At 40.9% G+C, this 288,358-nt stretch overlaps 2 protein-coding genes across 2 annotated transcripts; both read left to right on the top strand.

Annotated features, from left to right (window-relative positions):
• Window positions 1-81,627: 81,627 nt before the first annotated feature.
• On the top strand, window positions 81,628-200,414 carry Itprid1 (ITPR interacting domain containing 1). The gene is made up of 14 exons (XM_036180376.1): window positions 81,628-81,865; window positions 96,528-96,711; window positions 98,267-98,315; window positions 98,675-98,718; window positions 110,814-110,865; window positions 113,099-113,185; window positions 115,065-115,267; window positions 123,108-123,682; window positions 127,392-127,449; window positions 182,620-182,702; window positions 183,435-184,607; window positions 192,653-192,780; window positions 193,941-194,052; window positions 196,343-200,414. Exons 2-14 carry the CDS (start codon window positions 96,549-96,551, stop codon window positions 196,625-196,627), a joined length of 3,012 nt encoding a protein of 1,003 aa, XP_036036269.1. The 5' UTR covers window positions 81,628-81,865; window positions 96,528-96,548; the 3' UTR covers window positions 196,628-200,414.
• A 35,950-nt stretch (window positions 200,415-236,364) lies between these two features.
• Window positions 236,365-247,870, top strand: Ppp1r17 (protein phosphatase 1 regulatory subunit 17). Its single transcript, XM_036182243.1, has 4 exons — window positions 236,365-236,510; window positions 240,053-240,205; window positions 241,352-241,504; window positions 246,678-247,870. The coding sequence occupies exons 1-4, from the start codon at window positions 236,417-236,419 to the stop codon at window positions 246,755-246,757; spliced, it is 480 nt and encodes a 159-aa protein (XP_036038136.1). The 5' UTR covers window positions 236,365-236,416; the 3' UTR covers window positions 246,758-247,870.
• The last annotated feature ends 40,488 nt before the right edge of the window (window positions 247,871-288,358 follow it).

Here is a 288,358-nt window from a genome sequence, read left to right on the forward strand (position 1 = left end):
TAAAAGCACTGCTGCTAACATGGCCATCCCAAGCTGGCATCTGAATTTGACAGTGCTGCACATGGTGCTGGCTTTAGAGGCATGAAGAATGCAAGAATGTGGGGGTCAGAAGTTCTTCCTGTATGATTTCAGAGAGCTGCTGAGGCCAGGAAACATGTGGCAAGGGAGTTCATGCATGAAGACCGTAAGAGAGCAGGAGATCCTGAGTGGTCTTTATATGAAGCTATGGAAGTGAAGTTGGGGTTTCAATGTAGATTCCAAGATATTGAAGATGCCAGAGGAATAAGCCATCTGTTAAAAGCTTCATACTTGGGGTATAGAACCAGCCCAAAAGAGAGATGTATGTTGTAGGTTGTAAAGCTCGAGTAACAGAGTCATCTAAACTGTTTGATATCAGACATGGAGCTACAAGGTGTGGTGTTTGCTCTGCTGGCTTCCATCTTGCTTTTGTTCAGTATTTCCTTGCTATGCCCTCATTTCTTCCTTTTGGAGTGGTAATGTTTATTCTATACCCTTATTTGTTAGAAGTATGATTTGTTTTTTGGTTATACAGGGGATTACAGCTAAGCAATTATTTTCAATCTCAAAAGAGATTTTGGACTTTTGAACAGAGTTGAGACTTTGAAGATCTAATGGGTCTTTTGATGCTGGACTAAATGCATTTTGATTTATGATATATATGATCATGAGCTTATATATGTCAGGGAGTTGGATGTGGTGGTCTGAATGAGAAGTGTCCTCCCATAACAGGTTCAAGTATTTTAAAACTTGGTTCTCAGTTGGTCCTGATGTTTGGGGAGGTTTAGGTGATATAATTTTTCTGGGTAAGTACTTTATTGGGGTCAAGTTTTAAGATTATGTATCTTTGTCCTACTTCCAATTTTCTCTCTATTTTGAGTTTGGGAATAAAAGTATGTGATCTCACATATTCCTACTCCAACCACAATGCCTATGTACTGTCAATCATCATTGCTATAATGACTCTTATCCCTCTGGCACTGTAAGCCCAAATAAGCCCCTCCTTCTATAAGTCACCTTGGCCATGATATTTTTATCACAGCAATAGATAATCAATTAATACAGTTGTGATTCAAGGAGAGATGGCTACATTTGCAGCTGGCAGCAGAACTTGGCAATGTCATCTGTTTGAAATTGGTTTTGAAGGCATAAAAAGTAAAATTCTAAGGGAGTCACAGAAAGCAGAAGCCGACATTACTTGTCATGGTTTGAGACATTGCAAACATGCCTGCATAGGCTGTTTCAAGAACTGTCAAAGATGAAGCCCAAGCTATCTTGGAGACCCAAAGATATTAGAAGCCAAACCATAGGATATCTGCCAAGGAGGTATATTCCATATTGTTCAGCACCTCAATATTCTTTTGTTAATCTTGTTATTTTGGGGAGACATAGTACTGTTTCCTCTCTTTATAGTTTTTCTTTTCATTTACCCAAAAGTAGAATTGCAAAATGGATACAAGATAGAAGGCAGAAGTTGGTTAAAAGTATATGTAGTACTTTGGAATCTATAGATAAATGAAATTATCTTATAGATGGCCATAAACCCAAAGCAGCACACAGTCTTTGCTGTTAACATCTGTACAGCTAGAATGTGTGGATCAGAAGCTCAGTTCCAGAAACATAAATGGAAAACCGACTCATGAAGGAAATGTGAGCAAAGTCTATTAATGTACTGTCCCAAACCATGGTGATGAGGACACACCAGGAGACACTGGGATACCTAGGGTTAAGGACAATGCAATTCTTGCTCTGGGAGAGTGTGTGACAGATTTAAAATAGCTTCAAGTTCTTGCTATTCTATATGAGGATTGGTCCAATTTCTCTCCTCTTGTATCTGGTTTGCCATGGGGAATGAAGCAGAGCTAATGTTCTGGGGCTTCTGTCAAGGGGTTTGAAACACTGGGATGCTCTAAGTCTGAATATCCTAAGATCACTATGTAGGGGAGGCCATCTGATAAGAGGTCCCATGGAAACTGGCCTCCCAAATCTATGTGTAACTATGTGGATTGTTATCTTTTTTTCAGTACAATATTCTCACCTTGCTTTCTCTGCATCTGGCTGGTGACTCCTAACTCTCCTCTTCCTCTTCCCAGCATTCTTAGTTTGGTCACACTGCCTATACTTCCTGCCTGGCTACTGGTCAATCAGTGTTTTCTTAAACTAATTCAAGTGAAAAACTTTTCCAGTATACATGAGAATTACTCCACAGCATTTCCCCCTTTTTGTCTAATTAAAAAGGAAGGTTTTAGCTTTAACAGAGTAACATTATGTACAACAAAAGTAGTTATTAATTAAGAATTACAGTAACACTAGCTAATCCACTTGCATTTGGCAAAATTAGAGAAAAACACTTAATTATCAATCTTATTTTGGTAGGTCTAAAGATTTATATTTAATTTATTTTCTGTTATGACTAAGGAAAACTATAATTATAACTATTGAGTCTTCAACTCCATCAAAGACCCTAGAAAGATATAATATCTGAGTAAACAGAGAGTGCATTGCAAGCAACTTCCAAAACTCTAGAAATGACAGAGACATATGGCTGCCTGGACAGTCACCCAAAGTTCTTCTGTAATGTTGGGGCATCCATATTCAATCTATAGGCCTAGAGTATCTGCCAGACATTTTAGTGAAGCAGGGAATTTGAAGGGCTATACCTCCTGTATTGGCAAAGTTTGTCTGTTGCTTTCCTCTGTGACCTGCAGAGTGTCTGGCAGTTTCTTCTATGAAGCAGGAACCTGAAGGACTATCCTGCCTTGTTTAGGCAAAGTTTAACAGCCATTTTCCTATGGGTCCTGCATGTCCAGTTTATACAGCATATTGTCAAGCAGTTCAGGCAAGAGAAGTTTTTTGCCCAGATGGCTAGCCTTGACACATTGAAAGCAAACTCCATAAAGAATTTCTTCGATGCCCATTATCCTCTTTGAAGTAATTGGCACTGCCAGGAGTAGACATGTGTCACTTCAAGAAAGTCTAAGTTCTTAAAACATTTTAAATGCCATATTCTGTAGGTCTTTGAGTTATTTAAAAATTGCCTATCTATCTGAAATATGTCTCTATATCCAGAAAATTTAACATGACTATAAGTTTTGCTATTATAGATGAGAAACTACTAATCTGTTTCTCAATTATATGTTATACTTTTAAATGAGTTTCATAAACATAATATCTTAAATAAGAGTAGAAATATACATACAGTATAAAAATTAAATTTGTATAAACAAACCAAAGTCCATACCAATGTAAAATATGTAAGATTAATAGCTACTTTTTTGGATTAGATTCAATAATCTACCCTTTTATCCTCTTATTTCTATACCCCCTTTTCTTTTTACCATGAGATGAATCTAATCTCCTTTGTTCAGCTTTTACCATGAGATCCCTGAATCTAATCTCCTTTGTTCAGCTTTTTTTCTGAGTATTACCAATAACAATTTGTAACCAATCCCCTAAACAATGACAAATATCTGTAATTCATTTTTGGGAATGTGAACATATTTCTCTAGACTACTTCCTGTTGATTGAGGACACTGGTAATATTTGTGGGACTCTGAGAAAATTCAGGATTATGGTCCAGTCCTTACTGGAGAATTCTGTGAAGCTAGATCATCTCAGCCAACAGCCTTGAAGCTATTCTGGATACAGAACTCAGAGGAAACTGCAACAGAGGTGCTCTGAAACATTGGATCATCTGGGACTTCCATATTTATTTGTGTTTGGTCTCCCATGCTCTGAAAATACATAAACTTTTAAAGGTAACATACATATCTGTATTAATATAAATGTAAACTCTGTATTGTACGTAAACCAGCCAAAGATATTTTTTGTTTTAGGTTTGAGCAGGTAAAATATTTGTTACATGTCTTGTAGTTACTTTAGGTTAATTTTTCCATGACTATAGTTAGGATTTCAGGGGGTCTTCCTTGGTCAAACCTGATTTTCCTTAACTCAGAATAAATCCATAGCTTCTCATTTTCTGTGTAAACAAAAACATAATTACAAACAAAAAATTAAATTCTGGAGTTAAGATATTTTTAAAACATATAGGTTGGTTTAATATAGCAGATTCCCAAATCCAAGGTCTCTTAGTAGTTTTTATTTGTTCATTAACAGTCAAAAATATAAAGACAACACATTAAAATATAGAATCCAGGCTCTCTGTGTGTTTCCCATCCTTATGTGGCTATTTTTTATTACTCTATTCCTTTTTAAAGGAATTTATCATTATTTGATCTACCCTTTTTCTTCCCTCTTTCAAGCCTATGCATGTTTTTTAAACACATTGTAACCCAGTCAGAGGCCTTTTTGTCTTAATCTAGCTCTACTGTGTATCACTGACTCTTTTTCTCTGTATAAGCAAAACACAAAATCTGCTGCATAGCATGTTGGCTCTGCTCATATTGGCAGCTCAAACATGCTGGTAGCTCAAGCATGCAGGCAAAAGATGGGGGATTTCTCTTTGTACCATGGCCTGTATGAGAGACATGAACTCTGAAGATCCTCTTGGATTGTTTTTGTGTGTCTAGAACCCCTTGCCCTTTTTTTAAAGTTTTCTCAAGCTTTATGTGGATGTATATGCCCCATGTACCATATGTACCATATGTAAATGGAGGCTTTTCTCTGTACTGTTTCATCCTGCAACCATTTCCAAATAATCATGCAGAGGCTTATATTAATTATAAATGCTTGGCCAATGGCTCAGGCTTATTACTATATAACCCATATTTCTTATCTGTGCTTTGCCATGTAGTTCATAGCTTGTTACCTCATTTTCTACATGTCTTGCTTTCTTGGAGGCTGGCTGGTATCTACCCTGACTCCTCCCTTCTTCATCCCTGTCCTTAGTTTGATTGTGTTGCCTAAACTTATCTTACCTCGTCATTGACCAAAACTGCTTTATTTACAACCAATGAGAACAACACACATTCACAGCATACAGAAGGACATCTCACAGCAAACTAATACTCAGAGAACTTATTGTCCATGAATGGAGTAACCTTTTAAGTAAAGTGTCATACTTTTAAGTAAAGTGTCATACTCCAGAATATGTGTGTTCAAAAATGACCATGAGGCAGGACAGGAAAAAAATCAAGGGACACTGGAAAGGAAAGGAGTCTATCTTAATTATGGTTTCTATTGCTGTAAAAACACTCCATGACCATGGCAACATATATATAAAATTTCTTTATTGATTCTTTGGGAATTTCACATTATATACCCTAATTCCACTCACCTCTCAGTCCCCCCATATCCTCCTCTCATTCCTGCAGTACCCCCAAAAGAAAATCAAAAAAATCAAAACAAAACAAAGCAAGCAAATAAAAACAAGAGCAAAACAAAACACGCCCCCCCCCCAAAAAAAACCTTTGCTTTTCCCTCTTTCCTGCCTCTCCAACACCTCTTTTTTCATCCTGGTGGCATTGGAAGCAGAGTTTCACATAATACACCCTTTCATCCAGTCAGCTTTACTAGCAAATGTTCATTTCATAGAATTACTGGTCTGGTTCAAGGCCTCTGATTTCCGGCACACCATCATCACTGGATATTCACCGAAACTCCTCTGAGATATCCAGCGGCCACCCTAAGTCATAGACATCCTGTGGGTATCTTTCCACAGAACCAGTCCCTTCATAAGCTCCAGCAGGTCCTAGAAGGGGCAAATGTTAGGGTGGGCCAACCCAAGGCCTGGCTGTGGGCCTGGCTGGCAGCTGAGCTGGTCAGTGTGGGCCACTGGGGTTGCCCTGAGGGGGCAGAGCTGGCTCCCCTATGCCCATGCCATTGGGGTCAGTTCTTTATTACCCATGGTGATGGATGGGACTATCTCTCAGGAGTACAGGGGCCCTCTCTCTCAGTGAGGGTCAGGGCCAGTTCTCTTGCTGCAATGTACAGAGAGGCAGCGCCAGCAAAGTGTGGGCCTGGTTCAGACAGCAAAGTGTGTGCCTGGTTCAGCATGTCCCTCTGATTTCATCAAACATGGTTCCTTTGGCCCTCTCAGGTGACACAGGCCATGGGACATCAACACAGATTCCAGCTGCAGCTGGACCATAGACTCAGAAACGACCTTTGGCAGCAACTTGGGCCCAGATGACACCGTGGTCTAGGGTAGCAGCACAGGCTAACTGGATTGGTATGGCTCAGATTGCAGCATGGACCCCAGACTCCAATAAGGTCATAAGTTGCAGCTCAGACCCTGGCCTCCACATGGACCCTAGAGGCAACATGGACCATGGACTTTAAAACAGACACCGGCTGTGGTTGGACCACAGACCCAAACATGGTCCTCAGCAGCAGCTCAGGTCTGGACGTCACCATAGCCCCAGGTAGTAGTAGTGAAGGCCACCCAGATCAACATGGCCCCAGCTGCAGCATGGCCCTCAGACACCAACAGGGCCCCAGGTGGCAGACCAGACTCTAGGAATCAGCATGGCCCCTGATGGCAACAAGAGCCAAGACATTAACACAGACCCTGGCTTCAGTAGGCCAACAGACCCAGACATGGCCCCCAGCTGCAGCCCTGGCTCAGACATTGCCATGGCACTGGGTAGTATGTGTCACTTAGATCTGTTATAACACAGCAATTGTTATAAAGGAAAACACTTAACTGGGGCTGGCTTACAGTTTCAAAGGGTTAGTTCATTATCTTCTTGGTGATGTGCAGGAAGACATAGCTAGAAAGGGTTCTGAGAGTTCTACATCTTGACCTGCAGGCAGAAGAAGCAACTGTGTCCCACACTGAGTGTAGCTTGAGCATATGAGACCTCAAAGGTCACCTCTAAAATGATACACTTCCTCCAAAAAGGCCACACCTATTCCAACAAGGCCACACCTCTTAATAGTTCCACTTCCTATGGGCCAAGCCTTCAAACACTACAGAGGTCATTCCTATTCAAACTACCACAGAATCCATGACCCTAGGAGTTTGGAGTCTATTCAACCTTCTCACAGTTGAATGTAAATGATTTCAATATAACTAGTAGACTTCACCATGACATTTCAAATAAGATTGTTAAAATAGAATTAATGATGCTTATGGCCCAAACTTTTGGTTTTAATTTTACTCTTTTCTTACCTATAAACCTGCATTTTTCTGAGACTATCACAAGAAAGATCATAAACCTTGTTACAGTGCTAAAATATGTCTTGCTACCTACTACAGTAAAGATTCATTTGACCCTTATAAACTGTTCCTATCTTATCAAACTTCAGTCCCATTCAAAACATCTTGAGGACTACTCTAATGACATCTATTTCAGAAAAAGAGAGAGAGTGGAGAGGAAACACACACACACACACACACACACACACACACACACACACACACGTTTAGTTAAGATACTTAAGCTAGACTAGTGAGAAGGCTGTCCGCAAACCTAATTATATACTATGCCTGTCCTAAACATATTGTCCTCTCTACAAATGACTATTGTTTAATTTAAATCTAGTTTTTGCTAAACTCAAATATGTTTCACACTGTCCTCCTAATATTCTCTTCTATGGAAAGTCCAGAATACTGCCTCACCTGAGAGGTCTCTGAGGAAATGCCTCTCTGTCTTCTGGCTGCTGTTACAGAGGGCAGTGTGGAGCTGCATTTCCTGGTTAAGCTGACAGCCCTACAGGCTGTCCAGTGGCTGAAGAACCTTATCCTGCCCTCCCACAGTCTGGATGACCTAATAGTAGGTGCTCGGTAGATACTGATTGTTTGAATGACCAGTTCCTAAAATGTCCTGGTACATAGTACCTTCCTTTCTTCATACTGTGTTGTTGGAGGGAATATCATGGATAAAATAACATGCAAAGTTGATCTGTTGTCTCTCAAAGAGAACATTTGCTCCGAACTTCACCTCAGGAACCCAGGGGTTGTCTTAAAAATACCAAAGGGAGAGGTAAATTAGTGTGTTAGGTATATTCCCTGGAGTTTTATTCCCTCTAAATTCCTTTTGGCCACTGTATGGATATATAAAATCACCTTAAATCCATACATTCTTTTAAATAGAAGATAAATGACTTTTAGACTTGGAAAATCTCCCCCAGAAATACTGTGAAATGGTTGGTGGAACATAGCCCCTATTTTTCATTCTGTCAGTCTGACACACTGTGTCAGGTTCTATGAAGTCTGTTGCTGAAGAGCCCCCAGGCTCATATGACTAGATCATTTAAATGCTCACATGATAAGCTCCATTATGGCACTATACCCAAGGCTCATTGGAGCAAGTGGAAGGAGGCTCAATATCTCCATAGGAAGACATATCCAAGAATAGACACTAAAGCATTGACTTTAACAGCAAAAATTCTAAGAAGGATCCAATGATCAAGAGTAACAAAGACAAACCATGATTTAATCATATAATATCTTTGAGTGAATTTTCAAGGATGTAATAAAAATACAGTTACCAGATGATACTATTTTTACAAAGTTTAAGTAATACAAAATAAAACCATTTCATATGTGAACAATAGAAACCAGATTCAAAAGCCTGGCGATAGGAAGATGAGGGATAAGATCAAAGATGACTATCTGAGCAGTTCATCTGTACGACATGTCTTATTTCTTTTAAAAACTATTATGATGCCATTAAGGTAAAGCTATTTAACAATAACTGAAACTAAGGTTTTGGATCACTATTTTTCTGTATGTTTGAAATACCTTAGAAGTGGGAAAAAGTGACTTGGGTTTTACTTAAACATCTTATAATTTTTCAGGAAAGAGGTATGCCCACTGCTAATTTCCATATAGAAGCTTGTAGATGACTAGAACAGAGAGTTCCCCAAATCAACTTCAAAATCCAGACATTTATTATAAAATCAAACAAAGGACATTTACTAAAACCAAAGAACAGAAACCAAAGTGGAGCCAGGAACCCTGGGGACTGGAAGGTGACAGGGAGAGCACGTTCCCGTTCCTAGATGTTCAAGGTTGGTCTTGCTGTCTCTCTCTCTCTTTCCCTCTCTGACTTCTCTGGGCAGCTGCTTTATTCCCTGCTCTTGATACTGCCTCAGCCTTAGCTGTAGGATGTCATCAGTAGGACTTAACATGATACTACCCCTCTGAGTGGCAGCTTCCTTTGTGATTTCATTCATATTTAAAAAGAGACTACAATCTTTCTTACGTAAGTAAAAGTGAATGGTTCCAGGACTCCCCTGCCCCATCACTAGAATCCAAATACTGAGGTAGTGTTTGCATATAATCTCTATATCCTCTATATGATTTAAATCATCTCTAGTTTACTTATAATATTTTATACACTACAAACTGTATAAGCAATTGCTAAACCATGTTGGTTATGGAATAACCAATAACAAGGCAAAACACTTGTATATAATTCAGTACAAACAAAATATTTTCTAAATAGTTTCAATCTGAAACTAATCCAGATATATGAAATGCATAGGCATGGAGAACCTACTGTATTTAATTGATACATAGCATTATTATAAAACAGTCATGCCAACCTGACATATGAGCCACTTCCTTTGTCCAATCTTTTGTTCAACTGTGCGGGCTTTCTCAATACAAACATAAATCCAGGGCTGTTTCTCTGAGCAGGGTTCCAGGGGAGACCACTTTTTACCACCACTACCTCTATCAACATGTTTAACACTGATTCAGTGCTCGATATAATCTCAAAGATTACACCAAGCATTTTGCATTCAACAACCCATTAGCTTCATACTTCAAAAGCACCCTCTTTTGCAGATGATGAAAATGAATGTGCAGAAGCTAAATGACTTATCCAAGGCTCATTGTAAATGCCAAGACTCACAAGCAATCAGCGTATGGCCAGTAAGTCTATGGACAAGTTCTGTGTTCCCGGTGGGCAGGGGCAGGCTGCCTCCGAGGTCAATCACAGACAAGCATAGTGCAGAGGAGAGAAGAAGAGTCCTTTAAGTAGGACACCTGTTCAATAGCTTAAACAGAGACTTGGAAATTCAAGGGTGCTGTGATTTTGCCATCCTTAACTCACTGCCTCTAGGATTGCTTCAAGCACCTGGGCTTCCAGCTGTAGCTGTGGGGGAAAAAATGATGCAGGACAAGTGGAATTGTCTTGCAGTCTATGATCCTGAATTATGCAGTCACTTCATTCTTTCATCATTGGCTAAGAGGAAAGAAGTTTTCAGTGGGATGGTCAAATAGCCAGGAAAATCTTTGTGATTGCCAAAAGGGTGAACAGACACTGGGGCTTGTTGTACACAGTCGACTCCTTAGGAAACTCATAGTTCAGAATTCCAAGGGCCTTCCTGATAATAATACCCCATTCTGTGATTGTGTGTGTGTGTGTGTGTGTGTGTGTGTGTGTGTGTGTGTGTGTGTAGTGTATGAATGTAGTGTGTATGTGTGTATAGTGTGTGTGAACTGTGTTGGGGTGTGTGTGTGTGTGTGTGTGTGTGTGTGTGTGTGTGTGTGTAGTGTATGAATGTAGTGTGTATGTGTGTATAGTGTGTGTGAACTGTGTTGGGGTGTGTGTGTGTGTGTGTGTGTGTGTGTGTATGTTTCAGGGCCCTTGTACAGATTTTCCCCAAACATAGCAAGGGCCAGCATTCCCCAGGACTGTATCCTGGCCCAGGACCCCATGCCTTTGAAGTGGCTTTTTTTTCCCTCTCCAAATTTAAGCCCACTTGCCTGTAAGAATGAGCTCTGAGCAAGTTAAATAGTAGTGTCCCCCTCCCTCCTTCTCCCCATTTCTCCTGCCTTCCCCCCCCCCCCTCCTCCCCTGTTCCCCCTCTCCTCTCTTTCTCCGTGTTCTGCAGACACTCTACCCCAAGGCCAGTGCACTTGGGCAAGTACTCTATCCCTGACTACACCCCCAGCCTTGCACTGTGTTTCTTTTCTTTATTTTTCTTTTCCCTTCTCTTCTTTTTCTTTTTTAAGTGTATTTTACCTTTAACTTTGAACTAGGCAATATCTAAAGAAACAAAACTATAAGTAATTAAAATGACTACAATATATTATATTTGAGACATAGCTTATCTACATAGCCAAAAAAAGTGGAAAAAAACCTTAAAGATTAATAATAAGAGGAAACAATTTCTAAAGAAATAAAGTAGGCAAAGAGCTGATTTCTACCAGTGTGCAGAGAGTTTTTATTGCTCCACATGTCTAATGCGTTGGGAGGGTAAGTTTCTACTTGCTGGTCCTGGAGCAAAGATACCCTCCCTGAGAGGAACCTGCCTGACTCCATTTTGAAGACAGGAGCCATTATACTGTATTGTTAAAAATGTTTCCATTGGCTTAAGAGTTGAGCTGCTCTCTGTATTCTGGAACCTGACCTTCCCCAACCCATGAGTATTTTGTGAATACCCTTACCCTCTCTGACCCTCCCATACACATGGTGACCACGTGATTTTCTTTATATATAGTTTGTATTTCCTTATTACCCCATTGTCTCTCTTCTGGAAAACTACTCATGTTTTCGCTTCTTAAATAAGGCCTAAAAAAATGGATTTTGGGCTGCTCTCTTGAACCCTACTTAGAAGGCTGTCTCTGGCTAGTTCTTGAGTTCACCCCAATAAAAAAAAATCAAACTTGCTTCAAATTTGGCTCAAATCATGGTAGTGGTCTTATTCCCATCGTTTGGGATTCCATGAGGCAAGGATACCCTCCATCAGCTCACTGGGTTAAGAGGCAATATGCTGTGCCCTTCCTGGAACCAGCTCCGGCAGCTCCAGGATCTTCAGCAGCTTTTCTGATCTCACTCTCTCAGTCCAGGGGTATGGGAAGGCAGATTTAAGGTACTCAACATACACACATTATGGCTTCTTTCCCTCTGTCTAATCTGTTAAACTTGCTGTCATGATTCATCTTCTGTAATTAGCTTCTCTAAGGATAAAATCTTTTCAATGGAATGCTTCCCAGAATTTATCAATTAAAAATACCTTCCCATTTTTTTTTCTTTAAATACCAGTGCCTATGCAGAGAAAGAGGAAGAAGAAGAAGAAAATCCAAGCACGATAAAAGGATACAGGCTTCCGACTGCCTTTCTGTGTCTCCACTCCTTTTTGTAGAGTACCTCTGCTTAGCAGTTTCTTGTAAAGACTTTCTAGAGAACAAAGACTCTCTTGTTGGGGGTTGGACATACCACCAGCATTTGCATGTTTTAGCTATGCCATCAAGGATGGGGGAGGGTGTGCCCACAGGGACCCATCTGCCTTGGAGTGGGACAAAGGTGCTCTTTGCTTCCACACCCTGCTTCCTTCTCCTCTCTCCCTTATCTTTCAGTGATCCCTGAATTCCTTCCTCAATAGAAAGGCCTAAGGTGCACAGCCTTTGACAAGTGTCCTGCCCTGCCCTGCCCTGCCCTGCCCTGCCCTGCCTGCTGCTCTGATATTCCAGGAGGAACCCAGCTCTGGCTTTGTCCCAGAGTTTTGTGCATCTCAGTGAATGTTTGGCATTTTCCCAGGGGTAGCAATTGTTGAGATGCTTGCCTCCTGCTGTCCTTGCTCCCTGACAACACAAGTCTGCATTATCAGCCTCTGTGAGCGCTTATCACATAGTAGGGTACAGTAAATAGAATAAAAATCAAGGCACCAACAAGGGCTTCCCAAATGGCAACTGCAATCTCACTGAGCTGTGACTGAATGAGGGAGGTCACCCTGGCTGGGACCTTCTCAAGAAGCACCGACTTTCCTACTGTGGCTCTCCAAAGGGGCCTGCTTATCAGAGGCCTAGTGTGTGGTCTGTAATCATAGGCACTGAAATACTGGGACATGGTATTTTAATGATGCCTTAGGTAGGAGGCAGTGCTGTCACATGTAAAGGGGTGGGGAAAAAGGGTTCTTCCTTTCCCAGTTTTGAAAGTTATACGATATTTTGGAGAAAGATGCAAATATCAAGTTCCCTCTCAGACAGACACAGGCAGAGACACATACGCACTGGGAGACGCTGGGCCTTTGCTAAATATAACCCTTTGTAGCGACAGTGTCTCGGTAATTTTCAAGTGAGGAGATAAGGAGAGGAGCCAAGTCTCTCGTAATGAATGCAAGCCTATAGCTTTTAAACAGGGCTAACATATGGGCCACTGATGTGAATGTGAATGCAAATTAGATAGTTCTGATTGCTTGAAATAAAGTCAGCAGAATCAGCCTCACACAGCAAATGGTGAGGCTTTAACTACATCGGTGCCAGGCTGGAGACAAGAGCTCTCAACACATACTCGGAATAGAAAGAGCTTCAGGCTTGCATTTTGGATGGAGGCCTTTCTACACAGGGCATACTCTTCTCATTATTGTCAATATGGTTCTTTCTTTTCTTTTTTTTTCTTTTTTTTTTTTTTTTGAATCTTCATTTGTATTGCTCAGAAATAGATTAAAGAGCTGCTTTGACCTCTGACCTTTCTGATTGGCAGTAGCTTGTGGACAGTCTTGGTGTGTTCAGGAGTCTCTAAGATGTCATTTTTATCATATCTGCTTTATGTTCTGGTAACATCTCACATTCACTATGGCAGGCCCTTTCCTATGTTCAGGCAGGGATGGGGAGGAAGAAGGAGGCCAGAACTGGTACGTTGTTCAAGGACATCACTAATACATCAAACCAAAGCAAAAATCTCAGGAAAGTGTCACATGATGCTATGAAAGAGGCAGTCCTTGAAGACCATGGGAACTCATAGGAACTTACAGGTGGGGCTTCACTTTTCCTCTCTCTCTCTCTCTCTCTCTCTCTCTCTCTCTCTCTCTCTCTCTCTGTCTGTGTGTGTGTGTGTGTGTGTGTGTGTGTGTGTGTGTATGTGTGCATGTGCTTGCGGTCCATGGAAAGCTTCACAGAGGAACAGCCCCTGAGCTAAGAACAGGCAAGAGAAGCAAGCAGCGGAGGGTCAGGATCGATCCTGTCTCAGGCTCAGCTGGTAAAGCACAGACAAAGGGCAATGAGAAGTGTTTCTTTCTGTTGGACTGGGGGAGTGGGCAGGTAAGCTGCAATCTGAGGCAGCCCTGATGGCTGCACAGCCAGACTGGACCCTGATATGGCTCCCAATAGTTCTTAGCCACAGAAACAAAGCCAACAAGAAACCTTTCACAAGAGGCCTTTGCTCCCACTTGAGTGGCCAACACAACATGTTCTGCCCAAGCTCAGGCAGGAGAAACACATGGGCTACAGATGATCCCATGGCCCCTGTACCCTGGTGTTTATTCCCAGACCTGAAATATGCCTCTACAGTTCCTCACATGTAGGGAATTCATTGTCAAAGCAGCCCAAACCTGACACTTTCCAGTAAATGCAAGGTCCTGCCTGGCCCTCCTCTATCCTCTAGCAGTGTTCTTCAGTCTAAGTTTCTGTGTGGGCCAGAGTAAGGCTCTCAATAAGGGCATGGGAGTTCCTTCAGCAGACATCTGATGATGTCTGGAGACAATTTTGATTGTCACATTCAGTGAGATAAGAGGTGCTTCTGACATCTAGTGTGCCAAGGTCAAGGACACAGTTAGTGTCTCTAATGAGATGAATAGCCAATCAAAAATGTCAATAGTAGCAAGGCTGAGACACTTAAAAGACACTTTGCAACCCCAAAAAGCTATAAAGAGATGGGAAACACTGCCTATTGCTGGGGTGGGGGGACAAGTCATATGACACCTCAACTTGGCTTATGTTCCCCTTCACCTGTCCTTGAGGCCATGGCCTCACCGAGCAGAGCAAGAAGATGGCAGTAAAACAAGACACAGTTTGTGCACAAAAGAGAGATGCAGGTGTGCTCTGGCACGAGGAAATCAATTGAGCATCAGTGAGAAGTCTGTTTCCCTTCTTCTGCCTCCTTGCCGTTGTCACCTTTGTCCTAGGGACCATGAGACAGACGACAGCCCATCCAACTCCAAGAGCCTTTCATCCATGTTTGCTCAATGCTTTTTGAGGCTTGGAGTGGACCTGTATCAGATGTTGGCAACATTGGGGAGTTTACAGTTTATCAGAGCCCAGAGGTCAATCATAAGTTTCCAGTTTCAAGTTTTAATTAGTGGAGGCTTTTAGCTTAGTTCATTAGTAGATACGGTATGCATCAAAGGATAATATGCTCCAAACAATGTACTGCCAGCAATACTGATCCCACCATCCCTGTCCATGTGTAGCCTCTAATGCTGATGAGAATCACAGGAGGGAGGAAGAGCAGCACCTAGCCTTTACCCCCCCCCCCCCCGCCCTCTTCACAGGCATGTCTTGTGCTGTGCCTCACTTCCCTTGCCTCAGCTAAACCCATCCTCCTGAGTTCAGTAGAAACGTCCCTTACACCCCTATTTGTCCTTGCTGCCCCAGAACATGACTATAGTCTCTAAAAGAGAACATCAGCCTCCCAACCATGGCTAAGAGATGGGATAAAGGAAATCAGCGGATAATAGCTAGCTCCAGGCTGCCTACCTCTTTCTGCCTGACCCATTCAAACTGGCTTGCAGGTGCTCTGTGGTTAGGACAGGGTCTGCTCCAGCTCCCAAAACAACTGTGCTCTGGACTGCCTGTGTTCCCTGCTGTGGGAAGTTACCCAGCAAGACTTCAGCTGCATAGCTGCTCAAGGTTGCTGGCAAGCTGTTCTCAACCCCTAAACAAATTGTTATTCTTACTACTACCAGATCCTGCTTATTGAACGCAGGACATAGCTCACCAGATCCACAGCTGCATTTTTATTCAAGGGTACTCAGAATTTATTTCAATCAGGTATAGTAAGGTGCCCAGACTCAAGTGACTGTTGTGAAATTAAGACATTTATACTCACAGTTCCCCACAAGGGAGGTGTGAACTAGATATCTGTGGATGATGTTTTGGGGATGTACACAGAAGGCTTCTCCTAATGCTGGTTAGACCTGCACAGTGTGGGGGACTGGGCTGCCCACAGTCTATCTGCTGGTCTGTAGAAGTTTTCCAGATGTTCTACCACCTGGGACACCATCCACTTAGAGGATAGGCCAGGAAGGAGATATCTTATCTTGACATGGGTATTGTATCTGAGCTGTGAAGATGTCTTGGGGCAGGATGACATGCGCAGGGAGGGCTGGGAGAGAAAAGAGATTTTGCTCCTGAGACCTGATCTGGTTTCACTGATGGGAGATGGGGGAAACTTCAGAATCTATAGCTAAGGACCTCATGGCCCACTGAGACAACATGTGTCTTCCAAAGGATGTCTTGTTCAAGACAATAAATAAAGTACACCCAATTAGGGCCAGACAATGTATTCCCAAAGACACCCCATCAAGGATGCCCATGATAGTAATTAGGCTGGGCTTACTTAGTGCTGAAATTCTGTATAGCCTTATATTTCTAAAGCGCCTACCTCCTAGACCTGGGTGATGCCCCTCATCAATCTCCAACTTTGTTTACTGAGAAAAATTCTTTAACTCTATACCTTTGTTATAAATTACAATTGGGACAATGTTAGAAGTAGGGTATGATTTCTGAGAATCAGAAACAATGCAGCGTAAGAGCTACTAACATTCTATTGTTAAGAAAGCTACTCACTGCTTTTCCTTAGAGCAGTCTGTGACTGTTCTGTAAGGTGTGACTTACTCTCCCAGACCCCCATTCTTTCTGTTTTCAACAAACCCACTTTTTCTTCAGGTTTGACTGGCTCTGAAATCCATTTCTTTCTCAAAATCCAGGAACCCTGGTTTTGCCCAGCTGAAAATCTCTGGACAGAACTCCATGGGCAATTGTTGGTGTAGTTTTGGAAGTGTAGCCACATTGCCAGAAACTGTCTATGGCCAAGAACAAAGCTATGCCCCCTTCTTCTGGAACCCCCCATGTTTCTAAATTCCTGTCCAGCTTCCTACTCCAGTGGCCAAAGAAAAACCAGGCAGCTATGGAGGAGTAAAGCAAGACCAGATCTTAAGGCCAAGACAGGAGCAGGATGATGATGTTCTGAAGATGGTTTCCAGGTCTGCCTCATCTCAGCAAGTCCAGGAAAAAACAAAGTGGTCTTATCGTGTTCACAATTAGTACTGCTCTTAAGATCAGCACTGTTAGTGTATTGTGATTGATTTTCCATACTAAGCCCTTCTTGTTTAGAGCCAGTTATTATTAACATGGTTGAGTCTGAGAGAAACTGTTACTCTTTTCCCATTGATCAGTGTCCTGATGCCCTGTTCTGTCATGTGGTTTAGTCATGTGACATCACTTATCTTTCTTTCTCTCTTTCTTTCTCTCTTTCTCTCTCTCTCTCTCTCTCTCTCTCTCTCTCTCTCTCTCTCTCTCTCTTTATTTATTTATTTATTTATTTATTTATTTATTTTCCTTGCTGTGTCCCATATTTGCAGGCAAGCTGAAGCATCATCAGTCGGGAATGACCACTGGTGGGCTTTCTTTCAAGACCTCTGTTGAAGCTCATTTCATTCTGCTCCTGTGTTAGAGGACTGGAGGGCCACTTGTCCCCAATTGTCTTTCTGTATCTGTTGTTGCATCTTTGTCTTTTTCTTGTGGGCACAGGATCCTTTGTCAGATGGCAATGTCTTTCTGTTTGGGATATGAATTAGGGAATGGTCACCATCGTTTTGCCTCATGGAGCCTGCAGGTAACAAGCCCTTGGAAGTGGTGACACTGGATGGTTATTGGAGTAATGATATCACTTTTGTTTGTTCTTGACTTTTAGTTTAGGATTTGGTGCTGGGCTGATTTTTGAAATAGTGAAAAATGTCCTTAGGATATCACAGACACATAAGAAGGTGCCTAAGCTGAAGCTACCCTAGGAGACACTTGGTGTACCAGAGACAGGTGGTCTATTAGAGCACTGAGCAAGGATGGAGAAGGCTGTGTTTATAATCCAGATGTTTCTACTTACTGGCTGCCTGATTTTAAACTCCCTTTTCCTTTCATTCATACCAACATGAATGCTGAATGTTCAAGTGAGGTTATTCATATAAAAATGTTTGAAATTTACATACCATGCTCCTTATACAGTCTGTTATATAGTTATCTAAAACCAAGGCAACAGATGCGAAGTTCTGAACTTGCTTTCTTGGCTTCTTAAGGTCATATAGAAAATTGGAGATTATATTTAATTCTTTTATATGGGCAGATGAAGTGGAAAAAAAGCTCTTGTGGTAAGGGCAGGACCCTCTCAGGACAGGTGAAAACTGATGAAAAATGATAAAGGGAAGCAGATGGCAATGGGCTGTGGTATGCATACAACTTTTCCTTATGATTCAGATGTGGCTGACTTGCATCCAAAATCTAGGACCAAACGTTTAAGTATATAACAGCAACAGCAAAAAGGCATTTGTAAAGTATATTAAGATAACTTCAGGTTAATTTTTGACTAGTTTTGGAACAGTCACAGAGCTCTCTAAGACCCATTGCTACAGAAGCCAACTCAGAAACCAACAGGTCAGTAGTATGAAAAGGAGATTGTGGCACACTTTATAGACTGACTTTCCACCTATAAAAACAAACCAACAACTACAACAAAACTTCTGAATAACAGAGAGGTAAACTGGCTCAATCATTTTATGATCTATATGAAAAACGTGATTTTCAGGGTGGAGATTGAAATCTCCAAGGTCGCATTCTAACTCCGAACTGTGCAATCTGGTAGAGAAACATGGTCGATGCTCACCATGGCGGCTATTGTGACCTGGGAATGTGATGAGAGAAACTGGAAAATGAATCTTAAACTGTATTTTATCTAAGCTAATTCAAATTTAAAAATGGATATTTGATTCATTTGCTGGAAAATCATGAGTGCATTTAGTGCAGTTTGGATGTGTTAACCCACTTTTTAAGCTGTAAATCTAAATACAGATCAATTATTTCTGAGGAAAATTTAGCATCTGAATTTAGGTTGTTGTAAGGATAAGATGAAGTCAGATTTCTAGAACTTGGCAAGAATTTTAATGTGAGTATATCAACAATAATTTTATATCGATCACTTGGTAAAATAATATTTTGGATGCATCAAGCTAAAGAACACCTATTAAGTTTAATTCACCCATTTCTTTGTTCTGTGTTCTAATGTGACTACTGAAAATTTCATAAGTGTCTCAAACTATAATCTCTTGGACAGCATTAATCCAGAGAGTAAACCAACGAGGTTGCAAACATAGTTTTTTTGTTTTGTTTTGTTTTTTGTTTTTTACTTTTGGTGTCTTGATTTTTAACTGCATTGCTTATTTAGAATGGTGTTCATGCTTTGCCATTATCTCAGGAGAAACTTACATAAGGGCATTCATCACAAAGAGGATCACTAAGGAACAAGAGCAAAGGAGCATGGCCTGATAGGCTTAGGCCCTTCCTTGGCTGTCTTGCTCTTTCTCCTGGGCCCATCCACAAGTTAGATCTCAGTCGTGCTCTTAGTGTGCCCTACTCACTGTGGCTCTTCATTTTATTCTCTGTATTGTTGTTTACCAACTCGCCACTCTCCTCTTCCACTCAAGTGTGGTCATGACTTTTGCTTTGGCCAATGAGATCTGGACAATAGTGATGTCTACCTCTCACGAGTGGAGGCCATAGAGTTGTGTGGGCTGTGACTAACTTTCTTTGTTTCTGCCAAGAGCCCAGATTATCCAGTTATTCCAGGTGAAGCAGTTACATCAGTCTGGGATCTTGGGTGATGATGACGAAGGCATACTGGAAGCCCACGGGAATGAGAACTGCCCTCTGAGTGGCAGCCCCTGAGCTGTAGGGGTCACAGCCTAAATCTCAGTGTTCATGAACTTTGGAGGTGTCAGGAAGTAGAAAGAAGAAATCATGCATGTCAGGTTATTCCTATTTTTCTTTTCATAAAAACTTTTGATAACTTCAAACAAACAAGCAATCCATCTAAGTGGTTTCTACAAGGCCCAGAGTAAAGACTTTTCAGTAGAAAAGAGTCTTCTTCTAGGTGACCATTGTTGGGTCAATAAAGAGACTGCTTCTGTTTGCCTTGTGTGCCTAGAGTTGAGGGGAGAGAGACGCGGCCTAGTTCTCTTGATTATGGCGATTGTAGATGGCCCTGCTTCATGCTCTTCCACAAGTTGTATTGGACCCAGATATAGCAAAAGATGTGTTTACACATCACTTGTATTTGATTATTGTTCCTAAAAGTCTGTTGGCAGGGGCTGGAGAGACCTCCCAGTGAATAAGAACACTTGATAACCTTGCAAGAGGATCAGATTCCCAGAACCGATGGTGACAGCTAACAACTGTCTGCAACTCCAGTTACAGAGGGTCTGATGCCCTCTTCTGGCCTCTTTGGATATTGTACACATGTATCACACAGACATATATGCAGGAAAAACTACCCATACATATAAAATAGAAATATATAAATCTTAAAAAAAAATACCCTCCCCATTGGTATTATAGTGTACAAACTACTTTGTGTTTTGCTGAAATCATTCTCAATGATAATTTGGTCATCCTAAAATTAAAAGAAACCTACATTGGGCTGGAGAAATGGCTCAGCAGTTAAGAGCACTGACTGCTCTGCCAGAGGACTCGGGCTCAATTCCTAACACCCACACGGCAGCTAACAACTGTCTCTAACCCCAAGATCCGACACCATCACACAGACACACATGCAGGTAAAATACCAATGCAAATTAAATAAAAGTAAATAAGTTATTTTTTAAAAAAGAAACCTACATCACTCTTCCTTTAGTTGTACAAAGTTATCCCATCTGTATAATCTAAAATTTATTTAGTAAATCTTCTTGTGTGATGCTTTTAGACCTTTATTATAAAAATATTACACCAAACACATTTCCGTCTCCCCTAACCCTACACTGTGATGCTTGGGTGTTTATGCATTTATGTTAATGTGCCTATGTGAGAAATTAAAGGAAGGCAGTTCAATTAAAAATACCTTTAAATATTTTAATAAATACTGTATCTCAAAAGGCAAATGAAAGTGTCAACTTCTGTCTGTCTTAGGGGTTATAATTTCGATTTTAGATTTTGCTACTCTGGCTGATGAACAGTGGTATCCCAGTTGATATAATTTATTTAGTATCATAAACACATTTCTGTGATCAGAAATCAGAGAGCACAAGAGTGACATGACAGTTTTCTCCTTGGGGACTTTAGCTAAAAGTTTGGAGCCCCAATTCTCTGGAGAATAATTTCAGACTCCTAAAATACATATTTATTCTTGACTTCTTTCTGTATGTCCAACACTTAATTTGGGTACAAGTATCTGGGAGCCATTCTTTCAGTGATTGTTGAATGAATACAAACTGGTACAAGGGTGTAAGAAAAACCCGAGTAACATATATGATAGTTTCAAAAGAATTGGAAACACCATGCTTTAGTCTAAAGAATCAAAAGATAACTTGTCAAAGTCCCAGGTTACATCTGCTTAATGAGCAGTAGAGTGCAATAGCAGTGAACTCCATCTTTGGAAGGGTCAGAAGCTTAGTTTAGTGCTTGGTTATGGCTATTTAAAAATTCTTAGTAATTTTCTTACCAAGCTGTATCTTCATTTTGCACTGGACCCTGTGAATTATTTAGCTCATGTGGGTAGAGATGATGAGGGACAAGCTAACACTTCAGCACTAAGGGAGAATGAGTGGATTTTGGAGGGAGAAATCTGGACTCCTCAGCAGGGCAGGGGAGGGGAGGGAGGCAAGAAGGCATCTTATTTTGTGGCTCTGAGGCAGGAAGGGGAAATCCTTAGGTAGGCCTTACCTGTAGTGGTCTGGGTCAGGTGTGGAGGAGAGACCACATTGCAAGCTCCTATGGTGCAGTGAGTCCTCTAGCTCCCCTATATTAATTTCATTTATCGGGGGTCGGGAGATATTATATTACTACAAAGTGAGAAAACAGAGCCTTCAAAACTATCTGGTTTCAGTCTCAGATCAGAGGTGGATGAGAGATAGAAAAAACTGCAAACCCCAAATTATTCTTTAACGTGTCTGGGCCTATTACTCCCCCTTTAGCCCTTCCTTCTTTCCTTCCTTCCTTCCTTCCTTCCTTCCTTCCTTCCTTCCTTCCTTCCTTCCTTCCTTTCTCCCTCTCTCTCTCCCCCTTCTTTCCTTCCTCCTTCCCTCCTTCACTCACTCACTCACTCACTCACTCACTCACTCACTCACTCACTCATCCCCTCTCTCTTTCTTACTTTTTTCTGTTTTATTTTTAAATTTTGTTCGAGATAGAGTTTCATACTGTAGCAAAGCTGGCCTGGAACGTACTGTGAAACACGATCTGGCCTTGAACTTGTGGTGATCCTCCTGCTTCATCTTCCTGAGTGCTGTGCTTACAGAAGTGAGCCACCACACTGCCCATACCTCATTTTTATGCTCCATTAAAAATGCTTCTTATTGTGCAGTTATATTATTCCCTATCTCCATATCTCTGAGTGCACTCCATAGTTACTCTCTACAGTTTGAGCAGTTGTGATTCTCTGTATGAACCACTGTCTACCTTACAGAGAAGGCAGTTTGAGTGCGTGCTAATTTAGCAAACAACAGTAGGAGTTGTCTCCTAGAGCCTATGGACTCCCCAGCCATGGGTTCTTAACTAAATTTACAGAATGAGACAAGAATTATCTCCAGTGGAGAAAGCCTCAAATCTGATAGTGACTGGTTACCCCCACAATAGTCATCCCAGTATTGCACTGGTGGGCATATCTTGCTAGGCATGACTATTATGGGGGTAACCAATAATTCTTCCTCTCAGTAGTTTGCACCTTCAGGCACTATGAAAGCTAGTCAACAGGGGGGAAACTTATACTCAGATTCAACTTGATATCTCTATGTCCTTCAAACAAAGTGTGTGGTGTCTTCAACAGTAGGGTCTTACAGTCCCATTTGGATGGGTAACCAGGAGCATTGACAACAGCTTGTTCTGTTTTAGGTGCCTCTGGGGGTCTCTCTAACAAATGTCTCATAAAGAAGTATGCCTCACCAGCTACTTTTGTTTATTTTGTTTTATTATCTTTGGCTTCTGAGGGGGTTATTATTCAAAGGACCAGTGAAAGTGCTTTTAATAAGAGAGTTATAGAATCAGATTACATGATAATGGCTGAATCTACTCCATGGGTTAAGAACTCTCTGCAGTTAAATCTTCAGTTGACCTAACTGTAATCATTGTATTTCTACTGATATTACTCACCACATATGTGCTACTATAATCGACTAGTTACCTGACTGAAATCCAAAGTTCAAAGTCTCTTCTGAGATTCATATAAGCTCTTAACTATAGTCCCCTATAAAATCAAATTTAAAAAAGAGATGACATACTTCCGACATATAATGGGAGAAGATATACATTACCATTCCAAAATGTAGGCAAAGAAGCATAGTGAGGAAATATTGGACCAAAGGTAGACCAAAAACCAGCTGGGCAAGCTCCAAACTCTCCTTCTCCATGTCTGATGTCAAGGCATTCTTCAGATCTCCAACTCTTTTCAGCTTTGTTGACTGCAGCACACTTTCTCATGGGCTGGTTCTACTCCCTGTTAGCAGCTTTCCTCAGCAGGTAGCCTATGGCTCTGGCATCTCCAAAATCTTTGAGTGTGGTGATATTTTATTTGTGCTGAAATGTGGTGATATTCTATTTGTGCGTTAATTGCCTGGAGATCAGGGGAAAGAACCACCAGCCATTTTAAATAAACAAAGAAGTCAGGCATCCACGCCCTCAATCCCTTAGCAGGCAGGATCTCTGAGTGTGCACAGCACTAGGGAACAGAGCCAAGCATGGTGACACATACTTTTAATCTCAATACCAACCATAGAGACTTGGAGGTCTGTACAGACAGACAGTGACAGAGCTGTTTAGGAAGAGGAAGTGAGATAGCTGGGCTAAGAGTCAATGGGAGGACAGAAAAGCAAGGCATATAAGCCTGAGTAGTCAGGAAGTCCCTCTTCTTGGATGCTGTGGAGTTGGTGAGGTGAGGCAAGCTGGTGGCTTTCCATATTTCCCTGATATCTCTAAGGCTTTAACCCAAATTTCTGCCTCCATGTTTTAATTCATCTACATTGGAGTCTCGAAAGCAATCCAGGCTTCTCCTTCATAGCTTCACACAATGTCCTCCCTAGGCCTCCATTCAGGGATATCTCGACATATGCCTGGCTTCCTTAGTTATGCAGGAATATTCCATACCCCCTTTTCTTTTGTCCTTAAATCCAGAACCATGTGGCTGAAGCTGCCAAGTTCTGGTGCTTGCTGGGGCTGGAACATGGTTGGCCCCCTTGTTCAATTACATCATCTCCAGTTTTTTTCTTTTCAATCACAGTCTAAGCTTGGCTGCCTGAAACTGGGTCTATAGACTAGACTGGATTTGAACTCAGAGATCTTTCAATTAGATATTCATCAGCTTTCTGTTTTCCATGGTTACCTTCAATGCTTCAGCTTGGCTCTTCTATATCTTGCTCTGTACACCAGGCTAGTCTCAGATTTAGAGATCCACCAGCTTTTGCTTCTGGAGTGCCAGGGTTAAAGGTGTGCACCACCACACCCAACTCTAAGCTTTTCTTTAATTCCTTTTCCCAAATTGGAAACTTAGCTAGATGGGATCTTACCCTGAGGTCACAACTCCCTTTGTTCCATTTCTTAATCTGTTTATCTCTTTGATAATAGGAGTTAGTTCTATTCAACTTCCTGGTGTGCCTTTTCTCCTCAAATTGTACATTTTTTTAAATTTTTACTTTCTTAGCTTGCTCTTTTTTTGTTATAAATCTTTACTAGAGTTAACATTAATAACCACACAACAGAGTCTATGTTTTCAGATTTCCTCTGCCAATGGAATTAATCCAAAACTCTTTACTTCAGCTTCAGGCAGAGTTTTCAGACAAGTACAAAAAGCAACCATGTTCTTCACCAAAATATCACAAGAACAATCTCTAAGCAACACAATAAAATTCTCCTCCTCTGAAACTTCTTGGTTCAGATCCCAACAGTTCATATCACCTTCAGTACTATTGTCTTCCATGCTCCTATTAGTATGGCCCATTAAGCTTCACTTAAAGCATTCAACTGCTTTTCTAATCCACAGTCCCAAGGTCCATATTCAGAGCATGTAGGAAAGACTGGTGGCTTCTCTGCTTCTTTGACCTTTGAAGCTTTTACCCTAATATCTGACTCCTGAATTTTTATTGATAAAGAATAATTAGAGTAACACCACATATGGCACCCAACATGGGGAAAGAATTTCCACATAAAACCCGAGAAAGCTTAAAAAAGGATTCTAGACACACAAGAATGGAGTCAAGCATGGCTTCTTGGCAACTGCCTATTCTCAGTAGGATGTGTTTGCAAGCAGCAAGCAGAGCATGGCTCCTTTAACCGGTGGCTTCCTGATTCAGTGCTAGTGGCAAAAATGGGTGCAGCTCTTTTAAGAAGTCCTGTTAACAGACACTTAAGTGGGGTTCATGATCATGGACTCCCAAACTCTCCAGAGCTCCTGCCTGTACCTCCACCATGAAGCTAAGCTCTCACATACAAAGGAGCAGGGTGGATCCAGCTGCCAAAGCTGCCATTTTGGTCCTAGCCATGTTGCTTAGCAGTTTAAAGGCTCATGAGGTCATAAAAAGATAGAGATATGCAGTAAAAACAGATCCAGAGTGAAATAGGCCTCTAAATTGGTTACAGTGTGTTTAAAAATGTATAAAGGCTTGGGAGAGAAAAGGGGAATAGATAGTCATAAAAAAGAAAAATATAGTTTTCAAATAATAAAATGAAGTTCTTAAAAGGGGGTAAAGTAGTATTTTAAAAAGCCAAGTAAAGATGGGAAATACACAGAGAGTCTGGATACTGTATGTTATTGTGTGGATTTTGAATTTTTTGACTGCTGACAAAGGAGCAATAGATGCTAAGACACGTTGGATAATGAAAACTGCTAGATTCAGCCAACCTATATATTTAAAAAAATCTTGACTTCAAAACTTAAGTCAAAATGTGTATTACATTAGGGGAGAGTTTTTGCTTTTATTTCCACAGGAAATGAAAGGCTGTAGATTCATTCAAAGTTAAAGATGATCAGGTTTGATTGAGGAATACACCGTGAAATCCTGGCTACAAAAATAAAGAAATAAACCTAAAAGAACTACAAGACATGTAAGGTATATTTTACCTGCTCAAACACATAAAACCAAAAAAATAATTTTTGACTGACTTGGATGCAATCACAGTCTATACGTGTATTAACACACACACACACACACACACACACACACACACACACACATATATATATATATATATATATATATTACCTTTAAAAGTTCATGTACTTTCAGAGCAAGGAGATCAGATATCAATGTATATAGATGTCCCATGTGATCCAACATCTCAAAATGCTACTGTTATAGTTTTTTCAAAATTCTACATCCAGAATAGCTTTTAAGCTCTTGACTGAGATGATCCAGCCTCACAGAATAGTACAGCCAAGACTTAACCATTATCCTGATTTTCTCAAAGTTCCTCCCCAAAGATTACCAGTGTCCCTAATTAGCAGGAAGTAGTCGAGAAAACTATGCTCACATTCCCCAAAAGTAGGTTATAGATATTTATTATCATTTTAGGAGGTTGGTTACAAATTGTTATTGGTAATGGCCAGGAAAGAAAACTGACCAAAGGAGATTAGATTCAGGGATTTTGTTCTAAAAAGAAAAGATGGAGGGGTATAGAAATGATAGAATAAAAAAGTAGACTATTAAATCTACTTTAATCCCAAAAACAGCTATTATCTTAAGTAGTTTATATTGGCATGGATTTTGGCATATTGATATAAATTTAAAGTTAATTTTGTTATACTGTATGCATATTTCTATACTTGTTTAAGGTATTGTGTTTATGCAGCTCATTTAAAAATGTAATGTATAGTTAAGAAATACAGATTAATAGTTATCTATAATAGTCAAACTTAAACTCATGCTAGGTATGTTTTCAAGGTCATAACCAGATATATTTAAATAGATATATGGTCTTCAAACACTTCAAAGACCTACAGAATATGGCATTTATTATATTTAATAACCTAAAGTTTTTCATAACAATGAGACATGTCTGCTCCTGGAAGCACCAATCTACTTCTAAGAAGATGATGGGCATTGAAGAAACTCCGTATGGAATTTACTTACTTTGTGGCAAAAGTTAGCCACTGGGCAAGAAAGTGTCCTTCCCTGGACTGCTGACAGTATGCTGTCCACTGGACAAGCAGGACACAGAAGAAAGTGACTGCTGAAGTTTGCCAAGACAAGACAGGACAATCCTTCAAAAATCACAATTCACAGAAAAGTCTGTCAGATATTTTAGACCTGAAGGCCAAAGAAGGATGCGCCAACATTACAGAGGAACCTTGAGTGACTGTTCAGGCATCCAGCTATTTCTGTCATTTCCTAGTTTTGAAAATTGTTTACCCTGCACTTCCAGTTTACTCAGGTAATATTATATCCTTCTCAAGTCTCTTATGGCATTCAAGACTAAATAGTTATAGTCTTCCTTGTTACAAGACTCAGAAAAGAAACTCACAAAAAAATATATAAAAAGATAGTTTTGGTTTGGTAATATGTGTTAGGATAGAAAGTGAATTTGGTACAACCCTTTGAACTCACTAACATAGGATAGATAAAGGAGTATTTTCTCTGAATTTGCCAAATGTAAATAGACTGGACATTTTAAATGTAGTTCTTACCTATATATTTGCATATAGTTATTGTATGTATTGTATATGGTATTACTATATTAGTTAAAATCTTCCTTTCTTCTTTTTCTTTCTTTCTTTCTTTTTTTTTTTAGACCAATAGGGGGAAATGCGTGATATTTTGATCGTGTTCTGACAAATAAAACTTATTTGGAGTCAGAGAGAGTTAGTCACTAGCCAACCACAGAGGTTTTGGAAGACTGAGGACAGATAGGACAGGAGGCAGGGTGGAGAGGGATCTGGCTCTCTATTTGGAAGAAGGAACAGAGCAGGTAGGAATGACTGGTGACTTCTCTGCTTCTTTTATCTTTCAGGCTCTTACCCCAATATCTGAAACCTGAATTTTTATTGGTAAAGAATAATTAGAATAACACTACACAAATTCCTTCAAACAAAAACATGGTCTGGCTTATCACACTAAAACCCAGTCCTGTTACCAACTTTTATCTTAGTCAGGGCTTACATTGCTGTGAAGAGACACCATGACCATAGCAATTCTTATAAAGGAAAACATGAATTGGTTGACTTATGTTCAGAGGTTTAGTTCATTATCATCATAACCAGATATGGCAGCATACAGGCAGACATGGTGCTGGAGAAGGAGCTGAGAATTCTACAACTTAATATGGAGTTAACAGGAAGTGAACTGTCTCACTGGGTGTAGCTTGAGCAAAGGAGACTTCCAAATCCACCCCCACAGTGACATACTTCCTCCAACAAGGCCACTCCCTATGAGCTTATGAGGGCAATTACATTCAAACTACCACATCTAGCTTGGTTATAAAATAGTACAATTTAATATGCCAAAAAATATCATACAGGAAATCAGAGTGACAATAAGACATGTTTAAAAAAGCTCAAAGAACATCAGTTCTATTAACAGTAAACCAAAGTTATAGTTTTGACTATGCAATGCCCTGTATTGGTTCTGTGTTGAATGTGTGGTTCCCAGCTAGTGGTACTATGAAACTTCAGTGGGTAAGGCCCTAGGTGAAATAGTTCACTGGGCCTATGAGGGCTGTCTTGTCCCTGGCTCTTCCTTACTCCCGGCTCCCACTTTGCCCCATTCTGCTTCTTAGCCACATATTGCTCTTTTACACACTGTTCAAATATTGGTGTATTTCCTTCCATTCCTTTTGTCCTGACCGTGGGCCAGGCAGGACTGGAGAAAACTCCAACTACAAATGGTGCCCAAAGGGTTGGCAAGAGTTTCCACCTAAAATCTTAGACAAAAGATTCTAAAATGGAGTTAAAAATGGCTTCCTAGTTGTCTCTCTCAAGTTAGTGGCAGCCTGCAGGTTTGAGCTACTCTATGGTGAGTTCATGGCATGTGTGTGGGCTTGACCTACACTATGTTACACAGAGGTGTCTCCAAGTCACATTATGCTTCTTCTGTGTAGTGGATTTAGCCTTTGCTAGTAAAAAAAAAAAAAAAAGAATGTTTCTGGGCTACACGCTGCTTTGATAGAACTGCTTCTGATAGTTGATGGTGCACATGGCTCCAGACCCAGAACTGTACCACCACTATGTTGGGAAGCTGACAGGGGGGTGGAGACATCAGTCTTAGAATGCTGCAGTTTAAAGCAATAGGTTCACAATAAGACAGATTTGGTTGGAATAGTTTACAATGTGTGCAAAAATGTATGCAGGCTTGAAAGGGAGAAAAAATACATACAGTTACATGCAGTAATATAAAGAAATAGATAGTTTTAAAGAATAAAGTCTTTAAAGAGACAGTAAAATTAATATAAAAAATAAGCCACATAAAGATGGATATCACACAGAGAATCTGGATTATGTTGTTTTTTATGTTCTTAACTGCAGAAAGACATTTGATTGTAAAAGCTGTTGAGTTAAGCCTATATATATATATATATATATATATATATATATATATTTAAAGATTTACTTATTTATTATGTATACAGAAGAGGGCACCAGATCTCATTACAGATGGCTGTGAGCCACCACGTGGTTTCTGGGAATTGAACTCAGGACCTCTGGAAGAGCAGTCAGTTCTCTTAACCTCTGAGCCATCTCTCTAGCCCACCAATATGTATATTTTAAAGGTAATTGACTTCAAAATTTGGATGTAAGGATATGTTGCTTTGGAAAGGAGGTTCTGCTTTTGTTTCCACAGAAAGCAAGAGGCTATGGATTTGTTCCAAATTAAGATACATCAGGTATCACCAGCCAAGACCCCCTGAAAGGTCTCTGATGACACCATGGCCCAGATGAGCTAACATCCAGAATGGTTTCAAGGCAACTGGCTCAGAGGTTTACCCTCATGGATTACTCCATAATCCTAAAAATTTTCTTTATGTCCCTATAAGATACAGCACACCACTCCAGCAGGAAGTAGTAAGAGAAGCTACACCCAAATTCCCAAATATACCAAGCTGGCATTGGAGATGGAATTGGCTCACTCCTTCTCTAAACCCAGGTATATTACTAAAAGAAAAGGTAAAGAGATTCTTGTGTCCCATATCAGAAGAGCCCTCTTGTGTGGGACAGAGAAAAACCAGTATTTTTATTTAAACAGGTTTATTTTAAATGTGATCTCTTTCTAAAGAAGAAAAGGGGATATGATATAGATATATAGGATATAGATATGATAGGATAAAAGGGTAGATTATTGAACCTACTTTTAAAGAGCAACAACTTGTTTAAAAATGTTTTGCATTGCTATGGAGTTTAGTCTATTGATATAAATTTAAAGTTAATTTTGTTATACTATATGTATATTTCTACTCTTGTTTGAGGTATTATGTTTATGTAACTCATTTAGATTGTAATGGATAATTAAGAAATACAGATTAATAATTAGTCTTCTATGATCATCAAACTTGTAGCCATGTTAGTTAAGTTTTCTAGGTATACATAGATATATTTCAGATAGACAGGTAATCTTCAAACACTTCAGAAACCTACAGAATATGGCATTTAAAATGTTTTAAAAATTTAGAATTTCTGGACAGTGAGACATGTCTGCTCCTGGCAGCACTGATTTACTTCCAAGAGGAGGATGGGCATTGAAGACACTCTATATGGAGTTTATCTTCTTCTTAGCAAAAATAGCCATTTGGGCAAGAAACTGTTCTTACCTGGACTGCTTGATCGACTGGACATGCAAGACCCATAGGAAGGTGACCACTGAACTTTGCTTGGCAAAATGGTCCTTCAGGTTCCTGCTTCACAGAGGAAACTGCCAGACATTCTACAGGACACAGAGAGAGATGACTGAGAGACTCTAGCCCTGTGGGCTGAAGACAGGTGCCCCAACTTTACAAAGGAATTTTGGATAACTGTCCAGGATGCCAGCTATCTCTAACTACTCTCACGAGACTCTTGAAAGTTGCCTGAGTCCTTCACTTGTTTCTCAGGTAATATTATATCCTTCTGAGGTCTTTGATGTAGTTAAAGACTAGACAGTTACAATTTCCTCGGTTATGATAAAAGATAAGTTAGATATGAAACCTTAGACTCACAAATATAGGATAGATAGGATATCTTCTTTAATTTTGACAAATACAAATAGACTAGATATTATAAATAGACTAGATATTATAATGTAATTCTTGCTTGATAATTGTTTTGTAATTTTAAAACCTGTAATTTTACTATGTTAAAGTTAAAACCTTCCTTTTTTAAAAAAAGAAAAGGGGAAGTGCTGTGGGATGTTCTGTATGTTAAATGTGTTGCTCTGATTGGTTAATAAATAAAACACTGATTGGCCAGTAGCCAGGCAGGAAGTACAGATGCGACAAGGAGAAAGGAGAATTCTGGGAAGTAGAAGACTCAGGCAGAGAGACCTGCCAGCTGCTGCCATGAAAAGCGAGATGTAAGGTACCAGTAAGACACAAGCCACATGGCAACTTACAGACTAATAGATATGGGTTAATTTAAGATATAAGAACTAGATAACAAGAAGCCTGCCATGGCCATACAGTTTGAAAGCAGTGTAAGTCTGTGTGTGTTTACTCAGTTGGGTCAAAGTAGCTGCGGGACTGGAGAGTGAGAGAGATTTGTCCTGACTGTGGGCCAGGCAGGACTGGAGAAAACTTCAGCTACAGCCTTTTTCTGTTATGTATAAATATTTGTTCAGAATTGAAATTATACCACATATATAATTTTTCATTGTGTATTGTTTTCCTCCACATTACAGTGGCAAGATTCTATGAAAACAGTTTAGGGGATAGTTTTAATCAGTTTTTTAAATTGTGAAAACAATATCTTCATATGGAAGACATGTCAGGGATACACCAAGGCCTGCCTCTCTGTCCCCACACAGCCCTGTTTCATTCTGTTTAGCACATTTTATTAAAATATCTGCCAGGCCAGACAGCAGCTCTTGCTGTGAGAGTAAACCTTTAATTTTTAGGACCCTTTTCTTGCAGCATGCTGACTATACAGAAATTGGATTCCCTCCTGGGCCAGGAACTTACTTGCCTAACTCTGAAACAATGTTGCTTCTGCCTAGCGTCCCAGGTGCCAGAGCCCATTTCTGCCACTTGGTCTTTTTTGAACCCTGGAGAACTTATCCTCTTGGAGGTTCTGCCTGTTTGGGCAGTCTGTTTTTTTCTTGGATCTCAGGGCAGAGACTCCATGAAGTTTTGTGGAGATTCTGTGTCTTTCAAGCATAGTGCTTATATAAGCTGATACAAATAAACTCAAAGCAAAAAGCTCCCTGGACAGCTCAAGCTTCTGGCACCTGCCCTTGTTTTTGAACTAGTGGGCCCTGCCTCTGACTTCATGCCCAGGCAACTTTTCTGGCTCACTTGGCTTCTTGTGTCTGGCTGGGTCAGTCTTATGGCTTTCTAGTCTTATCTGGTGTCTTCTATTACCCCTCTCTGACCACATTGCTTTACAGAAGTTCATCTTTGGCCAGAGTCAGCCTCTGTTCCTCTTTCTGTTGTTGGAATGGAGCAGATTCTAGTACTTTCATACCGGCATTACTGAGAACCTCACACATTACACTGAGAAAAGCAGAGTCCCACCTTCTCCCTCTGCCCAGACCTCAGGAATTGAAAATGGTGGGGAAAGGATCTTCATCATCATTGTCCAAAACAGAAATGGTTGTATTTATAGCAGCCACTGCCTTGAGGCTACCACGACCCTCTCATAACTCCTATGGAAACAATTCCTAGATAAAGTCAGTGCATTTCCAATCTTTTAATCCCACAAGGCCGAGGCAGAAGAAGCAAGCAGACCTGCAGGCTGCCCTGTTGAATAAGGCAGAGATGAGGCCCTTCTGGGAAGGTTTTCTATAGCTATGATTCTCCACTTTCCATGGGGGACAGGATTGGTAAGTTGTTCCAGTATAGAATTGTGCCCCAGTAATGGTGGGGAGGGGATTCTCAGATGACTTCACAGGGTTCCTTCAGCAAGACCCCTGTGGTCTCTCCTATGCCCTAGTGGTGTGAATGTAGTGGGAAAACTCCATGGAAAGCCATAAGAACAAAGCCTTGAGTGCTTTGTATGACTCTTTCCCCACTTCTAGGAATATGTATTATAAGAGGTATAATTATAGGAAGCACTCACTGGATGAGTGTTCAGAGAGTAACTGGGTAACTGTAAGAGAGCTTCTGGAAGAACTGACCATAAAAGCAAAAGACACTTGAAGAGGGAGGAAGAGAGAGGGGCAGAGGAGAATGGCAGGAGAGAATTTTTAATGTCTCACAATATGGAATTGGTTAAATAAACCATGGTCCATCTGTAAATGAAATACTATAATACTATGCAACTTTAAAAAATGATTTTAATGTGGTTCCTACCCTGGAAAATGTTCTTGTTATATTGTTAAGGTAGAAAAAGCAGGTTACCAAACAGTATCCATTTAAGGAAACACAGTAAATGTTAACAGTGGTTAGTCGTGGGTGGTGTGATTTCAGTTGACTTTTAAAAATTATTTTTGTTTATATGCTTTTTTTGAAATCATCCACAAAAACATGCGCTACTTCTGTAGTTACAAACGACAGTCTGAAAACTAATAATGCAGTCGCCGAACACCCAGCCATTCTGACACTGTTTTGTGTGAGGTGCAAAAGCACCACGGAGGCCCTGTGTCCTGCCTTTGAAACATTTTGTTCCCAAGTTAGAGTGAGCAGAGACTTCGACTGAGACCTTGTACTCGCCAGACATTGCCTCATATAAATCCCTGGTGTTGGCAACCCTGGCGTTCAGCCGAATCCCCACCTGGGGCCACTGTGAGAAATGAGGTTATAAGAGCTTGGTGGTCGTGGGGGAGGGACGCCTTCTGTTGAGCTGACGCATCTACACAGCGCCACCCAGAGGACAATTGAGGAACTCAATTTTTTACTCTTCGGTCCTGCCAGAGACTTGTTTCTGATAGCACGAAGTGTACACAGTTGTCTATTAATCCTAATGTCCGGGTCACCATGTACTTTGACCAAGTCAAGCCCTGTGGAGATCATCTGGGAGCCTATTAAGGTGTGGTTTGGGGTGCTGCTTCCTAGTGGGACTCTGAGGGAAGTGTCTGTGGGCTATTTTAATAAGCTGATCACAGACTCCTTAGAAGTTGTCAGGCAGCCAGGGCACCCACACACACACCCTCTCATGTCTCTGTCAGTACCCCCACTGCTGGACTCATTTTTCCCCTTCTCTCTGGAGTAGGCAGTAGGGTAGGTGGGAATTTAGACAAGCTGCTTCCCACCAACCATTTGAGTCCCGTTCTTCATTCAGTCTCGCTTTGAGACACCCCTGGCAAATGATGCCGCCATAGGCGCGCCTCCCCGGGAGTTCTTTTCTAGAGGGGACGTGGGCAAGTGAACACAAAGTGATCATACAGTGGGAGAAACCACCATGTGGTTTTATCCCAGACCAGGAGAGCCCCAAGTACTGAGAAGCAACAGGGAAGTCCCCAAGTCCAGGGAACCAACTTCAGGGAAAAGACATGCTGCAGAGCCTGTGGGAGAGGAAAAGGGGCCCATTTCACAGCTAGGAATACAGAGGAATGGAAACCAATCATTTGCTCGTGGTAACAGAGAGAATTAGAGCAGAGCTAAACCTTTTCATCAGTAGATCATTGGCAATGGTCCTGCTGCCCAGCTGGGTGGTTCTGGTTAGCTCTGTAGCCACAGAGAAAAGATATCTACCCACTTTGCTGTTGGGGAGCCTCTGAGGATCAGACGGGATGTACAAGTGTGTACACATGTCCCCCTGAAAGTGCAAGGGGCATATGTAGCCCTCTAGTGCTTGCAGAGTTTACAGAAGGTAAATGCCCAGCCCTCCATAGGAAGCGGAGAGAAGCCAGGAAGGGAGTGAGTGCAGGGAGCTGAACTCAGGAAAGATTTCCATCATTACTGAGAAAGGGGAAGGCAAGAGCAGAACAGCCGAGTGAGGGGGCTGTGCAGTGTCTCTGTCGCTGCCAGGAGGGCGTCCAAAGTGATGGCAGCTGACGTGAGAGCTGTATTTTCGGAGCTTTCACCCACTTGCCCATTTGTCACTTGGAGACGCTAACAAAGGCCCACAGAGGGGATCTGCTTTCTTCATACTGAGCCTCTCTACCGAGGCATGAAAAAAAAAAAAAAAGCCAGACATGTGGGGAAAAAACAAAACAAAACAACAACAACACAAGGCTGTCTGTATGATGGTCAGTGCACATTAATGGACTCACTCAATGCCACTTATAGAGGATTCCAGTACGTTCTCATTTTCCTCTTGGCATAGAGCTTACTCTGCAGATCTCCATTATCTGGGACAGCAGCAACCATCAGGATCTGACCTGTGTGGCCTCTACTGTCAGGGACTTGTTCTGTTCAAGTAATGATGATAAACTCCCTCAACAAGTTCCAGAGACTGTGGATAATGGACCCAGTGGCCCCTCCTTAGATGACGGTGAACCGAAACAGCACTTTCAGTGGCTCCTTTACAAGAAACAAGGGATGTCATAGTATGACTGATGAAGATAATTTGGAAAAAATGACCAAAGGTCACAATGTTATTATCTGGCAATGTCAGCTTCAATGTCCATCTTAAAGCTATGTAAACAGTATGTAGATCCAGACTTGGAAGGTTTTCTCAATATCTTGTCCCATTCAAAGCTTCCCACAGACAGAGCCTTAATCGACAGGTTCTTCTGGTATCATACGAACCTGGAAGACACCCTAGAGAGGCAGCCTGGCAGATGAAGGTGAACCTCTGCACTGGGGTTTATATCTGGAGTTTGGATTTTCAGGCTCTGAGCTTTAAGTTTCTCATCTGCAAGGTGTGGTTATAAACCTATGCCACCCAACTTACTCTAGAAATTAACTAGGTATGTTATTGGAATTGCAAAGCAGAGCATCAGGTAGACAGTAGTTGCTCAATGTTTTCCTCTACTTTTCCTTCTAAGTAAACAACCCTAAGCCACTCTCCAGGAAAATGGCAGAGGCAGGTGTTCCTGTGGCCAGTCCAGGAATCCCCCATAGGTTTCTCTCTACCCAGTCTGCGTCTTCTCAAGACATGATAGAAAGAGCTTCCCATCCCCAGATGGAGGTCTGGTGACTCACCTTTCATCACAAACATTCCTGCAGAATTAATTTGAGGCATCGCTGAGGTGAGGTGGTGGTGGATGTGAGTGATTTTTTTTTATGGTGTTACAATAATTTATCATCTCCTCTCCAGCAGCTCTACCCTGGCTGGCAGCTCTAAAAACCCCACAGTCGACAAGAGAGCAGTGAACAGAAATATTTTCAAGAGCAGATGGGACATACCTTCAAAACGCAGGACTGTCCCACTGAAACTGGGACATCTGGCAACCCTAAAAAAGCCCAAACTAGATGAAATAAAAATTATGAGATGGAGGAACAGAAAAATATGTCTTTGCATTGATTAGCAGGGAAAGTAATTAATCTCCTTCAACTCCCTTCTCAGTCCTACAGTGTAAAACAAGGAGAACTTGCAATCTTACTGGGTTCCCCTGTGACGATTCTTACGTGATAACTTCAAAGTAGTGTGAGTTTTGAAATTTCATAGTAATGCCTTCTAGTCCTGTTGCTGGTCCTCTCCAGGGAGCAGTGAAATTCACCCCTCAACTTCCACAGCATGAGGCTTTTCTTATTAGCCTGGGCAACAGTGACAGAGAGGGGATTCAGGTAGCTAAATTGAGCCAAATTTTACAGTTTTATTAGAACACTGGAAAGAGAAATCTTCCTTGTTTTGTTAGATGGGTTTTATTCCAGATTTCTCCCTCTTTCTGTCCCTCGCTTCTGTCCTCTGCTAGGGATTGAACCAGGGGTCCTTGCAAGCCATGTGGCAGGGCTGAGAACAATGCCAAGGTATGAGCTTGTTTTGCTAAAACTCCAAGAAAGACTTCCTTCAGAAACAGAATCCTGCTCTGTCACTCTTCAGCCATGACTGACTGCCTAGTTCTTCCTGAATGTGTGACATCTTGCCAGAGTTATCCATCCACACTGTCTACAACAGCCTCTCCAGGTGGTGAGCATACCACCCAATGCTTGTTCTTCTCCTGTTATATCACACACAGCTCTTGAGCTTTTGGCTTCAGCCATTTTTTTTTCTTTACTCCAGCCTCCCATGTCTTCACCACCACTTCCCAGGTACCGAGTGTGCACAGTGTCCCCGTGTAAAGTGGTAAAGCTCTTCAATGGGGAAGAGCAAAGGTTCTGGTCTGGAGTTTGAGATTCAGTCTTGTCACATGCTAGCTCTGTGCTATGTGCTCATTTGGCGATATATGCTCAGCTTCTCCATAGAGGAAGAAGGGAAGTCATTATTTCACATGACCCCTCTGAAAATTATTTGAAAAAAAAAAACACAGGTCAGCAAATTGCTACTAATATCATAGTGAGCACCACGATAGGAAACAATATTACTATTGTTATTTTTATTAGTATTATTGCTGTGAACCAAATTCCAGGCCCTAGACATAGAGATCTTAATTTAATAGGAAATAGGCAGCAATGGAGATAAATATGGATTTGCTTTCAGAACCAGACTTGTCTAGCAATGAGAGTTGGGTGAGCACTTCCCTGGGGGCAAGTGAACTTAGAAGAGGACAGTGCATCAGGCTGACCAGGGGTTACATTTCAGGAAGAACTTGGAGGCTTAGCAAGTTGTTAGGAGATTGGAAAGGACATTAGGGATCAAATATAGGTCCTTTCCAGGGATAGGCATGGGAGAGAGAGAGAGAGAGAGAGAGAGAGAGAGAGAGAGAGAGAGAGAGAGAGAGAGAGAGGTTGCTGTTTGGAAACTTAGCCCCTTTCTTGCAGACTTAAGTGTATACACACTACAAAAAGATTGTGGTGGAGTGTGGTTGGAAGCATGGTGAGGGGGTCATGGGTTCTGTTATTGGTCCACTGGCTGTTCATTTGGTCCAGTTTTTAACCTTGAATCCTGCTGATTGTGCTCACCATGACCCTTGAGCACCCTTGCTATCTGATCAAAATTCTCATCCATCACTTTTAGTAGCTTACTTCCCTGGCCTGTTGTCCACAACTATGCCATCAAGTATGTTTAGCCAGAGCCCCCCTTTTCCCCTGATGTTTCTAATTAGGATTTTTCCATCCACCGAGCCCTACTTAGTTCCTTGACTGTCTTTCTCCATTGTCCTAGTTGCATTCAGACAACCAGCTTCTTTTCTACTCCACGGCAGCTGATTCCTACATATCATGTAATGCTCCGCCCTGAAAGACAGCTTTCATAATGACCTTAGCATGTGCATACAATCATCTTCTCTTTAATGTCAGTCAGCAAATTGTGAATGTGAGCTGGAAGAGCTAGGGCGGAATCTCAGGCAGAGGGGGCACAGAGAGGGAGCTATGGGGCCAGAACTGTGAGACTCAAGACTTGGCAGGGCTTAGTGACAGATTGGTCTAAGGAAGAACGGGTGAGGAAAAGATTGGGAGTGATTGATTCTTGATTTTTTAGCCTGTGCAGCCAGACAGATGGTGGTTATATAAATGAAGTTTGAAAATGGAGAGAAGGGGAATTTTCTGGGTCCCTGGAATACATGTGGAAGTACCTGAGAAATGGCTGAGAAGAATGTGTGGGTGCAGTGCTCAGTGGAAAAGACCCAGGCTGGGCCTAAAAGGTGGGGGACTCATCATCCTCTGTAGATAGATAACAGTAGAAGTGATAGCAGTTGAGAGCACCAGGCAGAGAGACCAGAGTTAAAAATGTGAAAAGTATGAATAATCAGATCTATATAGCCCTCTCTCCTGAGGACGATGTAAACTTCTCACAGGCCAGAGTTGTAGCTTCCATGTTTCATTCTCTGTACTGAGTAGGCTCATCATCCTGGCTCAAAGAATCTGTAACTGTGCTGCCCAAGGGATATAGCTCAGTGATAGAGCACTTGTCTAGCATGTACAAAGCCCTAGGTTTGGTCCCAAGTACTGCCAGATAAATAAGTAAATAAATAAAATGGTTCTTAAAAGAAAGTGATCCAGAACTCTTCCTAGGACCCTAACCAAGTCAATCTTGTTACAACATTGTAAATGAACAGACCTTTGGCTTGGGGGTCCCAAGGCATTCCTGACAAGATTCCAGCCCTTTGGCACTGGTATATACAGGGACAGGATTCTTGCTTTTGTGTCCAGCATATTATGGACAGAAATGAAAGACATCTGTCACCTGCAGGGGTTCAAGCTTCGACAATTAGGACAAATTTGGGAGAATGAGATGACATAGTATATTATATTTAATTGCTTATTACTCTTCCTGGCCACCACGAGGTTTACTTTATGAGAAGAGTGTCTTTGCATTTTATACACAAGGCATGGAGACATAGGTCCCAAGCACTGTGAGATTACCTATAAACTGAAACACACTGGGGATGGAGGGCAGAATTACCAAACAGAAGTTTGGCTACACATCCGTAGCCACCAAAAACTCAGTGTCCTATAGATAAGCAAGCCTAGCTTGAGTTTACCAGAAAATGGGCTCTGGAGGAGAGAGAGCATCCAAGACTACTGTAGTCTGCATGTTTGTGAGGAACAACTGTGTAAAATAGAAAACTCTTAGGAAAGGTGAAGAAGCATCTAGAGACCTGTGACCACTTGATTTGGTCTCACCCCAAGATTTCACTTTCCCTGATGAACTACCAGAAGGGAAGGAGGTGACTTCCTTGGCCATGCTAGCCTGTCTCTCCCTACTTGGGCATCTCTAATATCTATAGTTATGCTCAGAGCACAGCCAGGGGTGGAAAGTGCTTGTTGATTAAATATTTCCTCTAAGGGTTTGGGCATAGTCTCTGGCATACAGCGGGGTGGGATCTGATGCTCAACTCTCCTTCTGCCTGCCAGCAAGACACATCCTAGTTAGGGACTAGGTTCTAAATGTGTACTTCTTTTCTCTTCTCCACTTGTACACTCTAAAGGGGCCTCCTTCTCACTGAGGATCTTGAGAGTCCTTACTTCCTGTGTCTTTTCCACTTCTAACCACATCTCTGCCTTGTGTTCCACCGTTCAGCACTCTGCATTATGCTTGGCAATAGTATTTTACAATGATTGATTTTGACACAGCAACTGCCACTCTCTTTCAGCTAAGAAATGCTCAAAGATCTAGGGATGTTAGGTCAAAGCGGGCCCCAGATTTGGTGGTTCTTCAGCTGTGTCCCATGGAAGGTCTTTCAGCCAGTCCTCAGGAGAGGATAATGACATGCACACCACACTGTCATTCCAGGAAAGCTACACCCACAAGTTGTCTAAGGTGGGGGCTGGGAATCTGTGATAACAGTGGTCCTGATCAAGAGAGCTGGCTTTAACTCTGCCGCCGAACACATCGTGTGATGTGGGTAAATTAAACTTCTGTAGCTCTCTTAGCCTTAGGTTTGCTTCCGCAAACAGAGAATAACTGGGATGATAATCTCTTGCATATTCTCTTTTAAAGGCTTATTGAAGGAATCAAATACATAATACTGATGAAAAGCTTAGAGAAAGGCACAGTTTTCTGTAATACGAGGGTTCTTTCTTTTTTGCTACAAAAGTGATCAATAATAAAGTGAGTGTTACAAAGGTGCCTGAGGATGGAATAATAATACTCATCCTCTATTCATCTAGACTCTAAGTTAATATTTTCTAAGAGAGATCGGTGTATTTAAACTGTGCTTCATAAACTTTTAATCAGACACGCCAAATGTCGTATGGTCCACTTTGGCAGGAGTAACTCAGTGTCTCTGTCATTACTTCTATAAACAACACACTGAGGGCTTCAATCACCACCAAGGAGAGAAAGGAGATTTGCCAAGGATCCTTTGGTCCATGAGTCTCACCAATTGACAGTTATCTGAGTGAGGAAAAGGACGAGGCACTTGGATCCGAGACATCTGAACTGACTCCTGCCAAGTGGCAGGAACAATTTTAGTGCTGCTGGGAACCCGACTGCTGTTGCCGCCTACTCTGCCTTCTTCCTTCCTCCTGTCCTTGGGCTCACAGATGCTGCATGCCTTCTGCTCTCTCCTTTACCAGCTTCTTGCATTTCCATGTTTCCTTGCACCCGTTTTCCTCACTGCAGATTCTCATTACTGAGATTTCCTCTGTCTCCCTCCACCCCATGCATGGGCATAGACTGGCTTCCCAGTGGGTGGTATTCTCCTCTCACCCCAGAGAATGTGTCCAGACAAGGTTTGGCTGCAGCAAGGATAGCACATCCTCTTGATGAATCACGTCCAGTGTGCTAGCATCTTGGCTTAGCTTTCCCTGCTTTGCCTGGATCATGCCTCCTGCCTCAGTTGTTGTTCTGCCTGGTCCAGTGTACCCCCTACACAACAGTGCTCAGAGTGAACTTTCTAAAAATTAAACTTGACATTATCACTTCCAGAATTTTTTAATAATTTCAGACAGAATCTAGAATCTCAGATCTGTTTTCAAGGTTGCATGTCATTTGGCTTCTTAATGTTTCAAACTGATTCATCATCAGGGACACTTTGATATTCTGTTTAGTGAGTGAATGAGGAATCAATGAGTAAACAAAGAGTTGATGTTCACAGGATGCAATGTGCTGCAGTAGAAACTAGGTGGGTTTGGGCTTAGGGCTCTGTTGTGGCTTTAGCTATATATTCATTGAGTTTGAGAGATTCACCTTTCAGTCTCCTTTTTCCTATATGTAAGAGTAAATCTTACATCCAGTCCTAAGACTGCATCTTGGGATTCTTAAGTAAACAATTTATTGTGGACACAAAAGTTAAGGGGACACACACACACACACACACACACACACACTCCCTTACGAATCAAGAAAATAGTAACTTAAAACTCATGATGAACAAACTTCAAAATTTTAAAGAAAGACACTACATGCCCCATTCTTACCTACTCCCTGCTCTGGTTTTCCTCCCTCTCATCTCCTTTTTCATATAACATATAACAACTCTACTCCTGATTATATGTTTTACTATTATATGTTACTCAAGTTTTGTTGAGCAATCAATCATAAATAATTTAATGAAAATATTCCCTCATCACAGATTGCCTAAGAAACACTGCTCTCAAGTTCAAGGCAGCCCCAGAGTTCTGTGGTTTTCTAGGATTGATTCACTTTTTCCTGAATTGCTATGTACTGTGGAAGATATGGGTTAGACAATATTGATACCAAGCCTGGGGCCATTGTAGTCTATGAACACAGTGCCCCCTGGTGTTGAGATTGCAGAAGCCCTGTGTGAGTCCTTTAACAGGCGCTATTGAATCTCCTTTGAAAAGCACTCCCTACCCTTTTAGGGTTTTTGTCTTTTCTTTATGTTCCTCGCTAGCTGTTGCATTCACATGGACAATGTATCCTTCTGTGTAGTTATTCTTTCCCTGAATACTGACTGAGTCTCTGCTGTGAGCAGGACACATTCAGACATTAGAATACTGATGGATGAGTCTGACACGGTTACCTGAGATCAGAAAGATCAGAATCAACCATAAAGAAAGAAGACACGAATCATGAATCAGCAAGGCAGTACAGAAACTAAAGTACTTTGATTAGGACTCGGAGAACGAGGCTTGCAAACACAGAGTGCTCAGAGAAGACCCTCTAAGGACAGAGCCCCGAAGAATGCCAAAGTATTGGCCATGCAGATAGCAAGAGAGAAATTATTGGTAGGCAGAATGAATGGTGGGCGTTAAAGCCTGAAGCAGGGAGACAGCCTGCTATGCTCCAGGACCTGATAGGAGATTGGTATCCTAGATGTGGGAGCACCTACAATGCAGAGCTGGGGTGGTAGTTTGCCGCACTACACAGCATAGAAAGGCCACTTGTGCCCAACTTTAAGTGCAGTGAGAAGTCTTTTTCCAGCTTGAAGACACACAGCCTGTCTTTGACTGGTGTACCCTTTGAGACACTGTTGTGAGCACACACACACCAGCTCTCCCAATGAGACATGCTTTCAGCTGCACCAGGCCTGAGGTCATCAGTGCTTCGAGTCTCCTCTGTTGTCCTTTCCCACAGATTCTCCTCACCTTGGTTCTTGTTTTAGTATGCCCTAAACTCTTGTCCCCAGGGAATCCAGGCTGGGCAGTCATCATATTCAGATAAAGTCATCTGTCAAGGAGAAATTTGGACCCCAGGCTGAACTTGTTAGATTATATCCATGAAGGATATTCTAACTGGATTCAGTAGGAAAGGTTATGTTCCCTTCGTGACTGGACTACTGTTTAACTGCCCCTGGCCATAGAAAATGGGTGCTCTCAGAGGAAAGGAGTAGAGAAGTCAGGTGGATGAGGGGTGGCGGCAGGCTTTGGGCCACAGGCCCTGTCCATTCCAGTCTGTTCACTCTCTCTCGTTCCATGTCTTGACCCAGAGCATTCTAATAAATCCTGTTCACTTCTTGTTTTGGATGAACTTGAGCTCTATCTTTGAAACTTGTAATTAAATACACACTACAAATGCAGCTTTCCAGGCTCCTCAGACTCCAGGGCTGTCCTGGGGTAATTCCCCCAGTACCCTACCCAAGACTCTTTTCTAGTTTGCTTCTATTTGCTATGATAAAGCACTGGCCAAAATCAGCTTCAGGGAGGAGACACTTTTGTTTGGGGTTTACAGGTTACACAGTTCATCATTAAGGGAAGTCAAGGCAGGAACTGAAGCAGAGACCGTGGAGGAATGGAGGAGCATTGCCAACTGGTTTGCTTCCTGGCTCACGCTGAACTGCCTCTCTCAGCAAAGAACAGGTCTACTTGCCTAGGAATAGCACTGCCTGTGGTGGGCTAGATCTTCCTCTATCGATCGCCAATCAAGAATATGCCCATAAGCATGCCAACAGGTCAGTCTGATGGAGGGAGGAGTTCTTCAATTAAGCCAAGCTGACAACCGAGATTCACGGCACACAGTCCTTCCGGAAACCTTGTATCAAGTACGGGGAGGGAAATCCCACTTTTCCTAAGCAGATCTACTGGAAGTTGCCTATAGCCAGGCAACTGAAACTGAGTAACCTCTTACTTTTTTGAGCAGTGGCAGAACTGAAAGGTCATAGGTCAGATTCCACGATGACCCCTCAGAAAGGACCCGTTACACGAGCCTGTAACTATTCCCCATTACACCTTAGGGTGTGTGCTTATGCTTATGGGGGCAATTACCAGTTGCTGCTTTTAAGATGATCCACATTTTATGCACGAGAGGTCTTTCCCTGGGCTCTGGTCAGTTTGGAGTTCTTTAAGACCATCTGGAGCATGATTTCCTTTCTTCTTACAATTTCTCTGTGCTATTTTTCTTTAAGCTCAACGGTAGCAGAGGAGGGAGAAAAGTCCCTAGAAACCAAGCCAAAACTCGGTGTGAATCCTCACAGCAGCTTCCAAAATGCCAAATGGGAGAGAAAGAAATGGAAACATTGACTTTTTCCAGAGTCGTGTAACAATTCATCTTTTAGCAGATTTCCATGTGGTCTGATGCGCCGGAGCTCTCGGAGGCAGCCTAGCCAGCAGGAGCAGTTTGTCTCACTGGCTGCCTGCTATCTTGTTCCCATCTATCCATCCATTTCCCTCACTCTGAGTCTGGTGACCTTTAGGATTTGCTGTAAAATCCAGATGTTCAATCTGGCTTGTAACCCCCTGAGGACTGGCTATTGGAGCGTCACAGAGGTGCACGCAGATATTTTAAACTGAAAATGATTAGTTAATGAGGAGGTGGCCTGTGGGAGCATCAAGAGGAATGATCTACTGCTGGGTATTGAATTGTCCTGTGGTTCACTCCACTTCTAGGAATATGTTCTCTTGTTAGCCCTCCACCCACTCAAAATATACTGCTCATGAGAGCAGTTTTGTAAGTACCAGGGTATCCTCCAGCCTGAGAAAACCATTTATAGAAACACCTTAACTTCAAATTACAGTTAGTGTATACTGGCTCTCCAGATGTCAAAACCTCTGCAGTGTTTACCAAGTGACACACCCCTTATAAATACATCGTTTCTCCATTTCCTGTAAAATGGGACCAAACCAATTGTGGTTGTCACTGGTAACTTCAGCACTGTGGAAGTTAAGTCAGAAGGATTGCTACATATACAAGCCTAGCCCAAATTATATAGCGATTTCCAGGCCAGTCCGAGCTACAAAATGAAGCCCCAAGTAAAGAGATCAAAGCAGGAATGCATTATGATAGCATATACATATTAAGAAAACATGTTTTTGAGCAAAGTTCAGACAAACACACATGCTCTGAAACAAATGTGAGATTTAGTCCCCATTCTCCATCGTAAGATTTGACAATTGGCCTGCCCTCATTTGATCTTGAAAGGCATTTCTGTACTTCTGAGCATTTGCACATCTCCATGGTTGAGCTGAAGGTTCTAATTAGAGAGCCAAGGCTGATAGACTGTGTGAGCTCCTATTCGAGGTGGTCAGCTAGTTCCTGACCAATGTCCTTTGATTCTCCTTACCACCTGCCTACTGGATGTCCATGGGGAGGAAGCCTAGAGCAGGATCCAGAAACCTAGGTTTACTGTGGGCTCCAGTATCATCTACTTAGCTCACTTCTTGGCAAGTCTTTTTACTTCTCAGCCTCAGGTTCCTTGCTTAAGTGAGAATTATATCTGCCCAAACTCTGTCCTCACAAGGTTTCAATGAGATCATACATGCAAAAATGCTTCCATTCTTAGAAAACAATCTCATAAAGGATAATTAACATTCTCTTAATCTTGCCCACAAAATTATAATCTTCTCTTTGCCTGGAACACCTTATTCTTGCCTACCAGGAGGGTATATGTCAAGGTTCTAATTTTAAAAAAGGAAGGAAAGAAAGAAAAACATCATAGAATCTAATGAATGGGGGTGGGGGCAGATGTGTGGGTGAGATTAGAGAACATACAAGAAAGTCGCAAGACCTAGAGAATTGGAATAGCCAGAAGCTATTGCTACCTCCATGCCACAGGCCTCTGGAGCAAGGGCTGGGGCAGCTCTGTTCTGGAAGAGCTGGGGTTATAGAAGGCCACCCTATCCCCACTCCAGGGGAGCTTCCATCATAATATGACTGAACATAATGGGTTCTCCTCTTCCCGTGAGTGCAAATCTAGTAAGGATGACAAAGGGGAAAAAAGAATGGAAACATTTCTTACATTCAGGAGCTAGTCCTAGAATGACTCTAAAAGTTGGGCTGCATGGGGATTTGGGCAAGCCTACAGATGCTCATAGAGAAAAACACTTTGGGGTAGGCACATCCCTGAGCATGCTCAGTTTAAGGACATAGTTCAAAAAGAATAGGTGACAGACATATATTTTATTGGTATGCTCAGTATGGGATCAAAGCACATGCTCTAAGGGTTAAAAATAAAAAACTGGAAAACTTCTGAGCATATTCATTGTTCCCTCCCCATCCAAAAGGAAGACCTTAGCTAAAACAACAGCAAAGGACACTTTTGGGTTTTTGGTGTTTTTGAGACAGGGTTTCTCTGTGTGGTTTTGGTGCTTGTCCTGGATTTTGCTCTGTAGACCAGGCTGGCCTCAAATTCACAGGGATCCACTTGGCTCTGCCTCCCATATGCTGGGATTAAAGGCATGCACCACCACCGCTTGGCCGTAAAGGACACTTTTAAGGTGATGTATCAGAGGAGGTATTCTCCTCAGGGTCTTGCTTTGCTTAGCTGTTAGCAGTAGAGGGCCATTGTCTGTGCAAAGTCTCAGGTCACACGTAGGGAAAGAAGAGAGGTCAGCTTGTCCCTGCCAAAATCATTGACTCAGCTGGTGGAGTCCTATCAGGGTCCAGCTGGGAATTGGGTCTTGACATTCTTTGTAGAGACAGAGGAGAGCATGGGTGGAGAGCATGGGTGGACACAGATGAGGAGACAAGTCTACCTGGCTGGTTCCATCATGATATGTCACTCGTGTTCTTGGATGGCTCTTCTGGCTACCCAATTAACAAACTAATCCTTTGTAGGTTTTAACTCAATCATCTTGTGTTTTCTTCCTAAATTTGATTGTCATTTGAAATATATTATGGCTATGTATTCCAGCAATCCTCCTGCTTCAGCTTCCCATTACAAGTGTGTACCACTTTGCCCAGCCAAAATCATCTTACCATAAGGGTTTACTTATTTGTTTCCCCTACTAGAAGGCATGTCATATGAGGTCAGACACCTCACTTGCCACTTCTTCAGTCTATAGCCTGAAACATAAAAAAACGTTTGTTAAATGTTTGCTGAACATCAGATGATGAGAGAGTAATTGAATAAGAAATAACAAGACCAAGCATGTCATTCAGTGAATATTTGGGCTGTAACTATTTGGCAGGAAAAGCTTTCACTCCTGACCAGTGGCTAAATCACCAGTCACATTTTCCATTTTCAAGAACTCTGACAAGCCCACTCCTGCTGTGTCCGCAAGATTCTGAGTCACCCTCACAAATGGCATCTCCTCAAGGATCATTTCCATATTGTTCTTTATGCTCTGCAGCTGGATCTCCTAACACACACACACACACACACACACACACACACACACACACACACACGAGAAAAAGAACCAAGGCCACTGCTTTCTGTTTGCATTTGGAAGTGGGGACTCCTTTATATATTTACAGGTGTGTGTGTGTGTGTATGTGTGTGTGTGTGTGTGTGTGTGTGTGTGTACACATACATGCATGCAAGTGTCAATGTAGACCAGAAGAGGGCATCTTAGAACTGGATTTTCAAGTAGTTGTAAGCTGCCTGCCAGTGGGTGCTTGGAACAGAACTCTAGACCTCTGCAAGAGCAGCAAATGCTCTTTACCACTGAGCCATCTCTCTAGCCCTCCTACCACATCTAACATTCCTCCTCCTATTGACAAAAGGAGAACTCTTATTGTTGCATGTAAGTTACTGCTAGAGTCATGGCACAGACAACAATACTGGTTTCTCCTGAATGCAGAATGCTGTTTGTGTTGAACGTACCTACACACTGCTCTGTGCTGACATGTTCCACGAGAGCAGTTTCATTTTCTAGTGTCTTATATAAGGAAACTGAGGCCAGTGAGATTAGCTGGGTGCCTGGGATGCAAAACCAAGCTTAGTCTCAAAGCCAGTTCCCCAAGATCTGTCTCCTGTGTCAATGTCGCTGAAATGAGTGTGAAACATTTAGACAAGACTCTCTGATGAGGAATATCTGCAATTGTGGGCCTGGAGAGTCTTGCCTGACAATTGGCATTGACTCCATAGCATCTGTTGGTAGATCTGCTTGTCAAGTCCCCAAAACTTGGATTTTAGACTTCAGTTTAAAGCTTAACCCTGAAAGGCACTCACTTTTAAATTATAGACAAGTCATTTCTCTCTAGACATCATTTTCTCTCCCCTAAAATGGGATTAACACACATCTTCCAGAGTCACTCTTTGAGTTAAATGCCACCGTGCCTATCAATATTTGCTACTTACTAGGTACTCAATAAATGTTAGTTCTCCCCATTTACCACTTACATACATTAATTTAGCCAGACATTTTCTATCCCCTTTACAAAAATGCACAGAATACGACTCTAAAACAAGTAGGGTGTTTGGTTAACTTCCTAAGCATGAGCTCACTGCCTGGATCTCAGGCAGCTATGGAAGGGAGCTGGCACTACTGTGTTCACCCTGTGCTATCCTTCGTACCAACCTTGAGGTGTCCATCATTCCTAGAGCCTTTCACAAATGTTACCGAGGCTTTGAAGGAGAAAGAATGGTATCTGCAGGTAACAGTACAAGAGATTCCAATTTCAACTTTAACTTATTGGAAGAATTAAGGATGAAGCTCTCCTAGCCTTTCACTGAGTATGAAGTGTTCTGTGGCACACTTTCCACAGATCTCCATACTTCAGCTTCAGTGCAGCCCTGTGAAGGACAACTGAGTTCACCTCTCAAGGAGGAGAGCTAACTTGTCACAATGACAGAAAGAGCAAAGCTAGACAGACTATGAGCCCTCAAGTTTGACTCGAGAAAGGGAAACTGCCAAATCCCCCTCAGTCTGACTCAGCCAACCCAAGTAGCTCCCTCCACCATTAACGAAATGTGAAAAGCAAGAGAGACAGCCAGGAGCCCTGATTTAGTAAGTTCTTGACCTTGGAAAGGGCTGAGCCTGCCTATAGAGAAAAAGGTTGGAAATGAAACATCCACATTTGTCCCAGGTGTTCAGCAAGCCTATCCATTTCTCTTGTAATTTTCAGTTCTCTCTCTCTAAGGTGGGAAAGGAGAACCTGTGACTTGTTTCGATGGGTGTGGGGCCATGTGGTCGGGCAAAAAACAAAGGAAGGAGGGCTTTCCTTTTGCTTTCCTTACCCTCTACAGTAACAGCTCCCTAGCCCCCATGGGAAGAAGGACTCACCGCTGATGTGAGCATAAACAGCCCGGCTGCATCCTGTAGCTAACGGGAAGTCCTTGCTACTCAGGAGAGCAAGTGGACTCTGCAGTTAATCAAGCAGCTGGGTGGACAGTGCAGTTAATCAAATCAGATATTGTGGCATCAGCTCTATTTGAAACAAAAGAAGGGCAGAGGTCTCTAGTGAGACTATACCAACAGAATGGTAGGTAAATCGTTCCAGCAATGAGTTGTTATTTAGAAAAGAAGGATGGGGAAGATACTGGGTTTGATTTTAATCCAGATCACAGCTATTTGGGATTTACTTAGAAGTTACTATTGTGAGGCAAAAATGGCAATGTTAGAGAATTGGACTCACTACCACCATCAGAAACTCCCCCAGCCGGAATCTGCTGTTATGTCTATCATGCAGTATGGATTCAATCATTGATGATGAATACTGATATTCACAGGATTTCAATATTATCACATTAAACTTCCCAGTGAGAGTAATAGTTCAGCAAACACTTTCCTGGTTGCTGAGTATATAATAATATGCACAACCACATTTTGAAAATGAGATGTTTCCAATGCCCAGGAAATTGTTTCAGATAATGTCATCATTCACCCTCCATAAGTGAGTGTAACATTGTTACTGCGCTTTCCAGAAAAGAAAGACCTCTGTGTTTCTGGAAGGTTGCATGAACTGTCACTGTCACGTAGCCATTTTCAGTGGACCTGTAGTATTTCTGAATCCTTGTACAGATAAAGATAGGACAGGGAGGTTTCACTGAAAGCAACGTTTTCTGTATTCTCTGTGTATTCCGAAATGTCACTAGGTTTGTAGGGAAGTAGAAATGATATTATCTCTATGGCCAACACCCCACAGCGAAAGACATATGAGCAGCAGAAAAGCAGAGTAGACTTACTTAACGGAGGTTTCATGATACACAAGAGCCTTCAGAAACGAAAACCCAGACACTGAGAAAAAGATTTCTATGCTGTCTGGTGAAAGAAGCGGATAGCTCTGAAGAACTGTGAGACCTATGACCTAATCTTGTGTTGTACGTGTAATGACAGTGACAAATAGAACTTTGAAAGGCTCCTTTGTTCAGATTCATCCCTGAACCTCTGTGTAACATTCTCCCCCAATGGCTATGGGCAGAATGCCTGTCATGTAAGGACATCCAGAGGATAGAGATCAAGAGTGGCCCACTAAGGGCTTGTGTCTCGCTTTGGGAAGAGGCACTATGGTTTCTGTGACTCTTGGAGGAGAGCTGAGGGGAGGAGGGAAAGGAAACCATCCCAGAGGATGTTCTTCCAGAGTCTGTCAGCTCCATGTACTCAGCACATCAAATACCATGCTTCAGGATACAGTATCAGAGACAAGACATACCGGAATTCTTTCCCAGGAGTTTTGTGAAGGAAATCTTAGATTACAAGTGCTGACCCGGCATGATCTTTGGAGGTCATTTGACTCAAGACCTCAAGAGTTAAATGATGGGCCTCAGATCCCCATTTAGGATGGTCATTAGTATTTATTTCTGGGATGGAGGACATTGTAAGATACAAACCCTTTAATACAAAAGTCCAGAACAATGAGCATGACAGAGATTTGGTTAGCCTATCCTCAACTGGTAATTCCCAGCACTGGCATCCTAGCTGGTCCCCTAACGTTGGTCCTTGAGAACAGTAACTTTCAGCAAGCATTCTCCTTGGTGCCTTGTTGACTTGTATTGTTAATATGAGAAGCTGGCTCTCCAATGACACAAACTATGGTAACTGTTCCCTAGACTACCTGTTTTTGTTTTTGTTTTTATTTTTATTTTTATTTTTATTTTTACCAGTATCCTCAATGCTTAACACAAATACTCTGCAAATGAAGTGTTCAGCCATCCTGACAACCTCGCAGAAATATGGGGGAGTGTGGAAGATTTTTTTCAAGTACTAGCCATTTGTGGAAAATCTTTGCATTAGATAGGGCCAACCAAGCTTGTTATCATATATAAAAATATTTGTCCAGAAATGAGATTCAGCTTAAAAGTTGGACCCATAGAAATAGAGAGCAAAATTAGGTCATTGGGCAAGGGCGAGGGTGGGGGAGATAAAGAGATTTCATGGGCCCTGGGATACAATTGGATAGAAGGAATAACTTCTAATATTCTATGTCACGGGAAGATAACCAAAATTAACAACAATCAACAGAATATTTCAATGTAGCTAGTAGAAAGATGTTTGAATGTTCTCAACACAAAGAAATGGCAAGCAGTTGAAGATAGAGCTGCCTATTATCACAGTAGAATCATCACACACTTTATACATATGTTGAATGTCATACTGTACTCCATAAGCACAATTACCAAGTCAATTAAAAATAAAAACATATCTGAAAAACATAACGAAGCTTCAGGAGAAAGAAGGAAGACATTCTGCTAGATACTTGAGTAGAGTTTTTCTCACTCATTCCTCACAACATAACAAAGCACACATTACTATTGATAAGCCCATAGAAAATGAATGTAAGGCTAGGCATAGTTTAATCCTGGTGGCACACATTATTGCTCTGCTCTATTCACAGTAGCTAGGAATAGAAACAACTTAAATATCCATCAAATGATGAATGGGTCATGAAAATGTGGTCCACATACACAATGGAATACTATTTAACTGTAAAGAAATGTAAAACCATGAAATTTTAGGTAAATGGATGGAACTAGAAAGTATACTGAATGAAGTACCCCAGACCCAGAAACACAGATGCTGTATGTTCTGTCCTGTCTATGGATACTGGCTTGGAATCCTTAGATGTGAGCATACAACCTAGAGTGACTGCAGAAGCCAGGAAAGTTAACAGGGACCATGGCAAGGGGTGGGGATATTGGAGCAATAGAGAGGAAGAAAACAGGACATGTTTGCTGTGGAGGGGAAAATGGGAAAAATGGGCAAGGAAGACTTACTTGGGGGAGTGGGGAGGAAGGGTAACACAGAGAAAGAAGGAAGGGCTAGGGATAAATCACGATAGGATGCTTGAAAAAGCTGTAGGTTATTATATATGTTAAAAATACATTATACCTGTTGAGGTTTTGGCACTTGGGATGACAATGATCACCCCAAATCATGGACTAGCAAAAACCCTAGTGTCTGACATTGGAAACTTTCTTTCAAGTTATTGGTCAGGGGAGTTCAACAGACTACCCATACAATATAGGTTGTTACTTTTGCCCTTGGTACCTCCCAGAAAAAGAAAGTAAGACCCTATTACTGAAGATGCCACTCACTCTGACTCAGGACTTGAAGGAATCAATCTGGGTTTGAACTAGAACTCTCCTCCCTGAGGATTAGCTCTCATAATACAAGACAGTGCTATGTAAGCTACCAAGGGAGCAAAGCAATTAGTAGTCCTCTCCAGATAGGATGCCTGTGAGCCATTACAACGTCTTGATTGGCAAGATATCTATAGAGGTTCAATAGCTGCACTTATATCCTTGGAGTAACCAACAGCCACTTAATTGGACATAAAACCTGCTCAATAGGAGGGAATTCAGGCCTGGCACTGTTAATTTGGCCAACTACTCATGGCTAGTGAGGCCATGGGCCCTAGAGCAAAACCTGTTACTGCCTGTTTCCTAAATCAGCGTTATCTCTAACTGCTTTCTAAGGACCTATTCTCATACCCACAGATGAGGGTAGTTCCCACCTCTCATCCTAAAAGTTCTTTTTCCAGCAGACAGAGACCATTACAGATGCCATAACTGGTCATAAGTCAGAGGTCAACTGGCCATGGGATGCCCACTCCCCACTAGTCCGTTTACAACACAACTCCTACACTTGAGGCTCAGGGAGCACTGTGGAAGAAGGATGAAAAGACCGAAAGAGCCAGAGAAGCAGGACATCTGCTGCAAGACAGTCTCTTTTTTTAGCATAAATAAATAAGAGCACACGGTGTGTGTGTGTGGTGGGGGTGGGGGGGCAGTGGGGGGGGGGGGGGGTAAGCATTTTCCAGAAAGCATAGAAAGTGTAAAAGAAGAGAAAAGCAAGGACATTAAATGTAATAAAACTAAAGACAAATTGCACAGCACTTGTTAATACTTTTTGCTTCTCTGTGAAGCCTTGGGGAAAATGGAAAAGAGACTAAAATCAAAACTCTTAGGAAATAATACACTCAGTATATTCCATGCAAACTTGAAGAAAGTATTGGGATTAAAACAAGTCTGATAAAGATAAAAATCACTTATGCACCAAAAAAGGAAAACAGGTTTTCTACAAAGAAACAAACATCAATTTAGCTCAGTTTCACCTTTATTACCCTAAATGCCAGCAGACAAAAAAAAAAAATTTAGTGTTCTTCCTCTCTCAATGAAGTTTCAGAGCTGAGTGTTCTAAGTGCAGTTAATTGTAAGAAAGCTATAGATATATATTTTCTGATAAACAGAAGATAGCATACAACCATAAAATATGTACCATTCCTGATAATATCACTTGAATGTTCATTCCATTTGACAAAGAAGAAACAAAGCCAGATCAAGAAGGAACAGACTGTGATATTAGAAGAGTTGTTTGCCCCCTTCAACAATTATTTGAACTCATGTAAGTGCACACACACACACACACACACACACACACACACACACCACACACACTTGTTTCATGTTCATTTGTTATATAGGAACTGGAGGCTTAAACCAAAATGGTAATTTCTTATTTTGCCACAAATGTAACTTCCTATTTTGCCACAGTTATAATTGTGATTATTATGGTATTGTAAAGAATACACGCTTGGTCTTATCCTCCATTCCCTGAGAGAGCTTCTAAAGTCCTCGGAGTTTTCAAGGACTACATGTATTAGGATACTCTGCTGCTCCTAATAAACCCCTTCCAGCCACACCTGAGTTTCTGCTGATGTGGTCACTTGGGAGAACATGGCTGTCTGGCTCTTTATAGGAACCAGCTTCATGATAGGTGGGCCAATGCTTGCATCAATCTGTTCCTGCTCAGCTCTGCAGAGAGGAGCAGGCTGGGATTGAGTCAATCACCAGTGGTCATTGCTCTAGTCTCTCATGCAAATGTAACAAGGTCTCCACACGTTCCTAGATGACAGGGTTCAGAGAGTTTCTGGATGGGTGAGGAGGTGTTGGTGGTGAGGAAGTAGAGAAGCCCTGTTTCCCCCGACACAACTTGTGCTAGGCCTGTCCTCCATGTGTCAACTCCTTACTCTGATCCTCTGTAATGAAGCACATGGATCATGTACACTCATCCCTGAGCTCTGAGCTCTGAGAGCAACTCTCAAGCCTGAGGAAGGTTCAGGGGACCATTCAGGTTATAACCTGTAGGCCAGCAGTTCAGGAAGCGTGTTTTCAAATGCACTGCAGCCTTAATCTCAGAAGCAGCTGGGGGCTGAAGAGAATTTCACATTGGCAATTTAAAGGGAGGTCATCTGTGAAATTTAAGGCTAGACTTTTTTTTTAATGTCTTTTGTCACTGAGTGGTGCCTCACCCTTCAGATCTAATGACTTTTGTCAACATGGTAGAACGCTTTGTAAGCCTGAGAGAAACATGACTCCAGACATTCAGAATGTTTCCTGTAGAGAGTTGAGTGAACCGGAAACACTGTAGCTACATTTGCACTCACTCACTTGCCAGTTGTCCCATACACACCCCATTCTACCCAACAGACACACAAAACTCTATGGATGTGTCCCATGTGGGCACTAGGTCGCCACAGCCCTCTTGCTTGGACTCTGGGTAGCAAAGTCATATCAGTTACTGATTAGTCTTTGTTTAAGTTGAAAAACCAGTATCTTGACTATTGTAGAGAGTCTCTAGAAGCTCTGGCATTGGCTTCTGGCTCATACCCAGGTCCTGCATGGCAGAATTGCCTGTGTTATGGGCCAAAGGCCTGAATGGCATCTCTTTTGCTATGTTCAAGTCTAGAAGTAGGATGGCTTTGACCTGATAGCGATTTGCTAACATGCCTAACTCTAACAGGTATTATTTTTCTCTGGATTTTTCATTGAAAAGATCTGGTCATTTTGGTTTGGTTTGCAGGGAGTGAGAGGAATGAAAGCTTTGGGTGTGGTGTGGATCTGTGTGGGGTAGCATATGTAGAGCTAGTACAACGACACCATAGAAATCTGTTGGTTTTGAAACCAGAGGGACTTGAATTCGCTTCCTGGCTTCCCATGTAGCACTTGCATGACCTTAGACAAGAGTGTTACAAAAGCTGGGAGAATTAATGTGTTTGTGGCTCTCATTGTGGAAAAGGTTTGAGGAGTGAAGTAGGGGCCAACTATGTTTTAGAGAACAGAGAATCAAAAAGCCTTTGTTCTGTCAAAAGTGCATGTGTTACTTTCCACTGTACTTATACATGGCAAGCAGGGTTGATAGACATTAAGATGGAGAAAGAAATTCTATAGTGTCTCAATATCTTTTGTGCTGTGGGATGGTCTGTATGTCAGATGTGTTGCTCTGATTGGTTAAAATAAAATGCTGATTGGCCAGTAGCCAGGCAGGAAGGATAGGGTAGGCGGGACAAGGAGGAGGAGAATGGTGGGAAGTGGAAGACTAGGTGGGAGAGACCTGCCAGCCGCTGCCATGACAAGTGAGATGTAAGGTACTGGTAAGCCACAAGCCACGTGGCAACTTATAGACTAACAGAAATGGGTTAATTTAAGATATAAGAACTAGATACCAAGAAGCCTACCACAGCCATACAGTTTGTAAGCAATATAAGTTTCTGTGTGTTTACTTGGTTGGGTCTGAGTGTCTATGGGCCTGGGGGGTGAGAGAGATTTGTCCTGACTGTGGGCCAGGCAGGAAAACTCTAGCTACACTTTTGTAGGGAAAGGAAATGTTTACTCTCGCTTCTCTCTTTCAACAGCTTCAGGAGGGTATTTTCAGAGTGTTCTGTGAGTCTCAATCTGTACATAGAGTTTATGCGACACCACTAACCTGCTGCAAAGGTGGAGGGTTCATCCAGTTTTGTGGGAATGAAGAAAAGAAGCTGGAAAGGACTGTCATCATAGGGCAGCTCTATCCACATTTTCCCAGTGAAATCCTGTAATGACAAAAGACCTGGGTGTAGCATGAATCTTAAAGGGTCTTATTAAATAAAAACAAACCTGGGAGCCAGATATTGGGGTGAACACTGAAAAATCAGACAAACAGAACAAGCCACAGCCAACCTCACCTTGCCAGTTCCTCAGCTGATCTTATTTCCTCAGACTGGAAGCCTCTGTGTCCTCATCCAAATGGATCTCAGCTGAACTTCTGCTAAAAGCCTAAAAGCTTAACAAGACTGTAGTTCCTGGTCCTCACACCTTATATACCTTTCTGCCTCCTGCCATCACTTCCTGGATTTAAGGCATGTGTCACCATGCCTGGCTGTTTCCAGTGTGGCTTTGAACTCACAGAGATCTAGATGGATCTCTACCTCTGGAATGCTAGGATTAAAGGTGTGTGAGCCACCATTTTCTGGCCTCTATGTCTACCTAGTGGCTGTTCTGTTCTCTGAACCCAGATAAGTTTATTAGGATGCACAATATATTGGGGAACACAATATCATCATACCTGGGTAGAAGTTCTATTAAATTTTGCCAATGTGTGTAGCTTGGTCTGTTTGTGGGGGGCCTTTAGCAGTGGGACCAGGATCTGTCCCTGGCTCATGAGCTGGCTTTTTGGAACCTGTTCCCTATGGTGGGATGCCTCGCTCAGCCTTGATGCAGGAGGGAGGAGCTTGGTCCTGCCTCAACTTGATATGCCATCCTTGGTTGACTCCCACAGGAGGCCTTAAACTTTCTGAAGAGTGGATGGAGAGGTGGGGGTAGGAAAGAGGTGGGAGGAGGGAACAGGAGGAGAGGAGCGAGGGTAAACTGTTGTTGGCATGTAAAATAAATTAAAAAATTTAATAATAAAAAATTTGGCCAATGTTCTGGTGTACTTTGTTGTCATTCTCAAGGGGAAACAGTGTGTTATCGCACAATCAAGCTGGTCTCTACCTGCCTGTAATGGACATTACAGCCAAACTCTGCCTTTGCCTTTTTTCACTAAAATGCTTGGCCAGTGGCCTAAGCTACTTGGCTACTTGGCTGTGTCAGAAGGAAATTAGATTATAACTGAGGTGATTAACCCAATTCTACCTTCAGTAAGCAGAACTGCCTTTGCTGGGGTTTGGGCCACAATGGGTAGAAGTTGTAATGGCTACAGCATCTTCTTAAGCCCTGAAGAAGAAATTAGCAAATGAGCTTGGGTCTACTGATTAGATATTATTAGTAACTGAAAAACAAAATGCCAGGTCCAATCATGTAGCATGGCCACAATTAGGATTAAAAGATTTCCTGAGACGCCTTGGGCTATTCCACACCGTACTCTCCTTTCCAGAGGAAAATCTGTCTAACACAGATGCTCAGGTATCCATCTCATACATTCATCCTGAGTCACAACAAAGTGAGCAGCTACTCAGATTTGCATGTTAAACCACTCCATGAGGCAGCATGGCATTGTTATCCCAACTGGCTGAGAAGGAAACTGAGACTGAAAACATTAGTCGGCCAATTCCATCCACACAGCTACTACATGGCTGCCCAGTCCTTAAATCCATAGAGTAAACAAAAAGCAAGTTTTCTGGTGGTCCACTAGCTGCCAACTCCTGGCTTCCAGCTCAGGGCTCTCACTCCCAGACCACAGAGTGCTAACTGGACTGCAACATCAGTGTCACCTTGAGTGGCCATTGCCCCCTAACTCCATGAGACTGACAAGCATGGCCATCACTTCTGTCCACAAAATTATTCAAGAGCTGTTGGAAAACTTACAGAACATTAAAAAAAAATCTTTTTTTTTTTTTTCTGAGCCTTTGCAATCACCCTCTCTGTCCCAGGTGATTAAGAAATCTCTAAATCAGGGCATACTAAAACACTACTTTGTGTCATCTCTGGAGCAAAAGTCCACATGGAATACATTCCGTGATTCTTCACTCAGCATGGAGACACCAGTGTGAAAGAGACTTAATTTGTGTCAAGTGTGAACTGTGTTAGAAAACTAAAGGTTATCAAGGAATGTTAATGACGTCTAATTACTTTTGACATATTAGTCTCCAAGTGATTTTATGTAGTAATCAATTTTTATTTCATGTTATCCTTTTATTTTTTCCTTTGTTGAGATAGGATCTCACTATATAGCTAGCCCATAGTGACCTGGAACTCACTATGTAGCCTAGGTGGACTTACACTCATAGTGACCTTACCTCAGTCTCCCAAGTGCTGGGGTTACAAGTGTGAACTAACCTGATTTATAGTTATATTTAACCCTCATAAAAACAATATACAAGAAAGAAAACTTATATGGCCTTTGGGTCTTGCTATAGTTGTAATCTTAAATGTCCTCCAAAGGCCAGTGCATTGGCAGCTTAGGCCTCAGGGAGTTGTTACTAGGGGATAGTGAAATCTTAGATGTATGACCAGGGAGTGATCCCTCAAGTCACTTGGGTCATGCCCTTACAGGAAAACTGTGGAACCATAATCTTTCCTTCCTCATTCAGTTCTGTGCCATGAGGTGGCCAGTTCTGTTCTTCCACATGTTTTCCTCCATTAACACATGGCACCCACCTTGATATACCCAATCATGGACTGGAGCCCTGAAAGCTATTAGTTAAACAGTGATTGAAATCTGACTAACATGTCCTCTTTTCCAGGATCCCATCCTAGAAATACTCTTGATTATGGAGAATGCCAGACAGACCCACTCAACTTGTATAAAACACACAAAGCTCCTGGACAATCAAACAACCACAAGCAGAAATGAGGATCTTGGTAGGGAAGGGGATTTGCATGGACATCTTTGTTCCCTATATTCCTCTGGGAAGAGTATCATTTACCCTCTTCCCTCTGAAAGTTAAGATTAGCAGCGTAAGATATTTACCAGAGGAACTATTAACTGTACTAGGGAACATTATGACATGGAGAAAATGAGGATATATGCTGCAATTATTGATGAGAAAAACTGAAAAATTAAATATTAATTATTCAAAATTAATTTATGTTAAACACAACATTAATTAAAAGCCAATATGAGTTTGTATATTTTAGCAAAACCATCCTAACCATCAAACCCACTAACATTCAAGGCAAATGTAATGGTTTGAATGAGATTATTTCCCCACAGATTCTGGTATCTGAACAATTAGTCCCCGGTTGGTGATGCTATTTGTGTAGGGTTAGAAGGTGTGGTCTTGCTGGAGGAAATACGTTGCTAGGGCTGGACTTGGAGGTCTCAAAGCCTTACATCTTCCCCAGTTCACCCCCTCTCTGATTCCTGCTTGCACTTCAAGATGTGAGTTCTTTGCTGTTTCTCCTGCCATCCTGCTCTCTGCTGCCATGATTCCGTGACATGATGGACCTTTCTGCACCTAGAATTCAAGTAGACCTTCCTTCCGCAAGTTTCTGTCCTCATGGTGTTTTACCACAGCATCAATCAATCAATCAATCAATCAATCAATCAATAAATAACAGCAAATTTGAGAACAAGGGAAAGGGCTTACCCTTTTTATTTATTTATTTATTCATATATGTATTTATTTATTTTCTTTTTTCTTTATATTTTTTATTAAGAAAATTTCTTTATTCATTTTACTCACTGACAAAGATCCCCCTCTTCCCTCCTTCTGCCCCCTAGCCTCCCTCTCCCAACCCACTCCCCACTCCCACCCACAATAAGGCAAAGCTTCCCATGGGGAGGCACATCCAGTAGAGGCAAGTCCAAGCCCTCCTGCGCGCCCCCCCCCCCCGCTTTAAGTCTGCATGAGGTGTCCCAGCATAAGTAGTTGGCTCCACAAAACCCTTTCCTGCACCAGAGATGGATTCTGATCCTTCCGCCAGGGGCCTCCCAAGCAGATCAATCTCCAAAACTGTCTCACCATGCAGAGGACCTAGTTCAGTCCCATGTAGGCTCCATAGCCATTGATCCAACTTTCATGAATTCCCTCTAGTTTGGTTTGGTAATCCTTGCATGTTTCCCCATTATGATCCTGATGCACTTGTTCATAGAATCCCTCTTCTCTTTCTTTGACTGGACTCCTGGAGCTCTGTCTGGTGATTGGCTGTGGATCTCTGCATCTGCTTCCATCAGTCGTTGGAGAAAAACTCTGTGATGACAGTTAGGGTATTCACTGGTCTGATCTCTGGGGTAAGCCAGTTCAGTTCAGGCACCCTCATAAATGGATACTAGATATAAATCAAAGGGTAATCAGGCAACAACCCACAATTCAGAGAAGCTAACTAACAGGGAAGACCCAAAGAAGGACATATGGACTGCCCTGGGAAGGGGAAATAGATGAGATCTCCATGAGTAAATTGGGGATAAGGGGTGGGCAATGGAGGGTAGGGGACAGGGGATGAGAACATAAGAGAATGGGATGGTTGAGCTGGAACAGGGAGGGAGTGGGAGAGCAATGAAAGAGACACCATGATAGAGAGAGACACCATGGGGATAGAGAGAAACCCAGTGCTAGGGAAGTTGCCAGGAATCCCCAAGGATGACCCCAGCCTGGACTACTAGAAATAGTGGAAAGGTTTACCTTTTTAAAAATGTTTACCTTCAGACTTCAGTAATTTAAAATAGTAAGGTGGTGGTTCAGACTAGGGAGCAAACACCCTTAACAGCAGAAATGGTCTGGGATTATAGAGAAATGAAATAATTCGCAGAAATAAAGGAAATAAATGTAGTGCTATTGCATTTGGTGGATTGTATTCAGAAAACTGGCTTTTAGTATACATAAAAGGTAAGTGTGGGTCTGGATTTTATGCCATATATAAGAGTAACCCCAGAGGTGTGTAAGAACTAGTTATAAAGATATATATATGAAGACATGAGGTAGAATATAAACTTTCTAAAACTCATCGTGGTGAGTTTTTTTTTTATATATATAAAAAAACCCAAAGCACAAGCCATATAGTAAAAACTGATTTTGACAAAAATCAAAATTAAAGACCTCTGTTCAGTAAAGGTTTCTATAGAATATAGTAGCATGTGGGTGGCAGATTAGGACATACTTGCACCTGCAAAAACCAACAAAAGATTAATTTAGAAAATACAAAGGACTCTTAGGAATCAGCCAGAAACACAGACAAATGGTTGAAGTCACTGCATCTGCGCTCTAGTCCACTACCAGAGAGAAACTGAATCAAACTATGGCAGTTGGCCTGTTAGCAATGGTGTGACTTCCAGTCTTTGAGACTTGCTGAGACCTCCAAATACAGAGTCTCTTTGAATTAAAAAAAAAAAAAAAGGTTCCAGGGTGCTATACACATTCCTAACACCACAGATCCCTGATCACAAGCACAACTTTGCACAAAGCAAAGTATTCTCATCAGTTCTTGACTCTGGCTTATAGTTGACTATAATTCTGAAATCTAGCTGTAGGTGGATTTCTTAGGCACTCTTACAACAGTTCACAAGAATTAGTTGAGAAAATAGTGCTCCTAATGACATTGTGAGTGAATGTGTAGCATTGGAGCCCTGAGAAATCTCCTTCTATTTTGTAAAGAACAAACACAGTCATTCATATGAATGGTCTGGTCTTTAAATAATGTGTAGGAACCATACAGGCAAAGACGTCAGGCAAAGTTCACCTCCCAAAGAGGAATCAGGATCCTCCTGGATGTGATGTGTGGGAGAAATAGCCCTTTAGGGTACTTGAAAAAGGCATGTCACATGTCAGGTCACTATTAGACATAGGAATGGATTGGCAAGATAGGATCCCAAAAAGCAAGAGGACTAGCAAAGGAGCAGGTACAGCTGAGAAATGTTCAGTCTTGAATAGGCAGTGTAAGTACATATGGATAGAAAAAAAAAAAAAAACATCTGAGAGGACTTAGGAGGAAGAGGTGAGAGGACTTGGTTATGATGAGGATGAAGAAGGCATAAACTAAGGATAATGCAACATTTGGGGTTGGATTTCAGACAATGATCACATTATTGAGAGCTGACATACAAGGGGGCATTTCCTGCAGTTTATAATTATGTTTGTAAATAAAGAAAAGTCATTGGCTTTTATCTTCAGAATCTTTAATTTTTGCCAATAAGAAAATCACAGAAGCAAGTATTTACTATTGATTAGTGTGTTGTTTCCAGTGCATCTTGATCCTGTAAACTTTGCTAGGAGCAGCGAGAGAATGAAGAAAAAACAGAAATACAGCACACACGCAGTAAAGACCACTCACCTACAGACAGCTCCTACCAAGACTAGCTAACTCCTCCTCCTCCTGTACCATATGTAACAAATTCAATGAGTTTCCAGGTTGTTGTGGTAGTTTTTACCACTCCTTCAGAGTCATGTAGGTGAGTGGTCTCAGTCTGTAAATATCTGGGAGGAGGAAGCTGCAGTTGCTATTCTTCTACACACCGGTCAGTTATTCACTCATGCTTGTATGCTCTGTCAATATACACAGTAGGACTATAGGAAGGCTTTCAGCCTCACCCCAGAGGGAAGGCTTTGCCAAATTCCCATGGGTTTGAGACATTGATCATGCCATCGCCATGCCCATGTCAAACAATACACATTCAATTGGGGCTTCACCTACTACTAAAACATTCACTCAAGGCTTCTTCCACTTCCTATAGATGTGGTAAATGATATTATGGAATATATGAAGGGCACAATAATGATGTGAGGTAGGGGACATTAGCACAGCCTTGAGAGGGACATGGAGTAGAAGCTAAAATGTTAAACTCTATACACAACTACATGGGTTTGAATCTGGTTCTTACTATGAGTGCTGATCTTCCTTCATCATGGGCTTTCGTCTTTGTCTATAAAACCAGATCATCTTTGCAATATGATTGGTATGTTCTTTAAATCAGAATTCAGTGCAAGATGTAAAATAGGTGAGCAAAGAATCAAAGGGAGATCTTTTGGAAACCCAGCTCTGTAAGTGTTGAGACCTTGGTGATCCTGTGAGCATATCAACAGGCTGTGAAACCTTTAAGAATGGAGTTTAGCAGAAGGTCTTTAGGTCATGGGGAAAATTGCCTTTGGGAGAGATTAAGGTAGCTCCTCTGAGGCCTTTGAGTTGGTTCTCAACAAAAGGTTGTCACGAAACAAGAAACCCAGTCATTTTATATATTCCTTGGCTTCCTATCTGGAATTGCCTCTCCCATGATCCTGACCTTTGATTCCATACAAACAAGCCTTGGCTTCCTATCTGGAATTGCCTCTCCCATGCTCCTGACCTTTGATCCCATACAACACAAGGTGATCTAGCCAGGAGAGACCCCATTAGACACCACACCTTACAGCAGCAGAAAACTTTTGAATACATGGGCTAATCTGGAACCTGTCAAAAGGGGGGGAGAGTTGGGGGGAGGAGAATGAACGAGTACATGCAACTTCATGAGGCCCAACAGAACAGATGATCTGGGGAAATTGGATTATTGTAGGATCTCTGGAAGGTTCAGTGTGTACATTTGGTGTCAGAGACAGTTGGGGCTGGACATGGAGCCCCGTGAAGCCTTGGCTTTATTAGACAAACTCTGATAGTTTTTGTGGCCCTCCACTCCATTGCCAACCACTCCCCTCTCTAGGCTTCCGTCCCTTGTTCGTTTGTCTTGAATGGTTATTCACCAATTGACACGGTCGGTTAAGATTTTGTCCTAAACAATGCTGCCCACACCAGTTATGATTCCTAAGACAAAAAACCAAAATTTCCTTGTTAGAACACGCTCTGGTTCCCACAGCATCATATTTCACCTTGACCACCAAGAAGGACCTCACATTGCTTGGGACTCAACTTGACCCTTAGATGTGACAACCTGCATTGAGTTATTACATAAACCCTTGGTTTTCTCTTGGTAACTACTCAGATTTTTATGGTCTCTGTTTCGTCTATGTTGTATCTGAGGAGGTTCTTCCAGACTCCTGTGCCCCTTGATCTTGAGTAATCATATGTTCAACAAGAAATAGCTGGGAACAGTTAGAGTCTAACTGCACTTTTATAGGTATGAAATATAATGATTACTTATGTATCTTGCTCATGCTCTTTGGACTAATTGACTCTAAACCTATATTACCAAGCAGCTCCACCTCTGTGGCAGGTAGCTGGGAAGCTCAGATAATGAGCATATCATTTACTTCATCATCCATAATCTGAAGTCTTTTTTTCTTTTGAGACAAGGTCTCACTATATATACTTGGCTAAACTGTAGTTCACTCTGTAAATCATACTGGCCTTGAACTTACACAGATCTGCCTCGTTTGCCTCCTAAAATCATACATTACTCTCCAGCAGAAATCTCTAATCACTATAGGAACTATTCAAAAAGGAATATTGCCAGGCAAACTGAGGACAGATAGACCATCTGAAAGTGAGCTGGAACTTTAGGTCATCAGCAGAAAAGAAAAGTGAGTCTGAACTGAGAAGGGTGACAGGAACTACAGAAATGAGGTTTTCTTCCCAGAGCAAGAAAGGTCGTGGTCAAGGTCGAGGCAAACAAGCTAATTTAAAGATCATGACCTCATCACTGGCAAAGCTAAGGAAACAGACACAGAGAGTTTGCACAGGGGCTACCCCAAAGCTTAGAAAACTGACCACAGGCAACCCTTGTGAGGAATTACTCTGGGAGTCTGTAACCTTGTCAGAAGGACATCCAGGCTAGGAGACAGAAGGAGAAGCTGTAATTGTCCCCATGTGGCTTTTGGCAAAGCATACTGCCTTTTTGAGTCTTAGGTTCTCACATGTTGAACACAGGTGAGGAAAGAAAACAAAGCAGTTTTCCTGCCTTAGGTACCCAAGAAAGACCTTAGAAACAAAACAAACCACAGGGGAAAGTGCTGCTTGAGGCTGCAAAGCCAACCCAAAGGGCACACATTACTGTGTGGCACAGGGGAAGAGATGTCAACAGAAGCAAGCACTTGATTTTCAAGCATTTGCTCATCTGTGGGAACAGGGAAATATCAAGGGCAGAGGTCTGACCTAGGGATAAAATTACCAATTCAATCCACCTTCCTTTCAGGGTTCTTATGACAATTAACTTGCCAAGTTTCAACCACAAGACCATATGTTTGCTAGGTCACGTGGAGGAATGGGGTTTATTCTGATATTTGTTTGTAGATTCGAGCAGTGCGGCAGTTATCACACTGGACAAATCCAATCTGTCAGGAGGCTTCCCTGCACATGAACGTGTGAAAGCATTCTAAATGCATGTGAATTAAGAAAAAGGTTTATTTGTTGTATTTTGTGTGTATGAGTGTTTTGCCTACATGTAGTGTATTAAGTGCTGCATGGGTGCCTAGTTCCCATGAAGCTGGAGGAGGGTGCTAGATGCCCTGGACCTGAAGTTATAGACTAGATGATGATGTGCTGTCATGTGGGTGCTGGGAATTGGCCCTACTCCTCTGGAAGTGTGGTGAGTGCTCTTGACCACTGAGTCATATCTCCAGCCCTCCCTGGGAAGTTCTCAGTAGGAGAACCCTAAGTTCGAGACCTCCCCAGCAGACTTGGTAAACACCTTAACCCTTCACAGGATGGTGTTCCTCCTGATGACAGGCCCAGCAACTGGAAAGTCTTGAAGATCCTTCTGAACTAGCAAAAGAATACTCACATATGCTAAGGATGGTTTTGGTATGTAATGGACATTAATATTCTAATTATTTTGGCAGTTGCTAATTGGTGATGTCATCCCAACTAGATTATTTTTGATCAACAAAACCACTCTGAGCACAAAGAATAAGCAAAACAAACTATTCTCTTAGAAGCTTTTCTCTCATAACTACATGAGCATTACTAAGTTTAGACACTAATGGGGCTAGAGACACCGCTCAGTGGTTAAGAGAGCCTGCTACCCTTCCCATGACCCAAGTTCAGTTCTGAGCACCGGCATTGGCAGGTTCACAATTACCTGTAACTCCAATTCCAGAAGATTCATCACTCTCTTCTAGTCTCCATGGGTACCTGCACACAATAGCATATGAATACACAGACACATAGTCACACATAGTAATAAAAGAATAATCTAAAGTAAGATGTAGAGCCATTATTCTACCCAAATTCCTAAGTAGGATTTTTGAGTTATAAGTCAACCCTGTGGACAACATTCCCTGCTTCTCTGGCCTCTGCTCCCCATTTTACTTTTGTAGAGTTTGTTTTCAACACAAAGACTCCTTGGCATTTTCCCCAAAGGCACCATCCTATTCTGGTATCTAAGATGGTGCTCTCTGCCTTCAGTATTCTCCAAGCAGTCCAAGAAAAGTTTAACTCTCCCAATCCCATTCATCAGGAAAGCACTAATACTTTGAGACTCATAGAGGTCATTATCCTCAAGAAAGCCCCAACCCACCCCTGTTCGATAAGTTCATCCTCTCTGGATCTGGGCCTCAACATTTCTGAGTGAACTCTCACAGCTAATCTGCATTTCTGGTGCCCCAATCTGCAGGCTCCTTGGGGGAGAAGAGTGACTTGTTTATCTTCATATTCACTTTCCTAACCTTGGGTCCAGCATGAAGTAGAGCTCAGGGCATCTTCAGGGCACATAGATGCCAAGAGCCTCCTTCAGTTCGATTCACTTCTGAGGTGAATGTGCTGTCCAGATCCCCTCTTATGAGTGTCCCTGTTGGCTCAGGTAAACAAGATTTTCCTTAGAACAAATGGGCGTGGAATATGAAAATATCATGCAGGATTAGTCAAATGCTGTACTGCTTCCTCCAGGCACTTCCCCGACTGTGACTTTCAGACAGTTTTGGAGTAGAGCTTGTGGCAGGTGGATGGGGCTGGGGAGGTAACAGGGTGAGCAGCTGGGGGGCTGGTAAACAACTTTTGGGGGACTTGTGAGCAGCTGTGGAAGGGACCCTGGTGAGCAGTGGCTTTGGAGAAACATTGCTTGTCCCCAGAACTCTACTCCAGCTGGGAAGGTAAGACTGTTTGCCAACTTTGTATGTGAGCCAAAGTCCCCGGCAGGTTCTTGTGGCTACCTGAGTTCTCCTGTTACCCTCCACCTATTGTGGTAACTCTTGGGGACTGTAACCTGAATAACAGGCTCACATGGAATGCAGGTGAAATTGACCAAACTGGGGTTGCTAGAAACAAGCAGGGCATCGATGTTGTGGGTGCTGAAGGTGTTGAAGACTTCACTGGGAGAAACGATAATTAGAGTTATAAGAACTAAGAATTCACAGGTGAATGGAGGGAGTGTCAGAGGAGCAAAAGACACACACATACACACACACACTCCACATGAGAAAAAACTCAATTTCTAGGTTCCAACTGGTGATGTTTGTGTGTGAGCATGTCATTCTAGAACAATTTTTAGAATGATATTTTAATGCATCTTTAACAGATATGGACTGCTAATTAATGAAACACCTGTTATACATTAATGAAGTTGAATGTTCCAACCAAACAGTAGAACAAGTGTGTGTGTGTGTGTGTGTGTGTGTGTGTGTGTGTGTGTGTGTGTGTCTCCATTACAGAGGAATAGTCAAGAATGTGGAGTGAGGAATTTAGAGACAAGTTTTTCTTTTATTTTGTTTTCATAGAGAACCGTTGTAGGGATACCTTTTATTCCTTTTTATTGCTTCTCAACAATGAAAAAAATCATAATGTTATAAATGCAGTGAAGGAAACTCTGCTTTCTCTAGCATCAGTAAAAATAAGAGGTGATGCAGTGGACTACTACATGGCTACTAAAATTGAGCATGTGTGTGCTTGAACATATAGGATGTGGTGAAAAGAAGTCACTCAAAGGACAGTGTTAGATGGCAGCTTTTGAGACACTTTGTATGGATGAGGGTGTTTGGCCATCTGATCACCAGAGCAGGTCAGTTCAGGCTTTCTCTTGACCATTGCCAGTAGTCTATTGTGGAGGTATCTTTGTGGATTTCTGGGGACCTCTCTAGCACTTTGTTTCTTCCTATTCCCATGTGGTCTTCATTTATCATGGTCTGTCATTCCTTGTTCTCCCTCTCTGTTCTTGATCCAGCTGGGATCTCCTGCTCGCCTAGGCTCTCTTTCCCTCGAAACTTGCCCTTCATTACCCCCACTCACATCCAGGGTGTTCATGTAGATCTCATACATTTCTCTGTCATTGGGTGATCCCTGTGTCTTTCTTAGGGTCCTGTTTTCTAAGTAGCCTCCCTGGAGTTGTGAGAAGCAGTCTAGTCATCTTTGTTTTACATATAGTATCCTCTGATGAGTGAGTACATCCCATGTTGTCTTTCTGAGTCTGGGTTACCTCACTCAGGATGATCTTTTCTAGATCCATCCATTTGCCTACAAACCTCATGATGTCATTGTTTTTCTCTGCTGAGTAGTACTCCATTGTGTATATGTACCATATTTTCTTTATCCATTCTTCAGTTGAAGGGCATCTAGGTTGTTTCCAGGTTCTGGCTATTACAAACAAAGCTGATACGAACATAGCTGAGCAAATGCCCTTGTGGTATGATTGAGTATACCTTGGGTATATGCCCAAGAGTGCTATAGCTGGGTCTTGGGGGAGATGGATTCCCAATTTTCTAAGGAAGTGCCATATTGATTTCCAAAGTGGCTATACAAGCTTGCATTCCTACCAGCAGTGTAGGAGAGTTCCCCTTTAACTTTACCTACACTCTGCTCTTTTACAAGCTCAACATGAGCCAGCCTGATTTACTTCTTACATAAGGAACAATATGAAGAGGGAGCTTACAAGACAAAAGGACAAGGAACTAGAGAACAGACACCAAGTACCATCCAGAGCGAAGGGAAGGTGTGAATTGACCCATTTCGTGGTATGAGTGGATGAAATCATTGTGCTAACTGAGATGCTATGCATTTCAAATAACTCTCAACAGACGTTTGCTGCTAGATTCATAATGAAACATTGATTTGCAATTAAACATTACATTACAAATTAAAGTGTACTGTTAAAGGGAGGGAGGAGCGTACAGTGAGGAACAGTAGGCAACACACAGCAACCTGGACATTTTCCAGAGAATTGGGGACACAGAACTGGGTAGGATGTAAGGGCTGAGAGCTTAAAAGTAACACCTTTCTTCTAAACCGCACATTCATCTGTCATTAATTTTCAAATTTAGAATGCAAAAATGATGGGTCTCCTTGATTGCTGCATAGATACTGTTGAACTTTGCACATTTCATGTCTCAATTACCCCCTATCCTTTTTTACCCCTCCAATAATCAACTTCTTCCACACCACATATTCCCCTTTCTAATTTCACGTCATGTGTTATTTATATAAGCACATATATGCATATATTAAAATATAAAGCTTGCATAAAGAGACAATGTGATATTTTTCTTTACTCTCACCTTTACCCTATGTTGTTCCCCCTTCCCTCTCCTTTTAGATTACTTCTTTTTTCTTTCATATTCTCTTTTCTACTTTCTACACACACACACACACACACACACACACACACACACACACACACACACAGAGAGAATTAGTCTATCTGAGTTTGACTTATTTTGCTTCACACAACAATATCTAATTCTGTCCATTTTCCTGCAAATAGTAGAATTCCATTCCTCCTTATGGCTGAATAAAAAGCTCTTGTGTATATGTGCCACATGTCCCTTCTCCACTGATGTGTTAGGCATTGGTTTGGTACCATAGCTTGGTGGTTATGAATACTATTATAATAAACGTGGGTGGATGAGCAGGTATCTCTGTGGTATGCTGACTTATAATCCTTCAGCTATACACCCTCAGATGGTATAGCTCTGTCTTGTGGCCTTTCTATTCTCAGCTTTCCAGAGCATCCACACTCATCACCGTGGTGGTTTTAATAGTTCATATTCCTACCAGCATTGTGTACAGCTCCCTTTTCCTATATTTTCCCCAGCACTTGCTATCTTCTTCATGACACCCACTCTAACTGGGGTGATATAGTTTCAATGATACTTTAATTTGCATCTCCCTGGTGGTTAAGTATGTCAAACATTCTCATGTATTTATTGGCCAAGTGTATATACTTGTGTGTGAGTGTGTGTATATATGGTGAACATTTGCATTCATCTGCATATGCAGGTGTGAGTGTCTACATGGGTTTGCACATGTGTGGAGGGCCAAAGGTTGACAGAGTATGGCCTCTTAAGTTGCTATCAACCTTATTTTTAAGACAAAGTTTCTTACTAAACCTTTGGCTTGCCAATTGGCCAGATTGGCTGGCCAGTGGGTTTCAAGGACCCTCTCACCCTTGTCTCTCTGACCATGCTGGAATTTCAGATATTCACTTCCCAGCCTAGCTTTTATGAAGGTACTGAGGTTCAAAACTCAAATTCTCATGCTTGTGTGGTATTTCACTAACTCTGACCCATCTCAGCACCTATATTTCTTCTTTTAAGAAATAATTCATTTGCTCATTTATTAATTGGATGACTTGTAGTAAGATTTTTTCCATGTTTAATTTTTTAACCCTTTATACTCTAGGTGTTAATTTAGTATCCAATGTAGAGTTGACAAAGATTCCCCAATTCAGTAGGCTGTCTTTCCACTCTGCCACTAGTTTCATTTGCTGTGCAGAAGTATTGTCATGGCATGCAATAGTGCTATCAACTCTTGCTGTTATTTCCTGAGCTGTTAGAGAACTTTCCAGAAAGTCCTTGCCTATGTCAGTACTTTGAAGCATTTCTATTATGGTTTTTTTTTCTACTACAAGTTTAAAAGTTTCAGGTCTTACATTAAGGTCTTTGATTTATTGGAGTTGAGTTTTGTACAGAATATTAGAGAACTGGTTTCATTTGTTCACCTTAGTTTTCCCAGCAGCATTTATTGAAGAGGTTGTCTTTTTTCCATTGTGTGCATTTGGCCTATTTGTCAAGAGACAGAAGGCTGATCTCAAACTGTACTACAGAGCCACAGTAGCACATGGCTACAAAAACATGCTCCAAGATAAATATATGCAGCCACAGCCTCCTATCTTTTGGCAAATGGACCAAAAACATACATCTTTTCCTGACTCTAGGACATATTTTGTTATGAATGTTTTAAAAATGTTTCTATGCCTTTAGAACTCGATTCTCCTTCTTCCATGCCTATGATCCATGGGCTTAGTCTTCTCAGAGTGTTATGTCTATGTTGGAATCCACACTGTCATCTTATTATTTTATCTCTGCCCTCGGTTGGTTTTGTTCCTCTACCTTGTCTTCAAGCATAGTTGTTCTTCTCCCTCCTTGGTCTAGTCCCTTGTAAGGGTCTTTCCACAGAGCTTTTTATTGAACTTGTAGTTTCCATGTATAGTATTTCAGGTTCTTTTTCAGTATTCATATCTCTTTTTTGAATTCATCTTACATATCTTACATAGTCTTCCTTATTTCATTCAGTTGCTTGGGTTCACAGTAATGAGCTTAATTTTTTTCTTTGCTTTCTTTGAACATACTTAAAATCATTCTTTGAGTTCTCTGAGTGTCTTGGTTACTGTTTTATTCCTGGGAAGAGACACCATGACCAGGGCAATTTACAAAAGGAAGCATTTAGTTGGGAGCTTGTTTACAGCTTCAGAGAGTTAATGCATGATCATCATGGCAGAAAGCATGGTAGCAGGGAGGCAGGCATGGGGCTAGACCAGTAGCTAAAAGCTTACATCCTAATCCACAGACAGCAGGAAGAGAGAGAACAGGATTGGGCCTAGTGTAAGCTTTTGAAAGCTAAAAGCCAACCACCAGTGACACACCTCCTCTACAAAAGCCACACCTACTCCAACAGGGCCATACCTCTTAATTACTCCTAAATGGTCCATGAAATAGGCAACAAACATTCAAATATATGAGTCTTTGAGGGCCATTGTCATTTAAAACACCACACTGAGATTTTACCCAATTTATAGTCACCAGATGCCAGAACTGGAAGATTAGGAGTTCTTGGAGGAGTTAAAGTTGCCTTGGACTTTTATGTTTCTTCTGTTACTGCATCGAAGTTAATGCCTCTGGTGTTATCCTCTTTCTTAGTTTATTTTATATTACAAATATTCTTTTAGTTAAAATATTTTTAGTGTTCATATGGGCCTTGAATGTAGCAGAGCCAAGTGTGTTGTTCAGAAAATAGTTCCACAGTCCAGAAGCTCAGATGAATGATATAAATGTTGATCAAAAGAGACTTATCTGCATCTATTGAGATGATATGGAGATTTCTGTTGTGGAGTATATTTATAAAATAAATTGTATTTATTTATTTATATATGTTGACCATCCTTGAATCTTTGAAATGAAACCAAATTGATTATGGTTTATAATCTCCATAATGTGTTTTTAAATTCTATTTGCAAATATTTTTGAGAATTTACATCTGCATTCATCAGTGAAGTTGGTTTATACTGTGACTATCATATTTTGATGTTCATAATATTTCCATCCATTTTAATGATCATAATATTCCATCACCTGAACATCCTATTGGAGGAATTTAGGTACTATTTTGAGAGAGAGAGAGAGAGAGAGAGAGAGAGAGAGAGAGAGAGAGAGAATGATTCTGGGAAGTATGAAATTTAAAATATTTTCAGAGAAAAAATTGCTCTAGTACATAATATATGGACACTCCTTTGGAAAAGCTATCCAAAGTATACTCAATAAGTATGCTCTTTCTCATTTTCTTATTTATTTTTCTAAGTCTATGAAATTCAGTTGTGACTATAACACATCTCAGATGGTTCAGACCTCATGTAGGGATCTCAGAGGTGGTGAGGTATCTTATACAGGGAACAGAAAGTTGTAGCTGTGTCCGAGATGGTATGCCTCAAAAAAGAAGCAGCTTTCTTTAAGGGGCACAGGTAGTAGAAGATGGGGCCAAGATTTGAATCTTAAGTCTGTCTCATTGAAGTTTATGCAGTTGAGGGAAATAACTGAGAGCTTCATGTTCTCAGGTACCCATGATTAGAGCCTTGAATGTCTGTTTATACATGTAGGTAACAAAATTGTGACTTGTTGAAGTTACCTAACTCAGAGGTAACTGTGAAACCAGTAGTGCTGCTGTGACTAAGCACCATGATCAAAAGTAGCTGGAAAGGAAAGGGTTTCTTTTGTTTACACTTGCATATCACAGGTCACCATCAAAGGAAGTCAGAACAGGAACCTGGAGGCAGGAGTCAATGCAGAGGTCATGGAGGAGTGTTGCTTACTGGCTTGCTCTTTGTGGCTTGCTCAACCTACTTTCTTACAGAACCCAGGACCACCAGCCTAGGAGTGGTATCACCCACAGTGAGCTGGGCCATTTCTCGACAATCCCTAGTTAAGAAAATGCCCTATCAGTTTTTGTACAGCCCAATCTTATATAGGCATTTTCTTAAGTGTGTGTGTGTGTGTGTGTGTGTGTGTGTGTGTGTGTGTGTGTGTGAATGTAGAAGCTGAAAGGCCAGCAATAGCTGTCCTCATGCTGTGGAAGGAGATAACCCAGTAGCTTCTCAGTTTATGAAGCAGGATGTCTCAGCAATGACAATCCAGTACTGAAAGGCAAGAACATCCAGAGTAGAAGGCTGAAGAAGTTGGCATCTAATGCAGGCAGAGGAACAAAGGCAGATAGGTATAGGTTTGTTCCTTTCTCAGACCTTTCCATATCTGGGTTGGTAAATGGAAGGTGACACCAACTTTGAGAACAGATATTTCCCTTTCCTTTCCTTTCTAGAAATGTGCCCACAGACATATCCAAAGTTGTATATCCTAAGTGATTTCTAAATCTCATCAAGTTGGCAATGAAGACTAACATCATAGCCTGAGAAAAATTTCAAGATGCTATTATTCTTCAGGTTTTGGTTGTGGGCAGCTTCTCAACACTGGAAAAGAAAAGGGAATGCATTTTTCTCCAGGTTCTAACAAAGAAATTAACCTGCCTTAGTCAGTAATCTGTGATTACTGAATCTGTGAAGAGACACCCTGACCAGAACAATTCTTGTAAAGGGAAACATTTAACTGGGGACTTGCTTAAAATTTCAGAGGTTTAGTCCATGATCATCATGGATAGAAACATGGCAGCACACAGGCAGATGCTGAAGTAGTAGATGAGAGCTACTTCTGGAGAGACAGAGTAGAGAAATTAGATAGATAGATAGATAGACAGACAGAGACTCTAGGCTTGGCGTGAGCTTTTGAAACTTCAAAGCCACCCCCCCACACCCTATCCTAGAGTGATACATTTCTTCCAATGAGGACCCACCTCTTAATCCTTCTAATTCTATTCAAGGGTTCCACTCCCTAATGTCTAAACATTCAGACATATGAGCCGATTGGGACCATTCTTCTTCAAATTACCACAAAGTCATTCTGAGGCCTTGATTTAGCTCATTATACTAATTTGTTCTGATTTCTGTAACTATGAAATAATTTCATGTTTTCTTAAGCAATTAAACTTGTCTCAATTTCTTATCTCAGCAACAGTAAGTGAATACAACTGAAAGAGACTTGTAGGTGAGCTTGAGGTTGCAAACGGGTGGAATGGCTGAAGCAAGTTGATGAGTGAGAGATAGAAGAATAGGGTCATTATATGGGGTTTGAGATGCATGAATCAAAATTTGGGCTCTCCTGCTATTCCTCCTTAATTTTAGCATCCACAGACACAGTAAGATGCTGTAGTTAAAGATAGTCAGTAATTTGCACACTACCCTGGACACTTTCTGCACAGTGTAGAGAATGCCATAACAGTTACACCAGGATAAAGGGCATAGTTAGCCTTGAATTTAATCTGTTTGAGCTGTTCTTGTTTGTTTAAGCCTTTGTAAGCCAGCAAGGACAGATTTAACTGCACATAATCAATTATTTAAAACTATGGAAAAGGCTTTCTGAACCTATTCCCACAGAGCACACATTTCCTGAATCAGAATTTTCCATCACCATCCAGGAGATGTGAAAGAAGTTGGACAAGGCACAAGATCTCCCAGAGGTTCCCATTTGTGAAACTTTGCCCATTTCATCAACACAAGCAGAGAATCTTGAATCTTAGCTCCAGAAAGAACACAAGAGATGCCAGTTCAGATTTCTCATTTTGTCAATAACTCACACAATGAGTGAAGCAGCTTCTGATGAGAAATGACAGGAGGCCATGGGTTGTCCTTGGAATATGTATCCTGTGGGCAAGCTTCTGGTGCATCTTCTTAATTTGATGATTGATGTAGGAAGGCTAAGCTCACTCTTGGTGGTACCACCCTTGGACTGGTGGTAGCCCTGGGTGTCATCAAAAAGCCGACAAAGTAGGCCATGGGAACAAACCAGTAAGCAGCATTCATTCATGGTCTCTGCTTCAGTTCCTGCCTCCAGGCTCCTGCCTTGAATTCCTGCCCTGACTCCCTTTGATGATGATAATGTGGAAGTTTAACCAATAAATCCTTTCCTCCCCAAATTGATTTTGGTAATAGTGTTTTATCACAGCAATAAAAACCCTTACTAAAACCACTTTTGCCAGGAAATTGTGTAGTAGAAAAACAAGAAGTTTGGAGCTGAAAAACATTTGTGTTTAAATCCTGCCACCTACATGGTATAGGGAACTACTTTTAATTTAAATATGTAATTTACTTATCTATGGAAAGTCTTAGAGAGTTAGGGGTAAATGAAGTTTAAAGTAGAATGTTGTCTCTAAAGCACTCAGCACAGCACCTTGCACTCTCTCGATGCTCATGTTTAGTTCTTCCCCCTTTGCCTTTCACACTTTGTTACTTGAGGCTTCAGAGGAAGCACACTGGTTCCAGTAATTAGGAGAAATTCTGACATATTGACTCCTGCTCACAGAATTGTAATACATAGGTTTGGCCAGGAAGTTGATGCCTGGGAAAGACCACAAGGCTTTGATTCTGCCATTTCAGATTAATCTAATTGATTCTTTTGACGTACTGGCAAAAGAGAGATGTCACATAAAGAAATGTCTAGCTGACTCCCTAAAAAAACTGGCTACTAAAGTAAGGGTGCCCAAAGCGGTTAAATGGTGGTCCATAAGGAACCTTCAGTGCTTTGAGGCAGATTCACATTTAGGGTTAATCTGGAAAATCTACTTGCAAGCTATTCTTCATTAGGATCTAAGAAATCTTATTTGTTTACTTAAGTGTTTATGATTTATTTTTCAATAACATTCTAGTTTTGTTGTTGCTCTGATAAAGACCATGGCCAAGGCAACTTGGGGAAAAAGGGATTAATTTCATTGTACAAAGCCAGGTCACAATCCATTCCTGAAGGAAGTCAGGGCAAGAACTCAGTGTCTGGGACTGAAGTAGAGGCCTTCCTTGCAGGAATGTGGCTTACTAGTTTGCTTCCTCTAGCTTGCTTGATTTGCCTTGCTTTAGAGACTTATTTAGTTTTATTTTATGTGTATGATGTTTTGCTTGCATGTATGTAAATTTACCACATGCATTCTTGGTGCCTGTGGGGGTCAGAAAAAGGTCCTGGATCCACTGTAACTGGAGTTACAGACAGATGTAAGCTGTCATGTGGATGCTGGTAACTAGTCCTGGGTCCTCTACAAGAGCAGCATGTTCTCTTAACCACTGAATCATCTCTCTATCTAATCAGCTTGTGTGTGTACACAAATATATATCCCAATCCTACCACCTAGGGGTGGTGCCGAACCCAGTAAGATTATACCTTCTAGATCAATTAGTAGTCAAGAAAATACCCCCATAGATATCCCCATATGCAAATCTGATGGAGGCAATTCCTTAATTAAAGTTTCTTCTTCCGAGGTGTATCAAGTTGACAATCAAGGTTAGCTATCATAGGCAGGATATGTATCTTAGGCTAACCTCAAATTTGAGATTCTTCTGCCTCAGCCTCCCAAAAGCTGGGATGATAACATACCATGTCTTGTTTGGCCTACTAATTATGTGGGGTTTGTTGGCCTAGGTATTAGTTGTAAGGCTGTTGGTTCTTCTGGAACAGCAGAGGAGCCCTTTGGATCAATGATACATCCTCTGTAGACTGCTGGCAATGGTCAAGAGAAAGCCTGATCTGACCTCGTCTGGTGATCAGATGGCCAAACACCCTAACGGTCATGCTGGAACTCTCATCCAATAACTGATGGAAGTGGATGCAGAGACCCTCAGTCAGGCCCCAGGTGGAGCTCCAGGAGTCCCATTGTCGAGAAAGAGGAGGGACTGTAAGAGTATGAATTGTTGAGGCCAAGATTAGAGAGGCACAGGGACAAATAGCCAAATGAATGGAAGCACATGAATTATGAACCAAAGGCTGTGGAGCCTCCAGCTGGATAAGTGAGACAATTGAATAGCTTGAACTGTTGGGGAGGCATCCAGGCTGTGGGACTGGGACCTGTCCTTAGTGCATGAGCTGGCTGTTTGGAACCTTGGATCAAAATGCCAAAGAACCACAGAATTAGTCATGCTGAATATACTCTAGCTCAGGGAATTCATGGAAGAGTAAGACAAAAGGAAGTACAGGAAGTACACCAGTACAGGAAGTACGCCAGTGCAGGAAGTAAGTACGCCAGTATGGAAGCACCTATTCAATGACCCTGACACTGCTGCATAAGACAAAGTGTTAGAAGCTGTATATACTCGTTCTGTCCATGTGATATGTCCCTGGACTTTTGGTAGTGGGCTTTTCAATCAGACAGAAGGGTTTGATAGTAAAGAGGGCAGAATAAGTACCCACTTCCTACAGAACTGTGTGAAGTCAATCTAATCCCATCTATCATACTTTTATTGAGCAACTGTTTCCTATGAGCCAAGTAAATGAGCATATTGTCCAGGTGCCTGAAGCGTTCTAGAAAACATTCCCAGAAACACTCATTTACACTCAGAGATATTTTATGCTTTATTTACAGTGACAAATAATACCTGAACATGAACATACTTTAAGTTGTGGCTAGTGTTTCCATTCCAGGATTGAAGGTTGGAATGTTGTTTGTTTTGTTCTTTGACTATAAGGCAAAATTTAACAAATCCATTGTTAAAAAGCAATTTCAATTTTCTTACTGCCTTTCATCTGTTTTGCTGAGTGTTTAATTGAAGTCACAAGATTGTACATTTTTCCCTTTGGCGATCAATATAGCAAGGTAGAAAGGAAATAATTTTTGTTGCTAGTTATAATGTAGCCTATAACTTTTCTATATGTCTTGAAAAACTTTCTTTGAAAACATTTTATACCTATCTCCTGTTAGCTTCTTTTATATACTATTATAACTATTTGATTATGACATTATCTCCATTCTTCAAGAAGAGCCTTAATGCAGGAAGTATCTATTATTTTTCATACCCATAGCTCCTTTTAGGGTGCTAGCCCAAAGATGCTACTTGATAAACCATATAGAGATGAAATAAAAGTGAATAATATCCAGGTTTAGATTTAAAAGCCAGATTCCTCAACAAGCTCTATGACTATGCATCCATATTCATTGCATAATTACTATTGCCATCATCATCATATGTCTAACACTACATAAAATGATTGTATCAAGCTTAGAAGCAATTCTTCATGTATGATTGCTTTGATCCTTAAAATAATTTCATGTTGGGAACATCAATAAAAGCATATCTGCTCAGTAGTGAGTTTGCAGCTCACCCTATGACCTGCTTAAACTCTCGCAGCTAGACAGAGCCTGAACTGGAGCTAAACTCTGTGGCTCTAAGTCCTGAGATGTCTGTGTCCTGTTTTGTCCTGACTGCCACTCCAGGGCTGGCTCATGCCTTGTCTTCAGTGCTGCTCAACCCAGAGTGTTTGATGTCCAGTGCAGAAGGTCTACCTGGAACATTCTGCCACGCATAGCCTCTGTCCTCTAGACACTGATAATATCATTCTTCCAATTGTGACAATCAAAATGCTCTCCAGCCACTGGCAAAGGTCCTCTTGGGGGGAAACCAGTTCCAATTGAGGCTCAATGGTATAACAGCAGGCACAAGATAGTAAGTGCTCTGGCATGGTCAAATGAAGGATGAAGAAGTCACTCCCCTCTTCTGCCGGAGGCAGCATTTGATTTACTATAAAACAATTGAATTGACTATAAAGCTTATTGTGATGAGAATAAATACAAAATATTTACTGAGCAGGCGTGAAGTGTCAAATCACAATCTAAGGAGAACAATATGCAGCATTGTTAAACGTCTTCCTAAAACGAAACATCATCTTCAAGTCCATCTACTGAAACACAGAGCTATTTGGGACCAGTCAGTCTCATGATGGGCACTTAGCAGCTAGATTTACCATATTATCTTCTAAAGATTAGTTAGAAAGAAATTGCCTTCCTTTTATTTTTACAGCTTGCTAACCAATAAATCAGTTCCAATCATTGTTTAATTGTATTGTCCACGGAGACTGTGTTTTCAAGTAAGTTTCTGGCTCACTGGGACTGTTAAAAACATTTCAAGTTTTCATCTATTTGCATGAAAAAGGAGGGAAGAAACACATTCCTCTAACCCTCTTGATTTATGTAAAACTCCAGGACCTACCTAGACATCATTCCTCTTTCAATTTTTTGGAAAATGGAAATATCCACATACTTATTGAGCAATAGATTTTCCTGCATTACAGCTATTGTCACACTCCAGTATTTGAATTCTGACTATGCATTTGGGAGTTCAATAGACTGTGCTTATGTGGTTAGTTTTTATCAACATGACACAAAATAGAGTCCTTAGGAAGACAGAACCTCAGTTGAGGGATTGCCTCCATCAGATTGGCCTGTGGGAATATCAAAGGGGGCTTTTTCTTGATTAATTATTGATGTGGAAGTGCCCCATTGTGGGCAGTGCCAACCCATGGCAGGTAGGTCCTGGGTGCTACAAGAAAACAATGTGAGCAAACCAAGGGGAAAGAGCCAGTAGGCAGCATTCCTCCATGGTTTCTGCTTCAGTTCCTGCCTCCAGGTTCTTGTCTTGAGTTCCTGTCTGATGTCCCTCAATGATGGACTATGGTACAGAAGTGTAAGCCAATAAACTCTTTCTTCCTAAGCTACTTTTGTTCAGTGTTTATCATATCAACAGAAAGCAAACTAGAACAGATTTGGATCAGGTATGCTTGGCTGCAACTCACAGAGTGACTGGCGATAAACTGTTTAACCTGTGGGACCCTCAGTTGCTTCATCTATAAAATTAGACAATAATAACTTTCACCAATCAAATAAGATAATGACATAAGCTTCCACGTGGGTCTTGGCAACACGTGATCAGTAAATTGCAGTAGTAACTGTCGTCTTCTTGCTGTATTTTCCATTGAAATGGGAACAGTAGTTATTCTGAAGCTCTTTTGATCTCACTCTGTGAAGAAGAAAAAGAATCCCTCATCACTTTAATTTGTCTTTGTAAAGAATTTCATCTGATGAAGGGGATAGGGAAGTGAATTTTTCTCCCAGCCCAGGATCTGTCTTGAGCACTAACCACTGCTCAGCCCACATTACTATCCCAATGACCTCAGCAGAAGGGTTTTCCCAGGTGGCAGTGGGACCAGTAGCACAGCTCACCAGCTTAATCATGATATTATGTAACTGTGTCCTGTGAGGCAAGGGTGTGGACATAAAAGAACAATGTCACGACACAGGTAAGAACCCTTCCAGGAGAAGAAACACACACCTAGAAACAAGGGTTTTGAAATGTCATGGGGCTAGCTAGAGTAGATTTACAGCCCTGGCCAATTCATGTTGTTAATCCCACTCCAGGCTACAAAGAATTAGGACTTTCTGTGCACAGTATGGTTTGGGGACTACGGAACCAAAATTCTCAGTGTGTGGCATTACTGCCAGGCTTGCTGTTTCCCACCTTTCCCTGGGCTCCTAGGAACTAGAGGGCATCTGATTTTAGACCTTACCCCTTCCTGCCACATCCTGTCTGAGTCCTGTTCCTTTTCAGGACCAACATTAGAAAATGGAATTCCCAGGCTGCTTCATGCAGACTTCCAATTGGGTAGTGTCCTCACACTCTAAGCAACTGTATTACTATTTTGGATTTATTCTTTATCTCTTCCTTTAGACAGTTAATGCCTCGACTTCCTTAAGTGCATTGCACACACGCACACACACACACACACACACACACACACACACACACACACACACAGCGCTCTGGACAGTTGGAGCCCGGGGATGGCCTCTTAGTTTGATCACTCTTCCAGAACTGGAGCAGTGTGGGTGTTTATACTTGATTCCGTTGGAACTTTCCAATGGATGTTTCTGTGTATTGAATCTCTCAGACCTGAATACCAAGTCCCACTGTCCTTGTTTCCAGTGATGGTTTGCAATGCAAATCACTGGATTGGTAACAGGCAGTACCATAACCATGGTAACCAAATGAAGACAAGTTGCTTGCCTTCCTCAGGAAAGTGCTGTACAGCACTGCATTCAGACCAGGTGTCAAAGGGCATTGAAGGAACAGGCAGTTTCATAGAAATAAAAAGACAACAGAGCTATTGTATCATTTCCCACACTCTTCCTCACAGCCCAGGATTTGTGACTAATAACTCCAGTCATTTGTATTTTCTGCTATTTTTTTTTCTTGTAGAGAAGAAGGGAGAGGGGATGAATCATAGTGGGTTTTCATCTTGGACTTGACGATGACTTTTGGCAAGCAGATCATTCTGGGCTTTCATAATGATCAGCTTTTAAATAGGAGCAGATAGAAACCTGGGTCACTTGGTCACCAGGATTTTTCCATCTTCATGATGGTGAAGACAGGAAACAGAAAGTAGCAAGACTTCCCCATTCTCAGAGCAACTACAGCAAGCTGCAGGACCGCTTCTCTGCTGAGCCTCCTTTATCTGCTGCAGTAAGTCTATTAATCTATGTTATCTCAGCCCGTGCGGAGATGGAGCTCTTCTCTCATTTCCTCTCTGCTGGAATGAGAGGGAAGCTGGAGCTTGTTCTGAGATTCCTTACCTGCAGCTGTGGGACAGGGTAGCTCCCAAGAAGAAAGCCATTAGCAGTAGGTAATGTGGTCCAATTGTCATGGATCCAGGCCTGCATGCCTGGGTGGCCACTACTAACATGGAAAGGTCTAATGCTCTAGGCTCAAACTCATCAGGTTGTATTAGGGACTCAATACTGTTTCCAGCAATATGTTCAGGAGTGATGCAGAATGATGCTGTGTTCCTTTGGTAGCTCTTCTTTGCTTATTGGGGTCTTTGTGTCTTTTTTCCACTGGTTATTTTCTCCTGGAGTGCTCTGCTCCCTGCACTCATCTCCTGGCTGCCCAGTGTGGCTAGTCTCCCTTTAGAACAATCTTTTCTAGGACTTTAAAGAGCCCAAGGGAGTAGGGCACAGATATGTTTTGCTTATCAAAAAAAAAAACAAAAACAAAAACAAAAAAAACCAAAAAACAAAACTAGGAAATACTGCCCAAAAAAGAAATACTGCCCAAAAAAGAAATACTGCCCATATCAGAAAAAGGTTTGAGCACATTGGGAATTCTCCTGAGTTTACCAGTCAGTAGGTTGTCTCGGGTGTATTGTGAAAGTAACTCAAACAAGTTGATAGATATTTAGAAAGAATAAAATAATTCACATAAAATTAGCATCTAGTTTGCCAATACAGAATACTTCCTATATGTTTCCCATAGATATCCCAACACTTCTGGGACTTGATCATGGGAGACATTCAGAAAGTAGGTCTGGAGGTTACAGGAAGTTCACCCAACTGTTGAAACTGGAAAGAGGGAGAAAGAAAGCCAGGGATAATGAAAAAATGGAGAAATGGAAAGGGGAGAGAGGGAGGGAGGTGAGAGAAAAAGGGAAGGAGGGGAAGAGAAAAGGGGAGGGAGAAATGGGGAAAGAGAGAGGGAGAGGGAAGGAGGGAGGGAGGAGGTGGAGAGAGAGAGAGAGAGAGAGAGAGAGAGAGAGAGAGAGAGAGAGAGAGAGACTGTGGACTAGGCTTTGTGGGTATTATCCATTAGGCTTCCCTGTGGAAGTTAGGAATTGGCTTCTTTAAGGAAAACATAAATAAAAAGGGGAACGTCAGTATAGTTCTTAGAATTATTGTAGTCTCTGATAATCTTCCCATTTGCTCTGCCTGTGAGGCGTTGTACTGTTTGCCTCCTCTCCTTAGGATTTGCTGTTACTTCTGGTTTCAGCTACACTGGCTTTAGATGGTTGGGGAAGAGGGTGTGAACCCTCCTTCAGCCAAGCTTGGACTTGAGATGTTTATGTAGCCTGTTATGTTTTCATCTCCAGTCTGGAACATCCTTTATTCATTAGCAGAGATATTTTTCCTGCCTCTTTGTCTGGGTATGGGTGGCGTCTGCCTCTTACTCAACATGTGCCTTGAAAAGTTTGGGACATTTCTCTTATTTGTCCTGCTCCATCAATAGTCTTCCAACAGATTCTGCATGTCTGAGCACAGAGAGACCGCATGACTCTCCTAGCTTTCCGCAGCTGTAGCCTCTGTCTTAGTCAGCCTTACCAAGGCTATGATAAAACACCATGGCCACAGCAACTTCCCGAGGAAAAGGTTTATCTGGCTTACACTTCCACATCACACTGTTCATCCCTGAAGAAAGCCAGGACAGGAACTCAAAAAGGACAGGAACCTGGAGAGAGGAGCTGTTGCAGAAGCCATGTAGGAGAACTGCTTACTGGCTTGCTCTTTATGACTTCAGCCTGCTTTCTTCTAGAACCAAGGACCACCCATCCAGGGGCGGTCCCCTCCCAAAATGGACTGTACCCTCCCATATCAATCACTAAATTAAGAAAATGTCCTACAGGCTCGTCTACAGCCCAACGTTTTGGAGGCATTTTCTTAATTGAGGTTTTCTCCTCTCAGATGACTTTAGCATGTGTCAAGGTAACATAAAACTATCCAACACAGCTTCCTACTTAGGGCAATGTGGGGAGTCTTTCCTTGGGGATTTTATTTATAGTGGATACTGCAGCAGATCCAAACTTCTGGGGTGCTGGGAGACCTGCTCTTTGAACTTGTGTAGAAAACACCTACAAAACAGAAACAGTGGCAGCCCCTGGTCTTTGTGTCCATACCTGCCTCGCTGGCCTCTGCTCTGGTTGGTTATCTTTGTGTTTTATGCATCTTCTTTGCTGTTGCCTTTCTTGTCACACACAGAGTCCTGCTCTTCACAAACATTTATATTTTGATATAACCATCTTTTTTCTCTAAATGGTTTTTCATTTTTATCTTGATCAAGCAAGGCTTTTCTACTCTAAGTTATAGAAATACTTGCCAGTGTTTCTCATAGTTTTGTTCATCTGTCTGTCTGTTGCCTCTTACCTGTAATTTATTTTGGCCAACTGTATGGAGTAGGAATTTAAATAATTATTTTCTCACAAATGAATATCTTCTTGTTCCAAGATAATATGCTAAATAGTTTATTTTAAACATTAACCTGACACTTCTTCATAATTTTAGATTAATTCTGGACTGGCACATGATAGCTTACTGGTAACATGCCATGGGGGAGGTATTAATGTTCATTCTCTTGATAGGGAATGCTACTCTGGGAGAAGGGAAGTAAAGGGCTGGCTTGACTGGCTGGCTTTCTTGACCATTAACTCAAAATCACAGCTGCCTCTCCCTTCCCTTTTCCATATCCTTCCAGAAACTGCTGAGATTGCCTTCATCTCTACCCTGTTGGGATTAGACTTCTTTTTCTCAAACTCAAGTAAAATTGTCCTTGAGTCCATTTTAACTTTTACTTTTTACGTGTGTATGTGTATGTATATGAAGTTTTTAGTATGATTTGCAGTCCTAATTTCTACTTTAATCACCTCTTCTGTTTTGTTTTATGTTTTCAGAAGTTATATACTAGGTGCAAATGTCTATAATTTATCTCTCTGTAATATGAATACAGTCACATGTTACACAATGACATGTTGGCCTAATGGAGAGAATGTATGCCAGTGACCCATAAAACAACACACTGATGTCATGGCTGTCATAGTTTGCATGTGTATGTTCTATGCTGTTCATATCTAGGCAAAAGCCACCTATTGAAGCTTTCTAAGATGCTCTCTGTTGCTAGGCAACACATAATTATATCTTACAAGGTGAGATGCTTATCTATCAAGTTAATACCTTTTACCTGGAGTAATTTTGTTTTAAATTAATATTGATACAGCTGTATTTTCAAAGTATTTCTCCGAGGGTATATCTTTCTTCATGTTAGCATGCCTTTCGTTCTTTTTTCATAAATCTTTCTCCTCTAAGTACCACCAGCTGTACTTTAAGAACATTGCATCAGAGTTTGTCTACCATTTCCTATGTAAATATAACACATTTGTAGTGTTTTCACAGATATATAAGGCCTACATGACCCCAGTTTGCATTTTCTGTCTCTTTAACTGCCCTTTCTGACTCCGCTGTACATTGATTGTTGTTGTTGTTTGGTTTTTCAAGACAGGGTTTCTCTGTGTATCTTTGCACCTTTCCTGGATCTCACTCTGTAGACCAGGCTGGCCTCGAACTCACAAAGATCCACCTACATCTGCCTCCTGAGTGCTGGGATTAAAGGCATGTGCCACCACCACCTACCTGGCTGATTGTTGTTTTTAACTGTTGACATTTCATCATTTTAGTTTTTATCTTCAAGTGACTGAAATAAGCAAATATAATCTTCATTTTTCCAATAGTTAGCCTTAAATTTTTCAAACTTTCATTTTATTTATTCTTTATGTCTTTCACATCGTGTCTCCACATCATTTCTCCCAATCTCACCCATCTTCCCCCCCCCAAATGAAACAAAATAAAATTTAAGAGAAGAAGATGGGAGGGAGGTGGGGGGTGAATGGGGAGACAAAAGGGCGAATCTTTCATGGAAGTTGCTGTGTAATACAGTGAGTCACACAGTAAACCCCTTTATGATACATTTATACACGCAGGCATTCATCCCAAAGAATCATTTGTCTGGTTCTAGGCCACTGGTCTTTGCTGCACCATCAACACTGGGCTCTTACTCAGACTCTTCACGAACATCTCATTGCAGCTCTGTCTCATGGAGATCCTGAAGCCGTGGGTCCATAGGACCAACCTCCACACCCACCCCTGTGTTCCAGGAGATCACAGATGGGGTGGATGGTGAGGTGGCCAACACATAACTCTAGTTCTGGGCCTGGGTAGTGGCAGGGCTGGTTAGCCCACCAGCTCTTCAGTGTCTTCACCACCAGGGTGAACTCTCCAACATTGCCCTGGCTAGTTCACCCTTTGCACTGATGAGCAAGGGGAGGGGCCCTTTCTCCGGGTTTCATATCCTCAAATTAGGTTCAGATCTGCCCTCTGGAGTGCTGCAGCTGATGAGGGGCAGGAACAGTTCTCCTGCTCTTATGACCTCAGAGCCAGCTCTCCCACCTGCCTCAGGTGTTGATGGGCAAGGGGTGGGGCATCTTCTGCCCATACCGCCATGTGGCAGTTGAGGGGTGGCTTAGGTTTCCCACACTGTGTTCTCAGGGTTGGATCACCTGTGCCCTTGTCAACAGGTTCAGCTCCACTGTGTTGCCCAGATGAGGTGCAGGGCCTGCTTTCCCTAGTACAGGGAAAGCACCTGGTACAGGGGTCAGCTCCTTTGCCAGCTGGAGGCTATAGGGGCAAGAGGGGAAGACATCTTCCTCTTGTCCCCACCAACACATTGCAGATGAGGGAGGCGGTGCAAGCAATGCCCTTCTCACACCCTCAGGGCTGGTTCACCCACACCCCCGTCTACAGGATCAGCTCTATTGTGCTGCCCATGCAAGGTAGAGGGCCTGTTCTCCTGAGTGCTGCAGCTGGTGAGGGGTCGGGTCAGGTCCCCCAACTGCTGCTGTTGTCAAGCAGCGAGGGGAGAACATCTTTCCCTTGCCCACACTACCACATGGCAGAGGAGAGGGGCACGACCTGCTCTCCCATTCTCCCACTGTTAGAGTCAGCTCTATTATGCTATCCAGGTGAGGTGTAGGGCCCTCTCTCCTGAGTGCTTCAGCTGGAGAGGGGCAGGGCCAACTCTGTAAGGCTCTATCCTCTCTGCCTTCATCTGGGTCATGGACCAAGTCATGGCTCTTGGCAGCAGCCCAGAGCCAGATACTTGCCCTGGGTAGCAGTAGGACATCTGCATCAGCCCCTCACTGCTGTCATCTCTTCAAATCTGCCTCTCTCTCATACACATGACTCTTATTCTAGACAAAACCTTGTCTAACAGCTGTATCTTCTGTGCATATCACATAGGCCCAAAAAGTGTCAGTACTCCTTGGCTTCTCTTTCCAAGGGGCCTACAAACCCTTAGTTAGTTTCCTATCTATAACAATTTCTGTTGCTTTGCCATTCATAGTCAACAACAGTAAGGGAAAGCTGCTTTGAATTTCCTGTTAGAGATTAATGATTAAAACATGGGTCATTGGGAATATTGGGAATGAGCACATGGGTTATTGGGTGTTAGAAGCTTCTAATGGCCACTTATGAAAATACTGGGCAATGCAAAAGGATGTCAGTTAGGAGAACAGGTTTAACTAGAACTTACTGTGATAGCCCCCTTTCCTTTGCTTTTAATGAGTTTCTCTATAGCTGAGCTGGTAAAACAATCATAAATCAGGGTAAGAAGCAAGCCTACACTTAAGATTGCTCCTATAAAATGAGAGATGGGGACTTTGAGGTCATAATTTAAAAGTTGGAAAGCACCTTAAGGTTATTCAAATTTCCTGTCTTCCTGCAGGCATCTCCTCAACAACATACCAACAACCTATTTTTGCATGTGGGCATTTTCTCTAGGGCACGCTTTGATGTCTGAATATAATAATTAAAGGAAAACATGGCGATGCCTTTACAGTCTCCTACAATCATTTACCAGGAGAAAGATCTCCTCCCATCTCTTGGTTCCTTGAGATTCAGTGGTTATGGTCAAGATGAAAAAGGAAAGATGTTGGTAGATTGATTGCAGAGGAATGAGGAATACCTCTTCAAGTGATACAGGTAGAAAAGAGATGTAGACACAAGTCACTGCTTAGTTCCTAATCTTTTCTAATTACCAGCCATTTCTTTAGGGTTTTGTTGTTGGTTTTTGTTGTTGTTGTTTTTGTTGGTTTTTCTATCTGTCCCTTATCATTTGTGTTATCATAATCATCAACTATGGGATTGAAATATGATACAATTCCCCTTGATACTGTATGTAGATTCTTTTATTGTACATATAATATGTAATATACATACTTTGTTTTTAAAAGCAGATTTAGCTACACAACTAAGTATAGAAGAAGATAGAATTCACATACATCCTATCCCTCTATTTATAGCTTTCCTCATCATCAACATCCCACAAAAGGACACCCTATTGTGGCAATTAAGAAACCACATTTAGAAGCTGGGTGGTGGTGGCACACACCTGTAATCCCAGCACTCGGGAGACAGAGGCAGGTGGATCTCTGTGAGTTCGTGGTCAGCCTGGTCTACAAAGTGAGTTCCAGCACAGCCTCCAAAGCATTAGAAAATCCTCTGCGCTTTCCTTATTCAATTTTCCTCTGCCCTAACCCTTAATGATTATTGCTATTTTTCTGAATTCATAGTTTTATTCCTTCTAGAAAGCCATACATTTAGTTTCAGGAAGTATGTGGCTTTGCAGACTGTTTTTTGTTTAACCATATGCATTTATGGCTATTTGATATCTTTTCATGGCTTGGTAGTTTGTATCTATTACTGGGATGAACCATAGCCTATTTCTCAATTCACCTCTAATTAATATTACAACAACATAGGTTGTATAATATGAATTTAAGATGTGTAGAGCAAAGATGTGTTGTACCCCTTTATGCTGCATTTGTTTAACTCTGTGAAGCTTTGTTACTTTGTCTGTCTAAAAACACCTGATTGGTCTAATAAAGAGCTGAATGGCCAATAGCAAGGCAGGAGAAGGGGATAGGAGGGGCTGGCATGCAGAGAGAATAAATAGGAGAAATTTGGGAAGAAAGAAGAATCGAGGAGCAAAAGGAGGAGATGAGGACATCAGGGGCCAGCCACCCAGCTACACAGCCAGACAAAAGAGCCAAAAAAGTTAAAAACAAAACAACACAAAAACCTACAACCTCTCGAGGGAAGAACATCCTGTTTTTTCCCCCACGTTTTGTCAGTTATGAATAAAGGTAACCATAAACACCCATGTGAAAGTTTTTATATGGGTGTAAGCTTCCGATTCTACTTGGTAAACAAAAGGAGTGTGATTGCTGGGTCATATGTAAGAAATTGCCAAACTGTCTTCCAAAGTGGTTACAGTAGTTCTTACTTCTGTCTGCAGTGAATGAGTATTTAGGATACTCTACATCCATGTCCATACAAGGTCAAATGAGTGTTCAGAAGTGTTGGGTCACTCTAATAGGTATGTGTGTGTGTGTGTGTGTGTGTGTATTTCCTTGACAATATTCTGAAGAGGTATCACTTAAGGTCCTTTAGTCACTTTTTTAGTCTACTCATTTAGTTATAAGGGTTCAACCAGTGTTGCCCATTGATGATAGTCTTTTATCAGATAATGCCTTTTTCATGTATTTTCTCCTGGTCTGTCTTGTTTTCTTTCTCTTAACAATCTTAACAATGTCTTTTACACAGAAAAAATATATAATTTCAACAATACCTAGCTTATAATATCTTTCTCTCCTAAACTGTGCTGTTAGTGTCATTTAGACATTTTTTTTTCATTTTAATATTTTATTGCAGTATAATGGCCAATGTGTACCAAGTTGTGCCCTGCTTCTGTTATCAACCATCACCCCAATAACAATGGGCATTTCTGTCTTCCCGGTCTCTGAGAGAACTTGGTGACCCAATGACTCCCATTCCCCTCTCTTAGCAACCACTGACCTGATGTCTCTCAGCATACATTAAGTTAACGATTGTTAGAACCTTTGCTTTTATGATTCTTCCGTGCTGTAAATTTATATAGACATTTTTTATATTATTTTTTATTTTGAATGTGACATTTAGGCTTATGATTCATGTTGACTTCATTTTTCTCTGCATGGTGAAATCTGTGTTCAGATTCATTATTTTGCATGCAGGCTCTTATTATTCTAGTGTTCTAGCGCTCCTTCTTCCTTTAAGATCAGTAGTAACTGCTTCTGAACTCTGTTTTGTCCTGATCACCCATTTTACTTCTAATACAGCATTGGAAAAAAAATGTTGGAAGAGGCATATTTGCCTTGTTTCTGATCTTAGTGAGGCAGTTAGAAATTTCTCACCAAGTATGATGCTACTTGCATGCCTTTTGCAGAGATTATATGTTAGTTTGGAAATTCCTAGTTGACCACCATATTTTAAAAACAACAGGAAAGATAACATGGGAGGGGGGAGAGTGTGATAGAGGCAAACAGAAGGGTCATTTAAGCATAATAATCACCAAATAAGATGGCATCTGATTTAACACTAATCACAAAGCCACCATTTGTTGGTTGTTTTTACTCTTTGCTCTTTGTGGGGACCTGCTACCCAGCTCCCAAATATATCACACACAAGGTTTATTCTTTCTTATAAATGCTGGGCCTTAGTTTAACCATCTACCTTTTTGCTTCTGGGCTTTTATCTTTCTCTATTTCTGTATACCTTCCTTTACTTCTTACTCCATGACTTGCCGTGTAGCTGGGTGGCTGGCCCCTGGAGTCCTCCTCTTCCCCTTTACTTGCTCCTTCTCCTTCTTGCTGCTCTTTTTTATTCTTTCAGCCCATCAGCCCCACCTATCTCTTCTCTTGCCTTGCTATTGGCCCTTCAGATCTTTATTAGACCAATCAGGTATTTTAACAGGCAAAATAACACAGTTTCACAGAATTAAACAAATGCAACATAAAAGAATGAAGCACATATTTGCATCACTAGACAAATGTTCTACAGCATAAACAAATGTAACACATCTTAAAATAATATTCTACAACAAGCCACTTTTTAACAGTCTATGTATTCTATTGTTGATAAATATTTTAATACCTGTTTCTGGAAAGTTTTTCTATTTGTCTCTCAATCTTTAAGGGCCAGAATCAAAATGTCTCCTTTCTAAGAATCCTAATGTATCCCCAAATGAAAGGATTCTTCTCATAGCATTTGAAGAATGGTTTTGTGCTTCTGTTAGGATGCACATCCTCCTACATCTCTGTAGTTAATTGGTATAATTTCTCACAATCAACTCTAAGCTTCTTAAATTTTTTCTTGTACACAGTAGATACTCAAATAATTGAATTAAATTAGTAGATGTCATTATTGAATTCATTTACTTATAATGGCTTACTTTTACAATGTACTTTGTGAATAACTTCTGATATGTGATACAGTGTCTGACACAACAGACATTATCAAGATGAATAAGTCACAATTTCCACTTACTAAGAACACAGAATCCAAGGTCAGATGCAATCACTGTTTCGTTCATTAAGCAGCCATCACTAATCATCGACAATCACTTGTATCCTGGACTAAGTACCATTGATCCAGAAGGAACTTCATGGGTTTTGCCCTTAGTTAATTCATTTGTGTGCTGGGAGAGGCATTCATGAGGTGAACTATTCCACTTGAGGATGGTGAGTGCTGGCTGTAATAGGGGTTTGTACAAGTTGTTGTGAGACACTGGATGAGAGAAGCACTCAAAAACAAGTTCTATTTTAGTACAATGAGACAGTGTCCAGAGAAAATAAGGGCACTGCTTGTAGCATGAGAGGAGAACACATTGATGAACCTTAGTTCTCCTCTTTGAGAGTCTGATACACTTGAAGAGACCTAGATTGCAGAGATGGAGGAATAGGAGATGAGCTAAGTGAGCATCACGGATGTTCCCTCATCTTTTCTTTCCTCCTTGGTAGAAGAAGGCAAAGCCAATGTGGAGAAGACAACAGAGCAACCAAGATAAAAGTATAGGCAGCCACTGGGGAAGAAAAAAAAGCTTGAAAGTTGGGAAGTGACTAAAACAGTGCTGCATTGAGGAGTCAGTGGGTCTGATGTCATCAGTCTTGAAGCTGTGCAGGTCTCCAGGAAGCAGTGTGTGTGGTCTTTCAACTAATAATCTTGTGCTTATTTTCACCATGAAAAGATGCTAACTCCAAGTTCAGGGAATCTGACATTAGGTTCCGGCTGGGGCACAAATGCCTTGTCTTTAAATCCAGCTTGCTCCTAAATGGCAAGAGTAAGCAACCTTCACATATTTCATGGTGGGAGGAAGCCACCCACAGAATAAGTCATCACAGACTGCCTGTTCCTCTTAGCAGAGTGTTGATGGAACACACTCTTCCCCAGGATCTGCCTCTACTTTCCTGAATCATTTGGAACTCTTTACCAGTGTTTGTGGGACTTAGAGACTTGGATAAGAAGTGAGAGCAGAAGGGGATTCCTGGCTTAACTTTGTTGCTTGAGATTTTGAATCTTCCAAACTTACGAGTACTAGGAACAATGGCTTATTCTTCCTGTTCATGTAATTTTGTTGAATATAATTTTAAAATATTTTCAGTGTGAGCACCATTAGCCACATATTAAATAGTCTGTGTGGAAAATGGAAATAGAATAATGAAGTTACAGAATTATCTCATTTCATTCAATTCCTTCCTATTATGTGAAAAGAAGTTACATTCCAAGAAACTTGAAACTACATGTCTAGTGTCATACAGCCAAGTGACAGCTATTTGTTGATTAATTAAACTGGAAACTACATCCTTTTCATTTCCCTGGTGATGGATTAAAATATTTCATTTGCTTATTAGCTGTTGAGAGGTTAATAGGAAAAGTGAAAAGAAACTATTCAGATAGTTTTAGACTATATTTTAGATAGTCCTTACTATGATAGGAATATTGTTTATATGTGCCTACATGTATATATAATCACATTATTTTTTCTAAGTCATATCTATTGTGCATTACTGGTTAGCAATTTTCCTAGTCAGAGGGTTCTAAACTATATAGGACAGAAAGAAGCTGGATATAAGCAAGCACTGTCTACACATTTGTTTCTCCCTGATCTTGACAATGGATCAAGTTTTTACATCAACTGCCCCTCAGTGATGCTCTAGATCCTAGAATAGGATGAAATAAAGCCCTTTCTTCCCTGAAGGTGCATTTTTTGTCAGGATATATTATCACAGCAATGGAAATTGGCTTAGTTAGGGGTTCTATTGCTGTGATAAAATAATATAACCAAAAGCAGCTTGGGGAGGTAAGGGTTTATTTCTCATCTACCTCCATGTCATAGTTCATCATAATAGGAAATCAGAGCAAAAACTCAAACAGAGCAGGAACTTGGAGGAAGAGCTCATGCAGAGGCTATGGAGGGGTGCTGCTTACAGGCTTGCTCCTCATAGCTTGCTCAGCCTGCTTTCTTATAGAACCCAGGACCACTAACCCAGGGATCGAATCAATCCTTAATTTAAAAAAAAATGTCCCATAGGCTTTTCCTTAGGCCAGTTTGCTGAGGACATTTTCTCAGCTGAGGTTTCCACTTTGCAAATGACTCCAGCTTGTGTCAAGTGGACAGAAAATCAGCCAATCCAGAACACCAAAACCAGAACAACTGGTGATTTGTTTCCTTCACTCGGTAGTCGTGGCAGGATAGTGATGAGAAAATGACAAAAAGAGAAGGAAGAACTGGCAAATATGTGGGCATTTTGAATAGATTTCCTATTAATCTTCCCTATGAAGTAGTTATTTTACAACTATTCCAGATGTGAAGGAATGTGGTCTAAGAAAAGTTTGAGAATTCCTTCAACTTTCAGAAGGCAAAGAAACTGAGGTGAAAGTCAGGGCTCTGTGAGCTGTCAGATATGCTGTTTGAAACACATAAGAATCAAGAATGGATTGGGTGAGATGGGTGGCTCAGCCTGTCAAGGCAGCTTGCTACCAGGCCTGATGGCCTGAGTTGAGTCCTCAGAACTCAGATGGTGGAAGGAGAGAGCAGAGCTCTGAACTCCCTATCTTTTCCATGGCTTTCACAGGTGCACACACACATACATACACACACACACACACACACACACACACACACACACACACAAAATAAATAAATAAATAAACAAACAGACAAACAAACAAATAAATAAATAAATGCAAAAGAAAAATTAAAACAAACAAAACATGTAACAACAATGCTGCCCAAACTAACTGGAGTTCCCTTTCCCAAGACCCTTTGCCCTGGCCCATGTGTTACTCTGGAGACGGTTGTATAACACAGCCCTCTTGGCAAAGCCTGTGATGATTGTCACTGCAAGAGAGCTTCATGTTTCCTAACATTGCTATAGGCTGATGTGAAAGGGAACAGTTGGGTTGATGTTGCTCAAATAAATAAAGAAATAAATAAAAAACTCAAATAGAATCTCTGTGGAACCAATTGTTTGCTCCTTTTGATGGTTTTCAACATTCTGAGAATTTGGTAACATTTTGGTACATTTGTGTTTTCTTTTTTCAACATACTAGGTTTTTATTTGTACAAAGTAAAGATCTGGCACATAAAGTTTCACACCTTTAAAATTTTAAACATGATGTAAACAGCCATCCACATTAGTGGGTCTCTTTATACACACAGGGATCAATGCCATGGCCATTAAAGTAGAAGGATGTGGGGAGAGAAACCACTGGATGTTTCAGGTTCTGGGAACAACAAAATAAGGCTTGGGCTTCCTCCTAGGGTGAAGTGAAACTGGCCAGCACTGGGTTTCAAATGTTCCTGGAAACAGAGGGGTTTCTACAGGAGGCAGCAGGGCTCATGAAACACATCTTTCACGAATGAATAAAATAAAAAATAAATCATGAATAATAAATAAATAATAAAGATGTCTCAGGGTATCCTTGAGCACAAGCTTGGAATTTTACTTCTTGTGAAATTTTGCAATTTCAAAGCTGATGCCCTGATCCTCCCTCACACCCACTGAATGCAACACGCTGCCAAAGACAACTTTTTCCTTAAATTTTCAAGAGTCAAAACCTGTGTGAAATCAAATGACTATGCTTTCAATGCTGACTATAGGGGCTATTTTCTCTAGTGTTCTCTATACCAGACAGCACATGCTGCATGAAGTTTGAAATATAGTCCGATCTGTATTACTTGTGCCTTGCATTATTGTCATTTCTTTGTAATTTGCTACACGGGATATCCTGAAGTTAACATTCCTGAATAAAATGTCCACCTTTGAGTCCCTATTTTTAATTATTTGAAATTTCTTGCTCCTTAGATTAAGAATGTAAAATTAATAGTTATCATAACCATCAGTCATTTTTACAGTAAATTTACAACTGTACTAGTACATGTACTTTACCTTATGGCACAATTTAAATATATAAAGCATGTCAGGGCAATGTTACTGACAATTGCATCTGGAGTGCTTGCCTGAACTTAAAAGAGAATAATCAGATATTTGCAGTGAGTCTGAATGTTTGCCTTTGTCAGACACCCATTGCAAATGGCAGTTTATGTGCCGTGTTATTAGTGATCAGGCACTGATAACCAGGGTGCTAGGAACACTGCTGAAGCCTGGCTCTTCAGCCATTTCGTGAATTTAAAGATTTATCTGTTGTTGGTTGTTTTTGCTTTTTACTCGTTTGCTCTCTGGTCTTCGGTCTTTGGTGGGGCCCACCACCCAGTTCCCAATTAAATCACACATGCATGGAAGCTTATTCTTAGCTATAAATGCCAGGCCTTAGCTTGGCTTGTTTCTCGGCAGCTTTTCTTAACTTTAAATTATCCCATCTACCTTTTGCCTCTAGGCTTTTTCCTTTTCTTACTTCTGTATATCTTACTTTCACCCTTACTCTGTGGTTGGCTGGGTAGCTGTGTGGCTAGTCCCTAGCATCCTCCTCTCCTTGTTCTCTTGCTCTTCCTTCTTTTCCTCCCAGATTTCTCTTTCTATTTATTCTTTCTCCTGCCAGCCCCATGTGTCCTTTGACATGTCTTGCTATTGGCTATTCACATCTGTATTAGACCATCAGGTGTTTTAGACAGGCAAAGTAACACAGATTCACCGAATTAAACAAATGAAATATAAAAGAATGCAACACATCTTTGCATCATTAGACAAATGTTTCACAGCATGAACAAATGTAACACATCTTAAGATAATATTCTACAACACTGATTTAATGCTAATTGAAACATATGTTATAACAATAATTTAGGTTAAAAGGGTGGGTTTGAACCTGAACTTTGTAAAATAAATAAATAAAAGCTTTTACATTTTGTAACACCTATTATGTGCTAAAAGCTCAAAGACTAGCATGACATAAAAGTAAGTTTGTTGTCAAAGTTCAATTTCTCTGTTCTCTGCTCATATCTCAGAACACAACATTGAATCCATCAATGTGAATGTGGCCTTGTGATTAGCAATGCCAAGTTAATTCCTGGTCAGACTTCCCATAGCGAGAAAACTCTTCTGCCAAAATCAGCAGGAACTCTGCTTCAGTAGGTGAGCCTGTCTCAGTGAGAAGGTGACTTTAGATGGTTCCATTGCTTCTAGAACCTTCCTTCTGGCTGAGCCAAACCTCATTGTTGCTGATTTGTGATTTGTCTGTCTGTGTGGTTTCAGTCAGGTTTCAGAATCACCCTCATGATGATGGAGAAATTACAAGGATCCGACACCCCTGTAGCAGTCCTAGAAAAGAGCAAGAGAGAGATCCTAAGGCATACCAAGAGGGCATGGACACCTCTGGATGTCCAGCTGCTTCCTGGCTCTGAGGAAGAAAGTGCAACGGTCTCTATGCACATGCAAGGTAAGAGGGGCCTCCTAGACATCTAGAAAATGTCCTGTCATGGGTGGTGAGAGATGTGAGGCCTTTGGTTGGGGGCAAGTGACTTCTAAGGATTTGAACTTGGCCTTAAAGAAACAAGTGTTCCTGACATGATGCCAAGCAGTTGTGAAATGGACATATCTGACCCCCACCATGGACCTCAGCACAAATAGACCAACTAAGGGATAAACACTGCTTCCTTTCCACTCCAACACCCTCATGCTAAATCCCAAGATTCTGAAGAAGCATTCGGGCTGGAACCATAAAGCTTCTCTCTCCCCTCCCCCACTCCTCTTCCTCTTCCCCCTCCTCATACCCTTGGTGCTCCCCCTCCTGATCCTCCCCCAATGATGCTCCCCGCTCCTAGTCTTTCTCCCTCTCCCCTCCTCCTTCTCCTTGTGCATATGTGTGTGAGAGAGACAGAGAAATAAAGAGGTAGTCTCTCAGTGGACCTGGAGCAATTCAGCTAGACTGGCTGCTAATGAGCTCAAGGGATCTTGGTTCTACTAGTGCAGCCATGCCCTGGTCTTTTGTGGGTGCTGGAGATCCAAATGCAGTTCCTTATGTTTGCTCAACAAGCACTTGCCCTGCAACCTAGCTCCCCAGTTCTCAATGAACCTTGTTTCAGAACACCATTTTATTGAATGTTTTTTTGGCTTGAATGAGGCACTGATGATCATTTTAATAACATACAGAGTAAAAAATAATAAAACATTCCCATTCTATCCACCCATGGCATCACACATTAATACTACCCATAATCTCACAGGCTTATGGGCTGTTTTGGTTCACCTGATAACTTATGTGAGGATTATTCAAATATTTGAAAGTCAGACTGAGCCCAGGGTATGAGGTGGTAGCCAATAGGAACTGGAGCAAATGTCTATCAGGAGCTGCTCCCTTGTCTCTTTCCTTTTTCATTGCCTATTTTTTGAGCCAGTGCTAAAGATCCACCTTAAAAGGCTGGTGCCTTTTTAACATGAGTTGCCTTTGGAAATCCTGGGACTCTGCTGCAATTTGTCCCTGGAATGAATGCAAATCTGGTTTCTAACCTGGCAGAGAACTGCTTGCAAATAAACATTGCTGGCTAGCTGCCTTAGGTAAATGTTGGGATTTAATAAGTAGAAGTTCCATGGTGATTTAGAACCAACAAGAGAGAAACAAAAGTCTCATACGTATTTCTTTCCATTGTATTCACACTAGGTAATTTTACAGTCGTTCTAACATCTCTCACCCTTCCTTGATTTATTTTGCTAGTCCTTAACATTTTGTTCCTTTCTTCTTAAGTTATAGTCTTTTGGCAAGTTTACATCCATTCTTGTTGGCAAGTTTGCATCCATTCTTGGACAAGGCTGATTATGGAAACCAGGAGGTTGTGCCTCTAGGGGGAAAATGAATATGCTTACATGAACATGTGACTAACTATGTAGGAAACAGAGCTGCTGAATGTGGCTGATGATAGAGTAGGTCATTGTAGCTGATTGTGCTTTGACTAACAGATCTGTTTTTTGGGGTTTTTTTTTTTTTCCCTTTATAGAAAATTCCAAACAAGAATGTATCCAGCAGTGGCTGGACTCTGGATTCTTGTAAGTGGTGCTTTATTTTATTTTAGCATGTGTGTACACCTTATACATTTCTCTTGCAAAGCTCCATGAAAATAATGTGGGTTAACCCTCCCTGGGATGGGCTCCCAGCTATGGGAGAGGTATGGATTTTCCTATTAACTGGGTACTTAAATGATTACTATGTTACTTCAAAAGCTATATGTCAATTTAAAAGTGCAAAAATAGATGAATCCTATTTGGAGACACCTGTGCAATCACTTTTAAAAGTACTCTCAATGAAATCTAAGTCTGATTTTCTGTTCAGTTTAATTACAAAAGCAACTCGGTACTAATGTATTTACAAGCATTTGGGGCTCATAATGCTTCTGCTTCTTTTGTAGTGTCTCTGTAAATGAAAATTTTCAGCAAGCCATCAACCATTCTGGTAAGTCAAAAAAAAACCAGAGCAACTGCGCTATGTAGAGCTGAGTAAATGTATGTTAATAGATCTTCCTCAAGGGAGACATAGAAGGACCTTTCAGAAGTAAGTTGATCTTCTCATTTGATTTTGTAAGACTAGGACTCAGAAAGTGTGGCCACGCCCCCAGCAGCAGGTAATGGGCTGAAACCAGGGTCCTTGCTACCATCAAACACTCAGACTGTAGCAGGAAACTCTCGGAGTCTATGCAGACATTTACAAGGGTGTCCTTATGAAAACAAAATAGCTTAATTATTCACAATATACCATAGTTTTATTTCTAAACCTATTTTTTCTCTGGTATTTTGGTATCAAAATTCAATTTCTATCTCTTCTCTAATGATATATTTATCCTAGAGCTGAACAAATGACTAAATCCTAAAGCAAACAGCACAAATATTTCTGAGATGGGAAATGTCTCATACTGTCTTCCTAGGATTTGACAATAACATTATTAAAATAATGAGAACAGGTCTCACAGATTCCATCTTCATTAAATGAAAACACTTGATTTCATTGGGATCTAAGATTCCTCCATTATAAAATGTGCTTATTTTATAAATACCTATCAGATAGATCAGAATGAAATCTTGTGACTTAAAATGAAAATCAGCATTCACTCAAAGCCTTGATCGTAGGTGTTAAAATAAATAACATATTAGAATTGAGCAGATGCCTAAAGAATGTGTTCAAATATGACATAAACTAGGAATATAATGATTAGAGGGAAGTTTGTTAGTCTTACAGTAATTCACCTTGCTGCCCTTAATTATTTCACATCTTCCACTGCCATCATCAAGTAAGATTGACTACTACCTGCCAAGCAATTTAAATTGGGACATTTTACTTTGAAAGTTTAAACTGAAACTATATTTGAAATTTCCTCCTTCACTGGTTGCTTTATAGTTTATATTTACTTATATTTATCTTTATTTACATTTCCATTTATTTTTTATTCTTTCACAGTGTCATCATGTACATAATGAATTTAGTTATCACCTCCTATTATCCCCAATCTCTTCTCCTGTCATATCCTTCTTTCCCAGAAAGTTCCCTCCTATTTTCATGGTATGTGTGTGTTCTACTGCATTTGATTAGGGTTGCTCACATGAGCATGGGTGAAAAGTTGTTTACTGGGTCACATCCAACCAATCAGTGGCTACATGACTGAAGAAAGTGATGTCCTTCCCTAAGAACCATTAAGTGTTAATGGTGCCTCAGGGACAGTTAGACCTCATAAGCCCTTTCCTCTTCCATGATAAAATATTGACAGGCCCACTCTTGTGTGGGTCTCTAGACCTGAAGTGGCTTCACTGAACACAAGGCCATATCATACTAAGAGAAGTCTTTTTACAACATACCTCGCCATACTCTGCCCCTTCCATCCTGTTCATCCTTCTTCCTAGATAGACCTTCAGCCCCAGAGAGAACATTGTGGATGACCCACTTTGGGCTAAGCACTCCACTGTCCTTAACTCTCCACACTGACTAGTTACAAGTTTCTGCATTTACTGCTGTAGGCTGTAACGAGACACTTCTCTGATGATGGATAAGGAAAACACTAATCTATGGATAGAAACATGGGAGCTTAGAAGGCAGTTTGATCACATTTCATCTAAAATGCTTTATTTTTAACATAAAGCTTCTATGATGTCAAAATTTCTGAACATTTGTTTCCAATAAATTGAATATGACAACCTCTCTGTTCATACTAATTCAGATTCAAGGAAGAGACAAAAACATAGATACATTTCTCAGCATAGACCTGTCTTTGACTCTTGTTCATGTCAAGTGGAGAGGCCTTTGGTTACACTGTATTAAAAACTTCACTTCCTGGAAAATACAGCTCCTGGTCTGGCCTGATCAGAGTCAAGCTGGTGAACTCCAAAGGCACAGGCAGGAGGGAAGTGGAGTCTCTGTGTGGTTCTGAGATCAGAGGGGCACAGCTTCTATCTGGCTGCTCCTTCATCTTCAGCAAGGCTTTTAACAACAGAAGAGCTTCTATAAGCAAACTGAGTTTTTGCTTTCCAAGGCCTTTCTCACTGATCACATTGTGAACTGATTCACCCATGTGGGAACAGAACTGGTCTCATTCTTGTGCTACAGGTGAAGAGTCTCAGTGTCAAATGCCATGAGTTTTGGTCACAGAAGGTTAGTTAGATGCAGGCATGAAGATGGACTTGTAGCCTCCCATGAGTCTGTATGTGCATAAAGATGCACAGAGCTTAGGGAAGTCCAGAGCCACACTGGGAAGTGTGGGGGAAGAAAAATAGATTTCAGTGAAGGAAGAAAGGCAATTGCTGCTAAGAAATGATGAGGTTAAAACTCAGAAAGCCCTGACAGGATATAAGGTGATGTCACATTATCTTCCTCCTTCCCACAGAGACAGTGGCTTGACACAGAAAGTTCTCCCTCTAACTAGAATGGGTATGCTCCCTTGTCCCTCTTTCCATATTAATTTTAATAATTTCAGAAGGCTGGGCAGCTGCCCTTCCCACTATGTCCCAACCTCACCGTCTGCCCTGTCTGCTAACAAATGTCACGGCATTGTAGCTGAGAACCCTGTGGCCTCCTTTAAGTCTCCCCAGAGTGCTGTCTACTAACTAGCAGGTGGTGACTTATAAGCAAGACTTGGGCAGCATTCACTTTCTTTCTCTATTCCCTTTCTAAAATTCCCCCACTGCTGAGTCCAGACAACCTCTCCTTATTGGTTTCTAACTGCACAGCAGTTGACTATGTAGGCTTGGTGAGTACCACAGATCTACCTACCCCATAACCAGACACTCCGAGCCTCTTTGAGGACACAGTGCCAAGGACCACGTCCGTAAGAGGATCCTTCTAGATGATGACTCACTCTTCATCTCACATGACATACTGAAACTGTAGACAGTGTCCGTTTGTGGCAAATTCATTGCCACCACCTGAGGACAGACTGAATGTCACTACCACCTGACTGTGAAAGTATGTAGTTATTACAGTGTAAAGATGAGACAGTCAGGATTAACCAAGGCTTCCACACGTAAAGTAACACAATTGACACAGTTGACACATCCACCCATCATTGTGAGTGAAAAGGCTACAGCCATTTCCCATGTCAGAAAAGCAGTTTCTGGAACAGATATAGTGGCAGTTCCTACTTGGTGGGACAGTTAATTCATTCATCACCTTCAGTATTCTGATTTTTCTGCTTTTCTAGTACTAGAAACTGAATACAAGATCTTATGGGTGCTAAACAAGCAGCATAAAAACTAGGTTCTATGCTAGACCATGTTCTTTTTTTTAAAATGTCTTTAACTTTATTTTATGTTTATTGGTATGAAGGTGTCAGATCCTCTGGAATTGGAGTTAGAGACAGTTGTAAGCTGCGTTGTGGGTGCTGGGAATTGAACCTGGGTTCTCTGGAAGAGCAGCCAGTGCTCTTAACTGGTGAGCCATCTCTCCAGATCCTAGACCAAGTTCTTTTAAGACATTGACTTGTTGCATAGCTCAAGCTGGCCTTGAATTTTATTCTTCTCCCTCCAGAACTCTAGGATTTCAGGCATGTGCCAATCTTTAGACAGGTCCCCAGAGGAGTAAATGTGTTTATTTCCTGAAGGGATATGCTAAATCGTAAGAATTTAGAAAACCAATTACAAGCTTAATGCTCTATATCACAAGAAAGGATCAGAGTAAACCCAGCTGAAGCCCATTAAGGGAAAGTATGTAGAGTGAAGATTGTTGGTCCCTGCTTCTTAAACAGTGGCTGTGTCTCCACATGGGGTCACAGAGGTGTGGTAGTCACCAAAAATCTTATAATAGTAAAAGGTTTCTGAATATATAATGAGAAAGATACCCCACAGCAAAAACTTAATTCCAGCTGCATAGTGGTGGTGCACGCCTTTAATCCCAGCACTCAGGAGGCAGAGCCAGTCAGATCTCTATCAGTTTGAGGCCAACCTGGGCTACAGCATGAGATACAGGAAAGGCGCAAAGCTACACAGAGAAACCTGTCTTGAAAAACAAAAAACAAAACAAAAAACAAAAACAAACAAAAAACAAAAACAACAACTTAATTCCAAATCAAGTATGTAATGGAAACCAAAATGTTGTGGCAGCTCACAACCAAATTCATGTCACATGTCTTCACCTTGGTTCTCACCACGCATCAAGCTCAAGATGCAAATGGCAATGAATGTTTCATAGACCACCCTGGAATGCTGTGGGACCACCATGTGTCATGAAGTACAGTGAAAACTGTAGATAGAAAGCTTTCTGCCTTTATAGGAGCATAACAATTTAATTATGGGATGTAAAACTTTCGACATTTCCCTACAATCATTCCTCTGTGTGTAAGTATCAGATAGTTTATCTTTGGATATGTTTTGTTAGAACATTTGATCTTAAATACTGATGTTTGACTTGCTGCGTTGAGTTTTATTTAAAAAAAAATCATTCAATGATTGTGGGATTTAAAATAGGACAGAATTTCCCACAATATCTGAATGGCTATAAACATGCTTCTGCCATTTTGTACTATGTATTTATGCAACAAATGTTCTCATCACAGCTAATTTAATGATATTAAATCAGAATATCATTTAGCTCCCCAAAACACTGAATGCTCTATAATTCCAGTCTGTAGCAAATATTTCAGAAAAAGTTTAGTTCTATACATGATATTAATAGAACACATCAATTTCATTAGTGTGAAAATTTTATTTTATTTTAAAAATGATAAAATTATATTAGGTATAGGAAAGAATTATTTTAAAATAAACTTTTTTTTTTTTTGGTTTTTCAAGACAGGGTTTCTCTGTGTAGTTTTGGTACCTGTCCCGGATCTGACTCTTTAGACCAGACTGGCCTCGAACTCACAGGGATCTGCCAGCTCTTCCTCCTGAGGTACTGAGATTAAAGGCATGTGCCACCACCACCCGGCTTAAAATAAATTTCTTTATAACTTATTATGGATAAATATTTGGTTGTGTACTTATTTTATATACCCAGGTGTCTTAATCATTGTTCTATTACTATGAGAGATACCATGACCAAGGCAACTCTTATAAAAGAGAGAGTTTAATTGGAGGCTTGCATAGAGTTTCAGAGATTAATCCATTATCATCATGGTGGCAAACATGGTGGCAACCAGGCAAGCATCATGCTGGAGAAGTAGCTGAGAGTTCTAAGTACTGATTAGCAGGCAGAGAGAGAGAGAAAGACTGGGCTTGGCATGGGCTTTTGAAACCTCAAAACCCATCCCCAGTGACACACTTCCTCAAACAAAGCCAGGACTCTTTATCCTTCTAATCCTTTTGAATAGTGCCACTTCCTGGTGACTAAGCATTCAGATATATTACCCTATGTGGGGGATTCTTTCTTATTCAAACCACCACACCAGGCAAGAGAGGTTTGAGTGGAAGCTAAAAACACCCTGCTCTGGGGAGGCACAGACATGAGGCAACTCTTACTCTCAAGACGCCTGCTCTTTCTCCATCATGGCAATTTGAACATAATCTAGACTAGCCTCACAATGAGACCCTGTAGTCATAGCTCCCCCTGCTTCTTAATCTTTCCTTATCTAGTGTCTCCTAGGTTGAAGTCTTGTTCAGATGGCCTCTTGCAATTCTCTGGGGCCTTCCAAGCCTCGTATTCTTTGAGAAGCTTCTCCTGGATTCTTCATGGAGATGCACTTTGTCTTGTGAACAACAGTTAGACCCATCCTAGATCCCACCCACACAGCCCTTGGCTTATCCTAGCTCAGATTATTAGAGACCTGATCCTCCTCCTTGACAAAATAGAAATCCTAACCAGGATATGAATCATCTTTAAACCCAGTGGTCCCAAAACTAATCAAAAAAGGATCTGAATAAAACAAAAATATGATGTTAACAGGTTAGAAGTCTTTCTCAGAAGATTAGACCTAGTCAATGGAAAATCAAGAAAATAATGAAGCAACCAAGAACACTGAATGTGGTAGAAGTAACAAGAGTTTGAACAAAGATAAAGGAATGAAAGAAAACTGAATGTGTGCAGGAAAGCAATCAGTCTGAAGAAGTGGTTTGTGCAGTGAAAGAGACAGTTATTTTTGTTTTAAATAAAATATATTCAGATGATAAATTTCTGAAATTCCAAAAAGGAGGAATCACATACACTCTCAAGATGATGATGGCAGAGGAGCATCTTTTAAGGCCTGGTTTCAAATGTGTGGGTAATTGTAACTGAGGTCTGGGATCAGTAAGATTCTGATGTCATGTTTTTGCTTAAAAGAGAGTCATGAACAATTTTTGATGAGTATCTCTATTGGCGTGGTTTATGACCTTACTATAAGGAGGAAACAGACATGAAGTTCTGACGCTCTCTTGGCTGTGGGAGAGGCTGTCACACCTGGAGCTTAAGACAGCAAGGCTCTGCACCAGTGTCAACTCTGGAACAAGGAAGAAGAGCATGCCCCTCAGAAAATAAGCAGGACATAGGGTGAGGGAGAGAGAAAATGGTTCCAGTTAGCTTTACGATTTTTAATGTGATTATCAGACAATATATAAGAGTCTCTTTGGGGTAATAATATAGATCAATAATTTGCCAAACCAGACAAACATACTGTGGATTACCTCTACAAAGTGTTCTGGTCAGGCAGGAGTTAAATTTGCAGAAAGCTGCAGAATGCTATTATTTTAGAGAACTGCAAAAACTGTAATTTGATTAGTCTATTGGACGATATTCCAAAGAACCAAATGTCTTCTATGAATCAGTCAGAAATGCTTAGGAAAACCAAAATAAAAAATGTGTTCTAAGCCAACAAAGGTGCTAATTAGTGCCTTCTGCATATCTGACTGCATCTTCTCTAGTAATCCATTGTGCAGGGTTAAGTGCGGTATCTGCTGCTTCAGATGGCACAAGTCCACCTAACAGTAGGGAGGGTGGCTGGAGATTATATCTAGAAGGAAGCAGAATGGGAATTTTAACCACGGAAGGGAATGAAAGCCACAGAGCAGGGACTTCTGTTCTCGTTTTAATTCTCCCCCAAAGCACTCCTTAGGGAACTTGTTGGTAGCAGGAATTTGCTGACCTTTGTTTCACCTTCTCCAAATGCTTTCAGCCAGTATTAAGAAATCTTAGAAGGGATCCTGGAAGGGGGAAATGTTTCTCTGACATCAATACCGAAAACAAGATGGAGTGTGGAACTGAAGGTGCCCTGCCAGCAGGGCGCTGCACTGCTTCGGAGATGGAAGTGTGTCCATGAGTTCTGCCTTCTGCACACACCACCTTAAGCCTGATGTCTACAGAAGTTTCAGGACATCTGGTGTAATAGGGGAAGCTTTTCACTCCTGCTATGATGTTCCCTGTTCTTCAGATTCTTGCTCTGATCAGAGGTAGCAAATGTTCGAAGGAGCTGGGCAGATAATCACTAATGAAGCAGGCAGCACAGAGACCAGAAAACTGGAATGTAGGCTGCCTTCAACAGATTGCTACCCGAAGACACCTGGGCCTGTTCTGCTCTCCCTTCCAAGTTTTAAGGAAAGTCTTGGAGTTCCAATCCCTGTGAGTCCTGGCACACTATGGGCCACTAGCTTGCACCTCTTCTTCAGGTTCGTTTTGGAAACAGGCCAGAGAATCCTAGACCTTGACAAATCCAACTTTGGCCTCCAGGAAGCTTACCTTATAAGTCAAAAAAAATGGGGGTGGGATGGGGTCATATTTTCATACTGCAATCGGTAAGACTCTCCACAAGTGTGTCCACCTGCTGCAGGACCAGCTGCTGCTTCTGTGGATTCAAGATATCAATACACAGAAACACCATGAAATCAGGACTTGGTCTCCCAGGGCTGAGGGAGATGGGGACTATAGAACAGAAATCAACCAGGATTTTCTTTAAAAGTCTTACCAGGTTCCTTGGGCTGGGTCTTCCTCAGACTCTCAGCTTGGCAGGAGAAAGTGCTGCATATCTGAATGCACTGGCTGAGCTAGATTTTTGTGTCATTTCCAGAACTGTCCAGGAAAGTATCAGGAGTCTAGAAAAGCCCTCAGTAGCTGTATGTGTGTATCCATGATCATGAGATTGAGGAGACAGGGCAGCCATCTCCTAACTGGTGCTGATGCTAAGCTTCCAAGGATGTGGCTGGTGATGGTGCTAGGCCTCAGAGGAGATGTCTGAATGATGAAAGACAAGGAAGCTCTTTGCCTGGTTGGTGCTGATGGTGTTAAGGTTTCCATGTGTGTCAGGAGACCACACAATCCCCCACCGTGAGCAAGCCTGGCCCACATCACATTCCATAGAACATATGCTACCTTTAGCAACTTCTTTTTCCCTTGGATGCTGCCCTTTGTTTCCTGGCAACCAGCTTGCTCCTAACTACAGTATCAGGCAGAGGGATGTGTTCTCTGGAGTGTGGCTACAATGTGGTCACTGAAATTTCATGAAGAAGTCTAGGGCAAGAGGAGCCAGTGTCCAGTGACCAGAATTTTCTGGGTGATTGGATTTTTTGAAGAGCTATGTTCTTTTTTTTTTTTTTTTTAATGTAGCAAGGCTGAGTTAATTCTTCTCATCAATATCAGAAAATGGACCATTTCCTCTCTGACAGTTTGAGCAATTCACTGTGGCCACAGTGCCAGATCCCTGCACAGACATACACATTCATTCACATTTTCTAGGAAACCCACAATAGAGAACTGGAAAAGGCTGATGCAACAAAGGATCAGACACAGGACAAAGCATGAAATGCCCCAGAACCACAGAGCTCTTGCATGGGGAGAGCTGCACAGAAGGAATCCAGAATTCCCCTGAGGAGCTAGCCCAGGTATGCACAGGCATTCAGTCAGTGGAATACAAAGTAAAAAATGGAGGCCATACTGACAGGAAGAGGAAAGAAAACCATAGGGGAAGTTTGCCTAAAATGTTAAATGGAATTTATTTTATCTTCCATTTGGTAACCTGTTAACTTAATTCATCATGACATCAAGTCTTCAAGTAATTGCTGAGAATGAGAATTTGTACTGTACTTGTTTCATGATGTGATTAATAAGGTGGTAAATCAGCTTTCTTCTATGTGACAACTTCATTTGATTGTTATTTTGTGATCTTGAGATGCTCTAAGACCGAGCTGTGTTCAGTGAGCAAGTGTGCTGCTATGGATTAATAATGCCTCTCCAGGTGAGGGGCCAGTATTGTGTACAAACTCCGGCTCATTGAGGTGTCTCTTGGCACAAAACAAAAACAGCTAAATGCAAGGTCACATCCTTAGAATACTCTGTAAAGCAATGGTAAATTTTCGTCATTATTGATTTCCTAAGATTAGATACATTCCCCCAGATTAGTTTCCTTAAAAAGTTTACTCATTAACTTTATAAAAAATGTCCTTCACCTCATGAGAAAATCTGCCAGATGAAGATTTTAAAAACTCTGTCTAGGCTCAGTGAAAAGCTTCTGTGATTGATTAGTGATGACTGACTTGGGAATAGGGTTGAGAGAATGTACAGGGCCTATATCTAGCATTCAGTTGTGTCATATCCATTTAATAGATTGAAGTTTCTCATTTTACCTTACACTGATGAGGGTCCCACTTGCTTTGCTGTACAGTCTATGTATTTTTAGTCTCACCAGCTCTTTATAGGCTTAGTCTGGCTCCACTCCACAGTGACTGCTTACCTTGGTGGTCATCCCATGATATTGGCATCTCCAAAACTGCTAAGGTCTCTTGTGGCAACTGGGCTGCACTTTTGCCAACAGCTCCTCATAGGCTCTTTTTATGGTGCCAAGCCTCAACTTCTCTTCATAACCCCGTCCACCCTGGGCCTTCAACTGCCATTGAGGCTGTACCTTCATCAGTGGCCTCTCATGGCCTCTTACAGTGCCAAGCCTCAGTTGCTCTCCATGACCCTTTCATGCCTTCAAAACCAGTACCACCTGGGAGACCAATCCCATCTGCCAACACAAGGTACAACCTTGGCTGCCTCTAGAACACAGTTTCTATGTGTTCTCAGGAAATAACTTCTCAGAAGATTTCACCTCAGCGATGCTGGTCTCTTCTTAATCACCACTAATTTCTTAGCTCCAGCTAACCAGTATCAATTATCCCAATAACACAAAGGTTTTACTTCAGTGGTGCTGGTCTCTTGTTAATGACGACTGACTCTTCAGCCCTAGCTGACCAGAACAACAGAATCTTAATTCAAAATAGCAAATGGTCCAGATAAATTCTTCAAATTTCCCCCTGAAATTTCTCAAGCTAGGCCTCCATCCTCTGCACTGCTCTCAATATTCTTAACTTCTAAGCTCTCACAGATCATCCCATTGAGCTCTCCACACTCAGTGGTGTTTCTAGTCCAAAGTTTTGTGCTATTGATGGTGATCTTTGCCTTTTCAGTTTCATGAGATTCCGTTTATTGATGGTTGATCTTAGAGTCTGTGCTATCTGTGTTCTGTTCAGGAAGCTGTCTTCTGTGCCGATGTGTTCTAGGCTATTCCCCACTTTTTCTTCTATAAGACTCAGTGTATCTTGGTTTTATGCCAAGGTCTTTGATCTGCTTGGACTTGAGTTTTATGCAGGGTGATAGATATGGATCTCTATTTGCAATCTTCTACATGCTGACATCCAGTTATGCCAGGACCTTTTGTTGAAGCATATGAGTATTCCTATCTCCAGTCCCTGAACTTGAAATCTACAGTCAAGTTCCTAGAATCCTTGGCATCATTCAGTGACTCACTATCTAGACAGCAACCCTGGCTCCAAACTAAAGCCCTTTATAATGCCCAGCATTTTCCCCTGTGTTTCCCTCAGTTAGGTTTTCTCATTCAAACCTTGCCCTAGTTTTCTTTCTTGTGGAGGAAAGCTTTATTTTCTCCCAGTACAGGTGGCAACACTGAAGTTTATGCATGTCACTTGGTGTAACGGGACAGCCAGGAGTGACAAGTCTGGTGGACATTCTGATAAAGTTGCCCATGATCTGAATATTTCCTTTTGTAGATGTGGTTGGCATGTTGTGACACAGTCTGAATATTGCAGTGGCCTCTAAGTGTCCCCTATAATGTCCAATAGTTATTTTGCCCCCCAGCATCATCCTCCTAGCATCTAACGAGCAACTGGATCCTCAGCACCATCTTTATCATGCACAATGTTTTGCTCAAAACAATGGATTTTCATATCCTGATGCATAAATGTAAATTATGCTTTTTGGCTTTCAAAGGCACCATGGGACATTCTGTTGGCAGTGTGGTGTTTGGAAAAGAAAGGAAACAACAACAGCAGCAAACCAAAATAAGCTGTGGCATTTTACTGGCCATGAGAAGTTTATATAACTGTGTTGCCTCTTTTCTTTTTCCCTGGAGTGTGAAATAACAAGCCCCATTTCAAGGACTTACTGTGGGAACACAGAAGACTGCACAGGGGCTGGAGGGGTGACTTGCAGTGAAGGACACTTGCTGCATTTTTTGCAGATGATCCGGGTTCAGATCCCATCACCCACATGGCTTAAAACCATCCATAACTCTAGTTCCAGGACGTCCGATACTCTCTTCTGGACTCCTCAAATGCATTGCACATATCTATATTCAGGCAAACATGTACATAGAATAAAACAAATAAATCTAACAAGATTAATAAAATAAATTGTATAAATGGCAGGTTGAGCATGGCTAGTGCAAAATAAACACTGTTATTGTTGTAATCAATAATAAAGGTATGAATAAATTTCTTAAATTTGCTACACTTGACTGAGCACCCCTAGATGCTAATGATCCTGTGAAAATAGCCCCAGAATGATGCTTCACATATGCTGCAGATGCCAGTTCGATTATCTCTAACAATGATTCCCCATTATCCAGCACATTCTAACCACACTTCAAAATCCAAATGTCGTCTTTTCCATGGAAACTTTGCTAAGATTCCTGTTTGCTGCTGACCCTCTCCCCCCTCCCCCTACCACACTGAGTATGCATTTGGTGCACTGTATCTTGTTCATTGCAGAGACAGTGCCAGTTAACACTGGTGGATGTAGGAAGCCCTTCCCACAAAGGCTCACCTGGAGGTGAGAAATCTTCTTCAGATATGTATGACAATCATGTTTACCCCTCTTCTTTGTGATTGCAGCTTCTTTGCATGAACAAGGAATGGTTCAAATGACTGTGAAAGACTACATGAGGTAGGTAGCAGTCAGTCATTTCACTCTGAAATTTTACATCTACATCATTAAATGGAGTAGAAACAATGATAATAATTTTTTCTTATTAATTCTATAGTTCTTGGGATCTCCTGAAATGCCACTCTTTTAGCTACTCTGATTGGAGCATTTTCAATAGTCTTTGCAGATTTCAAGATGCCTTAAATATCATAAGGGAGTGAGAGGATTGCAACAGCAAATGCTGGCCTGCTATGAAACTTAATTATCATATTTGCCTAAATGCATTCTACTGCAAAGTGTTGATTGACAGAAGGTGCACTCATGCTTTTGTCTGGCTGATGATGTTACACAGCATACTGTCTACTGACTGTCTAGATGTTGGTGGGAAGATGTGTTTCTAATGGAGGAGAGAGTAGACTGCAGAGGGTGCTCCCCTGCACAGCTGCATGACACTGAGTATAAAAGCCTATCTCAGACACACTGAACTGAAACCATAGGTGGGGTTCAGAACTGTGCTTTGCAAACCCTTCCGACGATTCTAAGGCACAGTCTAGTTTTAAAAATGCTGGGACTGACTGAACTCTTTGAAGCAAGGAATGCTTCCTGTTTTGGGGGTCATTCTTTTAGTTTCAGAACTATTCCAGAAAACTAAATATTCAGTGCTGATGTGCACACACTCACAGTTCTTCTTCCTTTAGGTGATCGGTTGCTTTGCTATAATGCAGTTGCATATTTATAAAGCACCAAGAAAATCTCCCAGGGAGCTCAAAGAGGAGCTTAAGAGGTGGATTCAGGGACAAGCTCATGCTCACATGGCTAGATCAAAACACATGTTTATGGGTTCTTCTGGATCTAAGGCCGGTTCTAGGATGCTCAACTGAACCTTGCAAAACCTATGGAGCCCTCAAAATCAGAAGAAAACTGAAATTCAAAGACAGAAGAAGGGCTGACATGTGGCAGTTTGTTTCTCTGATGCTGTGAAAAAACACTGACCAAAAGCAACTTGAAGGATGCAAGGCTTTATCTGGCTTCCAGGTTACAGTCCTTCACTGAGGGAAGCTAGGGCAGGAACTCAAGGAAGGAACCTGGAGGCAGGGACTGAAGCAGAGACCACAGAGAAATGTGGCATGCTCAACTACCTTTCTTATACAGCCCAGGCCTACCTCCCTATGGATGGGTCCATCCACAGTAGATGGAAATCTAGAAAATGCCCTATAGATATTCCCCACAGGCCAATCTGATGAAGGCAATTCCCTAATTAAGGTTCCTTTTCACAAGTGTCTCTAGTCTGTGTGGTAAGTTGAAAACAAACAAACAAACAAAAAAAACAAGAACAAGTGAAAAAAACTAATCAGTACACAAGACAATAAATAAAAAGATATATTTTTCCCTTTCCTCAAGCTCTATGGTCATTCAAAACTAGAATTCTTATTATTCAGGAACATGTTCTTTCTCATCTTTAATGAAAAGAAACAATTAAACAGAGAGGCAGAGTCCAGATGTTCTTACTCAGTATGGACAGGACTAAAACAAATTTAGTAACTCAAGTTTAGTAACCTGGTCTCTTTGGGAACATTGACATCTGCAGAGTGTTGTTTGATAAAATTTAATTGTATGCCAACTGTTTAATATGATCCATGACATACCTGAGCTACATAAAACAGAATCGTATCATAATACAGTTCAATTTTCTTTGGAAGTGCTTTAAAATGTTTTACAATACAGGAGTACCAGATATGGTGATTCTCGTTATTTTGGGTAGTAAGGGACTTCATTACTATTGCATATGGTTGGCCACAGGACCTCTGGGGACACAGGATAGAGACTGTTAGCCATGAAGTATGAAATTCTTCTTCATTGTGAGAAATTACGTGGAGTACCTCCAGAGGTTGTTTGCTACATGTCTTTCATCACATAATATTAACTTCTTCCCTCAAGTTGGAGCCTAGTGAATTTTGTTTCCCGAAAGGTCCCCCAATGACTTGCCATCTGTCAAGAGTGAGACATTCTGTCACCTTTATAATAAGCACTTGCGGGCACCTAACACTTATATTCTCACACCTTCTATAACGATGCTCAGAAAGGAGGAGCATCACTCCACTGCATACATCGCCTCCTTCCAAGGCATGGCCACCATTGACTTATTAGAAACAAGAGGAGACATTCATGCTTGCACTGGAAGGGAAATCATCTCAAGGACCTCCTGGGAGAATCTGAATTAATGTGACTCACCTTTGATACCCTTGCATTCTAGATCTCTGCATCAGTTCTCAGAGACTCCTACCCTATCCAGAGGGACTAGTTTCAACTCATGCTATTCCACCACAGGGGTGCCGCAAAGGTATGTGACTTCCTGGCATTTTCATCCAGGTAAATGATTCTGCTCAACAATTGGCCTCAGGAAATTATAAATCTGTACTTGAGAGATACTAGTTGAATTAATGGATGAGAGGGTGAACCAAGAATTTCCAAACCTGATTTTCAAGACCATATTAAAGAGGCAGTGAAATTGGAAAGGAGGTTAAGTATGTATCACTAGGAAATAACCAATAAATGATTGATTAGATTGTACACTTGCTGGAATTTCATTCATTGACAAAACAAGGAAGATGTATACAGACTACAGCTCCACCTGTTAGAACTATCGCTGGGTAACATTCTAAAACCACATGGTGCAAGAAGGCATAGAGACACGTTGTTATTGACAGGTCAAGCAGATAAAATTTACAAAGTGTGTATACACCCAGGGAGAAAAGGATCAGGAGGAAACTTACAGACTTAGTGGAAAGTGGGAAAACTAAGAACAAAGATTTATACAATATTTTATTTTATAAAAGGTGAGTTCATTTTGTTTATTTATTGTACCATTAAATGTGTTACAAGTTAATGATATTTTCATAATGATTCAATGTTTAATGACAAGTCAATTAATAATCATATTGGTGGCCGTGACGCTGTACCATTTGGAAGTCAGTCTTTGTTAATTTTGTGTTATAGGTACCTACCCTCAGAACTTATAACACCACAGGGTTCAATAAAGATTATTAAAAATGGACTGAATAAAAATTTATACAGTGGGAACAATAGATAATTAAATTTTTGTGTGGAATTTAGGATTCTCTCCAAACTAATTTCTCATTTGAACCTTCTTTACATCAATTTGTCCATGACATACATCAACTGATGTCACTGCAGCTTTCCAGATCATTCTAATGGTTAAGGTTTCCCAGGCAAGCTATTTAGACCACTCAATGAAAGTTCCTAACCTGCTTTTTCTTCCCTGATTGGGTCAGAAGGCAAATCAACAAATCTGCAAGTGACATCAGAAATTGGGAACATGATGATGGTGATATCAGGAAAGAGGGTTTGTCCATGAGACTAATGAGACTGAGGCTCTGGAGAGAAAGTTAGCTAAAGTGTCTCACATAAGCTCATGAAAGTAGCATTGAAAGGAAAGCAAACAGAAACCTTAATGAAGAGGCCAGAAAACCTGCTGAAACCTTATGAGAAATTTTAGTTCCCACAGAGTCCACAACATTGGAAAGTTCAAACACCAGAATATTTTGAGTGAGTATAAAACTCCTAGGTAACTGATTCTTAATTTCTGTGCCAACATAGACTAGAACATTTGACAAAGTGGTTTCTTGTTTCTCAGCCAAGAAAAGACAAAATGCAAACAAACAAACAATAAACATTAGAACATATTCTAATCCTACCCAGGGACTTGAAAGCATTATTTGGAAACATTGATCCTATAGTGTGCATTGAGTGATATCTTTGACAGATTTGTGTAGCTAAGGACACCCAGACCGATGCTTTAAAAAATGTTCTTCTATGAGTTTCCATTCCCAGTTTTTTGTTGTTTTCTGTTTCCTCTTTTGTCATCAGTTATTATTTGGAGGTGATTGTCAGGGCACTGTCAATGACTTGCACTCCCCAGTCTTCCTGCCCCGTCCATTTTAACACTTGCCCAGTAGGAAAGAAAAGCCAGATGGATACGCTCATGGTTTTGTTTGTAAAGCACAGGCAAGTGTCCCTGGGTGGGGTGACCGACTATCTTTTAAGTGGGCTATGTGAGTTCTAGCAAACTTACCATCTGTTTGTCTGTTCAAGATCCCCTTCCAGTCAAATTGTGGAAGACTGGGTGAGTAGAGAAAAATGGCTTATGGTTAAATGGGCTGCTATAGATAAAGATATTCTTTTTTTTTTTTTTATCTCAGCATTCCTGAATGGCTAGAATTTTGGGAAAAAGACCCAGTGGAGATTCTCTTGGATCTAGGCTTTGGTGCTGATGAGCCAGATATCTGCACACAAATCCCAGCCAGATTCCTTGGTTGCAGCTCAGCAGCGAGAGGAATCAACATCCGTGTTTTTCTTAAAGCACAGAAGCAGAGGATGGACTTGGAGAACCCTGACTTGTATGGTAAGTAGGAGCTGATGGCACTGCATCCCAGTACTTGGCACTGAGTACTGGGGCTCAGAGCCACAGCATTTAACAGGGTAGACTACTCATTTTGTGCGATACCATTCAAAACCCCAAGTGACTTAAAACAGAAAAGATTGACCTCTTGATCTCTCTTTATGTCTGCCATGGTTTGGTATGTATATTTAGAAGGAAGACTGATTTGCTCCAGTACCACTGAAGGATTTGCCCTGCCCCTACGACAGTCTGGAGCATCACTAGTTGTAATGATAGGGAAAAGATAGGAATGGGAAAGTATACTCAGCACAGGTCTACTCAGATGTCATTGGCCAAAAGAAGTCACAAACTCAGTGGAATGTTCAAGCCTGTGTAAGCCCAAAGGTGAAACACTCTTACCGGTACTCCAACATCTACTCCAGCCACACACCAGGAGACAGACCAGCCTGTTCATCATGAAGCCTTAAGTGAAACCTTCTCCTCCACTAGAGGCTGCTTAGACTACTACTGTCTCTGCCTTGAGATGCAGGTATCTGCTACTCACCTGTCATATCTGTCCCAAGTGTGGATTAACTACACTTAGTCCTTACAGACAGTGTGTAATTGCTGCATTTCTCCAGCACATGGTCAGTGGAATAACTTTCTCTAAGGTATCTCAGCAGATCCTCTTGGAGAACCTGCACATGCACAAATAAGTTAGCAGAAAGAAACCTTGTAGCTAAACAGATTATTTACCACGGGATTGACCGAGGCTTCCTAGGGGGAAGGTAGATAACATGTTCAAACTCATTTAAATCCGGAACTCCTCTTGGTTCAGCAAGGGGCAATTCCGTGGAACACATAACAAGAGTTTGAGAAAATATAGATGGGAAAGATAGCAAAGTTCTGATTCTGAAATAAGTTCTTTTAAATTCACTCAACATTACGTCAATGAAGAGGAACTATTTTCTCAAATAATTATCTGAGAAAGAGACTTCTCTTGGATTTCTCAGTTTAGTTTTTATTCATCCTCCTTCTCCTCTTTCTCCTCCTCCTTCTCTCTTTTCTTTCTTCTAATTCTTCATCTTCCTCATCCTCTCCTCTCTCTCTCTCTCTCTCTCTCTCTCTCTCTCTCTCTCTCTCTCTCTCTCTCTCTCTCTCTCTCTCTCTCTCATGGTTCTCAAAATCCCAGCAGTGAGTTTGTTAAGAGTATGTAATCCTGAAGGTGTTTTGATATATTCTTTTTACTACTAGAAAGAGTTACTATGGTTTCCCCTCCTTCCAGAAATGGAAGTTCTTTGATCAATCTTCAATTTCTAGAAACTAAAAATCCAGACTTAGTGGTATTTACATAGTGTTTCAGCTAATCTATATGAAAAGCATTTCACAAATGAAATTGAAACATTGTTTTTAGAGAAACCAAGGGTGGGCCTTTGGTCCTGAAGTGGGTGCCTTGTTTTTACTTCTTTGGCATAACACAAGTACACTTTTACTTCAATAAAGCTAAGGAAGTCAAATATAAAGTAAGCAAGAGCTAAGTTAGTTGGCTACTGAAGATAGAATTGAAAAGAATGTCTCATTCAAAGTTACTGCAGAAGGTTCAAACCCAGGATAAGAATCAGTTATTGAACCTGCCCCCAGGCCGATACAAAACATTCATACATGCTCTGGACAATTGTTCTCTGACTTGACAGAACTGATTAAATTGGTAGGTTTTGTCTTAGTCTAAGAACAAAAACTTGCTATGAGATGGATAGAAAGCAATTGTAAAAGCAATTATGTCCCCAGACTCATCAGAGATGATAGTTCATGCAAGCTTAAGACTGGGGAAGAATATAATCAGAACTATCTGGAAACATCCAAAATCCAAGAATTCCTTTAAAGGTCTTGAAAGTATTTCACTGCCCTCTGTGAAAAATCTACCTAGTCTTTTTAAGCAGTCTGATGATTAGCTGATAGTTTCTCCTTTCAGATTAAACAAACAAACAAAAACCAGGTGAGCACAGAATATGCCCAGGAAACGCTCAAGAGGTTGCTCTGGGGGTCAGACAATAAACAGAGGAGAGCATCTGCAATGGTTTATCATCATTGTCAACATGCCTTTATTATTAAAGCATATCTCTAGTATGCTGTGGAAGAATTCACAGAGAGGATTAATTAAGGGAGAAAGGGATGCTAGGAACTTGGGCAGTCCTGTTCCATAGGCAGGAGTCTAGCATGGAATAAAGGGGAGAAAGAGAAATGCCAGCAGGCCAGACAGCCTTGTCCTATGCACCAAGCCAAGCTGCTCTGCTCTACCATGCCCACCTGGCTATTGTCAGACGAAACCGTGACCAGATGCCCTTAAGTCTTCCCTCTGAGGTATTTGGTAGCAGCTTTAAAAGGTGAACAAATGATGCAGAAATGTGCTAGTAGAAAAGTGGGATCTTTGGAATGACTTTGACAATATTGCTCAGAAGGCTTTTTTGGAAGTGGTTTGTGGGCTGGAGAAGTCCCAGAATAATGCTATAAACAGCATTAAGTGGGGAGTGTAGAGGAAGCTCAGAAGACCCCAGTGCTGACAGAAGGCAAATAGTGAAGGTGGAGCTTGTAAGGACCAAAAGGTATTCCCCTCTGAGAACTAGGAACAGACTGGAGGCCAGTCCTGTGATATTCTAGAAGAACTTCTACATACTTTGTTCCAGGAGATTTTAAGAGAGACTGAATTTAACAATGATGGACTGATTAGTATGACAGGAAATTTCAAAGCAGACTAGTGTGCTGCTATAGTATGGTTATTGGTATTTGCTTCTAGCAAAATGCATAACAAAAACTGAGCAAAATGTTAATGGGAAACATTTGAAAGGCGAATTTGCCCAGAAAACCATGGGAAGGCAGAGTGGAGATCATGACTGCGAGACAACTAAGGCTATTAGAAGTAACTAAGTACTTTGCATCAAAATAATAGAAAGTACATATTAAAGGCACCTTAAAAATTGGGCCACAGATGAGGAGCTGCTCAGTGGTAAAGCACTTGCTAAGTAAGTGTGTTGACTGGAGGTTGGAACCCCGCCCCCCCAAATCAAATCCATGGAAAAAATCTGGGTGAGAGCTCAGTTTAGTAGTTAGAGTGTTTGCCATGTAAATGTCAAGTAAGCATGACAAAAATGTCTGTAATTCCAGCTTTAGAAAGAAGAAATGGGATACATTGGCGAAAGCTGAGTAGCTAAACAAGCCAAAACAGTGAGTTCCAGGTTCAGTAAAAGACCTTATATCAATGTATTAGATGGATTACATCAACAACTGGCTACCACATACACATAAACTCATTTGCGTGTGCAACTGCATACACATACGCACCCACGCACATGAGAACATGCATATAAAGGAGCATATACCGTATGCATACACATGCAAAAGATATAAATGAATTTGTTGAGACCTTATTAATCAGAGGCTCAGTAGAAATGTTTGCATTAATTTTAAATACCAGAAGAAGAGTTTGGGGCTACCGTGCTCACACAAAGTTACTTAAGCAAGTCATCTGGGCACTCATAGGTTGCTTTAGTCATAGCCCAAGTGCATCTTGCTAGTGCTTGAGATAGTAGTAAACATTGTCTTTATCAATGTGATGCTGTTTTTTTTTGTTTGTTTGTTTGTTTTGCTTTGTTTTGTTTTTTGTTTTGAGACAGGGCTTCACTATAGAGCTCTGGCTCACTATGTAGATCAAGCTGACATCAGATGCACAAAGATCTGTCTACCTCTGCCTCATAAGTGCTGTAACTGAAGGTGTGCACTACCACACCCAGCTCATGATGCTGGTTTATAAGCATGTAGTATGTAAAAAGCAAATAATTATGATGCTTTCATCCATATTTCAAAGCAAAGCGTGAGATGTCAGGAAATTTGTCCTCCTGAGAGGACAATGTATGATGTAGCTATGAGGGGGAAGCCAAAGATGCAGAAGAGAACCCCGGCAGTTAGAGATCCCAGCAATATGGAACATCTGCCATGAAAAGCCACAGCCAATGAGCAGACAAAGACCAAGAGAGGAGTCACATAGGCTGGGAATAACAAGACCAAACCAGTCAGGCTTTGCCAGCTCAATTGGAGTTCACAGAATGCCAATCTGTACCCTGGATGGTGGATGTGGAACCACAGGATTGAATGTTTGTCTTGTTGGGTTTCAGACTTGTTTTGATCCCATACCTTTCTTGTGTGATTCCATCTTTCCATTTAGAAGAGGGAATGTTTATTTCAGTCCATCATGTTTCAGAAGTATATAACCTACTTTTGATTTTACATAGTCTCACTCTTCAGAGGAGACTTTGAACTTGTGCTTTTGAGCTGTCTGCACGGTGAAGAGTATAGAAACTCTAGGAGATGGAGTTTGTAACTTTGTAACTTTGATTGTTAACTTGACTATATTGAGAAACAAGAATTCAGTAGAGCACACTTCTGGGTATGTCTGTGTGCTTCCAGAGAGGATTAACTATGGAAGTGGTAGGGAGACTATGCTGAATGTGAGTAGCACCATCCCACAGTCTTGGTGCTTAAATAGAATACAGAGAGCAAAATAACTTCCAGATATTTATGTTTATACTCATAGATGAATATTATTCTCAGACTTATGTAGAGAACCTTGCTTTCCAGAGAATGGTGGTGGATACAGAAAGACTGACTCTTGGCTGCACAAGGTGCTGAGAACAGGTGCTCAGCCATCAATAAAACACTGATAACATTCTCTCTATAGCTCATGGAACATTACCCAAGAGAGTATGGAAATATTGTAAGAGTGGAAAAAAATGAGTGAGGGCCTGCAAAATGCCATCTTTTGAGCAATGTAGTGTCACTGTAACCTTGAACTTACAACTGCTAAAGATGCCTGCCCTAGCTGGGTTTGGGTAAGAATGGACCCATCAACACTCAGGTATGCATGGAAGAGAGACTCAAAGGACCTCACCCTTCACTACTAACTATTTGCTACTGATGGATTCAGAAAGAGAGGAAGTAATTACCTTCACTTGTGTATACACTGGTGACTCCTCCAGGCTCCATTCCAACACTCACATAGATAGCCCTGGTTAATCTAAACAAACCAAGAGTCATGAATCTGGGAAAAGGACTGGTGGAGATGGGTCAAGGAATAGCTGATAGGAACAAGAAAAACATAAAAGAGGGGAAGGGGGAGTAACCAGAATATAGGGGGAGAAAGTAACCAGAATACATTAAATATATGTATGGACTAGTGAAAAAGCTAAATAAAAATAATATGGAAAAAAGAAATCCCACTGACTCATGTACACATATTCTCTCCCTCCCTTTATTGGCTATGATGAGGTAGGCTGTCATCTTCTGCCACACCTTCCTCACAAGGATCGACTGAATCTTCCTCTGAAAACAGGAATAAAAATTAATCACCTCTCATCTCCATCTCTCAAATTTTCCTCTCAAGTATTTGGACATAATAGTTAGAAAATATGACTAAGAGAGCGTCTTCGCCCAGCTATGTTGGCTTTTTACCATTGTTGAGTCATATAATCTTTAAGTTATCATCAGGGTTTTGATAAAGCTGTACTACAAAATAAAATTCTTTGCTTTCCCATCATCATGGCTTTATTATATCAATATACCAAAATAAAAAATAATCCAGTATGTTTTACAAACTGACATCATATGCCTAAATTGTCTCTTACTTCCTGATGTCCTTCTCCAATGCTTATTAAGCCAGTACTTTCATATATTGCTGGATTATTAAAGTATTGTAGCCATATTATGAAGAAAGACTAACAAATTGAGAATATGCTTAAGTCTGAAAGTAAATGGGAGTCCTCGTTAATTACTGTTTGTTTCTTGAAAGATTGAAAACAATATAGTTCTTTTAGATAATTTTTTAAATTTTTAAACATAATTCTTTATTGATTCTTTGGAAATTTCACACCATGTACCCCACTCCTGCTCACCCCCACTCCCTCCATATTCACCCCTCACCCCTGAAGTATGCTTTCCCCCAAATTAATTCAAAACAAACATACAAACAAAACCACCTCATTTCTCCATTTTTCCAACACTTCTTTATTCATCCTAGTGGAACTGGGAGCTGCTGGTGTGTCACTCAGTATACCCCTTTTGTCCAGTCAGCCCCACTCACAAGATATTCATTGCAATGAGTCATTGGTCTGGTTCAAGGCTTCTGGTTTCTGGTACACCATCATCACTGGGCCCCCATCAAAATCCTCTTGGATATACTGTTGTTGCCATGAGTCATGGAGATCCTTAGGATATTGTTCAGCAGGACCAGTACTTTTGAGCACTCCAGCAGGTCATAGATGAGGTAGCTGTTAGGGTGGGCAAACCCAAGGCCCAGGATATGGGTCTGGACCTCTGGGACGCCCCCTCAGGTGAGGGATAGAGCCAGCTCTCCCAGGCCCATGCCATCAGGGCTAGCTCTCCAACATCTGGGGTGGGGCCATCTCTCCAGAGTGCTCTCACATGGGGGTTGGGGCAGCACCAACTCTCCTGCTGCAATGCTCAGCAAAGGGCAGAGCCAGATACCCCAGGCCAGTAAGGGACAAGGATGTCTTAGTACACAGCCTCAGGTTTCAACACCCATGGTTCCTGTGACTCCCTATGGCAAAGCAAGCCATGAACATCAGCCCAGACCCTGGCTGCTGTTGGGCAATGGACCCAGACATGGCTGATGGCCTCATCCCCATGTGGCTATGCAGGCCACTAGGATTGACATGGCCCCCATGGCAGCAAGGCCCTCAGACACCAACATGGTTACAGGTGGCAGCCCAGACCCCTGGCATTGGCATTGCCCTTGATAGTATCAGGAGCCATGAACATCAACACAGACCTATATTGCCTATTTACATATCTGCTTTGATGTATAGCACAGCTCTCTCTCTCCCCACCTGTGTGTGTGTGTGTGTATCCATGATTATAAAAGTTAAGAAAATAAAAACATGAATACTTACTATGTTTGGCACAGAGCTAAGCACTGCATGTGTATTAACTCATGAGCAGTGGTGCTAAACTTGCAGCAATGGATGTTTTCAGAACCAGGCCTCCTGATTCCATATGCTATCCCATATGTGAGTGATGGAGATGACGGACATGATGACAAGACAGCTAGTACATGAAGCAGTGGGAAGCATACATGGGCAGCTTCATGTTGAAAACCTGGGTTACTGCTTTAGGAAGTGTTTTATCTTTTGCAGTAGTACAGATGGACGTTGGGACTTTGTCTACTGGGAAAGCGCTCTACCACTTAGCCACAAACTCAGCCCTTGAGCTTATCTTTTGACACTTAGTTTTCTACACATAAACATATAGAGTTTATCTCTAGGTTTTTTAAATGAATTAGCATATGATAACTATATGTGAACCCATAAAGTTATGTGCACCCAACTAAATTTAAAAGATAACAGCTTTCCTTGTGGTACAGTGAGTTCTTATTTGGTAGAGGTTTCATCTTCAGAGAGTGTGGCATTGCTGGGAAAAATTTGAGTTTTAACAGCTTGAAGTCTTTGTTTTCTCAGATAATCACATTATCCATTCTTTAAGTGCATTTTCTTTCCTTCATTTTAATTTACTTATTGTGTGTATGCCTGTGTATATGCCTGTATACCCTGACACACGTATGGAAGCTAGAGGACAACTTCTAGAAGTTGTTTTTCTCCTTTATCATGTGGATTCCAGGAATCACACCAAAATAATCAGGATTGGCTGCAAATGACTTTCCCTGCTGAGCCATCTCACTGGCCCCATCCCTTAGTCTTTATTGTGTTATTTACTTCTTTGTAGTAGTATCATAGGAAAGGAAAAAAAAAAAAAAAAAAAAAAACCTATCCTGAAATGTCTATGTTCCTATGTTCTTCAGGCCGTTTCCGACAGTTGGAAATCTTGGATCATGTGACCAATGCCTTCTCATCTCTGTTGAATGATGTTAACACCCTCCAGAGCCAAGCTGAAGAGAAAGCTGTAAGACAGGGTAGGCACAGCCCCACATCCAGTGGCACTAAAGAGCATCGGCGAAGAATGAGTCAACTTTTAAGGAGAACTTCAAGACAGAACATCAGGAGGGTTGGTAACCCAGCACTGTTAGAATCATTCAAGATGCAAGATGGGACTTCTTCTCTGCCAGCCAAGCCATGGGAGCATAGACTGGAATTACAAGTGGCATCCATTAGCAATGATGGAAGTCAAGTGCCTCCTTCTATAGAGCATGGTTCTGCCCAAGCCTGCAATGACTTGTTACCTTGTCTTCCTCCACAAGCTCTTCTGGATGAGCAGTGGCCTTGTTCATCCTCACTGGCAAAACAGTCTCCTCAGACCAATGTGTCTGAGGGGTCAGTTAGGAGAAAAACTTGGAAGGAGAAATGGATTCACATGGACAAGCTTAAGAACTTGTCTCACATTGTGAGTAAAGGACCAGACTCCTTTGAAATGGAAGAGGTGAGTGTTGTCTCTACTGCTCAGCCTGCTATTGGAAATGGCCCATGCCACCATATCTGTTTGCCTTCTTGCCTCCATTGATCCACTTGATATCACAACCTTTTGTTCTTTTATCTTACAGTTCCAAATTCAGTTTAGTCTGACACACTTAAAGTTATTGTAATTGCTTCAGGAAGAACCAAACTGGTATGAAACCAGCCTTCTCTTATTGTCTTAGTTACTTTTCTACTGTTGTGCTAAGATATCATGACCAAAACAACTTATAGGGGTTAGTTTCCTGTATTTACTTGCTTTAGCATTTATTGGTAGTCATATATTGAGACCTTGCATTAAGTTTCACCTGCATCCTCTACTTCTTCATTCTTGGTTTTGTCTCACTCATACTAATTTGCACTCTTTTTCTGATATCTCCTTTTGCATTTAGTTGATAAAATATGTGAGTGTGTGTGTGTGTGTGTGTGTGTGTGTGTGTGTGTGTGTGTTTCCTCTTACCTCTGTATTCAGAATGGAATCTAGGATGGGATCTGAGCTTATTGAAAACTGTTAATTAACATAGTTACAAAGGAATAAGGAAGGGTGTTTGGCCAACCCCCTGTATATCTGAATACTCCAAGAAGAGTGGGATAATTGATTTAATTTATAAATCACAAGATGGCAGTTGTCTCTCTGCTGAGCCCTCGTGCCAGGTACAGGCAGCAGCACAGAGTTTGTAACAGAATCTGATTTGAAAGGAGTGGTAACAAGAATAGGCACACAAAGCAACACCAGGGAGAAGGGGCACAGGTCCACAGATGGGCCCTTATATCATTCTACAAACGTATTCTGTGATAGCCAAGAAGCAACAAAAAGTATGATGAAGTAGCCAGGTGGCTGAGAAGATCAAGGAACTTAGGGAGAGTAAAGCTTAAGTATGCCTTGAAAGAAAACTAGGGTTTAGTCAGGGAAGGATACCTATAGTAACCCTCCTGCCCCTCAAAGATGTAAATTTTTCATTAAATATGTAGCTACCAAGGAACCTAGTACACATTTATGCTTGCATGCATACATGTGCCTTATATAAATCCTTACAAGGAACCTCTACAAGATTAAAACACCACTTTTTGCACCACATAATTTTTTGTCAATTTATAACACTCCACCAAGGATCTGTTTTCTTCCAGTTTTGTAATTTTTATGCATTATTTTAAATTTAATATTCTAAGGCAAATGCATACTTGTAAATATTACTTGAACAATAAAATAATAGTTTCATTAAATATTTCCTAAATTAAATATCACTAAAGTACTCTATGTTAGTCCAAGATGGCTTCCATAGGAATCGAATATTGGGCAGATGAGGTAAAGGTACTTGCCATTGAGCCTAAAGACCTGAGGTTGATCCCCAGGATTCACTTGATGGAAGGAGAGAACTGATCCTGCAGTTTGTCCTCCACAAATGTACACACACACACACACACACACACACACACACACACACACACTAAATAAAAAACAAACAAATAAATGAATACATGTAAAAAAAAGAAAGCTAGAATATTATATAGAATTTCATAACTAACTTCAACATTTTCTTGTATATGTGAAAAGCTTCATATGTATATAAATCAGAGATAACCCTAAAACAATAGGAAAGGAACTCACCCCTTAAAACAAATTTTAAAAAGTTTTTTGTAAAATGTATTAGTACTGTGGAAAATAACTATTGCACTCAATGCCATATGAATTAGTAAATGCAGTGTAGGGAGACTGCATAGAAAACAGGAGCCAATGTTGGGTTTAACATCTATTTTTGAGTGGCAAATCTAAAAATTCAAATATAAGAAATAAAAAATATGTGTGAAATTGACAGATTTTTGAGACATTTAAATGATATCCAATAAGCATAAATATCTGGCCAGTAGAGTTTTAACTATGGTTGGCCAAATTTTTCCTTAAAGCCAATCTATCACACTTCCCTCCAGACCTGTTGAATGTTGCTTTTGGCCACATTTGGCTTGAATATCAAAACTATCATTCAAACAAAAATTTTACATAGATTTCGAATGCAAAGATCAACACATTCTGTATTTAATTCAACTAAGCAGTATTGAGTCAGTTCCTTTCTTTTTAATTACCAAAAATATTAAGTGAATTTAATGCTTGTGAAACACAGGCAGTTATACTATATGACATATGCTTCTTTATGTTCCTGATTAATAAACTGTACCCTTCCTTCTTTAGTGAATATATCCTGTATTTCAGAAAATACATGTGAGACCAATGGTATTATTGTCAGTTGGCATTTTCATTGGGTGCAGACTGCTTATTATTAAATTTTTGCAGATTTTGAAACTAATAACTTTGTATTGGGTAGAAAACTTAAGGATCTACCTGGAATTTATTTTAAATTGTTGCACTCTTTTCTTCCATTATTGCTTTCCAATTGAAAACAAATGTGTTTTGTAATGTACTAAGTAAATATTTCTTCATGATAATGATGTGGGAAGAGAGTTTCTCATTACATTTAAAAATGTGATGATGTACATTGGTTAGAGATACCAGAACTAATAAAAGGAATGCTGGTAAGTACATTTAATCAGTTCTGAGTATAAGAAACCACTCCTCCAAATTCTTGAATGAGAACTTTTGACTTCATAAGTATAGCTAGAAAAAGTTTGCAAAACATAAATGCTACAAAGAAACACTCCAAAATTAAGACACCTGTTTCACCTCTCTAAGAATTTTCTGGGTGACACATTTCTACAGTGAGCTAAGTTACTATTTAAAGATAACAGTTACTGTTTTGTTTTAGCAATAGCTTTGCCATCATTTGTAGAATATTATCCATTAATTTCCAAAATATTTCAAAAATAAACCCTTCTCTCTTAATTTAGAAATAAATTTTGGGCTCTCTCTCTCTCTCTCTCTCTCTCTCTCTCTCTCTCTCTCTCTCTCTCTGTCTGTGTGTGTGTGTGTGTGTGTGTATGCATGTCTCTAAGGACTATGCAGCAGCTGGATTATCTGAATTACTGTGCATAAGTTTATCAAGCCACAGTTAGCTAGCTTTCTCACACATATTTAGTTTTCTTCAATGGCAAAAGAAAGTTCTAATGCACAACTTCCAGAAAGAAGCCTAGATCCTCCCACCCAGGAGTGATTCTCCCATCCAGCAATGATCCTCCCACTCAGGAGTGATCCTCTCCCACTCAGGAGTGATCCTCCCACTCAGGAGTGATCCTCTCCCACTCAGGAGTGATCCTCCCACTCATGAGTGATTCTCCCATCTAGGAGTGATCCTCCCACTCAGGAGTGATCCTCCCACTCAGGAGTGATCCTCCCATCCAGGAGTGATCCTCCCATCCAGGAGTGATCCTCCCAATTATGAGTGATCCTCCCATTCAGGAGTGATCCTCCCACCGAGGAGTTATCCTTCCACTCAGGAGTGATTCTCCCATCCAGCAATGATTCTCCCACTCATGAGTGATCCTCCCATCCAGGAGTGATCCTCCCACTCATGAGTGATTCTCCCATCCAGGAGTGATCCTCCCACTCATGAGTGATTCTCCCCTCCCATGAACTCTTTGAATTCTCTGAGCCCTTCCTGTGGACATCTCATGCCACCTCCTCCCAGAAGACTGTTTGAGTTTAGATAATCATTGTTTATTGACTAAATAAAGTGAATTTGATATGAAAATATTTCTAATGAAATTGATGCATTTTGATGTCTTAGGTCCAAAGCTTTGAAGAAGACACTGGCAACCCTATTAACCCGATTTCAGGATTTGTAGGTAAGAATTCAATAATGAATATGAATGTCATCAATGATTGAGAGAGGATGAAATAGCCGGTACTTAGCTCAGTTAAAATACATGGAGATTCATTATCTCCATGAAAGTCCCATATATTTCTAGGTTGTCTGGATTGCAATGTAAATATACATGTCAAATTTAAAAGACTTTTCAGGAAAATATTCACTATCCCTGTGGCTATTGTGTGTGGCTTGTCTAACAGTATCTGTATGAGCTGTATGTGGTAGAATGGATTTAACATCTGAGACTGAATGGATGCTTTCCTCCTCCCTGGTCCTGTATGATGCACAAGTCACCTCCATTTTCCATAAATAATAAAGAAATAAGTGCAAATAATTTTTAAGTTTCCTACAGACACTTGCACTCTGAATTTTGTATGACCCTGCATCAGACTCTCAGACGATAGAAATTGTCAGGTTGCAGCCTTCCTGGTCTCTTCTTGGGATGATGCTCCACATTCTAGACTATAGAGCAAGCAGCTCTGCTTTGTTCCTGCTTCTTATCCCTCTAGTCACAGCTCTCACAGCTGCCATGGTCCTTCAGTGGAGCTGGAAGCAGGCAGAGATTAGTCAAGCAAAATAGAGCAGATGAAGCTAGTGTGTTTCCTGGAAGAAAATATGCAAATTTTAAATTTAATTTAGTGTGGTGTCAAACACATCTTTTCCATTACAAAGTGTATGTATGGGTCTCATTTTGCTAAATGCTGTTTGGAAATTATGCATTAGTAATTATAGGGTCCTGCTGATTACATAAATTGTTATCCTGCTCTTCAAGTAATTACCACATAACCTGCATTGAGGTTTATAAGACAAAAATAAGCATCTGTTTTCCATCTAATTGAATGCTTCTCAATAAAGCTGGTGGTCCCCTTGTCAATAGGAACTGCCTTCCTTGACATTCAATTAGGAGGTCTACTGATATCACATAAGCCATCCCAATTATTCCAAAAAGATTATGTGGGAAGTCGGGTAAAATGAGAGGCTAAGGGGGAGAAGTGATAGTTTGCCTAATAAGAAAAAGCTGGACAGGTGGGATTTTCTTTTTTTCTTTTCTTTTTTTTCAAAAATAGTGTTGTGCTAAAGTGTACTAGCACATGTCTGTAATCACAGCACACAGGAGGCTGAGGCAGGAGGATGGTAGGTTTCAGACCAGCCTTGGATACCCTGTCTCAAAACAAGAGAATAAAAATAGGACTGAGATCCAAGAGTCAAATTAATTGAGTTAATGAAGCAAGAAAATGATCTTGTATCACTTTGATATATATATATATATATATATATATTCAAAAATATAAATATATATACACATATATATTTATATTCATGCAATTTTAAATGCAAAATTCCAAAATGACTTCATCTAAATTAGTGCTTGAGCTTTTTCATGGCCAGTGGACTATGGCTGGATAGTTTTAGGACACTTGTTGATGATTCTTAACCCCTTGGATGTTTCCTGAATCTTGCGATGTCTACTCTTGGAACACTTCTGGGAAACTAGCCTCATGCTGCCTGGAGATGCCTCATTTGGACATCCTGATAGATGGCCCCTAATGAACTTCCATGTGAATGAGCCATCCTCGATGCCTAGTCTAGTCAACTTTTGAGCTGAAACTAGCCCAGAATCAGGAGACAACCATACAGCCAAGCAAGCTAGCCTGCAAAACCATGGGAAGCAATTGTTTAAAGTCACACATTACACATAAATAATTGAGAGCACAGATGATCTCATAAACCATTAAGGCTCAGTTGCCTCTACTCACGCACAAAATTCTGCATGTGAGCAAAAAGTGTAACTATTTCATGTGTGAATTTGAGCAAAGTGACTTCTTATAGGTTATGGAGATCAAAGCTATAAATACTGTATCCCTGCTAAACCTCTCAAAAGTTAACACTAGAATGACAGGTAATAAAAGGAAAGAAATATAGGTGCATGCTATTTAAAATGGGAATGTACATCTATATTCCAGAAGCCATGGGGACTGTGTAGGTTCTGTATGAGAGAAAGAAGGTAGGAGAAGTTGTGTGGATGATTTTAAATGAAGAACCCATCACGGGATTAAAGAAAATGGTTTACTAAGACAGCACAATACATCAATGGCATAGTTTTCAAATGTAACTATTAGACTGGTCAGTACACACATTTCCTGACACTTCAGAAAATGAACAAACATGGAAAATTACCACAAGATTTAACTCTTTAAAATCTGGTTATTTAGAAGAAATATCTGCCACTAAAAGATTGATTACAAGAAACTTTCAGAAATGACTAGAGGTGATCATTCCCAATGAGATGTGTGAGGAAATTCCATGCCCCAGGAGAGCAGTGCTCCAGGGGTAAAATTCTACTCAGATCTAGCATTCAAGGTCTGATTCTATTTCTGATGATAGGCTGCTTTCCCATGAATAACTGCACTTCCCAAAGTATTTCTAAAAGTTCTAACTAAGGACACTGAAATTAGAATATCAGCAGGCAAATAGTTGAAAGTTTCAATGCTTAAGAGAAAAGATTGAAACCTGGGCAGGTTCTTCAAGGAAAGCAAAGGCCTTCTCCTGTCTGAGGTAGCCTCATTTGACATCCTTTCAAAACTCAACCAGAATTTTGTGTTGCACGCCACCACCACCCCCCCCCAAAAAACAGAAAATGCCAAAGACAAAGTCTGAGATAAAGACAGAAGGATTTAGGAAAGGGAGGAAGCATGAATCCCAGAAAGGAGATGGCCAGGCTAAGAAATCCCCAAATTCTGGGTATGAAATCTGCCCACAGGACTGTTTAGTATTTGAACTAAAATATGCATCAGGAAGACCAAGAAATAACAAAGGCTGAAAGAAGTAAAAAAAAATAGGCAGATTTTTCCATAAAGGTTCCTTGTATCCTGAGATAGTAACTGTTCTCAATGTCTAGTCACAACAAAATTTATTACACTTGAAGAAATAAGAAAGTACAGCCAATGCTCACAAAAAATAAAGTAATGGAGAAAAGCCATCAGAAACCCTGGGTTTTGGAATCACCAAATATAATCATGTTAAATTTTATAAAAAGAAAATATGCCCACAAAATGAAAAATGATAACAAATCTCAAAAGCAAAATAGAAATTATGACACAAAAAATTCAATGAGTGATATAACTTTTAAAATTCACACTTCAGTGGATGAGTTTAACAGCAAGCAGAGCAGGTAGTACACACCCAGAATTCCAGCTTCTAAGGATGGTATAGGAACACTACAAATTTTAGGCCAGTCTGTTCGACATAGTCAAGCTCAGCTCCCCACAATTTTTTAAACACTGATCAAAAATAATAAAAAAAAAACTTAGTGAGCTTTAACATACATGTGTTACATATTACAGATGCATCGCATTGATAAAAATTATTCAATAATATTAAAAGGGCAAACAAATTTAAACACCACAGGAAAAATTATCTGAGATATAGAAACCTGTAGAACAATGTTGAAGACTAATTATACATGTGATTAAAGATGAAGAAGGACTTGCTCATGGAGAGCTGTGCAAGAAAAGTATGTTGAAAGATTAATTTCCTCTAATTCATTCCTTAATGCACACATGCAAATATAAGTTCTAAATGCTTAGCAAATACCTAGAGCATAAATGCAAAGAATAGTACACCTTAAAGTGTTATGGTCAAAGTCATAAAGACCAAATGAAAGAGAATGTGTTCAAACAGACACAGAAAAAGAATAGAGAAGCAAAGATTTGAAAGACAAGGGATTTCTTCTCAGAAATTATGGAAACCACCAGACAATATTCATGTCAGAATCTGCTTGTAGTGAAGCGCCATGGAAGAAGATAATAAAGGCATCTTCAAACCACACTAACTAAAGTATCTCACCAGAGGCACAACTTCTATCAGTAGTGCTCAAAGAAGCACTTCAAAGATGGATAGCAAACCTCTGCCGATGTAATATGTATCATTTGTATCAAAGAGGATATGAAAGCTAGTAAGTGGACTCATATGGATACATGAAATGGCAGAACAGCAAATTTAAATAAATTGTGAAAAATTAAGAACATAAAGCCATAACTATAGAAGGAAGACACTAATAGAAAAATGGAATATACTTTTAAAAAGACACAATGAAAGCATTTTATCACAGAGTGATTACCTTAGAAAATAACTGAAAAGTGGAAGATACGTGGAAAAATTATCTAAATGTTTTGAAAAGACAAAAAAACTATATAATAAACAAAAAGTTAGATGGATCTGGGAAATACTAAGTGGATTTAATAGGCAGTTAGACTCTTTCTATTTCTGTTTTGACCAAGGTTCTGAAAAATTATATCAGATACAAAGCCATTAAATAGCAGATAAATAGATGGATGGATACATGATAGATACATAGATAGATTGATTGATTGATGACCAGATAAATGATAGGTAGATAATAGACATATACTATATACAGCTTTTCTAAAAAAAAATGGTAGGAACCAGTTTCTCAGCCCCTCAACCTATTGGCTCACCGTGGTTATAAATAAGGAACAAGTTGCAGAAAGATTAAGAGGAAGCAAGAGTAGTGGGTGAGGATATGTCACTGGTAAATCCGGAGAGCCTGCTTTTCCAGAATGTGTATTCCTGAGTGCTGCCTGTCTGCCTTTGAAATGACTCTCTACAGTTAGGAGATAGTTCCAATGTAGGAACACCAATACAGTGCAGAAAAAAATTGTGACTCCAGGTAAAGAAATCTATTGAACAGGAGAAGGGGCTGTCACTGAATTTGACCATATTTAACCAGATTTCATCTCGGCAGTTGAGGCATATCTTTTAGTTGATAACAGGCCTTAGTTTGACAGGGCTTTGTCATTTCTTTCTAAGTGGTTTTAAATTGATGGTCCCTAATATTTGCTAACAACTGGCATAGATAAAATGTAATGTCATCTACTAAGCTATTATCACTGCAGTGTGTGGTGTTTACACAGCCAGCTAAACACTGGCTATTGGTTTTATGCTTTGAGAACTGACTAATAGACAACCAGGGAGACAAATCTGGGATAATAACAAATTGGAATAATGGCTGAAATGAACATTTTGATTTGGAAAGTTGAAAGACAAAGTAGAAGAAAGACTTTATTTCAAAGCAAAATGAAACAAACAAACAAACAAAAACCAGATGGTGTGTTCAAATTGGGTAACTGAAGAGCAGTTTCCACGAAACTATCGGCCAATTTGATAGAACCAATGATAATTGATGCAAATTCTAGATGTAAAAGCATCATGCTGACACCACCACTGTCAGTATGATCAGTCAGGAAGGAAGTTGTACCTGGAACCATGAGTGCATTGTTGCTCAAAGCTGTGGAAGGAGGCAGCTAAGCTGCATATCACCCAGCAGAAGGACAGGGGAGACAAGTACTCCAAGTGTCTGCTGTTCCAACCCTCTCATCTCCAATGGCCAAACCCAAGTAGAAGCACAAACTATCCGCTTTTAGTAGAATCTGATTTTTTAAAAATATGTATATCATACTTAGGGCAAAATAAATAAATATTGCAATAAAAGGTTTACCAAACCCAAGCATATCAGCAAAATTAGAATATAAAGTAGAAAAATAAATTATATGAAGTTAAAGGCAAAGGTAATCCATGAATTTCCAGACAAAAAAAACACAAAGAAAATCAAGCATCTTGTTAGTAACTCTAAATGACAAGTTGAAAAAAAAAAACCCACAACATACTATTATTTAGAACTGAAATATGTGAGACAATGATTTTACACCAGATATAATCTTTCAATATGAAGGGCCACCTAACATCATTTCCAAAACTAGTACACCTCATCAAGCATCCCCCACTCCTCAAGGACAAAGAGCTGTAGGCATGCTTGGAAAGGTGAACACAGGAAGCAAAGCCCAGCACCACACCCTAGCAGTGGCATCTTGGGAATGACTTACCCAGCATTTATGCTTCTATGTCTCTAAAGAAAGATTTTAAGAGCACTGGCAAGATGATCCAGCTCTAAGTTCTCTGAAGGAGTAAACAAGTTGATATATATAAAGCTCTTAGCGACTGCTCTTTTTATTGCTCCTCTCATTAAATGTTACTAAGAGGATTCTAGAACAGCTAGAATAGGGTATGGAAAAAATGAACTTAAATAGGAAGGGCAACAAGATGTGCACTTCCAGTTTAACTCTTGAAAGAATGTTATGGAATTACTTGGGAGAGGCTAGGAGATAGCTCAGTTATAAAACACTTGCCATACAAGTGTGAGAACCTGAATTCAAATATCCCACACCTACACACAAAGCTTGGGTATAGTGGGCTGGGAGCAAAAGGTGGTGGATCCACACTAGTCAGCAAGCCTAGCAAAGTTGTGAACTCCAGTTGTAAGAGACTCTGTAGTGTTTTTTTTTGTTGTTGTTGTTGTTGTTTGTTTGTTTTTTATTCTTTGGGGGTCCACAACATAGCACCCGAATAAATACAGAGACTTATTTTACTCATGAATATCTGGCCTTAGCTTGGCTTGTTTCTAGCCTGTTTTACTTAATTAATTATCCTGTCTACCTTTTGCCCCTGAGCTTTTACCTTTCTCTATTATCTTTCTCTATATTGAGATTCTATATACTTTTCTTCCCTTCTTACTCTGTGGCTCACTAGGTGGCTAGGTGGCTGGTTGGCTGGCTGGCTGGCTGGCTGACTGGGTGCCTGGGTGGCTGGTAGTGGGTGGCTAGGTGGCTGGCCCCTGGCATCCTCCATGCCTCCTTTTCTCGCTCCTCTCTGTTCTCTTCTTTTTCTCCTCCTGTTTATTCTTTCTGCCTAGCAGCCCCACCTATCCCTCTCCTGCCTAGCTATTGGCCACTCAGCTCTTTATTAGATCAATTGGGTGTTTTAGGCAGGCAAAGTAGCACAGCTTCACAGAGTTAAACAAATGTAACATAAAAGAATGCAATACATCTTTAACTAATATCCCACTATGACTCTGCTTCACTTTGGCTTTCTGTTTCTGTGATAAAGCAACTTGGAGAGGGAAGGGTTTATTTGGCTTTCATGTTACAGTCCATCATCAAAAACCAGAGCAGGAACTCAGAGCAGGAACCTGGCAGGAACTGAAGCAGAGACCATGGAAGAATGCTGCTTATTGACTTACTGCTCATGACTTGCTCAACCTGTTTTCTTAGGCAACTCAGGACCATTTGCCCAGGGGTGGCACCACCCTCAGGGAGCTGGGCTCTCCTACATCAGTCATCAGTCAAGAAAATGCTCTGTTGACTTGCCTAAAGGCCAGTCTGATGGAGGGAAGTGCACCATTGAGGTTCTTTCTTCCCAGATACATCTAGGTTGGTACAAAGCTGACAAAAAGCAGTCAGTGCAGACTGTGTTTCACAAAAGGGCAACATCCACCTCTGGCCTTCACTGTACCTTAACATGTAGACACATGTATATGTACCCATATACACATGTTCACACACACACACACACACACACACATACACACACATACACACACACACACACACACACACACACACCATGAGACTAAAAATACAACTGCCATTTGTTTAAATTCCATTTTATTACAGCAAACCTACCATGAAAATTTAGCTATGAAAATTGGACATGGGATAATAGAGAAACAAACATAGAAACTAATTGAGAGCTATAATATTAAAAATCTAGCAGTGCATACTTTGAAGCAGAAGAAAATATTGAAAAAATACTTAAATTTCAGGTTATTCAAAATTATAAACTTTATTTAAAAATTAACAATCATGGGGCTGGAGAGATGGCTCGGCAATTAAAAGCACTGGCTGTTCTTCCAGGGGGCCCAGATTTGATTCCCAGAACCAACCTGGTTGCTAACAACTCCTTCCAGGGGATATGACACCCTATCAGGGAATTTGTCATCACTGCACACACACACACATCGTACACAGACATTCATGCAGGGAAATACATTAAATTAAAATATAAATTTTTAAAAAAGTAGTTCTAGTATTTTGGTCTCTACAGGTCAAACATAAACTATCATGAAGGAGGCAAGATACTGATATTACAATTCACTGTATGTACTTAATATAAAAATGTTTATATAAATTTTCTGTTACAGTATTCATTGAACTTTTTAAAAATCAAACAGTTTATGAATGCAAACTATTTTATTGATTTCTTAAATACACAAGTATAGGCCACTTTTCCATAGACATTAAATCTAGTAGAGTATTAAATTCAACACTTTCCAACCTCATATAAACAAAACAAATTAAAAAAAAAAAGGATAGCTTGTAAGGGTCCTCCATCCTAAATAAAATTGTTGGTAGTGTAAGTTAAAACCATTAATTCTGATAACATGTCAACAATGAAGAGATTTTTTGAAAATGTAGAGTTATTTTAAAAAGCAGCAATTTGATGCAAATTGACAACATGAATTATTTTCATTATCAAGTTAGAACTCAGCAAAAATAAAACATTTGCCCAAACATATGTTGAAGTTAGAAATTAATAAAGATAAGTGGCAGGCCTCTGATGGCATGGTGGTAAGAGAGCTCGCTGCCAAGCCTGATGACCTGAGTTTGATCCCAGCACCCAGGTGATAGAAAAGAGCCAGCTCCTCCAAGTTGTCCTCTGACCTCCACAGACAATCACTACTAGTATATCACACATAAAGAGACAAAGAAGCAAATGCTGAAAAATGATAAAAATAAAATTGCTAACAAAGAAAGCAGAGATAAATCATTTGCTAAGTAAAACACAAGCTCTAAACTCCAACAGAAGAAAATAAAGTTTCACAACAATGTAATAGAAGACAAAAGCTTATAAAATTGGAGAAGAAACAAACATTGACATAGAAAGGAAATAATATAACATGAAAAATCTATTCAAATTATAGAGGAGCACAAGTGTAATTAAAACTAGAGATAATTGCTATGGAATTTATTCTAGGAGAGTATATGTGTGTTGCACATTATATCACTTTAATACGTAAAAATATGTGCCTCTGTATAAATGCATATACATAGATGTATTTGCATAAATTTATATACAATTTTGTTTTACATATTATAAAATTTTAATTATTGATATTGTGTTAACAATATATTTCATGGAATACATAGTTAAAATTAACAACATAATTTGTAGACTAGGAAATTCAATATTGTAATTACTTGTACAGTAGGTTCATACACAGCAATGACATTAAACAAGTTAATTTTCCACACAGGCTAAGTGTCACAAATAGAATGTGTGAGTGTGCACATACAATAACCTTAGCCATATATTCATTTTGCACTAAATATACACAAAGTAGAAAAAAACACAAACATGTGCAAGGGAAACACGAATACCCACTTAGGATCCTGCTTATCTCTGGCAAAAAGGCAAAGGTGGTGGAAGTGAGATGACTGAGTTAATCCAGGGTTCCTATCCCTGTCAGTCTCCTTTTTAAAGGGGTACACCTCAGTGGTAAAGCATTTCTCTAGAATGTGCAATGCTTAGGGTTTGATCTCCAGAAATTTTGGGGGAAAAAATGAAGTAGCAATTACAAAACATTAAATTTTGGTAGAGTTTTTGGGTACCTATAAGAGTCTGTTTGTTGTTGTCTTTTCTGTACTTTCTGTACTTTGTGTGCATTAATATCTGAAGATTTTCAAATAGTTCACAAAAAAATTAACAAGATTTAACCAAATCAAAGGTTTAAGAAAGAATATGTAAGTGGCAATTTTTTACTCAATTGCAATCAAAAAAAAAATTTAAATTAAATGGAGTGATAAGTGCCTGTGTAATTTGTCTCAAGGAAACCCTTTGGACAATTTATATCAGAAACTTCCAACTGTGACTACTAGCGGGCCTCTCTACACTAACTAGAAAGTTATTCTTCAAAATACTAAAAAGGTGAAAAAATCAGAACTAGCTTAGATATCTAAGAGAATTATTTAAACGATAAAGCATAAAATGTATTGTGAGGACTTCACCGAGAATGGGACTACCAGGGCTTGCTTTGTCATGATGCACTGGTGAAAGCCATAGTTGAGAACCTACGAAGTTTGTTACTACAGACGACTCTCTTCATTACATTCAAATGCACATATACATAAAAATGCATCTATAGCTGGGTGTGGTATTACTGCCTTGAATCTTAGCCCCCAGGAAGCAGAAGCAGGCAAATGTCTGTGAGTGTGAGGTCAGCTTGGTATACACTGAGTTCCAGGACAACCAGGGTTTCATAGAGTGATCCTGTCTCAAGTAAAAAGTATCTATCATTTCTTCAACATACATAAACATTTTGGTGTGAGATAAACTGTAGTTAACAGTCTGCTACCTCGTCTGATGGCGACTCGTTTCAGATATACATTTTTTTCTTTCTTCCTTTTGTATTGTGTAATGGACAGATTTAAATTTCAGCAAATGTTTAACCCTTACCTCTCTCATAAAAATGGATGGTTGATGGGCAAATAGATGGGTAAGTAAATAGACAAATCTGCAGATATGTAAAGCTAGATAGACAGATTGACAGACGGCCAAGCAGACAGACAATTACAGTGCTGTTATTGGTGACCATTGGCAGCAGCATGGCATCTGGCTTTTCTCTCTTTTACTTGTCTGTGTCTTCTAATTAATCCAAAACAAAACCAACAATTACTCAACAAAAGTGAGCTGTAAGTGCTGTATAAAATTAACTATATTTGTGTAATTAGTAGGAATAAATTATTAAGTGTTTGTTAGTAGTGCTTTTGATTCAGATTTAGAAAAGAACTAATTTCTTTTATATTTTGTCCTTGGGCTGGGCTTCTCCTCAGTTATCACCCAACACTAGACTTTGGCCGTTCTTCCTGTCTCTGTTCCTGCCTCCCTCCAACCTGTCTTCTGGTGCTACTTCAGAAACGCTGAGGTACTAATTCAATCCACCCTTATTCTCACACAGTCAGCTCACCAGCCTCTTGCTTCTCCCCTCCCCTCTGAGCAAATGGCACAGGTATTGGTCTCATCTGGAGAGATATAAACTATTTACTTCTGTTTCTCTTTCTTCTGCTAAACCGCTCCACTTGAGGGTGGAACCCAGTGCCTGACTCATGCACACTGGCCCCCACACTGGTCGTGTCACATCTGGGCTCCTCGGATCTTAGACTAGTGAGTCCTAACACTACATTTGTTTACCTGTGGTGCTGGGTTATCTAGGACCTTATTCCCACTCATCCAGGGCTCTACCACTGACCTACATCCCTGGCTCAGAAGTTCCCATTGTAATTCACTAGTAGTGGTTTAATTTTGTGACAATGTATATTATGTGAGAAACAATGGATATTCTCCAAATATTAGTATCTTAGTTAGTTCCTAGCAAGGACTTCAATATAATCACCTCTCAGTACCTATGGAGATTAATTCCAAGATTCCCTGGAAGATGTCACAATTCAAGGATGCTCAAGTTCCTTATATTCAGAATGAGAGGAAAGACAACCCTATTCTCATAGAACTTGTGAATATCAACAGAAAACAGATAATTACTGAATTTTACAGAAAAAAACAGAAATGCATGAATAGCCAAGAGCTGAGGATCAATTTGAGAACCCTAGTAAGTATCCTTTGAAATTTGTCTTGTGTGTTTTGCACAACCACAGACTGCATGCCTCTTCCCAGGTATTAGGCATGCATTCTCTGATGTGCATTCACTCAGCACCTGCCCCATGGCAGAGGAGGAGAGTAAGGTGGGCCTGGTATCACCACAGCCAAACACTGCAGAACCTGGCCAGTTGGCCATGTGAAGTTCTGTTGCCTTGTAGATGGACTTGGAAAGAATGCTCCTGATGGTGCACTCAGCACTCATCTTAAATCCTTGTGTAAGAAAGCTATTGGAGACACTAAAAAATAAACTGAGATTCCCACACTGCAGGAAACAGAGATTTCTTCCATAACATCCTGCACATGAATCTTTTTGCCCATGGCAGCTTTAAATACAGACCAGCAACTATGGCCTCCCTGGTTATGTGCATTGTTGAGTTGTAGATAGACTGCACTGCTGCTGAAGAGAGGAACAGGAGGCCCCTCTCTCCTTCCCTTTGGTTGATTTGAGAGATACTGTGTTTGAAGGTAGAGAATGCCCATGCAACAGCACATCTTCCCAAAATGAAGGGAACTGATCTCCAGGAACTGCTGTTCAGAAGACAGATTAGGACCAGCAGACTAGTGGTCTCAGGGGCTCAGTCCCACGGCTCAGTTGTCTGGACTCAATACGAGTCCAATTGCTTAATTTTCTGCACACCCCGAGGAAGCAAATTCCCATGTTATTCTCTGTCATCTTTATATTTCTCCATAATGTGGTTTCTGTCTGTTTCTATGTGACAAGCTTCATGATGAGATGCTGCCTGCATTTTGGTGGTGGTGGTTTTCTTTTCTTTCTTTTTCTTTTTTTTTTTTTTTTCCATTCCTTGGCAGTAGGCATAGACTTAATTTTAAAGACATACACAAGCCCACATAGCCCTGAACAACTTTTACCGAAAGCTGGGTATTTTCTAGCCTTGTTTTAAAAAATATTACAATTTTATTAGGCAATTTTATCATTGTTATAAATAAGTAATTGTACTGGGGAGAAGGGATAATCCTTATTTAATTAAATTCATCTATACTCCCAGGTTGGCAGCAAGAAGACATATGTGAGACTAATACCCACAGCCTGCCTCTTTGCATGTGCAATTAAAAATTCACTCTACAGTAGCCCTGGCAGTTTAGTGTTGCTTTTGGCATTTACAAATTCTTTTATTTTGTGACTTTTTTTTTTACCATACACATATGCTGGAGCAGATGTTGCTTATTTGTTGTTTATTCAAATCTGTAGGCTCTGGCAGCTAACTCCATTGTTCTGTAATGAAGCTTTATTCTCTGTCCTGTATTAGGACCCAGCGCCTGCTCAGGGAGACTGTGAGAGGCTGCCTTCCTTCCCAGTAGGATGCCACTGTTATTGCCCTTGTAGTTGGCTGTTTATAGTTGGAAGCTTGCACGGGGGGTGGGTTGGGGGGGAGCAGCAACAACAAAGGGCTGGGTGGTCACGCTTGGAGTGAGTGCAAGGGAACAGACAGGAAGGTCATCTAGCTGTCCTTTGCTCTGTTTCTGCCCCATGGTCTCTGCCTGGCATCCATGCTCATCTGCTGTGGGGATTTGGGGTCTCAGACTTGGAAACATCTCTCTCTCTCTCTCTCTCTCTCTCTCTCTCTCTCTCTCTCTCTCTCTCTTTCTCTTTCCCTCTAATTTATTTTGTTTATAAGTAGAATGTGTACTGCCTCTTCCCACCCCACCCCCATCCACATCCTCTCATTTTCAATACATCCAGATTGGCTAACAACCACGCTTAACCACACAAGCACAGCCCAGCCCAAACCTGTTTCTGTTGTCAATCACACCTTCAACACATCTTTCTTTATCCAGATACTGGTTCTGGCTGCCCATGTCTTGGGGGCAGCCACACTTCATAAAGTAGAGAATGTCAGGTCCTTGTTGACCATAATAAAGACCTGCTGATCCCTAGAGCTTGGATGCCAATTTGGAGACATTCGCCTTCTGGAAAACCCCTGTCTTGGCCAGGAGGCAATCAATCAGAGATGTAACCACCTCCATCTGGCACGTTATGACATGGAACCTCACTATTAACACATTTGTGATTCATCTTGTCCCAATGAGTGGTGCCAAGGATCAAAATCCTCCCTCCCCATGGCAGCTGGGAGCATTCTAGCTTCCCAGCATGTGGAGTTAACACATCGGCTCCTGTGACATCGCAAGTAACAATTCTTTTAATTATCACACCTTCTTCCCCCTCCCCACCCACTCCACAGACATTTTGGCACGATGGGGATATTTTGCAGCCGGCAGTCAGTATTCTTAATTGACTGAGTGTGTTCAGATAGCATGAGTATTACCTACCATGGAGGGAAAAGGGCAATTGTCTAATGCTAAGATCTGTAGATATAATACTTTACTCTTGTTCAGGAGGCTTTTACTTCCCTGATGATAATGAATGGCTGTAAGCCATCTATATAATGAATGTGAACCTCCTTAGGACTGAATGCAAAATTCTTCTGATTCTAATCTCAGCCCATCCTGTAGTCCTTCTTTCTCTTCACCTGCCCTCTCTGTGTTTCTGAGGTTACTAAATACCGACATCCCTTCCCCATGTCCTACTGTTGTGTCTCTGGGGCTGTGCAACATGTTCCCTTTTCATGGGATCCACTTCTGATCTATTTTTGCAAAGGTCAAAAGTCATGTGTCCTTCAAGGTCTCTGCTCAGCTATTGTTTCTTCTACCATCTCTGCCACGAGTTGTTTCCCAGGGATATGCCTTTATGGATCTTCACAAGGAACATCTATTCCTCCATGAAAAGTCTTAACTCATTTTGCTTCTTAAAATGAGCTGTACACAAAGCATGTGCTCCAAACTCTATCATTATATCTCTAAGAACACTTAGCATGTATCTTACCAGCTCTCTCTCAGTTAAGAGTTATCATGTGATCTACAAAGGGGTTAACATGGAGTTTATAGGAAATGGAGGGGGAAAAGAAAACTGGTGAGGACGGGAGAGGCACCTCAGTGGTTAAGATCACATACTGCTCTTCCTGAAGACCCAAGCTCAATACCTATATGTCAGGTGGCTCACAAATTGCTATCACTCCAGCTCCTCGGGGCCCTAGCATTTTTAGTCTCTGTGGACACCTGCATTTCTGTCTACCTATCCACACACCTTTACATGTGTAATGACAAATAATAAAATAAATCTTTTAAAAAACACTATTGAGCATTCTGTGTGCTAGGCAGTAGGGAAAACTATGTGTGTGTATGTCCACCCTTACATGTACCCGTGAAGAACAGAGGTGTCCCACAGGTGTCTTCTGATGCTCTTCACCCTGACTTTGAGGCAAGGTTTCTCATTGAACTTGGAGATCAGATCATTACTTTGATTAGGTTGTATGGCTAGGAAGGCCCACTTCTTAGAATATGTCTGCCCCTCACTAGCACTTGGGTTACAGATGTGTAAGTCAGATTTTATGTGGGTGCTGGAGGTCAAGATTCAGGTTCTCACACATTAATAGCAAATACTGTGACTGCTGGGCCAACTCCCCAGCACCAAGTTATACTCAATACAACTTCTAGTCTATAGCGCCTTCTAGTTGTTTATTCCTTTGGGAGGACTAGGAATTAAACCTAGGACCCCATGCATGCTTGGCTCATGCTCTACCACTGAGCTATGACCACAGCTATACTTTTAACTCATCCTCAAAACGATCATGAAAGTAAATAAAGTTTATTCTGTTTTACAGAGGAGGACATCAAAGCTCAGCAGAACTGGATCAGGGTCACCCAGCTAATAAGCAAATGAGCTGTGATTTCATTGATTCATCTCATGAAAGCGACATTCTCATCAGAACTTATCTGTTTACCTAGTCACACCCCCCAAAAAAACCCCTAGATTATTCAAATAGTACCATAAAGTAAAAATGTAGGTGGGGATTGGGGATTTAGCTCAGTGGCAAAGCGCTTGCCTAACAAGAGCAAGGCCCTGGGTTCGATCCTCAGCTCCAAAATAAAAGAAAATAAAATTAAAAATTAAAAAAATGTAGATGGAACTGGACTTATGGATAGAGAAAATGTAATTGAAGAAATATGAGGACCAATTCACATTACTGTGGTTGAGATGCTACACTCCAAGAAGAAAAGCAACCCTAAATGTCTTATGTAACTAGGGGTCAACTTTAGTTAATACCGAATAACCCTGCACCACTTGCGTGTTATATCATGTATAACATTAATTGGGATAGTAATAACGACTCTAAGCCACACCGTAACTGAAGCTCTGCTAGATGTGAATAGGAAGGCAAGCATGCTTAGCTCCACCTCCCATGTGCTAAGCTTGATGCTTAACAAGAGGCATCACTGCATTTCTTCACAATGTAGCTTACGTCAAGTCAAGTCAGAAACCAGCAAGCTTTGTTTTAGTTGGGGACTGATTTGGAAGAGAGCTAGAAAATACACCTCTTACACATTTTTTGAGCTTAGAGAGATCTTTTCAGAAAGAAAGTAGGTTGTGACCAAGGTCTGGCTGATTGCTAGGAACTGCTAAAGAGAAAGTGGAATGAGGTAGAGTTGGTGCCAAAAGGAAAACAAACCTACGGCATTAACTATGAAGCTTGTGATTGGCCAGAAGTCCCAGATAGCATGAAATAAAGGCAATGACCAAGGAAGGGCTTTGAGGGGAACAAGGGAACATGCACAGGTTCCCACCATCCTTTCAGGTGTCATTGCAATGGAGATCCTAGGTCTTGGCTGTGTAGCAGACATCATCTTTCCTCATGACATGGAGCTCTCATAGCCGATGCCTAATAAGACACCCCAATATCATAGGAGGTGATGACAGGAAAATGTTTTAGATACCGAGGTTCCTCCTTCTGTAAGTAATCATTTTATTCTGGCTGCTCTGGCCTTAGAGTAAGTTGACATTTCCTCTCCTAGCCTTCTCTGGGAAAGCTGAAGCCAGTGATAAGGCTGGTCTTTTAGGGAGAAGGGAGTTGGAAAGGGTCTCAGCCAATGCAGCTGAGAGCTTGATTGGTTTCTTCTACTGCCAACTCAGTCATCTTCTGGTGCTCATACAGTCCTCAGTGATGATGTCTGACATCATCTATTTCTTTCACCATGTACAGTATGCTCTCCTGCATGACCATCTCATGGGTTTAATCATGGTCACAGATGGATACATTAATCAATTAGATTATAAAATTGTTTTTAATAAAATATGGACAGTATAGATTTTATATTTTCATTTAACATGTGTGGAGTCAATCTACAAGGCAATTCACATTTTTATCATTATATTTCTTACTGTATTTATAGTACAAATTTCTGTTCCTGAGAATATTACAACTTAATACCCAATGTTTGATCTTTATTAATTATAAAATGGAAAAAGTTATGATTTTGTAGATATCCAAAGATATTGCCATGCATTAGCCAAGAAACTCCACACTGTCTGGAATCTGACACAGATTAGAAGTTCAATAGTTGTGTGTTCAGTGGATAAACAGGCCCAGCAGAGATTTCCAAGAGGCCATATTTTTCCATAGAAAAACTCCAATAAAGTTAAACCTTAATGTGTAATAAGGTTTATTATGCAGAAATGAAAGAGAGAGAGAGAGAGAGAGAGAGAGAGAGAGAGAGAGAGAGAGAGAGATTGAGATTGATTCATCATGGTTAAGCATCAGAGACTTAAACGAAACAAAAGCATGTAATAAAGCTCCACAAAGATGTCAACCAGGGCCATAAATTTTTGTTGTTCTGGCTTGAAATGGAAAGCAAAGGAGTTTAAGATTAGAGGAAATAAAATTTTACCCTTCAGACAAATATTTTCACATGTTAAAATAAAATCTTGTATCAACTAGAGTTCTCAGCATGGAAATTAAAGAGGCATCTAAAAGTTTAAAAGAGATGCTGAGAAAGGAAATGAAGATGTGGGTAAAGACAGTTCTTGTGAGCCATTTGGAGGAGGTTCCCAGGGTAATGACTGGCAAATGGATTTGATGAATTGCTGATGCTTTAATTGTTTTCTTGTCGTTATTTTCCTTGGTGCATATTGTCAACTATTTTTACACCTTCTAATATATTCTCAATATATTTTTCAGAAGGTGAATTTTTACATGATGCAGAGGCTGATGAACTGGTAGTTTCAACTGAAACCCAAGTTATTCATATTTGGTATTTCCCCTCTGTTACATCACTGAACGGGAACACTCTAGGCCTGCACTGGAGATCTCCTCCTTATATTGGCCTTGCTCTTCATTATGTTGATTATTTCTCTCCTACAACTGCTGTCTTCATCTTTCTTTAGGTATTGTCCTCATGTATTTAAAGAGACTATACTCCAACAATTTTATTAGCAGTGAAAGATGCAGAATTCCATTACAAAGTTTGGTCCTCAGTGTGCCTTTCCTCCTGCCCACAGGTTACTTTCATCTCCTCATTCAAGGCTGTCATTTTAGAATTTGTTAGCATCACCCAGTTGGAGAGTCCTTTGAATTGAATTCAGCTGGGAGCTTGTTCCTTAGAACTTTTCTCTTTTGTGTATGGATATGTGTTCATGTGCGTATAGATGTATATATGCCTATGCATGTATTTGGCATATACATGTATATATATATATATATATATATATATATATAAATTTTGTGTGCCAATGAATATCTGCATGTGTATGTATGCATGTGTGCATGTGATATATATACATTTATATGTTCTTTGTGTGCACATGTATATATATGCACGTGCATGTTTGTTATATATACATGTTTATGTGTTCATGAATGTGTGTGTGTGTATGGATATGAGTGCATGTACACACAGAGGCTAGAGGTTAACACTGTGTGTCTTCCTCCATCACTCTCCATGTTATTGTTTTAAGACAGGGTCTCTTGCTGAACGTGCAATTCACTGTTTGGCTTGACTGACTGGCTAGAGAGGCCCCGAGGATCCTCCCATCTCATACCACTCCACCTGGCTTTTCACAGGGGTGCTGGGATCCAGACTCAGGTCCTCATACCTGCATGGCAAGTGCTTCCCTGGATGAATCAGCCTTTAGGCCCCAACTTTTCTATTTTGATTGATGACCTCCTCATGTAGATGGAGGACTGTTTCCAGGAGTTTTCTAAGCACTACACAGAACTGGAAGACTTTTTTGATAACTTGGGTATCTGAAAATGTTTTCATGTTCCTTGTACTTAATTGGCATCCTGGCTCAGCATGAATTCTGGGTTCACAGAAATCCATCCAGTGTTCTGAAGACCTTGTCCCATTGTCCTCTCACTCCAATACTTGGCCACTGAGAATTCTAATGTCAATTTTCTTATCTCTACTGCTCCAAAGTTTCACAGTGGACCTATTTTCATCCACTGGATGGGGTATGTTTAGGGTCCATTTCAGTCACAAATGTATGGCCTCAAGTTCTAAATTATATTATATTATATTAATTATATTATACCATTGTATGTAAGAACATAGTGTATATATAGGCATATATATTCATATATATTATATATACAAGAATTCTGAACATGTAAAGAGTTTGTTGAACTTAAGTTTAAATGAAGATTGGCCTAGAGTAGATAACGTTGAATGCAACCCATGTGTGATATATTTAGATCATTTATCTTTAACTACTTATATTCCTCAGAGACTATTCTTCTAATCTCCTGCCTAGAGTAACAGTCAGTCATTTAGTGATCTGGGAAGCCAGTCAAGGCAGCTTAGAGATTTTGGCTTTCAGAACTCAGTGTGTGCATGTTTGCAGTACAATGGGCACAACACCAAGTTAAGGTCATTGGATCCTCTGTTTTTCCCAGATTCAATAAATAAACTTCCATCATTTGGCTGGCTTGGAGGTAAATAGCCATTCAATATTATAAGCTTGGAAGGAAGACAATCTACAATCTAACTTCTCCCCAAACAGCTCTTATTGAATCGACTTTTCTTCATGCCTTCCTTTACCTCCAGTTATGAAAGACATTGCTACCAAGGTTTTCTGTACCATTTGATGGTTCTGATATATTTATGGAGCTCATTCTTGTTTTGTTGTTATGATTCATTTTCCTCTGGAAAGTAAGCTAACATTTTTCATAAGTTTTCTAGCTCTTAAAGTATTATCTCCTCCCCTTACATGTTTGTTTTCATTCTTTAATTCAGTCATTTTATAACAACTGTATTGAGATGTAATTTACATGCCATAAACTGACCCTTCATGTCTAACTGTCACTAGTAATTGTAGATTATTTTCATCACTCCATAATTGAATCTCAGAACCATCATTAATCATTTTTTTTCATTTCTGATATCCATTCTTCCCAGACTGTGACTATCAATAGAGTATCCTTACACTGTTCACAAATATTTTGTGAATGGAATGATACAAAATGAGATCTTTTTTTGAATGACTCCATTCATTTATCCTAATGTTGAGATTCATCCATATTTTATCCTCTACCAGAAAAAAATCCCTTGCTGCCTCCAAATAATAGTCTATCTTGTGGATAGTTACAATTTACTTGATTATCATCAGCTAATAGATGCTAAGTTGATGTGTTGTAAATTTTTGTTGTTAAGGCAGCAGTCACAACTTACAGGAAGAAGGATTAAGGGTTTACTTTGCTCAGAGTCTCAGTGGTTTCAGTCTGTTACTGTGTGGGAAGGGTCAGCAGAGTAACTCAGGACAGGCATACAGGAAGTATGAGTCAGGGCAAGACACCAGGGCCATGCACTATCCACAGTCTGTCAACTTGCAATAGTAAAGTCAAATTTTAACCCATCAGTAGATAAACCATTTGTTAGGTGCCCTCCAGGTCTAATTATGTCTGGCAAGTGCCCTTGTAGACATGCTTAGAATGAGCTTTGCTAATCATCCAGGAGTTTCCCAATCTAATCAAGTTGATAATTAAGATTAACTTACACTGACAGCTTCTGAATAAGGGTTATTATGCTATCAATATTCATGTTTAAGGTTTTGTATATACATAGGCTTATGTTTCTCTTAAGTACATACCTAGGAGTGGAGTTCAGGGCATGTGGTAGGTAGTTTGCTGTTTAACATTGTGAACATTTGTCAAAATGTTTCAAAAAGCACCTAAATCATTTCCTAATTCCTTCAGCAAAGAAGAAAAGTTCCGGTTTTCCTAATTACTGTCAGTATTTACTACTATCTGTCTTTTTATTTTATGCTATTGTATGGTGTGTGAGTGTCATATATGTGGTATAGGAGCACGTGTTTAGGGGCATTGCTCATGTCTATACTTAAGGGTGCAGAAGCCAAAGGAAGACATCAGATGTTGTGCTTTATCAATCTCTTTCTTATTCCTTGAGATGTAGTCTCTTACCAAACCCCAAGTTAGCTGGAGGCTAGGGTGACCCAATCATCATCTGTCTCTGCCCCCTGCAGCACCTGGTCACCAGTATACACTGCCACACCAGGTATTTTGTGTGGATGCAGGGTCCTAAACTCAGGTCTTAATGTTTACATGACCAGCACTCCTACCCATTGATCCTTCCATTCAGTTCCTATTGTCTCGCTTAGTATCTTAGATACACTACTAGAGCTACCTTATTGTGGTTCTGAATTTTATTTTCCTCATGATGAATAATATTGACTTTTCATGTGCTTGTCAAGTACTTGTATAACAGATTTGGAGAAATTTCAAATTTCAAACCCTGCTTTTAATTTGGAGTTTGAGAGGTTGGCTGTTGTTGAGTCCTGAGAGCTTTTTATATATTTTCAATGTTAGTCCCTTATTACATATTTCATATATTCTTTTAAAATATTGTCTCCCATTTCATGGATTGTCTGCTTGTGTTGTTGATAATCTCATCTGAAATTCAGTTTTAAATTGTGAAGTCCTATATGTCTGAATTTCTCTTTTCAGTTATTCCTTTGGCTTCATAACTAAGACATCATTGCATAGTAAAATTTATGGTGATTTGTCCTATAATCCTATGGTAGTCTTATAGTACAGGATATGAGACATTAGAAAATTGCCCATATTTGGTTGGGGATTTAGCTCAGTGGTAGAGCACTTGCCTAGCAAGCGCAAGGCCCTGGGTTCGGTCCTCAGCTCTGGAAAAAAAAAAAAATTGCCCATATTCAACATGAGTTAATTCTTGGGGCTGATATAAATTAGAAGGTTCAACTTTATTGTTCTAATTGTGGCTATTTGGACGCCACAAAGCAGCATTTGTCTATATTTCTACTCTTTAGGAATTAAATTACTTTAGTACTTTTGTTGAATGGATTCTAAGCATGTGGGTATGTATGTTTCTGTTGAGTTACCCCATTCTTTCTCATTGGTCTCTATGTCCTGGTGCCAGAGCTAGCCTGTCTTGTATTGTGTCTTTGCAGTGAGTTGTAGATAAAGAAATATGGGCTTTTCACCTTCATTCTTTTTCAATATTGTCTTTGAATTTCCAAGAGAAATTTAGAGTCATCTTTTTGATTTCCACACAAGAGTATTTGGGAACTAGATGGAAATTGGACTAACTTCATTTTAATATCAAGTTGGACACTATTACTAATAATATTTGTCATAATAATATGAATATATTTAATTTATCTGGTCATCTTTAATTCCAACAGTGTGTTGGAGCTTCCCATTTTGAAGACTTACAGTTCTTTGGTTAAATTTATTCTGAAATATTTTGGGTTTTTTTGTTGTTATAAAAATGGAATGATTTTCTTAACTTTGAGTTGAAACTGCTCCTGCTATATACAGAAATAGAATTGAATTTTTATACTGATTTTGTATCCTGCAACTTTACAAAACTCATTCTTTACTTAAATAGTTTGTAGTGGAATTCTCAGAATTACATGTACATATACAGAAATACATATATACATATATATTTAGTGGAATTATCAGAATATTTCTATATATGTACATACAATTCTAAAATGAGCACATATATTATGTGTAAATATGATACATATGTATGGACCTTATATACAGACATAATATGTACAGAATATAGACATGTTATAAAATATGTAAAGAACTCCCAGGATTCAATGATAAAAAGACAAATAAAATTAAAAATATGGAAGCAACCTGAGATCATTTTTATGAATTGTTTATACAAATGATCAATGAATAAAAACTTCCTCAAATCATGAGACAACAGTACAATGAAATTCTGGATATGGTATATTATAGAATTATATAGAACACATGTGTATATAATATATGTAGAATATATTCATATATGATCATGTCAAATCTAACATTAATTCTTTACATTCATCCTGTATTTATTCATTTATTTTTCTTGCTAGATTTTCCTAGAAACAGAAATGGAAAGAATGGATACCTTGCTTTGTCAATCTGTGGAAGCAAGCATCCACTCTTTTAGTATTAAGTGCAATGTGTACTATATTCTTTTTATAGATGCCCCCTTTTTCAGGTAAAATCAGCTCTATTTATAATTTATTGAGTGTTTTCTATCATTGGAGAATATTATGTTTTGTCAAATGCTTTCTTTATATTGTTTGAGGTTGCCATAAACATGTTTTTGTATTTCATTTACTGAATATTAATTGAGAGTAATTTTCTGATGTAAAAATATGCTTGCATTCCTAAGATAACTCTCATATGGTTGTAGAACATAATCTAGTATACATGCCTTTCTGTGTTCATATTAGTGAGTTAGTATGAATATTTTCTTGCTGCCTTTTCATCTGTATGCATAGTACTCTGGTGACATCTTTGTCCAGGTTTAGCATCCAACACATATTTAAGTTGAATCAGTAAAGTTTTGGATATTGAATGACCCAAATGTCCATACAGCAAAGACGGGTTCTCAGTGTGGTACTTTGGGGAGATGGCATAAATGTTGAAGGGTAGACTTATTGGGTAGAATTCATTGTCATTGGAAAACGGCTGTGAAGGAGATGATAGGGCACCATTATATAGCAGGCATTCCTTTGGGGAGGCCACGAATCATGGCTCAGAGAGTTATTATTAGTTTTGAATGCTTGGTCTTAGCTTAGCTCTTATTTTAATCTGTTTCTCTTTATCTTTGGAGCTGTTTACCTACCTTTCTTATTTTCTTTCTTTCTTCCTTCATTTTTCTTTTCTTTTTTTCTTTGTTTTTTTGTTTGTTCTTTCATTTGTTCGTTTGTTCCTTCCTTCCTCCCTCACTTCCTTCCTTCCTTTCTTTTTCTTTCTGTATATCTTATTTTTGTACTGTCTCCATGTCTGCCTGGTTGCTGCCTGGCTTCTGGTCCCAGGTGTGTCCCTCTCTTTTTCTATAGTTCTCTCCTCCTTCTCTTGAACCTACTTATTCTCTCTGCCCACCAGCCCTGCCTATCTCTCTCCTGCCTAGCTACTGGCCATTCAGCTTTTTATCAGACCAATCAGGTGCTTTAGGCAGGCAAGGTGAAATAGATGTAACATACCTTTACACAATTAAAGTAATAGTCTGCAGCATAAACAAATGTAACAATCTTCATATAGTTAAAATAATATTCCACAGCTGCATTAGATAATTTTCTTATTGCTATTGACAGAACACCTGACAATGGCAGCCCAAGGGAGGAAAGGTATCTTTCTGCTCACACCTGGAGGGGACAGTCAGTCGTGGCGGAGAAGTCATGGGGGCAGGAGCTGGGTGAAGCTAGTCACATTGAAGCCACAGCTAGGAAACAGATGAATGATGGATGCTTGACTTGTGTTCTCCTTTTTATTCAGTCTCCTCCGATCCAGCCCATGGGAGGTGCCACAAGTGTTTACAGTGGGTCTATCCTCCTCATCAATGTTTCTTGGAAACAACGTTATAGACATAATCAGAGGTCTGTTTTCTTATTGTTTCTAAGTCTACACAAGCAGACAATAGAGACTAGCCATCTCAAGAACCTGGGCCTGTCCTTTCTTTACACGGCTCCACGATCATGAGATAAGCAATTTTGTTCCCCTACATGGCCACTAGTTCCTCTCCATATCACCAAAACAATGGGACCTCCACATTTGTGAGGCAAAATAAACTCTTCCTTGTAAGTTAATTTTCTCAGAGATTTGTCACAGATGCATTCTCCCCTTGTGTTTTGTTGAAGAATTATGAGTAAATCATCTGTTATCAATGCTTTAGTTATAATATCAAGTTATTAATGTTCCTCTAAACATTTGGTAGAATTTATCACCAAAGTCAAATAATCATGAGCTTTCCTTTGTGAAATGTTTTAAATTATTAGTTAATTACTAAGAAGTACCTGTCATAGATCATTTTTAGTTTCCCCAAGACTGCTTTCCAGGGATTGGGGATTTAGCTCAGTGGTAGAGCACTTGCCTAGGAAGCTCAAGGCCCTGGGTTTGGTCCACACGGCTAAAAAAAAAAAAAAAAAAAGACTGCTTTCCAGTGTCTTGCTTCTTTGTAGGAATTCAGACATCTCATCCAAAATCATCAAGTTTGTTTTGTTTTCAGTATTTCCTGTACTCTTCATTTCTTCTGAAAGATTGATAATTATTCCTTCTTTTTAGCTTTCAAGTTATTAATTTAAAATTTCCTTTTCACTGGTTGAATCTATATGAAGTAAGTTTTCTTCATTGTTGAAAAAAACAAATCTCTTTATTCTTTCTCATCTTTTTCTCGTCTGTTTAGTTTATCTCTACTGTACTCTCCATTGTTTCCATCATTCCACATGCTGTGCATTTAATTTGGTCTTCCCTTCTCACTGTCTTGAGATCAATTTTAAAGACCTAGTTAGAAATCCGTTTGTTTGTTTTTGACAAGGTTTCACTACTTAACAAATCTGAAATTCTTGTAGCCCAGGTGTGGCTTCACTTGAAGACTTTCTGCCCACACTGGTATTTACACATGCACCACCATCACAGTTAAACTGGCTTGGATTTGGTATTGTGATGCTAGAAATGAAACCCAAGGACTTGCACACCTTAGATAAGTGGGCTGGCACTAAGCTGTCTCTCTAGTTTTCCTTTTTGTAATTTTTCATTTTATTTTTGAGACTTTAATATAATTATATCATTTCTCCCTTCCTCTTTTCTCCCTTCAAACTCTCATATGCCCCTCCTTATTCGCTTTCAAATTCATGGCCATTTTTTCATTAATTTTTGTTACATGTATATATGTATACACACACACACACACACACACACACACACAGATACCTAAATATAACCTGCTTTGCCTATCTTGTGTTCTTGTGTTGTTTGTGTGTATATTTTCAGGGCTGACCATTTGGTATTGGACAACAAATTGGTGTGCTTTTCCCTGGATAAGATGATTTGCCTTGCTCTTAGCATTCCTTAGTGGCCTGTAGTTCTTTTTGTAGGGTTGAGGCTTCCTAGGGTTTCCTCTATCCACATTAGCATGTCTATTGTTGTCCTTGTTCAGCTCATGTTGAGGCAGTCATGTTGGTGAAACTTTGTGAGTTTACCTCAGTCTTAGAGCAAACCTCTTATTCTTTGGCTCTCACAATCTTTCACCCCCTCTTCCATAATGTTTCCTGAATCTAAGGTACAGGAATTATTTTGCACATGTATCCAATGGGACTGGGATCCATAACTCTGTGTTTTCTATTATGGTTTTCTATAATGGTTTCTGTTGCAAAGAGAAGTTTCCTTGATGAAGGCCAAGACTATATTTATCTGTAGATATAAGGACAACCAGTTAGTTGTAGTTAGGGATTATGCTGGTTTAGTTAGTAAAGTGGTTATAAGTTCTCCTTCAAGATCCATGATTTCACCAGCTGTAGGTGGTGGCTGCCTTCCCTGTACCTTTCCATAATTTCACTCTTTGAGAAGTTCTTAAGCTTATTTGAGAGATATCAGTTACTGCCTAGGTATGTGTGCTGCTACTATGCCCTTGGGTTGTCAAGTGCCATGTTAGTTGCTGTTGTGATTGACAGGCATCATGGCTGGGTGGGACTATTGGTTGCTTCCCTCCTTTAGAACCTTTTGTGTTGACTTCTGGTACCATTGAAGTCATTTTTCAGGCATGAGGCATTTAGTTCAGTTCCAGCACAGAGGCCTCCAGTTCTGTTTAAAGTACATGGTGACTTCAGTAGTAGTGACTTCTACCGTTGGGGGACAACCAAGGGCAATAACAATAGCATATTTTTTGGGGGGGGGGGTCTCTTGGAAAACTCTTACCAATAACTCAAAAGAGGGATTCTTGTGTTATGTAGTCTTTGGTTCTTGGAGGGAGCATTGTCAGCCTAGATCAGGAAATTTTATTTAAATAATATATGTATATTAAAACACAGACATATGTATATTATAGCATTTTAAGGTACTCTCCTCCTTTCATCTTCTGTATTTATCTTCTTCCCCTTCCTAATTAGGGCCCCACCCCCTTCCAAGATTGGATCACTTAATGTAGTCATTTTTAGCTATAACCTTTAAGCATTGCTTTTGGCTATATCTCATAAATTATGATATAAAATCCTTTAACTTTAATTTATAGTAAGTTTATTTTAATCTTCTTTTAAAAACATTTGATTGATATTCACATACTCATCTAATGTGTTTAGATCAAATATACTCTCCATTTTCTCCCCTCCAATTCTTTCCCAATACCTCCCCCACACCTTTCCTTCTAAACATCATGTGCTTTTTTTTAGTTTTTTTTTTTTTTTTTTTTTTTTTTTTTTTTTTTTTTTTTTTAATGCCCACTGAGCCCATTTAATGCTACCTATATGTGCATGGGCATGAGACCATCTATGGATCATGGGTAACCTCTCAGGTTCACCATCACCAAATCTTCCTCTCAGGATCCATAAGTTTCCAGTAACTCAAAGATAGGGGTGGGACTTTACAAACCCCTTTTCCATCCTTGCTGGGATTCCAGCTAGCTTGATCCTGTTTGAGTATTATTCAAGCATGTAGTCCCAGCCAATGTGAGTTCATATATGCAACTACATGGTCATGTCCAGTCAACACTGTTTCACTACAAAAATCTACTCTTTCTAGCTTTTACAGTCTGTCTGCTTCCTCTTCTTTAATGGTCCCTGAGCCTTGGGAGAAGAGGTTATGATACAGATGTCCCATTTAGAGTTGAGCTCTCCAAAGTCTCTTACTCTCTGCACACTTACCAGTTATGAGTCTCTGTATTAATCTCCATGAATATAAAGATAAGAACTTGGGGGATGTTTTATTACTATGTCTATTTAGCAGAAAAACAGTACCAGGTTTTCCTCTAAGGTCTATAATCTGGCCAGTCATGGATTTTTTGGCTAAGTTAATGAAACCAAGCAAAAGTTCCATCTTGAAGAGCAGCTTTGGATCCAAAGATAAATGTATCTTGACAGGCCAATCATTATTGTAGCTCACAGGTTTCATAAATATGTACATTAAAAGCATTTGGCTCCTTGTTACAAGGAAACTCTAGAAACCTCTTTTATATATGTGTGTTCATATATTTTAGGGAGCTTCTACAGTAATAGGCTTCCATATGGCATTTTCAAAGGCCTTTAGTTATCCTTTCCATTTAGTCCATTCCTTATTTTGGAGTGTGTTTTTAAAGAATTCTATATATCTGTGACTTTCTCAAATTTCCTTTGCTGTGAATTTCCAGTTTCATTCTTATGTCTGTCATGATGATGTAATGTAGGGCTGCAGAAATTGATTCTTTCTCATCACTGACTTAAAGAATAAAAAGGCAGGAAAAACTAGGTTTTTGGCTAATTGGTTCTCACTGTAGAAGCCCTTCCCAAATGTTTGAAAGTCACAACCAAGTAGTAGTTCCCTACAGCAGATGAGTTAGTGGAAGTCCACCAAGTCTACGTCTTGGAAAAGGAGGAGAAACAGGAAGTGGGCTGCCTTAATTATTTAAGCAAATGTTTATTAATCTACCCTTTCCCTGTTCACCTAACTACCAAGGATATAACTGCCTTAATTCTAAAATTAAGTTAGAAAACATACTTTGTATTATTTCAAATTTTAAGGTTTTTTCCCCTTTAATGCTTATCCTGTTCACTTTAGTGTCTTATCTTAAAATAATAAAGACAAGATTAAGACTAAAAATTTAAAAGAATGTAAAAGTTTCATTCTAATATTGGACTCTCATCATTTTTTTTCTCACAAAACTTTTTTAGCCAGTGATGAATTCTGTTAGTTTTCATTTGTATTTTTATTTTATGTGCACTGGTGTTCTGCCTGCATGTATGTCTGTGTGAGGGTGTTGAGTTCCCTGGAAATGGAGTCACAGACAATTGTGAGCTGCTGTGTGGGGCCTGGGAATTGAACCCAGGTCCTCTGGAAGAGCAGTCTATGCTCTTAACCACAGAGCCATCTCTCCAGCCCCAGAAATGCCTTAAATGGTGTTTTCTTTTTGAAGGATGACTTCATAGGATAAAGAATTTTTGACCTCTTGATTGGCATTCTTTGTTGTTTTATTACTTTGAAAATGTCATTTCAACACCTCTGGCTCCTATGGGTTCTGATGAGAACACAGTTCCTAACCTTATTGATTTTCTCTTCTATGTTCTAAGTCATTTTTGTCTTGCTAGTTTCAAGATTTTTGTTTTTGTTTTTGAGAGTTTCATTATCATATATCTAATCATGCTTCTTTCTGAGATTATTACCTCGAATTCATTAAGTTTTGAAAGTTTATGTTCTTTTTTCTCAAAATAGGAAGTTTTATTGAATTATTAATTCCTTTTATTTTCTTTCTTGAATTCTACTTTGTGTTTTGGCACCTCTGACGGTATCCCACCAATTTCTTAGACTCTTCATTTTTCTGTCTGTTTTGACAGCTGAATATTTGCAGTCAACTTATTTTAGAAGTTTCTGATTCTTCTACTTGGCAGTTCACATCTGGAGCACAGGGGGACTATACTGCATTTTTCATTTGAGTTATCATGCTCCAGACCTTTGAGATTTTATTTGGCTATTATTATGTGTTTTTAAATTAATGTTCACACTGCTTTACTTCTTCAAATGCTACCTTATTAATTCTTATATATATATTCTATATATATATACATATATAACATATATAGAATATATATCAAATACATAATATGTGTTAAGCATGTGTATGTAATTGTTGATTTATTGATTTTGTCTTGTGAGTGCAATGACTGCATTTCGTCATGAAGAATTTTAATTGGCTGATTTTATTTGTTTATCTTCTTTTACTTTGCTGCATGGTAACCATACTTTTCTTATTGTGTCTACACTGGGAATTTTAAGTAACATGAAAATTCCTGAGCTCAAACCCATCAAGATTGTGGTGGTGACAGTTTGTTGTGGTTGTTTGTTTGTTTGTTTGTTTGTTTGTTTGGTGGTTTTTTTGTTTGTTTGTTTGTTTGTTGCTTTTTTTTTTTTTTGGAACAGGGTTTCTCTGTGTAGTTTTGGTGCCTGTCCTGGATCTCGCTCTCTATACCAGGCTGGCCTCAAACACAAAGAGATCCACCTGGCTCCGCTTTCTGAGTGCTGGGATTAAAGGTGTGCACCACCACAGCCCAACCTCTTGTGATTGTTTGTTTGATGTAACTTTTCGGGAATAATTCTCTCAGTTTCATGTTCTCTGCCATGTGTAGCCACTGAAGTTCTACTTAATAATCTAGCAGTTAACTAATGATCAATCAAATGTTCTTAATTGTCCTAAACAAAAAAAGCTTTCAATTCTTTGGTGTAGTTCTGTCGTGCTGGATCACACCTTCAACCACCCAGCTACTGAAGATGAATTCTTGCCTCCACTCCTTGTTTGTGCAGTATATAAATGTTATGTGGAGGTGCATGACTGAGGTTGTTTAAGAGTTTCCTAGGCATGTGCACAAGCATGAAACAAAATATATGTTCACACTACTCTATGTTCATTTTATTATAAAGTTATTTATCTAATTATGCTTCAGTCAGGGTATGTGTTTATTATAATTACCTGATTGTTACTGGATTATGGCTTTAAAGTTTTCTACTTGTAGAATATCTGGTAGCAAGATACACCAGAAGGAAAGATATTCTTGTTTAAGGCCACCTTTCCTTTAAATCCCCATATGATCAGCAGTCTGTTGTATTTCACTCTAAAGCCAGATCCTGTGAGTATGTTTATATTTATGCTGTATACTCAACAGCACTCTGCCTTTTGGGTTTAAAGGCATCTCAGCAATGCAGATCTCCATTGGAACTCTCTTGGCTCTGCTTAAAGTATAACCACACTAAATGGCCTTTGTACTAATTTGGCAACTCACATAAGCCTCACAGTTTTCTAGTACCTATGTACTTTCCTTTTACTTTCCAGTCACATGTGCCACAGATTAAAAAGTCAGGATTAATATGCATTTTCTGATGCTGATCTTTGGCTCAGGGGAGGTAAGTGTCTTGCCATAGAACAAGCAACTGATATGTAGAATATAAGCATTTGGGGACCTCTTCACTATACTACCTTTGTTCTTGACCTTGGAGAACATGAAGTACTAGGTTGTCATTTAGTCTCAACCATCTAATGCTAAATACCTAAATACCTATACAACTTCTGATATCATTTGATATGCCAAAAGTAAGGGAAGTGAGGAAGAATTCATAAATACTTCCTAATAAAACTGTATTTCAAAGGCTGGAATAAATTACTGTTGCTTGGTGTAGGTTCATGAGAGTGAAATTGAGATGATACTCAATTCATCTCCATGGCTTACTTTTTCCTTTAATTTTGAAATTATAATATAATTATGTTATCTCTCCCTTCTTATTCCTCCCATTAAATCATCCCATATACCTGTCCTTGTTCTCTTTCAAAGTCATGGCCTCTTTTTTTCATTGATTGTTGTTGCATGCATGTATATACATATATGTTCCTAAATATAACCTCCTCAGTCTGTATTATATCTTATATATATATGTATATATGTATGTATGTATATATATGTGTATGTATATATATGTGTGTATATGTGTGTATGTGTATATATGTATGTATGTATATATATGTATGTATATATATGTGTGTATGTATGTATATGTGTGTGTATATATATATATTTTTAGGGCTAATGATTTGGTATTGGACAACAGAATGGTGTGCTCTTCCCAAGGGAAGATTATTTTTCCCACTCTAATTATTCCTTCATTCCCTATAGCTCTTTGTGTAGGGTTGAGGCTGCCTAGGCTTTCCAACATTACTTTAGCACGTCTGTTGTTGTCTTTGTTTATCTCATGTTGGTGAGACTTTAGGGGTATAGCTTCTGAACTGACTAGGAGACATAATCTCACAGCAAACTCCCCCATCCTCTGACTCTTACAATCCTTCCATTCCTGATTCTGCCACGTTCCCTGAGCCTTAGGTGCAGGAGCTGTTTCATAACTGTATCCATTGGGACTGTGATCCACAACTCTGCATTTTGATTGGTGTGGTTTTCTGTGTAGTTACTGTCTGTTGTGAAGAGAAATTTCCTTGATGGTGGGGGAGGATTACACTTATCTGTGAGTATGAAGAGAAGCATTTAGAGTATAATTATGCAGGTTTAATAAAGATGTGGTTGTAGGTTCTCCTCCCAAGATCCATCGCTTATTTTTGAGCTTCATGCTGAGTTTCGCACTTATATTCATTCTAGTAGTTTAATAAATATTTTTTTGAACTCATGCAATTCCCAACACTAAGATGAAGACGTTAGGCCTCCACAAAAACTTAAACACTTCATAGGTATATGATCTTCATGAATGCATTAATTTTGTTCAGTAATGCATACTTGTTATCCTGGGACCATTCCTGATACACAATGAATTTATGACATTAATTAAAATTTCAGATGTTCTTAAAGGTTATAAAATATAAAGTGTGATGACAGAAACTCATAGTGCTCTGGCACAGAAAATGATAATAGCTTTAGTGGTTCAGAAAGACCCTATGAGGAGGGAGTACTGAATGCCACTGTCAATTTACCTACTTTAGAAACAAGCATTGAGAAGACCCCAGACTTGGGGGTTCTGTGGAAGTCTGCTGAAGTCCAGCTCTGACCTGTCAAAGAGTTCTTGGGTGGAAGACAGAGGAATGAGGAAATATTAGGAAGAAAGATAGATGATAAGAAAGTCAGAGACACAGGATAGCTTCAGGAGGGCCCTGGGTCAATACTCAGTTGCCCAGAGGTTTATTCAAAAGAGCTTTTTACAATATGCCAAAGAGAGAAGCAAAAGACCCCCCTCCCCCTTTGCAAGATCAAGGCACACTGTACAGCCAAGTGTAGACCCTTACAAACACTTGGTAAACTTGCCCCTGGCCAAATCATCCCATTATGCAGCCCTGCTGGGTAAAGCAAGCCCAGATTCTCTGACCTTGAGTAAAGTTTTCCTAGATAGCCTTTGTCAGTCTCCACAGAATTCTGTTATATGTTCTCATCACTTGGACCTCTTGATTGAGTTCCTTATTCTCTGAGACTGCATCAAAGATGAAAGCTGCACATCACCATAAGGTCCACTGCTGATGCTTTCTGCCACCACCAGCCAACAGACAAAAAGAGTAGTGCTTTTTAAGCATTCTGTGCCATCAACTTGAGAATGTAACTTAGTTCAGGCCAATTAACACAGTTCCTCTAAAGTATGCACTGGTCAAAAAAGTTCTAAAATTCACCACAATCAGAATTTTGTTCTGAAAAAAAAAATTAAAGTGAGATAGGTTCTCTAAATACACATCTGATGTATCTTCGTTTCTTCTTTGGACATAGATACAAAACTGATTGGTCAATACTAAAAAAAATTGACAGGTATGCTGTGATGGTTAATACAGTCAACTTGACAGCATCTATAGTCACCTAGGAGATCAACCTCTGGGCATGGCTGAGGGGGAGTTTCTAGACTTAGTTAATTGAGGTAGAAAGACACACCCTAACTGTGTGCTGCTCCTTCAGTGGCATGGGGTCCTAGAATGAATAAAAAGGATAAAATCTGCTTCCTGATTGTGGGCACACTGTGACCCTATTCATACTTCTGCTGCCATGACTTCCCCATCATAACAGACTGACCCTCAATCCCTGGCAAACTCTGAGTTCCCCACATTGCCCTGGTTAAGTATTTTGTCACAGCCACAGTCAAAGGAACTGATATACAAGTTTGAGTGGGCAAAACATGTTCTTAGAACCTTGGCATATGTATGACATAAGTGCCCCAGAAGCCTACAAACCCCAGTGCTCCCATTTCCATGATAAGCATGATAAATTCCATTCAGCCTTACACTGTAAAGATTGCTATTTCTACAGACTATTATGGACAGTAGTTGTGAACAGAACAACGGCTTGTATGATCACTACTATAGCAGGCCCCTCTGGTCTGTGGGAAATATGAAGACACATAATAGAGGCCTCCTTTCCTTTATTAGTATAGTAGCTACTCTTCCACTGCAGTAATTAAATACCATGCCCAGAAGGAACTGATGGAAGACCAAGTTTATCTTGGCTTACGGTTGCAGAGGGAGCATCTATAACAGCAGGGAAGGTATGGCAGCAGGCTGTCACAACAGGAAGCCAAGAGACAATATCTCCAACCATCCACAGAAAGCAAAGAGTGTGACCTAGAAGTGGGGCAAGGCTATAAGCTCTCAGAGCCCACCCACAGTGATGTACTTCCCCTGTCAAGACTCAACCTCCTAAACGTTTCATAACCTCCCCAAATAATACCACCAACGAAGGGCCAAGTTTCCAAATCCATGGGGGGAGGGCATTTTTCACCCAAACCACTGTGTATGTAAATTTACAATGAATTTTATTATATAAACTAACAATGTAAGAAAATAAAATAATATACAACAAATTACTGTAAGTATATATAATATTATAACTATAATAAAACTTACACAGATATGGCTCCTCTCTTCTTTCTGTCTCACTCTTAGCTTTCAAAATACCTTTTTGTTCTCCATTGTGTTTTCAAACTTGAAATTGATTGTGGGAATTCAAAGTACAAAAAGCAAAACCTTGGATAAGTAGGGACCACTGTAGTATGGATTTGTCTTGAAAGTAACATGTAAATTTTCCCATGCCATTTTTTTTTGACAAAGGTATCATGCCATCTTCAATGATTATTAATGTACAATATTTAGAAATGTCTTAAACAGAGTGAAATAACAAATCATTTAAAATGGAAATCCTTAATTCCTAAAAGCAAAATATGTATAATTCTACAGACTTTCATTTTCACATAGGAAAAATCCATTGTTAGGAACAATTACTGATCAGGTATGGACAGCAGAAGTAGTGTGTTGGGCTTTACTGAAAAGTCTTAGTTTTCTGTTAAGTCCCTGGTTGCTATAGTGTGTGATAATAATGTGAGAATCCTACTTTTCTTACAAGCACAAATCATTGGCATTTTTTCAATTTTGAAGAGTTAACAGTTTGTTATTAATATAATGCTAATATTATCTTAACTTAACCATGGCTCTCAATTATGGCTTTCATTGTTTTCTTAATGTCAATTATTATTAATTGAGGTTATCCCTAAGGGAGCAGTAATTAGCATTTACATGTTGGTACCTACTATTTTTAATAATTGTATCTGTAAACACTTAGATCCTAGCATTCAGTTACAAAGTACCTGTACCATGTGCCATAGATTGTGTTCCCCAAATAAATCTCCGATAGAGATTAACCTCAGAGTGATTGTTTAAGAAGTTTCATCAGGAAGAAGAGTGAGGGAGTGGAAAATACATGGGAAAGAGAAAGAAGTAACTCTCTCACCAGCATGCCATTCCATCTGCCAACAAAGGGCCAAGTGTTTCATTATTGATATATCTTACTGATTCCCCAGTATGTTAAACCAGCCAAAGAAAGATCCCCAAGACATTTTGGTGAGTAGCTTTCAATGACCTGTTGTGTGATCTCCTCTGTGATCAAAGCAGGAATCAGCCCAGAGTCTAGGCACATGTGAATGGGGAACACAGTCAAATCACACAAGAGCAAAAAGGTTTCTAGAATTCATGTGCTGGCAACATAAAAACCTTGGCTTGACTCTCAAACATGTCCCAGGCCCCAGACCTTTCCTGGCTGCCTTTTGTCTTTCCAAACCCAAGTAGTCCATTTGTAAAAAGATTGATTGTAGTTTTGGTGATAGTGCAGCGTGGATTTCCTGGTTGTATTCCAGTCTAGATAATCACATCATGTCTTCCTCAAACCTCCTTGTTGCTTACATTTCAAGTAACTCTCCTTTTTTAACAAACTGCTCCTTGGTAGCATAGTAAGGTTATATAAAGAGCTGCAGGGAGCCCCCTAGAGAGGGACTTCCATGTGGCAGGTGAGAACTCCCCTCCCCATGTAATCTGTTCATCATCATACTTAGATCTTAAAGCACTGGCATATTTTAGGAAGAACAGCCTGTTGAGTGACATCCTGTTCTCATTCCACCTGGAGAGAGAGATCCTGTGCTCACTCCACCTGGAGAGGAAGATCCTGTGCTCACTCCACCCTGAGAAGGGAGATCCTGTGATCTTTCCCATAGCCTCAGTAGGTATAGAACACTGCTCTAAATACAATGAAATAACACCAAATGACTCAGTGATAAACTTAGCAGAGAAGATGATTGACATGAATGAGCTTCTCAATATCTATCATTTCATAACTGACCCATAACAACCAAATGTGAGCCCTACATGTTAAACACCACAGACACCAATCATTTCCATGCTATGTACATGGGTCCCTAAAATGGAACCTTGCAAGGACCAGCAGCCATCATTTGCAGTGGGGTTTGGGGTAGCAATCTGGACATCTGGGTATGGCCAACTCTTAACACCCCAGTTCCACACATCTTTGGATGAGACAATATTTTTGCTAATCTGTGGTCTAATACAAATGCTCCCAAGGGCCTCTTCTCTTTAGAAAAGATGGACTTGCTAGAAAAGTCTTTGAGCCAAAGACCTAAAGTGAATTCCTCCTCTGCACTGGGGTTGCAAAGCAGGTGCTAAGAATAAACACAGACCCGGCTGTGTAAACTATCTGTGACTCTGGCTGGCTGGCAACTGCACCACACCACAGCATTTTGTCTTCCTGGCCAGCATTTACCTCTGTGCTGGATGTGTGTGTCAAATACTCAGAGGTCCAAAGATGAAACATGTTTCTTTTTTAAGTTAAAAATTAAGCAAGCTTTTCTTAAAATGTCTTTAAACATATTTTCTTTATAGTTATTTTATAGAAGTAAAACTCTTTTGTGCTAGATTCTTAGGACAGAGGCCTAGGACCCAACACATCATGTCCTGGCACTCACTGCAGAAAAAATAATGGAGGCGGATAGAAACTTCGTACTCAGTGTGCTACACAACAAGGTAGGGAGATTAAGTCTCTCACCCTTTCTTGGGGGAAATTGATCAAGCTTCAGCTTTGAATCAGAGAAGAATCAGGAAGATGGCATGAGGTAGAAATAACCAAACCAAGGTTGACTTGGTCACTACCTCAGTTCTCCCCACAACTTTCTGGGTGAAGGGATATTACCATTGTTCCCCTACTGCTTAGAAGAATCTCCATTCAGTGTAGGCACCTAGGAAACTGGGCTGTTATGGGGGTTTCTCCAGGGGGCAATCTGCTTTGCAGGGCATTTACCCAGCAGGCCTATAGTTCCCAAAAGAGGACAACCATGCTCCTATAATGTAGCCGCTCTTTCATCATAGAGTAATCTGCCTGGAAGAGTCTATTCTCCCTGGAAAATGGAGGACAGAACTTGCAGGTGCCACTCAAGGGATCAGGAACAATACCATACAAGCTGTCAGTTGGTCATCTGTAGATTATATTGTCCCTGTACATCTTGAAAATATCATAGTTGTTTGTTATTTTCAGCCTTTGAAAAGGTGTGTTACTGGTGGAAGATGGATATCTGTTATTTTACCCACCTGTGGGAACACTTTGGGATCTGACCCAAAGTTTAAGGTAGAGTAGACATACAATGAAGCCAGAGGTGCCAAGTTCTACTCATGATTACTTACCTGTCAGTCATCTGCAGGCCTGGTGAAGAGTCAGTACTTGGACCAAATACTATCTCTAAGACCTTTTCAGAATCTCACCTGAAATTAAAGATGATATTTCAGGTTCAACTATAGTAGATGCTAAGAAGAGGAGATTTTAATTATACATTTTTGGTAATGATAGAAATCTGCAGGAAACTTTAAGACTTGTTTTTAAAACTATGTCTAAATCTATGATTTTTCCAATGTTGCAAGGAAACTAACTTGATTCTAAAATCAAAGAACAGACAGAAGTTCAAGTGGGTTGCAAACTTGGCAAAAACATGTTCTGCCAAGAAATAAAAAGGAATTCAATCTTAAAATCTGCTACAGTTTTGCTTCTTCTAATTCTGCTTGTGTACGTGCAAAGTCCAGAAGAGACTGGAGCATTGTCCAGTTCACCACAACATGTTTGATGAAGCTAAAGATAATTATATTGTTTATCTGAAGTTAGTCACTTTGTATCAGTGGCTACTGTGTGTATTAAGTTCTAATCGCACTGAACATCAGCAATTCTCAACCTGTAGGTTGCCATCCTTTTGGGAGGGCCAAACGACCCTTTCACAGGGGTCGCATGTCAGATATCCTGCATATCAGATACTTGCCTTGTGATTCATAACAGTAGCAACATTACAATTTTGAGGAAGCAATGAAAATAATTTTATGGTTGGGGGTTCACCACAACTGTAATAAAGGTCGGAACTTTAGGAAGGTTTAGTACCACTGCTGTCTCTCTCTTGATACTAGGGAGATCACAGAGGGGAATGCAGTGGTTTAACCTGCTATTTTTCTGTAGCAGTTCTTTACGTTTGCTCTTTTGAACACTTTTCACCATTTGGAACTCAAGCAATTTTCTGCATGTCAGTGCAATCCTGCTGTAAAGAGTTAGTGCTAAAGGGACATATGTTAAGAGTCTCATACCACAGCTTTACTTGGTGTCTCACTCAAGGTTTCTATTGCTATGACAACACACCACTAAAGCAACTTAGGAAGGAAAGGACTTATTTCATCTGACAACTCTCCGGTTGTATTCTATCACTGAGAGAAGTCAGGGAGGAACCTGAAGGCAGAAACTGATGCAGAATCCATACAGTAGTGCTGCTTACTGGCTTGCTGCTCATGGCTTGCTGAGTCTGCTTTCTTATAATTCCCAGATACACTTGCCCAGTGGGTGGCACTACCCACAGTGGACTGGGTCCTCCCACAACAATCATCAATCAAGAAAATGCCTCATCAGCCATTCTGATATGGGCATTTTCTCAAGTGAGTTACCTCTTCCCATTTGACACCATCTTGTTGACAAAATGCGAACCAAAATACTTGGTAATAAACATCCTTAGAGTTCACTTTGGAGCACTACTCTGGGAACACATGAAGAGCAGAAGCGCAGACTTCCACCACACTGGATAGCCCCATACAGCACATGGCGTAAGCACAGTTAGCACACCATTGGTGCATGCTTATGGGACAAACCAATGAAGCAAGTCTCCTGCAGCAGGGCTGGTCATCCAGCTTTGTGACTAAGTGATCTTAATTTCAATACTTAGGAGATGTTCCTTGTGAGTTATAAGTCTCTAAAAGATATATGATGTGAACAGTATTCTGAGGGTATTCTTTGTTATATGTCACAGTAAAGGGGTGACCACAGGAGTAGCTTCATTGATGTCTATCTTATCTCAGGTGTGTACCTCCCAGGCTGAGTGAGCACCTCAATGGCTGAACTGTTTTTCATCTTGCTCCACTGTCACCCAGGTCCTGCATAGTAGCCAATTGTTAATAACATGCAAATATATTTTATCTGAACTAAAAGTGTCTAGGAATATCAGTAGTGTAAAAAAAAAGGTAACATCAAAGACATCCTTTTGAGAATTATAAAAATATAAATAGCTAAGTAAGGAAGAGATGAAAGGGTTACATATTTAGATACAGAAGGCAATGTCCCAGTCCTCTGTCCATCTTTCCTCTAAGACTGTGTGAGTTGAGGTCTCTAAAATTGCAGAGCTTCTTTTTATTGAACAGGAGATTGGTTTGAATTATGGTAGAAAGATAGACTATTCCACAATTCTAGATTTTTCTGGTTGCTTTTCTAGATATAACATCAGGCAAGAAAAATATTCAAAGGGCATCAAATGAAAAAAGTTTTGAAAGGGAGTCATTTGCTAAAATAAGATTCAGGGAACTGCCAAGAGATGGGAGTATCTGAAGGTTTGTGAGATCACAAAGCCACTCCACCTAATGTCTGCAAGACCAACAGAAGCCAATAAAGGGCCTTTGAAGAGAGACCCACAGGTGTTCTTTTCATGAATGCAGAACCATTTTCCAAAGGCATCCTGGAGGAAGGGCGATGAATATGCAACCTAGGCTCTTCCTCCTGTCTATCAAGCTTCTATTTCTATGGTCATCTCCCATTGACTGAACACCAGGCAAAGCCTAAAACACAAGTGGGGTCAGAAAATGACAGGAGTGGATGATGACATGGGCACAGGAGGCTGAGGAGAGAGTAACTGAACACAGATGATCTCTTGAGGAAGCCCTCTGTCTCCCACTCAGCCACGAGTTCATAGTTGTCCTTAAGAATGCAGCTAGAGAAGAGATCATAAACTTGATATGTATTTGTTTATTCATTTATGTGGTGCTTGGAACATGCCAAAGACACAGCAGAATCATAGCCTTCAACTTGAAGAAAACCTTAGCTCTTTAGCCTTGCAGTTATTTTTCTCTCCTTTCTGTCTTGGATTTTTTGCTTTTGATGAACTGGAATGCCATGTAAAAGGAATAATAATTCTTATTTGAAGAATTGACTAATAACTTGCCAATCAACTAGTTGACTCAAACAACAATATCTCCCAGTCTGCTTCACAAGAGAAAAACGTGGACTGTTTACTAATGGAACTCTGGTAGGCAAGTCTATACAGAAGTTAAAATTACAACTCATGATACTATGTGAGATAGTAAGAAATTTAAATTTTCATAGTATTAAGTTAGTTGGAATTTTAATTCCTTACTCATTTAGTCTTGGGAATTCCTATTTCTCTGTTTTGAAATAAGGGATAAACCCAGTCTAAATTAAAATTTATCATTATATCACATTCCTCCAGGACAATGAATCAGACTTACATCAAAAATTGGATCTACCCTCTTCGTTTTATCTCAGAATGGCTAATGAAAATTGTTTATGTAGACAAAGAAGATACTGTTTGAAGAATGAATCCATTTACCATTCTATTTTCAGAATATTGCTCTAGAATAAAATTCCAACTTGTTTTATTTCAAGGTCTATGGCCAACTGTTTCTGGATTATTCCATTATATTAATGCCTCTTGACCTCCCTCTGGGCAGAGGCATATCTTTTCAGGGAAGGGAGAGCAGGGACAGATGTCACTGGGTCACTCTTTGGCATGAATTACTTTGAAGAGTCCTTTTTAAGAGTGTTGACAAGACATTTTTTAAAAAGAAAACAGCATAAAAAGGTGCTAGATAAAGCAGCTTACACTAAGTATTGAAAAATAGAATGGTGCATTTGTAGCCTCAATGAAGAAGACTTTTCTTGCTGTCAACCATCAGCAAACCTTTACCTCAGATGACAAGATATGCAGAGCTGTGTTAGCTGTGTTTTAAAGTGGACATTTTATGACTCAAAAAATCTGTAGATTTCCAGGTTGGCATATGATGCAATAGTTCATATAAGCAAAAGCTTGGGAGGCCTGAGGTCCACTGAAAGAGAGCTTCCTGTGTGAGAGGAGGACAAGGCAGCATCTGAAGACTTCCAGCTCTGTGAATGTCACACAGGGCAAAGTGGCTTTCTCCAAAGAGAAAATACTGAGAGTGACAGAGACTATGTCCAAAATTGTAGAACATACCATCGAAAGCTGAACAGCAGAGGGGAAAATGTCAATGAAAACTGACTAGCTGCAAGCCAATACTGTCAATTGTTTGATGTTCAATAACAATAATTGATCTGAAATACGTTTGAATCTTATAGTACCAGTAATTAAAATTACTAACATACTATATGTCATCTGAATTACCAGAAGAAAAACACAATCAGATAAAATATACTATTGTTGGCAAAAGAATAAACACTGAAAAAGGATAATATATAGCCAAATGCAGAGTGCCAGACCATATGGAGAGTGCTTCACATCTCTCTGATCTTCCTTTAAGTCTCCAGGAAAGCTGCTTGTGATGCAGCTCAGAAGCAGTCCTAGTAGGCCAGCAAGATGGTTCAATGAAGAAAGACACTTCAGCCAAATCTGCTGAACTGAGTTTGATCCTCAGAACACGCATGGTAGAAGGAGAGGACAGATGGCCTCTAGTCTCTGCTCATACACTGTGACCCATCCACTCACACACTCAATAAATGAGTTAAACTAAACCAGTTCTACCTCAGCATGAAAGTGTGGTCAGTATTTAAATGCACCAGTAGAAAGACATGAAGTAAGACTTGTGTCCTGTGTCTTGTAGGTGATTGAGAGCCACCAGTAAGGCTCAGCTGACAGAGACTCTAGACTGAATTCCAGCTCAACAGAAAAAAGGCCCCGAGCTAAGACTGATGTTTATTTTCAGATAAAATTGGGCCATAGACATTTTGTGCTGATTTGAGAAAGAAAGGGCTTGGATTCTCATCCAATACAACATTCTTTTGCTTTATCCACCACAGTCGCAAAAGTACATAACATACAATCCAAAGCAATTGGACAAAATGAACCTCAAAATAACTGTGACAGAAAGGAGTAAATACACCTGATGAAGAAAATGATTTAGAGTTCATTAAAGTTTGATGTGCACTTAAGGAAGCAAAGAAAAGTGAAGAGATAATTGAATGGGCAAAAATATACCAATAATATGACAATTCAAGTAAAAAGAGACAATTAAACAGGGTACCTTTAAAAAGTATGTACAGAAATTTATTAAATAAGGACAAACTTAGAACAAGAGGCAAATGCATCACTTAAAGAGAATGGGATTTTTTTAAAGAAAATATTTGTTGGGTGGTGTTGGCACACACCTTTAATCCCAGCACTCAGGAGGCAGAGGCAGATGGGTCTCTGTGTTTTTAAGGCCAGTCTGGTCTACAGAGCAAGATCCAGGACAGGCACCAAAACTACACAGAGAAACCCTGTCTTGAAATAAGACAGATAGATGATAGATAGATAGATAGATAGATAGATAGGTATTTAGCAGATAACATTGGAAGATGAGCTCCAAATAGTAAAAATTTTTACATTTTATTTTAAATAATTTTTCATACAATGTAATTTGATCATATTCTTTCCCCTCCCCTAGCTCCTCCCACATATTTCCCCCTCTCTACTCATTCAACTTCATGTTCTTTCTCTCTCTTAAAACAAAATAAGAAAAACAAACAAAACACCAAAACCAAACCAAACAAACAAAAGCACAAAACAAACAGAGAGCATGGAGTCCTTTTTGTATTAGCCCAATAATGAGCATGAACTCTTCCCTGGAGCGTAGTTGATACATCTGGTGTTACTCCATTGAAGAAACAGACATTCCCTCTCCCAGCAGATATCACTTGCAAATAGTTTCTTGGTTAGGAGTGGGACTTTGTGCTCACTTCCCCTTCTCAGTGCTGGGATTTTGTCTGGCTTGAGTTTGTACAGGTCTTGTGCGTACTGTTACAGTTTCTATGAGTTTGTGTCTAGAAAATGCTGGCTTTTATAATCTTTCTGTCTCCTCTTCCTCATAGATCCCTGAGCCTTGAGTGGGAGAGTTTGATGCAAATGTACCATGTAAGACTGAGGATTTCAAAGTCTCTCACTCAATGCACATTGTCCAGTTGTGGGTGTTAATTATTCTCCAGTGCAAGAAGAAGCTTCTCTGATGAGGGACAAGCAATGTGCTGATCTATGGGTATAGCACTATATCATTAGGGGTTATTTTATTACTGTGATCATTTAGCAGAATAATAGTTGGTTTTCTCCTAGTGCCCATAACCTATCTGGTCTCAAGTTCTTGACCTCCTTAACAATATGAGGTGTAAGTTCCATATCATGGAGTATGCCTAAACCTAATCAAAAAGTGGTTGGTTATTCCCCTAATATCTGTGCTACTATTGCACCAGTGGGTATATCTTGAAGGCAGGCCACTATTGTAGCTTGCAAGGTTAGTACTTGGGCTAAATAGTAAACTTTTAAAATGTGATTAATTCATTAATCCACATAATAAATAATAAACTATTACAAGTAATAGATTAAGAATAATAGTCTAAGAAACTAAAAGTTGTCTTTACAGGCTTCTAAAGAACATAAAAGAATTCTATTCAGAGAAAATGTAAGTGCTTACACATGCACACACATTTTAGGATTTGTTCATAAGAAAAATTCACAATATACTACTTGAAAAGAAGGAAGCTATGAAGTGGGCATTATTACTGTATAATATATACATGTGCATGTGTGCTCAGTGAAAACACACTAAGCTAGAGTACATAGAATACTTGATCAGATTACGTAAGTTTTTTATCTTCTAAGGAGTCTTCATCACTGTGTGCTGTTGCTATAATAGTGAATAGTTAATTAAAACTTAATGGTATCAAGCCAAATAAGTTCATTTTAGAGAAATATTTTTCAGTGACTAAGAAATGTAGCTATTCTGACTAAAGAATGAAGGAGAAACTGCTGAATCTGGAGCAATAAGAGAAAGGGAGGGGGAAAATCCTAAGCTTCAAGAGCTTGCAAAGCATCATCTGAGTGCTCATGGATGCTCTCAGATGTGCTATAGAAATCCTCTACAGAAGAAACTGTGCTACCTGGAACTTCCGGCATGGGCAGAAGCACTAACTCTCAGAAAGATTTTCCAAACCCTTTAACCAGGAACAGAACCAAGGCAGACATGAGCTCATGAGAGCAGGCTCTTTGCTTACACTGTACAGTGTCTAGGGCAAGAGAAGACCCAGGGAGACCCAGCATATGTATGTTTCTTAGGAATGAAGGGTTCTCCAGGAACATCCATGGCTCTGCCCCATGCCCTGTTCTTTTCACCATAGTAGCAAGGACTTCACTCACAGCTGGAATGTTTGGGAAAGCCAGAGATAATGGAGGCAGATTTCAGAATGGAAGTCAAACTCTCAATGACACAATCTCAATCTCACAGGAGCAAAAACAAATCTTACAAGGATGCAAACCGAGTCATTCATTTAATTTTCAAAACAAGGATAGATCTCAAAACAACCCAACACTAGGGTCACATTTCTGACTGACCTGTGTGTGTATGACACTTAACTATATGGAGGGAGAAGAGAATCACTCTTCTCTGTTCCGTGCTGGCCAGACAGCGTCTCAGTTCTTGAAGCTGGATTTGGGGACTTGGTCTTTGATCAAATTGTGCTAAAAGCTTTTTCAAAAATACAAAGGACAAATGACCTGGAAACCCGGTCCTGTGAGGGTGAACCTAGGGGGCCCCACGGGTGAGGAGAAATGCCTATAAAGCCAAAGAGCCATCTTCAAAGAAGGCTCTTACACAGATCTTACAGTGGGATGGGCTATAGATCAGGATCTCTATTACAGATGCATTTTTTAAAGTTGTATGCTTTCTGCCACTTGGGAGTAATTCCTTATCAACAGAATGTGTGAATTAGCTGGATGATAACTCTAAGGAAGTCTCTACAACAGTGGTTCTCACCCTTCCTGATGCTGAGACCCTTTAATACAGCTCCCCATGTGGAGATGTGCAACCATAAAATTATTTCCTTGCTATTTCATAACTGTAATTTGGCTACTGTTAGGAGTTATAATGTAAATATCTGTATTTTCCGATGGTCTTAGGCAACCCCTGTGAAGAAGTTGTTTGACTTCTAAAGGGTCAAGACCCACAGGTTGAGAAGTGCTGCCCTAGAAAGTATTGCAGCTTACAGTGTTTAATTGTAGGTATCTCTATTTTGACTTCTTATGTGGGGACCTGAAGACAGAACCATAAAGATGTTCTGAAGCATTTGAAATTAACATTTTTAAATTCCTCTGTGATAACCACAGCAGTCCAAACACTCCTCACTGCTTTTTTATTGGGCAAAGCAGCCGCTGCTCATCCCGGGCTTCCTACCCTCTCCTCGGGCCATCTGCTTTTGCCTCATCTGTAAGTCCACACCAGTTCTAAGACATGTGACTCAGCCTCACCGTTGAGCTGTCATGGAATTTTCTACCCTGGGACAATGAATGAGCTAGACACTTGGCAATTAAATAGGCAATGCAGAATCTATTGATATAAATGGTTAACCCCAAAGTCTAAGGGTAAAAAATGATTCTTTTTCTGTATGATTTCTACATGCTTCCTGCTCCTGCATACCCCCTTTCTTTTAATCTCCTTCCAATTTACATTCAACTCCTCACTCTGAGGTACTCTGAACTCAGACTATTTTCAATGCAACTCAGGTGCTTTTACTATTGATACAGTCCAGCAAGGTGACTCCTTTTAGTTAGAGGGTCTTGGTAGAGACCTGGCTCCTCTGTGGTTGGTGTAATGCTGCCATCTGGTGGTCATTTCCACAAAGTGCCTGAGGCGTCTTTCTCCCTGGAAACTCTGTTGACGTTTCAACAGTCCTGTCTGCAGGCAGGGCTCACCCAACTGAAAACATAAAATCTAAATCCCAGAAGACAATTATACACTGCAAAAGTTGACTTCTAATGAATATGAATGCTAGCCATAGCAGTCATTAATAGTGTTAACAGCTATACCAATAGAGACTGAATTATGATGGTTAAAACGATGCTCCTTGGAAGGAACTTCCCTGTAGTTAGACAAGATACTTAAGTATTCATGGTTTCACACCTATATTATTAGGCATTAACCTTCTAGCAGCACAACAACTCCTAAGTAGGAGAATTGGAACTCGAAGCTGGTAGATCTGGCTATAAATCTTCCAGATGAGTCAGTTGGGTGTGCTAATGGGATGCCATGGGATAGATAGACAGAGTTGAGGAACCAGCAGTTGGTGAGGGCAAGAAGAAACCAGCAGAGAGTTTTTGGTGCTGAAGGATCTCATTTATCTAATTGGTTTAGAACAGGGAACAGTGAGAATGGAATGATGATAAGTCCTTGCTAGAAGAAGAAGAAGAAAAAAAAAAAAAACTTCAGGAAGCAAGATAGAAAAACAAGGCCTCACTTAGCAGGTTAAGCCAGAGGTGTGGTTCCTTGGAATTAAGTGCCCACAGAGGGTTCCCTGGCAGTAGGCACCTGCTCCAGTTCTCCTAGGCATGATCCTACAGGCTTCAGGAACTGGGCGGGATGGCCAGATGTGCTGGTGCCACTGTTACTCTTGAAAGGCCATGTTCTTATTCTGAAAGTCAAGCCCTCCTGCCTGTGTGGGAATATGAGAGTGTGGCAGTGATAAACAATGCCCATTTGTATTTATCTGTTTGCTCAATAAACCATCAGAGCCATTGCAGGCTAGGTGATTTCTCATCCTTTATCTTGCCTTAACTTCTAGAGCCCTAATGGAATGTTTAAAATGAGAAAGTCCAGCACCTAGTTGTTGATAGTCACTGAAACCCCTTTGTAAGGGGTAAAGATCTTAATCTCCTAAAGAAGCTAACCCATCTGTAATTTGGCCCACATTTTCCTTGAATCTCTCAGAATGATTCAAATTGCACACATTTGGCTTCTAAAGCAAACACAAAATGAAAATCCACTCTGAGAATCAGGAACAACTGTGTTGTTGGGTCTCGCCACAGAAGCGAAATCTCAGTTTGGCCCTTTGTTAAGTTTAATTAAATTCCAGAGATTTCAGTTTAGTGAGACTTAACAATTACATGATTTATATTAGTATAGTTAACGAAAGGCAACTATTGTTAACACCACAAATACACACCCATTAGAACAAATGATTCCTGTGATGAAGAGACCTTTAGTGCTTTGGACTGTTTACAGTGAGTCCCCCAGACCCAGAAGAACTTTGTTCATCTGCACACACTGGACTGAAACTATTAGAAATATGATATATATATATATATATATATATATATATATATATATATATATATCATGCACAGACTTTCCCCTTTGCTGTTCCTTAAACTATACAGTACAAGTTTTATATACCATTTAAATTATATTAGGTATTGTAAGCAATCTAAGATGATTCACGAGGCAAGGAAGGATATGTATATATCATATGCAAGTATTGCAGCATTTTGAGTAGAGATCTGAGTATCTAGAGATTTGGTTATTCTGAGGGGTGGAGTTCCTTGGAACCAATCAGCTGCAGATCTCAGGGACAAAAGTACTTCCATTTGTACCAAGTGGTTAGAGACAAACCAGACACAGACAGATTTTGGTTTAGTGGCAAAATACATCATTTCCTCTGAGCATGGCAAGAATCATAGCAGCCATTAGCCATCACACATCATACTTTCGGCTCCTGCTCCAGAACAAGAATCTTGTAGAGATTCTCTGGAAAGGTGAGTAACAATGATGTGCTGGGAGTCTTTCACAGGCTGTGGCTCAAACCCTTCACCAAAACAAATGGCTGTGCATCCTGTCCTGCCTACCCTTCCCCAAGGCTTAAGACTCTTCCAAGTTTTTGCTCTTTCATCAGGGGCGATGAAGGAGATGGGGAAGTTAGTCATACTTACTGAATGTCTTCTGTCAGGGGCTCCTAAGGGCTGAGTAGAAGAAACGGGCTTCCAGGTGCCCTAAAGCACATAAGGTAGCTTGGAATAGGAAATTGATGTAGAAAGTGTTCAAGGATGGTCTGTCACTCAGCTGTTGAGTAGACACGCTCTATGAAAAGTAGTCAGGGTAATGTACAAAATAAATTAGAAAATCTACACCAAGCTTTTGAAGTAATATACTATAATAATTATCTACTTTTCACATAAATTACAAAACAGTGGATTTTTTCCTAACTTCAAAAGGACCAGAAGAATTTTCTTAAAATAATATTTTGTTTATCCTTTGAAATTTCATACATTTATACAACATATTTTTACCCTATTCATTCACCATTCCCTGTAGATGAATTTCTGAATGGTTTTATTAAATAAAAACATGGAGCCAAACATAGGGGTGAAAGCCTTAGAGAGATCAGGGAAATATGGAAAGCCACCAGCCAACCTCACCTCACCAACTCTGCAGCTTCCAAATGCGAGTTACTTCCTGTCTACCCACGTCTATATGCCTTGCTGTTCTGCCATCTGATTAGCTCTCTCTGTTCAGCTACCTCACTTCCACTTCCTACACAGCTCTGTCACTTCCTGTCTGTCTGCACAGACCTCCAGACCTCCATAGCTAACTAGTTTTGGAATTTAAAGCATGTACCACCACACCCGGCTCTGTTTCCAGTGTGTCCCTGAACACACAGAGATCTGATCTCTGCCTGCCAAGTGATAGGATTAAAGGTGTGTGCAAACATTGCATGACTTCTGTGTTGTGGCTGGCTTTTTCCTCTGATCTCCAGGCAAGCTTTATTTATTAAAAGCACAAATAAAATATCCCCACATGTAGTGGTATTGTGTTCCCTGAAATATTGTGTGTTCCCCGAAACAAACATATCTGGAGTCAGAGAACAGACAGCCACTAGAACAAAGCCAAAAATGGTGGCTAGAAAATGGGAAGAGTAAGCCATAACAGAAGTTGGGCGGTGGTGGTACACACCTTTAACCCCAGCACCTGGGAGGCAGAGCCAGGTGGATCTGTGTATTCAAGGCCACTTTAGAAACAGCTAAGCATGGTGACCCACACCTTTAATCCCAGAAACCCAACCTTTAATCCCAGGGAGTGGGGGCAGAAAGAGAAAGGTATATAAGGCGTGAGGACCAGGAACTAAAAAAGAAAAGCATGTAGTTAGTTAAGCATCTGGTTGATTAAGCGTTCAGGCTTTGGAGCAATACAGTTCAGTTGAGATTCATGTGGAGGAGGACTCAGAAGCGTCCAGCCTGAGGAAACAGGATGACCTGAGGAACTAGCAAGGTGAGATAGGCGTGGCTTGTTCTGCTTCTCTGATCTTCCAGCATTCACCCCAATAACTGGCCTCAGGTTTGGTTTCATTAATAAGAACATTTAAAGTTCATGCTACACCCACATTTCAGCACAAATAAAATATCATCCTAACTTCCTCCCTCCAGTGCTCCCTGGTATCCACCCCATCTCCTTCTTTTTCCTCCTTTCGTCGTTGTTTTTATTGGAAACTCCCTGAGTCCAGTTAGTGCTGCCTATATGCAGATAGGTGTGGGCTATCCACGAAGACATAGGCAGCCTATTTACAGGCCATCTCCACAGAGGAGAGTGACTCCCCCCTCTTCCGCATCTTTCAATTGTCAAGTAGCTCTTCTCCAATCCATGCTGGAATTGCTGGGATTTTGACTGGCTTGTTCTTGTGCAGGTAACCACTGCTATGGTTGATTGTGAAGCAATGATGGATGTCATGTACAGAAATTAGCATTCCACAGATCTCCCCATCCTACCAACCCATCCATTCTTTTTGTTCTTTCTTCTGAGCCTTTAATACTGTGGAGTGGAGAAAGAGGCTAATATAGATGACTCATCCACAGCTGAACACTTGGGTTTACTTAAGCTTGACACTTGGACCAGTTATGTGTCTTTGCATCAGCTGTAACCCAAGTAAGACAAATCTGTGGAAAGAAATATAAATATTAAGGAAACAATTTGACAACATGACCATTTTGCCAAATAACACCAGTAAGTTTCCCCTCTAGGACCCTATGACTCCTCTAGTCACGGGCTTTTGACCAGGTGTACAGTATCAGGCAGTATCCTGTGGGGTGGGGCCTCAGATCCAATCAGAAAGAGATTGTTTGCCCAGCAAACTGTCATGCCCCTGTTGCTCCAATGGGCACATCTTGCCAGGCAGGTCAGGTATTAAAGCATGTGGGGTTCACATCTGGATAAGATCCTTGATGTTTCTTCTCTCCCAGCAACCTGCATTGTACCTTCTGGCTCTGTGTCAGCTACCCATCAGAGGGAGAGTTTCTGGGTCAATACAAATTGATTTCTGTATGTTCTACATTCAAAGTGAGTGGTGTCTTCAGAGAAAGGGACGTATCATCTAGTTGTGGTTAGCAACCGAGAACAATAGCAGAAGCCCATGTTGTTTGGGGTAGCTCTGGGGCCTCTGGCCAATAACTCACCTATAAAGGCATCCTGCACTCAGCACCTAGATTTTCAATTAAGAACTCATGTCTTCTAGTAGCAGTATTTTCCACCCATGAAGGACCTTGTGTTCAAACTCCTGTTTTTAGATTACATTTTTAATTTAGTTTGAAAGCTAGTGGATGCACATTAGGCTTTTTCATGTTACCCTCTGTTAACTCACCCTCCTCCCTCTTCTCTCCCAATCTCCCTATCTCTACTAAAACCTTTAACCCAGAAAATCACCCCACTCTCCTTTCATGTTCCCTGTATTCAGCTGATGAGTTTTAATACAACTGGTTGAGTTTGATTATAACATGATTGGCCAAGTCTTAAATATATTACACAAATTAAGTATTATAAAATAAATTTCCAATAATAAATGGTAAATACTATTTTCATTGATAGGTAACAAGCAAATATTCTATTACTTGGGTTAATGTTCCATAAAAATTGAATGCTATATACTTAAAGGAATTTATTTGACCAGTTCCTGCTATATAACTTGATCTATGTTATAATAGTACTTTTTGTTTGTTTGTTTTGTTTTTTTTGTTTGTTTGTTTTTTTCGAGACAGGGTTTCTCGGTAGCTTTAGAGCCTGTCCTGGAACTCGCTTTGTAGACCAGGCTGCTGGCCTCGAACTCATAGAGATCCGCCTGCCTGTGCCTCCCGAGTGCTGGGATTACAGGCGTGCGCCACCACCACCCGGCCCCGAGTTCGATCCTCAGCTCAAAAAAAACAAAAAAACAAAAACAACAACAACAACAAAAACATAGTACTTATTTTTATGACTCCTAGGTTTTTGTATTTTGTATCCCACACTGTTATTTTTGTTTACGTCGTCAATTTCCCCCAGAGCTGGGTGTCAAACCTAAGGTTTGACAAAGCTAGGTAACTACCCAACCGCTGGTTTGCCCACAGCCTTCAACTATCTTTTGAAAGGAGTTAAATCTTTTTTAAATGTTTGATACTTCTTTTCAGGCTCTTCGCTGTCTTCTCCTCAGAAAGAGTCATTCACCTATCTTTTTGCTGGATTGTTTTCAAAGCTAATTCTCCTGCTGCTTTTATCTTTGTTTATGGTGTATGTAATGTGGGGTTGATTTTAAGGCTTTTTCTCTTCATTATTGGTATTGGATACTTTGTTTCTGAGGTACCTTGGTATAGTTTTCTTCATGTTGTGTGTGCTAGGGGTTTGTTTCTATCAAACATTTCAAGTGTTTTCCATGCTCTGGAATTTTCCAGTTATTAATATACCCAGCCACCCAGAGCAGTTCTGTAGTACACTGATGTGGTTTTTACCACTTAAAATCTTATTTTCCATATCTGATTTGGAAGCATTTCCAAAGTTATGTCTTCTTTTCATAATTTTTTTATTACACAGTCTTTAATTTGCTTTTATTCTCATCAATTATAAACTATCATAAACAGTATAATTTTCATCTTTAATTGGATTCAGGTCTTTAAACACACAAGCAATGCACACACACATACACCCATCTTCAATGTCTGCACTTCACACATCTCATCATATTCCTAGATTCCTGGCCATATGGCATATAGTTATAAGTGTCTTAATGTCCTTGTCTGATTATTCTAACATCATCATCAATTCTTGATTGGTTTCCATTTGTCAGTTTTTCTCTCCCTGTTTGGGTCATATTTACCTGCTTCTTTTATGGTTAATTATATTTTTTCACTGACAATTTCCTTCATGTATACAATGCATTTTGATTATTCCTCCCCACCAGCCTTTATCTCCCTCCCCATCCTCTTCCCTACAAATATTTCCCACACATTCCCATCTTTTTTTGTTGTGTTGGGCTGTGCTATGTGACCCGCTATGTTTCATAAGGGCCCTTAGTGTGACCATAGGTTTGGAACTGTGCATTGAAAGAGTGAGCAAACATTTCACATGTCTGATATCTTGTAGGAGATGCTAAGTGGTGTAGATTTAATTTTGCATGTGATAAGTATTGCTGCCTTCCTGAAAAGCTATTCCTGAGCTTACTTCTGGGGCAGAGTTGAGTTGCCAGGAAACACTCTGATGCATTTGAGTCTTATTTTTAAGACAGCGTGAGGAACCAGAACAATGTTTATTCTCAGGCTACTTAGTCCTCACCTCCAAGTCGAGACCTTCACTTTGCTATGTGTATTATGAAGTTTCCATATATGGCAGGTGGGAATCACGCCCTATTCTTGGCCCTGGGTGAATGATGAACCCTGTTTCCTTCAATGCCTTCAGATGGCTTCTTCCCTATGCTGGAGCATAGCTCAAGAGGGAGCTGAGAACTCTTCCTCCACAGGACTTTCTTTTTCTCTCACCCTGCCTAGCAAACTCCAGATGGTTCAGTCTTGCTGGAGTTTCAAGACACCTTTATTAAAGATAAAGGTGTCATCCAAACCTCTATGAGTTCCTGGTCCTGTACCAAGGCTTGAAAGCTAGAGGCAGATATGGAGCTCACATCACTGAACCTGCTTAGTTATTGCTCTCATGAGTTGCTGTCTGCTGTCCTAAAACACAACAAAAACCATTTTTTTCCGTTCTTTGTCCAGTATTGGATTGTTTCTGGAGGTAGAGAAATTCTAGTCCCTATTATGCCAACTTACTGAAAGCCAAAGCCATTTTAAGGTCAATCTTGGGTGACTACTTCCATATTTTACCCTTAACAGCATAATAAGAAGTGATGGTTATGGCAGAGAAACTGTTACCTCAAAATTTTCCTCTGAGTTCCTCAATCTCAGCCAGGTTCAGCTATAAAATGCTTATGTCTATGGTTCTTGAGTCTGAATTAAAGAATATGAGGTTTGTGCTTCCTAATGATAGGAAGGCCAGCATCCTTCTTCTGACTTTGACACCAGGACAAATGAACTAGGCATGGGCTGATTGGTCCACCTCAGAGACCATTTTTACTTTGTTAGACACATGACAGTTAAGACTGGCTAAAGACATCCCTACAGGTAGAAAGCATTGCTGTTAATGAAGGCATCCTCAAGTCTTGTCCAGAAAAACCTAAGTAGTGGCTAAGATCTTTAAGCTTTTTGTCAGCAGTTAGCTGTCCAAGCAATGGAAAATCATGTTATTTTTAATTTGGGTGCCAGACATCTGTAAGACAAATCTTAAAATGTCTTATTAATAAAAACAAACCCAGGTATTGGGGTGAATGTTGAAAGATCAGAGAAGCAGAACAAGCCACAGATAACCTCACCTCACCAACTCCTCAGCCGATCCTGTTTCCTCAAACTGGAAGCCTCTGAATCTTCATCTGAAATGAATCTTAGCTGAACTGCTGCTAAAAAGCCTCAAAGCTTAAAGGGCCTTATTTCCTGATTTTCATCCTTATATACCTTTCTGCTTCTTGCCATCACTTCCTGGGATTAAAGGCATGTGTCTTTCCCTTTCCGAAGCAAAGACATGAGATTTCAAGTGCTGGGACTGAAGGTGTGTGCCATCATACCTGACTCTGTTCCTAGTGTGGCCTCGAACTCACAGAGATCCACACAGATCTCTGCCTCCCAAGTGATAGGATTAAAGGCACCATTTTCTGCCCTCTCTGTCTATCTAGTGGCTGTTCTGTTCTCTGACCCCAGATAAGTTTATTAGGATGCACAATATATTGGGGAACACAATATCACCACGGATATCTAAGCATCATATCTATCAACAATCACCCTTTTTGACCAACTTCCAGACTCACACTTTGTGGGTTTATTTTTCCCCCAGAGAAAATAAGGCCTTCTAGTGTAAGCAAGTGTTACTAGAGAAAAATGGAAATCCAGTAATTTGGACTGAAGTGAAACTCAATTAACAGAGTATTTGCCTATCATGCATGAAGTCCTGGATTTGGCCCACAGCACTGCATAAAATTGAGTGTGCTGAATATAAACTTGTAGTCCAAGCATGTAGGAAGAGGAGGCAGGAGAATAAGATGTTCAAGATCATCCCTGGCTCACATGGTGAGTTTGAGGCCAGCCTGCAATGTGAGACCCTGCCTCAAAATAAAATGCCATAGTTTAATCTTTAGTACAGTGACTTGCTACCACTCAACTGTTTTTTCAACCCCAAGACAACACAGCACAGCACAGCACAGCCCAACACAGCATAACACAGCACAACACAACACAACATAGTATGTACATATGATCCCTGTTCACACACCATTGTTCTTTCTCTGCTCTGTCCAGTGTTTCATGGTAACAAAAGCCATAGTCTACACTAGAGGTTGGCCTAATAGTCTTAGAGTCCAGGAAAAGTTAGAAGAGGGTTCATACCTAAAATTTAGTTAAAGGAAAAAATAATATATATGTGCATACATATTACATAGGAAAGTGCTGTTGTTTTATTAATGTGGCATTTAGGGGAATTTGCACTTCTTGGATTTTTTTGTCTTTAGTAGAGATTCAGTTCACAATCAATTGCATTGTGTTTTAGGAAGTAAGTTCTCCCACTAGTCCATGTTTTACTCTTGAATTGGGAAGCTGTACATGCAGTTTTACCTGAACTTCCTGATACCAGAGGAAAAAAATGTCCTTAGAAGTCCCCCATTGAGTCCTTCATGGTCAGACCATAGAGGGTCGCTACGGTGCCAGGCATGGAGAGGGTTTGCTCCTGGTCTTGTGGGCAGCATGTTTTCACTTGTCTAACCTCCAGGTCTCTCTTCCCACAGGCACCCGAGTGGACAGAACCAATAGCTGTCAGTCAGACAGCAGTGGATTTTTGGAGGAGCTGCCAGAGCCCAATCCTGTCCAGGTAGGAGAGGATGGAATGGGGCACTGAATGCTTACTATATACGTTTAATTCCTATCAACCATCCCCAATCATACCTGCACTCCTGAAAAGCTTGGAAGGATGAATCTAAAGTGCCCACAAAAGTTCCTGGTGAGATCTGAGCTTGCTTTACCTGGCAGAGATGCATTAGAGGATTGCTTGACAATGTGCATTGTTACTAGGTGATTGGAAGGGTTTGCACTTGGCTGTGCTGGGCAAAGGTCTTTTGCTCCACCCCTTGGCATTCCTTTAAAAGGCCCTTTCAAAGAGACAGAAGGGGATGGTGGATAAGGATCCAGGCCCTCCCGAGCCTGTCCTGTGTTTATGTCTTTTTCTCTCTCCTCTATCCTTCTATCTAAAACTCGTATCCCCCTCTCCTCAAGAGTACCCTGCGGGGAAAAAGTGGGAGCTGGTTACCCACACACCACTCATGGGAAGTTTTTAAGTCCACACCAAACATATACTCTATGGACAGGGAATGATAAAAAAATCACAGTAGGCCAAGGGCCGGGGAGCTTACATTTCCTCTCCTTCCTCTTTTGTTTTTGTTTTTTCTAAATTATGAATTGAACATCATAGGGAGGAAGTTGTAAGTGAAGTAGAATTCTGATATAAGTTCAAGTTTATAGCTTGTGCTCATGATGTCTGTATCACTGGGAACATATAATGCTGCTGCAACCTCCTGATTCTTTCCCATGTCGGTTTCTCCTGCAGGTGTCTTCATTGCCAGGCAGCCAGAGTCCCACTGAGGGTAGAGGTAGCAAACCAAGGGATCAGAGTCATAGCCCAGCACCGTGGCAGGACTGTCAGCAAGAGTCCAAGGGCTCTGAATCCAAGAGCATGGTGAGCTTATCTTTGTTGAGCCACGATAGGAGTATATTGGAAGGAAAGGTCTCAGCATCTGTGGAGGAGGAGGAGGAGCTTCAACTTGAGGCTATGGAGACACTCATCCCAGATACGACCCTCACCAAGACCATGATGGTGGGAGAATACCCAGGGAGTGTTGTTGGAACTGTAGCCACGTCTACATGTGATGACACAATGGGGATCATGGTGGCTCCTGTCACAGAAAAGGAAGACACATCTCTGAGGCATAAGGGTGCCGGGAAAATGCTGATACAAAGGCACCACTTTGAGTCACCAAGGTCATCCGGGATTGATCAGAATCCAGACAGTTCCTATCTTGTGGACTCTGAGATCCCAGGAACAGAGGACAGCAGCAAGGTCTACCCTGACACCAAGCAAAACTCAGTGGTGCAGAAGAAGCTGGCACAGCACTTTCAGCAGCACAGAGGAGCCACGCCCTATAAAGGTGACCTTGTTCAAAACTCGGATAAGTCAGTTCCCCACCTTGGGAAGGCACCTGGAGATGCTCCCACTGACTCAAATGCTGCCAGCTCTTGGTCTGTGACAACCCAGATGTCTTCCAATCTGGTGTCAACTGCTCAGAGTGTTGCAGACTTGGGGACCTACTATAAAGGAACAGCTTTAGATTGCAGTCCAGGTGACCCTGTTAGTACCACAGACCCCAGAGTACAGACAGAAGCAAAGCAGGTCAATGATGTTGCTGTTCAGACTTATGCATATGAATGCAAACCCAGGCCCTCACACAAGGCCTTAATTCATAGACCCTGGCCCCTCACCAAATCCATCTCTTTGGACACAGGTTTTTCTAGCACCTCCCCAACAGGCCTCTGTCACACCATACCTGCCCATTGTTGTGTCTGCTGTCATCACTGTCCCAACTGCCAGGGGAGGAGGCAAAGCCCTGGCCCAGAACCCTCTATTTGCAGGCATTTCCTGTACTCACATGCAGAGGATCCTGAAGCCCGGTTCATGAGGACATTGAAAATACTTCAGGACACTACTGTGAGGGACTTGTGTTCTGTAAGTATTTCCTATTCAAAGCTGTAGCTATGCCACTAATGCTACAGAAATGGTCTTCATCTTCTACAATGGCAGAAAAAACTTGGGGCATAATTCCTCTTTTCAAACATGAGTGCATGTTGAGTGTTTTATAGTTTATTAGATAAACTCGTATGTTTCAGGCTATATATATAACACTAATGGACCCATCTCATCTCCAAGTCAGTCTAGCTGAGAAGTTCTGGGTTTTAAATTCAGTGGGACATCTAATCTTACCTGGGCCATTTTGTGTCTCTAGGACTGCCATATAAAACAGTGGGATGAGTACTGTGGATCTAACTCAGTGGTAAAGTACTTGCTTAAACTTCTGGGTTTAAATCCTGGGACCATGAAATGCATGCATGCATGCATATATACATATGCAGGGAATTGATTCATTCCATTGTTATAAAGTTGTTTTGAGATTAACTAAAGGCTTGTAAATCACTCAACATAATTAGAGACTCATCACAATATTTAACACCAAGAAAGCTCAAGGTAATATTAATTGATGGCTTATGACTCTAATCATCAATTTGTATTACTGTTTTATTTTTGCTGTATTACATGAACCTCTGATGTCATGTAGAGGGATTGCTGGTCAATCTTTGGTAACTGGCTTAAACATGAGTACCGGGTCTACTAAAAGCTGAGTGATGTCAATGTACTTTAACCCTAGATTAACACACTTGTCTTTAATGATTCTTTTTCATGCTCTTTTTCAGGGTGGGGATAATCTAGGAGTTCCAGGATAACTATCAAGTAAAATATTGAGACTCTCACATCTGAAATTTTACATACAAAGAGTAAAGGGCATTGATGATACAGGATTACAGCTGTTCAGAGACATTGCAGATGAACTGTGACTTACTGAGTACTATGGTCCAATCCCCAATGGGTTCACTTATATCTTTTAATTCCACAAAAAATATACTGAATGTCTATTCTAAACATTTAATTTATATTGTGTCATTTAACCTTCAATTTCTTACATGCCATAAACATTTATTGAATTTCTAATATGTGGCAAGTACTCTCTCTTTTGTAAATAAAACAAAACAGAAAAACAAAACAAAAAAACTAGAACTGAGAGAGTTTGGATAATCTTCCCAACCACTAAGTGGTGAACCTCAACTCAAATTCTTAGACAATGATATGTCCAACTTTAAAATATCTAAATCTATGTAAGAATAATTATATGAAAGATAAAGTAAATTATCATATGGACTTTTAACATATAGAACTCTACATAAGCCTAATATAAACTGAGAAACTAATTTTCAGGTTGCAAGACACCAGACATTTAGAATATTTAAGAATGAGCCAAGAATAAAGGTTATGCTAATCATAGAAAGCTTCATCTAGGCATTATAATCAATCAATTCTGGCTATTTTATTCAGAGGAGGAAAAAGGCAAAGGCTGATGTGTAGCTGGGATCCTGGTGTCAAAATATCCAGGTTCAAATCCTGGAGAATGGGACTGGGAATATAGCTCAGTGAAAGAACATCTCAGTACCTCAATCTTTAGTACCAAAATAAATATAATAAAATCTAGGAGGATAGGAAAATCACTACTGTACTCATTTATTGAAGGCTTATAAGTGCTTTAAGGAATTATTTTTCTACTATGAATAATTTCCTCCCCTGGCCCTACATCAAGTGACATTGCCAATCTTTGGAGACATCTTTACAGCCAAAAGAGTAGTGGGTGATACTGGCAACAAATGAGCAAGGACCAGAGATGCTGTTGGACATACTACTATACATGCACAGGACAGCCTCACAACAGACAATTATCTAGTCTAAAATGTAAATGTTGTCAAGATTGAACACCACAGCTCTGGAACAATTAGCATTCACTTGACCATTTAGTTTATATGAAATCATGCTGGGCATGAAAGTTAGCTAAAGGAGGTGGCATTTGAAATCCTATACAAATAATTAGACCATAGAAATAAACATCCCTTTTTCTGTAATGAAAGCCTAATCCAAGTATGGGGTGGCACATTTCTGTAATGTCATTAACGAGTAGATTAAGGCAGGAGGATCATTAAAACTTCAAGGTCAGTCTGGTCTATGTAGCAAGTGCTAAAAAATACATAGTCAGACCTTACAAAGAAGCATAAATTAAATCATATTTAGTTTTACAGTCTATTTGAAATGACAAGAAAAATAAATTCAAAATTACATCCAAAAATTCAGATGAGTCCTTCAAGACATATCAACATAATTTGTTAATTATAATGCTGTGATAAGATGTTAAATCTGTTTTCTAATCATGTCACCCCCGCCAATTAAAAAGAATGTAAATAATTTCTTGGCAATGTTAAGAAGAGAAATAACAAGCATGTACTAGTAGACTGAGAAGCTAGAAGATGATTGCATCAAATTGCATTTGAGAATTGCAATCAACTTGATGAGACCTGGAGAAGCTCAGGTGTAGGGACCCAAAGCTGGTTCGAGGTTAAGGCAGTTCCTTATGATAGAAGTAGAGACTGAACCCGGGCCAGAGTCAGAAGTTTCCCTGAATATGAACCAGAGTCTTCCCTTCTCTTTTTCTGTCAGAAGGAGACCCAAGACTTACACACTTCCAGCTGTGGGGAGTGATTTGACATCTGAAAACTGATGTTCAGCTTCATTTGGCACTACAGCATAGAAAGGTTTTGTGACCCATTGTGTGTAATCATCATCCTCAGACTCTCATGAGGGTGTCAAACTAGCAGCAGTTGATAGAGTGTAAATTTTGCTCCCCGTGCTTTCCCAGCCCTTGCCTCACAATGCCTTAGCCCTCCTCCTCCTCCACTTATCAGGGGTTGGGAAGATGGATCAGTAAGGTGTTTGATGCACAAGCATGAAGACCTGAGTTTGTATCTTTGGTACCCACATAAAAAGCTGGGTATGTGGGGGCATGCACCTGTAATTTCAGTGCTGGGGTGATGGTGCCGAAACAGATGATTCCCTGGAGCTTACTGTCTACCTATACAGCTGAATGGGTGAGCTCCAGGTTTATCTAGAGGGTCTACCCCCTAAATAAGGCAGAGGATGACCGAGGAAGATACTTGATGTCAACCTCTGACTCAAATGCACACACATACCTACACATACATGAACATGGGCACATACACAGCCCCAACAACAACAACACCCAAACTAGAAATTGTGATTGTCCAGAAAAGACAAAGGGAATTGCTTTGGCTGAAATGGATGTCCTACAGTTTTACTCGACAGCCATGTATTTCTCTTCCTTTAAATTTAAGGGATCAGTAATACTCATTCAATGGGAATGGTGCTGAACTCATGTGCTCAGATTTGTGTATCAGTTTGCAGACACATACATACACACATGCCTGCACACATACACACTTAGGTATGCATGGGGTTGCTTTCTGCTATGAGCAGAATATTATTTGAGAAACTGGGGGAAAGTAGTTCATGTGGCGACATGTGCTGTGACTGAGCCTGAGAATTCGCCTGGCTGGGTCTGTGAAACCCGAAAAAAGGTTCTGCAGGAAACGTGGCTTGGTGAATGCTGTGGGATAACTAGGGTTAGGAAACATTAGGATAAAAATAACTAGAAGCCAGGCCATGGGTTTTCAGACAGAAATGGATGCTATCTGTCAAATGACAACAGTCATTTAAAGTAGATGTTGAAAGTAAGAGCATATTTGGATAAAATCTTCATTTGGAAAAGTATTCCCATCCCATTGTCTTTTAACCAACGATGCACAACACTATGGAGAAACCCACAGCAGGCTTTGTAGTCTTCTAGCTTGTCTAGAAGAATGGTTTGTTGATGTGTTTAGAATTGTAATTGTATGTGAGGTTTTTTTTTTTTTTAACAATAATTTATCAGTGGAAAACTGATTGGTCATGTAATCTTTTATGTGTGAATTCTTGGGAGTAATTTAATTAAAATATGTTATTACAAAGCCAAACATATTTCCAGAATAAGATGCGTTAGAAATAAGATTTCTGAGTCTTCTATAATATTTATAGATTTAGGTTAAAAGAAAAGGAAATTGTACCAAGTTTAAAAAGTGTGAGTTGATTAGAAAATGAAAGGTTGTGTTGTTGTTTTGGGTTGGTTTTATACTGTCACTCCTACTGTTGACATTTGCATCAATGATTTGGGCCAGGAGAGCAGACCTTATGTTTTATGTGGGTGTGACCCACATTTACACAGGACAACAGAGATCAACACCTCTGTGCCATCCTCTCCCCCATTCCCTTTGCCTGCAGTTTCCTTCCTCCTGAAATGTTTTTTTGCTTGTTCCAGGGCTATACTGTGTATTTCTGAATGACCAGGAGATGGCAGCAGTTTAGAATGTTCCACAGCACTACAGTCTTAAATCACAAACTGACCATCAGCTATTCCTAAATCCAAGCCCTATACCACATAAATTCCAATCACAAAGGGTTACTCCCATACATGGAGCTGAGGCTTGAAGCCCAGTGTTAATGAAATCAATCTGCTTGAGCACTGTGCTGCTGTGGTCTGGCCTTGCCCTCCCTTGCACCTGAATTGACTCTAAGCACTGAGCCAGTTCCCTCCTGAGGGAAAGGTGCCTCCTCATGTCTCGTTACACTTCACTCCATAAAGTGAGTTGGGTAGATATTGAGAAGGAAAAGATCCACCATGTGGCTTGGATTTGAAATCTGACTAGCGTTTTTGACTACAGACACAGCCATTAAAGGGTTTGTGCCTTCAAAAGATGCTTGCATGGACTCCAAGATGATTTCCATTTTCATAAGCTGTAATTTGGTAATATTTTAAGCATTCTTGTCAACATCAATATGTATCAAAGACTTCCCTCAGCTAGTTTGGGTTCACTCATGCTAAAGCTAAATATATCAGTCAGGATAAAATAACTCAAAACAACATGATGTGGCATTTTCTTATCAAAGTATCAGTCTTAGAATATTCCCACTGGGTGGTGGTGGCACATGCTTTTAATCCCAGGAAGGCAGAGGCAGACAGATCTCTGTGAGTTTGAGACCAGCCTGATCTCCAAATCTGAGTTCCAGGAAAGGCGCAAAGCTACACAGAAACCCTGTCTCAAAAAACAAAACAAAACAAAAGAATAATATTCCCACTACGCATCTTCTAGGTGAAAAAAATAATCACCAAGCTGATTTTGAGGATAAAGATAAAAACCAATCTTGGACTTTCTGGAAACTGAGGCAGAGGATGGTAGAGTCTGTGGCCCAATAGCAGTCAAATGGCTTTCATTTAAATTGTTTCTCAAAAGCCCACAACATCCTCTGTGGTCCCATTCTTTGGATATCAGCATTGGGAGAGAAGATTGGGGAACGCAGATTTTTAGTTAGACACATTGCTGCTTGCAAAGCATTAGACTTGTGTTAAGAGGAAAAGGGAGGAAGAGGGTAAGCTGCAGCCAGTAGCTTCTCTTACTGATCTGGAAGAGGGTCTGATACAGACAGCTAGAATCTACCAGTGTTAACAGCACTTGAAGTCAGATGGCAGCGGTCCTTGGGATATGGGTCATCGGTGTACACAAAAAATCATCCAATACAACTTGCAAAACAAGGGGTAGAGCTGACAGGAGATCAGCAAATGAGCCTGGTATCCCACAGACAGACTAGGCTCAGTGACTCCCAGATGCACAGAGGACATCAGTCAAAGTGGGGGGAACAGATTTACTTGATTCAGAAACTACTGACAGTAAGGGAGAGAGCTGGGCTTCATTTTGACCTGTGCAGGAGTGATATGGGCACTTTAAAGAAAGAATGAGAGAGAGGGAGAGTAGGGGCTCTGTGGATTTAGTGAAATAGAAACCAGCGAAAGGCCAGGGGGACGGGTGTGTTTGTGAGCTGACTGTATTTTAAACACTTCTAGGTAAACCAATAACCACAGAACTGCCATGATCTTGACCATGTGATTTTGAGGATAAAGATTTGAAAAAGTCCTGGACTTTCCAGAAACAGAGGCAGAGGACAGTGGATTCCACAGTCTGTCAGTCAAACGAGTTTCATTTCATTTACCTCTCCAAAGCCATGCAATTCCATCCTCTCACGGAGACTTCTAGTTGGGTTCACTTCAAAGGGATAGCTTAAGAAAGACACTTCTGGGTTGTATAACATACTCATTCGGAAATGTGACCCCTTTTGGTGACTACTGCAAAGAAGGAAAGCTAGAGTCTGTGCCTCTGTGCCTCCCTTCCCGGCAGGGCTTACTCAACACAGCTCTCAGCACTCAGCACTCAGCACTCAGCAAGAAGCTTCTTTTGCAGCAGCTGGAGTCTGTTAGAGAGATCCACAGCTGTCAAAATGCAGAGAATATGTGAGCCCCTGCATCTGAGGCTCAGGGAACATCCTGGAAGAGAGGGTGGAAAGATTGTAAGAACCAGAGACTGGAATGTCTGCTGCTATATCCTGTTACATGTTAAATGTGCATTATCTTGAAGCAGCTATTTGGAGCTCAGGAAGGGAGAATATCTAATCCAGGTTAACTATCCCCCTAGGAAATAAAACACAAATGAATAAGATCCCTTAGTGCTAGTGCATCAGCAGACAGCAAGGACTTCAGGATACTCTGAAGACCTTTACACAGCTGGGTTGCTTGGACATTAACATGAAATAGACACTAACATGAAAAGCTACAGGCAATCAATGCTTGATGAGAGTAAGAACTAGTTTTTGTTTGTTTCCAAGTATTTGTGTGTGTGTGTGTGTGTGTGTGTGTGTGTGTGTGTTCTGGCAACCTTGAGCTTTCTTAGGTGTTGTTTTATCTTCATTACTGTGACTGCACCTTAATCTACCTTAATTCCAGCCAGCAATTGTAACTCTGCAGGTACCAGCCTGCTTCTGCCTCTCAAGCCACAGCCTGGTGGGAATTCTGTTCCCACAGGCACTGGTTCTGTCACTTCTGCTAAAGGTAGCTTTGACTAAATCTCTATTGCTCTACTTATAAATAAGACTCAAAGGCTGGGGTGAAAACCTGCTAGCTCAGAGAGGCTGGGCTGAATTCTCAGCCAGGTTGTTGAGAATTCATGGGTGTAATATCCCTGTGGTGTCCATACTGCCATTCATGTTAGTGTCTATTCCATGTTAGTCTCCAAGAAGCCCTTCTCACCTTACCTGCATCTCTGCCGAACCAAAAAAAGCTGCACCACTCGAAACACCCCCCTACTACTTACAGTGTCTCTCTATCTCTTCCAGATGCCCTGTGATGCTCTATGATTACTTTCTGTGAGCCTCCTAAGCCTAGGTTAATTTATTTAATTAGAGCAAATGCAAACTCAGGGTTCACAGTGCGATCAACATCCCACAACACTTAAATAAGCAATATAATCGAATGATGGTGGGTGGTCATCCTAAGGGGATGGCCAAGTAGTATGCCAGATTCTTGTCAACTCACTACAGGTCAGAATTATTAGCTGTAAAGAATTCCATAACTCTTGGAGATTGCAAGAAGATATTAAATTGAAACTCCAAAGACAGAAAGGGTTGAAGAATGAGGGAATCTGGGGGCAAGAAGAGCTCAAGCCTTTATTCTAGCTTGTAGAGAGCATGGATGCTAACTTTTCTCTCAGATTATGGCGAAGCAAGAGTAAAACTACTAAAAAGCATTATCAGCAGATTTTCCTGAACAAATACACATGAGTAGATGTGTTCAGTGTTCTTAATGCTAAGAGTGATGCAGTTCTGGGTACCCACACTGAGCAAGATTAAAGGAGGCTCCATTTTTCTAAGTGTATTGTCTGATTTCTGACGATTCTTCCTCTTCTCCTCTGTCCACCTCCTTGCATCTCCCTATTGTGTAGGACTGGCTTGGACTCCCCAGTACATAATTAATTCTCACCCAAGTACCACTCAGCAACTGCTCCCCTTTGTCTTAGTCAAATGCCACCTCTGATTTCATCCAAAGCTGCGGGCTAGGTCTCCCTGGTCTCTTTTTAAAATGTTAGCAGTTGGGCTTCTTTGCAAATAGTGAATTCCAAGTGGGAAGGAAGGCAGAGCCCAGCCCTCCAACCGTCACCATCTTTGGGTTTGTTGTTTGTTGTCAGTGTACAGTCTATGAGATGGAAACCATGAAGTTGGTGTGCCAGAGTTTCCAGGAGCACTTAGAGGAAATTGAACAGCACTTCATGGGACAGCAGGCACTCTTTCCCAGGGACATTTCAGAAGAGGAAAGGTAATTATCTAAGGCAAGCATGAAAGTAAGTCCCTGACCACACACCTGGAGCAAGGGAAGGTAATCAGAGCAGGCAAGGCAGACGAGCATGATGGAGCAGGGCTAATGAGAAATCGGCCGGCTCTTCCTCTGCTTTCATGGTCTTCATTTTGCTTTCTCAGTGTGAAACTGAGAGAGCCATCACTGGATGGGTACACTCTTATTGAAGATTGGGGCTATTTGGGAGGTTAGAAGAGGGGCAATCGGCTGGGAAGACAGGAAAGGCCAGCAGGATTTCTTTAATTGGGAGGAATGGGGCTTGCACAAAAGCAAATGTTGGCAGAGGGGGATTGTTCTTAGAGTTTTGAAATGTACGTTATTGTCACAGGGGTTAAAAATATTACCAAAATGCATGCATCATTGATTGCCTGTGGCTGTGGGGATAGGTTCTAATAGTAAAGGGCATGGGTGTTATGTGTTCTTATTGGGAGACGGCATGTTCTAGAGCTGCATGCTGGTCATCCTTATCCAATTTGGTAACTTCCTTACAAATAATTTATGTTAAAATAGATAAACATGATACACCAATTATACTACAATAGGATTTCTATTTTAAAAGGGTGTGTTTTGGGATGTGGCTCCATGTTAGTGTACTTGCATAAAGTGAAAATCCATAGTTTCCACTGCAAAGGGAGTGCAGGGTGGGGTGGGGGGTACCTTCCCTAGTAGTAGACTTACCTCTATAGCTGAATCAAATATTGAAGGCCAAAGTCTCTTTTAAGCAATCTCAGAGGCCAGAGAGATGGCTCAGTGGGTAAGGGCAATCACTCACTCTGCCCAGCCTGACTACCTGAGTTCCATCAGGAGAACTGCTTGCAAGTTTCTCTCTGCTCACTGCTCTCCTCATATACTGTGTCAGGCATATGCACATGCACGTGTGCATGTGTGAGTGCAAACTCAAACACACACACACACACACACACACACACACACACACACACACACACACGGGGGGGGAGAGAGAGAGAGAGAGAGAGAGAGAGAGAGAGAGAGAGAGAGAGAGAGAAATACACATAAAATTCAGAAGAAATATCAAAGGCAAGACCCACTTGGTGAGAGGGGCATGGAAGATTGCATCTGGTGGTGATTTTGAAGTCTCCTTTTCTATTATCTTCATGCAGGGAAGAGGCTGAGGACCTGAGGACTTTGCGAGAGGCCCTGAGGCAGCAGGTGGCAGAGCTGGCATTTCAGTTGGGAGACCGAGCCAGGCAAATCAAAGAGGGCGTCCTACTGGTAAGGGTGTGCTGGAGAAAGGACACAGAGACTAAATGTCTCCAGCCTAGTACTCATGGGAGAGCTGCTTTCAATAAGAAGCCAGTGGTGTGACAATTTCAGACTGTAGCATTACATGTTACATGGTCACACCTGCATTTTACACATAAAGAGATTGACCTTGCTTTGCTCCTGCCCACACAGCTGTCAGGCAGTGGTTGGCTCAGGTTTACAGCTACTCCAAGCTTTCTCCTGCCATCTAAAGGAAAGCATGTAAGAATAAGAATCCCAGAATAGCAAAGCTAGCCTTTTGATCCATAAGCTAGGTCACTACTATACCCTGCTATTGGCTCAAAACACCCATTACAGAACCTTGGCACCTCACAAACACATTTCTTTCAAGTCTGAGGTAACTGTTTGGTGTAAGTGTGCCATGTCTTTGTCACCACTAGGGACAGAGGAACAGTTCCATTCTATGTCTCCCATATGCCTGCAGGGGCCTGAAGAATCCCTCTTTCTTACTGGGGTCTCCATTCAAGTATAAGCAGAATTCATGACCTTATCAAAGAAAATAATTCCAAGATAAGGCAACATGAATCAGAATTGAAGTTTATTAAAGACATTTTTAGCATAGATTTTTGGGTGGTTTTGTTTGTTTGTTTTTTGGATGTTTTGTTTGTTTGTTTGTTTTTTGGGTTTTTTGTTTTGTTTTGTTTTGTTTTTTTTGAGACAGGGTTTCTCTGTGTAGTTTTGGTGCCTGTCCTGGATCTTGATCTATAGAACAGGCTGGCCTTGAACTCACAGAGATCTACTTGGCTCTGCCTCCCAAGTGCTGGGATTAAAGGCATGCAACACCATGGCCTGGCTTTAGCATAGATTTTTTTTTTTTAAGACAGGGTTTCTCCATGTAGCTTTGCACCTTTCCTGGAACTCACTTGGTAGACCAGGCTGGCCTCGAACTCATAGAGATCCTCCTGGCTCTGCCTCCCAAGTGCTGAAGATTAAAGGCATGCACCACCACTGCCCAGCAGATGGGAAATGGGAAAGCACAGCCCTTTTTTTTTAAGATTTATTTTTTACAGATACAGTGTTCTGCTTGCATGTATGGCTGCACTCTGGAAGAGGGCACCAGATCTCATTATAGATGGCTGTGAGCCTCCATGTGGTTGCTGGGAATTGAACTCGGGACCTCTGGAAATCAGTCAGTGCTCTTAACCTCTGAGCCATCTCTCCAGCCTTTAGCATAGATTTTTAATAGAGGGAAATGTGAGGGAAGAGTAGAGCATGCTCACATGTGGAGAGTCACATTTGGGTTTCCTTTTAGCGGATATATATGGGATTTGTGTAGTGCTCAAGTTGCATTTCTGTAAGTTGTGAAGAACCCCCTCTCCTTTTTAACACTGCTCAAAGATAGCAGCTCACAACAAAGATACAGGTTGCAGATAGAGGGAGGAGATGGCTCAGGAGTTAGGAGCACTTCCAGAAGCTTGGTACACAGCATCCATGACTAGTAGCTGACAACTACCTATAACTCTAGCTGTAGGGGACTCACCTTTTGCTGGACTCCTTAGGCAACTACAAAGAGATATGTACATAATTATCAATTAAAAAAAAATTAAATCATAAGGATTTCCTTCTCTGAACAAAAACTTGTAAGTTTCATGAGGGATACTGTTTAGGGTTAAGAGTGAGAGGTGAGTAGAAACTCGTGGTCTTTAAGTAAACATGGTTTATTTATTGTCTCTTGTAAAATGTCTTTGGAAACAGACATTTTTTTGGTGAGCAATTTTGGCTTTCTTAGTAGGATCTGGTTTCTTGCCTCTCTCCACAGCTCAGCTCTCTGGCCCTACACACTTCTCCCCATGTGCCCTAGTTACTTTCTGATGCTATGATACAACACCATGGCTGACAGCAACTTGGAGACCAAAGGGTTTATTCGGCTTACAAGTTACAGTTCATCATCAGGGGAAGCCAAGGCAGGAACTGGAGTTAGGAACCTGGAAACAGGAACTGAAGTGGAGACTCTGGAGGAGTGCTGCTTACTGCCTGGCTCTCCAAGACTTGCTCAACTTGATTTCTTATACAACCCAGGATGGCACCACCCACAGTGGGCTGGGCCCTGCCACATCCAATATTAAACAAGATATACAGGCAATCTGACGGAGGCATTTTATCAATTGAGGATCCCCTTCCCAGATGACTCTAGCTTGACTCTAGTTGAGCTGACAAGGAACTAACCAGTCCAGCATGTCACCATGGCTCTGTCTTCCTAGCCCTGCTCCTTACACACTCCCTTTTGTTTTTCTTTCAGCAGCTAGACCTTCTCTCAGAGGAGCTACCTGAACACTGTGCAAATCTGCAACAATGCAACTGGACAGAGGGAAAGCATGGCCAGAGTTCATGTGTTCAAACCCACACTGTGGCCCCTGAGCCTGCCCTGCCTGCCAGCAACGGACAGCAGATTCCCTGCTTGGGGGTGACTCAGCTAGTTGCTCTTGGTCCCTCTGACCTTGAGACCAGACATAGGATGTCTCTACAGTCACCAGCTATGACAGAGTCAGATCCAGGTCCTTTATCAAGTAGTACTGTAGAGTAATCTCTGCTAGACCAGAGAGTTTGATGACCTTTGAACAAAGTGGAAGATCCCAGAACAGCTGTAACAAGGGAATTCAAGTCCTATGTACCCTTCTATTCTATGATTAAACTCAGAATATTTTAATATTCATTTATTACATAATAAGGAGTCACCCGGTATGTGCCTGACTGGGGTATATTATAGTCATTGAGTAGCTTATGGCCTTTACCCTGAGAGAGCATGTGTCCTAGTGGAAGAGGCCGAATATAAACACACATATGTATTTATAACTAAAAAGCAAGAAAAGACAATGTGACTTTATTTTACGACAGATAAGTATCTGAGTCTGCTCAGGTACCTGGCATGTTCAGAGATGTGATAGTGCTGACGCTGGAGGCAGCTGTGAGCAAGACAGAATGTCTATGCATCAAGAGTTGGATAAAGTGAGAGAAACAACAAATAAATATCATTTCCATACAGACAGTTTGTGGAGGAGCCACCATGTGACATGGGAGGGAAGTGCCCTAGGGGCCTCATCAAAGGGAGCTATTAGAAAAGACTTGAAGGTAAGAAGATGGAAGCCCTAGAGAATTCAGGTTCAAGAGACTGGAAAGCAGAAGAGAGGAAGGTTCACAGGCTAGGATGTAGAAACACTATTTTGCCAACTGTGGTAGGTGATAGTGAGGACCTAAGTGAGGACCCTGACTCCTTTCAGGCCATGGTCAGAAGTCTAAGGGCATGTATTCTTTCAAATGTAACAGAAAGCCTCCATAAGTGTTAAACATAGATTTTATAAGGTCTTAACTACTTTTTATAATCACAAAATGATACCACCATGGAACCTACAGGGAGGTGAGGCTGCTGGCTATAAGTCTATGGCTTACTGTTGTCCCTCAAGTCAAAGACAAAAGTTGTCCAGTTGTTTCCATCTAGCTGTCAGAACAGCATGGCTCCTACTACAGGGAAAACACATGGAGGTAGATATGAAAGCCAAGAGATGACTGGAATCAGGAATTGATAAAAAATGAAATAGTCAGAAATAGCATCATAGGAACTCCTGAGGGAAGCTTCTTGTTTGTATGAGAGGATGAGTAAGCAGAGGACATTTCCTTGTTAGGAACCTAAGACAGTATTCCTTTGGAAACTGTCTACCAGCCTGTTTCATCCCTTATCTTCCTGCTTTGGTTGCTATGACTTCAGTGAGGCTCTGATTTCCAGGGACCATCCACTGTTTCCCCTACTGTACCTCCCTAGAATGTGGACATCTCTAATCACACATCTTCTTCAGCATCCATATGCACCATATGACCCCAGCACCAACCCCTTCAAAACCCCAGTCTTCCATCCTCCTACCACACACACTCAGATGAACCCATTGGCCTTGTCTCCTGTGGCCTTTACTGGCACCTCGGTATCAGTCACTACATCACTGCTGTTTCCTCATAGCCTGGTGACAGCACAAGGCATGGGCCTCTGACATGCTTTTAACTTCCCTCTCTCTGAGGTGCCTGGGCAACTGGCAAACTGTCTCTGCCAGGCACCAATAGGGTCATGTTTCCCTGACTTGGGGAGAAAACCTAAGAAGTAATATGTCAGAGAACTAAGAGAGTCATCTCAAGACTACAATCCCAGAGCAGTCTGCTGCCAAAATGTTGCTCCAGCCAGGAACCACTGTGCCCTTTCCTTTCTGCTGCTGCTGCCATACTTTCCTGGACCACACCCTCCCCTGGTTCCCACACTATGATGCAACTTCCAGCTCCAAACTGGCTCCTAATTGCTTGTGTACATCCTGAGTTTCTTCCTTTTCTAGACTGTCAGCATTTGTCTTGGTTCAGACTTGAGCTGCCTTTGCCTGCAGCCTTTGAGCCTGTGGTTCCTGCCTGTTCTTCACTGGACTGCCTACTACCTGCTTGATGGTCTCATGCCCTACCTTGTTCTCATGTCAATCTGAAATGCTGGTCCTCTGAACTACCTTGTATGTCCCTACGTCCCTTCACATCACAGACTCTGAATGTACAGATTCAACTAACCGCTCTGTGCTATTCAAAAAACAGTCACATATGCATTATAGACATTGTTCTTGCCATCATTCAACTACTTTGTAACATACATATACTTTTATTAGGCACTGCAAGTAATCTAGAGATGATTTAAAGTATTCAAAGCATGCAGATGTGTGTGTTTCGTGCAAACACTCTCTATTGTGTGACGTAAGGGTTATTGGACAGAATAAACGCAGTAAATTGGTTGCAGTAATTAACACAGTATCCCTCAGAGACTAAATGCTCAATATATGTTGACTGTTATTGATGCGAAGACGAACACATCAGTAAGTCCAATGTGATCATTACCTTCATTCTGTTGAGAAGGATTCTGTGAGCAAAACAGCTTACCCTGGAAGAATATTAACAAATGCCTGAGGAATAGATGAGCAGAATAAAGTAGCACTCTCAAGAGACAGGGAAGTCAATGATCTCACCACAGAAGCAACACCATTTCAAGCTGTAGGAGGAGCTAAGCTGCACTTAAAAGGGATTGGTGTGTAGATCATTTCAACCTCCTGGACAATGACTTCAGATGTGAAGAAGGAGACAGAGACTCACTGCTTGAATGAAGAATGGCAAATGAAATCCCCAAAGAACTCTACATAGTCAGTGGCAGACCTCGGGTCTCCAACAAGGAAGATAAAAGGAACAAAAAAATGTAGAAAGACTTCTATGTCCCACTGAGAACTTTTACTGTCTTTAATGACTGATGGGCTGATTGCCAAATATCACCTGGAATTCCAGTTCTCAGACTCAGACTGATTGTAATCACTGACTTCCCTGGTTCATGTGATAAACATCTTATCTCCAGTTAGTTCTGTTTATCTGGAGGACTCTGGTAGTGAGGAAGAGCTCAAAGACCAAAAGCTTGACTTATAAAAAGGTATGCTGAGTCCTGGGTTTGTTAATAAGAAGCAACTGAACTTTGGCAATAAACCCGAGGTTTGATCCAATTTTACAATTAATAATTTGTATTTAATAAACTGAGCTCTGTAGATCTCAAGGTCATCATCTACAAATTAACACAGATAATGCTTATTCAGCCCTTTAGTTGACGCCTGGAATGTTGCCAAGGCTCAGTAAGTAAATACAGTGTTTGTCATTAGCAGGATGAGGAGAGCAAGAGGAGTAGATGCCATTGCTTGACCATTTTACCTTTAGCTAAGTGCTGCACCAAGTACTTTATGTGTCTTGTCACATATCTCCACAACAAAATTCCAGAGCAGAAACTCACCTATGCATAACACACACACACACACACACACACACACACACACACACACACACACACCAAAACTGTCTGAGGTTTGGGATTTAGTAGGGTGTAGTTTGAATTTTTCATCCCACAGCACTAGGGGATTAAACTGATTCACTGATTTTTTTCTAGAACAAAACATATCTTTAAAACTCTATCAAACCTTGGGGCTTATGTGGAGCTTACTAAAGGACCCCCCAACTCAACCAGAGTAACTCTTTTTCTATGTGCATTGAGCTTGGCAGAAATCTTGCTTCAGGCAGATACTCACAGCTTAGAAGAGCTTGAAAAACTTGACATACTAACCACATTTGACTTTTGTAAACAGATAGGTTCTGTTGCTTTCATATAAAATGTTTTCTACTACATAGAAATCCTTTTGTACCTACCATTTTAGCAACTTTTAGCTCTTAACTGCTGTCACACCATTAAGATAAACAAGAATTCCTTTGCATTTCCTGAATGATGCCAAGGTCTGTTTCCTCTTTTATATATATATATATATATATATATATATATATATATATATATATATATGTTGATCTTGTCCAAGTTAATTCTTGAGGAGATCTTAGATCGTGTGTTTATAAATAGAAATAAAAATAGAGAAAGTACCTTCAGGAAGTAGATAAACACACACACACACACACATGCACACAAATCTTTTACATGAAGCTGAAGCTACTTGTTTAACTAAAAAAGAAGGAAAGAGTAAACAGACTTCAAGATTAGAAATTTGCCAGGGAACAACTTGGCCTCTTCCGTGGCATATTCCAGGGATCTTACGCATGTGGATTTTACCCCCTCCAGATTTCAGGATTCAAAGCCAAAAGCCTTGATTAGAGGGGCTCATTTCAGAAATACCAGTTGGAATTCCAGTCACATATTTTCTTTGGTTTTGTTCTGCATGAGTGAAGACCCAAGTTGCAAGATGGAGACACAGAAAACAACCTTGAAGGTTGTTCTGATCCATAGCTTATGCCAAGAGCACACAGATTTGTGTAAAGAAATTCATGTTTAGTGCACAGAAAAATATTCTCCAGAAGCATGTTCCACAAGACTTTGTGTATTGAACAGATCTTTCTTAGTTTTGTTTTGTTTTTTTTTTCTATAGAGCTAAACCTTAGTTTTCCTCAAAAGAAAATAATTTTGCTACCATTGAAAAATGAAGCCAAAAGATTCAAATGGACAAGAGAATCTGCTCTCGAATGACTCATTCTTTGTCAAAGTAGTAATTGGTTTCTGTGAAATGAAATGGAATAAAATAGGACATTTATAAAGAGGTCAAAGAATCAAAGTTATTTCTTCATGGAAGGAGATATTTCCAGGGTATTTTCCTGTGGGATGGTGGGTTGCATATCTAATTTCAAATTGGAATCTGAGCAACACATAACAGCTATAATTAAACAGATCACAGATTATTCAAACATGTCAAATCTCCTTTCTTGAAAATTGGAGAACGTAAATGTAATCTAAAACACGAATGCCATCTTTCCTGAACTCGAACTCAGCCTCTCTAATGTTTTACCTTTTCTTTAAACCAAAAATCTCTATTAATTCTTTGAAAAGTTCACACAATGCATTTTCATCACACTCATCCTTATTCTCCCAGCTCCTCCAAGATCCACTACCACTCTTTAGCCCCGCCCCCAACTTTATGTCTTCACTTTGTTTTGTTTTCAATAACCTATCATGTTCGATTTGTGCTACCTATGTATTCCTGAATATTGGCTCATCCACAGAAATGTGGTTGCTATGCTAGAGTGCATACCCTTAAAGACAACTGACTCTTCCTCTCCCAGAAGCCATCAGCTGTCTATAGCTCCTCAATTAAGAGTGGGAGCTTGTGATTCCTTACCCACTATGCTATAATGTTGACTGACTTTATCTTGCAAAAATCTTCTGTAGGCAACAGTGAGTGCCATTGTTCTGTCATGTCCAGAAGATACTGTTTCACTCCAGTCCTTCCTGGCATCTGGTTCTTATAGTCTTTCCATCTGATCTTCTATGACGGTCCCTGAGTCTTGAGTGGGGTATGATAAGGATGTACCATTTGTGGCTGAGCAATCCACTGACAACGTTCTCTATACTTTGGCTGGTTGTGAGTTCTTGTGTTAACTGCCACACACTGCATAAAGAAACTTCTCTGAGGAGATGTGAAAACTGAAGTCATCTGTGTTTAGAGAGATTCAAATTTAGAGATCAGTTTGATACTTTGTCTACTTAGCAGAACAGTAGTAGTATATTCAACCCTAGGGCCCATGAACAACCAAATATGAGTTCTTGGTTGTACCAGACATGTGTTATCTCTTGTGCTGAGGCCCTTAAATCTAATCAGTAAGCAGATGGTTACCCTCATAACCCATGGGTGTATTTCACCATACTGGTCATTATTGCAGGACAGAATTCACATCTGGCTAAGACTGTTGATGGCTTCTTCCTTTAGTAGCCTGCACAACATCTTCCAAAACTATGAAAGCTAGCCATCAGGGAGAAAGCTTCTTGTCAGTGCCAATTTGATTTCTGTATGTCCATGACAAGTGTACATGGTATCCTCAGCAATAGGGTCTTACCATCAAATTCTGGTGGGCAATCAAAAGCATTGTAAGTAACGTGCATCATTTGTAGAGGCTCTGGAAAAGAAATAAGGGAAACAGTTCCACTCACACTAGCCACACACAAAACTAAGCACTAAAATAAACCTAACCAAAAAAGTGAAAGACTTATAAAATAAAACTTTAAAATACTGAAGAAAGAAATTAAGAAGCCATCAGAAGATAAAGAGACCTTCCATGCTCATGGATTGGTAAGATTAATATTGTGAAAATGGCCCTCATATTAAAAGCAATCTATAGATCCAGTGCAACCCTGCTGTGGAATATTATTTTAAGGTGTGTTGCGTTTGTTTATGCTGTAGAACATTTGTTTAGTGATGCAAAGATGTGTTGCATTCTTTTATGTTGCATTTGTTGCATCTGTGAAGCTATGTTACTTTGCCTGTCTAAAACACCTGATTAGTCTAATAAAGAGCTGAACAGCCAATAGCAAGGCAGGAGAAAGGATAGGAGTGGCCAGCAGGCAGAGAGAACAAATAGAAGGAGAAAAAGAGTAAAAACAACAACCACATAGCCCCAATCAAAATTCCAATATAAAGCTTCATAGAAATTGAAAAAAGAAAAGAAAGAAAGAAACTTGAAAAACTTAAAATTCATATGGCAGCACAAAATGCCCTGAGTAGCTAAAACAGTCCTGAACACTGGAGGGTAAAAAAGCAACAACAACAACAAAACATGTGTCATGGTTTCTGCTTTCAAGTTATACCACAGAGCCATGGTAATAAAAGTATCATGCTACTGCGGCAAAAACAGACACACTGATCAACAGAATCAAGGTCTCAAATATAAGTCCATGCTCCTACAGACACCTTATTTTGAACAAAATGATGAAAGCATGTATCCCCCCCCCCAAAAAAAGACAGAATCTTTAGCAAATGGTGTTGGTAAACTGTAATATATAAGAATGAAAATTGGTCCTTGTATCTCACCCTGAACACAAACAATTCCAAGTGGAGCTAAGCTCTCAGTGTTAGACCTGAAACTCCGAAGCTTCTGAAAGAAAGAGTGGGAGGTATACTTATGGATTTAAGTTCTGTTAAGGACTTTCTAGATAGCAATCTGGTCACCCAGGAAGTTGTACCAACAATAAGTGGAACTTCATAGAATGAAAAAGCTTCTTATTGCAAAGAAAACTGTTAATCACCTGAAGAGGCAGCCTACAAAAAGGAAACATTTGTACCAGCTCTACAACTGGTGGCAGCTTGGTTTCTAGAATATACATAGAACTCAAAACTAGCACCAAGAAAATTAACAACCCAATTAAAAAGTAGCTCTGGACCTGAACAGAGAGTTCTCAGAAGACACGCAAATGGCTCAGTAACATTTAAAAGGTGTTCACCATTCTTAGCCGTCAGGGAAATGCAATTAAAACCACTTTGAGATTTCATCTCTCCCCGTCAAAATGGTCTACTTTAAAAAGATTGGCAGAAGACAGGTTTGGATGGGGTGTTCCCGATCTGAATCTGTGACAAGTTAGTAAAGAAAGGTCCACATCAAAAATTATTTCCAGTCATGAACTTGAAGACCTTTCTTTTCTTGGTCCTTTGAGAATGTAAGCTCATCCAGTACTGCTGATACCTGGTAACTCAGAACCAGCCCTTGCCCTCCAACTCACCAGGGAAACGAAACAGCCCACTGGAGGCCTTGTTCACTCTGTCACTCATTTCTAGATTCTCAGTGTGTCTAATACCTGCTGAATGGCTAATAACAGTGTGCCAGAATCACAGGGTAGCTACATACATTTCTTCTCTAAAATCTAAAATACTCGACTGGGAAGGTGGCAGATAACGGACATTCAGACTATGCTAGAATCTCCAAGGAATGAACCCGAGAAAGTCATCTAAGAGCTTTGAGGAGAGGTGGGTGCTAACCAAAAATTCCTAGTTTCACAGCAAAACAAAATCAGAAACTCTACAAAGAAGAACAAGGAAATTACACAGAGTCCCTCCCAGAGAGCTTGGTTTAGCCTAGAAGCATGCTACTCCTTTTGAGAAAGAAGAGTAGAGAGAGAGGCAGAGAGAGACAGAGAGAGAGAGGGAAAGACACAGACACACAGAGACACAGGGAGAGACAGAGAGAGATTTGGAAGAAGGAAAGCAAACACTACACACGGCAGCAGCTGATGGGAAATGGCACCAGGAAGCCCTCTCTGCTCAGCTCTTCCCTGGAACAGCAGCAAGATACATTTGAAGCAGAAACCTGCTCCATGCTGGGACTGGACCCTGGCAGTCCCAGACCCCTCATGACTACACTCCTGGGAATGGAGAGCAAGTGTGATGGGACTGTACACTGGGGTCCAGCCAGCATGGTGCCTTTTTATTTATTTATATTTTCCTTACTAAATGGAGGGCTTTAAAAACAATCTTATTAGCTATTTGAGAATAGCATGCAGTGTGTTTTGATCATATTCACTCTCTCAGTTCCTTTTTATATCCAACTCCCTTCCCTCCCCACCTGACCTTTTGTCCTTTTCTTTCCTCTCTTTTCTTAAACCCATTGAGTACAAAATGTACTGCCCATATGATCCTGGATGTGTGAACATCCAGCGGTTGACCTATAAGAAGGGGGCATTGCCTTAAAAAAAATCAGCTCACCTTCTCCCAGCAGTTATTAATTGCCAATAGCTCCTCACCTAGGGGTGAGACTTTGTGTCCACCTCCCCTCTCATTTCGTGAATGTTTTCTGGGTTGAGCTGTCACAACTGCTTTGAGTTCGTATGTGTGAGTGTCCTGTTCTGTCTGGAAGACATTTTTTTTTTGTAGCCATCCACCACCTCTGCATCCCTTTCCACAATTATCTTCAAGCTTTGGGAGGAAGAGTATGATACAGATGTCCCATTTAGAGCTGAGCATCCCATAGATTCAACATTTGTAGACATCAGGGAAATGTGAATTGAAACTAATTTGAGATTTCATCTTACCTCAGTCAGAATGGCTAAGATTAAAACAAAGTGATGACAAATACTGGCGTGGATATGGAGAAAGAGGAACACTAATTCATTGTTGGTGTCATTGCAAGATCGTACAGCCACTAGGGAAATCAATGCAGAGCTTCCTCAAAAAGCTAGAAATAGACTTACTACAGGACCCAACTATATCACTCATGAACAATATAACCCATGGACTGTTTTCTCATCCATGTTCATTATTGCTCTATTCACAATAGCCAGGAAACAGAAATAGCATAGATGTCTATCAACTGATTCATAAGGAAACTCTGGCACATTTACACAATGGAATACTTTTCACCTGTTAATAAAAATGAAGTTATGAAACTCATAGATAAGTGAGTGGAGCTAAAAACGATCATTCTATGTGAGATAACCAAGATCCAGAAAGACAATATTTGTTTTATCTTATAGGTATGGGGTAACTTTAAATCTTTAAATATGTATGTTTCATTTGGAATACCAATAGAGATCAGAAAATTAGGAAAGAACCATGGTAGGGGGTGGCGTGATGGCTTTCCAGAGGGGGTGGGGAATAGTATCCAGTGGTATAAAGGGGTAATTGGGAATTATGGAATAAGAGGTGGTCAATGGGGTGGGGAATGGGAGGGCAGAGTAAAGGAGGAAATTCATTAAGGAAAAGGTGACAATAAAGACTTTTGAACAAAGGTCATATGGAAATCTACAATTATAGAAGCATATATATATATATATATATATATACATACCTGTGTGTGTTTACACATATATAAAGAGTTTAAGTGGAGTTACCTGCAAGAGTGACAATGCCCTTATTAAACACCTCAGGCTAACAAATAAAAAGCCTAGTGCCAAGGATGGGTTTTCTCTTTTAGACTTGTTTCCCAGTGAAGTTTCACAGACCCCCAAACATTGCAGGCTATTGCCAATGCTCTTAGTTACCACTCCAGAACTTAACAGTACAATCCTATTGCCAAGGGCACCACATGCTTAAGTCATAGACTATGAAGAAATTGAACTGGCATTCACCTGAGGGTTTCACTCCTACTGGCTAGTTTTCATAATGCTATAAGGCACTACATAAGCTACCAGAGAAGAAAAAATAATAATCAGTCTTCCCAGCTGTGATCTATAAAAAACAACTGGCCTGACAAGATATAGCCTCCAATACAATAGTGGTAGGAATGTTACTGGAGTAATCAACTATTTTCTCATTGAATTTCAGGCCTGTTTGACAAGATAGAATCTGTTCCTAGCACTATTACTGGGGCCAAGAACCTGTGGCTAGACCTGTCATAGGCCCTTGGAGAAAAATCTAGACCTATTATCCTGCAAAATAGACTTAGTATTAGGTTAACTCCTAATGCCTTATCATTATACCCATAAATTAATGTCTCTCCCTCTCTTTTTTCTTTTGATGTTACTACAGGCTTTATTCTTTTCTTCCTTATAATTTTCAAGTAATTGGCACAGTGTTAGGTGCAAGAAGCAAACAACTATTTAAAATATTCAACAGCTAAATATAAATACTTAAAACTCCACAGAGTGCTGAGTATTTGCTTTAAAACGTAAGGTAACATCAAATTGCTACAGCATCTTCAAGAAGTTCATAGCTTTGTTGTTGCTGCTTTTTCTTTTCTTTCTTTCTTCCTTCCTTTCTTTCTTCCTCCTTCCTCCCTCCCTTTCTTTCCTTCCTTCCTTCCTTCCTTCCTTCTTTCTTTCTTTCTTTCTTTCTTTCTTTCTTTCTTTCTTTCTTTCTTTCTTTCTTTCTTTCTTTCTTTTTTGTTTTTACATCCAAACCAAGTTCCCCCACTCCTCTCATCCCAGTTCCTTCCCCCACTTCCCCTATCCTGTCCTCATCATATGTTTCTCTTCAGATACAGGCAGGCCTCCCATGGTTATCTGAGTATAGTAGAATATCATTAGGACTCATTTATTGACTTTTCTTCGTCAGTCATGTTTGGTTCTACCCTATGTCTCTGAGCCATCCAGATTCCAGATTCTGGCCACCCAGGAAGTGTTGGGCATGGGCTCCAACTTAGACCAGCTGTTAGTTGGCTACTTCCAAAACTTCTGAGCTGCCATTACCCCAGGACAGGTTTGTGGGTGGTAGGTATTGTAGCTGGGTTGGTGTACCAGTCTCACCACTGGGAACCTATTCTGATTACAGAAGATGGCTGGTTCAGGCTCCATATCCTCCATTACCAGGAGTCCTCACTAGGGTCACCCTCATAGATTCCAGGAAGCTTCTACTAAACTAGGTTTCTACATGGCCCCCTAAATGCCCACCTATTCCAGTAATCTCTCCCTCTACTGTCCCCCCTTCTCCCACCTGATCCCTCTTATTTCCAGCCCCACCTGCTCCCAGTCTACCCACAAAATCTATTCTGTTTCCCCATCCCAGGGAAATGCATGAGTCCACACCCCCTCAGACCTCTCTTTATCTAACTTGGCTGGGTCTGTGGATTGCAGTGTAATTATCCTTTACTTAATAGCTAATATCTACTTATAAGTGAGTGCATGTCATGTTTGCCTTTCTGGGTCTGGGTTGCCTCACTCAGGATATTTTTTTTTCTATTTCCATCCATTTGCCTGCAAATTTCATGATATCATTTTTTCTTACAACTGAGTAATACCCTATTGTGTAAATACAACACATTTTCTTTATCCATTCTTCTGTTGAGGGACATCTAAGTTGTTTCCAGTTTCTATTATGAATAAAGCTGCTATGAACATGGTTGGGCAGATGTCCTTCTGGTAGGATCTGTGTATATTCCCAAGAGTAGTACAGCTGGATCTTGAGATAGATTGATTCCCAATTTTCTGAGGAACCATCATACTGATTTATACAGTGGCTATATGAGTTTGTACTCCCACAAGGAATGGATGAGTGTTCCTCTTGCTCCACATCCTCACCAGCATGAGCTGTCACTTAGTGATTTCAGCAATTCTGAAAGGTGTAAAAATGGAATCTCATAGTTTGAATTTGCATTTCCCTGATGGCTAAGGATGTTGAACATTTCTTTAAGTGTTTCTCAGTCATTTGCAATTTCTCTAATGGGAATTCTCTGTACCCCATCTTTTAATTGGGTTGTTTGGTTTGTTGAGGTCGAGTTTCTTAAGTTCTTTATATATTTAGATGTGGAGTTGATGAAAATCTTTTCGCATTCTTTATGCTGCCATTTCGTCCTATTGATGGTGTCCAATAACCTTTAGTTATAGTAAACTTGATCACTTACATTCCACTGATGTACTTTGCCTCTCCTAAATGTTTTTGTTGTTTATTTTGGACCTCCAACATGCTTAAGCATCCTGCCTTTGTTTGTGTGTGTGTGTGTGTGTGTGTGTGTGTGTGTGTGTGTAAGATCAGTGTTAAGATAGGGTGTTTTCCTCCACTGTTTCACTTCATTTATTGAAATGGAGTCTTTTGATGAACCCAGACCTCACCAATACTGGCTAGTCTATCCATCCATCTTATCCTGGGAAATCCCCTTTCTCTTCCTCCCAAGTACTAGGATTACAGCCAAACCTCCTTGCCCAAGAGGTCACAACCCACAGGTTGAAACTGATCTAGAAGAAAATGGATAAATAAAGCAGCTGTCATTCATTTATCCAAGTCACTCAATGGTATGTTCAATATCAATAAGTCATCATAATAAAACTACAACCCAGCAATATAATACTTGCATATTTTCTAAAATTTTAACTTTTTATATGTATGTGCTTATGTGCATGCAGGAGTCCTCAAAGGTCAGATGAAGCCATTGGGTTCCCTAGAACTGGAAATACAGGTAGTAGTGAGCCACGATATGAATGGTGAGAACTGAATCTAGGTCCTCTGTAAGATAAGAAAGAAAGGGATGGAGGAAGAAAAAGCAGGACAGAGGGAGGGAAGGGAGAAGGGAAGAAAAAAAGGACCAAAGGAAAACATCCTGGTCTCCCTTGAGTTACAATATTGAAGAGATTAAAGGCAAATCTTCCTGGCTAATGACTCACCAACTGTTACAGGGTGAACCAGATCCCAGAGGACACCCACTAGGATTCCTAGTTTCTTGTGTCCTGGAATAAAGAATTGAACTAAGGACACGTGGATAATGTAGAAATAGATACAGTTTGTGAAGACAGCATTTCTGAGGGTGGAAGTGGGCCTGAGAGCTGGCCGATTTTAGAAGCTCAACAGCTTTGGGCCACATGAGTCATGACATTTTATGGGTCATTTATAGAGCACCCATCTTGGTTGTATTTATGTGTTATGCATTCTCTTCATACATGATATGTTCCTTACATGTAAATCTTGCTTGGGGTTTTCATATTTTGTGACAACTGGCTTCTTTCATATGCCAATCTTGATCTCTGTCCTCACTCTACTCTCCTGTTTCTAACATAGCACTGTGTGTAATTGTTAAGTAGCTGGACAGAGATTCATATCCTTGGAGATCTCTGAGGGAACCCCCTCCTTCTCATAATCAGCTATGGACCCTACCTCCTGTTTCCCTGGTAACACACAAATCTTAAGGAAGGCCAGAATTGCAATTTCTCCACCTTAGAATTTAGAAGACTGTATGAAAGGGAGGAAGGTGGAAGTATGTGGCTTTATTCAAGACAAATAAAAGCCATTTTCTCCCGTTAAAGCTTGGGTATTTTATGCATTTAGTCTTTAATCTTCCCTATTACATGAATTTTGGCTAAAAGAATGAGACCTGCCGGGCGGTGGTGGTACACGACTACATGCCTTTAATCCCAGCACTGGGTAGGCAGAGCCAGGTGGATCTCTGTGCGTTCGAGGCCAGCCTGGGCTACCAAGTAAGTTCCAGGAAAGGCACGAAGCTACACAGAGCAAACCTGTCTCGAAAAACCAAGAGAGAGAGAGAGAGAGAGAGAGAGAGAGAGAGAGAGAGAGAGACAGCTGAGGACCAGTGAGATGGCTCTGATGGCAAAAAAGCTTGCTGACAAGCCTGACAACCTGAGTTCAATCCCAGGGACTCACATGGTAGAAAATGCAAGCTGTCCTCTAATCTTCATTTGTATGCAGATGTTCACATGCCCCCCCCCACACACACACATGTCCATGCATGCGAACAGAAAATAAATCAATAAACAGGTAATAAGAATGAGATCTGGGGCTGGAGAGATGGCTCAGCCGTTAAAGGCTAGGCTCACAACCAAAAATATAAGAATGAGATCTGAGTTCCAGCTCTGGCTCAGGGTGCCTTTCTTTCGTATTGTCTGTGTTGGTTTGACTTCGTCTAGGATATCATGAACTATTTTGAAATCCACCTGTGGTTATTGGTCATAAAAGCAAAAAGAGTTCTTTGAACAACTATTGTCTCTAATACTATCCTCTTCCCAGCCCTCTCTTCCCATTTAACCCCTCAGTCTTCTTATACAGTGGTCCTTCACACTGGTTTCACTGAATCATTTTTCATCTCTCAGACCCTGAATTATAGAAGCCAGCAAAATACATATGCATTTCTTTAAGTATGAAAATACATGTCTAGGAGAAAAAAACAGCAGTAATATTAATATAAAGTCAATAAAGAAATAAAAATATATCACATTTAAATCATAAAATACACAGAAATAATGTTGGTGATAAAGATGTATAATGAACTTTCTGGTGGCAAGGTACTCAGTGTTGTTGAAGAAAGTAGACATAAGCTTGAGAAAAGGGAATACCAATAAAAAACCACAAGTATTAGTTCAGTACTACAAGAGAGGGGTGTGATTATCAAGTAAGTCTACATCAGTCAATGATGGTTAATGATAGTTCTCAAGTTGGTTGAAATTGGACTCAACTGAAAGATAAGCCTCTAGAGTGGGCCTGTGAGGACATTTACTCGGATTCACTGAAGCAGGGGAAACCCTCTATTAGAGTGGGCAGCACCTGCTAGCTGCTTCTTAGATAGAATGAGGTGTGGGGGAAAGAAAGCCTGCTTTTGCCTGTCAGGCTCATTCCCTGCTGCTGAGTGCTCTTACCTTTCACTGACCTTCACTGACATCAAAACCCAGCTTCTTTGTCATTAAACACATAATTAAGACTACAAGATCTCCAAACATCTTCCAGGCTTTCCAGGTCACTAGATTGGTACTGCTGAGGTATCCAGCCTCATAGCCAGTGTGTAAATGGCTAGTACTAGACTATCCAGCTTCTATCTTGTAAGCCAACCTAGTAAATCCCCTTTTTAATATACCTTCATTGCTCCTCTAGTGAGCCCTGACTTATATAGGATGTGTTCATGCTCCTATCCAGAACACTTTATATCATAATAACCAGCAGGGTGTGGTGTGGTGGAACTTTAATTACAGCATGTGGCTGACAGAGGCAAGCAGAGCTCTTTGAGTTCAAGGTCAGACTGGTATACATAGAGATCCAGGCCAATCTGGTCTCAACACACACACACACACACACACACACACACACACACACACACACACACACACACAGAGAGAGAGAGAGAGAGAGAGAGAGAGAGACAGACAGACAGACAGACAGACACAGAGAGAAGAACCTTGTAAACCTGTTGATGGCTGCCTCATTCTATTGATTGTTCTGGGAATCACTGACCACCTAGGGAGAGATGTTCTTTAGAAATATTAGAGATACTCTTTGGGAGTTCCCAAAATAGGACATAGGGAAACTGATTACACCAGGCCAAACTGCAGAACTTCTTGATTGTGGAGAGTTAAAATGTTTCAGAACAAATTATCTTGGGCTATTTTTAACCCTTTTTAAAAACCATCCAGGCATTGGGGATTTAGCTCAGTGGTAGAGTGCTTGCCTAGCAAGCACAAGGCCCTGGGTTCGGTCCTCAGCTCTGGAAAATTAAAAAAAAAATCCATTGCTCATATCTGTGTCTGATCTAACATCGTTGTGACTATAGAAACCACTTTAAATGCATTCTTAGCTAGCCACTATCTTCCACCAACCAAGAGCCAATGTCACCAGAAAGCATCTGATCCTGTAACAGAGATTTCCTTGACTTGCTGTGGCCTGACTTACTCATGTTCTGGCTGATATATTTTTAAAGTGCCTTGATGAACGAATCTCTTGGTTCTATTATGAGAACATCATGAAACTGTTACAATACTTGAACATGGCATTCAGGGCAACCTGAAATGTGTCCCCAAATCAGAATCATTTATATTTGGCTCCAGAATAAACTATCTTTTATTCATCTTGAGGTGAGAATGATGTTTTTGTATCAGCAGAAGATAATTTGAATTTTTTTAATATTATTGCTTCTTTGTCAAATAAGCAAGAACTTTCACAAACACAAAATTGCTGCTTCTTCATATACAGATGGAAAGTCAGGAAGAAGTCTCAATGTTGTTTTAACATACAAAAACAATTGTTTATATTTTTATTTTTATTGTGTATGTGTGTGTGCCTGAATGTACATAAGTATACTATGTGCATGTAGAGGTCAGAGGAAGCCATTGGGTTCCCTGGAGTTATAGGCAATAGTGAGCTACCATGTCACTGGTGGAAGCAGAATCTAGGTCCTCTGTAAAACCACTGATCATTGTTAACCACTGAGCCATTTCTCCAGACTCAGATATGATTCTTAATGATATTGCATTGTGCCTTCAGTTTTCCCATCTTTCTGCACAGAGGAAACTCTAAAATAAGAGTGTGCATACTGAGCTAGGACATAGCGCAGCTAGGAGAGCACCTGCCTAGCATACACAAAACCCCAGGTTCCATCCTTGACACCACATAAAATCAGGCATGGTGCCGTATGCCTACAATCCCAGCATGTGGGAATTGTAGAGAAGAGGATCACAGTTAAAGGTCACTCGTGGTTATTTACAGAAAGAGCTAGAGGCTGGCCGAGGTGACATGAGAGCCTGTCTAAGACAAATAAAACAGTATGTATAAACTTCATTTCCAATTTAGCCATAAACCTGGCTTCATTTCTATTTCCCCTCTACAATTCCACTAAACTGGTTCTGGAAACTTGATGACTCCTAATAGAAAATAATCAAGTTATTTGGCCTTTGTTTGGTTTATATAAGGGCTTGCAGCACAGTGTTTGGAAGGTTTCTGTATAAAAACAGTATTTATCTCCCACACATTGCATTAAGATGAGTGAATAACCTCAATCTAAGACTCTTTGTCGATGTAATAAAAAGAGAAAACCCACTAAAAATTAACAAAAGGTTGGCTATTCTAGCAAAGACCTCATAAGAGTATTTGAAAGGTTTGGGATAAAATAATAGATTGTTTGGATGACATGACAGTATCGAGGAAGAGCTTAATGTTAAATAGTGGGAGCTATGGTCAGGCTAATATTGAGTCTATGGGTAGAATTAAAAACCATGGGCCACGCTTTTCTCAGGGAGCTCGCCCATTTTAAAAAGTCACTCCACCATCTAGATTTTTCCTCCATCTCACTTGCTTTCCCATTTGTTTGCTTCCTAAGTCCTGTCCTGACTGGCCACTTCCTGTATAGTGGATGTTGGAGACTTCCTGAAGGCTTTCTACTTCTATCTCTTCATTGTTCACAGCAATCCTCATTTCCACTTTCAGCTGTCCCAATAAAATGGCCCATGTATAGTCACATCTTTAACTCAGACCTCTTTTCTACATTCTGACTGACAGCTGGACTCACAACAGCTCTATAGGGCCTATGCTAATGATAGCAGAAATGGTGGAGAAAGAAGAGAAACTGAGGCAGGTTTATGACTAAATTGGAAATTTAATAACAGTACCACTAGCCACTTACTTTTATAGGCACTAGCCCTGCCAGAGCTCTGGTGATCTGAATAAACTTGGTATTGTTCAAGTACAGATGGGCTTTCAACTATCCTCTTCACCCCGGAGAGGAGATCTGGCTGATGTTGGCTTCGAGAAAAAGCCAGAAAAGCCCAAGAGGTGCAAAAGCTTCCTTAACTAATCATGCAGAGGTTATTAGTGGAGGCAATTCCAAGAGTTGGTATTAGTCTCAAGTACAAAAGAAATCCTTAATCTGTAGCAAAACTTTGATCTGATTCTTAAATCTGGAAGAAATTACATAAAAATTCCAAAGACATGTGTCTGTTCCTTGAATATAATGAATACTAATTTGTTTTCTTTGAGTTTCTTCTCATGTCTATAACTACATGACCTAGTCTAGACTTAGAAAATAATCAGCTATTACTTATTTTTCTATTAATGCATCAATTCTTTCTCCTTTCCTTGTAGAGCTGCAACATGGTTAACACAAAATCTTGTCCTTTTGCTCCACAGTGCTCTGAAGTACTTCATATTTTACAAAAATTTCCCCACTGTGTTTTTCATGTTGGGTAATTTTGGTTGCTCTACCTTCAAGCTGTGTGACTCTCCTGTTTTACATCTGAATTCTGCTTTTGAAATTAAGCAGATTTTTTGTTGTTGTTGTTTCTATTATGGCATGTTTCACTTCTAAAGTTTCCATGTGGTTCTTTGATAGACCTACGTTCTCTTACTTTGTTGTCAACAGCTATCTCTTATTTCTAGAGTATATATCATTATACATATGTTTAAAAGTCTTTGTATTTTGTCTGGTATGTTTTCCCTTGAAGGGTATTAAGATTTCTTAGTTTGATCTACATGGGTAATTTTAGATTATATTGTGAATGTTTTGATATTATATGATATTCTTCAGAAGGTAAGGAAAAGTAGAAAGAGGGATGAGTAACACTAAAGGTGTTTGAAAAAGCCATAGTAAATCATATTATTTCATAGTAACCTAAAGTTACATATAATATATATTTATATGTATATAAACATGGATTACATATTTTTTAACAAAGTCTTGCCATGGAATAACAATGCTGTCCCCCAAGGCCATAGACTATCTTTGAGGACTAATCTTGGTTGTCAACCCAATTATATCTGAAATTAACTAAAACTCAAGCAGCTGGGCAAGGATATGAGGGTTTTTTCTTGGTTAGACTATTTGAGACTCACCCTAAATCTGGGTGACACCTGGTGGCAGCCCATGTAAAAGAACATGGACATGGATGAAGGAAGCTTTTGCTTTTTGCCTGCTTGCTGTCATCTTGATTACAATTCCATCTATTCTGTCCCTGAAGTATTCCTTTGCTGGTGTTAGAACCTGCTTCTTCAGGATTCCAATGCAGGCAAATACCCAGAAGTTCTCTATGACTTTCTTGGGACTTAAGCACCAGATTTAGAATGCCATGACATTCAGTGCCTTGGACTAAGCAGCTTCCAGATCTTTGGCCTTTCCATTAGGAGACAGCTATTGTTGGACTGCTTGGACCACAGACTCTAAACCATCTAATAAATCTCTTACATATGCATGTGTGTGTGTGTGTGTGTGTGTGTGTGTGTGTGTGTGTGTGTGTGTTATGTACACACACATATATAGTTGTATATGTGAATAGTTTTATATATATGTATATATATACACATATATATGTATGTATAAGTTACACACACATGTGTGTGTTTGTATTAATTTGTTCTATAACTCTATTACTTTAGAGCAGTAGTTCTTAACCTGTGGGTTGCAACACCTTTGGGTGTCAAAGGACTCTCTTACAGGGGTTGCCTAAGACCATTGGAAAATATAGATTTTATGTTGTGATTCATAACAGTAGCAAAATTACAGTTATGCAATAGCAATGAAAATAATTTTATGATTGAAGGTCACTACAACATAGGGAATTGTATTAAAGGGTCACAACATTAAGAAGGTTGAGAACCACTGCTCTATAGAACCATTACTAATACACTATCTGACAAAAACCTATGTACCAGGCATGAGAAACTTCTTTTCATGTTACTGGTCAGGACAGTCCAAAAGACTCCCTAAACAATGTAGGCTGCTGCTATTGTCCTTGGTTGCTGAAGACACCACAACTTTAGACACAGGACTCAGAAGATTCAAGATGGATCTGACCTGAAAGCATGAGTTTTCATGGTTTCTAAAAGTTCTGTACAAGTTGTGAAGGGAAGAAAGCTAGCAATAGTCCTATCCAGCTGTGAATATGAGCCACAAGAATGACCAGCATGTCAAGATATCCCTAAAGGTGTGATAGTGACACTCATATTTTGTAGATAACCAACAAGTGTCTAATCAGATCTAAGTCCTCGCAACAGGAAGGAAATTATGCTTGGTACTGGAAACCTAGTCAACTCCCTGTGAGGAGTGACATCATGGATCTTAGCAGAGAATCTTCTACTGCCACTTTCTTGTACTATACACCCCTAACTGTACCTGAAACATTTGTCCTTATGCCCACAGATGAGTATATCTCTTGACCTTCATCAAAGAATCTTCTCTTTGCTGCACACAGAGACCATTAAAGAAAACTACAGATGGCCAAGATACTAAGAACAACTGATCATGGTTCCCAGTCCCAATAGATAACACCTACAATACAACCCTCACACCTGAGAACAACTGATCATGTGGTACCCAATCCCAACGGATAGCATCTACAACACAGCTGTCACACCTAAGGCTCAGGGAACATCACAAAAGATGAGACAGAAAGATTGTAAAAGCCAGGGTACCAAAACGTTTGCATAGAGATAGTATCTTCTTGATATTACAGGCAAGTTCCTCATATGGTGACCCCCAACCATAAAATTATTTCATTGTTGTAATTTTCAGTAGCAAAGTTACAGTTATGAAGTAGCAAAAAAAATAATTTTATGCCTGGAGGTCACCACAATGTGAAGAACTGTCTTGAAGGGTCACAACATTAGGAAAGTTGAGAACCACTGACCTAGAGTCAAGAACTGAAGCAAAGACCATGAGGGTGCTGCTTTCTCCTCAGGCTCACACTCAGCTCCCTTTCTTGGACTTTCCAGGGCCACTTGCCTACAGGTAACACCACCCAGAGTTAGCTGGCCCCTCTCACATCAATTATTAATCAAGAAAATGTCCCCACAGACTTGGCTGCACATCAGTCTAATGGAGGAATTCCTCAGTTGGTATTCTCTCTCCCTTGATGACTCTACCTTATGTCAAGTTGACAAAAGACAAACAAAAAACTACAGCCAACACACTCCTCCTAAACTTAATAGAAATCACTTGCATAGTTGTTCTTAATACTCTCTTATTATAGTTAAAAATTATGCTAATGCTTATCTAACACAGAATAAATTGGTGAGTTTCAACCCTCTTAATGCTACAATCCTTTAATACAGTTCTTTATGTTGTGGTAACACCCCAACCATAAAATTATTTTTATTGCAACTTTAGAACTGTAATTCTGCTTCTGTTATAAATCATAATTTAAATATTTTTGGAGACAAGTTTGTCAAAGGGGTCACAACTTACAGGTTGAGATGTATGGGCTAGACACTGCACTAAACCCTCTTTGGGTGTGATTCACATATAAGAAACAAGCATCTGAAGTAACTATCCTCACTACATTTTAATGATGGGAAACAGAGGCATATAGGTGTTAGGGGAATTGATAACATCACAGAGGTGGAAGACCAGGAAAAGTCTTCATCACTCTGGAGTGCAGCTAGTCATGGTCTGTTCTGTCATGCAGCCTGAGTTGGGACAAAGTTGCAGGTATCCAGTGTAGATGAGAGTTAGTCAGTCTTCTTTTAACCCCATGCTTTCCTACCTTTCAGCCTTGATTAGGTCAGGTTGAACAATGTACTTATGCACAAGGCTGGTTGAGATTTAATATTGCTTTGTGTTGGTTAGTGGGCAGGTGTTTGTTTAAAGGAAGTGGAAACAGGTGTGTGAGCCTTGATTCAATTACATGAAGAAGGGAGACACACTGATCCATGGCCATTTTCAAGGAGAGACACTGATTGTGCTAATTAATCATTTGTCTGTCAGAACTAAATAGAACATAATCGAAAATGATGTTCCAGTTGCCATAGATATGGAACATGGAGTTTGCGCCTGGCTCTCCTGGAAAGCAGATGCAACTGTTTATCATGACATCAATTAAGATGCGGTACCTGACTCCTCCTGGATTACCATGTCTGAAATGGCTTGAAGGAAAGGTGTTTTCTAAACTCTTGCCAACAATGTGGGACCTCATCCAACAGGAACTGCCTCTCACAGGAACCTTTCCTTTCAAAGAGATTAATTGAGTCTTTTTAGATCAAGAGAGTATCTCTGAGATAGGGCTAAAAGGGACATTTTGTATTCTGCAACTTGGAACACTCAATCTACTTCATCTGTCCAGACAGTCATGTTCATAATGGGCTGTCATAGAATACTTAATTCATTACTTCATTTATCTACTGGCTGCTCAATAGCCATAACGGCCTTTTAAAAACGTAAGTCAAGTACATTGATCTGCTTAAGTGTCTTCAATGACTGGTCAATAGATTTATATTTTCAAAAAAATGAATAGCAAATCATAATACAGTAGGACATATGTAGACAGTTTATATAGGCTATTCAAAATGAATTAATATAATTTTATTGCTAGTAGACCATAAGAAAGATACATCTAGTCATCATAGCATATTCAAAAGAAACATTTGATAGAATTGATAGTTTCATGATAAAAAAAAATTAAGGGGAATGTCACAAAAATGGTGAAGGACATTGATAAAACTCAACTGTTATCATCACCATTAGTGAAAAGATTATTGGTTGCTTGCCAAGATCAGGAGTGAGGCGTGGATGCCTACTCTCACCACTCCTATGCAAAATTTTCCTGGAAGATTTAAATAGAGCAAAGATGCAAGAAAAGTGAATGAAATTCAGACATGCTTTAAAAAGTTAGCAATTGTTCCCAAGGCTCTACAGAAGAGCTATGAAACAATGAGTGTGGCAAGACTGCATAGGCTGGCTCAGTGGAGCAATTTTGCCTGTTCATAAAGTGCAGTGAATAATTAAAAGAATAAAGTCAAAACTAAATTTCAGCAAGTAAAGGAAACATTTATAAATTTGAGAAAATATACAAATGTTTTCTTACTAAGAGCTACAAAATACATGATTTTTAAAAAGGAATAAGGTATACTCTGAGTCAAATGAGAGTACCATGGCCAGAAAACAGGGATTCTTGTTGCCCTGGATGGGTGCCGCCACATGCTTTTGATGCAGACATTGAACAAAAGAAAGTTTTAAAATCAATACATTTAGCAAATGTATTTACATGCATCAGGTAAGTTATGGCAAGTGGAGAGATCCCCGCTGCAGGCTTCAGCTGCTCTCTGATGCTTTTAAGGGTGGGTTTTTGTTGATTAATTTTGTTACTGCACAGTTTCATCCATATAGACAATGTATTCTTATTACTCTCTCCCCTCACTCTTTTTTATCCCCCTCACCTCCCACATTTGTAATAATACTCACCCCATCACCATATATTCTGACCCAGATTCATGACTGTTGGTTTGGTTTTATTATTCATTTAATTTAAACAGAGCCATCTATTTGACCATTGGTTTTTAATTATCCATTGAAGAAAAACTACAAAACATTGATGAAAGAAGCCATAAAAATGAAGTGGGTAGATAGATAAAGTGTTTATTGATTGGAAGAGTCAATAGTATATTGGTAAAATGTCAGAATACCCCAATTTTATCTAGGAATTCAATTACAACCAACTCAGCAGAATCTTTAAGGAAATTAATGATCATATTCTAAAGTTTACATGGGAAAATTTTAAAAAAACTAGAATAGTTAAGATAATTGAGAGAAAGAAGGATAAAGTTGGAAACTCAGTCTTGCTTCAAGACCTGTTATAAAGGTACAATTAAGAAGCTGCAGCAGTAGTAAAAATGTGAACAAATAGAATATTGGGATAGGAAGGATTCAGAGAAGAGATTCAAAAATTCAATCAGTCTTCATCATTTGTAGATTTTATATTTGAAATCTGATTTCTTGAGTCTTGTTCCTCATAGTCTGTCCCTGTTTAGCCATTAGCCAAAAAAATATATATATATATGACTAACTATCCAGAGCCACAGATTGGAACAGGAGAGAATATATTAGTTTGATTTAGAATCCAGGGCATTTTGCACCATGGAGTGCAGAAATGATAGTAAGGGAGAGTACCCACAGACAGCAGCAGACAGACACTGATATTGCACAAGTCAAATAATAGGTTATAGGACTTCAGGTCTAAAGTGCTAGAATTCGAATAAGACTACACTCATTGAAAACACAGAAGAGAAAGAGCCTTGTTCTTGTAAGAGCAGAAGAAAAGAAGATGGCAAAAGCATCTAGTGACTCCATGCATTAGGGACATGGGTTCAAGAACAGGAGTCTAATGTGGAAGTTGGTCATGTGCTGTGGAATGTCATTCTGTATGCTGTGAATGTGTGTTGCTCTTATCGGTTGATAAATAAAGCTGTTTGGCCAATGGTGAGGCAGAATACGGTTAGGCAGACATTCCAACTAAAGAGAGAGGAAGGAGAAAGTCAGAGCTGGGAGACGCTGCTAACCACTACCAGGAGAAGTTAGATGTAAAGTACTGGTAAGCCACAAGCCACATGGCAAAGTACAGATTTATAGAAATGGAAATGTGTTAATTTAAGATGTAAGAGCTAGCTATCAAGAAGTTTGAGCCACAGGCCATATAGTTTACAAATAATATAAGCCTCTCTGTGTTTATTTGGGTCTGAGCAGCTGCAGACCCAGGAGGGACCAGAGAAAACTTCAAGCTACAGTCATGGAAATTAGCTCAGGTACCAACTGGTTGGTACCAGAGTATGTGGTCATACTGGATGGTGAGTCTGGCTGATGTATGGCTATCTGAATTTCCCTTTCTTGTAGTCATAAGACTAGAATCATGTCCAGAATCTGAAGTACAACCATTAGTGTTAGTTTATAAATTAAAAGGATTCAATTCCAAGAACATGACAGAGTCTCAGACCCATAAAAATGCATTTCAAGGAACTTCTCTTAGATATAATTACACATTGAATCACTGAGTAGGATGGCTGGTTTGTTCAACAAATGGCTACTGAGTACATATTTTATGCTAGTCAAGATTGTAGTCTCTCGAACATACAAAACAAAGTAGACAAGATCTTGCTTTCACTTAATTTATATTCTGGTAGATATTCAGGACATGAATAGGTAATATATATGTAAATACATAAAAGTAATAAAATTGAAATAATAGTAAGTGCAGTAATATAACATAATTAATAAATTAGACAACATGATAGTTGATGTGGTGGTCATACTGCACTATGCCATCAACCATTGGGCAGGTCCATCAGTGACATACAGACCAGAATAGTGAAACTAAGCCACTCACATGTCAACAAATGTTGAGGATGCAGAGAAATTACAACTCTATAATTTTTATGGTAGTAGGAATGGGCATAGCCAATTTAGAAAATAATTAATTGGTTTTTCAATGAGGTAAACAGAGAATTACCACCTGGCCTAGCAATTCTACTCTTGTCCACCCACAAAAATCCATGGCTATATGTAGATTTCTACACAGATGTTCACAGAAGCATTGCTCATAAGAGTCAGAAACAACATAAGTCTACATTAGCTGATGAGTAGCTAAGTGTAGGAGTAGATAAAGCTCAATACAATGGAGTATTTTTCAGAAGTTAAAATAGTGAATGGCTGATACTAACTACAACATGATAAACCTCAAAACAAACAAACAAAAAATTATACCAACAAGGGAAAGAAGTCAGTCACAAAAGTTCATGTAGTTCATGTCATTGTTTGCAGAATGCATTCAGAAGCCACATCTACAGAATCAGAAAATCCTTCAACAGATATCTAAGGGGAGTCAAGGTGAGAAATGGAAGAGGTTGCTATGGACTCAAGGCTTTGAGAGAGAGAGAGAGAGAGAGAGAGAGAGAGAATGAATCAGGGAGAGAGGGAAGGAGGGAGGGAGGGGGGAAAGGAAGGAAAGAAGGAAGGAAGGAGGGAAGGAAGGAAGAAAGGAAGGGAGGGAGGGAGGGAGGGAGGAAGGAAGGAAGAAGGAAGAAGGTGACATCTGAGGGCAGAATGTTTCCAGAGAGGGTAGAACAAAGAAACAAGGAGATGCACCTGGGCTGGGGATGAAGCATTGAAATGTTTATGAAATGTAGAAGTCACCCCAACCCAGGCTGGTTAAGGAAGGAACAGAGAGGAGAGGCTAAAGCAAGGGGCTTGTGAACCAGGTATCTTCCAGCCATTCTGCCCTATTAACAAGACAAACAATTTAAGGGCAGAGAAAAGCTTTAGTCTGGATCATGGTTCAGTTTGGATCATGGTTCCCTAGAGTAAAGTTCATGGTTGATTGGCCCAATTGCTTTTAGGCCTCTAGTGGCTGAGTATATGATGGCAGAGGTGTGGGGCAGGGGAAAACTGTTCACCTGAGAGCCACTGGAAATTTGAAAGAGAAAGCAAGTGTCTATAGTAAGGACAAGATGGCCAAACTTCCTCCTGCTGTGTACTTCCCTTTAAAAGTTTTACTACTTCCCAAAATATGACAAAGCCTTTACCACATAGCCTTCAGGGATGTCCAAAACTGTAGTAGTCTATTAAGCCAAATGAAGTTTGGATTTTTATTTTGAATGCAACAAGAAGCCATTGGAGTATTTGAAGAAATATGCTCCACATGTATGTTGCATTTTAAGAGATTAGTCTGGTTACCTTGTGGGTATTTGATTCCAAACGTAGGACAAGAAACAAAATGCAGTAAGACAGGAACTTGGGTAACAGTTGGCACAACACTCAATCTTACATCACTTTCTCCTTTTCCTTTCTCTTCCCCACTTTCTTTCTCCTTCCTTTCCTTCTCTTTCCACTTTTTATTTCCCATTTATGTTTTATTTATAAATAAAAGAGGTTACTGTGTTCTGAGATGAAGAGCTCACAAGTTCTCCCAGAAAAACTATCTGCCCAAAATATCTGTTAACCTTCATTGGCCACAACAAGAATAGTCCATCAACAACTAAAATGCTAAATTACTCTTATGTAATTAGGAAAGGTCGTATTGCCCCAATTGAGTATTTGAATCTGCTTTTTATTTCAAAACCCACAGCCAGAGTAAAATACAGACCACTTTAAGTGACTATGGCAACACTCTCCATCTAGTCCCTAACTGACAGCAAAGAATGACTTTCGTACGTCATGATGTGCCATCATCAGAGCTGTTCTCAGAGAAAACAATAGGGCATCTGTTGGAAAACAGAATTTGTGTAAGACTCCTCATATTGCCCAAGGGGCCACTTCCTTTGTGCAGCCTGATGTGGGTGGCAAAGAGTTGGCAGGCTTTATTAGATTATCCCTCTCAGAATGGGATTTGAGGTATGCTCTTCAACATCATTTTCAATGGGCACTTTCCCCAGGGCTGAAGTGCTACCTACAGCCATTTTTGATTATCAGATATAATTAAAAAAGAAGAGAGAACCAATTCCCCTTCTTTTCCTTGTCCCCAGTCTTCAGTTCATCTCCTTACCTAATGGAGAAAGTTTGTGAAGTAAGTGTGCAACCTTGACATGTCCCCCTAGGATCTGGGACTCCTCCAGCCCTCCTCCCACCTGTGACAGGTCCCCAGGTAGCTCTTCAGATGACCCAGAAATAGCTATTTTAGAAGGCAATCAACCTTGAGAGTGTGAGGATTTGATACCTTGTCTTTCAGCCAGTCTCAAACATTCATAGACTACATGCCCAGTCCCCATGGACTTGAGCCATTCCTACCCACTGTTCAACAGTCCTCCACTGCTCCTGCCTAGTGGAGTCCTCTTCCACATTCTCTCCTCTGTGTTCCTGCACAACTCTCTGTAAACACTGTTATACTCCTAATTCTTCTAACTAGTAACTCTTACCTCAGGATGGCTTGGATTTTGAAGAGGTCAAATATGTTTTTAAGTGATACACTGGCGAGTACTGAACATTAAGCCCCAAGTCCTGACTAAAGGAAGATATGATATAATGGCTCTTCCCACCTCTGTTACAGAGTCTTGTTGCACCTTAGCACCATGTGATGTAATGGCTGCCTCACATGCCTGCTAGGTCAGCTACCTGATGTATATTGCTCACCCTTCTCATTTCACTTCATGAAGCTAGCATAGTGAAACATCTGGCCCTCTCCCATACCATGTTCAGACTGTCAGAGTAGCCTCTGCTTGTTCTCATATGAACAGAGTAAGATTCACTAACATGAGAAAAGTAGAGACTATCCATTCAGAGCTGGCCATAGTAAAGGAGTCAGCTGTCATCACTTGAGTTTCTCAGACTCAAAGACAGGTTTTGGAGTACAAAATTTTATGATACAATTAAAAGGAAAAGACTATGGTGTGCCCTAATACAAAATTGGCATCAGGAAGATAGAGGGCAGGCTAATAAAGCTGAGCATCCAATAGGATCAGTTTATAAAACTATTTGACTTTTTTCCTGGTTGAGTTGAGTTGAAAGTGAGGCAAAAACAAACAAAAAACAACAATAAACAAACAAACAAACAAAAGCCAGGGAAGCTAACTTTCAATCACCAGGTCCTGTCTGTTTGGAGCAGATCTAACCTCTCAAGAGATGGATGGCTGGGACTCTATTTTCCAACATGATTTTGATATCTGTACTTTCAACCCTTTTAGGAAGGAAACTACTTCTCTTTCTCTTCAATATGTAAGAACTCTTTCTTGATGAGAAGACAACCAGTCTTTGTCATATATGTTTCAAACAAACTGAATTTTGTTTTTATCAGTCTGTACATTTTATATTGTCAGTTTTCATGACTTTTGCTTTATTGTTTTTCATATTTAAGGATATAGAATGCGCACATGTTTCTTCTTGCACTTTTAGTGGGCAATTCTATTTCTTGTGTTTCTTATTATAGTCTATATGGAATTTATACTGGTAAAAACTAAGTAGTAGTAAAGAGTTTTCTGTTTCCTCTGAGGCTCCCTTGGCTCCCCCACCTTCAAAGCAAAACTCAGAGGGCCACTGCATTTACTTTATATACAAGGTTCCATAAGTCCCAGGCCTTCCTGTTTTGCCCAGTCTGTGGAGCTTGGTACACTCAGTGAAGATATTGGGGAAGAGGTAAGACTCTACTTGGCCATGGATCTTCATAGTTCTCAACTGTCTCCCCAGCCCTTACCTCAACATTGAGGAATCCCTGTATTTCCATGTACAATGGCTTCCTTCTTCTCCATCTGCTGCAGATGAAGTCAGCCATGGCTCCCCTCTCTCCTAACAGGAATTAGTTCATTAAGTTTAAATCACTAGACTTCTTTACATCATCATCCCTATAGTAGGTTCAAAAGAACTCATTCTTAAATTTTGCAGTTTTCTACATTACAAACAGTAACAGAAGCCTCTTTCCCCCTTATTTGAATGAATGGAGTGAAAAGTCATGAAGTTATAACGCTACAAGCTACTCTTGTAAGTGGTTTTCAAAGTTCTAGTGAGTATCTAAGCATAGTTTGTCTAAGCTGATCCAGGAGGATCTCATTGGAACAGAATTTAACTTTGATTTTTAGATATTTATAATTAATGGGACTACTAGAATTAAAGAGTAGGTTAAACAAAAGAAAGAGAATGAGTATTTTTAGAAGTCTTTAATGGATCAACCATTGTATCAGACACTTTGATCATATCATCTCACTTAATACTCACCACAACTCTGTAAGTAAGCATCACTATACTACTTTCCCAGGTGGTAAATGAGATTGGGGAGGAAACTGCTCAGGAAGCAGTAGCCCACCCGGTAGATAACATGGAATCAGCCCAGGTGAGCCTGGTTACTAATGGAAATGCTCAAAACTTCCCTTGGAGGCTATTGGTATCATTACAGTTTTCTGCATGTCGGTGGGAATCTAGGAAACGTCCAATTGGACACACAGCGGAGATGATCTTCTCTGTACCGTTAACCCAAACTCCAAAGAACACACAACTGAATGAGAAGCCATGCACTTCCTTTCTAATAAAGCTTGGACAGTTTTCCCAACCCCTCCAGACCAAAGCACATGGGCTGCACATATGTGGCACTCCAGAGCTGTCATTACCTGGCCAGCAAACAGATTAAGGCTCTCCACACAGATCCTTGCCAACACCTGGGGCACTGACCTTCTCACCAGCAAATGCAAGAGAGCTTCCCTGGGCTTTATGAGTGTGGTGAGATGAGGCACACACTTTTCTTAAAACCAAGTGCAGAAATTATAGCTGCTATTGCAGATACATGCTGGGCTTAAAATTTGCTTTCACACATCCCCAAATTGGGTGTCATCTTTCATACCGTTGAAACCAAAGAGGCAAAAATCTTAAAATTTAAAAAGATTTTTATCCATACAGTAAAAATCGTACTACACACTTGTCCTTATGTTCGTGGAGAGTTAATGAAATGAATTACTAATATTTTGTAGCACAATCCAAAGATGACAATCCCACATTTTTAAATACTCCTTCTCTGTGCACAAAAAGGCTTTCAAGTACATTGTACATACCTTAAAATTCTATGTGCCCTTTGGGAGAATACATGTCCTCGTTCCGTCTGCATTCAGAAGCCTGCAGAAACCATGTGTTGTGTTTGTTGCTCTCGCCATCTGCTAGCTGACATCAATCCCCTTTCTGGTTTCCTCCAACAAGGCAGCCTTATAAGAACACTTGCAGAACATTTGATAGGCTTTGGCAACACTGTGGGGATCGGGCTTGTTTCCTTTCCTGCATTGCCTCTGTAGTAAAGCTTTATCAAACTTTGGACAATTCACACTTGGAAATTATAATAGCACTTTGGGAAAGAAGTGAGCAAAAGAATTCATTCTCACAGTCCTACTCTTTCTCGGGTGTTGTAGAGGTCAGCAGTGACCAGGATACCCCCTCACACCTTGGCGATTTATCAGTCAGTACATTGTTAACATGCGTCTTATCTTTAGTACATATACGGATTGCACATCTGGGCAGCTGCGACAGAATTGATACTCAAGCAAACCTTTGGATTAGTGACTGAGGGAAAGCTTCTGCTCTCCTGCCTAGGGATCGCTCTTTTATTCAGAAACCAGATGTGTAGCTTTGAGAACGTGTGTTTGTGAATGAACCAATGATGGACTAGATTCATTTCAACAATCTGTGGGAGTGAAAGGGCTGAAACGTGAAGAGACCACACAGGAAGTGTCATTCTCATCACAGAGTGAGACAAAGGACAGCACGGACTCTGGAGAAGAGACACCTACCTGGTTTTCAGCCATCCTCTTCTTCCTAGTAGCTATGTGCCAGGGCATATGTTCCAGAAAATCAGGTTTTACACTGGTACCACGACATGAGAACATATGCCTCATGGGGGTGAGATGAGCACTAACCAGAATACAATGAGGTGATGGAGTGAGAACTTCAGAAAATGTGGTCAGGCCAGGGCACATGGGGTGAGATGACTAAATTACAGCCACAGAGGACAGATTAGTGGCTGCACAGATTTCTGTGGAGGGTGGGGGAAGATAGAGGAGCTGCACCCCTACCAACAGGAGGGACAGTGGCACTGTGGAGTCACCAGTGCCTGCACTGTACCTGCGCATACATAAACCTGATACCAGTGCCAGCACTGTACTGGCACATACATAAGCCTGTTACCAGTACCTGCACTGTACTGGCGCATACATGTACCTGCACTTTACTGGCACATACATAAGCCTGTCTAGCAGATAAAAGTATAGAACTCAACATACCCGCATACAGAAAACATGCAGGAAAATCTAAATGAGAAGGCAGTTAGAAAATGTCACCAGTGAGGGAAATGAATGCAGTATACAAAGGATCTGTTTCCACTAGCTCTTCACAACAACCCCAACCAAAATGAAAGAAAAGTTGAAGATTACGTATGTTATGTGTTTTTGGTGCAAGGAATTCATTAGATATCAGATACTCTTGTGCTTAATACAAATGCCCCCCATCATCAGGAGCCAAATTGTGTTCAAAGTTGTGCCCAGGGCAAAGTCACAGATAGCTGTTTACCAGAAAGTATTGATCCCAGGAAGATAATTCCCTCCCTTGGAGGCAGATACAAACAAACAAGAAATCTCTAAGATATCTGCGATCTCCCACCCTGCCACACACACACACACACACACACACACACACACACACACACACACACCCACACACCGTCCATCCACATGAAAACTTTGGTAAATTGATTTTGAACAAATATTTTAAGAGCCCATTTCATGGGTTATTAACTGAAATAAATTGTTTGGAATTGTGTATTTCTGAGATCAGTCTCATTCATAAGGATTCAATATTTGTAACAAAAATGAAAATGCATTCATTTAGAGATAGTTAGTATTGGATATCCAACAAGGAAGGCAGAAGCCTCAGCCATTTATCAGAGGGATTCACACACTACAGATAATTTTGCAGACACAGTACCCTCTTGCGCTTACACTGGAGTGTTCAGGCCATGGGTCGGTGATTTCACCAGAGCACGTGTGATTGTTATTTAAAGCTCTCTGAGGCATACATCTGCATTACCATCTGCCATCTCAGTTGCAGTTTCATCGATGCTGAGAGTGGGGGAGGGGCATGATCAATTAGATGGTATGTTGAATGTATGTGGGCAGGATGGGAGAGTCCACAGCAGCACCAACTTGAACTTGAGAGTGCATGTGCCAATGCAAAGAGATGTTAGGAATCCATATGCTTTCAAGACAGTCCCTTTGAACTGTGGGGGAATTAAATGACTAAGAAATTTATAAACTTCCACAGGCTAGAATTCCTTACAATAAAATAGTTCAGTTCTGAGGAGTCAGTATAACTCAGTAATACCTCAGTTACCCATGCTTTTTAGTGATAAATTGGACTCCGTAAAATTTTAGAAACCTTCCCTTTTGTGAAGTACTCTACTAAGAGGTTAAAAAGATAAGCACAAAGTATGAGTAAATATTTGCAAACTAAAGTTCTAATTAAGGAGTAGTATCCAGAGTAAGTAAAGAATTTTGAAAATTCAACAATTAAAAAACAACAATCCAATTAGAAAATGAGTAAAGATGCAGAGAGACACTTCACAAGAAAAATATATATGTGGCAAATAAGCTCATGAAAAATGTTTAATATCACAGTCATTTTAGGTGATGCAAATTAAAATCACAATGAGCCATCACTACATAATGAGACTAGTGTTTAGGAAGAGGTGCCAATACAAAAAGCTACTGAAGATAAGAGACCAGAGCATTCACACTCTGCTAGTGGGGATGGCAAACGGTACAGCTGCTGTATGGTATCATAACATTAAACATTTGATTGCCAGAAATTGTACTTCTGGGCACTTATCCAAGAGAAACAAGAGATTTTGTTCACACAAAAGCCTCTACACAAATGTTCAGAGCAGCTTTATTTGTAATAGCCAAACCACGGGGACAACCCAGGTGTTCTTTAGTAGGTGAATGGTTAAGCACATTGGTACCACAGAATATTACTCCATAATAAAAAGGAAGGAATTACTGGGGTAGGCAGCGATGAAACTTCAGAGACTACTGAAAGAGAAATGCCAGACCAAAGCCTTCTCCTGCAGGATTCCATGCTCATCAAATCACAGTGTTGAAATGACAAAATCACAGAAATGTCGAACAGGTTGGTGGTAAGGGGATGGGTGAGTGAGAGGGAGGTCTACCTATGTACATGCTTGATGAGGGCGCCATGTTATGTCAGAAATGCTCTGAATATGATGACGTCAATACCATGTGGTAGCGCTGACATTGTACTAGCTTGTCAAGGTGTGTCCATTGTGGGGAAGGGGACCACCTGGGGATTACAGGAGTTCTTTCTGACTTAAAAATTTCACTTGAAATGAAAACTTAAGCATTTTGGAAGAAAATGCATCCTTTCCACCTAGGTTTGGAAGGAAGATACTGCTAATGGAGTGGCCAGCAGGGCTATTGGGGAGGTGTCAGGAAGCTGGAAGCAGGAAGCTGGTCACTGTCTCTCTGAAGGAGGCATGAGATCGTTCCTTCCCAAATGATCCATTGGCAGCCTCTTCATTTGTTCGTTTGTTTGGTTGTTTGGTTTTTGTTTTTTCAAGACAGAGTTTCTCTGTGTAGCCCTCTCTGTCCTGGGAATCATTCTGTAGACCTGGTTGGTCTCAAACTCACAGAGATTCATCTGCCTCTGCCTCCTTACTGCTGAGATTAAAGTTCTTCATTTTGTTTACAGGAAGTGTTTTTTAAAAAGAAATACTGGCAAATGGTATTTAAGCTGACCCAGAATACAGAGCTTTACTCCCCCACAGGCCAGCATGTCTTACCAGCTTACTTGAGTCCAAGCCTTTGGTGGTCTGCATCTGCTTTTTTGGCTTTGGAATATCTTGTTTGATTCCTTTGGAAGAATGCAGGTTTTCTGGCCTCCAAACAGTGTGGTCAGGTGCTGCTCTCTTTTGCTTTGGGCTTTTTGAAATGTTCTTTGATAAGCAGTAAGACAGAGTGGCCAGGAACGGAGACTTAGCATCAGTTGCTGGATTCAAGCCCTTCTCTTGCTATTTAGTAATGATAAGACCACTTTCACATCTGTCTTCCAAGGGTCCTGAGTTTTCTGTGACTTCGTGTCCTCCTGACCAAATCTGTAAATCTTTGAGACACTTGTGGGGATGGTTTCACTCTCCGGTTAAGATGAGAGTTGCTACAGCTGTTTAACTTCAAGGTTGTCAGTGCTGAAGGAATTTGGAAGAGTGAGTGCCTGGCACTCAGAGTGTTAACAGTCTGTAAATGTTAGTGAGTGGCAACCATTAACCCTTTCCTCATTGTGACACTGTGCTCTGGACTTAACCGACACCAACTTCAGTGTTGAAATTTGTTGTGGCCCCTCAGTGACAAGCTGCTAACCTCTGGGCCTCAGTTTCCACATTTGTGATGCCAGGCAACCCCACCCCCGGAAAAAGGGTTTTAAATCTGCTGCTGAATTTTTAGGAGGATTCCCAGGTGGAGTCGGATTGTATAGATTTCTAAGAACTCAACATAGACTTTGTATGCTGTTGTTTATAATACACAATTGTTGCTGCAGAGAGCAGGAATGACCAAGTTAGTTATCATTCCCTCTCCATCCCCCTGGCCCTGGTGCCTGAGAAACAGAACATCCCCATGGCAACCACAGCAGCTGGTCCCTAGATAAGAGGAGCTGGAGCAGGGCAGCGGCAGCCAGTGCTCCTGAGGAGTAAGAGCCAGGCCTGGTGAGAAGCACACTGCCTCTAGCCTCTGCCTTCTCAGCTCAGCACCTGCAGATTGGTAAGTGCTTTGGATTTTTACCCCAGGAACTTTTGTGAGGGGAAAAAAAAAAAGCAAAGTAAGCTTCTAGTAACTTACTGCTTCCTTGTGTGTGGTGGGACAAAGCAGAGTGTGCAAGGCTAAGCTGGGGCTCCCTAGGACAGATAAAGTTACAATTATCACAGCAATTTTCTGGGGGTGTGAGGGTCCTGAGTTCTCTGACAGTATGTGTCCTCCCAAACAAAAGCTTTTGTGAAGTTTGGAGCTGAGTGTGGTGTGTCTTCATACTCCATGAGGCCTTCCCCATCTGGGCAATGTGCCTTGTCTCAGTTCCCCCTTGAATCCTACTTTATGGCACAGGCAGTCCTTGAGGAAGACTGCATGCAGGCTCGGGTCTTCCAAATGAAGAAATTCTGTTTGTGTATGTGGTGTGCTGGGGCCTGAATTCAACCGTCAGTTAAAAGAGGTTGGCGGGGATATGAACTGTGCAAAGTCAGAGGGGATGCTAACCAGATTTACAATGGACTGCAGATATAGTTTTTCCAAAGCTTTTATTGTATCAAGAAAAGCTAGACTTAATTGTTTGGGGATGTCCTTTAGAATATTATATGGCTAACAGAGTGCCCACCCTCTTCTGAGACTTGCTTCTCTTGATCCTGAGGCCTGGAAAGGGATGTTCTGCCTTTGATCTGTGCCTTTGGGTGTGCTAATTTCATTAGCAGCTTTAGAAAGGGCCAGAACTAGGATGAGATTGGTATGAGAATTTAGAGTAATTTACATATAGGCATTATAATCACAGGAACTAAGTGAGCAAAGAAGGCATCCGCTCTTAGAAGGGTGGGTCAGTATGTGCCTGGCTTCTGGCTGCATACTTGCACTCTCAGCTGCCTTAGGGAACAGCATCAGGCACACCCAGTCACAGTGTAAAAGCTATCTCTTCTTGGCCTTTTAGCTAGGATCAAGTGCACTGATGAGAAAGCTAACTTTGCAAGATGCTACCTCACTACCCAGCCAGACAGTGAAGAAAGTAACCAAGACTTTGCTTCTGCCTAGAGCTGCCCTCACAGAATGTCACCTTTGGGGCAATTTCCTGCCCATGGATTAAAATGTATATCTTTATACTCTTAAGAGAACAAACAGAATGCCTAGGCCTGCTTGTGACCTCAAGCTGAGCTGCAGAGGCAGCACAGCTGTCCCCTTGAAAGTAGCCTGGGTGAGTGGAGATTGGCCTTGGCAAAGTGTGCATCTGAGTTTTCATAGCTATCCTGACACGGAATGGCCCTCTGGCTCCTCTTCACCTCAGTGAGGTATCTTCCCCGATGCCTAGCTCCTTGACCCTCTGATTCTGTCTCAAGAGACTGATTGAGTGACAGCTGTCATCAACAATGGCTGTGTAGTATGATAACAATGGATGGGTCTTCACTTCCAGTGAGTGGTATTTGCATCTGCAGGTATTCCAGTAAAAAGAAAGGCTGGGTCCGTTATGGAAAGTTAGTAAGAAAGTTACAAGATTTTAGCATATGGAATCCTGGAAATCTCCCCAAGATCCTGGAACTAAGATGGTTGGTCTAGTATACACTTTGCGTGGGCCACCCACATTCTTTCCAATAACCACCAAGAAAATGCTTCAGATAAGCAGCCTTTTATTCTCTGAGACATCTGAAAGCTCAAAAACAGGAAGGACAAAGGGTGGTGCTGCTGTTATATAGCTCACCATAAACTCACTGAGCAGAAAACCTGACCTGAAAGGATATGAAGCTTCATGAAGCTTGTCCTTGCACCCTTTACTGTGAATCCTTGCATTTAGCTGTAGAAATAATGCATAAGATTGCTGGAGCTCCCTGACGCCCTTCTGGGAATCTTACATAATGAAAATGCCCTGTTTTCCACAGCACATTTGGCTTCAGGTGAGGGTGGGTGTACCTGTGCTAATATTCATCACTGAGTGAAAGTGAGAATTCAGAGACCCTGCTGAGACAGCATGAGGCAAGAAAACGACAAAGGAATCACAAATCACTTGACTAAAATCGACACACCCCTAGTGTAGTCTCTGAAAAAGCACCTCAGAAGGCCTAAGCATTGGGGTTGCAATCTAAAGACCCAGAGGACCAATTATTTAGGTTGCAAGAAAATAACTGGTTCCCCAGAAACTCCCAAAATTACAGACAACAAACAGGCAAGAGAGTCAATGAAAGCTTCCCTGTACATCGTGACAAGTGTAGGGTCCTCTATGACACCCTGTGTGGGATACAAGTGGAGCTAAAGGGGGGATATATGGGCAGAGTGGAGAACAGGAATGAGAGAGACCTGTATCTCACCATGGTAGGGAGCGTCTTTTTCTCTGAGCATGGGAGTAAAGAGCAGGGTAGGGCTCTGTTCATCTCATACCAACAATCAACAGGCAGTGATAAGTGACCTGCATCAATGAGACAACCCTGAATCTAACACTCCCTCATCATTCTTAGAAGTTCTTTATTTTCTTTGATGATTTCATGACGGGACAGTCATAATGTCATCATCCACGATTAAAGTGTCTTATATTCCTCTGGGCAAAACATATCTCTACCAAATATCTCTGATATTGTTGTAACATAAAATCCCAGATCTGAAAATGGCCGCCCAACCCCTCCAATCTATCAAACAGTGGTCCATCACAGCTGGATTTCAATCACACTGGTTTAAAAATAGAATCACTTCCTCTGTGGACAAAGAAATCTGAGTTGTCTTTTGAGAGTAGCTATTGTCAGATTTGTGACGAGGTATTGGCTGCCCCAGCCTGTCCAGGGGGCTCTGACATCCTGGATCATGTATACTTCACCAGCCCACGTATAGGTGCTTCCTTTGGTGGTCCACTGCTGATGAGATGGCTTATCTCAGATGAAGGCAGGTTCTCCCCAGCTTCACATGAACATGAAAGTGCAAGTTTCTATTGTTTCTTAGGATTTTTCAGTTATGCAGCTGGTTCTCATCAACGATCATAGACAGTGGTAAATAATAGTAGCTATCTAACAGAAAGCACTCTCAATGTGTTAAACACAAGGCAATACAACTCATCTTCACGGGAACTCAGTGAGGAAAGTATTATTACTTCAAGTCTGTTTGGCTTAAACATATAGGTTCAAAGTAAATAACCAACTACTGGACTCACAGGAAATGTGGTCCCAGTATAAGCAGCAATTTGCTTTCAGATGGAGAGGAGAAGGGGGGGGGGGGTTGCAGACACATCTGAGAAGTGTGTACAGAAAAGGCCTGAGCCTCTGCAATGATTCTGGTTGTGAGTCTTGACTAATGGTAGGTAGGTCTAAACTCTGTCAACTTCAGTTCATTCTGAGGATGGATACTATCAGCAGACCACCATGGGGTGATTATCAGCACACCCGTGACATTGCAGAAAGGAAGAAGTTTGATTACATAGGACCCTGTTGAGTCTGTCACATTTCTTGGAGCCCTCAGCATAGACCCCACTCTTCCCTTTCCAAAAATACTGTCACAGAGGATAGCCTACAGAAGGTTACAACACTCTTCCTTATGGTTCCAGGGAGTTGGCACTTTCTGCCCAGACACTAAGAACAATGGTCTGAATTGATTTCTGCTGAAGTCACTCACACAGTCTGCTAAGAGTGACACTAAAAGCCAGCCAGGCTCAAGTGATCAGCTAATGGCCCATCTGCTCTGCAATGACCTCAGCTCTTGGGGGAGAATCCCTCGGCCTTCCCAGGGAAAAGCGGCTTAGTCTTCAAAGGCAAAGGAGTTCATTCATTCTGGGCTCCCAAACTGTCACTGTGGATGATCTGTGGTTCCTCTGCATGTTGCAGGCTCTGGACTCGCAGGAGAAGAGGATCAGCTCAGTCATTTAACCTTATTCATTTTCCCCCCCACACCCTACCCTTGTTATTCTGGACACCAGCAATAAATTATCAGATGGGAACACAAGAAACAGACTCTAATGAAGACTTTCTTGAAACCTCAGCTAATGCATTTCTCATCCAGACTTGACATGTATCCATGCAAATTTCACTCCTCCTGGACAAGGCTATAACTATCACGGTGAAAGTTCATGGATTTGTGTTCTAGGAAAGGCAGGAATCTGGGGACAGGAAGAGACTTGCTTTTATGTCCGGAATCCCTAGGAAGAAAATAGAAATATTCACCGAGAACAAGCTTTCCCACTCTGGGTACCTGCTGCCCTCATGAAATGCATGAGGTGGCAGCTGAGTTATTTTATAAATTACAGTGGTGAGGACCCAGGAGCCTTATTTAGTCAACTCTGGGTTCAGATGATTTGCTTTATTTTTAAGAGACTAAAGTACCTAAAACTAACTGGGACTAAATTTTGATCTAAGCTTAACCAAGACGTGTGACAATTAAATTAATTATGAATCCGTGCGTTCCCATTCCTCATCTGTTATATAGATATAATCACACTCTACAGACCTCAACACAGAAAAGACACATGACGTATGGTTGATGTTTTCTTTAACTCTTAGCCAGCTCATTTCTAATTTTGACTTTATTGGATTCTGGAACCCTTAAGTAGCCAAATAATAAACACTAATAGGGAGGGAGGGGTGTGTGTGTGTGTGTGTGTGTGTGTGTGTGTGTGTGTGTGTGTGTTTCATTTGGTATTGGCTTACGTTTCAAATTTAGCAATTAACTATAAGAAGCAGACTTGAAAAACAGGATTGAGCAGGGGCCTACAATAATAATCACTTAGCATTCAATGTATTTATTGAATAAATGAGTGAATGAATTAACAGAAGGCATACTTATGTACAGATTGCTGTCTTTAATTTCTCCAGTGCTGGAAAAGACTCTCTCTGTCTCTGTCTCTCTCTCTCTGTCTCTCTCCCTCTCTCTGTCTCTGTCTCTCTGTCTCTCTATATCTTTTTCTCTCTCTCCCACTGAGGATGTCCACTGAGATGATGACCACTGAGCCAGTGCAGCCTCTGGAGCTTTCAGAAGACATACTGGACAAGTTCGATCCTCACTGCAGCCACTCAGGTAAATGTTCCTTTGGGAATGCTTGTCCTCTAAGCCAAAGAAAGTTTATCTGTCATCCTGCTTTCAGGCAAGTCAGAGAGAAGGCCCCCTGAAACCTGATCGCCTGTGCCTTCTGGTGACAGCCTACACCAGATGGACAGGCAAATAGCCATGAGTCTGTGGGGTCTGCCATGTAAATATTAGCTGAAGTACTGGAGAGAAGTTCATTCGAATTAGAAAGAGACAGAGAGAGGCAGAAAAGCATTGTCCTGTGTTTTGGATGTGACAGAGTCCCAGGCAGAGCATTTTTGAGGCAATAAATGGAATGTGGCAATATAGCTTGTTTCCAGTATTTTCCAGCACACTTAAACCCCATGTGCAGCACCAATAAAATATTTCAAATATCTCTCTTTGCCTATCAAGACAGAATTTTAAATAGCCCTTTTCTGCTTTATTGTCAATCTGTTTCCTTTCCAGAACTGACTTTTTGCATAACCTTTGTAATGAAAACACCAGAAACATTTCTGCATCTACCCATTTCTAAAAATGAGACACTCAGACTTTTGATAGATGGGCCTTTTGCATATTCATAGCCTTTGTTAATGCCTCGTCTGGTTATGACTCATCTTGTCTCCCCTCTCCTCGATTGCCTTTAAGATATTTTATGTTCAAGATTCCTCCAAAAGTAAGGAAAATTACAATTGAAATGAAAGTCAAAATTGAAACAAATGTCTTGCTCTTTATACTAGGTGCCAAGTAGCACCTTGATTTTAGACAGTAGCTCAATAGATTCATATGCAAACTGTGACCCTAGGGACCCACAGCTGGGCAGCACCCATCCTAAGCAACATCATTTAATCAACACCTTTAGTGTGTATAACATGGGGAAGGGCGAATAAACTACTATGTGGTAACAACTTTGAGGAATTGTAGTGTTAGCCAGGTAGACTAGATAGCTGAGAAAAAGCTCCAAGAACCTAGCTTGATCCTTATCAATAATGTGGCCAGATCTGCAAACTGGAAATGATTGTAGAATAACTGTAGACTTAGTGTTGAGATTAAATGAGACAATTTGTTCCAGAATAAAATGAATGTCGAACAACTGACAAAACATAGGCATTGATAAGCTGAGGGAGCCCACATGCTGCAATGAAATGGGTAAAATCTCCCACAACTCCTTCTCTTATTATGTGATCTTCACACAGTGCAGGGCCCTCATGGAGTACAACCTCAATAAGTGTTGATTAGATCGAGACTATTGGGGTGATATCATCAACGTCTTCCAGTTAAAAGAAAAGTATACTATTCAGTGTTGCCAAGGAGAACCATGACATCTGATTTTTGTTCTGGTTATATAGGATGATGGTCGATGATTTTGAATGATTTACTAAAAATTTCTAGTGTAACTTCCTTAAATATATGGACTATGAAAGATTTTCCCAACACACTATAAACAACTTGAAGGCAAGAATAATTTCTTACCATTTTATCCCTAGAATCTAATAAGTGACTTGACAGATACTAGGAGGTTAAGAAATGTTGTCTGAATAGAGTAATGAATGACACAGGGTATGTCTAGACCCACAAAAGTGAAACCAAAGGTTCACATATTTAATCTTCAATATTTTAAAGAAGTTTATCCGAACATTTCCCCCACAGAAACGCATAAAGAGGGGAAGAAAGGTGGGAGCTGGGTACAGCCATACACACCTGTAACCCCAACACATAGGAAGGTGAAGCAAAAATGATCCTAAGCTCAAGGGCATCCTGGGCTACCCAGGGAATTATGGGATGGGATGGGGAGAGTGGAAGGAAAGAACGCAAACAAAGAGAAAAGAGAAGAGAGGTGTGTGGGACAGGGAAGTGCCAAAAGGCTAACCTCAGAACTCCCCACATTCTTTAGAAACACCCACACTGTATCCAAGCCAAAGTTATCAGTTCTTAGAGAAAACATGCAGGTTCTTTGTTGTGTAGCTTCATTGAATCCTAGGAGAACATCTCTTCCCACTAAGTCCATTTGAGTCCATTTATTCAAGAACATATTGAACAAATATGTATTCATGGCTACTGAAATGATCTAAAAAACACAAACTAATAGCAGCAATAATGCAGACATCATCCTTTAAAATATTACCTGAGCAAAGATGGTATTAATATCCAAAAGATAATAAATGATGGTCAGGGCTGTGGTTAAGAAAGTAAGACTGACAATGTTGGAGCCTCCTGCTGATCTGCTGAAAGCTCTGGCTGAGCAATGGCACAGTACGCGGGATTTGAACAGGTGACATGTATCGGATGCACAAAACACATGCACATGGATTTAACATCATCCCCATTTAACCAGTGGAGATGATATCAACACTTCTAGAAAATAAGTCCCAAGTTCTTAGAATCAACAAATGAGAGACTAAGGGTGTGAACTCAGAGTAGTTCAACTTCCATTTAAAGCACACTCGTTGGAGAGGGGTGCAATTAAGAACAAAATTCCCAAAAGGTTGTGATCTTTGTCTCCTTGAAGACTCCATCTGGAGGAGGAGTTTGCAGATTAATCATTTCAGAACAGTGGATTGGGGCTTGAGCAATGGCAGGGAAATGCATAGGAGAGCAGAGCAGACAAAGATGTCTGGTTTAAGATGCAGCTAAGACAAGGCTTTCACGAGGCTAGTGATTGGTCTGGAGTCATCACTCTGAGACCCTGTGATGATGTAACATAGAATCTGGGCTGGAAAGGATCTATTAAACGGGGCTGTGAAAAGTAAAGAGATCCGATAAAAGACAACCTATAAAGAGGAGACTTGCAAAGACACAGGGCACAGGAAGCCCTGTAGATGCTGAAGCCTGACTAGGCAGCCCACAGAGGTAAGGCAAGTAAGAGATTCACTCTCCACTCTAGTGGGGCATTCCAGGATCCAGAGAGTCTCTGTTGTCCACGGCTTGTGGACCTTTAAGGAAAGTGGTTCTTGACTCAAACAGGCTGTGAACAGCTCAAGCCAGTTCTGGAAGCCCTGCTCACATGTTTCTGCTTGCCTTGATGACTCCTGATTTCTCTAAATTTAAGGTTTTACTGGGGGTGGGAGGGATGGTTCAGTGGTTAAGCTCACAGGTCCCAGCCAACATGTAACAGTTCACAACCATCTGTTGACTCTAGTCCCAGGAGAATCCTGATGCCCCTTCTGGCCTCTGCAGGTACTGCATACACAGACATACATGCAGGAGAAAACAAAACCAAAAACAAAACAAAGGCCGGGTGGGTGGTGGCACATGCCTTTAATCCCAGCACTCAGGAGGCAGAGCCAGGCGGATCTCTGTGAGTTCGATGCCAGCCTGGGCCACAGAGTGAGTTCCAGGAGAGGCATAAAGCTACACAGAGAAACCCTGTCTCAAAAAAAAAAAAAAAAAAAAAAACCATGCACGTTTGTCCAATTCTTCCATTGATGAGATAAAAATAAACATGTTTCTTTTTCAGGCCTAATGGCTTCTGTCCCTAACATCGAATGTGGTTAGAGACCCCCAGTTGTGGCTCAAGACTTATTTGTGTTATTCCTTTTCCTCCTTGAAACCAGATGACCTTTCAGACCAGTTCATTAAGGACTGTGACCTCAAAAAGAAGCCGAGAAAGGGGAAGAACGCACAGGCCACTCTGAATGTTGAGTCAGAGCAAAAGAAACCCAGGAGGAAAGATACACCCGCCCTGCATATCCCGCCTTTCATACCAGGTAAGGGGCAAGACACACTGCTCTGCATGGCTGCAAGAACCCACTGCCAGGCTGCACCCATCTCCAAGAACTTCCCTTCAAACATTTGGATTAAAGTCTAAAATACTAAGAGTGCCGTGGAGTAGCATATGTAAACTACAATGTAGAAGTTTTCTCTCAGTAGCAGTGGGGGCTGGTGACAAGGAGGTGCCCTGAGTTTTGGAAATTCAAGGTCACAGGATCAGGAGATTTGGCATCACCAACACAGAGACTAAAGTCCCCACAAGCTTCCAAAGTTACCATGAGTGTCTACATCCAGCAGCAGACACGGGGAGGGTCAGGATGGAGGACTGACGGGGAGGACCACATGAGATGGGTCTCCCTCAGCCCCAGGTGTCACCTGACTGTGGAGGATGCTGGAATGGCACTGGAGCCCCAAGCCCAGAAAAAAAAAAAAGTAACAGTTAACATTTCTACTGCACCATTTCCGAGTGTCCTGTTTGTTTGCCCATCTCCTTTACTTTTGGCCATTAGTTTTGTATCTTTCTACTACTCACAGCATGTTCTAAGGTGACAGTGCACACCTAGGTGAAAGGTGCAGCAAGAAGCAACACTATAATGGAAGTTATTAGGTCAAAACCACAGGTCTGTCTGAGGAGTAATTGTGCAAACGTTCATAAAGGGGGCTATTAACAGAAACATGAAATGATGCAGAATTACCACCATGCAAAGCCTCCCTCCCTACTTGATAGAGGAGGCAACTGGATGAAAACAAGTGAAGGGAGAAGAAGTATAAGAAACCAGGATGAACGTGTGTAGCCCACAGCTTGCAGAACAGAGATATGACCCCTCCTCGCTATAGAGGATGGGCTTCACCTCTGCATCAGCCATGACAAGTCAGAGGTATTTCTCTGCCTTTCTTTCCTGAGATAAGGCACGTGGCAGCAATACCAAGTTCCTCAGTCAAAAGAAAACCAGGCATTAAAAACACCCAATAATAAAAACTATTCTCACTTATTTCCAGGAAACTTTTTTGAAAGCAAATTTGAAAAGCTACATTATTTGCCTTTTCCACCTACCAGTCCACCAGGTACCTAGGCACACCCCTGCAGCATTAGGATCTGTAGACTTGATCCTGTTCCTCTTTCTGCTCCTCTAACCATGCAGGTGTGATCTCAGAACACTTAATTAAAAGATATGATGTCCAAGAGAGAGTTCCGAAGGGTAAAACAGGCCCAGCTCTTCACAATACTGACATGGAACAGAAAAGGCCAAGAAGAAAAGACACACCTGCCCTGCACATGCCTCCTTTTGTCACAGGTAAAAAAAAGGGGGGGAAAGAAGCTGGTATACAATATTCACAAGCGTGATGGGAGCAGATTGGAGCCTTACCATCTGGAGGTGTGAGGGGCATGGCCTGCGTCCAGCCCAGCAAGCTGTGTCATACTCAGGTACCCCAGGGAGGAGTGCATTTACTGCTGCCTTCCAGGTTTTCCTTCATTGGCAATTCCCCAGGGCCGACATGAGGGTGGAAGAGGCTCAGAAATAACTCCTGCTTCAGCAGACCTGGTCAAATTCACTGAGCCAGTGAAACAGAAGTGTCAGTGGGACCTTGAGAATAGGTGAAATCCCTGCTTCCCCACCTTAGGTGGATTGTGCATGTTATGGCTGATGGATGATTTCCCAAATTCTAGGGACTAATTTTCAAGAGAGGAGACAGAGATAGAGGAAGAAAGAGAGGAGATGCACAGATATTGATAGCTATCTTAATATGTGTCAGATAATTACACACACCAAAAAAAAATGTAATGAGGTATTGTCCTTGTGCCTGGGAAGTTCACACACAAGTTGGGGAGTGAATGAGGAATGAAGTGAGTGTGCTCCCAATTAGACTAGGAGTCTACTGCTTGCCTTCCTGCTTGCTCACTTGCTTGTGTGCTCGCTCAGCCCACACAGCTTTGGAAACTAGCCATTCTGAACTCTGACTGGATGCATCCTCCTCACATATTTCACACATATCGATAGTACGGGAAAGTTAGAATGCACAGCAGTCCATCCTGGCACTATCTCCATTCTTCCCGTGAGTACTTATCTGGTAGTACTTAGCTTCTGAGAATTAGTACTGGAGGAAAGTCCACAATCACATCAACAAACAGATCATCTGATATCTGCTGGGACACATAAAACAAGGCATCAAGCTAGGAAGGGAATGCTCCAGGGAGGTGAAGAGGGAAAATTCTCTCGGATACACAACTTTACATCTTCATGCAAGCCTGCTGATGCCTTCCTTCCTGAATACTCAGTTATGATCCCATGACAATGGATGAGGCCTGCATCCTACCTGTATCCCAAAGGAGCAGCCTCCCTACTGAGTCAAAACTGCTGATCAAGGACTGTAGTGTCCACAAGGTGTTGTATATACAAAGGCTCTACAGACTGTGAAATTCCTTGAGTCAGTGAGGCTTTGTTGTAAGTACCTTCTGTGGCAGTCACTGCTGTACAGTCCTGGCTTTCCCTACTGTAGTAGCTGAGGTTCTTTATTTCTGGAGTCTTTTAGTATGTAAAGAATTGGCAGTAACCACAACACTAGTTAAGCTAAAAAGGATGGAGATTTTGGCAGGTATTCAGAAAGACTCATGCTGGTTCTAATAAGGGTGTCGAGAGAAGCTCACAGGCAAACACACCGTAGAGACATCTCTCATTAACCCTTGGCAAATGGAAACTGGACAAGGATTCGCTCTCCCTTCTAAATCTCGTGCTAACCATCTCACTCCCTTAGGTTAATGAGCTTATTTGACAAGTCCAACTGCCTGAATAGACCCTCTAAGGCTTCCCTGCCAGGCCTAGGCTTTGTTTGAATTTGGCCCACAGTTGCCAGCAATCCATCTTGAAAACTGCATGGCAGGGAGCATTGTTTGTGATTGGTCAGACGCAGGTACCAAGAACTGCTTAAGAGAGGAAGAAGTACTTTAGTTTACGTCGGTGGCAGAAAGAGCCAAAGAAAAGAAAGACAGCGGCGCAGCAGGAAAGAGTGAACACCAACAGGCCAGTTGGAGGCCAGAAATGGAAACGGAGCGCACACACAGAGGAAAGAGCGGAACCTCCTCTGAAAATAGCAAATGTCTGCTCTGCCGAGGGGAAGATCCCCTGAGTTTGGTCAGGGCTCCCCAAGGTCTGAGGAGCATATACTTAATGCAGATAGCTAAGTCTGAATGATGTCTAGGTGGGATCTTGCTCAGAAACAGCATGATGAACACCCCACAAAGACCCAGGACTAGAAACCCTGACCCAACACACTAAAGCTTCCTGAACTCTAAATTCTGCTCTATACAGAAAAAGAGGAGTTGGTAGTTGCTAGATCTTACTACGTCTGAGTCTTATACTAGGTGGTGGGTGTGGGGGATTGCTGGAAAGTCAAAGCTGCTCAAGCATTCCTACAGTGCCTAGTGGTTTTTAGCAGAGGTTCTAGAGGGTATTCTTAGAACATTAAAGAATGTAGGCCTGGGCTTGGGAGATGGTTCAGTGGATGAAGTGTAGGACCTGAGTTTAGATCTCTAGATCCTTGCTCTTTCATCTGGGTGGGGGCATGGAGGCCTGCCTTTACCCCCAAGGCTTAGGAAATAGAGACGAGGGATGTCAAAGGCAAGCTGGCTAGCTAGATAAGCTGAATTGTTCAGTTTTGGGTTCAGTGAGAGACTCTGCAACAGCATATAAAGTGGAGAGTGATTATGGAAGATACTTGATATAAAGTTCTTGCCTCTACACACACACGTGCACACATGTAGCTGCAAAACATATAGACTCACATGCATGTATACACACACATGAAAAATTAAAGGGAAAAAGGGTTTGAAGATCAACGTCTCTCTAAAGGCACAAGTCTCTTTTGCAACATCGAGCCCTAGAGGAAATGCAATTTATTTTCCCCAACTGGATAAGCTGAGACTTGGGTGGGTTGAATGAGCTCCTCAGTGGCGCCTGATGACCAAGGAAGCGCTCTGGCTTTAGTGTCTCCCTCCATTCTGGGACATAGTCCTGACTCCTCAGGAGAACAGAAACCAGGAGAAAGACACATCCCACAGTGGGTTGTCCTCAAGCCATCAACAAGGACAAAAGAAGCAATGGTCACAGGTATCCATCCCTATATGGATCCTCTGAACAGGATACCCAGATAGTCAAGACTATTCTGAGCTTCTTTACAAGTCATCCTTCTGACACTGTGACAAAGTACCAGAGAAAGTCAACTTCAGAAGAGGAATGTTTTCATTTGACTCAAGTCTTCAGAGCTTTAATCCACAGCTGCTTGGCTTTGCTGCCTTTGAGCCTGTGGTAGGAAGGAACACTGCAAAGTGAAGTGCATGGTGGATCAAAGTCCTTCACCTTGTAGTAGTTGGGAAGAAAACAGAAAGACAGGATGGGGATGGGCTGCCCATGCCTTTCAAGGGCATTCCCCCAATGGTCTCATTTCCTTCTGATAGGCCTGCATCCTAACAACGCCACCACCACCTCCTGACCTCACCAGTAACTGGGAGCTCTGTTAAGAGCCTGAACACAATACATACCATATCTTTTCCTTATGTAATATTCCAACCAGTGTTTCACATGTTGATATAAAGTGGCAGCTCATTTAGCACATGAAATTATGTTCTGTGCCCCTGTGGGCAGGTTGTTCCACTTCAGGAAGGGCCAGCCTTTACCACTGAATATGTTCCTGTTATTATTGCTGTCCCAGAGCCTCCTCCCCACCTTCTGGCCCAGATTTTCTAGACCTACATTTCAAGGGTACCCAAAGTAACTAGAAAGTTGCTGAACACAGGAATTTAAATATTTTTTGCCAATTTTAAATTACCCAAGTCCATCAGCATAGCTAATTCTACATGCTGCTGGCATACTATCTTTAATTATAAATAAAAATTTAACTCTATGCCTCTGTTATGAGAGACAATTTCTCCAAATGTGCTTTATAAGTGATTTATGCAAAAGCTTTGGCTTTAGCCAGATTTGAAATTGTTTTTCTCCTCCAATAATTACTAGCTAACTGGTTAAAAATATAAACAAACTAAGAATTGAATCAAATGACTAGTCATTAAGACCTGCACATAGTTTTCATTAATTTGCTGGTGTTGAATGGAGGCCAGGGATGTGGAAAAGCCCCATGCAGAGCACAACTTCATTCCCCAAGTTCAGATCGTTAGGAAGTGTTGTGTGGATGCAAGGTCTCCACTGAGAGGAGTGGAAATAGGCTGTGCAAGGCTGCACGTGGGGCACATGCCTAGGAACTAGAGGAAAATGACAGAAATTACCAAGGACTAGGCTTGACCCGGGGTTCAGGTGTCATTTCTTAAAATGGCCCTACTGTTTGTCACAGAACAGGCAGGACCACCCAAGTCTCCTTTGTTGGTCTTTTCTGAACTGATCAGCCCTGAAAAATTATACTCCAAAAAGAAAAAAAGGAAGAAAGTGAAAGAGAAGAAGAAAGAAAGAGAAAGATAGGGAAAAAAAAAAAGAAATTAAATCTTCTGAATTTCACAGGCCAGGGAGTCGTTTGAAGAACAACTTCGTATTTTGTCTAAGTAAGGACTAATCTAACATCTCTACATTTTGTAAAAAATGGGGATATTTTAATTCTATCTCCAAACAAAGAATTGCTCTAAGGTGTGGCCATACCATGTGTGAACATACACTGCACTCTAGATTCTTCCCTTTGCTCTTAAGTATGTGGACTCTGTCATCCAAGACAGTCAGAGATCAATATTTTCTCTGGTGCTTTCACATTTGCCTTTATATGTCTTATTCTTCCTTTCCAAAGAGAAATAAACTAGCAAATTACAGAAAAATAAAACAGAAAACAAACAAACAAAAAAAAACATCATTTAGTTGATCATAGATGTGGCTTTAAATTTTTTATAATATGTGTTTATGAATTGGGGGTATCAAGGAGCACATGTTCTCCACGGGCCCATGGAGGTCAGAGGACAACTTACAGGAATTATTCTCTCCTTCCACTGCATGAGTCCTGGTGGTCAGACTCGGGCTGCCAGGATTGATGGGAAGCCCCTTTATTCCTTGAGCCACATCACTGACCCTCAGAGGTGACCTTTTGCGAGCCATGTTACAAATATCTTATTAATTGACACAAAGCCTCTTTGTAATGAGTATTAGTGTCTCTGTTTACACTTGAGAACAGAACATTTCCACAAAACATTACTTTGCCCAGTTTAGATGAAAGGAGTGGCTGAGCCAAAGCCCCCAACAGCAGGTCTCCTAAATCCCTGTGAACATGGGCTGTGGCTTAGGGCCTCTGTCTCCCCTTGCATCCAGAGTAGTGTCCTCTTGAACACCTCTACGGTGGCCAAATAAGGCCACTTGGTTTTCTCCCCTACACAGAAACATTTCTGGGTCACTATGCCTTTGAGAGTAGTCTTGGTGCTCCGGGGCTCTCTGATATTTCCATTGGCCATTCCTAATTGTAGGTCTTCATTGTGTTTTGCAGGTTTGACTCTGCTCGGAGATGAGAGCCCCAGAGTGATTATGGAAGACGATGAAAAGGATAGCGACCCAGTAGCTATTTAAAGACATCTCCCCCGAGATTGCGTGCAAATAGGTTAGATTGGTTCCCTATGGTGACCTAGAGGAAAAAAATAGATTTGTCTCTGCTCTCATTTTGTCCTAGTGTGACTCTAAGATCTAGACGCCTCCTCCCCAGGAGACCGACTGGTCAGCTTACCAGTCACCTCCTTATCTTTCCTCCTGGGCTGCTTTCCAGCCCTACTTCTTGAACTTCCCTTTTTCCATTCAGTGAGAAGGATATTTTTCTTAAGAGACAAAGGTGAGAGCTCAGGGCTCAGTGTCTGCAAGCAAAGAACATGAATGAGAAGGGGTCCTTCCTCCTGGCTAAGTGGCTGGGCAGAGTCTGACTCAGCATCAACCACACCCATGCAGGAGTCCCCCAGGGCCACTGCAGCCAGTAAGACTGGTGAAAACATTTGATTTCTAGCTCACGGAATGTTCTGATGAAATGGTTTTTCATTTCTTCCTTTCTACATTGTGAGTCAAATTCTGGTCACACTCTGAAGATCCTCGTTACAGATGCTGTAAAGGTTCAAGAGGAAGGAGCCAGTCCACCATGCCACCACTGAAGACGGTGGAGGCCGAGAGTGCTGGTCTGTGTAGAAGGTCTTATATTTAATTTTGTTGTTAAAAATGAGAGTTCTTAACTATGTCGGTTGTCTTGACAATTGTGAATTGTGTCATAAGTGAGTCATCACTAATGGTAGGTAAATAAATACCAGTGGTTGTGAGGAATTTATTTTTAAAAAAAATTTAAGGCCAGTTGAAAGTTGTTCTGATCTTTTCATCATCTCACTTACTTAGACTCCAAGACACTTTCTTATATCCGAGGTGGTGTGATTTAGTGAACATGGGTGTGCATTTAGCTCCAGTGTAGCCAGCAATCTCTGTGTGCCTGTGGGAGCTTTGCATATAGACTTCATCCACCAAACAGCTGACAGGGGAAATGTGAAAAGTATTAAACGGAAGAAAAGCAGACAACCTAGTGCTCAGACCCAAGAAGGGGAGCATGGGACAGTTCTGTATATACTCGAGTTCTGGCTGTTATCCTTTCTGTCCTTCTGTTCTCCTCACAAGGATGTAAAAGATGCAAGACACTTCAGAAATAAAGATACTTCTGCACACATCCCTGTGTCCTGGAACATCTCTCCTAATACCCCACTTGCTTAGAATTATAAAGAACAAAGTTTGACAAATGAACAACCACAAACCTTGCACTATTTGGCTTTGGTTTGCTCATGTTTTTGTTTGGCCCATAAAGATTTTTTTAAGTTAATTAAATTAGCTGTTAATATTTAAGAATCAAATCCAGAAAATCTATATGGAATTCTAGATTTTATTTTCTCTTGAGAAAGTGTTTGGAGAACTGACAGTTCTAGGAAGGCTGGGCTCTAACTAAAATGTGCCAATCCTATGAATACTGCGTTCTGTATACAATTCTAGAAGGCTTGAACATGCCCCTTTTGGAGACCTGTTCTACCCTAGCTGCTGACCCCATTGACTTCACGCTACATGAAGTCTAAAGCTTCATGACTCTAAACCTTTTCTGGAAGTTTAGAGCCCTAGCTAAATAAGTTAGTAAAGACATACAACCTATTCCCAGGAACTTTTTGTCTTCTTGATCCAAGCAATTCCAGTTTGGGGGAAGGAGTGTAAGTCTGTGACCACATTGCTGATTGAAGCATAAACAATGACAAGGGCCACTATAAAGGTTTCAAGCAGTCCAAAGCAATTAGAAGCAAGTGAACAGCAGTATTAGTGCACCAACAACAGAATGATTTGCAGAAGGTTTCTCACTAAGAAAACACAGATGTACTCTTGTCTTATTAGATCTTCTGTTTAAACATGGAATACACCTGCAGTCATGCCTGCAGGGTGTGCTTAAGGATTCCTGGTAGTTTGTGAAAGCACCCATCATTTCTGGTGGGAATAAACTGCCTGTACTAAAAGCAAGAGTCTTGGATTCCAGTCCCAACTATGTGACCCTGAGCAAACCCCTGGAGCTCTGAGTTTGAAAATAAGGATAATGGTCCTTATTTTACTTTCTTTGTAGTTTGAGAGTCAGAATGTAGATAAGGGGTTTTGTAAGTTAAAATGCCCACCCACTGTAAGCTGGGAGGATTTGAGCAGGGATGGTGCCTTTCTGTGGATAAACCCCACCTGCCCTAATATTGAGCTGTGAGCAGTTATGAAGAACTGATTGGGCACATCTGAAAGGTCTCAAGTGGGTAGAGCCTGCCACCTGTGCAGCCTTCGTAGCAATGTCTGCCTTCTCTTTGGGAGAAGCTGGCTCTTGTGACAGAGTCCCAGCCTCTATGGGAAGGGGCAAAGCCAGATAAATTACAGGCAAACATGGATGCCACTGTAGTGATGTGGGATGAAGCCAATCCTCCCTCAAGCCCCTTGTCCCACATGTCCTTTTCTGAGTAGTAGATTGGGCGTTTAGTGACTAGACCTGTCTGTAGTTCCCTGTATACTGTACATTCCCTCCAGTCAAACGGTGGTGCTAATAGCAAATGTGTTTCAGGCACCACTCAGAAAGCAGGTTCAAACCGAAGAAGCAGTTGGCCATTCATTCTTTCTGAAGGCATCGTCAGTGAACCCGAGCTCACTGAAATGAGGACACACCACATGTGAGAGTGAGCTCTCTTTCAAAAGCACTGTCCAGATAGCCTTTAACAGTTGTTGACTGAGGTCACACGGCCAGCTTCTAATGCCCAATTATTACTTGGAGAGTCAGAAGAGGTGCTATAGGGTAGGACAGAACTGTGAAGAAAGAGAGCAGGGTTTTCTTTTAACGACATTTGGGTCAGTTTTTCTTCCCTGGCCTGTGGCACCCAAGTTGCCCTTTTTAAGAAGAGGAGACCGAGTTAGCATGCAGTTGTGGAAAGAAGTTCAGAAAGCAATTATTTTTTGCCAGCTATGAGGCTGACCACATGATGGGTTTGGTGGAACCTCTATCATCCCCTGTGAGTGAAGCTTTCTTGCCACTGTGATTCAAGAATGTGAAAGTGATACTCACAAGAGGTCCCAAATCAGTGAGTAGAGACACAGGCAGTGGGCAGCTGAGAATGCCCTAGGGATCCCACACACCCAGGATCTCCTTCAATCTATCATTTCTGTAGATGTTCTGAACATGATTTTGAACCCCCAAATCAAGCCAGAAGACTGTGCACAGGTCTTCTCTTTGAAGGCATCTTCTCTGGACCCAAGCTCATTGAGATAAGGAGGCACCACTTGTGAGAGTTACCTCTTTTTCAAAGGCACCAGCCATGGTCTTTCTTTAAATCAAAACAGACTTTAATAGCATTTGGAAAAATCACATGTTGTTGGCAACAAACTCAGACCTGGAATATCCAAGATACCAACCTACTTTCTCAAGAAGAAAAGAATGGGTGTTTCCTAAGATAAGAACAATTCCAAGATACCCTAAATGAAATCCTATGTGCAGAAAGTGTTGGAGGAGAGAGGAGCCAATCAGCTGACAGTTCTGGGCAAAAACAACAAAAGACTCTTCCACACTCCTGAATATTCGGTAAAACCCAGTTTCAAATCCTAGGCTGCATGTCAGTACTTATTATCATGTCTCACAACTACAACCAAACCAGAATAAGATTCCTTCTCCCTCTGCATTGTCCCCATGTCCCTAAGGCTTTCTCCATGTCCAGGGGTACTGCTATCAGACTACAAGGTCAGTGTAGTATAGGTTCCATGTGAATAACACATTGTTTTCAACTCCAAATTTTCAATGCAGAAATACTCTTTTCAAATTACTTTTATTACATTGTGCATGCAGTGTGTGTGTGTGTGTGTGTGTGTGTGTGTGTGTGTGTGTGTGTGTTTGTGTGTTTGTGTAGTATATGTAGGTGAGAGGACTTGCAGGGGACTGGCCTCTGTTCTCTTCTTCCACTGTGTTGGTTCCTGGGATTAAACTCAGGTTGGAAATCTTGGCCACAAGCACCTTTACCCACTGAGCCATCTCACCAGCCTTTTAGAAACACTCTTAGCTAGAAGTCCAAGGGACAGCTTTCCAACCATTGTCTCACCCTGTACCTGGTGGCAGAGATAACCTTGACCAGAACCTGGATCTTTTCTGCCCAGCATCTGTAAGGGAACAAGAAACCTTTAATTTCAGTGATTTTCTCAGCCTCTACTTTTGGGAACCTAAAGTAGGTCCTTCCAGCAAGATGATATTCCTCAAAGGAAGTCACAGGAGACAAAATAACAGGAAATGAAAGGCAAATTTGTTCATCCTAATGTTCCTCTTCCTCTTGATGCTAAAGATCTGCCCTGTGGGCTGGCTAGCTAGATAGATAGGAACACTGCTCTCTGAGTCCTTGTCTGCTCTTTTCCTACATGCTTCATGTAATCCTTAATAGCAATTTGTAAAAAGTCAAATAAGACCCAAGGAACCGAGAGTCAAGGCAGTCCAGGTGAGAGTCCAGGGGTCTGACTAGCCCAATGCTGTTCGTGTGTTCATGTTGTTTGGGATTCTGAGACTCTTCCTTTGAAGCAGGGTCCAGGGCACAGTGGAGGCTAAGAGATCATTCAATAATCCAGAAAGTCAATTATGTAAGCAGCTTATAAGTCATAAGTCACCTTCTGTCGTGGTTGGATCTAAAATGCCCCCTGTTACTGGTGTGTGAATGCTAGGTCACCAGTATGTGGCACTGTTTTGGGAGGTTCTGGAAACTTTATGAGATGGGGCCTTGCCAATATTGGTTATGCCCTTGGGGACTGTTTCTTGCTCTGGCATCTTCTTGTTTGTCCCTTTCTCTGGTTCCTGTCTTTCATGAGGTAACCTGCCTCCTCCTTCACCTGTTTCCATAGCCACAATGATGGATTTCACCATGGGTCCAGAATCAATCGATGCACTATGGAATGAATTCTCTGAATATGTATGTAACCCTAAATAAATCTTCTCTTGAGTGTTTTTGGATGTGGAGAGTAGGAATGTAGCTAATGCAGTGAGGAAAGTAGCTAATACACCCGCTATATCTTGAATTTTGAATGCATAAATATACAAATAAAGGTATCAGACTTTGCAAGGGGTCAAATAGAATCATTGCTATAGGACACCATATTTTAAGATATGGCAACACTTCTTTGGTCTTCTGACTATACCTTACTATGGAGTGCCTATTCTCTACTATGCAGCCAGAGTCACTTTTATGTGCAAATCTGACCATGTTAGACACTCTCTAACTGCCTTCTCTTGCTTAGAATAAGGGCAGGAATCTCAAACTTGAGTCATGCTCCCTCCATTCAACTGTGGGCTCCAGTGCCATCGACCACTGCAGAGAATCCTTCTCTCTCTCTCTCTCTCTCTCTCTCTCTCTCTCTCTCTCTCTCTCTGCCTCTCAATCCTGCATCCCAGCTTCTCACCACCCAAGTGAAGTCTTAGTTATTCTCCCGAGTTCAACACACTCCCTCTCCCTTTTCTTTTGACCAGAGCAGGGTTCATGAAACAGCACACTTTTTACTTCACAGGTCTTACTGCATTGTATGATTGCTCATTATAACTGGTTAACATTTCCCTCCCCACTGTTGGAAAAGGACCAAGGGTAGAGAGACTATCTGGATTCACAACACTTGCTCCTCTACTTGGGGAAAGTTGTAAACACTTCAGAATGTCATCAGGTGAGTAAATTAATGAACTAACTGACAAATAGCCAGGCAAGGTGGCTCCAGGTTGCACGGCCATCTGAGCAACTGCAGGATCAGGATCGCAAGGTCACTAACTCCTGCTATAGACAAGACCCATCATGATGGATCAGAAGGCAAATATCACTCACAGTAAGCTGGTCTGCTTCCTGAACCCTGTGTCATCTCTAAAGCACCAGGAAAATAGATTTACATTTTCATACCCTTGAGCCCTCAGTGGGTAGTTTGGCCAATTCATAAGATTCCTTTGAGTCATCTTCCCCATTATCCTAATCTGAAGCGTTTGGTTTCTTTTTAATAGCACTAATCTCTTCTGAAACATTCCCCTCCTTAGCTGCATCTGTGCATAGGATTTTTTGATCAAACCACAAGTTTCTTCAAGTTTAGCTGCTCTGTTGTTTTTGATCCCAAATATCATTATAAGCACGGCTAAAAATAGCCAGCAATAACCACACCTCAGCCTGGATGCTGGTTGCTGTGATATTTCCTCCATCACATTAACGAATCCATCAAATTTAAATTCAGCCTCATACAAAATATCAGGGCAAGAACAAAATGTAAACAAGTTCTGAGTGATATTGTAATACTACAATCTGTAGTTTAATTTCCAAGAGTTCTCATTCCTATGTGAACTCTCTGGAGTCTGGCCTTCTTTGTCTGCATTCTCAGTGGCATTCTGCTCTTCCAAGATTCCACCAAAATTTCTGATCAAGGTGCTCCGATTACAGTATTCTGGGCTTTTTCTACTTATGCCTCCAAATGCTTCAAATTCTCACTAACAAAGGGCTTATGAACCACACGGTTAGTTTAGCCACAGCAACAACTCCAGTCTGATACCAATGTTATGTTTTGGTTGCTTCTGTATCACTGTTCCCAAAATACCTGAAAATATAATATGAAAGAAAAGCAACTTGTGTTTCAAAGGACTGAGTCCCAAAGATTTATGGATATTTTAAGCCAAGTTTCTAATGAGAACTGGAAACAAAAAGCAAAGCAGAAAGACTTGACCCCATGCTGTTAGGCAGACCATGGGGCACCAGGAGAGAATGGCGGAGGAGGGTTTTTACTCCATAGTGAACAGAAAGCAGACAGCTGGGAGGAACAGACCAGGTGCAATCTTCCAGGATATGGTTCCATACCTAACCCAAGGTTCTACTTTAGCCATCCTCTTAAATGTTCCTAAACATCGTGAAATAGCATCACCAGCTAGAGACCAAGCATTCAGTACTTGGGGTCATGGAAGAAATTTCATATTTAAACCTTTAGCAACACTTTCAATTAAATTCATGCACAAGAACTGCTTATCATTCACATGTCATGTTATCACTGCATTGGGAAGTAGATCCATCATTAAGTATGTGTGAAAGTGCCTTTGTTCACTGTGCTTTGTTTCAAATTTCAAATTGGATGGCTCCCCTGGGTTTCAGAACTTTATTCATTCAGTTCTAGCCCTAGACTCTGAACATGATAACTTGGTGGTGGTCCCATAGCAGTCCTTGAACTGCACAGTTGTAGATGTGGAATGGTAGACAGTGTTAAATGAGTTCATGAGAGTCTGTTAAAGGCTAGCAAGGATTTATTAAGAAATAAAATGGGGAGAAATACACTCATGGATAAAGAATAAAGTAGACAGCCATCATCTTCCTCTGTTCTGCCAGGGGGTCAATGGAACCAGTCATCAGGTCTCTGATCACCAAGAAGAGAGAAAGGAGAGAGAGAGAGAGAGAGAGAGAGAGAGAGAGAGAGAGAGAGAGAATGAGAATGCACCTCCTCAGTTTTAAGCAGTCACATAACCAGAAACACACACACACACACACACACACACACACACACACACACACACACACCTCTATCAGGCCAGATAACCCAAGGTCATTGGTGGTGCGAATTCCCTCAACAAGACAGAGTACTTTTCCACCCAAGATCTTAGAATGCTAATCCACAGGCTACATCTTATCTCTATAGGTGTGTCTAGAGCCTCCGGCAGTGTGTGGAGGGCTGACACAGGACTGAAGCTTACTTAAGTCAATGGAGATAGAAGAACAAGCTCACCAGTAAATTGACAGGGAGGTTAAGGATCACAGTATACGAGGGCACCAGATCACAGTTGCTGGACCCCTCTTTGTTACACACAAGGACAGAAAACAAGGTGCAGAGAAAAATTCTGCCCCTCTTTGCAGTGAGTGGGTAGCCATTCCAGCTTTGACCTGGAAATACCACCGCCTTTGAAGCTTCAGTAACAGTCATGCCTACAAGGCGGAGCCGAGAGAGGACCCCTGAAGACCCCAAGATCTGGATGGGGGAGCTCTCTTGGTTCCTGGATCCTGGACGCTGGACACAGACCGAGCAGAGTTCTCCAGAGAACACCGTTGGACTGCACTACACCTTTCCCAGACCCTGTAACCTATCCCTTCACTTGTAAGTTACCCCACAAAATAAACCTCCCTTTTAACTACGTGGAGTTACCTTAATATTTAAACCAATACCTCTTGGTTAGAAACATCAGGAAAACTCCCATCATGATCATCTTGGAATTTGATGTAATGGTTCAGCCACAGCTTAAGGGAAAGAAAGTTCTAGGCTATGTGTAGGCTGTTCTTGGGCTCAAAGTACTAGCATAATACTGGAGGCTTGGCAAGATGGGGGCACCATCCACATGTCCTTGCTGCCAGAGGCAGGTGAAAGGATACAGAGGAATGCCTGTCCTTCGTACCAATTACCTTTCAGCATATGCTGGTAGCTAGAGGAAGAGAACCTGGGGCACAGACCTAGACAGGCATCTGAAGGAAGTAGTGCTGTGTGCCACGCTCTGCTGCTAGCTGATCACGGACACCCGGGCTAAGCACAAATCTCACATCAATGGAAACTAGAAGTCATGCAACTCTGCCCAGTTTCATTGCTCTGAAATTCTACTCAGAAAGCAAGTAAGTGCCACAGCACATCCAAATCTATTCCACACCACTAACTTCTGCCCCACAGCGAAGCTTTTTGCTCCACTGTCAAGTGTTGAGGGCTTCTTTTGTTCCAAAGAAATCACATTTGGAAGTCTAACATGTGGAGTACATAAAAGCTGAGGTACCAAGTTGGAGAAATGGGAACAGTCCCAAGCCTGCCCTCCATTTGGTTGCCTCCATACTTCATTTGGTGGCCTTTGAGGAGATCCTTAGAACTCTTCAGAGGGGACCAGAAAGCACCACACTGGGTAATTAGGCAGCTCTGTTTTTTCCTTCACTGCCTCCAACCTGAGCATCCCCCATTCACACTCATCCCCAAGTCTCCCATGTGGAGTGGGAGGCACATTTTCATTGTGTGGGTAATGTATGGGTTTTAATATACAAGTTTGCAATCTTTGTCTTTGATCTACCATGTGCATTTCTGAATAGGAACAACATCCCTAGTGACTACTCACTCTGAGTAGCAGCCAAATCTGCAGCCAGTCTCCTGTAGAGCAGCGCAAAAAGCCAGCAATAAAAAAACTAAATAGCAAATCAACAGGGTGTAGTTGTTGAATGAATGCACATTCATAATTTGTAACTGTGTAGCTATAAATCCCCTCCTAGAGCTCTGCTCTAACGACCTGAAACAGAGAAGATGCTTTTAGTTTTTCTCCATTTAGATATTTGGTGAAGAAGCAATATACATCTACCAAAAGTAAAAATATTTATACCTTTTATTACCTTAAGGGATTGCATTAGACAGCAGGAGTTGCAAAAAAAACCAATGCCAGATTTCACCAAACTCTGAAATGAAGTTTCTATCAGCCCGTAGATTATTTTAAAGGGAGTATGTTTGATTTGCCTCAGAGGCTTACGCCCTGTCAGTGAACCCTTAACGGCATGATGTCTGTGTAAATCAGTGGATGCATGTACCACCCATCCCAGGTGTCCCTCAACATCAATGCAAAGCGCACAGGGTCTAGCAAAGAGGAGGACACTCTGGGTCTTTTTCATCTCAAGTTCAAACTCTGATATATAGAGACAAGGGAAGGGGTCAGCAGAGAGAACATTTTAGAGCAGAGATTGTGTATACAACCCCGAGATATTTTACTCTCAACATCGCTTCCATCATCAGAATACCTTAAGTTAGGAAATACATATTTGAACCAATAATGATTAATAAGATTAATCAATTAATTAATGTCTCTGGAAGGACAAACATGTTCTACAGTAGTGCTGTCCAATAGAGTAGGCAGGAGCCTCATGTGCCTAGTAAGACTGAGAACCAGGAGTTTAGTTTTAGTTAAATTTAACTAAAGTAGCCTCATGTAAGAAGTGGTTACCATACCTCACAATGCAGATTTGGGATCGAACTTGAGCTTTGATGGCTGGACACAGAATCAAGTATACAAGCAGTAGGTTTGAGCGAAAGTATAAAGACAAGGGACTTCAAGTAGGAAGCCATCTTAACATCCTCATGTCACAGGCATGTTCAGAAATATCACGGAAATATAGGAGATGAAATGATAATGGAGTCAGTTAGGAGTAGCTGCTCTGGCTGGCAAGGCTCTAGTGGAGGGACTCCAAATCACACATGGGCATGTATTGAAATGTTCCTGTCTTGGGAGAGCCAGGCTAGGTGTCCAGCTACTTCTAGATTTATATAAAGTGAAGTCAAAAGAAGGCAAAGCAAGATTCTGTTTCCTGATCCCTTGCCTGGTAGCAGGTGATTTCAGCAGAGGGATTGTGTTTCACTGTCATAAGATCACACCTAGAGGAAGGAGAGAGTGTCTCAGGAAAGAGAAAGTTCATGGCTTATGCTTTGCAATTCAAGCTCAGGTAATAATAGTTGCACTAAAGCTCCTTAATGTGTCACGAGAGCTTTCTGGAGCAGGCCACTTGTGAATCTGGGTCTCTTCTCTCTCTTCCTTTCCTTCTCCAGTTTCTCACTCCTTTCAAAGTCCAGTCTCAGTCCCAGAATCCTTACTATCCTGATTCATTCCAGAACTCTTGCCAGGGCTAGTGCCCACGTCCTTGGCTACTGTGGGCATCTCACTTCCTGCTTAAAATGTCAGGTCTTAAACTCTGGTCTCATCCTCCTGACTGCTTGGATGATCTTGTACTTGGAGTACTAGACTCTACTGTAAGTCTTGCTAGTCCAATCAACAGATATTTATGGAGCACAATAATGGATACACGCCAGACCAAGTGTTACAAGATAGATCAGGTAAACAAGCACTTTGTCTGCAGTTTCTAGTCTGCCAACTGGACAGATACCAGGTAGAAAATAATTCAATATGTTGAAATGCAATTGTGCTGGCCACACAAGGGTTAAGAGAGCTCATAAGAGAAGGATCAGACCTATCTGGGGAAAAGGGTGATCAGGACTAATATGCCAATGGGGAGCTCAAGATTCTATGAGAATGAAGCAGGTGAAGGAGGAGACGTGGAGGGCGGGAAGAGTAGGTCCAGGTGATGGGGAGAGCATCTATTGAAGTATTGAGGTCTATGTAAGAGGAGGCTTCAGGGAAAAGGCCAAAGTGAGCCAGTGTGACTGAGCAGAAAACAATGGGGCAGTCAAAGGAGTATAAGAAGAAACTGGGAGGCTGTTTCTGCAAACCAGGAAAGTCTCAGCCATCATTATTGTTATGCTCTTACCCCATCCCCCCCCCCACCTTCTTGGTCTCCTGTAACAAAGGTATTTGTGGTTTCTGCTCCTACACTTCTGTGAATGTGTAGTACATTTTCATCATAGTCACTCTGCCTGTGCCTTCTTGGAGAATGCCTCAGCCTGCCCTCAGCCACTAAGCCACCCTTTGCCTGCTTATACCTGTTCCACTGTCTGCCAGCTCTTCTGCGTTCCTCACTAGCTGTTAATAGCTTCTAGTTCAGCTTCCTGCTTCTTGTATCCTTGGGATATTTATTAGCCTTATTTTAAAGGAAGGCTCTGCCCTGTCTTGGCTTTCTTAAGCTTTAGAGCCTGATTCTTTTCTGTTGGTTGGTTAGCTGTTATTTCTTGGTTGTTGGTTGGTTGGTTGGTTTGCCTTCTTTGGGTACCTTCTTCCTCTCTTCACATAGTCCTTGGTATAGCCTCCCAGACAGAATATGTTAAGAAGCCAATTACAAATTCCCAGCAATGCCCACTTTAGAACAAAGTCTGTACCTGGAAGCCTTCTTCATGTCACTCATCATAAGTCCAAATCGTGTAAGTTCTTCCTACCTGCTTCTTACTGAGATCCCACACAGTTCCTGTAGTGTGCTCTCATTCTCTCTGCAGAAATAAACTTCAAACCTCCTCAACTGACAGTAGATTTTCTGGCAACTCTGCTACAAGGCACAGACATAGTACAAACACTCATTCACTGTGCTCTTTCACATGTGTCTGAATTCTGCTTTGTGGTATTAACAAGTCCACTGTATTTCATTCAGTGAATACTTCACCTAGCCCTAAGGTTTAGTTCTCTTTTAGATTCTGCAATTTGTAATGTCTCTGTGATGACCTGTACCCATACTCTTACGTAGATGTTTCTGGATATTTCCTTGGGTAAGATTGATTCAAGTAGAATAGTCAACACAAATCACATGACTGCCTAAACTTATTTCATGTGTCTGAGTGTTTTGCCTGCATGTATGGATGTGAATCACATGTGTGTACAGAGCCCTTACAGGTCTGAAGAGGGTATCAGATCCCCTGGAACTGGAGTTGTAGATGGTTTTGAACCGTCATGTGAGTGCTGGGAACAGATCCTAGTCTTCAAGAGCAACAAGTGCTTCTAACAACTGAACATCTCCAGCCCCGTGCGAATGTTTTCAAGGCCCTTAATGCATATTTGTCTTTCTCTTCTTTTTACTAAAGAGGAAAATAAGAAACAAAGATGGAAATACCATCTCCATGATTAATAACTGTCTATTACTAGACTCAAAACATAGGCCTCCTAACTCTGGGCACAGCTCTGCTCCATGGTTTTGAAACTACAACTGAAGGTGTAGGCGTGTAAGCCAAAAAACAAAAATTTCCATGTTGTATCTGTTTATACCAATGCTGCACCACAAAGTATTAAGGTCCATGAGTAGTCCTTAGTCATGCTAGTTTCTCTGGAACCATGTGGTACTATAACCTCTCAGGCAATAGTGTCTAAGGACTATTTCTAAGGGTTTTAGATTCACAGGTTGCTCAGGTACAAATCCTAAGGTCTGTTGCCCAGAGGGTGGCTTCTGGGGGAGGAAGCAGAAGGCAGGACTCCTAAACCATTACCTATCAGCTCCTGGGGGTCATTATTTTGCTTTTCCCATTGATTAATGAGAGTCATTCCAGGTCTACCACATCCACAAAAGGGCAGTTCCATATTTCTTAGCCAGCTGTTTTTCCCTGTTATTTTAGAAATTTAGTTATCCCAAATGATTCTCAAAGTACCTATAAAAGGCTTGAAGACATAATTTTAAATAAATAGACATTCCTAGTCCTTATAACCGGTCTCTAGTCTGATGTTCTTATGTTAACTCTGTTTATTCTTTCATTGCTTGAGTATTTATGGATTATTCCCCAATCACAGATTACTCAGAAGTGAAATAAGACACAGTTCAGCCTTCCTTGAGCTCATCTTGGAGGGGGCCACCATGCACATACTGTTGACAGACCATGTTTACTGGTAAAAATAATGTCAGTTCTGGAACCCAGAAGAGAGATGGAGTCAAGGGTTTTCAGAGAAAGGGGAGTGAGGTGTGAGCTTGGCTTGAATAATTCAACTGCATGGAGAGTAGGAAGAAGAGATAGTTCTCTCAGACTGAAGGACAGCTAAGTGGAAGCAGGGGCTGAGGGATGTCTTTGCATCCTCTGGTGACACACCCTTCCAGGCTGGACCTTGGAGTTTGTCCTTTGTGGTCAGATCACACTGGTACTGTTTCAGACTTCTGACTGCTGACTTAGATTTGACTTTTGGCATGCATCTGGAGCTCTCTGGAGTCTTTCTTCCTTTTCAGAAAAATAAAATAAAGTAAAATGGTCCATATAAACTGAGCCAGGCCACTGTGAGGACCACCTGCATAAGCATGGGCAAGTTTCCAACCTGGGTAACATGAAGAACACCTGAAACAGGCAATTGGAGCGCGTCAGGAAGGTCCTGTTCTTCATCCCATTCCACTTGGGCTCTCCTGCAAAATGACTGCCCAGAGAGCCAGGGATGTGGAGCCGGCATGGGGATGGGTCAGACTGGGTAGATATCTCCTGTTCCCCATCTAAGACTTTGTTCTGGCAATAAAGCCAAATTCCATTAAAAAAAAAAAAAAAAAAAAAAAAAAAAACAAAAACAAAAAAAAACTTCTAATACATCATAAGCCTGTAAAGAGTAAGCACTTATTAAGAATCCAGGAAGAGAAAACAACGACAGTATTGTGCATTTTTACCACACTAAGCACTACATTCTAACATTTTAAATTCAACAATAGCAGCAAAAACACCAGAAAAGGCAAGGATGCAGCCTGGAAGATTCCCATCCAGAATGGTGACTGAAGGAGACAGGTTCCACACTGAAAGCTCAGTGCAATCAGGAAAACAGGCTAAGGAGAGCTTCTTCCTCTAATCTGGGATCCATGGCTACAAGGGAGAAGGTTTTGTTCTGACTGAGCCCATTTAATGATACAAACAATTCTAAATTTTTCTTAGGACATGTCATACAAAACACACACAAACATAATCTGAGAACATCAATGTATGTCTAGAAAGGACATGTACATTGGGACTTTACAGTAAGACTAATAAGGTACAAAGAACAACTGCCTCATCCCTCAAAGGAGGGAAGCTGGAGAGGAGGCTCAGTAGATTAAAGTACAGGCTGCTCTTGCAGAGAGCAGAGTTCAGTTCCTAGCACCCACACTAAACAGCCCACAGCCACCTGCAGCACACAAGACACATAATTAAAAATAATGATATCTTAAAAAAAAAAAAAAAAAGCCCAATCATTCACTAGCTCTTCCCCCGGTGTGGCAGCAAATTATTCAGTTTCTCTCTGTTCTGCTGTCCTCCTCCATAAAAACAGTTTTGTGTGTGGTGAATTGAGGACACCTGGCAAATGCAATGGTAATGAAGATGAGGCCTTCCTCAGTATGAGAGGGTAATGACCCGTGTGGTCTGTGTTTCAGAAGCTAAAGGCAGGTTGGTTGGGTGGGCTGTGATCTAAGCCTAAGGGAGACAGTTAAGGACCTCAAGAACAAAACAGTAAGCCAGCAGGAGTCTGCAGGACCTGGGACTGCAGAAAAGAAGAGCTGAAGGACAATGAACCAAATGTTTACTCTTCCGGAAGCCCCAGACAGACACTGCTAGAAATCACCTTCCAGCCCAGAAGTCAAACACTGGATAGGAGAAAGATTGGCAGCTCTCAGCCAGCAGACAATACATGAAAGAAAACCTTTCTCTCTGCCTCTGTCTACGCCCCCCCATCTCTGTGTGTTTGTATATTGGTGTGAGTGTGTGTACTAATGGTTCTGGTTCCCTGGAGAACACTAACTACCAATTGACAAGACTTAGAGTTTTTTCATCCCCACAACTTCTGTTTGATCTGTTTCATGTTTGACAGTTAACGTGGCTAAAATCAATAAAAGCCCGTGGGAATTCACGGGGCAGATGTTCTTGGATCTGATCCTCAGAAAAAAGGGTTTGACAAAGCCCTGAGGCTCCTCAGCTCAGGGAGGGATAGCTGCTGAGTTAGAGGAATAGGGAAGAGATCTGTCCATCACTAAGATGGAGTTAGAAGTGCTCTACTGTCCTGACAGGAAATCTCGAGATTTGACCTTGGGGAAAACCTCAGGATCTGACCTTAGAATTTTCATTTGTAAAGATAACTTGGTCTTTAAGGTTATCTCAAGAAAAGGAAACTCACAGGAGTCCCACCATTACCCACCTTCTTTCATTCTTGGGTTGGGGTGAGTGGTTCTGTCCCAAAGGACACATGCATATTTATGAGATAAACTGACTTAGGATGTCTAGTTTGTTAGCTCTCAAATGCATGGAGATCGAGTGCCTCCTGGTTCTCTCCTAATAGCCCCTTTCCAAGTACTTGCATCACATCCAAGCCCTTTGACCAAAGAAAGCAGTGGCTTTGGGCAGAGAGCTGCTCATTGATTAGGGATTTACAGAACATCCTGTCCAGTTAGTCAGTGCTCTCTGGAAGGGACAGTGAGACAAGTATGAAGGAGGTGATGGGAATAATTCAAAGATCAAGTTCACATTCAGTATCATTTAGATGCTCTTCTTTGGGAGAGAACAGCCACTATGATTCATGTTACACAGTGGTGATGATGTTCCCAAACTGGTTGCTGCCGGCCACGCGTAGCAAGAGCACAGCTCCTCAGGGTAATCTATGCAGCTCAAGGATCCCCTCAGAGCCTCAGAGACTTCTACCCAGTCACAGTAGGGATTCAGGACAAGTCAGAGTGAGACAAAGTGAGTGAGTTTACTAACTAGGAGAATGGACAGAGGCACTTACAGAAAGTCGAGCATAGGACAGCCTACACCCTGTGCAGAGCAGCAGCCATGTGAGTGAGGGCTTGTGGAGTTGCTTCATTTAAAGGAGATAATCTATAACTAAAGTGAGGCAGGAAAAATGTGCCGGCCTACACACATTCTGTTGTCAGAAAAAGGTTTTCCTTTAAATAATGAGATTTGCAGTTACTGGAGGGCAGAAAAAGTGTAACTGAGGCAAAAACATAGGTTAACAATGTAAAGATTATATTAGTTTGATGTGCAGATGTCACACAGTGCTTAAGAAACCCTTTCTTCTACAGAGCATAGTTCACTGGTTGTCATGACAGCCTCGTGTGTGCTGTTCTCAGGATGAAAGTATAGTGTCTATATACACTTTCTGTTGAGGGAGGTTGCTAGTCAGCTATGTCAAAAGTCTTGACTCACCTGGCCCAGTGGGTGAAGGACCTCTTCCCCTCCCACACTCCACTGATCTTCTCCCCATCTTTCTACCTTGTCTCAGTAGCAAGGAGCCATGGGGCACAACACATATTTTATAATTTTTTTTTTTTATGTGGAGCTGAGGATCGAACCCAGGGCCTTGGGCTTGCTAGGCAAGCGCTCTACCACTGAGCTAAATCCCCAACCCCTATATTTTATAATTCTAAGGGAAGGAAATACTGCAAGGATTTCTGGGAGATATCCATTAGAGTCCATGTGAACTTGTTCTAGAAGTATTCTGCTTTTAACAAGCACAAAATTCTGTCTTATGACCCAAATCTCAAGGAGTATAAGGCTTTGTCGAGCTTATGTCCCATTAGAAAATAATTGCAGTAAGCTAAGGAGAAAGCAAAACCTTATATTCTCTTTCCATATGTGTATACACAGATAGCTTTTTCAGATGGCTGCTAAGTGTAAGTTAGAACATAAAAGCGTAGGTTGTTTAAAACTAACTACTTAAGAAATAGAACGTGAATTGCTTTTGGCTAGGAAATCTGAGACAATCAAAAGATTTAGGAGCCTCTGAAGATGGAAGCCTTACTCCTCAGAGGCAGGCAGGACCTCCAAACAGCACCTTTGCTAACAAAGATGAGCTCACTGGAAATGCAGAATCGCCTGCCCCAGTCAAATCAGTACTTCATTGTCCTAAGAGCTCTTCAAGGACTCAGAATCCCTCCACACCTTCTTAGTTAGGACTTCTGTTGCTGTAATGAATCACCATGACCAAAAGCAAGTTGGGGAGCAAAAGGGTTTATCTAGCTTACACTTCCACATCACAGAACTGAAGCAAATCAGCATAGGAAATCAACCAGGGCAGGAACCTGAAGGGAGGAGCTGATGCAGAGGCCATGGAGGGGAGCTGCTTACTGGTTTGTTCCTTTTTGCTTACTCAGCCTGTTTTCTTATAGAACCTAGGATCATCAGCCCAGTGGTGGCATTACCCACAATAAGCTGGGCCTTCCCATACCACTAAAGAAGAAAATGCCCTACAGGCTTTCCTACAGCCTGATTTTATGGGGGTATATCCTCAATTAAGGTTCCCATCTCTCAAATGACTCTAGCCTCCGTCAAGTTGATCTAAAACTAGCTAGTACAATGCCTAACACTGGAAAGCACATTACTGTGGTATGTAGGACCACGTATGCAAGTCTCCCAAGGCTCCTATTTGCCACAGCGGACACTGGAGTTGGAGCGCAGGGTCTACCTGTCACTCCTCAGCTGAATGTTTAGTAGGGTCGTGAACTCTGGACCACAGTTTCCTTACCTGCCAGAGAGAGTAATGGCCATTGCTATGTATTCTGAGTGTTGGTAAATGGGAAGTGGGGCAATGCTTACAAAGTAGAATGTCTACTTCTGAGTATAAATGGTAAATTTTCTTTTTTCCTTCCTGGATCTGTGCTTTGGGACAGGTAATTTGTCTTATTTTCTTCTGCATCTTGCCACAATGGCAAGAAACAGGTACATAGACATCAGAGGTGAACATCAACAACAGAGCCAAGCAAACTCCATTTCTCCCAGGTCTTATACAGAGCAGCACTTATCCGCCTCTGAGTGTGGCAGGTACCTTCAGGGTTAAGGCCTTAGTAATGCATCCTCCAGGTAGTCTTTTCTTTACTTATTTTGATGTGAAAATTTTATGAAGCAAGTCCACCATGCCTTGTGTGCTCCTGCCTACCATTTTATCCACTGAACATGTACTCCATGATTTTGAGCGGTGTGCCCCATAATGTTTCTGCCTTCATCCCTTTTCATTAGAACCTTAAACTGAGCATGCTCAGGACTGTTCCCTTTAACTGAACATGCTCAGGGTGCCTAACCCTAAAACACTTTATATGAATATGTACATCTCCTAGGAATATGGTGGAGTCCCCACTCTTGCCTTGGCAGTGCCTCCTCTGCTCCTGCCCTTCTTACCCACTGCAGTATAAAGCTTCCTCCAGCTTCAGTCGCTATTGTACGAGAACTGTGTTGATTCCACTATTACCTCAAACTGTTTCTAAGCCTGCCCTTGGAGTTTCTTTGTAATTATGATGGGAAACACTGAAGGTCCATGGATAAAGAACCGATCCTGGAGATGATTTTTCCAGTTCTTTTTTTTTTAAGATCAGCAAGACAGACCCTGGCAGACAGACAAGGACACATTATTCTCTAAGACTGTGGATTCCACAAGCAAGACCATCTTATCTCACTCCTCCTGAATCATCACATACATGCCTAAGACAGTGTCTAGAGACTGGAAGGGATAATGAATCCTCTGCTGGAACTTCCATGGAACACCTGGGAGCCAGCCTCCATTCCATTATGACCTTTGTCAAAATGTAGCTTTTCTTCCTACACAGCACTCCCACCTGCTGGATACATTATAACATTACACTTCTAGCCTTCAGCTAATGTCTTTGATTAATATTTGATAAATAGATTTGTAATTTATAATTTCACAGTACTGAAATCCTTAGACAATGTTAATGTCTTTTATGCTTTGTATAATTCCCAAATAAAACATGATGGTGTTTTATTTGTGTGACTGTGTGTGTGTGTGTGTGTGTGTGTGTGTGTGTGTGTGTGTGTATGTGTGTGTGTTTAAGAAGAGACATCCAGGGTGAAATTCCAAATTCTGAGAGTTGCTTTTGGGGAAGAAGCTCTGAAAAAGAATGGAGTGTGGTCAAATGTAACAGCACAATGAATTGTCACAGAGGTCAGGGACAGACCAATTGGAGCTTTAGGCATTTTCAAAAGTGGCCACTTCATACAATAATGTTCTAATTACAAGCCAGATGAACATTAGAATGACTCATGCAGCCAATTTTAACCATGGCTGCAGGAAAAATAAATGAACATCAGCACCATTAACCTAGTTTAGTGTCTTTTTGTTCATATTCAGTAGAATTGTTCTATCTGAAAGCCAGAATCAGGGATTCAGCTTTTCTGTAGTTTGAGCTGACCTCTCAGAGTAATTTAGAATTGCCAGACTCCACATGGGAAGCCTCAGCTCGCTCCAGAGCCACTGTGGGAAAATGAGTCTGAACCTAAATTGAAGCCATTTCTCTGAAATGACTATTCCAGAGTATTATGATTTTGACCATCATTTAATAGGACACAGTGAATGGAAGATTTCAACCTTGCTGAAGGATGTCACCTGGGAAAATGGGGTTATAGAAAGCCTGAAAATCTCAGAAAATGTGCAGTAGAAACTCATCTCCTCCCTGGTTGGGCTGGCCTCTTCCTGTCTGTGTCTCTGTAGCACTTCCTGGCCTCTGTCATCAAGCCCTGCTGGGTAACTGGCATGACCATCAGTGTTAGAGGGTTTCGGGTCACACCTCCTTCCAGCCACTCAGCCAAAAAAGCCAGCAGGAAACCATCAAGAGGAGGGTGTGAGGGAGCAGTAAGGCAAGCTGGACACACAGGATTCCCCCCCAAAGCAGGTGTTGCTTGAAAGCAAATGAGGGCAGGGTAGGTGTTTCTGGGGACACATCTCCATGGCATAATGTACTTTGAAAAGAGACCACAGGAGGTGATGGTGCACAGCTGCAATTCCTGAACTAAGGAGGCAGAAGAAGTATCAGATGTTTTGGGTCAGTCTGGGAAATGTAGTACAACACTAACAAAATAAAACCAGAAAGATGCCACAGTGGTGGCGTGGAGGCAGCAACAAGTTCCATTGCTTAGGGAGATGTCAAGCTCACAAGGAAGAACACAGGCTTCAACTCGGGAAGACTTGTTTCAAATAGAAGTGTCCCCAGGCACCAGTTTGCCTCCATGATTTCACACCAGTGGAAAACAGCTTACTTCTGGAAGTGGTGGGGACACAGTAGAGGAACACACCAAGTCCTGTCCCGGGAGATCTTCTCACAGGAAGTACTGGAACCATGTGTTCTTTAAAGTAAAACAGGTTTCCTTTCTACCCTCCCCTCCCCCATGCCACACACCTGTACACACACTCCACAGCTGTGAATGCTTCAGTCACTGAGATAAAAGGCCTGCCATAATCAACTCAGAGGAGGTAAGAATTGTCAGTTTTTGTCCATGGTTACTTGACCCTACTGTATATGTTATGAACTTTATGTACATTTTTTTCATAAATTTTTTAAAAGATTTTTTAAATTTATTTATCATGTATACAGCATATATGACTACAGGTCAAAAGAGGGCACCAGATCTCATTACAGATGGTTATGAGCCATCATGTGGTTGCTGGGAATTGAACTCAGGACCTCTGGAAGAGCAGTCAATGCTCTTAACCTTTGAGCCACCTCTCCAGCCCTTTATGTACATTTTATAATGAAATAATTCCAGCTATTATTGAATGTATTTGGTCCACAAGAAGGCAATTGCTGGAAGGATTCACCCATCCAAAGTCACATGGTTCAGACAACTCATAAACCATAGAGTTGCGGAGCTGGTCCAGTAATGGTGTGCCAGTGAGAGCTCAGGATAGCAACAGGAGTCTCCCAAGAGGCCCCTGAGAGAACACTGGCAGTGCATGATCCCGGGACTATCCTATATCATCTGCTTTGTCTTACTGAGCACTGTTGGCTTATGACCTTGACTGGCAGTGACTACATTTCTCTGCCTAGAATTTAAGATTATAAATAGCTAACCTCATCCATGATCATGTCCTCAGGGCCATCCAAACATGGGTCCCTGTCACCTTCCGAAGCCAATAATGATTTACCAGCTGACCCCAATCAAGCATAGGACACAGGATAGGCAAACACAATAAAGACAGCTGGGATATGCAACCAATGAAGCTCATGAACATGAGTGGGGGAGGGGGAAATGGTCATGAACACGATTGGGGGGGTGAGCGGGAGATGGTCATGAACATGAGTGGGAGAGGGGAAGGTAGCTATGAACATGAGTGGGGGTGAGTGGGAGATGGTCATGAACATGAGTGGGAGAGGGGAAGATGGTCATGAACATGAATGGGAAAGGGGGAGACGAGGTAGGACAGATCAGAGACCACTGTTTTTCTTGGCCCCCAGATGAGTTCCTGAGACAACAGGAAGTGGCATGATCCCATGTGGAATTAAAATATCCCAGTATTTTTAGCAGCTGTGATTTTGTACCCCCCAGTTAGTGAAAGGTGCCCCGGGGTCTCCATCTGAACTGTGAAAGAATGGAGAGCAGTAAGTTAATCCAGAAGCAAAAGAACAGGTACCAGGAAATCACAGAAGCTAAGCAGCAGAAATAAGCATCAAGAACTATCAAAGCCACAGAGTCTCCACATGTGTTGGAAATGTCCCACCATCACATAAAATCAGTTACACTTGTGGACAACATGGTTTGAAAGAAATACATAAGAAAACGGCACTAAGAGTTCAATAACACTCATAGTGTGTTTTATTACTTATGACAGCTACAAAGTTGAAGAACAAAGGTATTTATTTTATCTGGGTATAAATATGTATGTGCATACATATGTAAGAGAATAAGCCTTTATAGAAGTCTTTACACATAAATAATTTTTCTAGTTAATTATACAAATAAGAACATGTTACAAATCAAACTCTAAGACATTTTAGAAACAAACAAATTTAGCATCATAATACTGACAGCATGCTCTTCTCTTCCTCAAACCCTAAAACACAAAGCTGATGATGGAACAGGCCTGGCAGAAATGAAGATGTTCTAAAGAGGCACCTGTGTCTCTCAATCTATCAGACCTTTGAAACAATGGACTCTAAAGAAATGGGTAAGAGAGGTACCTCCCTCAATTCAGTGGCCCTTTGTTTCTTGTCTCTCTTTCCTTGGAACTTTGGTTCCTTTAGACTTCCAATTCAGTGTTGGTGATATGAGGGGTTGTATGGAAACCTAATATAGTAGAAGTTTCCTTGAATATGTACAAATATGAAGGAGATCTAAATGGAATCTCCAAATAACAAGAAGATGGAGCCCCAACTGGACATCTCTCCTAACCAAATGAAGCCACCATTTCCAGGAATGGCTTTCATCTAATCCAGCTATTGATCAAAGGGGTCCCATGGGAACCCCCAAACAACCTAGACTATTGGCAAGGCTATTTGTTGCTCTCTACAAACTGATGGTAAGTCTCTGTTGCTGAAGACAACACCCACACAACTCATTAAACATGGAGAAGTCCAGCTGGTGCCTGCCTAGAGCCCTCACCCCTGCTGACTAGTGTTCATGGTACTGGAAGATGCTCTTCACACTACTGAAGGAGAAACATAAACACCAGCCCAGCTACAAAACCTTCAGTCTACAATGGTGACCTGCCTACAAAAATGCATGAGTACAGTAGTGACACAAGTCTTGTGGGAGTAATCAACCCAGATCTGATTGGATTTAAGGCCCATTCCATGAAATGTAACCCATCCTCAACACTGCTCAAGTGGCCAAAAACCTGATACTAGATAAGCCAAGGACCTAACGGAAAACCAAATCCTACTGTTCTGCTAAAGGGATGTATCCATAAAATGACCCTAATGACATTCTACTAGACTCATAGATCAGTGCCTTGCTCAGCCATCATCAGAGAAGCTTCCTCCCAAAGTAGATGGGAACAAATACAGAGACCCTCAGCTGGACAGTGTGCAGGGAGTGAGAGACCTTGGAACACTTAGCCCTAAATGGGATATCTCCATCAAATCCCTCCCTTCAGGGCTCAGAGAACTCTGAAAGAGTAGGCAGAATGATTTTAAGAACCAGAGGGGCTGGAAGACATCAAGGAAACAAGGCTTACTAAGCACATTGGGACTGAGGTAGCATGTGCAGGGCTCGCACAGGTCTGTGCCAGATGGAGTCCCAGTACTGAGAGGAGATGTGGACACACGCCCCCACCCCTAACCCAGAAGCATTTCCAACAACAACTGCTCTCAAATGAAAAATTAGATTTCTCCAACAGAGTCTCACTGGGTACAAATCAGTCTTAAAGGGAAGCCCCATGCCCAGAGGTTCATAGTCAGCACAAAACAGACTCAAAGGCAGTTTTGGGGGTTTGCTGTCTCATTATCTCAGCTCTTTTTGTTTTTTCTTCTGATAGGTTTTTTCCATATTATGGTGTCTGGTTTTATGGTTTTTATGGGATTCTTATGTGTGAACGAGTGTGACCTCAACTATATGTTTCTTATGCCTTTTATGACTTTTTCTTCGGCTTACTTTGTTCTGCATCAGTTTGTCTGGTTTTGTTTTATTTATTTAATTTTAGTATTAAATTTTAGCTACCTATTTGTTTTCTAACAAGAGAGAAAGAACAGGTGTGCATTTGGATGTGATGGGCAGTGTGGAGGCTCTGGGAGGAGCTGCTGAAGGGGAACCATAATCAGAATATATTTTATGAAAGAGAATCTATTTTCAACAAAAGAAAAAACTTAAATTAAGAAACAAAACAAAAACAACTGTTGACAGGCCAGCATGGCAGCTCAGCAGGTAACAGTGCAGGCCTCTCTACCATTTCTTCACCAGGCACATGTATCTTTTTAAGTGTGCCTAACAAGTATCACTTGATGAGCTCTTTTGCTCTTACTGGGCGTCTACATGAGCCTTATCAATGATCAACTTAGAGGCTGTGTCTTTGATGTTTAAATGTTCTGCTTTGGTTCCATTAAGCATCCTGGCTGGAAAGCATAGACTTTGGAGAGATCCTAAGCACCTCAAGTTAACTTTAAATTTAACTTTTTCGGGTTTCAACAACAAAAATAAAATTATATGATTCAAAGGTCGCAGAATCTAGACACAAGAATAAGCCGAATTTATAGACTTTGCCCTCGGAATAATGCATTTTCCCAGGCAGACAATAAGCTACACCACAGAGAACAACCCACAAGCTTATAAAAGAGGGTGCTAAAGGGAAGAATCTCACTGTGGGAAACCAGGACATAGGAAAAGAACTTCCTTCCATAGAGTTCTAAGAAACAAGGCTTTGCCCCCCTGCAAAGAAAGAAACCACTGTAAGGGACAATATCCTACCCCCTGAAGGGAGGATGGGGCTTCAACCCCAATGTTGACTACTCTGAAATACTGAAGCTTCCCAGACTTCCCCAGTGAAGCCCTACTTCATGGAAGTGACCACATGTAACCACTGAGGCACCTCAAAGTAACTCTTGATGTGACAGGTAAAATGTAGCCACTCCCCCCAATATCAGAGCATTTTCTGGTTTGATCAATAGCCTAGGGCCCTGCTTTAAATTACCTTGTATCCAAGTGTTGGTAGGAATGCCCCCAAATCAAAGGAATTACTATAGTCATCATTAGCATTGGTAATTGCCCTATACATAATTAAGTCACAAGCCATAGTATCAGGAGTTCTCCTTTAAAGCTCGGGGAAGATAGCTAGACACATCATTTATTTCTCCAGCTGAATCTTGTAACATGTAATTATCTAGGATGCATAAAAGCTACAGCAGCTAAAGCAGTACTGTACATGAGTCTTGTCAAGGATACAAATATCATGTGATGTTTGCTAACACTTTCCCAGAGTGGAGAGATGTTTACCACAACAAGACAACTAGAACTCAAGAACTTCTCTAGAACAAAACTCTCTTCTGACTCTCTGCATCCTTAAGATGCACTGCTTACACCAGGGAACTATGGAAGATAATTTTGTAATTATATTTATTTCCAGAAAACCTAGCAGTGTACATGTCCAATTAATTGGTGAGTTCTTTGGCTTTTCCAGCTTGGCAATGTGAGCCACAGATTTAGGACCCAGGATGTTGCCTCTCCAGTGGCAGTGGATCTCATTGTATCTGTCGTTGTAATTGGTCCTAATAGCTTCCACCAACTTAGCAGAGGGCCTTTGTCTCCCGAGTTAACCTGTATGAAGGCAAAGGTGGTTGTGGCACACACCTTTAGTCCCAGCACTTGGGAGGCAGAGGCTGGAAGATCTCTGAGTTTGAGGACAGCCTAGTCTACAGAGCAGGTTTCAAAACAGCCAAACTTAGGCATTGAAGGAAAACATGGAAAACAGAAAGCTGATGAAGATGTGCTTGAATGAGGGGGGCCATGTTCCAGCCCTAGCAAGGAGCAGAACTTGGCAGCTTTGGCCATGTGGTTCTGGCCTCAGAGTCAAGGCTAAAAGAAAGCCATTATGGAATCTCCCTCTGCGACTAAGAAAAGCCACTGAGGACAGGCATGTGTCAGGGGTGTGCCTGAATGGAAGCCTAGAGAGACCACTGTATTAAGTTATGAAGGTGAAGCCTGGGTTGCCTTAGAGAATGTTGGAGATGCCAAGCTCACGGGATAACTGCAGGGGAATGCTGCTAACAGACTGGAAGCAGCTCAAGAGAGAGAAGTGTGTTGCAGTCAACAAAGCTGGAAAGGAATTGGAGTTTTGAAGAGCATTTTGACATCAGACATGGAGATGCAGAGTTTGGAGTTTGCCCAGTTGTTTTTTGGTCTTGGTTTGGTTCAGTATTTCCTCACTATGCTCCCTTTCCTATATTTTGGAATGGTAATATATATCCTGTGTCATTTTATGTTGGAAATATGTGATCTGTTTTTTGATTTTGATTTTATAGAGGATTACAGTTAAGAGATTGCATGAATCTCAAAAGAGACTTTAAACTTTGGACTTTTAAACATTGTTGAGACTATGCTAGACTATGAGGACAATTGAAGTTGCACTAAATGTATTTGGCATTGTGATATTGTTACAAAGTTTTGGGGGCCTAGGAGTAGAATGTGGTCATTTAAAAGAAAATAACCCCCAAAGGGAGTGGCACTATTAGGAGCTGTGGCCTTGTTGGAGTAGGTATGACCTTGTTGAAGGAAGTATGCCACTATGGAAGAGGGCTTTGAGTTCTCATATATTCTTAAGTCACACCCAGAGTCTCAGACCACTTCCTGTTGCCTGCAGGTCAAGATGTAGGAATCTCAGCTTCTTCCCCAGCACCATGTCTCCTGCATGCTGCCATGTCCCACCATGGTGATAATGGACTATCCTTCTGAAACTGTAAACCACCCAATTAAATGTTTTCCTTTATAAGAATTACCATGGTTGCCAGGCAGTGGTGGTGCATGCCTTTAATCCCAGCACTCAGGAGGCAGAGGCAGGCAGATCTCTGTGAGTTCAAGGCCTGCCTGGGCTTCCAAGTGAGTTCCAGGAAAGGCACAAAGTTCCTCAAAGAAACCCTGTCTCAAAAAACCAAAAATAAAATAAAATAAAAAAGTTACCATGGTCATGCTGTTTCTTCACAGCTAACTAAGACATGTTGTAAATGACTTGTATAGCAAATAGATAGGAAGGTAGAGGTAGATGATAGATAGATAGATAGATAGATAGATAGATAGATAGATAGATAGATAGATAATTTCCATATACATACATTAGTATATATAATCATTTGATGAATCTCAGTAAAATATATTTGTATACTTAAAAAATTAAAAAAGTAGTTGGTTCAGAGGCCCAGGTTGTAAATCTTTCTCTAAAACATGTAGTTTCCATTTCTTCAGTTGTGACAAAAATTACAATATAATCTATTTAGCTGACAGATGCTATTGTTATGTGCTCATTTGGGGCACATTACCAAAAAGGAGTTCAAAGGCATAAGGAGAACTGCTAATATAAACCAATTTCCATATATTTGTTTATCTGAGACAGTTTTCTCAATGATCAAAATAAAACACATCATTCCAATGGTCACAATATTTAGCAAAAAGAGTTAAATTTGTCAGGAACTTGCCTTGCAAGTATGAGGACCTGAACCCATGTTAAAAAAAAAAAAAAAATGACAGGCATAGTGGCATGCATTTATAATCAGGCACTGGGGAGGCAGAGGCAGGTGAAAAAAGGCATTTTTCTGGGTCTCAGTGGTCCCAATGTTTACCCTCTTGGTGAATTCTAAGCCAGTAAGAGAACATGTCTCAAAAACAAAACAAAACAAACAAACAAAAACAGTGGGTTTTAGAGACCCAAGACTGTCCTCTGGCTTCCATATACAAATGTGTGTATGAGTATGTGTTGTTGGGGTGTTTTACCCTTTTTTCACTCTTTTGGGGCCCACCACCCAGCTCTCTAATAAATCACACACAGAGGCTTATTATTAATTATGAGTGCGTGGCCTTAGCTTGGCTTAGTTTCTAGCCAACTTTCATTATTTTTAGATTATCCCATCTATGTTTTGCCTCTGGGCTTTTCCAGTTCTCTACCTTCTATAAATCTTACTCTTACTCCATGACTTGCTGTGTAGCTGGGTGGCTGCCAATTGGTGTCCTCCTCCTCTCTTGTTCCTTGTTCTTCCTTCTTCCCAGATTTCTCCTTCTATTTATCCTCTCTGCCTGCCAGCCCTGCCTGTCCTTTCTCCTGCCTTGCTATTGGCCAGTTCTTTATTAGCCCATTAGGTGTTTTACACCGGCACAGTAACACAGATTCACAGAGTTAAACAAATGCAACATAAACAAAATTAACACACCTTAAAATATTCTACTACAAGCATGCATACCTGTATATACACTCTTAACAACACACACACACACACACACACACACACACACACACACACACCACATACAAGAAGATAAAATAAGATAGAAAAACATTCTATCAAACCAATGTATGTTGTAGAATATTATTTAAGATATGTTACATTTGTTCATGCTGTGGAACATTTAATGATGCAAAGACATAGTGCATTCTTTTATATTGCATTTGTTTAACTCTGTGAAGCTATGTTACTTTGTCTGTCTAAAACACATGCTGGTCTAATACAGAGCTGAATGGTGGGTCAATAGCAAGGCAGAGAAAGAATAGGCGGGGCTGGCAGGCAGAGATTAAATAGGAGGAGAAATCTGGGAAGAAGGAAACAAGGGACAAGAGAGAAAGGAGGACTTCAGGCACCAGCCACCCAGCTACATAGCAAGCCATGGAGTAAGAAGTAAAGAATAAATATACAGAAATAGAAAAAGGTAAAAGCCCAGAGGCAAATGATAGATGAGATAATTTAAGGAAAGCTGGCTAAAAATAAGTCAAGCTAAGTCCGGGCATTCATAAGCAATAATAAGTCTCTGTGAGAGTTATTTCGGAGCTGGATGGTGGGCCCCCAAGGAGCGAAAGCGTCAAAGAGAAAAAAACCAAAACAAAAAGCAACAACAAAAATGTATTTTATTTAAATTTAACAATTTGGTTGTCAAAAATTGTAATTTAATTTTGTTCCACTTATGTGCATGTGGTATTTGAATGAACATGGCCCCCATAGGCTCAGAAATTTCATTGCTCAGTCCACAGTTGTTGATACTGGGAAGGATTAAGATATGTGGCCTTGTTGGAGTAGATGTGTCACTTAGGGTAGGTTTTGAGGTTTCTAAAGCCCAGCCTAGACCAGTCTCCCTGTCCCTGTCCCTGTCCCTGTCCTTCTCTCTCTCTCTCTCTCTCTCTCTCTCTCTCTCTCTCTCTCTCTCTCTCTCTCTCCTCCCTGTGGATCCGGATGCAAAGCTCTCAGCTACTGCTCCAGTAACATGCCTGTCTGCTTTCTGCCATGATGATCAGGACTAACCCTCTGAAATTGTAAGCAAGCCCCCAATTAGATGCTCTCTTTCATAAGAGTTACCTTCATCAGGGTGTATCTTCACGGCAATAGAACAGTGACTAAGACAATTCATTTCTTCATAATTAATGATAATCTGCTGAATGCTGCAATTTAAGTTCTTTTAGTCTCATTTCGTGGCACTGTGACTTTTCACCTACTTTTGTGCTCATAATTTGTCTTTCCTGGGTATAATTTCTGAGAAATTTGAAGCATTGATAAGAGATCTTGTGGTAATATTGTGTTCCCCAATATATTGTGCATCCTAATAAACTTATCTGGGGTCAGAGAACAGAACAGCCACTAGATATAGAGACCAGAAAATGGTGGCACACATGCCTTTAGTCATATCATTCCAGAGGCAGAGATCCATCTAAATCTCTGTGAATTCAAAGCCACACTGGGAACAGCCAGGCATGGTGACCTTTAATCCCAGGAAGTGATGGCAGGAAGCAGAAAGGTATATAAGGCCTGAGGACCAGGAATTAGGCCTGGTTAAGCTTTTAGGCTTTGAGCAGCAGTTCAGCTGAGATCCATTCAGATGAGGACACAGAGGCTTCCAGTCTGAAGAAACAGGATTGGCTGAGAAGTTATCGAGGTGAGGTTAGCAATGGCTGGTTCTGTTTCTCTGATCTTTCAGCATTCACCCCAATACCTGGCTCCAGGTTTGTTTTTATTAATAAGACCTTCTAACAATTCGTGCTGCAAGATCTTAATAAACAAATTCACTGGATTTCTCTCAATTTTATAACTCGTAGATTCCACAGAATGCCTTAAATCATCAATCCTTTGCCTCATTTCAACTTCACATTTTTAAACTCTTAAGTTTTAACTGTTCTGCTGTAAAACTGAGTTCATCCATTTAGCCATTTTTCAGCATTGTTTTCTCATTTCTGTCTTTGAATAATAAATACCTCTTGCACTCTTATTTTCCCCTTTCTTTTTATATTATGATGGATTTATTTCCATGTCAATGTCAGCTTTTGTTTCCTCAGTTTCTTCTGAATGTATTTTCCTTCTGTGCAAAATCATTGCAATGTGGCCAGGTTAACCCAGCCATGAGCTTTGTAAGTTTATTGGCACATCATAGATGCTTTGTTCATCCTGGAACGTTCAGTAGCTAGAGAATCTGCATCTAAACTCCTAAGTTCAGCATTACTCTGTGTTTTAAGCATGTGCAGCAGAAATGCAGCCCTCCTTTGGTGCCACCGACCCTGTGTCCAGCCCTACCATGTGGCTAGGGATACTTATTGTCCTCCCCATTATACCACCTGAATGGCACACAAGAATTCTTTAAAGTGACATCTTTCAGATACTTGATGGCTTTTTGGATATGCATAGCCTTGATGGCCTGGGCAGTTTCACAGGTGTGCTTAAGTGAACATGAAGATTTGACCTCTTGATTTGTGTGATGTTGTAGGGTCTTCTGTGTTAAGAGAGCAGTGAGCCATCTTCACAGGTCACCTGAGGCCACTTACAGGAAGAGGAAGCCTTAATCTCTGTGGTCTTTTCAATTACATTTACCCATTTTCACCATCTTTAGGGTTCCTCTAGCCAGATTCTGTAGCTGGTGTTATACCAGCCTGCTTCTTACCTGCCTATAGGGAGAATGGCTTGTCTTCCATCATGGCAGTTGCATATATAGTCTCTGAACACATGGCTCATCAGACAGCCGTGAGGGAATGAGCTCAGTGTGGGAGGGCAAGGAAACTGGTGTACTTGGAGGGAATGGCATGGGGGTGGAAAATGGTAGCTAAGCCATCGGAGAAGGAGGCCATGTTCCTACCTGATTTTCTTCCTGTGAGATGCCACAGTTAGCAGTCCTTCCTGTTCCCCCAAACCATGAAGAAAATTAGCAAAGAGCCACTGACTACCCTTTAGCTTACCACCAAGCCGAAGTTTCCCACACGAGAGAGCTTCTACCTATCTGACTTGTGTTTTTATTGCTCTCCTGTTCTGCCTTCTCCTTGTTTCTAAGCCCAGCCACATGACTTCCTTGTCACTGCCTGTCTATACAGACCTCCAGGTCTCTATGGTTGGTACTGGGATTAAAGGCTCGTGTCACCACGCTTGGCTGTGTCCTTGACCACACAGAGACTCTGCCTGCCAAGTAATTGGATTAAGGGCATGGGCTACCACTGCCTGACTTCTGTTCCTGGCTCACTATGACCTCTTTATTTATTAACATACAAATGAAATATCACATTTCAGCACAAATAAAATATCACCATATTAGCTTTCTTCACGTGGTCTGCCAATTATTATTTGTTCTGAAGCTCTCTACACAGTAGATGGCCATTCCTTGAGAAGGAATGCATACTCACTGTGGCTTTCCTAGCATAGAGGGCAGTGAAAGAATTTAATGGGGGAATGAAAGACAAGATGGCTGGTGATGCAAAAAAGTAAATAAATAAAAATAAATGGCCAGGCTTGTGTATATATGACACAGACAGCATATTTCCTGGACATTCTAAGGAAATCATGAAAAGCAAACATTTCCCACTTCTGTTTTGCTCAGGAATCTTTGAAGGCTTTGGTCTCTGCTAGTCCTAATCAGTTCCTAACACAAACCAAGAAGACTATGCTTTCCCAAGGCCATTTTCCCTTATCTTGCCCATTACACCTATCAATTTGTTTATTACTTGTGTGTTTGCACACTCAGCAGGTGTGTGGAGGTCAGAGGACAACTTGGGGATGTCAGTTCTTTCCTTTAACCATGGGATTGAACTTAGGTTGTCAAGCTTGGTGGCAAGTACCTTCACCCACTCAGCCATCTTGCTTGCCTCCTAAAGTCATTCATATCTCTCTCCAGATTCTGTGGCTCCCTTTTCTCTTAATGACAAGTTTATGTAAACTGTGGCCACAGAATTACATGTAACTAAACCCAGGCAGTACTTCCCTATTGGTGTTGACTGATATGAAGGCCATGTGGTTGGACAGCCTTGGCTTCTGAAGGTTTCTTCTACAGAACTCCCAGGAGTAGTATCCTGTTACTGTGACAAAATGCCTGAGAGAAACAGACTTACAGAAGGAAAGGCTTTTCTGACTCAGGGATTCAGTTCATGGTCACTTGGCTCCATGGTTTCTGAGTCTATGGAGAGGTAAATTCAACAGAGGGATCATATTATAGAACAAAGCTGCTCTCCTTCTGGAGGCCAGAAGTGGAGTGTGGAGGCCCACATTACTCAGGGTCAGAGGATCTGAGCTTGCTTTACCCAGCAGGGCTGCATAAGGGGATGATTTGACCATGGGTGTGGTTACCAGGTGTTTGGAAGAAGGGTCTACACTTGGCTGTGCAGTGTGCTTCAATTTTGCAAGGGGGAGGACTTTTGCCCTGCTCCTTGGCATTGTTATAAAAAGCCATTTTGAATAATGGAAGAGGCCATTGGGTTTTGATCCAGGTCCTCCCAAAGCTATTCCGTGTTTCTGTCCTTCTCCTCTTCACTCTCTTTCTAATATTTTCTGATCCCTCTCTCCTCCTCATAGGAACCCTGGAAAAGGTAGGAGCTGGCCTCCACAGTGGAGAAAGCAGGAAGAAGAGGAGCATGACAAAGACAACCCCTAGGGTCATCATCCATGTCTCACTCCCTTCTCTAGATTCTGTCTTCTGAGTTTTCATCATCTCACGGGAACCCAGAAAATAATGAACACATCAATGAAGTTAGACTTAATAACATCGGAGACTTCACAACCCAATCACTTCCTACCTTTGGATATTGTTGCAGGGAACCAAGCCTCCAATGCTTAATTCTTTTTTGGACATTTCAGGTCCACAATGGAACACTAATCTATCCTGGCTAATTTTATGTCAACTTGACACAAGCTAAAGTTATCAGAAAGGAAGGAGCCTCAATTGAAAAAAAAAAAAAATGGCTTCATGAGATTGTGCTATAGGCAGGCAAGCCTGTAGGGCATTTAAGGTTCTGTCTCCTATGTTTCCATTTCCTCCTAGGAGTCCATAGAATTATGAACCCATCAACGGAGTTTGTCTCTAAATGGTGTCAGAGACTTCCCAATACATTAATTTCCTATCTTTGGACATTGCTGCTGGGAACCAAACCTGAAATTTTCTTAATTAGTGATTGATGGGGGGAGGACCCAGTCCAATGTAGGTGGTACCAGGCCAGTTTTATAAGAGCAGGTTGAACAAGCCATGTGGAGAGCAAGCCAGTAAGCAGCATTCCTCCATGGCCTCTGCATCAGCTCCTGCTTCCAGGTTCCTGAACTGTTTGAGTTCCTGCCTGGCTTCCCTCAGTGGACTGTGATTCTGGATATGTAAGCCAAATGAATGCTTTCCTCCTCATTTTGCTTTTGTTCATGGTGTTTCATCACATCACATAGTAACTCTAACTAAAACACTAACCTAAACCACATGAGTGCAATTAGCAGAAGGCTAAATGCCCCCACAAACTCGGAATTTGTAGAGTGCTGTATTCTTCAAATTTCTGGCTTCCATTTGAACTTTCTTTGGAGCCCCTGACCAGCCTCTTAATCCACTAATTCTTATTATATACATTCTACAATGGTCAATAGATCAAGGTATTTCAGTTCTGTCCTAAACACCACCCTCTCTTTGCCCAGCTACACCACGTGTTCCCATATAACCAGTGCCCTCTTGCCCCTCATCATCAGAAACATCTTTCTCCAACCTCCTGTTCACATTCTATTGATTCCATTTTCAAAGTACAGATCTTCACATACATCATCTCCTCCATATCTCTGAGATCTCCTTGCTGAATGGTCAGTTTTGTCTCTTTTTAGCTTCTAACAAATTGTTTATTTGACAGCCACACTGATCTTTGAATTTTATCCTACTAGAATCCTGCTGATATTTTTGTAAAAAAAAAAAAAAAATCTTTCAATTGCTTTTAATACCAAGTCCACAATTTCTGACACAGTAATGTAAAACATATCTACTTTTGACTTTGCCTATCCTGAGGGGCTCACCTCATGCCAGTCTCTCAATGTTCACCACTCCAGAAGAGTGTCAGCCTTTTCCTGTTCACCAAACATATTCTTTTTGCTTGAGTTCTTCCTCCTCCTTAGAGGGTGCCCATTTCTCCTCCAGATGCCTGCTACTGCAGCTCTGCACTAAGATGGGAGGGTCATCAAGGGTGTAAGAAGAAATGATAATTTCCCTTAGCATGACACTAGACCCATAGAATCAACAACTGAAGTCAGATGTTCCAAATCACATCAGTATCAAACAGCTAACTGGAAGACAACACACACACACACACACACACACACACACACACACACACACACACACTTCAGCAAAAATACAAACCTGCTGTGTAAGAATATCCTTGAGACTCCAGGGAACCAATGTCATCAACTTACTTAGGTGTCTTCCAGGGTCACAGTCCAAACAGTAGCTCAACAGCAACTTAATAAAACAGTTTATTTTTCTATCACACAATAATAAGACTCAAGAGATCATCAGGCACGATGGTTTGGTAATGTAACCAGGGGTCCAGTCCCTTACTGTCTTGGTGTTCAGTTTCACACAACAGCTGGATTCCCAAATCCAGTGTGTCGTCCTGTGTGGCCCTCCCGCCTTTGGTGAGGGGCAGTTTCACCTCTCACCAACTAGAGCTGTCACTTCAACTGGATGAAAAACAGCTGGGAAGTAGAATAGTCTTACAGTTTTTCCAGAAAAGCATGAGCAAAGGCCTTTAGAAATGGCAGCTTGCTTTGGATATCGCTCTGTGTAAATAAAGTTCTGATTGGCCAGTGGTCAAGCAGGAAGTATAGGCGGGACAAGAGAGAGGAGAATTCTGGGATGTAGATGGCTGGGGAGAGACACCGCCAGCCACCGCCATGAAAAGCAACATGTAAAGACACTGGGAAGCCACAAGCCATGTGGCAAAGTATAGACTAACAGAAATGGGTTAATTTAAGATAGAAGAAGTAGATAACAAGAAGCCTGCCATGGCCATACAGTTTCTAAACAATGTGAGTTTCTGTGTGCTTTCTTGGTTGGGTCTGAGCGACTGTGAGACTGGCGGGTGAGAGAGATTTGTTCTGACTGGGCCAGACAGGAAAACTCTAACTACAGCAGCTGTGCGGGTGTAGTGGTACAGGACTGATATTCCATCAACAGGGCGACCAAGCCAAAATGACCAAGAGTTTGAGGCCAGCGTTGGCTACACAGTAAAATCCTGTCTCAAATTCAGAGACAAAACAAAACAACTGCCTCCAAAGAAATGGTGGTTGAGCTGACGTGTGAGCACACTAAGGTTGATAAAGGGGAATTAGGGCCAGTGTGTCCAGATGTTGCTATTTGTGTCGAAACAGAAATACTATGGGTAGTTTGTCTATTTAGAACTTTGTCTATTATAGTTCCTATAATTTCTGTATCTTATCTTGCAGTATTTCCTCAAGTCAGTTTTCTTTGTGAGTGAAAAGTTCTTCACACACACACACACACACACACACACACACACACACACACATTCAACAACAGCTTGTTAGTGGCAGTGGCATAAACACACAGCATTTACACTATTACCAGAATGACAGCTTTCTTCTCCACAGCCTGCTGGCCCTTTGGAAATCTAAGAGTCATTATCCTGAAAAGGCAGCTAAGATCACTTGGAACTCATTCTTCTAAAAGACACCAGGTGGCAGTAATGCCTAAGAAGTGACTGACTTAGTCCGGTTAGCTCTGCATAACTGAATCCTGTCCATTGAAGTAAACCAGGTAAGTTATACAAGTGGGTGCCTGAGCCACTAATTCCCATCAAGCTCATTTCCAGAAATGAGAGCAGCCTGCCCACTGTGATTCCCATTTCATTTGGCTTATTGACAGCCCAGAGGCTGCTGACCCTAGACAACTACCTGTGTACTGTACATAACATCACCCAGTCCATTCCAGCCTGTTTCAGGCGACAAGATCACACTCTGGCACTCTGCATTAATGCAAAGCCTCCACACTCCTGGGGTAGAACACCTAGACAAATGCCTCAGGATTGGAATATACTGCCTTGTCAGGGAATTTTGAATTTTAAAACCAAAGCAGAGGACTATGGAACAAAACAGCATTTTAGAAAGATTTTTGACATAATGAAAGAAACTAGCCCAAAGAAAAGAATACAAACACAAAGGCAGTGTTCATTCCACTCTTGGCTTGAGGGTGCTGATTAATTTTTTTTAATTTTTAAATTTTATAATTTAATTTAATTTTACATATCAGCCATGGATTCCCCTGTCCTCCTTCCTCCCCTCTCCCAGCCCATCCCCCATTCCCATCTCCTCCAGAGCAAGGACTCCCCTGGGGATTCAGCTCAGCCTGGTAGACTCAGTCCAGGCAGGTCCAGTCCCCTCCTCCCTTCACCCAGGCTGAGCAAAGTGTCCCTGCATAGGCCCCAGGCTCCAAACTCTAGTGCACTGGCACAAGTGGCCTGGAGGGCTGTGGTGGGAAGACTTCTGTGGTGCTTTGAATGAGAATGTGCCCTGCGGGCTCAGGAGTTTGAAACTTGTCTGGTTGGTAGCACTGTCTTGGTAGGTCCAGGGACTATGGGGATTTCTGGAGGGAGTATGTCATCCAGGACAGTTTTTAAGATTTTTACAGCCACGTGACATTTCCAGTCTGTTTCCTCTGGTTGGTGCTTGCAGTTCAAGATGTGATTCCTCAGCAGCGACTCCAGCCACCATGTCTCCTGTTCACTCCCTCATTGCCCCACCAGGACCAAGGAAATAATACAACAGGAAAGAAGTACGATCTATGGAATCCACTGGGCACTGCGGCTCACACTGTAATCCAGTGGTTCTCAACTTGTGGGTTGCCACCGTCTTGGGGGTCACACATAAGAGAGCCTGCATGTCAGATGTTTACATTTCAATTCCTAACAGTAGCAGAATGACAGTCATGAAGTAGCAAAGAACATGATTTTATGGTTGGAGGAGCTGTATTCAAGGGTCGCAACGTTAGGAAGGCTGAGAACCACTGCTGCTCCTGCACTCAGGAAGCTGAGGTAGAAAGACTGTGAGTCCAGGCCTACCTGGGTACATAGAGATCTGAAAAATTCATCAGCTAGCTGGCTAAGGAACAAACAAAAAGCTGTCACTTGGAGTGAAGCGATAGGTTCACAAAGAGTTAAACATCATTTTTACCCAAGGCAGTTAAAAGCCCCATCACCCAGAGAAGGTGAATTTTCCATTGTACTTTGGAGAACAACTCAGATAACAACAAGCAGAAAAGAGAAGACATTTCAGGGAAACACTCACGTAAGTAGAAACAAGAAAGGATCTGGTTCAGTCAAGAGACCTCCCAGTGTGAAGGTTGAAGGAAAAATGTACAGAAATTAATAGCTGTTGTCACAAAGAATCCTGTCCTCCAGGGAAGGGACAGTAATATATTCTCCACATATTTATTCATTACACAGAACTGCATGCTTCCTGAGCTTGTTGTATTTGAATTCAAATGTTTCAGCTCTCATTTGCTTTCCTAATGCGGGGTATGGTAGTAGAGTAGGGGGCAAGTGAAACTCTGGGATATTAGAGTTACCCAGACCTCCTTGTGAAGTTGTGAACTTGTGGCCAGGTGCTGTGTCTCAATCTGTGAGGACCACACTGGATGGGACAGCAGATGGTAACCTTGTTTCTTCAAATGAAGTTTCCACCATTGGATGTCTACTTCTTGCAGGGACTTGATATGAGAAGGAGTGTCATCTCCTGCAATATAATGTTTTAAATTCTAAGGAAGGGACCTAGAGATTGTAATATAACCCTAAAGAGAAGAATCAATGACCAATGACAAATGTGAAGGCTAAGAAACATGAATGATAAATGACTTTGAAAATATATAGCAAGGACAATAGTATCCAGACATATGGACACCAGGAAAAGGATTGTGTGGGACTTACAGATGGATCTAGAAATGAGGCTCTCAGTTCCTCTAAAGCTCTCAGATGAAGAAGTCCAACCAGCAGTTGGGGATGCAGATAGACAGTTACAAAAGTTAATGGAAGGTTTGGATAATATCAAGAATAATGAAAATTCTGAGAAAAGATATTATTTGTAAGGAGAATTTGAAAGAAAGGGGACCTGGGATGATTTTGGAGAGATGTGGTAGCAATGTAGAAAAAGGAGAGAGAAACAAACACAGAAATTATAGTCCACACAAGCAAGTAATAGTTAGAGCTCACAAAGTGAAATCATGCGAACAACCTTGGCAAAGACTGGCAGTGGAAACTGGCCCATGAAGACATCAGGATGCTTTGGAAAGGTATTTACTCAATAGCCGGGTTGGTTTTCTTGCTGATTCTCAGTGAAAATTAAATGCATGGATGTTTGGGCAGCAGATATGGGAGAATGACTCAATGGCAAGGACTGGCTTAAAGAAGAGAAGAAATTTAGCCCCTGTGAGATGCTGGAGAAGATAAAAGATGCTCTAGAGTCATCTATCCAGAATGGGAGACAGAACTGGCAGAAAGAGATGCCTCCACATTGACCATGTTGAGGACATTGAGAAAGGAGTCATTAATTTGGGTTAACTGATAAGAGGTGAGTAAAATGCACTCAATGAACAATGCTGTGTAGAAGACTCAGGCCAGATTTATGAATAGTAATATTTGCACAATCACAAGACTTCCCACTTTGTATCCACAAAACACTGGTTCCATCATGCTGCAGACACCAGGATCTGTGAGTAACCAAATCCCACAGAAAATGATACAACATTTACACATAATCCTTCCATATAATATAAGTCATCTCCAGATTACTTAAAATATCTAATTGAGTGTAAGTTATATCTAAATGGTCATTATATTGTATTGTGTAGAGAATAAAATTAAGAAAAGGAAACATGTACATGTTTAGAATAGGCACATTGTCTCCTGAATGTTTTCACTCTGTAGGTGGCTGTAATCATAGAAGTAGAACCCACATATACAGAATGCCAACTGTATAGCAAAGATTTGATAAAGGGAACAATCTAAATAAAAGAACGAGAGAAACTAGAAGTCTAGTGTTTTAGGGGAAAAAACCTGGTCCTGAGTTCTGTGCCCTAATGGTGTGAGTATGACTGAACTATATTCATGACATGGCAAGCAGCTGTGGCATTTGTGAAGGGACAACATGAAGAAGAATCTGTGAAGCAGAATCATGATACGGAGCCCTGCCATGGGAACAACTCCATCTGGCTCTTTAAATTTTCTCTGCAAAGGTATCATATAGACATCGCTATAGATATCTCTGTTACAGTGCAGTGAATCAAACCGAGACCCATATGCACTCCAGACACATTCTGTACAACTGAGCCACTCACCCCATTTCAGCCTGCTAAAAAATTTCAGAGTCTCAATTTACTAATCAGCAATAAGAATTGTAAACCTTCCCAGACAAGTTTACTTATGGGAATCAAATATGTTAGTATATACTAAAGACCCTGGGTCGTGGTAGATATTCAAAAACAGCAAATAAGCTTAAAATCCATTGTGCTGGAGCTCAGTTCTAGACTTTTAATCTCTAGCACTATGAGCATATTTCTTTCTGCTGTTATACTTGTTTAGTATCCTTTTACCTTTACGTCTTAACATGTCAGATCTTTTCACTAGTGTGCTGTGAGAAATGTTGCTAAAAGGACAGCAACTGATTTTTAAATGAGGTATTTCTGTATTTCTAGATTAGATGACCATCTGAGCCAGGTAAGTAAACAAGCATGCCAAGGAAAAGTCACAGAGAATCTCAGATGAGCATAAGTATGTGTGTGCAGGTCAGAGCAGATGCCATAGTTTCCATCCTTTGTCAGCACTCCAAAGCAGCTTTTAATATCCTTTGATTATAATAAAAGTATAATTAATACTTATACATCTATTATTTCACTCTTGAAAACACAATCTTACTTTGTGGCACAAAAGGGCTTCCTCTTGCTTCAGCTGCTTTTGTGATGGTCGCTGGGGTGTATAACCAACACTGTGCAAGAAAGTATAGTTTAACTCTTTCATACATCCCAAACTCTAGTTCTAAGATATCCTTCCTTCTAGCTTTTAACAGACTTCCTATAAATCAAGGTATTGGCTCAGTAGGCTCTGTACATTAGAAACAGATCAAAGATAATTGATCAAATGAAGGTGTTATCCAATGGGAACCAAGCTGCAGCCTTGCAGAAGAATAAATGACCTGCCATTTGTCTTAGTAATAGGGTTGGAGATGGAAATCCTAGACTCAAAATTAAGAGTTACCAACCTCTCAAACATATCTTATCCCATAGAGAAACTGAAAACCACAACAAGGGGAATGCTGGAGTGTGGTGATGTATTGTGTCCCCTAATATACTGTGTCTCCCAATAAAATAAAACTTGCCTGGAGATCAGAGGAAAAAGTCAACCACTATATAGAAGTCAGGCAATGATGGCACATGCCTTTAATCATATCACTTGGCAGGCAGGGATCTGTCTGGATCTCTGTGAGTTCAAGGCCACACTAGGAACAGAGCAAGGCATGATGGCACATACCTTAAATTCCAACACTATAACCATGGAGGTCTGGAGGTCTGTACAGACAGACAGGAAGTGACAGAGATGGGCAGGAAGAGGAAGTGATGTAGCTGGACAGAGAGAGCAAATTAGATGGCAGAACAGTAAGGCATATAGGCACGGATAGACAGGAAGTAGCTTGTTTTTAGAAGCTTTGGAGTTCATGAGGTGAGATTAGCTATGGCTTTCCCTGTTTCCCTGATCTCTCAGGTTTTTCACCCCTATATCTGGCTCTGTGTTATTTTTTTTTTTATTTAATAAGACTGTTTAGAAATTCATCTACACTGGAGTGCATAGGAGCTGTGCACATAGATGACAGGATTTAGGCAGTAAAGGGAGGGAGAGACGAAGATCGGTGTTCTGAGTATTTGTGATTGATGGTCATGACCTGTCTTAGTGATATATTGTATACCTCAATATCTTGTGTATCCTAATAGTGTACCCTAATAAACTTATCTGGGATCAGAGGACAGAGCCAGCCACTAGATTAGACATAGAGGCCAGATGGTGGTAGCACACATGCTTTTAATCCTATCATTTGGGAGGCAGAGGTCACTGGATCTCTGTGAGTTCAAGGCCACACTGGGAACAGAGTCAGGCATGGTGGTACACACCTTTAATCCCAGCACTTGAGATCTCACGTCTTTGCTTGGGAAGGACACATGCCTTTAATCCCAGAAAGTGATGGCAGGAAGCAGAAAGGTATATAAGGCATGATGACCAGGAGCTAGAGGCTTTTTAGAGCAGTTCAACTGAGACCCTCGGGGGTAGGACTCAGAGGTTTTCAGTCTGAGGATTCATGGAAACTGTATTTGCTGAGGAGTTGGTGAGGTGAGGTTGGCTATGGATTATTCTGTTTCTTTGATCTTTCAGCTATCACTCTAATATCTGGCTCCAGGTTTTTTTTTTTTTTTTTTTTTTTTTTTACTATTAATAAGAGCTTTTAAGATTCATGTTAGAACCTGTCCTTGTGTATATTGGAATAAATGGAATACACTGAATAGAAACAACTAGAATTCCTGCAGTTTATGTTGGTCAGGGGCTGGGAACAGAAAAGAGAGAGGGATAGTTATTCCGCT

This window comes from Onychomys torridus, chromosome 3 (genome assembly GCF_903995425.1).
Source record: "Onychomys torridus chromosome 3, mOncTor1.1, whole genome shotgun sequence".
In the NCBI taxonomy this organism is placed as follows: Eukaryota; Metazoa; Chordata; class Mammalia; order Rodentia; family Cricetidae; genus Onychomys; species Onychomys torridus.

Bases quoted from the DNA above. Each gene is read 5' to 3' on its own strand.
- Itprid1 (XM_036180376.1), top strand. From the start codon at position 96,549: ATGATGATGGAGAAATTACAAGGATCCGACACCCCTGTAGCAGTCCTA. The intron at 96,712-98,266 runs GTAAGAGGGGCC...TTCCCTTTATAG, and splicing joins GGTCTCTATGCACATGCAAG to AAAATTCCAAACAAGAATGT. The intron at 127,450-182,619 runs GTAAGAATTCAA...CTCTTCCCACAG, and splicing joins CCCGATTTCAGGATTTGTAG to GCACCCGAGTGGACAGAACC.
- Ppp1r17 (XM_036182243.1), top strand. From the start codon at position 236,417: ATGTCCACTGAGATGATGACCACTGAGCCAGTGCAGCCTCTGGAGCTT. The intron at 236,511-240,052 runs GTAAATGTTCCT...CCTTGAAACCAG, and splicing joins TCCTCACTGCAGCCACTCAG to ATGACCTTTCAGACCAGTTC. The intron at 241,505-246,677 runs GTAAAAAAAAGG...TGTGTTTTGCAG, and splicing joins CATGCCTCCTTTTGTCACAG to GTTTGACTCTGCTCGGAGAT.